The sequence below is a fragment of the Toxorhynchites rutilus genome, chromosome 1, assembly GCF_029784135.1.
Source record: "Toxorhynchites rutilus septentrionalis strain SRP chromosome 1, ASM2978413v1, whole genome shotgun sequence".
NCBI classification, from domain to species: domain Eukaryota; kingdom Metazoa; phylum Arthropoda; class Insecta; order Diptera; family Culicidae; genus Toxorhynchites; species Toxorhynchites rutilus.
Window position 1 is genome coordinate 178,307,003 of NC_073744.1, and position 275,104 is coordinate 178,582,106.

Genomic DNA, 275,104 nt, shown 5'->3' on the forward strand with positions numbered 1-275,104 from the left:
ATTGTATCGAGTCATACTATAGCTTGTTGGAAAGGTATTTTTGCGCGCTATAATATAGTTCTTGACAGTGTTTTGTTTGGTTAAGTCGTTCGTGTGTTATAGTGTCGCAAATATGGAGCAAAATAAAGAGAAAATCCGACATAGTTTACAGTACTACTATGGCAAAGGCAAAAATGCATCTCAAGCTGCCAATAAAATTTGTGCAGTTTATGGACCCGATACAGTTTCCATTTCCACCGCACAACGATGGTTTCAACGTTTTCGTTCTGGTGTAGAGGTCGTCGAAGATGCGCCACGCTCCGGAAGGCCTGTCGTCGAAAATTGCGACAAAATCGCTGAATTAGCCGAGAAAGACCGGCATAGTAGCAGCCGTAGCATCGGCCAAGAGCTGGGGATAAATCATCAAACCGTTATTAACCATTTGAAGAAGCTTGGATTCACAAAGACGCTCGATGTATGGGTGCCACACACGTTGACGCAAAAAAAACATCTTTGACCGTATCAACGCATGTGAATCGCTGCTGAATCGCAACAAAATCGACCCGTTTCTGAAGCGGATGGTGACTGGCGATGAAAAGTGGGTCACTTACGACAACGTGAAGCGCAAACGGTCGTGGTTGAAGCCCGCTGAAGCGGCTCAGACGGTGGCCAAGCCCTCATTAACGGCCAGGAAGGTTCTGCTGTGTGTTTGGTGGGATTGTCAAGGAATAATCTATTATGAGCTGCTTCCCTATGGCCAAACGCTCAATTCGGACCTGTACTGCCAACAACTGAACCGCTTGAAGGTAGCACTCATGAAGAAGAGGCCATCTTTGATAAACAGAGGCCGCATTGTCTTCCATCAGGACAACGCCAGGCCACACACTTCTTTGGTGACGCGCCAGAAGCTCCGGGAGCTCGGATGGGAGATTCTTTTTCATCCGCCGTATAGTCCGGACCTTGCACCAAGTGACTACCACCTGTTTTTGTCCATGGCGAACAAGCTAGGTAGGCCTGTGAAAATTGGCTATCCGAGTTTTTTTGCCAATAAGCAAGCGAGCTTCTATAACAGGGGTATTATGAAGTTGGCATCTCGTTGGGAACAAGTCATCGAACAAAACGACGCATATTTGACTTAAAACAGATGATTGTAACTAATTTTATGAACAAATGAAAATTCAAAAAAAAACCGCAGGACTTTTTTGACAGCCTAATAATAAAGGGATTTCTAGAAGCTTCCTGCGACTTGTTTCCTTATCGATATTGTTCAGCCCATGTATTTAAAAAAATCCCGAAACTGTAACTGTAAAAAAGCCACTGATTAGTTTATAGTTTACAGTTTACAATTCTTCCACAAGTGCATTTCTTTGGCAAGTGCGTATATGTATGACCATTGTACTGTACGAAAGCCAAACATGTGTATTTTTCTTTCGCACGTATTAATATAACAATGTATTAATCCGTTCAATTCGGTGACAAAAAGGACTAAAATCAAAAAAAGAATAGTCCGGTAATGATCCTATACATTGTATTCAATAAACATTCCACGCCACTAACATTAATTTATACATTCGATTGAACAACATTCTAAAATAGGGAGAAGTCACTTGTCCAAAAAAGTTACTCCTATACTCGCGTCGGTGTCCCAGCCCTAAAGTGATAAAAAAGTGGTACACGTCCCCTTGGTACCAACACATCTTCTTTGAATGGTGTTCACGTTCCCTGTGGAACTTTTGCCGTTTCAACGTATGCATTAACTAGCGGCATTTATTTGAGATTTCTTAAGCCAAATAACACGCCTTGGATGTATTCCGAGGGGCAAGCTCTAGAACACGCGTGACCACAGTGCGAGTCGAAGGAAATTTCTTTGACGAAAAGTCCCTCGGCCAGAACGGGAATCGAACCCGAACACCCGGCATGATAATACCGACCAATAACAAAGAGATAATCGCAAAGTCGTATGGTTGATATTTTCAGAGAAATGAACGAATTATTGATTTCACAGACCTATGCGCGTGTATAGGAGTGTTAAGTACAGAAAATTTATTTCGTAGCTCGCAAGAAGGTGTGCCTTATTCTAAAAATGAAACTAACCGCAAGATTTCAAGCCAACCCACATCGAATACCCACCACTAGAAGCACCGTTTCAGGGCTGTCGCAAACCGCAACATCACTGACGGTTGTCATCTATTTTTTTTCTGCCCGTCACTGGCTGCTGTGTGTTGGTCGTCGATCACTCTTCGCAGTTGCTTTTGGATTATCGAACGGTGCAGTTACGGTTCTGCAGTAGTGAAGGACAGAGTGTGGAGCAAAGCATTGAAAACGGGAGTGTTCCACACACACACACACACACACACGCACACTCAATAGTGAAGAAGCCATTTTCATCCTCTGCAGCAGTACTGTGTGGTGAGGTGTAGTGGCCAAATCGGTGCTGCAGAATACGACTGGCAAAAAGACACGGGAAAAGTTGGAAAAATGTCCATTTTCGTGGCACGGTGCTACTCAACGACGAATAAGTAGACGCGCGAGCACGGCCAACAATGCTACCAGTGCCGCTCTGAACACGTTCCCAAATTCCTGGTACCTGTACGGTTACGTTTCTGTTTTTTCTGTTTCCCTTCAATTTCCTCCGGTTATTTGCCGAAATTCTGTTCGATAGAGGCAGACACTCGAGAGGGCCGCAAGGTGAAAAAAATTAGATCGATATTTTCTTCCATTATTGTCAGTTGGAAGTTGCTGCGGCAGCAGCAACAGCAGAGTCGAAAACGACGTCAGCGATCTCTCGTCGTGTGTTATCCCGTTTTCTATTGATTTTCGCTGTGCGGGCGTGAGTGAAGGAAAATTCGAAAAAGGGGAAAAGTTTTACCCGTGTTTTGTGTGTGCAATCGGCCTCGCTGCATGAAAAAGTGTAGTTTTTGTTAGTATATAGAGAAAACATCAGCATCCAATAAGCATAAGAAGATTGTGATCTGTTCCATCATATGGTATATTGTGTGTAATTAGGATAGATTTTAATTCGTCCTGGCGGAAAGTTTTGCACCGGGGCTCGAAAACGGAACCTTCGACACATTCGGAAGAAAGTTCTTCTCTGCCAGCAGCTTCAGCCGGAGGAGAAAGAGAAGAAAAGGCACGGCACGGTAAGAGCTTGGTTTGGTTGGGTGCTTGAATCATCACCATTATCATCGCCGCCGTCATCCACACGCATACAGAAACTCGTAGGAGAGCTGACGACGAAGACGGAGAGCGATCCGGAGCGGAAGCAAAATGTCGGGTGATCGTGAAATTCCAGCTGAGGATAGCATTAAGGTTGTGTGCCGTTTCCGGCCGCTGAATGACAGCGAGGAACGCGCTGGATCCAAGTTTATCGTAAAGTTTCCCTCCGGTCCCGAGGAAAACTGCCTCTCGATAGGGGTAAGTTTTTTTTTCTCTAGTATCGATTCTGTCTGTTTCTTTGTTTTTGTTGTTCCGTTATGTAAGTTTGTGTCGGGCAGCCGTGGGCTGAGTGGCAGTGTTGCCACATTGAAATCTGCATTTTCGAGCTAAAAAATCTTCTTATCTGTAGAGAAAATAGAAAATCTGTATTGCGGATTTTGCACCTGATAAAACTTTTGCGTTAGAATTAAGTACGAAGTAATCATTGCAAACTTGCAGTACTGCACAATAATCCAGGAAGTGCATTTAAGTGGAAATTAGCATGTAGAGCCCGACAGTTATTCTCTAGATAAAAACTGTCTTCGACAAATTTTTTGCATAGATAGGGCGCTTATTTCGATGTTGTCAAAAATAGGTAATAACATTTAACTTTTATATTTCAAATCCTATATCAGAATTGTATTAGAACGACATTTAGAGTTTATTGATATAAATATTCTGCGATGCAGAACTTGTCAGTATCTTAATTCTACTTAAAATTATTGATGCTTTTTCACCAAAAAACTTATGATTTCAATTTTAGTTTACTTAAATACAAAAAATACAAATCTATCAAATGCCGTCAACGAGCATTTTTAATGTTTGCCCTAAAAAGAATGACAAACAAATGAAGAGAACGTATTTTTTGGGAAGAAATATCAATAACTTTGAGTAGAGTTGCGATATTACAAAGTTGTGCATCGCAAAATGTTTGCTTTAGTAAACTCTAAAAGTCTTCTGAAAACAGTTTGCATGTAAAATTTGCAATATAAAAGTTAGAGCAAAAAACCGTTTTTTTCATGGTGACCCAAACGCAACTTAGAAAAAAAAACGCTAGATTGCTATATAGAATAACTGTCGAGCTCTAGATGCTAATTTCCACATAAATGCACTCCCTGGACCATTGTGCACTGGTATAGCTTGCCAGTAGTTTTTTTTAATGAGATTATTTTCCAATTTCCAATCCTGCGCAAAATGTTTACTGTGCAATTCTTTTTTGCCCAGAGGTCTTATTTGATAAAAATGTGTAATATCTTAGATTAAGAGTTTCAGATACATAGAGAATTATTCCAAATAAAAAAATACAAAAAACATTTTAATTGTACAATTATGGAAAAACCGGCGGATTGAGTTTATTTTATTTCGTTTCGCGTTGAAAACAGTCATTTAGTCCTTCCTCGTGGTGTTCATACATTGTCTTGCAGAATTTAGACAATTGTACTGAGGCACGCGATTTTATTTTAGTCTCATCATTGCCCTAGATTATTTTTTCATCCAACCCCAGATTAATGAAGGAAGTGATGTGATAACTACTAACTGCTACTTGCCTAATTATGTTCTAGCTTTTAATACATTAAACCTTTTAACTTAAAACGTTTTTTTTTATTTTTCATTTTCTAGTTTTTAGTACATTATCTGTTTGATTAGTATACTTCTCTACAATGAAACCATTCAACCTTTTTCTATTTTTGTTTCTTACCTAATTTTCTTCAGCATATTTTGATGATGTACACCCAGGTTTTTTTTTACGATACGTACCTCGTAAAAAAACCGCGTTAATTGGAAAATCCGCTTTAAAAAAACCGCGTTAATTCGAAAATCCGCGTAAAAAAAACGCGTTAATTCGAAAATCCGCGTAAAAAAACCGTGTTAATTGGAAAATCCGCGTTAATTGGAAACTCCCCGTATAGAAAAAAAGGTCACATAAAAATCCTCTTGAGAATCGTGATGGGGTGCGGCATACGCTCTGAGGGAGCTTGAAAGGGAGAGATATGAACTGAGAGAGAGAAGTGATGTTGCGTACGGAGGATTTCTGCTTCGCAGTGGTGTGCTCATCAACCCATTCTTGCACAAGCTTTATGCTATCTCGAGATACTTCTTGCACTTGCAGATTCATCAGCTAGCGACCCAGCTTGTATTTCTCCTGGAAATGCTTTCTCTGCAGCGCTAATTGCCTCTGTTCCAACTCTAACTGCTTCTGGTCTAATTCTTTCTGTTCTGTCAGGCATTTGCGTTGCAAAATCTGTCCTCCGACTTGACGTGGTCGTTCCCATCGAAACTGGCATAGGCGGTGGTGAACAACGCGGGCAAATTGAATCTGTGTTCGCTACAGATGCATCGAACCTGGCACATAGGTGCGGCACTAATATCCGTCAATAGCACTAAGTTCCGTCATATGGTCTCAGGAAGCATGAGGGACAGATTTGATATTGCTCAGTTTTTTTTACGCGGTGACCGCGTTAAAAAAACCGCATTTATTGGAAAATCCGCGTAAAAAAAACCGCGTTAATTGGAAAATCCGCGTAAAAAAAACCTGGGTGTACTGTATACTATTAGTCAAATCATTTCATTCGATACCGATATTGGGGGAATTACAAAAAATACGCACACCTTTTTGAATTTATGTAGTTCATAATGTAGTGTGTTCTCCAAGTCAAGTCAAGTGAAACCGTTTAAAAAAGTAATTGGCTATATCGGCCATCTTGGATTTGATTTTTTCTAAATAGCTGTGATCTACTGGTCAAGTCCCTTTACTTGATACCATTTTTGATGGGGTTTGTTTTGAGCTGAGACGAGACATGACAAAAGGGGACTCCGATTCCGGACCACATTTTCTATCAAACTTGGACCACTCACAACTCTGATTGGTTGATGAGGAAACAAATTGAAAAAGATAAATATACAAGAATAGGATTTCCAACTTTTTTACAGTGCTGCTAAAAATATTAAAAATTGAATAATAGTTGTTTCACATTTCAATTTAGTAAACATTTATACTATCGATTTCTTGTGTATTTTTGTTTCTTTTACGTCCTTTTTTCTGTTCCTTGAATAGAGGAAAACTTTGAATAGCTGCTTTTTGTGACTCTCCTGCCATCTAGCATAGCATAATAGCAGTTACTTTCCAACTGTAAAGCAGTTAACAATCAAATTAGGAGCAAACAACAAATAACAACCGAGGCAGTGGAAAAAATATTCAAAATCATGTTGGAACCTAAATATACATACAATAATACATACTAAACAAACCCTGAATAAGCTCATGTTAAAATTTGGAAATGTATAATTTTATCAAAATTTCAGTACTCTATGTATTTGAATGTTTTTTTTCCAAAAACATTCATTAATCAGACTCAGTTATATATTATCTAACGTTTACAGAGTCAAATTACACCTTAAATATTTGAATGATATCAGGGTTGAATTATAGGGCCTTATTCCCGTATACACTTCATGGTTAAAACGAAACGAAGTGTATCTGCGATGACAACGGTACGGTGTATAGACATCTGTATACGAAATTAGTTTTCAATAAGGCTTAAAAATAGCTGTATAGGCTCTATCAGAATAGCCGACCAGAAGGCAGTTTCAAATTTGCTAAAATCTGAATTAAATTTTTCATTTGGCGTTATTTATTTACCTGAAGCACATCTTTCTTATCCTAACTTAACCTATTTTCTATACACTTTTCGATATTCCCATTAAAACTTATCATAATAAATATAAAATGAATAATCAATTATATTCATGTACAATTCTTGTAAGAGACTTTTTTACCACACGAAAAAAAAACAAAGTTTTCCATTCACATTGAACACTAATTTGATACGGAGAAATTAATTTTCATTCATAATTTTATTTGAAAAATGTTCATTCTGCCTGAAAATCCATTATCTTTGACGCTTCTTCAACTTGTAAAACGAAGTTCAATGACGTGTCGACCATTCTTTTTCATCGAGAAGTGTATACGTGAGTAAGGTCCATAGTATCTTGATAAATAAAATGAACCAGAAATTGATTCATGCATTTCAACACATCATACTCCTGCTATCAAATCTAGATTTTCTAGTTTTCTTTGCTCTCTCCGCATATCTTTTTTTCTTTGGCAAACAAAAAAAAACAGAAAAATACTTATTGTTCAAAATATGTGACATCCAGTTGAATTACCAAAAATGATACAGCTCAGAAAATACATGATACGAAGAACACATTATTTCTCTCATGGAGAAATAATCTACCGAAATTTTATAACATTTGGCAACCTTCACATCTCGCTTCCCTGTTATCTAGCGCTTGATAGACAAAAATACAGAAAGAAGTGTAAGAAGCCAGTTGTCACGTCTTATCTTAGATTTAAAAAAAAAATGTAATTCGCCATTTTGTGGTGGCAGCCGTCGTGGATTTGCATTTTTTTTTATAAATAACTGTGTTCTACTAGTCAAGCCCTTTCATTTGATACCCATATTGATGGGGTTTTGAGAAAATATGTAATCCGCCATTTTGTAGCGGCCGCCATCTTGGATTTTTAAAATAAAGAAATAGTCAGTTTTATAATGACTGCAGAGATAATTGTGTGTTCCAAATTTCAGATCAATCGGTCAGCATGAAGGGGGTCAAAGCAATTATTAATGTGGTAAAGCGCTACAGAAAAACATGTTACAAACACACAAACCTACGAACATACAAATTACTGGGCAAGCTAAAAAAAACCGTTCAAAAGTTATGTAAATCTGTATCATTACAGAAAAATCTGTATATGTGGCAACACTGCTAAGAGGGAAGGTATGATTCATTCTGCTGCGATTTATAGCTCAACACATCAAGCAAAAGCAGCGCAGGAGACGACGGGCTGTTATTGATTTTCGTACTTCAGTGTGGAGAAATAGCACCAGGTTGTTGTGCTCGGGAGGCAGGATTTTGGCTGAGTTGGTCGATTCCGAGCCGTTGTTTGATATGTGCCAATGTTCTGTTTAGGCTACCGCAACCATTGGAAGCATCGACAAACGCGTGGGGGCGTGCAGTTTATACTGTTATGGGGGGCGTCGAGTGTTTCTTTTTCCATTCTCCGGTAGAATATGTGCAGTTATATCGCTCACGGTTTCAACAGCTGCTCTGAGTCAGAGCAAAACTGGGAAGAGCGGCGAGGTCAGAACAGAAAACTGCACTGCGTTTTGAACCTCAAGTATATAGAGTTAGGCTGAATCACGATGGGGATGCAATATAAGATCCAAAACGGTAAACTTGTTAATTTGCGATTTTCTTTTTGCTGTGGGGTCCACAAAATCAAACCATCCGTTAGGCAACTTTGGCTATGATAGTGTGAGGGACTGTTTCATTAACGCTTGACTGCGACCACGCTCGAATTTACAGTTCGCTAACGATTCTTCAAAGGCACACAAAGACGCCTTCAACTTTAAAGTTTATATTATCGAATCAGTAATTACCTAAGGAGTTAATGCAACAGATGGGTCCCTGCAAGGGTGAAACAGAATGTTAATTTTCACCCCTAACATAAACCAGAATTAAACCATCCAAATCATTTTTTAAGACTGGCTCCACTCCAGTTTTGAGTACTCTGAACAGGTGGCGCTTCTAGCATAGTTTTCCTTGTGTAAGGTGCGATTTTTGGCCTTTTGTGTTGCGAAGGTTTATTGCTTTCATGCGCCGGAAACTGAATTTATGCTATCTACTTCACCCCTAATTATCTTTGCTTTCTAATTCTTCCCTTTTCTTGTTTCTTTTCCATGCCATGACCTGTAATCTTCCAGAAACTCTTTACGCGTGTTTATGTACATCTGTCGGTTAGACTATTGATAAACACATTTCTAAATCTATGTTCGTGTTCTCCCAATTTACTTGTCATTTGGTTTTCGTTACCTGTTTACCACCCTTCAGATTTTCTTAAAATTTTATCCCCTTGCTGTTTTCTAGAGTCCATTGAGGACTTCGGAAAATAATTATCTAGGCACCCGTTGCGGAATTCCACGACCTGGTGAAACGTCAAGGCGCGTAATGAATGGAATACGAGTTATAGAGTTGGAAATGCTTAGAATTGAGGATCCCACTCTTTGGACTGATGTGCTTGCGGGATCCATCTGTTTGTGGTGTTGGGAATGTAGAGCCTATAGATCCTAGCATTGTAGAGGATAAGTAGCCTCTAAGCGTACTCTGGAGAATAAGGAAGAAGATGAAGGCGGTATATGATGATGTTCCTCACATAGTGCAGGAGTAAATGAAGCAAACTACTCTATGAACAGATTCTGTAGGAAAATCCAAAGGTTTGCATGAAATTAAAATAATATTAATAATTTCATTGCTATCGGGACACTCAATGTCAATAAAAAGCTTGAATAAATCAAAATTTGGACGCCAGGAAACAGTTTCATCTCAGAACAGTTCTGATCAAATGTCCCTAAATAACTTTTTCTTGGGTTGTTGCAAATTGTCGCAAATCGTTTGGAAAATCTGTATATTTCGACGGAAAAAAATCACGTTTTTTTTTTTTATCTTCGCTTATTTTTCGTCGGCCTATTTCCGCCACTTTAGTGCCAATCACCGACATCAGGGAGGCGACTCCACCTGTTCCTACCTATCAGACTCAACAACTCATGAGCCGGGCCAACTTCTTTTACTTCCGCTCCGAAGGGAGACGTAACCAGAGATTTTTCGCCTCAGAAAATCCCAACGACGCCAGCTGGGATTGAACCCAGGCCGATCGGATTGTGAGGCTGTTACGCTAACCATACAACCACTGGCGCCGTCAAAAAAAAAAAAAAAAATCACGTTGATCCGTTTTGTTTTGAAAATTTCATTTTGGACACCCACATTGAAAATCCGGCGTGGTCAAGTACTACTGTAATCGCGAAATCGCTGGAAGTGGCTAAATCGACCGAGTATGATGTGCTGAAACGTTTCCGTGAACGGGCAATCGTTGTTCAGATGGATCAGACAACGCGTAGTAGTGAAACTAACACAATTCTAACCATAGTACCGTCCAGAGAATTCGTATGCGGGAAGGTTGTCGTAATTTCCCTGCCTGCAAGGAACCAAACAGGACGCTGGAGCGAAATCTGGTGGCCAAAAAACGCGCTCGAAAGTTATTTAACAAGGTTTTGACGAAGTACGAAGGATGTATGCTGGTGGATGACGAAACGTACCTGAAGATGGATTTTGGACAGCTCCTGAAATTCTATAAGGCCACTGCTAGAGATGTCCCCAGCAAATTCAGATTCGTTTTCGCTGATAAATTTGCCAAGAAGTTCCTGTTTTGGCAAGAGATCTGCAGCTGTGAACAGAAAACCAAGGTCCTCGTCACAAACAAGACAATGGATTCGAAAATGTATAGGAAAGAGAGCCTGCTGGAAAGTCTTCTCTCCTTTTATTAAGGCCCACAAAGGACCGGTGAGATTTGGCCATTTCTGGCAAGCTGCTACTACAGTTGAGAAGTGCTTCAGTGGTACTGTAACAATGGGATCGATTACATCGAAAAAGACCTCAATTGTTCCAAGATGTTCGGTTAGAGCAGCGATACTCAACCTGCGGCCCGGCGGGCTCTTTTGGTTGGCCCATCTGTGTATGACGTTTAGAACTCTATAAATATTGGTGAAAGTCCACATCCTCACTCAGTTAAAGCATTCATTCATTGGCCCTTGTGAGTGCTACCAAATGTATGTACTAAAAAGTTTCATACATGAATTTTCATAATGTTTGTTTCTCGGTGATTGTTATTTCGTAGTACTTTTTTTTGTTTTGCGGCCCACGACACCATGCCTAACATGTGTTTGTGGCCCCTCTAAAAAAAGGTTGAATACCACTGGGTTAAGGCATCTACGGATCGTGTTAGAGCTAAACTCAACGATTGTATGTGGGTTTCAAGTTGCAGGATGTACCGATCCATAACGAACGGAATCTACTAGTTCGGGATATCACACTGGACAACATCGAAGTAACACACCCTTTAATTCAGTTGGAATCCGAAGAAGACAAACAAGCAAGGATTCCATTGATTACGACTGATCGAAAAGTCTAGGGAGGTCTCGAAACGAGTCCATTATGTAAGTGGAACAACTTCAGTTTTCTTAGCAGCTATGGGAGGGCATACCAGATGGAGGGTGTCTGAATAAAGATCTTGGTCTATATGATCAAGTTCAGCAGCAGATATGAGACCGTAAAGCCAAGGGGTTTTCACGTAAAGCTTTGGAGCATTACTAAGCCAGGTCAATGCTGGTAGCTTCCAGTGGGGATTGTCTTGAACCAGAAGAAACCGAACAAGCTGAAGTTGCGGTCTTCATGTGAACTCAAGTTCGGAAATTTCTGAGATTCCTGGTCAGGGAAAACTCAGTACAAGATTCGCTGATTTACGTCTTGGTCATCCGAAATTACTTGTCTGATATTCCGGAGACGGCAGTACAAGTAGGAGGCAAATCAACAGCGATGGAGAAGAATATCCGAATGACGAAAAGTGAGCAATTCGAGTGAGTGTTGGGTTTGAAATGAATACCTACCGAACGAGAAGTCATACGCCCTCTAGTAGTGAGCTTCTTCGATCCAATGGAACTGATTTCGTTATTTTCTGACATCGGAAGGATACTTTATAAGTTTACGTGTTAGTCGACGCGAGTAAATCTGCGTGTGCATGTCCGGTGTATTTCGATATTGAGCTTGTAGCTGCAAGATCATGGGTAGCTCACATGAAGATGCTCACTGTTTCACGTCATGAACAACAAGTAGACAAGTCCAAGTCCTGGGATCTGGTCTTCTCAACAGTGTGATATTCATGCACACCTCTCTCAGTGACAAAGCGTGTTTCCTGGACCGATTCATGCACTGTTCTCGCTTGGATTAGACCAGACAACCAAAGCTATCATCAGTATATGGGTTTTCGGATCGAGGAGATATTGACACCAACGGATGTTAGTGAATGAACAAAGATCGTTTCGACGTTGAACGTAGAGATGGGCAAAACGGTTCATCTCAGTGAGCGGCTCAGAGCCGTGCGTTCAATGAAAAGAGCCGGCTCATTTGAGCGGCTCAACGGTTCTTTTCAAGAAATGGTTTATTCGGATATGTAAAGAATGGAAAACATAAAAAATAAAGTTTAAAACAGTAATCAGTAATAGTATAGTGTAGTAAAAATATTACTTTACTGAAGGTTTTCTCTGATATATTTCCATCACAATAATCTTTTTTATTTTTTTTTTATTTATAAACATTATCTTTTCAATGTTATCTGATGAAAGTCTATTACATCTTTCACTGCAAACCTGTCCTGCTTTCGGAAAAACTCGGTCACATGGTACTAAAGTCACCGGAATACATAATATTTTCAAAAAAAAGTAGAGCCGCGGAGAGATAAATTTCCTTTCATTCCACCAAAGCTAAGGGTCGCTTATTCTCAGCAAATGTGGTTCCACTAAATATTTATCTACAATAGATATTGCAACAGCTTTTGGATCATGTGGGGATCGAAGATTGCCAACCAATGTATCAAACTCCTCCCATACAGATGACCGCGCTTCACCACCAACGATTTGTAGTAGTTTCGTAGGCGTGTATTCTATGGATGTCATTTTTAACGTCCTTATCAACGACTAATGTGCACAGTTGTACTTTCTGTTATCCCCAAAACCTTGCTGCTTGAAGCGAGGATCTAGCAGTATTGGTTAGGCTACTAATTCGCCTGACTCAAGATTTGTAAAAAAACATTACCAGCTTCGAAATCATTACATTACAGAGCTTTTTTAAAATCACTAGAACTGATTGCTATTGATCCATATAATGTTGGTCATGTCGAATTATCAGTCGGGAGAGTATATCAGTTTTCGATAACGACACAGTTTTCTCCCCGCTTTACATCCCAAATTTTTTTTAAATGTTTGGAATGTAACTTGCACTTTACATAAATAACTGTGTTCTACTAGTCAAGCCCTTTCATTTGATACCCATATTGATGGGGTTTGGACGAAATTTGTTTGTGTGCCATTTTGTAACCGCCCTCATTTTGGATTTCCATTTTACATAAATAACCTACTAGTCCTACTAGTCAAGCCCTTTCAATTGATACCCGTATTTATGGGGTTTCGACAAAAATACGTAATCCGCCAAAATTTACAACTATACAAACAGCTAAAAAAACCGCTTAAAAACCAGCATGGGAAACATATTTCTTCCGCACTGCCGCAGGCCACGGTGCGTCAGAACGAGCGTACGATCCACGGTTCCAATAAGCCGGCTCTTAAAAGAAACACGGTTCTTTTTTTGAACCGTGGTTCTCAAATGAACGGCTCTTGAATGAACCGCGGTTCAAAAAAGAGCCACGGCTCATAAAAGAACCGTGGGTCTTTTCTGAACCGTGGTTCATTTAAGAGCCGTTCACTCGAGTGCCGCGGCTCATTTTGAAAGAACCGTGGATCGTACGCTCTTTCTGACGAACCGGCTCAAATGAGCGGCTCGTGAGCGCTCGCCCATCTCTAGTTGAACGTGTCGGATGATGCAACGAAATTGGGTTCAGGCCCGAAAATCAGCTCTGACAGTCGATTTTCTGAGGGGACCGGAGAAATCCTGCCCTTAAATGATAAAACGGATGCACTCACCGAAGATCTGTACAGGAATCGCATGGCGGTACGGAGAAGATTGAAGCATTGTAACGGATTATTTTTTCTCAAAGTTTTGTCAAACGTTTGCAATAGAAAGAAACGCTGGTTTACGGAGTTATTGAACTTCAGGCGTATAGAACAGTTGGCTTTTATAGGATTGCTGCGAACTAAGTTCTGGGCAGATACCAGTTGTTGAATTTCTAATACAGGTCGGGCTCGATTATATATGATTCGATTATATACAGTTTGAAAAAAAAAAATTACATTTCAAATATGACTCAAATTAAGAAAAAATGTAAACTGTCAACGTTAAGGTGAAATTTTAAGTAGCTATTATATGTACAGTAGGGTAAGAATCGTGATTTTTGAAGATTTTGCTTGAATTTTCTCGAGGAATTGTTTAAATCGAGATTGTTGCGAAATTTAGATCTGACTTTAAGGGGATGAATCAAAAATTAAATTCTTCTTTAATATTCAAATAACGAAAAATCTATATATATATATATAAAAATGGAGTGATGTCTGTCTGTCTGTCTGATTCTTATAGACTCGGAAACTACTGAACCGATCGACATGAAAATTGGTATGTAGGGGTTTTTGGGGCCGGGAAGGTTTTCGTGATATTTTGAGACCCCTCCCCCCTCTCTAAGGGGGGGCTACCATACAAATGAAACACAAATTTCTGCATTACTCGGAAATTAACCAAGCAAACGAAACCAAAGTTGGCATGTGAAAGTTTTAGGGTGCAATAAATGTTTCTATGATGGTTAGACAGTCCTTCCCCCACTCAAAGGGGGGGCTGCCATACAAATGAAACACAAATTTCTGCATTACTCGAGAATTAATCAAGCAAATGAAACCAAATTTGGCATGTGGAGGTTTTAGGATGCAATAAATGTTTCTATGGTGATAAGATACTCCTTCCCCCTCTCTTAGAGGGGGCTGCCATACAAATGAAACACAATTTTTTGCATTACCCTAGAATTAATCAAGCAAATTAAACCAAATTAGGCATATGGAAACTTTAGGGTGCAATGAATGTTTCTATGGTGGTTAGATACCCCTCCCCCCTCTCTTAGGGGTGGCTGCCATACAAATAAAACACAAATTTCTGCATTACTCGAGAATTAATCAAGTAAATGGGCGGGACGAAGTTTGCCGGGTTAGCTAGTATATGTATAAAAAACGAATAAAAAAATTTTTTTGACTTGATTATATACAAGATTCGATTATATACAGTTGAAAGAAATTCGAGTCTGTATATAATCGAGTCCGCCCTGTAGTGCTTTTCGAATTAATTTATATTGAAAAGCACTACAGCACAAGGTGAATGCAAATTTATTATTTTTTCTCTGGACTTTCTGGTGTTTATGCGGCCTTCAATGGGGAAAACAAAAATAAAATGCATCGTATGTTTGAAAACAGAAATGAAATTTTTCATTCCCTGTTTCAAGAATAGACAAAAATACAGTATAGAATAAGTAGATAAATTGCAGAAAAGACTTTTGATTTTCCAAAGATCGATTCTTTAGTATTACCCCTCGAACATGTCTGTGACGGTGCGTAACGTAACCCTATCGGATTATCTGGGAAGTGTGGGAGAAAGCAATAGCAGGCAAAATGTAAACAAAACCAAAAAAAGAACAGAGAGAAAGTGATTTAGTTGATTTGAAAAATTATTCGGAAACGAATTTTAATTGAAATCAATTATATTTCAAGCAGACGCTAGTACATTGATACTTAAGTGCCGTAATTAATAGAGATTGTGATAGGAGAAAAACATTGTGCGGAGACCGAAACGTAAACGGGAAATGAATTTTATTATAGAACCTATCCTAAATAAATAAACATTTATAGCTTTAAGCGGATCAAATCAAATCAAAGTTGGTTGATTTGTGTTGGAAAAACTCCCATCCAAATCTATCACAATTCGTCAAGATCGATTTTTAATGACGATCACCCAATCCTAATATGGATCATTCTCCCCCACATTAAATCATCGTGGCGTATATCTGTCGATTTGTGTCCAACTAAGCGTTGGTCATGCATTGAGTCTTGTGTACAGTAAATACTGTTCTATTTTTGCAAAAAATGGTCAATTTATTATCAACAGTCGGACCGCAATTCTGCCAGACTCTGAGAACAAGCGAGCAGACATAACCGAAATTTTTAGCTATCCAAACCAGACACCAGACTAGTTTCGGTTCCTCGTAGTGGATAATGGCGAATAGAACGTGCCAATCGGAATCCTACGTTTGTGCCAAGGAAGTGTAGGTAGCAGTTGTGTTTAATTTAAATTAGTTCCCACACGTGACAATTGGGTGTTTGGAGTGAATCAGCCACCCCTTTCTATGTGCAGCTTCAAGCCATTCGCTAATTCGAACAAGCTTTCGCGGTTGGTTGTTAACTGACTAGACGTTCAAAACATTATGTCATTTTTCGTGACACTTCTTCCGCTTCTCATAACACTCTGTCTATCTTTTATTGACTTTTTCATTTATGATAAATGTCTCTATTCATTGCTATCGCATCAAATTGTTTAGAATCAATCATTCGTCGGGCGATAGAAAATGAAGTCGAGAAAGTCAAGAGCGACACCACTGGTTCTGGTTGTCAGATTTTCGTGAAAAGTGGTAGTTTTGTTCTTTATAGCAAAATATTAGACCCGTATTTTTTATTTCTACATTAGGGTGCCCATTTCCATTTTAGGGTGGTCCGAAAATCCATTTTATCGCCTTTCTCTCAAAAATGACTTTTTTCGAAAATTTATAACTATTGAACTACTGGACCGATTCAGATGATCGATATATCAAACTAAAGCCAATTACTTAGTCTTTTTTATGCTTCCCAAAAATTTGGGTTTCGTTCTCGTAATTATTGATTGCATTTGTTTTATGTAGTTTTTATGGCAAACATACAAATATTGCGCAAATGTGATATTTTTTTAAAGATCATAAATATTTTAGATCATTGGCATCAGTTGGATAGGTCGATCATTTGAATCGGTCGGTAGTTCAAGTGTTATGAATTTTTGTAGTGGAAAATTTGTTTTCATTAACCTTCGGTTAACTTTGAAAATTAATAACATAAAAACGAAAAAAATCACACCTCTGATTCAATACAATCAATACAATCAATAATTACGAAAACAAAAACCAATTTTTTAGCAAGCGTAATATTTATCCGAAAAAAACTGAGCATTTGGCATCATCTGAAAATCTCGTTTCGCCTAATAGTTGAGAGTTCGCGTTTTTAGAATCATATCACTTACCGCAGTGAATCCTGATTTTTCCTCACCATTCCCACTAATAATTATTCCTTCCATGATAATAGCTAGGGAACCACGATCAGACCATTCTGGCCTTCGAGCAGCAAATATCATACTAACATTCCTTCCCTTCCCCTGGTGACTGTAAGGGCGTGGCCGGCGTCGTCATTGACCATTTAAAACTCGAATCACCGAAACTTGCACAATGAGAATGATTTGCTAGTCCCAAGCGTCATTCTGTGTGTTCTTTGTGCAATTTGGTTGGTTCAGGTCAATCACGGAGAGCAACTACGAATTGTACAGTGTACCCAAGCTCAAGCTTAATTGGATATATCGATTATCTGAATCGGTCCAATAGTTCAAAAGTTATGAATTTTCAAAAAAGCCATTTTTGAGAATATGACGATTTTTCGGATACTTTGCTGGTTTCACAGGAAGAAAATCTGAGTAAACAGTTACCGCATCATAACTCTCACGAATAAGATTACTTCTTATCAGTTTATCACTTCTTTTAGCACCGCAACGTTGAAGTAGGCAATTGCAAAGTGCCTCGTAGCTCCGCTAGGAATGCTCCAAACAGATTTTTCTCTACGCCATTCGATCCGGGCCCTTTTCTCACATTCATCACACTTAATTCTTAATCTTATATCTAATATGTATTTAAATTTCACCTTATTCTATTGTTAGTAAAAAGGGGTTTGATTTCTCACGAAGGAAAATAGGAAGGGGAATTTAAGGATATAAGGACAATCACAATCATCTAACAACGTGTTCGATATCGTGGTAACCTTGGCCACAATCACAGATATTGCTATCGGCAAGATTAAAACGAAAGAGTTGCGCGTCTAAAGCCTGGTTTAGAGTTCCCGTGAACGTGAACTTGAACAGGTGGTGGAATAGTATGATCATTTCACGGTGAACTATATTGCGAACAAACAACTCAAAAAATCGTGGTGAATAGAACGTTTTCGTTCACGTTCACGTTCATATTAAAAGCTCGGCAGTGAACGTGAAGTATATAAACATTGAGCTTCAATAAAGTAATTCGGATAAAATATACAGTTGTTCACGAATCAACCCGAAGCAACGAAGTTTTTCAACCCGTGCAGAGATCTGATTAAATGAAATAGCATCCATATCAAAATTTTCATTGAAAACTTGAGAATTGCTAAACATATCCTTTTACAGTTCACGGTGAAATAATTTTCAGAATGCCTTGGGACATTCGAACGTGAACATGAACGAGGAAACATTTTGACGTCTATATTCACCACTGTTTCCACGTTCACGTTCACCGAAGTCGGTGAACTATGGTGAGTTCACCAACATCTCGATTCCACGGTGGAAATTCAGAATCGTTGTGAAATATTGAATCAATCCTCTTTTATCAATATGAATTGCGTTTAAACATGTTTTTTAACTAGAAAATGTTTCTTCCTATCGTTTCAAGATGTTTTCCTCGCGTTTTATATATGGGCTGATGAATTATTAACAAAAAAGTGTTTGTCCGCGTTCACGTTCACGGGAACTCTAAACCTACCTTAACGAACAGTGATTGGACATGAGTCGAGAGAAGGTGCGAATGTCTCGACTCAAGTCCAGACTTTTGAACCATGATTTGAGGCTAACCTTAGGGATAATCGAGTGAAGTCACCGGCCCAATTCATCTTCGTTCCACTGTTGTTGCCAGTTAGCGATGGTATTTTTACTGGCTAAGGAATAATATTCATTGAAGACGAATTGGCGCTGATAAATAACGCCTTCAATTGCACCTACCTTTGCTAATGAGTCAGCCCTCTCATTAACCGGAATTAAGCAATGTGAAGGGACCCAGACAAAGATAATGACATAACCGCGTCTAGATAAAGCACTCAAAATTTCTCATATTCTCTCAAGGAAGTACGGCGAGTGCTTTTCCGGCCTCACTGAACGGATAGCTTCGACAGATCTAAGACTATCCGTTACAATGTAATAGTGTTCAACAGGTCGTGAGGCGACGCTGTCCAGTGTCCAGTGAAACGCTGCCAATTCAGAAATATACACTGAGCAAGGATACTGAAGACTGTGGGAGGTGCTAAAAACTTCGTTGAACACTCCATATCCTGTGGACTCATTCATAGAGGACCCATCAGTGAAGTACATATTATCACAATTGATACGACCATACTTTGCATTGAAGATCGTAGGAACGATCCCCGATCGATGATAATCTGGAATTCCATGGATTTTCTCCTTCATGAACAGATCAAAATGTACAGAGGAATTGATGTAGTCAAGAAAACAAATACGGTTGGGAATATACGAAGAAGGATCAACCTGCATGTAAATGAATTCATGATATGAACTCATGAATCCAGAATGAAAATTTAGCTCGATCAACTGCTCAAAATTTCCGATCACCAATGGATCTATAACCTTACACCGGATGAGGAGCCGAAAAGATAGTAAATTGAAGCGATCTTTTAGTGGGAGTACGCCTGCCAAAACCTCGAGACTCATGGTATGCGTTGAGGGCATACATCCCAACGCAATACGGAGACAAAGATACTGAATTCGCTCGAGTTTAATGAGGTGTGTTTTGGCAGCTGATTGAAAACAGAAACTGCCATACTCCATCACTGAGAGAATAGTTGTTCGATACAACATTATAAGATCTTCGGGGTGGGCTCCCCACCATGTGCCGGTAATTGTACGGAGAAAGTTTATTCTTTGTTGACATTTTTTACTCATATACCTAATATGGGCCCCCAAGTAGATTATGGAGTCGAACCAGACCCCAAGATACTTGAATGACATAGCATGAGTGATCGGTTTACCCAAAAGTTGAAACATTTGTTTTGCTGGGCTATGCTTCCTAGGAATAACCACCATCTCCGTTTTCTCCGTGGAGAATTCGATCCCTAGCCCAATAGCCCAGGTTGAAAAATTGTTCAAAATATATTGTAAGGGTTCTTGCAGGTCGGATTCTTTAATCTCTAACTACTTATGAAACAGTTTTTGACTTGAACGACAGGTTGTAACTGAAACATCATTTTTTTTGCTATCCGCTGTCAACTTTGTTTTTATATATATTGAAATCGAGTTTCGTTGTAGCAGAAACTCAGAATTTACACTGAATGAAATGTGCTTCAATCAAAATAATTACACTATCAATTCCAAACAAACACATTGATTGCTGCGTCAGCAGCATTCCGATTTCTATCATAGCTCTTCTTCGAGGCCACAGGTCCGTAACATACTCGACCCCACCGAAGCATGTGGACTGTTTCGAAAGCTTCATTACGAAATAACAATATGAAACAAATATAAAATCATATGAAACATGAAACAAACAAGTTTTCACGTTGAATAACCACATGGAAGTTGGCGCCACACATATGGGGAAAAAATAATCACCTCCATCGGCTTGTTCCGTTCAGACACAGACATTTTTTGTAGGCGCCAGCATGTCCCTTTTCGAAGGACGAACGATAGGAAGAGTAGCCGGTGGTGGTGGTAGTGACAAGGGCCGCCTAGAATGCGCTGATATAAACAAAAACAACGACCAGAATTTTCTCCCCAAGCGTTGAGCATGTGCAAAGGCGCGCAGGGATACACTCCGTATCGTGCGGAGAGAGAGAGAGTGAGGATATCGATTTTGCCGCAATTTGTTTGTTTGTATATATATACTTACACTGGGTATTGTTGCTCCGCGAGTTTTCCGTCATTCAGCACTTTTGGACAGAAGAAAAACGGTGAATGGGTTATACCTATGATATAACCGCAAGGTTGGCGTGGGACTGCCGTTGGTAATCATTTGTGTTTTTTCAATTAGCAATAATCGCACTTCGAATGTTCCTCATTGGGTAAATTATTGATTAATCTATTGATCAAATTATTGATTAAACTAGTGAATGAATGAAACAATTTACGAATTCAATTGCAACAAATCCCTATTTAGGTCAATTCATGCATTATAGTAGTGGTTATCGCCGCAAAAAGTTATCAACATTTTGCCTAATCATCTAACGGTATGCGAAGAAGTTCAGTGAGCTGGCGACATAAAGAGGCATGCAGTCCTGAATAACCGAGCCAAAGCGTTGTATTTCTACCCGCTTTTGTAGACCGTGTTAGCAAAACGCATTCCGGAGTGTAAAAATGCATGGAGGTATAAAAAGCACTGCCGAGATATGGAATGCCGATTTTCCCAACTTTTTGGTTTCTGAATCTGTGTTGGGAAAACTGTGTTTATATACTTGCAGCTTGCATCTCATTTGCAATGCCAATTTCCCCAGGTTTCGTGGTTTTGAAGTCTGTGTTAAGGAAACATTCCGATTTGAAAAAACGCAAACGAGTACAAAAATACCCGCTGCTTTTATCTATTTTGAAATGCCGATTTTCCTTGGCTCCATGGTTTTGAAGTCTGTGTTAGGAAAACATTCCGATTTGCAAAAACGAAAACGAGTACAAAAGTACCCACTGATTGTATCCATTTTGCAATGCCGATTTCCCCAGGCTCCATGGTTTAGAAGTCTGTGTTAGGGAAACATCCATTCATTCCTGCGATGGTACCTCAATCGCTGTTCAATTATAACTGAGTGGATTTCCGAGCGGCGCTTGCTTATATACCGATTGTTGATTTCAATAGACCGTTTTGAAAGCAATTTCAAGGTTATTGAAACAAGTTTTTGAACCAAAAAGTAACAAGTATATAACGCGTAGACATTTTATCTTTCGAATGAAGTGTTTATCATACCATTTCGTTCAGCTGTTTAGGAGCTATTAACGTTCAAAATCTCGGTCTCCGGCGTAACGCTTTCGTTTTCGAAACTTTGATTTTACACCCCGGTGTAGAAATGAAAGACGTAGTCCTACGTCAAAAATCGTGCCCAATAACTCAAACATGGGTGCAGTTTCCACATCCATTGTTATAATTAGTACGAACGGTTTCAAACCATTGCCCATAGACTCATAGTCTGAGCGAGCGACTGAGAGATACATACATACGAAACCGGGGGATGGTGATGACGAGATGAGGTCATGGTCTGTACCGCGTCATGATACCGCGAATATAGCTGATAAACGTTTGCCAAACTGTGTCACACAGCTGCTGCTGTGGTAGCGTTCTTGCCAATTCATCACACACTTTCACAGGAAACTCTGCGCGAAGTAATGTGAGCTTCTGCTACCCTTCTCCCATCCGCGAAGTTTCTTACTTAATACCTAAAAATGCGTGCGTTAATTATCCGACAATCGTCCGGCTTGGCTTAACGCGGCGGCTGTGAAGCATGTTTAATTTAATTTTATCGATGATTGCACGCACGAATGAGCGATGACTCTTCGGGAAATTAAATTGAATCCGGGTAGAATGGCGGGCAGCAGCAGCTGATGGATGAATGGCCAAAGCACAAATAACCGTGCCACTGATGGAGAGACCTTCAAAGTAAGAACTTTGTGAAAGTTGTGTGATGTTTTGGATGTTGAATGATGTCGCATTCATAGACTGACCAAATAATTGAGAAATAAAAACGGAATACGTAAGCCAAAAGAATCTTTTGATATCTTTCGAAAAAAATATTGAGTGAATAAAACAGAGTATAGAGTAAACAGAGAATAAAACAATAGTATAAAGCAAAATAATCAAACATTCTTAGAAACTCAACGAAGGAATATTTAGTCAATGAAGTGACGTTGTAAAGGATATTATGATTTTTGGAAGTTTGACAGTTATCATAACTTTCATGGTTTCAACATTGAGTCGTGACTTTTCCGTTGTCCACGTATTGTTCATGGCAGAAAAAAATACTCTTAACAGGAGCGGTTTTACAAGGTAGACACAAAATATAGATCAATTCCATGCCATAGAGACGATTTTGACGCGAACCTGTACCATTTTGTTATAGAGAACTACGACTTTCGGAAATATTCTAAAATTTGTTTGATGTATACATTGTGATTCTCTAATCCTCGAAGGTTTTGAATTAACGAAAATTGGAAGTACTCCTGATGTTGAGAGGTTTTATAGGGATTTTTCACGATACATAGGAAGCATGGAAGAAAAAGCAAACATTGGTACAATTTTGTTCGATGGGAGCACCAGGTCGGCTTTCATGGCGTTTGACGAGAGTGCTCCTATATTTAGTGTTCGCGATGAATGGTACATTGCTGCATTACAATGAAGCAGGGTTTCTCAAAGTGTGGTCGATATCGGTTTCCCAGGAGTCGATGAGGTCTGAAAATCGATCCCTATCAATCAACACAAGTTCTTATTTGAAACTTGCAAGATACTGTATAAGTTGTTTTACGTGAACCAACTTGTAATAAGAGTGACTAATATTTTACTATAAATTATTATTGCTGTAATTTGTTTTAATAATTATTAATTACACTCGATATTTACTGAATTTTATGTCTTTTTATGGATGAAAAATGAGTTTACTCACTAAACCAACCGCAACATTTTTGAACTGGCAATGAATTTTGAATGTATTGGTTTTGAATTTTGTGTGAATAAAATGAAGATAAAATTTTTAGAGAAATTTGGCTATAGAGGTCGATGTTATCGTTTCATTCTGGAAATTATTGCCCATAATAGTTTGAGAATCCCTGCTATGAAGGAACGAATTTCTTGCGTATTGCTCTCGCGAGGGTAAATACAGATCATCAATCAATAATCTTCATCTGTTTCTACAAAACTATTCATCGGTCCTTTTGAAGCCCCTAAAGTTTGATTTGAGTTTTTTTGAAAATTTTCTTTATATTCTAAAGTTATATTCGACATAATGTAAAGTGAATTGATTTTTAAAACTTTTTTTGTCAAAAAAAAGAGTTTTTGTGAATTCAGAGGACTTGTGACTTTTTCTGCTCGATCATTCAATTTCGAATTTCCGAGTATTGTTTCCGGGTTAAAAAGGGTCAAAGTGCAACCTGCTGTCGCGTTTGTTTTATTGGGAATTCCGTCGAGAGGGATCTAAGTGCTTTCGATAGTGCTTTGCACTCCAAAAGGATTTCATGCTAAACTGAAAGGAAGCAGTAGAAGATGCTCTAACTACAGTAGGCAACACTTTTAACTTCTCGAATTTGGAAGAAATTTTCGAAGCTTCAGACAGAACAAGTTATTGTCACACGAAAAATTAAAAACGCAGAGAATTGTTTCCGGGTTAAAGGTGGCTGAAAGTGGAGCGTACTTCAAACTGGAGCTGTGTTATTCGGTGAAATCTGAAGATGAAAGTGTGTTCCGCAACGCTTGTCCTCATCGGCAATAATTTTGTAGTCCTACCTAAACAATGTGGTCGAGTCTTGGATACCACCCTTCTATATTTTTAAAACTTGTTGCAACTGTTCAAATTGGCAATTTTTATTATTAAATGATCAATTTTAATCACGACTCATTTTTAAAAGGGTGTATCGAATATAATTGACTTTCTTTTTCTAAAAAATTGGGGACATAGTGGTCACCCTAAGGAATATGCCCATCTCCAGCGCCCACATACCGATTTAATTCTCGTTTCTCGAAGAATATTATAATTCAACTCATTGTTCTTCAAGATAACAAACGGCTTTTACTCTAAAAATTCAAAAAAGTACACTTTTCATCATTAGAAAAAAAAGGTGAAAAATCGAACGTTTTTTTTTGCTTGGAGATAAAGTGGTCAGTCGTAAATAAAATTGATCATCTGAAAATGAATCTAATGATTTTGGTTCCAGCCACCATACGCAAATTAAAAAAAAAATGGAAAGTATCGGAGCGACATTCTAGAAAATTCGTTTCTCATCTCTGTATATATGTACACTTTCCGATTTGCAACTGGCACGAATTCTATGTTACACATTTTTATCTCATAAATTATTACTTCTTCAATTATTGTCCACCTATCACACAAAATAGGTTCATTTATTTGAACTGGATTTTATTTACTAATGCTACTTTGAACATCAGACCATTTAGGAGTGAACTTTAATACAATCCGTACATTCTATTTTGTTTCTTCTAGACTAGCCTTCCATTATTCAATGTGTTCCAACGCAATATCGGAATATTTCACGTTGAAGAATTCTAATAAAATGATCAAAAATAACAACTTCAGTAACATTGCTCCTTCCAACAAAGCAGATTAATGTCTGAAAGAACACTATCCGATATTAGGTAGGAAGCAACCATAGTTTGCGGCACGGGTTTTCGAATGATTTGCGAAGTACAACAAGACGCAATTTTTTCTCTTTATACTCAAAATACGTTACAGATTAATAAAAAGACGGGACAATTAAAAATGGTCGAAAAGACGGTACTGTCCCGTTAAAAACGGTACGTTTGGTCAGCCTACGCATTCATAAACCGATATTAAGGGCTCACAAAAACCCTCAACTTGCTCAAAGGAACGGAATAAATAACTTTATCAACTAGAAGCAAATTTTTGCAACTATACGACCGCAAGCATTTGTCTTTTGGTGCCACCTTTTACCTGGATTTCAACAGGGCGCATATTCGAAAATTAGCAATTGTATACTAATAAACCTCCCAAGAGCGCACCGTCGCGACCAGTGTGGTGAGGGGGAACTCACACACAAGAAGACTAAGGTTTTTTTTCTGTTTGGTTCGTTAAAGCTTTCGAAATGTTAACTTCATATATATCGCATAGAGTCGGTAGAAGATAGTGAGCCGCACTGGAAGTGCGCACATATATTAATTAAGCGAGGAAATGAAAGAAAAAAACAACTGACAGAGAAATATATGATTACACTCGTCGTTATGCTCCACTGCCCCAAAGTTATTGCACCTTGGACCGAGGTTTCTGGTTGCCCGGCAGTGCGTTAAAAAATAAAATAATTTCAACCTGAAATTCACAAAGAAAAACACCGTATTTCCCCAAGTCCCTCGGTCAACTGTCCGACACATGAACACACACACAGCGTGACCCTTGCGTCCGCTTGCGATCCTCTAATATTAATACATTTTTTTTTCTTTATTCTCTTCCCACCCAAAACCATCCGAAACAACAAACAACAACAAAAAACGTAGGGCAAAGTGTACCTATTCGACAAAGTCTTCAAACCGAACGCCACACAGGAGAAGGTTTACAATGAGGCTGCGAAATCGATCGTATCGGACGTGCTGGCCGGTTACAACGGGACGATTTTTGCCTACGGTCAGACCTCGTCCGGTAAGACGCACACGATGGAGGGCGTCATCGGGGATCCGGGCAAGCAGGGCATCATTCCACGTATCGTTAACGATATCTTCAACCACATCTACAGCATGGAGGTGAACCTGGAGTTCCACATCAAGGTTTCCTACTACGAAATCTACATGGACAAAATTCGGGACCTGCTGGACGTGACCAAGGTGAATCTGAGCGTGCACGAGGACAAAAACCGGGTGCCGTACGTGAAGGGTGCGACGGAACGGTTCGTGTCCAGTCCGGAGGATGTGTTCGAGGTGATCGAGGAGGGCAAATCGAACCGACACATAGCGGTGACCAACATGAACGAACACTCGTCTCGGTCGCATTCGGTCTTTCTCATTAATGTTAAGCAGGAGAATCTCGAAAACCAGAAGAAACTATCCGGCAAGCTGTACCTGGTGGATCTGGCCGGTTCGGAGAAGGTATCGAAGACGGGCGCCGAGGGAACGGTGCTGGACGAGGCGAAAAACATCAACAAATCGCTGTCCGCACTGGGTAATGTGATCTCGGCGCTGGCCGACGGCAACAAGACCCACATCCCGTACCGTGATTCGAAACTGACGCGTATCCTGCAGGAATCGCTCGGTGGTAACGCACGCACAACGATCGTAATCTGCTGCTCGCCGGCCAGCTTCAACGAGGCGGAGACCAAATCGACGCTCGATTTCGGACGAAGGTGAGCGATTGGGGGTTGGGTTAAGCTGGGGTTAAAAATGTTGATGCTGAGGTCGCTCCGGGTTGATGATCTGTCTCCGAATAGCTTAACGTCAAGAGGATACAGAAATGAATTATGAAGCAGTCCTTCATTGTCAGCTCTAACTAGAAAGTTTTGCTCAAATTCACACCTATTTTTGCTGATTTAATTAATTTTAGCTGACACTTTACCGACCGGTAGCGGTTCGAACATACTATGCCCTTTTCACCGTCCATTCAGCCGTATTCATTGGTCACTTCCAATGAATAAATTCACAATATCTATTACGCTTTCAGAGGAACTTGGCATAATTCTTGCGTCAGAGCTGCCTTCGAAAGGTTCCAAAATTATATTCTTAGAATACGAAATGCTTGCTGCTTGCTACTTGTCAGTCTAACCTAAAAAAATCTAACAGAAAGATCGAAAGTCGATTAATCGACAACCGGTCGGTAAGCGCTGTGGAGCAAAAGTCGAATAATCGACGGCCGGTCGGTAAAGTGTAATTTCTCCTAATTTTCTGAAATTTTATAAACTTTCTAGTGGCGTCTCGTCCGTCTGTAATTTCCATATTATCCCGAATATCTTTATTTTCTTCACTGTTTGGGTGAAACTCCTCCATCGTGAAGAATGTAAGCTGAGAGCAATCCATGACTACACCACACAACCCGCACGCAACACAACACAGAACTACGAAATAAGCAGTAATGACTTCCGGGTTCAAACCTTTCATCTGAACTCGTCTTCATTCAAACACTTCTCTGAACCTTCTAGTGCGACAGGGCAAACGCAGTTAGCTATGTATGAAGTGATCACTACTACTAATGCGCTGACTTGTGTAAAAATGATATTTTAGAAAACTTTTAGAAGTTTTCTGCTGAACGAAACCGATGTAAACGATAGAAAACACAAACACACACAACATTGTTGAATGAACAGATCTTACTTGGTCCACGTCGCCTCTGAAACATTCACACTCCAAATAGGCACTTGAGAAGCAATTAAAATGTGGGTGAAACTTCTTCACCGTGAAGTATATAATCTCATGGCTACCCTTGACTAAACCACACAACCCGCGCGCAACGCAACACAACACTACGCAATAAGCAGTAATGAACCCGCCGTCATTCAAACATTTTTCTGCATCTTCAAGTGCGGCAGGGCAAACCCAGTCAGCTATGTATGAAACGATCACTACTACTAATGCACCGCCTTGCGTAAAAATGACATTTGAGGTGCAATGTTTTTTGCTGAACGAACTCGATGGATCGCGCATCGCCTCTGCATTAGGGTTTCCATTAGGACCGAGTGCTTTTTTACCTATCATTACCTCTTCGCAACCACAATGGGTTCGTCGATAAGTGGGAAGACTCTTTCCATCTTGACCTTTTGCGGACATATTTCGATGCAGCAGTTCAATTTGCTTATTCGTATCTCCCGTTTCAAGGTGGTCCTGGTTACTCGAAACAGCGCTCAGCGCCACATTTTCTGCTCCGGTTCGTACCCTCTGGATTCGTTTTTTGCCTCAGAGACAACTAAGGATGCTGGGTGTCGTTTGTTTATTGGATCTAATTTTCTCGGCATCGTTGTGTCTCATACCCTCACCAATTCGTCTGCCCGCTCGTCTACATCCAGATCAAGGATTCAGCTGACTATGCATAGTTCTTCGACGAAGAGATCCATGGCCAAAGACTTTTTCTTCATATTCCGCTCCTTTCTCTTCCGATGCAAATAAATGGCAATCTGAAGGAGCCATGTTTGATGAGTAAAGCCGCATGCGAAAGAACTTTTCAACCAAATAACTGAATTATTTTCTTGAACTGTTTAACAGCGCATTATCATGTTGTATTTTTTAAATATGGGCGTTTTGAACCCAAATCTCGATTAAAATTGATCTAATTTGATTGAAACACAGATCATTGTCTTTTGTCCATAACGATTTGCCGTGCAACCGAAGCTGATGGTTCCCCTAGTCTTACCGAAGGTCTTCGACGCTTCGGATTCTCGAAATAAATTCACTTTTCATCGTCAGTCACAATTTGATGGAGAACTGGCTTCCTTTTGTACCTAGGAAGCAGCATTTCACATATGATATTTTTATTTTTCAGCTGCGTTTAGTTCAGCGCATTTGCCGATCTTCTGGACTTTTTGCATGGCTTTCAAACGCATGGAGATGCAAGTTGTTATTGGTTCTGAATATCATTTCCGTCCAAAAGTGCATGCAGTTCACTGCTCTCGAATTTTATAGGTCTAAGAAATCTATATGCAAAGTAAATGAATATACAAATTTACAAAAATTTCGGATTTTTCAGGAGGTTGGGTTACTTCTTTATTATTCCTGGACTGGACTAAAAATAGTTTGATACAGTTTTAGTCCCAAAACTTGACACGTTAGTTTTGTTATGTACTAATGCTTTGGTGACCGATGAAACAGTCAATCATGATCGAACAGTTCCAAAAAGGATAGACATTTATGTCTCTGTATCCTTTACTACAGGGCAATTCCAAATGAAATCGACAAATGACAAAACATGAGTATTTTTTATTCGAATGAAAGTTTGTATTCCGCTTGGGTTGGAGGAAATATGAATTTTCCACAGCAATTGGGAATTTTTTGACTCAAGTGTAACTTTTGAACAGGGCGTATCGATTTTAGCAAGAGAAATCTTTGATAATTTATATCTCAAAAACTATGAGTCGTACCGAAATAGTGTCTTGGAAAAGTTATAGAGTATTGATGTTAAAACGTAAAAAAATATACACTGAGAAAAAAATGATACTATTTTTTTATTTACAAAAAACATCCTTTAAATTGCAATCTTTTTTTGTTTTGACGTAGGACTACGTCTTTCATTTCTATACCGGGGTGTAAAATCAAAGTTTCGAAAACGAAAGCGTTACGCCGGAGACCGAGATTTTGAGCGTTAATAGCTCCTAAACAACTGAACGACATGGTATGATAAACACTTCATTCGAAAGATAAAATGTCTACGCGTTTTATACTTGTTACTTTCTGATCCAAAAACTTGTTTCAATAGTCTTAAAATTGCTTTCAAAACAGGCTATTGAAATCACCAATCGGTATATAAGCGAGCGCCGCTCGGAAATCCACTCAGTTCAAATTGAACAGCGATTGGAGCATGTTGTCGCTGTTGCGGTGAAGCTCTTTATTTATCATGAAAGCGCGGATGAACGGTGTCACCAAGAGCCTGTTTGTGCACCTTAGGCCAGAAGGGAATCCATCAGGAGGAGAGTGATGCCACAAACGGTTCCCCGGGAAGATCTCGAAGCAGCCGCTACACACACACACACACACACATACACGCGCGGAATTCTTTCCGTTTGGATGCCATTCAGCATCGAGAAAGATCCGGAAAATAATCTGCCAGTTCCTCTGGGAATTTAAAAATACATTCATGTGAAAGAGTTTATTTGAATGTTTTCTATCCATGTAACACTGTGACCAAATACATTTGGTTTTGTGATTTTTCAATCAATCGCAATTAACAGCTTCTGAATATTATTCTTCCCCATCAGTAGGATATTTCCGTATCCAATATTGGATGCATAAAACCTTGTGCCTCCAACGTAACGCTCTCGTTTTCGAAGTCCCCCAAATATTCATTCATTCAGAATGAATTCAGATTCAACTTCAAACAAATGATCTTGCGGTTATACCATAGATATAACCCACTTCCTGTTTTTTTCTGTAAATAAAAAAAAGAGTGAATTTTTTTTCTCAGTGTATATTTTTCACATTTTAACATCAATACCCTATAATTCTTTCTAAGACACTATTTCGGTACGAGTTTTTGAGATATAAAAAAGATTTCTAAATCGATAACGATAAAATCGATACGCTCTTTTAAAAAGTTACACTTGAGTATAGAAAATCCCAATTACTGTGGAAAACTCGCATTTCCTCCAACCCAAACGGAATACAAACTTTCATTCGAATAAAAAATACATGTTTTTGAGATCGACATTTTTAAGACGATTTCATTTGGAATTACTCTACAGTTTCCGTTGCTTTGCTTTTTATATCAAAGCGAAGCCCAACCTAAATATTGTCCGCAGGTTTATTGCATTTACTATTTCCTCCCCAAAAATGACCTTCAGCGACTTCAGTAGCACATTAAACGAGTACATAAACCCTTGAAAAAAAAATCGCAATGTATATGAAAGCAAGTATAACATTAATCATTTTCCCTTTTTTTTTCTCGCCCCCACCACACAGAGCTAAGACGGTGAAGAACGTGGTCTGCGTGAACGAGGAGCTGACTGCCGAGGAGTGGAAGCGACGGTACGAGCGGGAGAAGGAAAAGAATGGTCGCCTCAAGGGCAAGGTCGAGAAGCTGGAGGAGGAGCTGGCGAGATGGCGTGCCGGCGAGACGGTCAATCTCGAGGAGCAGCTTGATCTGCAGGAGGTGATGGAGGCTAGTACACCGAACGTGGAGGTGCTGATCGAGAAGGCCGCCGATCTGCCGGTACCGGCCACCCCCAGTGGGCTGGCTCTGGTCGGGTCGATCAATGCCGACGAGCGGGCAGCACTGGAGCAGGAGCGTGAGCGGCTGTACCAGCAGCTGGATGACAAGGACGAGGAGATCAACCAGCAGTCACAGTATGTGGAGAAACTGAAGGATCAGATCATGGACCAGGAGGAACTGATTGCCAACACGCGGCGAGACTACGAGAATCTCCAGTCGGAGATGACCCGCATCCAGCAGGAGAATGAGAGCGCGAAGGAAGAGGTTAAGGAGGTTCTTCAAGCGCTTGAAGAGCTAGCCGTTAACTATGACCAGAAGTCACAGGAGATCGAATCCAAGAACAAGGAAATTGACTCCGTGAATGATGAACTCCTGCAGAAACAAGCCTCGCTAAACAGTGCCCAATCGGAGCTTCAGCAGCTAAAGGACATGTCGGCACACCAGAAGAAACGCATCAACGAGATGTTGAGCAACTTGCTGCGAGATCTCTCGGAAGTTGGTCAAGCCCTGGCCGCCGATCAGAACGAGATGAAACTGAACGTAGAAGCATCCGCTGGCAAACTCGAGGAAGAGTTCACCGTTGCTCGATTGTACATCAGCAAAATGAAGTCGGAGGCGAAGAATGTGTCCCAGCGGTGTGGTAACTTGGAAGTTTTGCAGCAAGAGACCAACAAGAAGGTAGCCGAGAATGAGAAAGATCTCAGTGAGTGCAGGTTACTGATCTCGCAGCATGAGGCTCGCATGAAGTCCCTGCAGGAATCGATGCGCGAGGCGGAGAACAAGAAACGCACACTGGAGGAGAACGTGGATGCGCTTCGGGAAGAGTGCGCCAAGTTGAAGGCGGCCGAACAGGTCAACGCCGTCAACGCGGAGGAGAAACAGAAGGCTGATCAGCTCAAGGCTGCGTTCGAGAACCAGATGGATCAACTGCGTGATGCCCACACCAAGCAGGTATCGGCATTGCGTGATGAAATTTGCGAGAAACAGGAATTCATCAACGAACTGAAGGAGTTAGTATTTTTGTACTAGATGTTCCGGATTGAGTATTTGATTGATTTATTGCAAATTCGTTTTTTGTCCTTTTCAGCACCAACCAGAAGCTTTCGCTTGCCCACCAGCAGATGACCGCCGACTACGAGAAGCTACGACAGGAGGAATCCGAGAAATCCGCCAAGCTGCAGGAATTAATGTCAGTACCCTACTCGTTAAGCTCCACTACAACCCCTACTAACAATCCTTTGAAAAAACTAACCCCTGCTGAGTTCGGCTTTGGCAATCTGCGCAACAGTGGTGCAATCCACAGGGGTCGCAGGCCCACGTTGGTAGCGGCTGCCAATCCAGACAACGCACAGGTTTACGATTCTGATTCGGATTCAGGCAACGGCAATCGGGAGGAAGAAGCACATCAACAGGATAGCCTGCAAAGGTTGAAACTGACAAAGTTGCACAAAAATTTGCTCAATAGAAGGAGTAGGGCTGGCTGTCCGCAATCCACTAGCTACGGCCAGCTAATAGAGGATATCGAACGGGTAGAGTGGGATCGGGAACAGGCAGTGGTAGGACAGAAAAGCGGTAGCAACAACGACGAAGAAGATCTCCGTCACCTCAAGAGCACTAAGGCTGCGAAGGGCAAAAGTTTAATTGCGTCACTAGCGTCGACCATTCCGTTGGCCCTGCCGACGCTACAGCTGCACTTACTGTTGTCCCTCACGATGGTGCTGCTCACTCATCGGTGTCCGCAGTATTTAATCATTTTGTAAATGTTTCTATGGGTCCTTAAGGGTTTTCTTTCTTGGTTTAAACGAAGGGGCTGCTGCTACTCTTGCCGCTTCCATAGGTTGGAAGTTGTTTTGCTCGCAAGATGTGGTGATGCCCTGATTCGTGACGTGGTGATAGTGGCGGGAACCGAACCGCACTCTTATGGTACGTGAGCGCGTGCCGAACCCAAGAGGAAGCGAATCGGTTGTTGTAGAATATACTTGAACCATTCGCGCTTCGCGCACATTTTAGTCGATAAGTGCCTTTCTCGATTGTTTTGAAGCCATTGGTTAGGAGGCGAAGGAATATGCTATGAAACAGGTAATCTAGGTTCTAGATTTTCATTAAAATCATCAAAGCAAATCTTCAACGACAATAATAAAAAGGCATGTAAATCTTGATAATTCACACATAAAAATGTTTCGAATTACACATTAATAGTCATTTATGAGAAAGTTGTTGTCAGAAAAACTTTTTCCTTGTAAAAGTGCCCATCTTCCGATGTGCTTCGATGTTTTTCCTTCTTTCAGTTTCCAATTACTCTTAAATTTGAGACCACTATAATCTTTTTTTTTGGTGGATATCTTCTATTTTTTGAGAGACCTCTTTTCATACTTAATTGAGGTGATACGTTTTTCTTATTTCGTGGCAACTCTTCTTTTTAGGATGGGTTTAGACTAGTGATATATTCATGTGAAGAAATATGATGAGATTTATTGAAATCCGTTTACACTAGCGTGAACTTCTATAATGAATATATTCATATTTTCGTTGAATTTATTCACCTGAAGTAGAACTGCATCCAACTTTAGTGATTTCTCACCAGTGAGAAATTCACAAGCGTTTACATATGCTGAATTAATTCAAGTTATATATACCTCGAATAAGTGTATCATATTTATTCTTACCCGTTTACACTTATTTTCACGTGAATAATACATCTATAGCTATAGATCTCCCTAATGTAAACCCGCCATTAGAGAGGATTCTTTTTCCTTTTTCAGAATTTTTTTTTCTTGGTTTGGAGGAATCTCTTTTTCTTTTGCGAATTTTTTTTTCTTTCTCTTGAGAGATTTTTTGTCTTTCGAAGGCATTTTTTCGTTTTTGAGATATTTTTCTTTTCTTTTTTTGAGAGAGCTTCTTTTTTCTTCTGCTGAGAGAACGTTTTTTTAGAGAACCCTTTTTTCTTCTGCTGAGAGAACATTTTTTTAGAGAACCCTTTTTCTTCTACTGAGAGAACAATTTTTTAAGAGTACCCTTTTTTCGGGAACCCTTATTTGCTTTTTTTTCTTGAAAGAACTCTTTTTTGGACCTCCATTTTTCGATTTTTTTTCTTTGTTTTACTTGTTGGAAATTGTAAGGGCTATTTATATTTATTTTTATTAATTTTAAAAACTAATGTTTTCGAGAAAAACTAATTTCATTTTTGAACATGTTTTTTTTTTCATTGAAATTGTTTTTCTAAAATTTGTTTGATATGTTTTAATGAAAACCTAAATAATTACCTTTCCTCAACCAACATTTTATAGATCTCATTAAGATTTTTAAGATTTGTTCGTAAAAAAAGTTGAAAAAAACTTTAAGAAATTTAAAAAAAAATCACACTAAATCTATCAGACCTACAAAATTTTAGTCAAAATATGAAATGTAGGAAATTATTAATGTTTTCCTTAAAACAAAAAATCAAACAAATTTTTGAAAAAAAAAATTAAAATTAATTTTTTTTTGAAAACATGTTTTTAAAGAAAATTCGGAAAAAATAGATATGAATAACCCATACAATTTCCAACAAGTCATCTATCATCGGAAAATGGGCACTTTTACAGGGAAAAAGTTTTTCTGACAACAACTTTCTCATTTTTTTCATTAAAAATTACTATTAATGTTTAATTTGTAACATTTTTATGTGTAAATTATCAAGATTTACATACTCTGCTATTTTTCCCTATTGAGAAACAAGTCAAAAACATGTCAAACGCGAGAATTCACACACAATAATTTTACGAGTAAAACATATTTTTTTCGGGAGGCTTCATACAAAAATGCCTTATACTCGAGAAATTATAAAAGATAGAACATTGTCGTCTTCGACGAAAGTTCATGTTTTAAAAGGAACTAAGGCTTTGTCGAACGCATTATATTGCTATCTTGACTTTTAACGAAACTATGATTTGTTGTATTTTTTCAAACACACCTGTAAAATTTGTTGTTAGAGGAGCTTTTTCCTTGTAAAAGTGCCTATGTTTCGATGTATGGAAGACTTGTTGATAATTGTATGGGCTATTCACATGATTTTTTTTTTTATTTGAGAATTAAAAAAAAAACGTTTTTGAGAAAATTGAATTTTAATTTTCTAGTGTAAATTGAAAAAAATTATTCAAAAAAATATATTTTATGATTTTTTATGAAAACGATTTTTTTGCCCTTTTCAAAAAGTAGCCTAATTGTTTTCGGAATATTTCAAGTATGCAAAGTTGCTTAAAAGTACATGTGTTTACACCCACAACGTTTCACTGATATCTAAGATGGTGCTGGCAACGGCCAGTCGAGTTGGCATGAAATTCGTTATAGGCCTTCCCGGAATTTGTTTAATGATTTCTGGATAGATGAATAGACATAATGATTAAACATAGTTTTCATGCTGAAACATATGTTTGCACCTCATTTTTAATCCTTTATTGTGTTATCCGTGATTTTCTTTACCCGCGGTAAGCTTGCCCAATTATTCCGCGGATAGTCGGGGTTCTACTGTACTGACCAATTATTTTGTTCATAGCGGATCCATCAGCAAAGTATAATTTATCATAATTGATAACCCATACTTTGCCACGAAGGTCAATTGAATGATCTCCGATAGATGATAACTTGTAATTCCATGGATTTCAGAAAAACAAACACTAAATTCATGAGGTTTCAAAATTTAAAGTCATGAATCCAGTTTGAAAATTTGGCTCGATTAGCTGCTAAAAATGTTCGATCACCAATGGGTTCATAACCTCATACCGGATAAGGAATCAATGAAAAATCAAAGAGAAGCAATCTTTAAGTTCGAGTACACCTGCCAAAACTTTGAGACTCATGGTGTGCATTTAGGTCATGCATTCCAACGCAATACGAAGACAAAGGAGCTGAATTCACCCGAGCTAAATAAGGTTTGTTTTGGCAGCTGATTGAAAACAGGAACTTAATCACTGAGAAGAAAAGTTCTTCGGTACAATTGTATGAGATCTTCTGGGCAGACTCCACACCAGGTACGGAAATTGTACGGAGAATGTTTGAAGGGCGGGGATAGACGGAACCAGGTAATGTTGTTACGGGTCTGACGGCATAAACTTTGTTATTCCCTCTACGAGGAAAGTTACTCCGGCGGCCCATGATGTTAACTAGCGTCAAGGGAAGCTTCTTCAATCACTTCCAATGGACTCTCACTTTAAACCCGTTCCGGAATCAACCCCAAAATGTTTACCGTCATGGGAAGGAACATAGACGCGATACTCCAATGTAAATCGTTTACTGTCGACAACAATCTTGTTAAAGTGCTTCCAATCAGCCACGACAACACGACAACACAGCGGTTTTCAAATGGTGCTGCGCGGGAAATTGGTGCTCCGAAAAGTTATAGCAAATGCTCTCACTCGAAAACCCACCTTGAAAAAAAAAATCTTCAATTTAATTTCAGTGGGCATATAGTGATAACAAATTCCTGTTACCTGTTCACTCCAGGTCAGATGTCGTCTTTCAGAAAATTCTAAAAATGCCCGATATGGTGGCCGCCTTTTTTGTTATTTCAAGGCAATTCCTGTTTTTTTCTTGGTTTTCAAGAATCCCTTTTTTTCTTTTGAGAGTTTTTTGCTTTTTAAGAAATTTTGTGCTTTTTCGGAGATTTTTTTTCATTTTCTTGAGATTTTTTTTCTTTCCGTTTTTAAAAGACATTTTTTCTTTTTTAAATTATTTTTTTCCTTTTTCTTTTTGGGAGAGATCCTTTTTTCTAATACTGAGAGACCATTTTCTATTTATGAGAGAACTTTTTTTTCGAGAGCTCTTTATTGGACGTCTTTTCCTTCCAAAATTTTTCTTCTAGATAACTTTAGATATAAATAACTTTTCTTTTTCGAGAATTTTTTTTATTGTGAATAAGGGAATAATTTTTGTTGTTGGTGAATTCTTTTTTTTTGAGTTTTTTTTCCATGATTCTTTTATTTTCTGTTTTGAAGAAACTTTTGTTTTTATTTTCTTAAGAATACTTCTCTTTCCTTATTACGGAAAAACTCTTTTCTTTTTTTTTGTTTGAAATAATCTTTTTGTTTTTATTTTTTTTTATTTTTTGGTGACTTTTTTACTCTCTTGAGAACTTTTTTTTTTATTCTGCGGGCTTTTTGTCATTTCCTGAATAAACATTTCTTCACTTTTTAAGAGAATTATTTTTAATTAGTTGAAGACTTTTTCCTTTTTACGAAAACTTTTTTTTTTGAAGAGAATTTGTTTTTCTTTCAAGAGAGCTTTTTTGACAGAGAGAAAAATTTATTTTTTAAGGGGACGCTTATTTCTTTTTTTTTTGAAAAGCGAAAAAAATGTAAATAGAGGGATTGTGTGATTTTGTTTTCGATTTCTCAGAGAATTGTTTTGCTTTTGAAAAAAAATTGGTTTCTTTTTTCGAGAGAATCGTGGTTTCTTTTTTTTATAAATATTGTTTTATTTTCGTGAGAGGAAATTGATACAAACTTAAAAAAAAAACTTCGGGGGAGTTATTTTCTAAGAGAATGCTTTGATTGTTTTGAATAATTTTCCGTCCTTTTTAGCGGTTACATACCATATCTGAATTCTCAATGTCCCGTTTTCAATGACTTCTCGAGCCTTTTTCTATGTACAGCGCCCCTTTTCGCTATGCTCAATTGTCATTGATGTGTTCGTTTGATTGATGTACGATTTATGAAACGAATTTCTGGAACCAGATTACCACCTATCGGCTGCCTTCGAACAATCCTCAGCCCGTCGTATCACAATGTTGTTGCTACCGTAGGACATGCCGCTTCTGGCGATGTTGACACATTTCATTTTTCAAATAATTCATTTAACATTGTCATCGGAAGTTTATTGTCGTTTATTTCCTGCAGTTCGATGGAATCAAAAGTATCATTTTAGCGTTTAGAATAATTGTAAATTCGTATGTGTGAATTACAAAAAAAAAACTCGGTAGGACAAATATATAGTTTTAAGTGCTGTGATAAATAATGTAGCAATACAAGAAGCATTGTTGTTATCGGATCGATCGTAGGAAAAGAAACACGACACCGCGCATTTAACAAACCGACTCAAATATGTAGTAGAGGAGAGCAATACCTTGTAGAAGAGCTATCTCCGCTTGATTGGTTTTACCGCTGCCCGCTTCATGCGGCCCTGTCATACCGTGCGATATCACCTGGCGATAAACTGTGTGCATGAAACCATTTCGTTGTATCCAATGTATGTGCGCTCACAGCATCGCACGCCCCACTGTAATTAAAATCTTAATGTTAGCAGTAATGGCCGCCAGCAAACATATCACCCAATGCAATGCATGGGGGAACCGAATCAATCAATCAATCGTTCGAATCGTTTGCTGCTCCTGTTACCACACCACCTAGTTTGGCTTGTTATCTTTTTTTGTTAATTTTGTTTGCCTTTTTCGGGGATCTAGAAATGCTCCCACATTAAAACTGTGCATCTTATTTTGGTTTTCTCAGTATCATGAAACTTTTTAATTAGTTGGCTTTCTATTCCTCCGTACACGATTTTCCGTTTGTTTTTTTTTCACTGAAAGATGATCGCTATTCGCTCCAGTTTTTTTTTGTGCGATTCGGCGATGAGAGAAAGAGGTTGTAGCAGTTCTCCCCGATTGCCGGTGCTTCTCTAAAATCAGAATCGAGAAAACACCCCCTAATCAGTGCGATGTTTAAATGAAAATAGAAAAGTTTAAAATGAGAACATGTGTGTTTGCTTTAATCGTTGTGCTAGCTAGCTAATCAGGCTCTGTTATTATGTTATGTGCTAACCGACTGAAGACAGAAAGTTTGTTACTGTGTAACACGCGCAAAGTGATAAACATAGTGTGTAATGATATCATACGATAAGTGATAGAGGGAAGCGAGGAAACTGCCAGAGAATCGCGATCATTTCTTTCATCATCAATTTTGTTTATTTGTGCATTTAAAATATGCTATTTTAAATTGGAGTAAGTAGTGAATAGTTGTATTTAATGTTTCGGTTTTGCATCACGTATTTGGTTTTTGATTCCTGGCATCGTTTCCCGATTTTTAGTTCCTGTTTTGTTTCAACACTTGATAATAGTTTACGCGTTTTATGATGATGATGATGTGATTTTTTTGCAGATTATTCATATCAATTAGTTACAGCTGTTAAGAAACCGCGGAGAAATCAGTCTTCATTTTTCGAAAGATACTTCTAACAAAGTCCTCTTCGACATTCATTTGAACGTGATTCGTAAAGAAGCGTTTCGTACAAGTTGTCTGCTGACGTCGACGCCTTCTTCGGTCAATATAATCTGCAAATAAAACTTTCACTCCATCCTCATACTATGTAGCCTAGAAAGTGTAGCCATATTGAAGCCTACAAATTGTACCGCGCATTGTCACTAAAAAAGTATTATTAGGGATGATAGGGCAGAGCACATTAATTGCATTTTTAGTGGAACGTTGGCAATACATATTATTATCTAAACAGGGACGAATGCCCCCTCAATATGTAAATGTGTAGAAAACAGAGATGCAATATTATATTCATATATATTTTGAGATAAAAATAAACTAAAACATACATAGAAAATGAGGGAGAAATATGATAATCACATTTGAACCCAAAATCATTGTAATTACTGTTGGTTAATGATACTCGCCCGCGTAGAACAAGTAATACTCATGTAACAAAAGCATTGATTTATGACGAAACAAAAACGATTAAAGCAAAGGTACAATAAACGACACAAAGTCAAATCGCATGTTCTCATTTTGTCCACTCAAAAAAAAAAACGAGCGAGCGTAAGATATGTCCAGCTATCCTAAGAACTTTGAACTGAATTTATTCTTGTGCGTTACAGGCTCACAAACGAGCGACGAGAGCAGGCTCGTAAGGATCTCAAGGGACTGGAGGACACCGTCGCCAAGGAGCTGCACACCCTGCATGCCCTGCGGAAGCTTTTCGTCCAGGATCTTCAGGTAAGTGACGGTTGCTCGATCCGATAGACTTGGATTCCATCTAACACACATTTTCATGACGCAGGCCCGCATCAAGAAGTCGATCAACTCGGAGGAAACCGAAGACGACGGGGGTTCGCTGGCCCAGAAGCAAAAGATCTCCTTCCTGGAGAACAATCTCGAGCAGCTGACGAAGGTGCACAAGCAGCTGGTGCGGGACAATGCCGATCTGCGGTGCGAGCTGCCCAAGCTGGAGAAGCGCCTGCGCACGACGGTCGAACGGGTGAAAGCGCTCGAGACGGCCCTGAAGGAGGCGAAGGAGGGCGCGATGCGGGACCGCAAGCGCTATCAGTACGAGGTGGATCGCATCAAGGAGGCCGTGCGCCAGAAGAATCTGGCGAGGCGTGGACCCCAGGCGCAAATTGGTATGTCGATAAAGGTAATACAATTTTATACGAACTTATTCTGTTTTTTTTTCTCACAAACAGCAAAACCAATCCGTGCCGGCCAGGGACACATTCTGTTCAAAACCGCCGCTGCAGGTATGTCACCGGTGACCCCGAAAGTGGTGACGGACGAGAAGAGAAAATCGATTGTGAAAGGTATGTGCTGAGCTTCATCTTCAGTTGGTTTCGATTTTTTTTCGCTGATCGACGGTCTTCACTTTAATTTCGTTGCGCCAAAAGGTATTCAGCGACGGCCGAGGCGACCTTGGTGGATTCGTTTCACCTCCTTCGTGTTTAACAATGTGTTTCTCTTGATCCATGGTGGCCTGACGATTATCGAAAGTGGTGTCCAATGGTTGAATGTAGAACACTTGCTTCCAAATCCGTATTTGCTCAACGCCGATTCATTCAAATGTGTTGACTGAACTTTGACTATGTTACAAACTTGAATTATGACTTGATTTTTTTTTGTTATTTATATTATAATAAAATACTTAGATCTCTGGAACATAAATTCGCTGGGAGAAGCATGTTCTGAGGTAGTTCAATCACTCGATTTGTCAATCCGAATTCGACGGGACAACTAAATGCCGGTTAACAATCTATCAGTTTGACGCTAGCTGAGTGATCCATTGAAGCTGCTTCCGGATTTTAATCGAAAGCATAAATGTTCCGCTGTATATTTTTATGTAGTTGCGTGTGAAAATTGTTCTGTTACGATAGCAGCTTCCTAGCTGCACCTACGATGTACTTAGTTTCACTGGAACTTGGAATCGTACGGAAACTGCGAGCATTTCGAACAAGTAATAGTTTCCGTTCGATTGCAATGTCGATACCTGCTCGGGGAAATTGATTTACTATTTTCTTTCTGCATATGTCATTTGCAGAACGTAATTCTACGACCGTAGGTGACTGTTCCGGACTTTTCCAGGATAACTGGGTGCAAGAACCCACGGCGACTCGTGTGTGCGCAGAAAGAACAAAAAGACGTGTTTTAAACTTTAAACACATGTGATATTATCTCACAAAATTTATTATTAATCTTTGATTCGTATTTATAGGCTAAACTAAGTTCCTTTTCTATATTTATTTGCAGCGTCTCGAATGTTTTAAAACAATACCACAGACTGGACTTAACCTAATGAAACTTTAATCTGACTATTTTTGAAGATATTTTTTTACACATTAATCTCAAACACTACACAAACCTTTCCTTCTCTTTTTGTATTTAAGAGAACCTAACGTAACGTAACGCATACTGCTGTACAAAATGAATTTGTAATTTACCATAACCCTTTATAGGTCCGTGGAAATTAGGCAAGGAATTAACTCGTACTTTAGAGAACATAATCCTAACATGAGTAAGAACACATATTATTTACCTTTGATAGAAAATAAACTATCGAAATAGTTGACAAAATTGGTGGCAATATAATTGCCACTGCCCGTTAACCCCAAAAATACTGTTTACCGCTGCCTTGTAAGCTCACTTTCTTGCGCCTTTGGTTATGCAAAATTGAAACAATATTTCTAGTGCAGCGAAAAAAATTTTTTTTTGTATAGCCTTACAAATTTGAATTTTTTATCATTTATTTTATAATTTGTTTGAAAAAAATGTAAGGGGTTGTATATTACCCCTTACTTGTATTATTACGTCGAAATTTTTAAATTACTTTTAGTTATTTAGTTAGTCGATGGGGTAGTAAAATGGGTCAAAAAAGGTAGTTTTCGAATTTTTTGGTGAGTAACTATTGTAAATTAGAGTAAAACACAATTCTAATTAAGTAGAAATGTTCTCTAATGATGAACCCTCGTATTCAAGGTATTCAAGGAATTGTTGAATAATATTAATTTTTCACTGAACTACAATTGAATGAAAGTTGATCCAATTTCACCCCTTAGAGGGGGTCACATTAGGTCAAAGTAGTGAATATTACATTCTATTAAGAATTGTGTTTAGAAATCCATTTTTCAATGATTTCAATATAATTTAACAACATGTAAGTGTCTTGGATGATTATTTGAGTTACGAAAATAGTGTCAATTCACCTAGAAGTGCGATGGAAATGTTTATGTACAGCCATTCCATGTCAAACCGATATAGTGGTTCTCAGATTTTCGAGAAAAGTGGTAGTTTTGTTCTTTATCGCAAAACATTAGACCCGTATTTTTATCATTAGGGTGATCATTTCTATTTTAGGGTTGCCCAAAAAATTATTTTTTTCCCATTTTTCCAAAAATGATTTTTTTTATGAAATTGACCGATTCGAATACTATACCTACTATACCGATTCGAATGATCTACATATCAAATTAAATAGGTGATTCCATTTCCATTTTAGGGTGGTCCGAAAGATCTTTTTTTTCTCATTTTTTTTTCCAAAAATTACTTTGCTTTAAAATTCATAACTTTTGAACCATTGCACCGATTAAGATGATCGACATATCAAATTAAAGCCAATTAACTAGTCTCTTTTCGAAAAATACAATACTTGCAGAAATTTTGAATTTCGATCTTGTAATAATTGATTGTATTTTTTTATAGTTTACATTGTTTCGGGACCAAGGGCGCTATATATTTTTTAATTTTTTCTTGAAAGCTAAGATTTTTTTAGATAGCATATCCAAAATTCAGAGATGCGATATTTTTTGTTCTTGAGTTATGATTTTTCAAAATTAACCGATAGTCCGGAAAATTATTTTTTCCTTTTTTCCAAAAATGACTTTTTTTAAATTCCTAACTTTTATATTACCGGGCCGTTTCAGATGATCGATATACTAATTTGAATCCATATAAAATACAGGTCGGACTCGATTATATACAGACTTGATTATATACAGACTCGATTATATGTGATTCGATTATATACAATTTTGGACTCGATTATATACAGTAGGTTTTCAGCGTTAAGGTGAAATTTAAGTGGCTATTATAAGTGTACAGGAGGTAAAAATCGCGATTTTCACAGATTTTGCTCAAATTTTCACCTGGAATTGTTTATATCGATATTGCAGCGAAATTAAGAAAGATAGAAGTTGTGCGTCACAGAACAAATTGTAGAGTGATTTGAAGCTTTAATTTATTTGATAGAAACAATCAAGTTTAATATAAATTTTTGGGATAAAATGAATAATTACTAACTAATTACTAACTTTTCAATTTTCACTTCCAAAATGTTACTTAATTCCACTAATTTAGTTACTACTAATTACTGTACTAAATTTTCTCATCTTTCAATTGAAAGCAACATAATTGGCTTTCGTAGCGTACTTTTTAGTGTAGACTCAGTTTGAGGCAACAGAGTCCGAAACAAAAAAAAGGTTCTATAACTCAGTCATTGTTGAAATTCGAACATACACGTAGAATTTTCTCATCAAATATGATCATCTATCATCTCCTGAGAGACCCTGGAAAAAATATTTTTTCATGTGAGAAAGGTCTTTTCTGACTTTAAGAGGATGAACCAAGAATTAAATTCTTCTTTTATTTTATTGAAAAATATATGCATAAAAAACGAATAAAAAACACTTTTTTTTGGCTCGATTATATACAGGATTCGATTATCTACAGTGAAAAGAAGTCAGAGACTGTATATAATCGTGTCCGCGCTGTACCACATATGCATAAACATTGGATTCTAGTCGCATAGATGTAGTCCAGTCGCATAGAAATATTGAACGAATACTGAAAACATGTTAACTTTGAAATATCACTCAAAAACGAAAAAAACTATTTGTATTACAGTGAAGTCTTATGCATTGGAAGTTGTGGAAATATGTCTCCTATTAGACGGCTTACAGCTATCAAAAATATTCGCAATATTTGTCAAGATATTACTAATAGTAACTTTCTCCATTTTTGACCCAATTTCACTCCCATCAAAATATTGTATAGAGTACTAAATAAGAAATTTTGAACCCCTATGAGGTTCAACAAAGGATCTATGGTAAAAAACGTACTTTTGATTTTTTTGCACACCATTCTCGATAGCTTCGAGATAAAAAATTGAAAAAGAACATACTGAAAGTGCATCTTATAACGGTGTATCGAGAAATACACCGTAAAAAAAAAATTTCATCGAAAATTTAACTAAACAATTTTTTTTGCTCATGCCTGACTTCAAGTGGATACCCCTCTATCAGTGACTTTTTTGGTCAGATTGTGGAAAATAATGAGGTATTAATTTTTTACAAATTTTGTTACATTCGTCCGTGTTTAGGTGTTATATGACATTTGGCATTTTAAATGTTTATTGTCAGACAATTTTCACCGCTCTACTATTACAATTGGAAATTCTGTTCTATATTTCGATTTTTGTGAGTCAAAGTGTACCATTCTGTTATGAAATTTAGTGGAAGGAGGGGTATAAACATCTGGATGCGTCCAGCATGATAGTCTCTGCCATCTGCTACAGGTAAGAACATGATTGCACGGCTTACATGATAAAGCATACACTTACCATTTTCAATCATTTAATGGCAGTTTTACCCAACAGAATCGTCAAATTCGAATTCCCTCCAGTCTAAACCGCACTCTAAAATAGTACATTTTACGATCGCTCCCTCTGAAGACCAGTATTTTTCACCGATCCGTTCAGAGTGAACCAAGTTCATCTTTCAATATAATCAAAATGAGTGCACATTTTGCTAACGGATTCAAGCACATTTCAACAAGGTACCTAAAAGCTTCATGAAAAAGTTTTGTTAGTTTGAATTTGGTGCTTGGAAATTGTTCAAATTCAATATATAACTGACTGACATATGGTTCACTCTGTCTGCACAATATATTAGGTTGGGGAAAAAGTAATCCATTATTTTTGAGTGAAATTTAAAACTATTTTTAATGTGCTTCGGATTGTCCGATTTGGTTCAAATATACACACCGTTTTGTTGAAAAATTTGTTGTCATTCTAAAGATAGCCTAATAGTGTCCCTATCATAGAGGTCTTGGTCCTTATTAGCAAAAAACCGTAGCAATGATTTTTACAATCTTCCCTATTTCTTGGCACTCTGGAAATTTTCCAATGCGAGGAAAAAGTGATAATCGTTTGATGCTAGGTTCGAACCATTAAAACATTCCAATCAAGCTCTCGGAATTGTGTGGCCTTGGGTTGTCCTGATGAAACACAACACCTCTTCTGTTGGCCAATTCTGAACGTTTTTGGTCAATCGCTAGCTTCAAACGGTCCATTTGTTGACAGTAGAGATCATAATTTAAGGTATTGCACTGAAAAAAAAACTGAAATTTACAAAAAAAAAATAGATTTTTTTTTGAAAATACATTAAATTTCACGTATTTTACTGTTGCAGTATCGGCACCATAAACATCAATCACAATTTTAGTAGTCTAGCTTTTATAATATGTACCGAATTTTCTCTTTGTTGACCTCCATTGTTAACACCCATTGAGGTACATATAGAGGTGGAGCAGTAGGTCATGTATACATGTATTGGTGAACGGAAAAAATGGTGTCGTCATTATTTGCATTCAATCGATAGTTCACATAGAAAATACAAATAAATGATAAAAAATACTTAAGATTATTTATCATTTTGTCCTAAACTATTCAAGAAAACATGGGACTGTTTCGAAAGTTTAATGTTTGTTGAATAATTATTATACTGTAATATAATTACCCTACCTACGAAGTAAAGTGTATTATTGAATAATTATATATTAGTATATTGAGTGTTTGTCTCGCACTCGTTCTAATTCTAAAAAACAAACTTCAGTCAACGAAATTCTTAGGGCTTTCCTCAAAAGCTGTAAAAGTCCCACTAATAAAATTAGTTAGTGATTTTAAAAAGTTATTCATTTAGCACGTTATTGTAATTGGCATTATAATTATGCTGAGTAGTATATTTTTAAGTTAGAACGTTTCTAAGTCAACCATAGCCCAAAACTAAAAAAGAGGGACAACTCTATAATGGTTGGTCTTAGGCGTAGAAGCTATGCTTTATACGTAGCTTCAATGAGCCGACCCCGACCCGACCTTACTTGTAAAACTAGAAAATATTAATGATTATTTTTTGGTCAATATTGCTAATGAGGCTTTATAGAAAATCTGTCGCTATTAGAATTGTTCATATGATTTTGGTACTCTTAACCATACATACAAAGCTCACCTTAACGAAAACGCTCGAGCAATCTCATCAGTCGACCATACAACTCTCTTCTTCTCCCCGAGAATTAATGCAACATTATTGTTCGTGAAAACCTCATTGAAGTGTTTCCTTGCTTCTTTTTTAACGAGCTGATCTGAACGTGGCTGTACTTCTTCCTGAATCTTACTGCAATCATTTCGAAGTGCTTCTATATCCTGGTTGCGTTCTTCCAGTTTCTTGTTTCTCTGTTTAATAATGTTGGACAACATTTGGAGATGTCTTTCCTTCTCTCTGATCAACAGCCCATGTTGATTATATTGATTGAAGTCTTTAGCATTAAATAGAAATGGCATTACCTGTACGCTGTACGCTGTAGCTGTTGTAGACTTTTGCTTCACGGAAACTTGCGCCAGACGGTTAATTTTGTTCGTAAATTTTTCCCGCAGCGTTTTTATTACAGATTTATCAAACAGCTCCACGTCCTGGGTATTGCCGTCAGGACAGTCGGGATGCTGTAAATCCTCCCATCCAGAATCGTCCGTACAGCCCATTCCGCAGCTCTCCCTTGTCACTGGTTATGGCACGGCTAGTTCGATAGCCTCTAGCAGGACTTTCATGTTCGAGTCAACGTTTTCCTCTGAAATATGAATTTGACCTGTGTTAGTAGGTTTAGATTGCATCATATCTTGAATACATATTACCTTGAGGCTCATCAGAATTCCGGTAACCGCCGTAATGCGGATAGTTCGAATCGCTAAAATCATTATAATTATGTTTATCTTTGTTACTACGAAGATGAGGAATTAAATACGGATTACCGTCTTTGACCAACTTATTTTGTCCATAATTTATGAGTTGTCGCTGAGCGCTAGCATTATGCTCAAACGCTTCCGGTGCAAAATGTTTAGAGCAGGATGTTCCTGGATCTTTTAAAATACCGGTAAATTTTAACCATTTTGCTCGCTTTTTACTATCTTTTGGGTACGCATGGAAACACACTAAAATTACGTCTTTTTTCGCTTTTCTCGACGTAATTCCACAAACATTCACAGCACACTTTGGCATTATGCTAATATTTGATTCACTACTGTTAAAAATTGAATATTTTTCCAATTAAAATAGCGATAGAAACTAATTGAGAAAGCGTTTTCACTTAGAAGCAGAAATATTTCAAATGTAAACACGAATAGTGACGTGACAATTTGTAACGAGGAAAAATGAAGATTGAAAAATCGCAGCAATCCAACTCATACACGCCATCATCTGCATAACCCTTATATGGATAACACTGGTTAACACCCTGTAACTGAAAACTCAATGAGCCTAAACTTTTGTATGATCGATATTACGCGAAATATTGATCACTAAAGCCAGCCATCGAGAAAATAATGAATAACTTTTTCCCCAACCTAATATATATATAGGGCCCTATTCCAGAAAACGAGACGAGCAATTCGTCTCGTCTCGTCTTGGCTTCAGTCACTGTCGAGACGAGCAAAATATCCCATTCCAGTTAGACTGGAGAGACTTCAGTCAGTTTTTCTCGATATGATCAGTGATGTCAGATGAGAGGACATGTTTTTGTTTTGAGAAAAGCATCAAACAGTTTTAAAATTGATCAATCGATACTCTTTTCTCAGTGCCAAAATATTAAAAAAAACATAACAAAAAGGAATTAGTTTCATATATCTTTCATCATCGATATTTTTCCTCGAGCATATGGTTTCATCACTCAGACGTTTTGTTATTATGGATTCATTGGGGGCAATGTTTGTTCACCCAATCAACGGAATTAAAAAATATACACGTTAAAAAAAAATATGGAGTTAAAAACGTTAAAAAATATACACATGGTCTCGGAACCAAGGACGCTATATTGTTTTATATTTTCTATAGAAAGCTGAGTTTTTTTTTTGTATGAACATGATGGTATAACAATATTAAAAGAGCCTATTTAGTATGAAAAAGACAACAAATAAGAAGTATTTCATTAAATATCTCGAGAATGGCTGCATTTAGAAGGAGATTGATAATGAGCTTTGTTGTTTTAATTCGCAACAGGATTCATAATTTGCGGCTAAATATTGTTAACATACAACATACATACAAACATTTTAAATTCGAAAATTTGATGTTCCACAAAGTTCGTCAAAAATAGTTTCCTTCATGGACTTATTTTTTAAATTTTCTACATGACTCCTATTTCATATGAAAAAATAAAAAATACGTACTTAAGATATTGCAAGTTAAATTTTTTTGTGGATAAAAAAATAATACTATTTTTTGTGTATATTTTTCATGTTCAAACATCAATACTCTATAACTCTTTGATATTTAAATTATCAAAGATTTTCCTCACTAAACTCGATGCGCCCTTTTCAAAAGTAACACTTGAGTCGAAAAATTCTCAATTGCTGTGGAAAACTCATATTTCCTTGAACCCAAACGGAATACAAACTTTCATTCGAACCACAAATACTTTTTTTTAAATCTGCATTTTTATGACGATTTAATTTGGAATTGCACAATACAATAAACAACAACCGAAGTGAGAAGCGAACAGAGAAGTGGACAAAATTTTCGTCAATAAGAAGCGACTAACGTTGCACGTCAGTTATCAGTGATATTGATAAAAAAGAGTGCAACACTGACCGGGGTGGGTTTGTGCTATTCTACAATAAAATTTCCTTTTTTGTTTCTTTTTTCTTTTCAGAGTCCGAAAGTTGAATCGCTTAAGAGTGACCGGGGCTTAGCAAAGCCAACTCGGAAAAAAACCTTCTACAGTTTGAGCACTAAATTTTTCCGCGCTGCAATTATATAAATAGAGCTATATAATCATAGAAACAAAACACATACAGCATAAACACACACAAACTTTGGAACGAAAAGAAGAAGAGAAAATGATGAAAAAGTAAATTGTGCAAGAAAAAATATTTTACCGCTTAAAAAGGACAATGGAAAGCAACAAAATTTATATTAAGAAACAAAAAAAAACAGAAAACTATCTACAAATTAGGCACTGAAAAAAATAAGCGCAGAGCACTAACTGCAACAACCAGCTTGCAATTCAGCAAATAACGACGGAATGCGCGACTCCTTCGCAATTGTGAAAATCAGCGGAAGGAGAATTATATATTTTTTACTTAACAAAAAAAAACAATTCTGGCTTGATGGTGATGATGAAATTCAGTCACGTGCATGCATTATCAGCTCCGATTGATGTGAAGCCCACAAGAAATAACAAGAGAGCAAAAAGGAAAGGATGAGATAGTAGCATAGAAATAACGCTTAAAAGTTTATTGTAAACACTCACACAAAACACAGTTTAACTGCTTGAAGATGAAAAGAAATAGAAGAGGGAAAAAAAACAGTATAGGGAAAATCAAGGACAACGTTGAAAATTTATCAAACTGCTTGAACACACTTTTGCTATATTGTGCTAAGACAAAGTATGTGGCGCTAAAATATACTATTTATTAAATTATTGCTTATTTTATTGAAGATAGCACACGAGGAATAACGCTCGCTACTAGAGACAGACCTCGCTAGGAGGATCGCAACAAATTCTAACCAATTAATTCATCACTTAGGATTTTCTTTTCTCAAACACCACATCAGCCCATAGAAAGTGTGTGGAGTTGTATCGGTCGTGCTATTTCAATTATTGCTTTCGTTAACGTGTGAATCTATCAACTTCCTATCACCACCGCCCCCCCCCCCCCCCCTAATTTTTAGTTGCAATTTTTCGCACCTTATTAGACAAGCTCCAGGTTCCTTTTGTAGAATTAATATAGAATCGAAGGCAAAAAAAGCAATTCCGTACCGTACACTACCTTTATTGCTGATACTAGATAATTATCAGTTTTGCTTCATCCAAACACGCGCCCCGCCTATATTATCATTCATCAGCATAAATAATCAAAATCGATCATCTCAACTTAAGGATATTATATTTTCAACTTTACCGCATTAATCGCGAAGTGATAGTAGCGCTCGTAATTGAAAATATACAATTTTGCAATGTGAAATATTGGTAGGAAAAGGCATTCTTTCTCACGCGCTCTGCAAAAAAAAAATATATTTAATCGATATACAACAACGATTCAGTTGTGTTTCGCCGTTGCAATATATGAGAATGGATCAATTTGGAAGAATCGAAGGACGAGATTCGCACAGGAAAAGGATCGCTTCCCCAGAGCAGTGATTAGCCCGTTTTAGCGTGATTTTGAGCAGAAGAGAGAAAGCAAAGAAGCAAGCGGGAGTGCAGCAGCAAATTATGCCGTCAACATGATACGGAGTAGAAAAGAGTGGGAACCAACTATGTGTGGAATACATTTAGAAAGAGACACATTGGAAAGGCTTATAACAAGGTGGTTTGTTTTTGTGATGAGATTGATGACATTCCATTAATTAGACACATCTAGATGGTAATTGCGAAGGAATGTTAAGAAACCTTTAACACTTTTATTAGTTTTTTCTCTTTTTCTTATTTCTACAATTTTACTCGTTTAAACTGCTTACTTTAACTGTTTAAAGGGCTTTTTATCTTCTTCTTCTTCTTCTTTTTGGCTTTAAGAGGATTTAAACTATTCAGTTCATTCGCCTCAAGACAGGGTTTTTTTTATTTTTTTTACTTATTTTTCTCTCTCAGACTTTCTCTCATATTTACTAGTTTACGCATTTTTATCTTTTATTCTCTCAGTTTCTTCTATTCTCTTACTTTATTTTACTTTCCTTCCCTTTCTTCTACTCCTTTTTACTATTTCTTCCTCACTATGACTCCGTTCCATTCTTTTCTTTTATTTCCTCTTTCTTCTTTGATTATTCTCTTTCTCTTTTGTTCTCTTCTGCTCTTACCTCTTACATCTTGTAGCATGGTGCACTAATTCAGATATGCCGGCCTCCTTGATTCTGCAAAGCTTCGGAACTGCTTCTTTCGGACAACTCTCCACAAGAGGCATTTGTAGGGTTCCACTGAGTGCTTAGACGTCGATAGAACTGGGATGATAAAAATCATTTCATTCTAGTGACGCGGCACTCAGTATTTTATTCCTTTTTTTTGGGAATATGTGCTTTGTCCCCAATTATGGGTTGTACTGAAGGTCCGGCAAGATCAGGCATTTGGGATTAAAGGTGGATGGCCCTAATGATTGAGGCAATTGTTGCGCTTAAATAATCGCCTTTAGAAATATTATGTACTTTCGCACTTTTGCGGCAATTACATAATTTAGATAAAATTGATCTAGCGCCTGGGCTGATCTGAGGATTTAGAAATTTTAATCGATCACTTTGTCCTGGATCGTGGAAGAGGCTGGAACGACGGACTTCGCCAAGAGCCTCGGTGTGCTAGCTTGAGTTAGTGAGTCGCGATTATTCCGAACAAGCCAGTTCTAGGTTTCTTTTTTCTTGAAAATAAAATTTATTATTCCTAGATTAAAAAAGTAGTGGCTCAAAAGGGTAAAAAGAATAGGAGTGTTATCGTGCGAAGCGTGGTAAATTCTCAGGTAATCTATGCTGATTATAATCTTGGGTGCCATGTGTGCTAATGTTCCACGTGAGTGGACATGTATGTATCATTCCTTCAGTTGCAAATTCCCGACACATCCGGCCTTATTCTGCGTGGCGTGTGAGGTGAGATGACAATTGTCACTTATGTCACGCGATTCCACCAGGCGTATGCCGTGAGAAATCTCACTTGAATGAACTCTCACTTTATTCCCGCTCTCAAATATACGTGACGATTGTCACATGAACTGGGATTTCTAGGTGACAATCGTCGACATGTCTTGAGGTGTCGACAGTGCATGAAAACAAATGAAAAAAGGAAGAGGAATAATAAGTGTTTTTTTGGGTCGTATAGAATCGATAGTAATGGTATTATATGTATCAATAAATTCAATTTATCTTCAATTTTCACAGTACGAAAGACAAATTGCAAGGAGTTTTTTTTTTGTGAAAGCGGTAGTGAGTCTGTTATTCCTCAATTGGACGAATAAGCACACCGAAATTATTTTCATTTCATGAAATCTATTTATTTTCTCTAAAATGTATCTATCACATGGATCTTGTGTTTCATCTATCTATCCGCGAGTCATCGTCACCGAACTGCATATCCATTTCAGAAGCCGTGGTATATGCCCGAGCATGAGCCAGAGCAACAATTTAACACTGAGAGTGCAGAGAGCAGCAGCAACTACGACCAAAACAAACAAAAATGCTAAACTTTACAGGATGCAATCAACTGTTTTACCAAATCTAAATCAAATACCTGCAAATTCGGCAGAATGTCCTGATACACTAACAACAGGCCAGGTTAAATCAGATCTATAGATACGGTACTGACTGCAGCAAAACAAATATCTGACCTCTCTGAGCGAAACCAGCGAAACAAATAAAATTCTGGGATGCCAGATGTTTTTTCTCAAATATATGCGATAAAAATCTGAAATATTTGTAAATATGTGCTAATGTCTGACATACTGACCAGCTTCGTTTATCATATGGAATCAATAATGTTTTGTCACTATTTTAAATAGCCTGCAGCAGGAATAAAAGGTTATGATAAAAGTTAAATGTCTACAAATTCGTGAACACATGTGCGAATGTGGCATCTCTGATCAGATTTGGCAACCAGCAGAATGAACGCCTTGTCACTTGCTGTTCATCCTCTCACATACATCAATGAACCTCTTACGGCATCCGAAACGACTGTAGGAATAGAGTGAGGAGAGTTGCGTGATGGTGATGTGACAATTGTCATCTCACCTCACACGCCGCGTAGAATCAGGCCGATCGGATGCAACTAGAGCCGTTCCAAACCCCAAGGTGCCAGCAAACTACGTGCTGAAGAGCGCGAAGTGCTGGCAGGTCGTACTCAAAAAGGTCGTGAGTAACACGAAAATTTTTATATTCCATGCGCATGACGATTAGTGCCGGTACGGCCGTGAAAGCATACAAGTAGCGATCGTTGTCGAGCGAGTTGATCGTCCGGATCCGCACAATATTCGGGTAGTCGGTTCGAATCCCAAATTAACACATATATGATCATATTAGAACAAACCAATTAAATCTCTTCGTATGCGATGAACAAACTGAATGAATTGAGAATACAAAAATCCCTAGGTCTCGGCGATGCAAAATTTGCCGCTGGCTGCGATTGATTGAGAAGAGATCAATGATTCTGGTTTATGTTGGCTCGCATAGTAGAATATCGGTGATATACGAGAAAACCAGGAAGAGAGAAAGTGAAATAGGGAATGGAAAAATAAGTGCACGGGACAAGCGCGACTAATGGAATGAATGACCGAAGCACCTGAGAAATAAGTATGTGAAAGAGAGTAATTATTAGTAGTGAAGTGTCGAGGAAGGTTTTGTTGAGTCATTTGAAGAATAGTGTAGTGGATTTTAGGTAGAGAGAGGGAGAGAAAGAAAAAAAAGAAAGAGAGAGAGAGAGAGGATTTTTTTATATTACTGAACTATACTAACATAGAATATTCGTTCACTAGCAACTCCCCAAGTCCTTCAGACCCGACCGTCTCGGGTTCAATCTTTCGATCTCTCTTAGTCTGTTTTATCGTTTTCCTCTTCTTTACTCTCTTCTCATTACTCCCTCTCTTTTAATCTCTTTCTCTTTCGCTTATTCTATTTTATTGCCACCCTTTTTTTTACCCTCTTTTTCTTTTTTCTTTTACTCTTCTACATTCTATTACTTCCTTCTTCTGTTCATATATCCTCTTCTCGCTTGCTCTCCATCTCTCTCAACATCTCTCCCTCACTCTGTTTTACTCTCTCTTTCTCAATCTCTTTCATACTCTCCAATTCGCTCTCTCTTTTCCTCTTTTGCTTCGTATAGATGATTTTGTATTATTATGGGCCATATTATATAAATGGGGCCCTATTATAGAAATCGAATCGAGGATTCGATACAATCACTATCACTATCACACCGAGTAAAATCTGGTATTATAGAAATCGAGGAAAACAGCTCGATTCGTTACTGTTGCTCGAATGTCAGCGGTGTTATTGAAATATTTCGAAATGAGTGTGAAATGTGAAAAGTGTGAAAAGTTCACAAAGCATTATAGAAAGGGTGCCAAATTTTAAATATCTCCATTTCCAAAAGTATTAATATGTTTATGTTTTGGAAGAAACTGATATTCCCTCGACGAATGCATGGAACAATTTGCTTTGCGGAAAATATAATTATTGGAAAATGAACTTTGTCATGTATTTTCATAACTACAATCTATTAAATTCCGTAAGGAGTACCGTATGAATTTCGCAAAACAATTTTTTGTATGTAATCTTTCAATTAATTCAAGCATGAAACAACGAGTGGTTAGAGCGGAGGATTAGCATGTGTGACAGGCATGCATTGTCTGCAAGGTGCTCCCGTGGCTGAGTAGTTAGCGTAACATATTATCATGCCAGGGGTTCAGATTCGATTCCCGTTCTGACTGGGGAATTTTTCGTCAAAGAAATTTCTTCTGACTTTCACTGAGGTCACGCGTATTCCAGAGCTTGTCACTCCAGAATACATTCAAGGCGTGTTATTCGGCATCGTTCGTTCTTTGTTTTTGAGAGGCTTTGAACTTTGCAGTTCATTTGCCTCTAAGTTATTCGGCATAGAAATCTCAACTAAGTACTACTAGGAAAAATGACGCAAGCAATATCTATGTTGATAAGACAAAAGTTCCACTGGGAACGTTAGTGCCATCCAAGAAAAAGAAGATATGTGTCTGCAACAGAGATATTAAATCAGTCTAATATGAGTATTTTGAAAACAATCAGCACCGAAAAATATTTTTTTTTGCACATTTGTAAATGTATCTCTGAATCTGGCATCTTCGACTACCATTGTTTATATCCTAGGTCATGCGGAGTCAATGAAATCTATTTTTCAAGTACATTTTGCTTGAAAAAAAAATACTTGCACTTGCAGTGAAATGTTTCTCCTATCAAAAAAACAAATGGACTTTGTTTATTCACCTTTTTGTTCGAACCACAATTTTACCCAAAAATATTATGTTTCTGCTGAAAGCTACGCGCAGCTGAGAGACTAAGGTATCGAATATTCATGGAATGTTTGCGTAACACTGCGAAGCGTTTATCCAGATTTTTCACATAGAAAAAGAATTATCTTTTTGATAACCACTGTTCGTAGAACATCAACCAAAACATCCTCATCGTCCACCAAAGAGCAATGAAATATTTCTGCTGGTGTACTGATGGAAAGGCTTCCGGTGATAATCAAAACATTGCCTCCACCTGAAGCCAACTTGAAGGTAAGTGGGATCCAATTGAATGTATTTATATCATTAATTTGTTTCTTTTTTTTTTCTTTCTAATACCAGGCCAAATCAAGTTCGAAAACAGCCTCAAATCAAATCATGATTTTCGTAAGGAAACGGAGAAACGACAGGTGGAATTACTGGAAGGCGGGTAGCTTAATTTGAATAAGGAAGCATTGAAGCAAACCGCTCAGAATTTGTAGGATGGTTTAACGATGAATTCAGCAAGTTCAAGCCAGCTCCGCGCATTATTGAGGCCGACAAAAAAGATATGTATCATTGAATCACAAGCTGGAGGAAACACTGAGATTACAGACGGAACACAAGTTGGGCGATAGAAGTTTATATCTACTACCTCAGGACAAACATATAGCAGATGAATCATTAAGACAAACCGCAGGAGTTCTAAAGGATGCTGGTGATGAAATGCTGTCAGTATCATTCGTAGTGTTCCACAAAGCAGTTGGCTTGAGCTTGAGTTTCTGGTGCGTGCTGAAAACTCAGACGGCAAACAACAGGAAAGAACGTTAAATAGCAATGGTTGGATTAATTTGAGCTACAGAAAATTTTGAATGAATCTCATTATCAAAATGTATCACAGTTTTTCCTGTAATGATCCTAGCGCATAAACAAAAACCGGTTTTGCAGCTCGAAAATTTCGTTATATTTACATCAATCGCTAGAAAGATTTATGTCGACCGGCCTGATAGGAAGGAAGGAAGGTCTTGTATTATAGAGACTTTAAACTTTTGCAGTTCATTCGTCTCTAGCCTTGAGAAAGGCCCTTTGAAAACTCTACTCTACTCTATTACTCTACTCCAGCGCTACCACCTGCGCCCTCTTGCCTTGAGAAAGGCACTCGATCCCTCGCCGTCCAGCTCGTCCAGCAACGATGTTGTCCAGTCGGTGTCCACACAAACAATGTGGCCTGATAGACGTTGGTATGCTCGGGAACTAGACCTAAATTTCCTGGTCCGTTGCAGTTTTGAGGTGGTGTGCGGGATGGCTGGAGATTCTTGGCCGTTTGGAAACGTCCGGTGCTGTTCATTGTGACCACAATACCAGAATCGATTTGATGTCTAATGCGCAGGCTTCAATAGTTATACCTAACTGGCAGAATTTGAAACGTTTTTCATTAAATCGTTGATACAGCATTTAATTTAAAAGAGATTAAAAGTGCAAATAATATAATTCTAACGTACAGAATCATGAAAACTTAAACTTGGCTGATGTAAAACTGAATTGTATTAAGGTTCGGAGAAGTTCAGAAGCCAATAATACTGAAATTTCAGTTCCTGCCGAAATGTCAGTTGGGCCCGTATGTTTTTTTACGCTAAAATTAATCGATGAAAAAAGTTGTGTTCGTTCTTATTAATTCGATTGTTTTTGCTTTTAAAAACAATGCTTCCTCTTATAAGGATTATTATAAGAAAAGTGACACTTTTCTCCCCTTATGATTATCGGATATCTTTTAACATTCCTATTGTTTTTTTTACAACAATTTTCTTCTTCTTCTTTTTGGCTTTAAGAGGGTTTAAACTTTTCAGTTCATTCGCCTCTAATTACAACAATTTTGAATTTATCCATATGACCCATTGGATATCCATCAAATTCAACTTTAATATTTGTTTTCATTTGTGTTTCGCAGCTAATAGTGAAAATTCAAAAGTTGAAAAAGTTGTTATCAAGTGGATTAAGAGCACAGGTATTTTTTTCATAGTACGATGCATTGAACCATTAACCTTCAGTTCTTCAAAAACATTCAGTAGTGTTATCCGATTCAGAAGTTAGTTGATTTCTACAACGAAGATGATCTCGTGGATGACGAAGAGGAGCTGCAAAATATTTCATTAACACGCAGAAACATCCGTGACACTTCGAATCCGCTTTCGTTATCAGACAATAAGTAAGTATTTATTTTGTCTGGTAATTTTTCAAAAAAATATTTATTTAATTATTTAAAAATTAAATTTCTTTAAGTTGTATGAATTTTTTTAGACTTAGTAAGGAGGCTATTCATTATCTGGTCGACATGACAAAAACCCATTTCAAGGTTGGCTACAGGAATACGGCTGTATTACCAGTCTTGAAAATATGTGCATCGCTTCGATTCCTTGCTACGGGAAGTTACCAACAATGTGTCGGTAACGACATGCATCTGGGTTTGAGCCAACCTATGGTCTCAAATGTTCTAGCAGAATTTCTGAAGGTGATGGAAGATAAGATATGTCCGTTATGGATCAAAGCACGAATGTCAGAAGAAGAGAAACAGAATTCAAAAAGAAATTTCTACAGCAAAAGTGGTATCCCAGGCATCACTCAAGTAGTAGATTGCACGCATATCAAGATTATTTCTCCTGGGAAAGACATCTGTCATAATTATTATAATAGAAAGGGATTCTACAGCCTGAACGTTTTGATTGTAAGTTTAACTGAGTGTCTTGACAAATAAATTTATTATATTGTTAGTTAACCTATTAGACTTGCGACCATGACTCTATTATTCGCTTTGTAGAAGCTAGATATGCCGGATCACATCACGACGTCTTCATATGGAATATTTGTGCACTGCGCCAAATGTTGTACGATGCATACGAAGACGGCGATAGACAAACAAGGCTTCTCGGTAAGAATGCCGTTTTTTAAGGTTTTCAAACAAATGTACAACGTTGAAATAATACAAATAAAACTCTAGAAAGATTATATGAAAAGGAATAAACCTGGGTCTGTTATTTTTCTCTTTTTACATTTAAAATTCAATACAACGCAAAAAAGTAATTGTACTCGAGAATAAAGTAAAGTTTCAAAGTTGTGTTAACTCTGTAATGTTGTAATATTCGATAGGATGTGCTTCATAATGTGTCCGCCATGAGAATAATTCGGAATGTTTAATTTATTTTTTGTGAAGGTTCGATTAGTTTAAATTTGTAACTGTGTATATTGATTGAAAAAAAACGTGCAAAAAACCAAAACACGTTGTTGTGTATTTTATGCCGTATTGTACCCTGTCTAATTCACAATTACCATTTTAGGAGATGCTGGATTTCCACAAGAACATGTGCTGTTAACGCCTTACAGGAACGCTAGAGTTGGTAGTTTGGAACAGCGTTTCAACATCAAGCATTGTCAAGCTCGAATCATTATTGAAAGAGTGATTGGAATATTGAAGTCTCGTTTCCGATGTTTGCTAGGTGCTAGGGAATTGCATTACTCTCCAGTGAAGGCAACATCAATCGTAAATGTTTATGTTGCTCTTCACAATATATGTCGTACATATAGAGTATCAGACCCACCGATTCAAAATATTAGTAATGACATGGAAGAAATAGACTATTCTAGCAATGAAGAAGCTAGTGCCATATATATCAGAGATACTATTAGAGATAGTTTGTAATGTTGTAGTAATCTGGATATATGAAATAAAAATGACGCTTCAGTCGAATAATTTATTCGCCTGAGTCACATTCAATATAACATACTACATCTATTAAACTCACACTAATTTTACCCTACACGCAAAATATATTAACATATTTCCTTCCACGTACACGCAATTTCATTCTGTAGATCGCTCCTTCAGCTCTAACTCGCGACGTTATAACTCAATTTCTTTTTGCTGAAGTTCTAGCTCTCTTATTTTTAACTGCATCTTTTCTTGATTGTCTAACGATTTTTGCCTTGCGCTTTCTCTCAAAATTTCATTCTATTCCTTTTGTGCATCGACAAGTTTCTGAAAATCTGAGGACTTTTGCCTTGCCTCTTCTTTGAACATTTCATTTTGTTCTACTTGAGCTTCTGTAAGTTTTTGCAAGTTTTTCGCTATTTTGTAAGTATTTTCCTCGATTTTCTTCATTTTTTTCAACGCTTCTTCGTGCATGTCTGTCTGTTTTTTTAGCAAATCAATACGCTCTTCTACCAATTCTCTACGACGTTTTGGGCGACGTGGAGTTGAATATGAAGGTGTCATATGAATCAAGCCTGTTTCATCTATTACATCGTCATCCATTGTTGGAGAAATAATATTTTGTGATGTTTCTCCGAGGTAATTACTTTGGTCTGCGCATGCCGTGGGCGAGTTACATACATTCTCGTTGACTTCAGTATTTTCATCACACCCGAATGATTTGCCTGCCGGATATATGTTGCCTGAGATGTTCAGTAGAGCGTCAATTTCTTGTTGCAGCGGCGTCAATTGTTTTATTGTATTAGGGCCACCGCCTGTGGCTCTGAACTCTCGCTTGTTGTATGCTAGTGTTTTTTTCAACTTTCCTCGCATATCAATCCAAAACTGTAATAAAAAAACATTATTGATTTGCTAGATATCTCAGCTTTAGCAAATGGTATAGAAAATTTGGTATAGTACAACAATAAAAACGAAAATTGCTGACAAAAGTAACGTACTAATGTACGTTAGCAGTGATAGACAAATGTTAGGAAGGAAATTCGATTGAAAAAAAAATCACAGAATATGATGAAATTTACATATGAAAGTTATATATATATATATATATATATATATATATATATATATATATATATATCATAGAAGAAACACTTACTTTCTGCTATTCTTAACCAGCATTAAGATCCTCACTGAATTCCTCCCACTTTTCCTTCACAGCAATTCTATTTGAACTGCCTCCACAAAAGCCTCGAGCAATGTCCACATTCGCTTTCATCAGTTCAACGAGCCGTTCAAACTGGTAGTGATTTGTTTTTTTCTTTTGTCCGCTCATTTTGAGCCACTGAAATATGCGCTGGAACAAAATTCTGCGTTGTAAATTTTAACATCTATTATCTATTATTATTATTATATTATCTATTATTATTATTATATTATTTTTATTATTATTCTATATATAAAAATGGAGTGATGTCTGTCTGTCTGTCTGATTCTTATAGACTCGGAAACTACTGAACCGATCGACATGAAAATTGGTATGTAGGGGTTTTTGGGAAGGTTTTCGTGATATTTTGAGACCCCTCCCCCCTCTCTAAGGGGGGGCTGCCATACAAATGAAACACAAATTTCTGCATTACTCGGAAATTAACCAAGCAAACGAAACCAAAGTTGGCATGTGAAAGTTTTAGGGTGCAATAAATGTTTCTATGATGGTTAGACAGTCCTTCCCCCACTCAAAGGGGGGGCTGCCATACAAATGAAACACAAATTTCTGCATTACTCGAGAATTAATCAAGCAAATGAAACCAAATTTGGCATGTGGAGGTTTTAGGATGCAATAAATGTTTCTATGGTGATAAAATACTCCTTCCCCCTCTCTTAGAGTGGGCTGCCATACAAATGAAACACAATTTTTTGCATTACTCGGAAATTAATCAATCAAACGAAACCAAAGTTAGCATGTGAAAGTTTTAGGGTGCAATAAATGTTTCTATGATGGTTAGACAGTCCTTCCCCCCACTCAAAGGGGGGGGGGGAGGCTGCCATACAAATGAAACACAAATTTCTGCATTACTCGAGAATTAATGAAGCAAATGAAACCAAATTTGGCATGTGGAGGTTTTAGGATGCAATAAATGTTTCTATGGTGATAAGATACTCCTTCCCCCTCTCTTAGAGGGGGCTGCCGTACAAATGAAACACAAATTTTTGCATTACCCGAGAATTAATCAAGCAAATTAAACCAAATTAGGCATATGGAAACTTTAGGGTGCAATGAATGTTTCTATGGTGGTTAGATACCCCTCCCCCCTCTCTTAGGGGTGGCTGCCATACAAATAAAACACAAATTTCTGCATTACTCGAGAATTAATCAAGTAAATGGGCGGGACGAAGTTTGCCGGGTTAGCTAGTGATAAATAAAAATGATTCTGGATTGAGCACTTACTTTGTATATATTATGCTGGCAGCACCGGAAAACAAATACTGATCAAAACAAACGAACGAATCAAAACATACAACAAAAACAACAATTAAACCAAAACAAACTGCTCGAAAAATTATGACAGTTGTACCGATAGCTATCACTCGCTCGCTGCTATCGAATTGCTCGATTTCTATAATAGCAAAATAGGGCTAACGAGCAAAATTCTTATCGCCTCGATTTCTATAATAGGGCCCAATATCACACGCTTCTGCTTCGCCTGGTCCTAGATTGCTGCTTCGATAAAATGTGCACACACTCTCATGGTTTTTCCGAGTGGGGTAATACAACTTAGCGCATTTATCTAACTAAACAAGTATTTAATTCTTCTTTTTTTCCTTTGCTAAAGGAGCCTTTAAATCTTACGTTTCATTCAGTATTCAATTACAGTTCAATCCGACACTCAAATAAAGAAAACCAACAAGCCTTTGTGTAACATTTACGTCACAAAAACTAACTTTTATATTATAACTTTGTATGCAGTTTCTTTCCGAGTTCCATTTGCCAATTTGATTATGCATTATGCCGGACTATCTATTTACTAGTGGCTTGTGTTAAGGGTTCTAATTAACGGGGCTGCTCGTCACTCAATGAGGTGTCTGATTCATTTGCAGAGGATTCCAATACGTGGGATTGCTTGCAGCATGGCGATGATCTCGAATCCGCATTATAGGCCAATTCCAAAAGCATCGACCTCATTGGTGCTTTTGATGACGACTCCAATGGAAGGAATTTCTCGCCAAATGGCGATACTATTTGGATTCCGGACAGCGAAGGTTCCAATAAACGGGATTTCTTGCACGATGATGGTCCTAAACCGAAATCTTCAAACGATTCCGAACGCTTCGATGTCAACATTCGTGTACCGGATGTTGAAGGGCCCAATGAGTCTTCGGCAGTTCGAAGATTTCGAAGTCTCACCTTGCTGTAATCTATAGCAATACGGGGTTCCGAATATTGTAACTCAGAGAAAGGCATTTCCGGTTCCAGCAGATCACATAGAGTTGTCCCAGCCCAAGCGAATGCGGAAACTCTTTCACGTAATACTGGAATTGAAAGGGTTGGTTTGATGATTTCCTCCTCATCGGTCCAGAAGAACTCGCTCAGAGAACGGGCGAACTCCTCGCGCAAATAATCTTCTTCGATGGTAGTAGATAAAATGTAGGTAAGCGGTTCCTCCGTGCATGTTCCCGTCGCCAAGACACACTGGAGTACTGTCATAACGAAATCTGCACTAACGCCCAAATCGTTAAATCCGAGCATCTCGAGGTCAACTAGGTTGTACACTTCATTGATGTTCATCACTGCTCTGTAATGTAATTCCGGTAAAATGAATCGAATAACGTGGATAAAAAGTGCCTTCAAAATTACCTGATACGTTTTGAAACCTTTTCGATTGGTGAAAAAGGCGTCAACGCCCCAATCAGCCAAACTGTTCTCAAAACAATGAAACCATTTTCTGGCGAACAACTTTTTTTTTGTACATATTCAAAAGAGCGCGAAAGGGAACGATCAACCAAGATCAATATTTAGACAGGTGTCCCTTTTGTGTTTGCAACACAAAAGGTGCAATTAACCCATTTTAGGCCAAGCGTTCGAAAAATCAAACAGCAAATTTGATAATTTGTCATGGCTTTGGAAAGCAACCAAATAATAGCTTAGTCTTTCAGCTACCACTTACTATCAATTGCGTTCAGTGTTGTATAACTTCATTGGGCAATAAATTCAGTTTGAAGCAACTATGTGCGAAAAGTACATTACCTCACATAACCTAACAAAAAGCAAAACCTAATAAAATGCAAAAATATGTAAACTTTTCTACAGTATTATTTTGATAAAAGATCACACATTGTGATGTAGGGAAAAAACATATTTTTTAAAATCGTTTATTTTTACAGGCACGGTTACATAAGTTTAAAGGAGCCGAACTCCTCACTGTATTGTTACAAGTATATATAAACATTTTTCATTAATTCCAATGTTATCAATGTAGAGAACCGCCCAGCAATCATTAAATCGTATAATTTTGCACGTGCCAAGTCTTACAAGAAATCCGAATAAATCATAATCGCATATAATATCAATCAAAGTATGTATCGTGTATATTTGAAATCGCATAAAATGTAAAAACTCGATTTTATATACTATTATCAAATTAAGTCGCATATCGGTATAATAAACATCAATTTTATGATGTACATTGTCGTAAAATATATTTAATCCGCATCATATGCGTATATTACGCTGATGCAGTTTGTGTGTCGTATAAGCGTATAATTTAAATCGATTCAGTACTGTAGAAAATCGTGTTGCATGCTGAAGAAAATCATGAAACAGTAAATCATATTAGATCCTAATAAAGGACATATTACATCATATTGAAATGTCAATGAAATGCTGATGCACTCGAAAGTTTTAACCGCTGTTGAATTAAATTGCAGATAGCCGCGCGAGATAGCTGGTGGATGATAATCCAGACGACCGGAGTTCGAACCCATATCGGAGCAGTTTTCACCAAACATCAATCTGTGTCATTTTAAACATTCATATTCCACTCCCAACACAAGTCAATCAAACAATTATTATTTCTACAAACATAAATACTCATATATAAAAATGGCGATTCGTGAGGCTATAATAAACATTTCACGAAAATATTTTGCGCCATTTGTTTTTTTTCGATGTCTGTAATAAATCGTATATGAGTATGGTAAAAGTCGCTATTATAGCCGATCAAAATTGCATATTCATCCAAACAAATTCGGTAAGCATTTGCCATGTATGTATATGGCCTCCACTTTTGCATGCATATGCCAGTTAGGCGCATTATATGCCAACCAAATTTTAGGGTATATGATGTTATATATACGCTTGTTATGCGATTTAATGTTTGCTGGGCGATTACTCGCGGTCTACTCGAGTTTAGAAGGGTGACATATTTTCTTCAGGAAAAAGAAGGGATATAAGGATATGTTGATAATGTTCACACTCACATTCACACCCACATTCATCACATTCAATTCTTAAACCTATCTTATATCTAATATGTATTTACATATCACCTTATTCTATTGTTAGTAAGAAGGGATTCAATTTCCCGCGAAGGAAAAGGAAAAGGAGAATATAAGAATATAAGGACAATCACACACGAAGATCGATAACTTTTAGAAAGACATATATTTGAGACATGTAATCAAGGTCTAACCGAGCCAACACATCTCTCACCGGCATCTCTGGCCCAAAGAGAGTTTTCTAAATTCGATCTGGCAACAAGATACACCGCGCAGGACCAAACAACGTGTTCGATGTCGTGGTAATACTTATGACAGACATACAGCTATACTAGCGTTGTACTTCGAAAATTGTATGTCTGTCACCATGTACAGTGCTAGAACCATGCAAGCAACTCGGTACAATCGCTGTACCTGTACCGAGCTATTTTACCGCTGTATACAGTATAACTGTAGCCAGGGCCACAAACGGTTAGTGGTGGGTAGCATGAACAAACTGACTCAAAACACCTGGCAAACACTCTTTTCATTGGCTTTTTCTTGAGTTAATAACTCAAATTGGTAGCTTGTTTGTTGTTTTTGATAGTTTAGACGCTGAATAAAAAACTTTTTCATTGAAACATGTGGTGAAAATTGGTCGAATTTCTGATTGTCAGTTTGACATGCGGTGCAATGTACAACCATAGAATGTCTGTCATGCTACGATGGTACCTGTACAACGCTAGTACAGCTGTATGTCTGTCCCTGGTATAACCTTGGACACAAGCACAGATATTGCTATCGGCAAGATTAAAACGAAAGAGTAGCGCGTCTTCAACTGCACCTACCTTTGCTAATGAGTCAATCCGCGTCTGGATAAAGCACTCAAAATTTCTCGTATTCTCTCAATGAAGTAAGGCGAGTGCTTTTCCGGCCTCACTGAACGTATAGCTTCGACAGAGTTGAGACTGTCCGTTACAATGGGCCTGATCACAAACGTCACTTCACGGTGAAAAGGAAATGAACTGTATGCAATTTGTATGCATTTTATTCCGTGTTCACCGTGAAGTGACATTCGTAATCAGGCCCAATGTAATAGTGTTCAACATGTCGTGAGGCGACGCTGTCCAGCGCCCAGTGAATCGCTGCCAATTCAGCAATATACAAGCAAGGATACTAAAGACTGACTGTGGGAGGTGCCGAAAATTTCGTTGAACACTCCAAATCCTGTGGACTCATTCATAGAGAACCCATCAGTGAAGTACATATTATCACAATTGATACGCCCATACTTTGCATTGAAGATCGTAGGAACGATCCCCGATCGATGATAATTGGGAATTCCATTGGATTTTCTCCTACATCTTCTTCTTGAATGGCGTTAACGTTCCCTGTGGAACTTTTGCCGTCTCAACGTATGCATTACCTAGCGTCATTTATTAATACTTAGTTGAGATTTCGTGAGCCAAATAACACGCCTTGAATGTATTCCGAGGGGCAAGCTCTTGAATACGCGTGACCACAGTGCAAGTCGAAGGAAATTTCTTTGACGAAAAATTCCCCCAGCCAGAACGGGAATCGAACCCGAACACCCGGCATGAAATGTGAGACGCTAACCACTCGGCCACGGGTTTTCTCCTACATGAACAGATCAAAATGTACAGAGGAATTGATGTAGTCAGGAAAACAAACACGGATGGGAATATATGAAGAAGAAACAACCTGCATGGTGATGATTTCATGATATGAACTCATGAATCCAGAATGAAAATTTAGTTCGATAAACTGCTCAAAATTTCCGATCACCAATGGATTCATAACCTTACACCGGATGAGGAACCGAAGAGATAGTGAACTGAAGCGATCTTTTAGTGGGAGTATGCCTGTCAAAACCTCGAGACTCATGGTATGCGTTGAGGGCATACATCCCAACGCAGTACGGAGACAAAGATACTGAATTCGCTCGAGTTTAATGAAGTGTGTTCTGGCAGCTGATTGGAAACAAAAACTGCCATACTGCTAAACTGAAAGAATAGTTGTTCGATACAACATTATAAGATCTTCGGGATGGGCTCCCCACCAGGTGTCGATGATTGTACGGTGAAAGTTTATTCTTTGTTGAAATTTTTTACTCAGATACCTAATATGGCCCCCAAGCAATCAATCTAGCGCTTTTATTCTAAGTCACATTAGGGTGACCATGAAAAACCTTGTTTTTTGCTTCAACTTTTATATTTAAAATTCTATACCAAAACTTTCTTCGTGCGACTTATAGAGCTTATTAAGACCAACATTTTTCGATATAGAACTTGTCAATATCTTAATCCTACCCAAAGAAATTGACGGTTTTTCACACAAAAACTGATGATTTCAATTTTAACTTACTCGAACACTAAACATAACATAGTTTTGAAAGTCACACATTATGTAAAGTGAAATATGCTCTTTCAAATGCCGCCAATAAACTTTGCATATGTTTGCCCCATAAATAGTGACAAACAAATGAAGAGAGTGTATTTTTTTGGGAAGAAATATATATAACTTTGAGTGGAGTTAAGATATTGACAAGTTTTGCGTCGCAAAATGTTTGTATTAGTAATCTCTAAAAGTCTTTCGAAGACAGTTTGCATATAGAATTTGAAATATAAAAGTTAGAGCAAAAAAACAGTTTATTTCATCTTAACGTAACTTAGAAAAAAACGCTATAGCGGTTATTCAAACAGATAGAAAAAATTTTTTTTTTCTACAAAGATGTCTCAAATAACTGGGGCTACAATATTGTTGAAATGTATTTACCTCTATCTATAAAGATAAGAAAGTTATATTTTATATTTCATCAATTTTGGTCACTCTATTTTTGTTGTCTATCTTTTGAAGATTCTGATCTGCCTTCTTGGAGAAAACGATCACTATCGTCCGATGCCATATTGTGAGTTTATGGTTCGCTTTGGTTGAATGCATTTTAGTTTTTTTACAGTCTGCTACGTAGAATTTTTGTTTTGGACCTGTTGTCAATTATCCGAATGACATGGTCATTTTACAGTCGATAGATTAAAAGGTGTGTCACATCAAATTGCATCACGGAAAAATCGCTGTAGAAATTTAATTTTTAGGAATTATATCTTCAGCTTTCGCTTATAATCAGATAAGAGTGTATAGATCACGTTGGCCATGCTTCACTGTCAATTTTTCGTAAATTTGGAAAAATGTCGTCGAACGAAAAAGAGCGTCGTGAATTAATCCTGCGCACTCATTTCGAGAATCCGGAGTTGTCACATCGGGACATCGGTAAGATGCTGGGAATCGTCCAATCCACGGTCAGCAGAGTACTAAAACGATACTTCGAGAACCTAACCATCGACCGGAAGGTGAAGAACGGCAAAAATGGAGGCTCCGTCAGTGAAAAAGATCACAAGCGCGTAGTTAAGCAGTTTAGACGTGATCCGAGAAGTTCGGTCCGGGATGTCGCCAATAAGCTGAATTTGTCAAGTTTATTCGTCCAGCGGACCAAGCAGCGGGAGGGCCTGCGTACATACAAGGTTCAGAAGGCTTCTAACCGCGACGAAAGGCTAAACATGGTGGAGAAGACGCGAGCCCGGAAGCTGTACACCGAAATGCTGACGAAGCCGCATTGCCTGGTAATGGACGACGAAACCTACGTCAAAGCGGACTTTCGTCAGCTGCCGGGCCTGTTGTTCTTCTCCGCAGAGGACAAATTCAGCGTTCCGGAGGAGATTCGCAAGCAGAAACTATCCAAGTTTGCCAAAAAGTACATGGTGTGGCAAGCGATTTGCTCTTGCGGAAAGCGGAGCGCCCCCTTCGTGATAACCGGCACGGTAAACGGGCAGGTTTACCTTAAGGAGTGCCTACAGAAGCGCTTACTACCACTATTGAAGCAGCACGAGGGCCCGACCATCTTCTGGCTTCGTGCCACTATTCAAAGGACGTGTTGGAGTGGTACGAAGCCAACGGGGTCACCTTCGTGCCAAAGGAAATGAACTCGCCCAACGCGCCGGAGCTTCGCCCAATAGGGAAATATTGGGCGATTATGAAGCAGGTCCTCCGGAAGAACCCAAAAGTTGTCAAATCGGAGGCGGACTTCAAGAGAAAATGGATTTCTGTTAAAAAAAAACTACAACCTGACGTTGTACAGAACCTTATGGACGGGGTAAAGAGGAAGGTGCGAGCATACGGGCTTGGGCTCGAAGTATGAATAAAAAGAAAATGCCAAAAGTTGTTTAATAGTTTTTATTTTACTGTCTAAAATTTTCAAAAGGATCGGTCTACTGGGCGAATTTCTACAGCGTTTTTTCCGTGATGCAATTTGATGTGACACACCCTTTATTATTTTCTGCATCCAATGGTGTAAGTAGCTCAATTTTGAAAAAAAATGGGGGGGTTATATCTATGATATAACCGCAAGGTTGACGTGGGACTACCTTAGCTTAGCAATCATTCATTTGTATTGATTAAATTCTTGATTGAATGAAACAGTTTCCAAATTCAATTGAATTCAATATATTTGCTCTGTGAGTAAAAAGATTGAACAAATGCCATGTAAAGTCAATTCATGCATTGTGATAGGTTGTTCTTCGTTACAAGTAAATTTAATGACATACCTTTTACGTTCGGTATGATGCCTAGGACAAAATATATGTACGGAAGAATTATCAAACGAATAGTTTATTTTACATTTCCCTCTGAAGTTTACATCTCTCAAGTGTACGTACTTCTCGAACCGCGAATTTGCTTGAAACTGGAAAGTTTATTCGCTTCTAATGTCTGCACGATTCTCCCAGGTTCCTAAGTTTAGAAGATCATGTTAGGACAGACATATTCCAGTCTGCACAAAGGCAAGCGAGGACAAAAGTACTCGCAGTTTGCATTTATTTGCAGAGCCGACTTCCCCAGAAATTTTGGGTTTGAAGTCTGTGTTAGGAAAACACATTTCGGTCGGAACAAAAATTTCCCCGACTTGCATGAATTTGAAATGCCGATTTCCTCCAAGCACCTTGGTTTAGAAATCTCTGTTAGGGAACACATTTTGGTGGGAACAAAAGCTCCCCTCTACTTTCATGTGTTTGCAATGCCGTTATCTCCATCGCTGCTTGGTTTTGAAGTCTGTGTTAATGTACATTTTTCGGTGAGAACAAAAGTCCCCCTACTGTCATGTATTTGCAATGCTGATTTCCCCAAGGCTGCTTGATTTTGATGGCTGTGCTAGGGAAACCGTAAATCGGGCCAATCAAAACGAGGCAGTTAGGGCGTTTAGATAACGCCTAATATTTTACAGTTATTCAATTGTTTATCTAATAAAAAATAACATTTTGTTAGTAGCGATAGATGCGTAGAAATATTCCTTATTAATTGATGCAAACATCTTTCCGATCCAGTAAGAAATGTTCGAGTTATAAACATTCGAAGTCTTTCATTTTTTCCTGCATGTTCTGTGTTCAGGTTTTCATTTTACCCCCCGTATATTCCGGTTAGACGTAGTCCCACGTCAAAATGCGCTTGGTTCGTTTTGGCAGTACCCCGACCAAATATGAGTATATAATAAATAGTATCCAACAAAATGTAAAACGAATCGGACTCTTCATTTTTAAATAATTACTAAACCTCATATTCATTAATAATCTTTCTGAGTGTACTGTCATCGCATGCAATGAAAATCATACTCTTTTTCGTACCTTTCTGGACACAACGGAAAGCTCAGCTTGTGAAAATTACTGCATTCGTTCTTCATCATTCAAATCAGACGCTGGATCCATATTTATTTTCTTCGTAAAATCATGATGCCATACAATCTGGCTCGTAGTAAGTAATCAAATGATCTAAACAATTGTACATTTTGAGCAATATATTAATGCTCATTCATTACAACTGTAAGAGAATAAACCGAAAAAAGAAAAATAAGTCTGTAGTTTCTAACATTTCAGATCATCCTATTCCAGGATTTTTGCGGAGCCTTGTCCGACGGATGCTCGTTTACGTATACCGAAATCAGGGTTATAGAACCGCTATATATCTTCAATTTTGGGAAGTATTTCTCGTCCACAACTCAGGAATAAGTCTCGCAGCTGAAAATTTACGCGACCTGTTTCTACGTATTGTTCATAACCGCAGTTGCTACGAAGGGTTACCGCGCAGGATTTTCGTTTATTTGAATCCGCATTGTCCCTCGCTCGGAGGGGTAACCAACCAATCTGCAAATTAAATAGCAGAGCTTAAAAAGATATTTTTGTTCTCGAAGAAAATAAACCTTGATAATGAGTCCTACTATGTGAATCGAATCGAGAAGTCTATACAATCACTATCACATCGAACAAAATTTCATATTTTGTAAATCGAGATGATCTCTTACCGAGCTCCTGCTCCATGTGTTGTAAATTGTATAATTTTAAGCGTTTCTGAAACGTTTAAAGGGAATATCAGCCCTATCCTGTATTGCGACGGATTTCCATTTCGTTCGAGTTATAATTTCGCATTCGTTATTTCGAACGTTTTGCCCATTTAAAATTCGAAGAGAAATAGACCGAATGAAATGCTAAAACAATTCGAACGTGTTGAAGTGTAGTCATCCAGTCTAAGCAAACCTATGTTTATTTGTACCGACTACCAACCTGAGACCCCTAGCAACCTAGTTTGTTATTTTGTTTAAATGTTCACTTCACTAGTTTCACTCCTCAAGACTAGTCGTCTTTATTTCAAGCTTCCTGAAATCTTCCAAATCGTTACCACTCAAGAGGTTATGGGTACTTCAAGCAAGGATTCGGTGCACGGAATACCCCAGTTCAGCGGAGGTCCTGGATTTCACAACTGGAGTTTCCGGGTACGGATGTTCCTGGACGCGCAAGGAGTGGTCAAGACGTTGACAGATGATCCCCCATCGGACACTGCGGAGGCCGCGGTGAAGACGAAATTTGACGAGACGGACAGAAAAGCGAAGTCACTGTTGATCGGTTTCCTTGGCGATGACTGCCTGGAAATCGTTCGAGATAAAACTTCTGCGAAAAAAATGTGGCAAGCTCTCGAAAATTCCTTTGCTAAGAAGTCTCTGGTGACGCAGAACCTGGTTCGGAAGCAGATTGGACGGTTGAGGATGAAGGAAGGCGATTCCATGCGTGGTCATCTGGTGGTTTTCGAAGACCTGATTCGGCAGCTCAAACAGGCAGGCGGAGAGTTAGCTGAAGCGGATTTGATCGTGACGCTGTTTGGGACTCTTCCGGAAGTTTTTGATCCGTTAATCACGGCGCTCGAAAACCTAGGCGACGAAGATTTGAAATTCGATACCGTCAAGCAGCGGCTCCTGGCAGAGGAGGTGAAGCAGCGTGACCGGCACAATGATGTGGTGGAGAAGTCAACGGCGTTGATCGGCGAAAAAGGTAAAGTTAAACCGAAAACGTTCAAAGGCAAGTGCCACAAATGCGGCCGGAAGGGACACATGCAGAAAGATTGCCGCCAGAGGAACAACGGTGAGGCCAACGTAGCTTCAGGAAGCGGTTCTGTGAGCTTTATGGTCAACCGTGAAAAATCTGGCCGGCGGCAGAGCGAAAAGGTCACCTTCAAGTTGGATTCTGGATCACGTGACCAATTGATTAATGATGCCAGGGTATTTTCGTCGTCTTCAAGACTGGCTGAGCCGATCGTTATTCAAGTTGCCAAGGACGGCGAAACACTCGTGGCGAGAACGAAGGGCGTGATCGATAGCTGCAGCAACAAAGGTGTTCGAGTAAATATCAACGAGGTGCTGTATATCCCCGACCTACGGGATAACCTGATGTCCGTTAAACGACTGGCAATTGCTGGAATTTCGGTGCTGTTTGATGGTCGTCAAGCAGTGTTACGGAAGGAGAACCAAATGATTGCCACGGCCCATTTGGAGGGCAGTCTGTACGAGCTGGAAATCAACGTGGATCCACCGGCAGCAAACATGTGCGATGCAGAGGCGAGCGGATTGTGGCATCGTCGACTTGGCCATCTCAATGAAAAGGCGATGGCAAAACTGGTGCAGCACAACATGGTGAATGGCATCAACGTGAAACCAAAGGCCATTAAGTTCTGTGATCCCTGTGTACAAGGTAAGCAGTGCCGCGAACCTTTCAGCGGAACTAGACAGCGAGCAACCCGGGTGTTGGAACGAATCCACTCGGACGTCTGTGGTCCTATTGATCCACCGGCGTGGGACGGGTCACGATATTTTGTTTCCTTTATCGACGACCACACGCACTTCGTGGTTATCTACCTGATGAAGAAGAAGTCCCAAGTTTTTGAGAAATTCCGTGAGTTCGAAGCAATGGCTACAGCGGCGACAGGCAAGGCGATTTCCAGACTGACCGTAGATCAAGGAAGGGAGTACTGCTCCAACGAACAGAAGGCGTGGTACAGATCCAAAGGTCGCTTATACTCCCCAGCAGAACGGTGTAGCAGAACGTTTCAACAGGACGCTCATCGAGAAGATACGTGCTATGCTCTTCGATCCACAGGTCCCAAAGAATTTGTGGTCTGAAGCCGCCTACACCGGAGTGTACCTGCTGAACCGAAGTCCTACGGCAAGCCTCCAGTGTGAAAAGACGCCAGCTGAACTGTGGTTCGGTACGAAGCCAAGTGTAGAGAAGGTTCGCATATTCGGATGCAAGGCATTTGCGTGGATTCCAAGCCAGGCAAGGAAGAAGCTCGATCCGAAAAGCGTGGAGGTAGTCTTGATGGGGTATGCCCCTAATGGCTACAGGCTCTGGGACAGAAAGCAACGGAAGATCATCGTAGCCCGAGATGTCAAGTTTGACGAAACACGTTTTCCTTATGGTGCAGAACCAGATGAATCATCAAAAGCTCCCCTGGTCGTCGTATTCCCGCTTGAACAAGAGGGGGAAGCTGAAGATGTATAAGCTGACGTGGCAGAACCAGGTGACGATTCCCAAGAAGAAGAAGATCCGCAGTCCGACGTCGAAACTCAACCAGACGAGCCTGACGATCCGACACCACCAGCGCTCCCTTCGCAACCAGAACACTGCGAGTCCGACGGACAAACGCAAGTGAGGCGCAGCGAACGGGAGCGCACGCTCCCTGGTAAGTTATTTGATTACTTTACCGGTTACGGAGCAACTTCTGGCGGTCTATTTTTCATAGATACTCCACAAAGCTATGATGAGATAGCTGGACGAGATGACAGCAAGGATTGGTTACGTGCGGTCAAAAGCGAACTAGGCTCTCTGAAGAGGAACAACGTGTGGCAGTTAACGACGTGCCCGGCTGACGTAAAACCCCTCAAATCGAAATGGGTCTTCAGACTGAAGGAGGACGACAATGGTAGGCCCGTTCGCTACAAAGCACGTTTAGTGGCGAAGGGCTATCTCCAAAAGCCGGGACAAGATTTCGAGGAAACCTACGCACCGGTGGCAAGGCTGGCCACAATCCGAGCTGTGCTGGCCGTCGGAGTTCATCATAAGTATCATTTTCATCAAATGGATGTACGGACTGCTTTCCAGCATGGAAGTTTGAAGAAAACCATCTACATGGCCGTTCCGGATGGAGTTCAAGCGAAGCCTGGTCAAGTTTGTCGATTGGTCAAGTTGTTGTATGGCCTAAAGCAATCCCCGAGATGTTGGAACGAGCGTTTCAACGAAGAGCTGCTGAAGATGGGCTTCATTCGGTCCAAGCACGACTATTGCCTCTACACGAAGCTGGTTCCCAATGATGAGCTGATCGTGATTCTATACGTGGATGACCTTCTGGTGGTGGGCCGGAATCTATCAACGATTGCGCAATTGAAGCGTGATCTGGCCAAGCTGTTCGAGATGTCCGATTGTGGTGACCTGTGCCATTTCTTAGGCATAAAAATCGACTACAACAATGAGGCTGGTGTAATGAAGCTGTAGCAGAACGCAGGCATCAATCGGCTGATGAAACGCTTCGGGATGGATGACTGCAATCCGGTCAGAGTTCCGATGGAGAAAGGCCTCTCACTGGAACCGACAGGCCAACGCACTGACGAACCATATCGCGAGCTATTGGGATCCCTGATGTATCTCATGCTGTGTGTTCGACCTGACGTATGTTTTCCGGTTGGATATCTGGGTCGTTTCCAGCAAAACCCTACGACTCAACACTGGCAAGCACTGAAGCACGTGGTCCGGTACATTCAAGGAACCAGAGGTATGACGCTACTATTCCGGCGAGAGGAATCGAGCGTACCATTGGTCGGGTACGCGGATGCGGATTGGGCTTCCGATGTCACCGATAGGAAATCTGTCAGCGGTTACCTGTTCAAGGTGTTCGGATGTCCCGTCTCCTGGTGTAGCAAGAAGCAGCAGACAGTAGCAACATCATCCAGCGAGGCAGAATATGTAGCTCTGAGTCTGGCGGCAACTGAAGCGATTTGGCTGAACGGAGTTCTGAAGGATCTGCAAGAAGCTAGCGCACCGGTTACCATCTACGAAGATAACAGGGGCTGCATCTGCATGGCGAAGAATTTGGAGATGATGCGCACCAAGCATATCGACGTCAAGCATCACTTCCTCCGTGATCACGTGGCGTCTGGATCCCTAAAAATCGAACCTATCAAGACCGAAGATCAGATAGCGGATATATATTTACCAAGCCGTTGGAGTCTACCCGTTTCAAGGCTCTACGGTCAAACCTAGGATTAACTGTTTGAGAGGGGGTGTTGAAGTGTAGTCATCCAGTCTAAGCAAACCTATGTTTATTTGTACCGACTACCAACCTGAGACCCCTAGCAACCTAGTTTGTTATTTTGTTTAAATGTTCACTTCACTAGTTTCACTCCTCAAGACTAGTCGTCTTTATTTCAAGCTTCCTGAAATCTTCCAAATCGTTACCACTCAAGAGAACGGAATACAGAATGGAATTTTATCGAATCATTCGAAATATTTAGAATCGATCGAAATGCAGAATAGGGATGAATATCAGGGACGCAAACCAAAACAAAATAATTATTGTTCACCTTGTTTATTTCAAAGCATCAGTATTCGAGGAGGGCGTAGACTTTGGGGGTAGACCCTGAACCCGATGGTTATGTGCTGTTGAGGAAGATGATCGGTCCGACGGTACTGGAGATCAATTCATTCGGCGCTGGCCTGATAAACGGACTGTTGCCACAAAATTAAGTAAGGTCTCTGGACTTAAGGCACTATATATATTTTTTGAAGGCTGAGTTTTTTACATAAGGGTTTTTCCATGTACCACGTGTACAGAAAAAGCACGATTTTAGACTCCCCCCCCCTCCCCTTCCGTGGACTAACGTGGGCATTCCCATACCCCTCTCCCTGTTGTCCACGTAGAAATTTTAAATGCGCCATATTCGACTCCAGTTGAGTCCTGGATGTTTTCGTTCTATCCGCGGCAGTTCGTTCTGCTCAATATAGTATTTGATTATAGTTTCACTAGAGGGATTTTGTTGGATCGGAATTGGAAGCAGCGACATTTGCTGACGAATTTGTCTCAGGCATGGGAAATCTGCTGACGAAGGATTCGTTTGTGTGAGGAGGGAGTAATAGAACGGGATGGATGAAATCTCTTGTAAATGCCGATTAATCAGCAGCGCCTTACATTTTAGCGCTGGCAGTTGCAATTTCAGTCCGCCCTGCTCTATGCTTCGCGCAAGCTGCTGTATCAGCACTCGCACTGGCAACCCTTTCCACAGGAACGAACCCATTGTTGCAGTTATTTTTGCTGTGTGAATACTGTACGGTGAGATTATCGATGCCACATACCAAGTCTTTGAAAGAATGAACGTGTTTAAAAGCATTATCTTCTGACATAAATTTAGGGTCCGTTGAGAATGAAGCCAAATATTTTGCGCTATTTTGGAAACTAGCGCATCCCAATTCAGCTTCACCATTTCCCGCAGAGAGTTAGTGAAGACGATGCCTACAATTTTCACCGTCTCCTTTGTCTGAAGCCAAGGCACTGTCCATAGATTTCCATCGGTTGCTCCCACATCGATAGATACCGTCTTTTGGCGATTGAGCTTAGCCCCAGCGATAAATTCAAATTGACAGAACATTTCATTGATCTGTTCGATTTTTTGTGTAGATGTTGTCACCACACTGATGTCATCTGCGTAAGCTACACACAGGTCATTACCATCACAAATACGCTCCACTCGTGTGAGAAGTGGATGAAGATACAGCGAGAATAGCATCATCGATAATGGTTCGCCCTGTCGAACCGATTTCTCGATTGGGAAACTTTGTGAGAGATGGCCGTTTATCAACAACCGAGACGTAGAACGTTCGACAATCCGCTGCAGTAACCCGACGAAACTCTGATTGATACCGAGCGACCGCATGGTTCGGTGGAGAAATGTATTTATTTATTTAGTTGTATTCGGTCTTCGGCGGCAGACTAATCCTAACCTATACAAAATTTTTAAGTCTACAGATGAAACATTGTCTGGTATTATTGAAATCAAATTTATCACAGATGGCACTGAAAGCTTTGAGACATGAGCATAGAGAACTGTTGTATCCGTAATTAGTCCTGTGCCTAGGAATGGCGATTAGAGCGGAGTGTCGCAGCTGGCGAGGGGGTACAATAAGTGGAATTTCACGTAGTATGCGAGACCCTGTCGAACGCATGGTCGAGATCGAATGATATTAGTTTTCCTCTTCTCTTTTCGGCGATCAGTCCTGCTATCCTGTCTTTAAGAGCGAGAGTAGCTTGGAATATATTGCGACCGGGATTGCAACATTTTTGTGCTCCGCTCGGCAGCCGATGGTTTTGGAGCACGTGTTCTAATCGGACTTTTCATAATTCTACTCAGTAATTTATAAGCTACGTTTAGCAGAGTAATCGGTCGGAAGGCCCGCACGGTGTCGTTATTATTTCTCTTTCTAACTAGCACGATTATGCCGCTTGTGAAGTCTGAGGGGAACTATGTTGCTATCGCCTCATTCATCACCAGATTCAACTCTCTGTTGATGACGTTGAAAGCTCTCTTATAAAACTCTACTGGTAGCCCGTCAACTCCAGGGGATTTTCTAACTGCTGACGCTTTTATTGATGTGTATATCTCCTCCGTGCTTATCTCGGCCATTAAAGCGAAATTCGGTTCGTTATCTGAAGGTATTACTCTGTCACACTCAAAGCTTTCTCTCGACTCGTTGTTCTCTTCCGGCGCTGCATAGAATCCCTTGAAGTACTCGAACACATGTTGTTCGATTGCTTCGGAACCTCGCAGCAATTCGCCACTCTCATTTCGCATATTCGTTATAGTTGTTTTCTTTTTCCGCCTTTCCCCTAGCTGGAATGTGGAGATATTTTCTCCAGCTATAATTGTGTCGTTTATGCGCATAAAGTTTTGCGCGAAAGATCGCTGATGCGCGAGCATTTGCGCTTTGAGTCGATTGATGGTCGTTAACATATGAGGATTTTGGTAATAATTGTCATAAGCAAGTCTAAGCTGGTCATATAACCGTTGATGTTTGACGTAAACTTCGTTGTATGATTCTCGGGATTTCCATCGGAAAAATGAGCGTATTTTTGGCTTCGCACATGATAGCCACCATGTCATCCAACTGTTAAAATTTCTTCGTTGGCGGGTCCAGAATTGCCACCGAATTTTAAACTCCTCCATGTTCTCTTGTGTTAGTAGATGTGGACGTAAACACCAGAAGCCTCTACCTTGCGCTCGACCGAGGGGAGGGAGACAAATTCGTGTTGTCAAAGCTTTGTGATCGGAGAAGGAGCAAACGTGAGTAGCTGCGCTTCGTAATTGCTCGCACAGTCCATTGCTGACGTACAAGCGATCCAGCATGGAAGCTGCGTTATATGTAACATATGTGGGTGCGGGGGTTGAAGGATATAATTTAACCCATACATCATGCAGCTGTAGTTGCCGCACCGTTGCTTGTAGAGCGGGACTCGTGTTGAAGTGTGTAGCGTCACTTGGCCGAAGCACGCAGTTAAAATCTCCAGCTAGTATGACGTGCTCAGTGTTATGTCGAAGATAGAATGCGATCGTACCGTTGAAGAGTCGCTCTCTCTCGGCACGCAAAGCTGTTCCCGATGGTGCGTAAATATTGTTGACAGTTGAACAATCCGCATCCGAACATAAACCACACAGTTTCAAAAATTGATCTTGAGCAACGCCAATCGAATGAAAATAATTGGATTTAACATGCTGAGCCCAGCATCGGTCCCTAGGGCCCGACATTGAGCTTTTTAGTACGAAATCGCTGACTGACTGGGACTGACAGCTACAAAATAATTTAAAAAAAGATATTCTATTTGTTTTCGGATGATTTACAAAATGTGACTACTTTCTAGTCGATTTGCTGACTATTTCCTATTTGTACATTAAGTTTTTTGGGAACTGGGACCGACACTGATATTATGCAAACGCTCTTGATACGCGCTGAATGGAAAGCGCAGCAAGAAAAAAATTGGGGCTTCACGTGTTAAAATCAATATCAGGTACAATTTCAGTTCATGATTTTTCAAACACTTGCAAAGAAATGGTATCATAGAATAAATATTCAATAATAGAAAGTTAATTTATGTTCACAGCTTTATCTCAGAAGTGTACTTATTCCATCTGGAAAACTTAAAGCTTCCTTAGGTGTTGGCAGTAACAACAACAATCCTTGAAGTGGATTGTATACTATATTGTGTCTAATGATCCCCGATAATCGTTCGATTAATTGATTAATCGAATACTTCGTACAGAAATCGATTATTAAGCGAACGAATACTGCACAACCAATAATCGAAGCGAACGAATAATTTACGTCGATTAATCGACTCAAACCCAGAGCAAAAAAACCGTACGGCCGCTGCAGTTTTATGTGCGATTCACATAGCACGTTACGGAGAAGAACGTCTACGTTCCGTCAACGTCTCCACCAATTCACACATGCAGTCAATGCTTCCACCAGCACCGTCACGTCAAATGCTAAACGAATGATTTATTTAATTTTATTCATGGTGTCGCCACCTACAACAATTTTAAATTGCAATGCCCTCTTTCAAATCAGCATGCCTAGAATCAGTTCTAAATTTTGAAAAATTCAATGTGAATCATTGAATTCAATTATTTAAAAGCTTAAACCCCGTAGTCCGACCCTTATGCAATAACAATAATACATAGAATAATTCTTTCAACTAATCGCGAATGATTTTCACTCCGAAATTTGGAGCTAAGAGATATGTTGGCATAAAAAGTACAGTTAGTTACTTATAAAGCGATATGCTGAGGCACCACTCAGTGTCGCATTGGAGTCGGTTTTGACCAGTAATTGGACATTTGCGACTGGTGGCGACTTTCAATGTGGGGCTATAATTTGGGCCCCGAACTCAATGTTTACAAAAATGTCCAACTAGAGGTAAAAATGTCTAATTAAACGTGTTGCATCACAGATCTGTTCAATTAGCCTTATGTCGATGTAGATGTAAATTACTGTATAACCAAATCAAAACAAAAGCCGAGACACAAAGCCCAGACAAAAACCAAACGAGCCGTCCGTCTCCGTCAATTATTCTTTTCTACAAACCCTGCCGGTCGTTTTCGTTGAACGTATGCTGACGGGTCGTTACGTTGCTGGTGTATGTGAATGTTTTCATGAGAATTGCATGGTAGAATCATTGACGTATCGTGAACGTGACGTGTATGTTGTATGTGAATCGCACTTTATCCTGAAAATCAATCATTATCTTTGACGCTCTCCTAAACTCCTAAAACAAGTTCAATGCCGTCGATTCGAAATGAGCTTCGTTTACGAGTTTAGGGGAGCGTTAAAGGTAATAATTGATTTTCAGGCGGAATGAACACTATTTTGATTCCAAACGTCTTTCTAACAAATGAGAAATATTAGTCTAACTATTTATTTCTCTCAGTGTGACGATTAATCGATTAATCGATTATTTGGAGCGATTAATCGTATCGAATAACAAACTGCTGAAAAGTATTCGATTAGTGGATGAACGATTAATTTCAAAAATCGGGGATCACTAATTGTGTCATTATATGAGCTCCGTCAGTGCCGAACTTTTCGATTTTTTGAAGCGCACTTTGACTTTGACAGAACAATTTTTCATGCACAAATTATGGGCCCTATTATAGAAATCGAATCGAGGATTCGATACAATCACTATCACTATCACACCGATTAAAATCTGGAATTATAGAAATCGAGGAAAACTGCTCGATTCGTTAGCAAGCTCGAATGTCAGCGGTTGTGATGAAATATTTTGAAACAATTTTGAAATGTTTCATGAAGCACTATATAAAGGATGTCAAATCTATTTTTGAGGCATCTGCTATGAAAATGTATTTCCAAAAGTGTTGATATGGTTATGTTTTGGAGTAAATTGATATTCCCTCAAAGAATAAAGCTTAATAGGCGTAAGGCACGCATGCATGTGTAATAAAAACGACAGCGTGGAACAATTTGTTGTCCCAAAATATAATTATTAGGAAATCTATGGAATTCCGTAAAGAGTCATGCACGAATATCACTTTTTTTTAGCAAAACAATTTTTGTTATTCATGTGATTCTGTTTTAGCGTCGATTTCTTGTTGTAGCGGCGTCGATAGCTTTATTGTATTGGGGCAACCACCTGTTGCTCTAAACTCTCGCTTGTTGCGTGCTAGTGTTTTCTTTACTTTTCCCCTCATGTCAATCCAAACCTGTAATTTAAATAAAATCATTATTGTTTTGCAGGATAGCTTTAGCATATGGTATAGAGCATTATAACACTCCAACCATTAGTTTGATCTATTGTAGTGAAAGTGGTATAGTTTGGCATAGTATAGCAATAAAAAAGAAAATTGCTGCCAAAAATAACGTACTAATGTATGCTAGTAGAAGTAAGCAATTTTTAGGTAGGAAATTCGGTTGAAAGAAATTCAAAGAGTATGATAAAATTTACTTATGTTATGTGTATCGTAAAAGTATGTATCGTAAAAGAAATACTTACTTTCTGCCATTCTGAACCTAGGTGGTCTCAGTGCATTAAGCTCCTCTCTGAATTCCTCCAACTTTTCCTACACCGGGAATATATGACGACTACCTCCACAAGAACCTCGAGCAATCTCGCTTCCATTGTTTAAGGAGCCGTTCAAACTGGTGGTGATTTGGTTTTTTTCTTCCGCCACTGAAATATGCGCTGGAATTAGATTCTGCATTGTAAGTTATAACATGATTAATATAAATAATGCTGGATTGAACACTTACCTTTTATAGACTATTCTGGCAGCACCGTAAAACAAATGTTGATCACAACAAACGAACATGTGTTGCAAATTGCATATATTGAAGCGTTTCTGAAATGTTTCCCAAAGGGATTCAAGCCAAAACAAAATAATTCTCTGAAGATATGCAACAAGTGAACCAAACAACTCGAACAGTTCTGACACTTGCATCGATAGTTATCACTCGCTCGGTGCTATCGAATTGCTCGATTTCTATAATAGTAAAATAGAGTTAACGAGCAAAATTCTTATCGCCTCGATTTCTATAATAGGGCCCTATGTTTCATCAATTTAAAAGAATTTCCAAAAAGAAAAGACAAAGTAGGAATCATGCACTGATATCTATAGATCTTCACTTGACAAAGGATTGAGGAGTAAAGGGTCGAAGGTTTTAAGCGCTTTCGATATAAATGACGTGAAGATAAAAAATACAGCATTTTCACGCCACAAATTTCTAGTTTGATGTATATATGCGTTGTAGACAAAAGACATTGCAAGAAAAAATAAAGCATTTTTGGTTTGATTTCAATGTTTTTACAGATTTTAAAAATAAATTCCCAATAACAATCCAATCAACCTGATTATTCCGCATCCATTTTATTCATAGAAAGTTTCAGTAGAACTATTTACTACAGATGTATTCTCTATCGAATGAAAATTTATCCTTCAATTTTGAATTAAGAATATTTCATGAAATGAGCGCACAGCAAATCGATGGTGTAACTGCCCACTGCAAACTTGAAAACATTCCATACATGGTTTAGTTGTCGCTTTGACGCTGTAACTTTGATTATATTATCATATAACAGAGTTACAGCGTTTCAAAAATCACTCAAAATTTTCGATGTTGCATTTTACTCCTCTATTTTTTTTTGCCGAGTGTAGTTCCTTGCCCACTCCGGAGTACGATCGGATATAGTGCGATTCACATACAACATCCACGTCACGTTCACGTTCCGTCACGTCACGTTGCGTCAATTATTCTTCCTTGCAATTCCTATTGAAGCATTCACATACATCAGCAACGGCAAGTCGAAGTTGCCGTTGCCGGTGTATGTGAATGTTTGCATAAGAACTGCTTGAAAGAATAATTGACGCAACGTGACGTGACGGAACGTGAACGTGACGTGGATGTTGTATGTGAATCGCGCTTATATCGGTTCATTTACACACTCGATTCAGTTTTATTCATCAGCGCAATACGAAACCTTTTCCGCAATAGTTCGAGGAATTTTCAGCGGGTACTGATTAAAATTCCTATGAATTCGTGTTAGATATATTTTCAATATAAAACATAAAAACACAAAATTTTCAGTTTCTTCTGTATCTCTAAAAGTTACTTGGTTCGATTAATTTCAATGTTTTACAACTGCATTCTACGCATTTTCTTATCTTTCAAATGAGCAGCATAATTATTCTAAGTAGTACACTTTCTAAATTAAAGTCAGTTCAAAACATAAAATTAGGCTCAAGAAAAGTTCAACAACTTTGTCCTAGTTGAGAATTGACCGTATGCTCAGGAGGATTTTTTTTTAACAAATATGATCCTCTATCACCTCATGACATATTCCGAATCAGCTACGCAATTCCATGTATATGTTTATGTATATGTACTGGCTCAAGTGGTTTAAGATTGACGACCACTGATGCATGGACAATCTCACGCAAATGTAAATATTAATTCCTAGAAGTTGACGAAATTAAAACACTTTGTAAAAATGATTTCACACGCAATTTTAAACGAAAAACCATACAGACATTATTACCGTAAGATTAACTGTTCTCGAGATATAACAAAATGTATTGAAAATTATATTTGATGAAAACTCATTTACGCATACAAGTCGGACTCGATTATATGTAATTTGATTATATACAATTATGGACTTATTTCAAGCAGAAAGGTAACCTTTAAACGTTAAGGTGAAACTTAAGTGGCTATTACATGTACAGTGGGGTAAAAATCGTGATTTTTGAAGATTTTGCTTGGGATGATTTGTTATAGATATTGCAGCCAAATTAAGTATAGAAGTTGGGTGTCAAAGAACAAATTGTAGAACGGTTAGAGAACTTCAATTTAATTGATAGAAACAATCAAGCTTAAAATAAATTTTAAGACAATTTCTCATCTTTCGAGTGAAAGCAACAGAATCGACTTTCGTAGCGTACTTTTTTAATGTAGAGCTAGTTTGAGGCAACAGAGCTCGAAACAAAAAAATGGTCTATAACACTGTCATTGTTGAAATTCGAACAGATGCGTTTTTTCATCAAATATGATCGTCTATCACTTCCTGAGAGAATCTGGATAAATTTATTTTTTTCATGTGAGAAAAGTGTTTTCTGACTTTAAGGGGATGAATCAAAAATCAAATTCTTCTTTTTTATTCAAAAAACGAATAATACATGCATTAAAAACGAACAAGAAAAACAATTTTTTTGACTCAATTATATACAAGATTCGATTATATACAGTGAAAAGTAATCAGAGACTGTATATAATCGAGTCCGCGCTGTATCATGAAATCTAAACCATTAATCGTTTAATTTTCGTAGTTTTGGACTATGAGGGTCTATGCATACTCCGTAACTATAAAAGTTCGATCATAGGAAATAGCATGGTCATTCACAGTTTACGTGAGGTATTTTTATAATACATATTTTACTGAAGAAGATCAATGAGAAAAAAATCAATGAACGTTTGATTAGGCAGCACTCTCAGGCTTAATCCGTTTATTGATAAATAGATAGAGTTTGAAATTCTGAAATATGTATTGTTTAATTTAATTTTGAATGCATAGGTGATAGTATTTGAAAAAAATATATTCCTCCTGTCCACGTGGACGTTGTCTATACCCCCTTCCCCCTCTCCGTGGACATTTTCTCACCCCCAACCCCTCCTAAATTTGTGAACGTGGTATGTGGTCAGCCCCTAACATGTCCAAAAAATCAGAAATGTTTTTCATTTTTGTGTTATGATTTTTCAATATTTAGCGATAAGGGACAAATCTAACACCGAGAACCACTATATCAGTTTAGCATGGAATGGCTTCGCTTTTTACGCTATTTTCTTGAAATTACGCGATCTGCCTATCGTCGCCTCGCTGGGGAGAGGAATTCTGCGAGTGTGATTGTGACGGACGCGCACCGACGAAGGGGCATTTTTTTGCGCGCGCATAAAAAGGCAAACCGATCACATTTCCCATATTCCTGTATTACGCTTGGAAGAATTAATAAGATTGAACGTAAAGAAAGGAACGATGAAACAAATGAGCATCAACCTCTTTTTTTATTATCAAGAACAAATCATATCTTTCCAAGCTGTACTTTCATTAACGGCTTGGTCGGGCGTAAATCAATTCTGAATTTATATGAAATAAACATATTTAACTTTAGTTCAGCCTGAAAACATGAAAGAATGCTGACGATAACCATTTTTGGTCCACTCTCCTGATGATTGATGTTGGAGAATGGTGTCATTTTCCCCACGATGATGGGACTGGCTCAACTTGGATCATTGTGCACAGTATAGACTCCTATTCCGATCGGAAAACGATGCGGGTTCAAATAAATAAAAACCCCCTCCGGCAAGCCTTCGTAGCAACTCGGGTCATGCACAATACGTAGAAACAGGTCGCGTAATTTCTCGGCTGTGAGACTCACGTCCGCATTGAGGACGAGGAATTGTTCCCAAAATTGATGATAGCATGCAGTTATATAGCCTTCGTTGCGATACACATAAACGAGCATCCGTCGGGCAAGTTCCCGTAGAGGTCCAGGAATATGTTGGCCTGAAATGTTAGAAACCGCTAAGCTTTCTCTAGTATATTGCCAATTATTTACAATTGTTTAAATCAATTAGGTTACTCACTGGAATTTGCTCGGTATGGCATCATGATCCTTCGAAGAAAATAAAATGAATCTAGCGCCTGATTTGAATGATGGAAAACAAATGCAAAAATGTCCACACGACGAGCTTCCTTTGGGTTCGGAAAGGCGCGAAAAAGAGTACACTGAGAGGAATAGTTAGTAAATACGACGAATTTTTTGGTACATGTTACCAATTCTCTAGTCATTTTCTACCCTACTAATCATTGGTACATATTACGAAAGAAAAATGGTAGACACAAACGTCAAACAAACTACGATTTGTTGGTCCAACATTGGTGCAATATCAGTGAAAATTTTGCTTCTCATTTGTGAGAGATAATCATCAGGGATAATAAAAATGTTTTTTTTTAAATTATTTTTAATTTGAAAAATTCTATTTGATTACATTTAACTCCACATACTTAGAATACATTATAATAATAATATATAACTTATTCTATGAGCAGCGTACACGAGGAAAGTTCCCGTTCATCGTTCTGTTGCATCGCTCTAGTTAGCATTATGTAGGGAGTGTCGGTAGCACCAAGGCGCCTAGAAGTATATACTAAGGTGGGCCAACTTGCTAAAACCACTCTTCAGCCATCTTGGAAGTCTACTGTATTTTGTTTGTAAACAAAACACAATACGCTATTGCCGAAGCTCGCTCGTGATCAGTCTGTCTCTTTCACGCTACAAGCAAATAATTCCCCTTCTGCTTTCTTCCGTGCTGTTTTCATATACCGCTCCCCTAACCAACTTAGTGACGAAACGGCCTCACCTAGTACCATAGACCCGTCTTGGGTAGCACCAGCACGTTTCATCCGCATTTCGTTCTCTCGTGTCTCTATGAAGAAAAGAAATACATATGTTAATAATATTAAATATGTATATATGTAATGAAACGTAACATCAAAAAAATGCTTACCTCCGAATCGCTTCATCTTCAAAATAGAAATGGCGATTTGCAAAGTGCGCACATCACAGATGTTAGGTATGACAAAAAAACAAAGTTACTAATGGTATGAAGTAAAATCTACGAATCTCTGGTAGGAACGTTCATTGCGTCTGACATCGCTTTTACGCAATTTTGGTAATATTTACAAAACATTTGTATAATTTACCAATGTTTTGGCTACTAAAGATTTGGTAGCTGCTTTTACTAAACTATTTCTCCAGTGTATGATTTATATTGTCGCGATGACAGTACACTCAGAAAAAAAATAATGAATATAATTTCGAGTTAGGCCATCTACACATTATACTGGAGAAAACCATTAGTAAATGCAGCTACCAAATCTTTAGTAGTTGAAACATTGGTAAAATATACACATTTTTTGTACATAATACCAAAATTCGGTAAAACTGATGTCAGATGCAATTTACATCCCTACCAATGATTCGTAAATTTTACTTCATAGCATAAGTAATCTCTAGTATGTTCATACCTAGCAACTGTGTATGCAATCGCCATTCCTCTTGTGGAAGAGAATCGATTCGGAGGTAATTGATGTTTTGTTATGATTCATTTTACCCAAATATTTTTCTTTTTCAGTTTCTAACCGCAGAAAACAATAACGAATGTTTTACTCGGGAGTAAAACGAGGAGCTGATAAGTGATAAGGAGCGAAATGTTTTTGGACAAACTAATCAATGGAGGCTAAAAACGACAGAAATCCACGTGCATTACGATGATGACATTTGATTGATGCTCTGACTAACGTTTACTTTTTCCTTTCTTCCGTTTTCAACAGATCACAACCAGCAATGAATTGCTCCCCCTTGCTCGACTCGTCGTCCCAGGAAGCGATGGATATCAGTTTGGCTAATCGTACCGCCAGCATCGTGAAGCAACTGTTACGCACCGAGCAATTATCAGCAAAAAAAAATCACAATTCGGACAAAATCGACTCGGATGAGGAGCAGTAGCACCAGCGCAGATCGTCTGTGCTGTTTCAGTTACACACTGTCCGCAGCCAAAATTCTCACCAGCTGATGGACAATATGTTCGAAAGTTCGATAGTTCCAATTACATCGTCACAACAATAATAACAACTACAGCGGGAAGCGTCCGCACTCGCTTATCACGGCTAGCAACATTCTACAGCAGCTCTTTGCGGTGGCACTCAGCGACGACTACCAACAGCAGCCCACAAACCCTACCATCAAAGCACGATTTGCGGGGCATATCCGGTCGCTCAACAACAGAAAATTCGCGTCCGGGGGTTAATGGAGAGTCATTTTGTGTATAAATTTGCTCCGAAGTGATTTCGTCCGCTTCCTTGCTGGAACCGTCGGTGAAGATAACGGTACGAACGTGGTGTACGAGAACTATTTTAGGTGAATTTCGACTTTTTTGTGTAGTTAGATTTGCGAAAGATCTTATATATTATGAATATGAATATTTTTCTTACAGCATATCCGATATTCCGCTGCACAAGCGACGAGGAGGGGTTGGTGGCTTCCGGCTCGGCGTGCAAGAGCAACAACTGCGACACAGAAGATTCAAATCAATCGTCGATACAGCAGAAGAAAAAATCCACCTGCAACCTAGCGCCAAACCCAGTCAGCTGCCTCTACTGTCAATGCATGTTCCCCTCGGACAACTTCAGGAGACTGCTATCTCGTCGAATGAATTGCTCATGACAGATTCCGCCGCGAAGGAGTATTTTACTGACATTGACCTCCATGGGAGAAATGTTAGAAAACAGAAAAGAAAGGTGCCTCGATTCAAAGCTATAATGTGGCCGGGTGAAAAACATACAACATACATGGCTACAATGACCAGTCCGTGAGTGACCAAACTAAAAGATTTCGGTACCATGCAGCTTCCATCGGGATTACCAGTGAAAATAGGTGAATATTCAATTATTTTCTAAATGTTTGCCGCAGTGTTACACAACTCGTTCTATTTTGTAGAAATCGAGCTATTCCATTTGTTGAACGTGATTGTTGCATTTGGCAACGTATTCGCGATAGGTGCACCCGTGATCAACGTGAGCCACATCAAGAAGAGCAAAGAGCGTACGACATGCATTATCGAGGATTTGTGTTTCGATGTCCCATCCGAGTATGTACGACGTGGTTCCGATTTCCATCTTCAAATCACCTTCGAAGATGAGGATGAATTGATGTAATTTGCGATTCGAGTCGCGTAGCGAGAACGACGAGGTGGATATATGGGAAGCACTGAGAGTCCAACTGCCACTAACATCTAACTTCTACGAAGGCGATAAGTTGCGAAGGCTTGTATGTTTGTTTGTATTTTTACTCTATATTGTTTGACATATGAATTTTTGGCGTATTTTGATTCTTTTTAACGGTTAAGTTAATTCTATATTTTCTCTTCAAGTTTTGACTGTGCACCTTTTTTTCCATTTTCAGGTGAAAAACACCTGCTGCACTCAAGGCCTTTTTCATAACGAAACTCAATTTTTGTATTTCAACCATGTAGTTCTGCCTAAGCTGTAGAGAATGAGGATGCCCGAAAAAGTATTCTATTGAGTACTGTAATACAAAACTCACTCGTTGAAAGCCTACTGGAAAAGCTTTTCAATAATTAAATAAAGATAAAAATATTTCAACACAGCTTTTGAAATAAATATTATTCAAAACTTATTGTTAATATCCCTAATCCCAATTACAAATGAGAACCATCAATTTCACTTGTATTGTACCGATGGTGTGCCAACACTGAACGGATGAATCGATTTTGTTGGGTCAAAATTGAGCCAACACTGGACTTACAAACCGTAGTTTCGTTTGGCACTTGTGCCTACCAATTTTTTTTCGTAGGATGTACACTGAGAGAAATAATTAGTAAATATGACGAATTTTTTGGTAAATACTACCAATCTATAGTCATTTTCGACCGTACTCATAAACACAAATGTCAAACAGAACCATGATTCGGAAGCCCAATATCGGCTACATTTTCTCGCCGAAAATGCACGTATCAGAATTATATCCTTATTATACCTCCGTATTGCCTCATGGGAACAATGAAAATGGTTAATACCTAGGTAGTGCGGACTGAATCAAAACGGCTGTCAAAAAAGATCCAATTGAAATGTCAAAAGAGATCCAACGATCAGGAGTGTTATTTTTCTTATGATAATCAACACTATAAAAGAGGTATTGTTGTCAAGGGCAAAAATAAGTAAAATTAAAAAATGAACGAACTACATTTTCCCGTCAATTGTTTAATTAACCATTGCATCTCTGAAAGAGCATCTCAGCCTTTCACTGAGCAACGCATTTTTGATGTCCCCTCTCTTTGTCATAACGTTTTTGCGAACGTAACAAAAACAAACAAAGTCAGAGTCACGTAAATGTTTACTCCTGCGATTTGGAAATATTCGATAAAAAGTGGAAGGAAGAGCTGCCAGATGATTTTTAAAAAAAGTCTGTAAAAACATGTGAATGTCTGTTAAAAATGTGGAAAAGTCTGTAAAAGTGTGCAGATCTATAGAAATGTCTTTTAACGTTAATTTTCACTTATTCATTAATACTTTGTACATCACGATGCACGTAAGATTGTATTCTGTATATATATACAGCCATTCCATGCCAAACTAATATAGTGGTTGTCAGATCTTCGTCAAAAGTGGTAATTTTGTTCTTTATCGCAAAACATTAAACTCGTATTTTTTTAATTTGTCATTAGGGTGCCCATTTCCATTTTAGGGTGATACCAAAAATCATTTTTTTCCACTTTTCCCCAAAATGACTTTTTTCAAAAATTTATAACTTTCGAACCACTCAACCGATTTAGATGATCGACATATCAAATTTAAGCCAATGAGCTTTAATTGAGAAATATTTAACTTGCATATCTATAAAAAAAATCTCGATATCAGAGATGCTATTTTTTTTTCGTTTTTGAAATATGATTTTGCAAAACTAATCGATGGTTCGAAAAACATTTTTTCCCCATTTTTCCCACTACAAAAAGTCATAACTTTCGAACTATTGGACCGATTCATATCATCGACATATCAATTTGAAGCTTACGAGTTATTTTTCTTTGAAAAAATATTACTTTTGCGAAAAAATAGAATTTTGTTTTTGTAATTATGGATTCAGTTAGTTTTTCATAGTTTTCTCGGTTAAAGATAGGAGCGCTATATTTTTTTATATTTTTTATGGAAAGCTGAGGATTATTTACCTAACATATCTCGATATCAGAGATGCTAAAATTATCGTTTTTAAGTTAGAATTTTGTAAATTTAACATGTTTTAAGTCTTCGATCAATATTCATATGTGACTAAACTAGACCTATGCTACTAGAATCCTATCTTCCCGCAAGTGTGAATTTTGCTTATTGGCTTCAATTTAATATATCGATCATCTAAATCGGTTCAGTAGTTCAAATGTTATGATTTTTTGCAGAAAGTTATTTTTGGACAAATGGGGAAAAATGATTTGTTTTTAAAAATCATATCTAAAAAACGAAAAAATAGCAACCCTGATATCGAGATATGTTGTGTAAAAAATCCTCAGCTTTCAAGAAAAAATATAAAAAAATATAGCGCCCTCTAGTCTAAAGTCATAAAAAATAAAAAACGACTACAATCAATAATTACAAAAATATAATTATGTTTTCCGCAAGTTAAATATTTTTTTATAAAAGGCTAGGTCAATTTTATATGTCGATCATCTAAATCGATTCAGTGATTCAAAAGTTATTAATTTTCATTTGTCATTTTTGGGAAAAAGTGGAAAAAAATTATTTTTCGGACCACTTAATAACTTATGTGCTGTAAGTGTGTTTAAATGTTTCAACGATCTACACATACATACACAAACATACGCGTTGTTAATTTTTATGAAAAACAGTATTTCTCCGTTGATATATTGGACATCTACCAAGGCTTGCGGTCTTTTTTTTATCTTCGCTTATTTTTCGTCGGCCTATTTCCGCCACTTTAGTGCCAATCACCGACATCAGGGAGGCGACTCCACCTGTTCCTACCTATCAGACTCAACAACTCATGAGCCGGGTCAACTTCTTTTACTTCCCTTCCGAAGGAAGACGTAACCAGAGATTTTTCACCTCAGAAAATCCCAACGACGCCAGCTGGGATTGAACCCAGGCTGATCGGATTGTGAAGCTGTTACGTTAACCACACAACCACTGGCGCCGTCTTAGGCTTGCGGTCTTGTCGTTGATGAAATTTATAAAAAAATGCAGTGTATATTTTCCATCCGCCATGCAAGGCTATACAAGTTTTAGATCACCACACGGCCATGAACCATGTCTGTCGTAACAATATCGAACAGTAACCCATATTTCGTCATAAGCAGACCCGAAAGCAAATGTAAGTTGTTGAAAATAGAATGAAAATTTTTATTCGATGTTGTTTAAATACTTAGAAGACATAGTCCTGACCCTACTATTTTTCAATAAATCTCCTTGCATTTCAGCAAAACAATCTTATCTAGAACAGAAAATAATTATCAGAGACAATTTTCGTTCAAGATTTTTCCTTACCTGCAGAGAATGCAATTGTTCATTAATTGTGAATAACCGTATCCTCTTTTTCGTCTGCAATGATGTCAAGGCAAAAGTACTTATGTGTATGAGTTCCAAACATCATACAAACCAGATGGGCCAACAAGAAGGACTGCCGGGCCGCAGGTTGAGTATCGCTGGTCTAACGTCATGTGTATTGATATATACTAAATATAATAACTTTTCTGTATTAAAACTATGGAAAAATGTCATATGGTGAGTCAAATATTTTTGATGTGATGAATAGATGTGATGAATGTTTTACAGATATGTCTGTAAATTTACAAACATATTTGTAAATCTGGCATCTCTGGTGGTCTGAGAATTTATTGCAAGAAATCGCTTGAAAACATGCATGAATTTGCTTGAGAATGAAGTGGATTGAGTCCGCACCACTTAGGTTAATACCCGCTTTTCTCACCAGTTTTCAGATATGACAAAATCCAAGCTTACTAATGTTATCGAGTAAAATATACTAATCTCTGGTAGGGATGCGGGTTTGTTGACAATATGTACAAAAAAGTTGTACATTCTACTAATTTTGCATTACCAAATGTTTTTGCTAGTTCTCGACCGAGGATTTTTCTAAGTGTAGGGTAGTAGGGTCGAAAAATAACTAACGAATTGGTAATATTTACCAAAAAATTCGTCATATTTACTGAATATTTCTCTCAGTGTACGCAGCCGCAACCCGATCTATGTTGGCGATGTCAATCGGATCTCCAACTCAGCTCTGCACATTTAGGCCATCTACACACTAGGCAACCTAAGTTGGAAAGCAACTTAACGAATCTGTCAAAAAAGTTGAGAACATGTGTAATCAAATTGGAGCATACACACTAGGCAACTGGCAACTTTGGTCGGACCAACTTTTTCGATTCAACTCAGCATGTCGAGTCGCGCGCGATTTGTGTCGGCAACCTTTTCGTTCAATTGCTGTTGACGTTTTGATTTCTGCGTTCATTGAATTTCAATATCTGTCAGTGGTGATGCAAAACAGTGTTTACAATATTGGCGCATCTGTTTCTATGAACGAACGAGATGTAAATATTTTGCTACTTTGGTTTAGTTTATATATAATATATATTCGTTTGACGTTAGGAAATGCCATCAATATGTAAGTTCTCTTGATATACCGTCCGGGAAGAGTGCTGATTTGGTCAAGGATGCGTATAATATTGGAGATTGAGCAAGAAGCACAGAATCCGCTGGATGTGTTTTTTCCAAGTTAACAGCAATTGTTGCTGTCTGTTGTTATCAGCGAGCCGAAATAAGTATGTTAGGTAAATATGTCACCTTTAGCTTGATGCCGTCGGTTATAATAATGATTTAACAAATACCAACAGATAGCCTAAGATTGGATAATTCTGGTCAGATTTCCCGGGAAACCGTTATCATCCCTGATTCTCGATTGTACCATGTGCGAAGGTGCGGTCTGCGAATATGTGACCCCTGGGATAATTTTTCATATTTAGCGTTAGTGTATACATAAATCATTCTTTAGAAGAATTGTTGAAAATTTTTCTGTTTTCTTTATATAATTCTTTTCGGCTGTATTCTTATTTCAATGATTTTTTTATGTTTGTAAATATTGTTTGCTGGTTTGTGGTATTACTCCAACGAAAAATAAATATATACATCCATTTTTTAGAAATATTTAGAATTTAGAAAAAAAGCAGAACCCAAAAGAAATTCTGAAATCTATTGTACACACGAAGGAATATTAACACAACGGTACATTTTTTAAATAAAAATGGTATTATTGTTTGATATATGAGATGAAACACCTTCGAAAAAAGTACATCCAGGAATGCCAGATAAGCAGATTTTTTTTCTGCTATAGTGTAAATTGTATTTCAAATGTGCCCTTTTGATTCTATTGTAGTTTTAAGAAGCCGCGTATGCATTCAATTTGATTCGATGATTTGTGAAATTAAGTTTTTATTTATTTTTTCTTTGCCTGGTGTCAAGAAAAATCCCAAGTAAAGTAGTTTTTTTCAAACCAATTTTTCATAATTTGCTCTCCGTATGATTTTTTCGGCAGTTAAATAAATGGCATCTCTGCCAGCGATTAGGCAGTTTATGATGACGGATAAAAACTTAACGAATTCATCGCGTTCGAGTTGTCTCAATGGGCAGAGCTGAGTTGGCGATGCGATTGTGTAGACGGCCTAAGGCAACTCAAACGTGACAAAATCGTTAAGTTTTCATCTGTCATCATGCATCACACGTCATTACGCTAGCTGAGATGTCATTTCTTCAATTACCCCAGGAAATCATATGGAGAGCGAATTATTAACAAAACAGTTTGTTTCCAAAAGATCTGTTTTGCTTAGATTTTTCTTTAATTCGAACGAAAGGAAGTAGAATCAAAAGCATCAATATATACGTAACTTTTCAATACTCTCATTGGTATTTAAACGAGCAGCTTTATAATACAACATTTGTGTAGAAAAATGCTTCCAATTCAGTCCAATATTAAAATCAACTGCGTGAAACAGATAATCATCATCACTACAAATTTAGTGGTTACATAAAAAAGACATAAGGTTACATAAAGTCGCTCTTGGGCAGGCGACTTTAATAAGATTCCACATAAAACAAAAACAAATGATGAAATTGAAAACAAATAATTCTAGTGTAATAAAGAACATTCATGTTGAACATTTTATCGCTAGCGAGTTTGAATGTTTGTTAAATTCTCGCAGTAGTGCCGTACTGTTCTCATCATGTATCACCTCCGACATGATCTCGGTAGTGGTTAAATCAGCATCTATTGAAGCATCACCGGGACTGTGCTCAGCTATGATTCTGCTCTCTCTCTCTCTCTATTTCATTCGTAGATCCGGTGTTCATTGAAGATGCATCATTCTAGTTTATTTTGAATCCTGTCATGGGGGTCTAGAAGGCAGGAAAGTTGCGAGTTATTTAATGAAACAATGTTTTTACCGGAGTGCTCTCTCGTAATTCACGATCTGATTCATTGTTTTTAAAGTGACCGACTAGCCCGAATCCATACATACACACGAATGTATGAAGAGCGACCGCCACTATAACTGCGTATTGCTCCGTAATATTTTCAGCTGAAAACAACAAAACAATATATGAAATTGTATATCAAATGAGTAAAATCCTTACATTCCATTCGTGTTTTTGTAAACTAGTCCAATCTTGAAAACAATGTTTGGTATTGTAACTGACAAATACCGAAACTCAACGAACGCAGAAATCGAAATGTCAACATCAATTGAACGAAAAGGTTGCCAACACACGATAAGAATTTGAAAATAGTTACTGTACAATAATCCAAATACCTGCACTTCGCGCCAAAAGTAGATCATTATTGTTATCACTCGTTGATTTGCACTACAAACGATAACAACACCCGAAAGTAACAAAAAATCAAAATGTCCGGAGTACGACTTCGTGTTGTTTTGATTGTATCGTTACTTCGGACATATCGAGCGTCAGAGGAAAGTGGCGTTCGAAGTAACAGTTGAGTGCTTGAAATTCGAATCTGTACATTGGACATTTTTTGTGTCGGTAATAAAAAGGTAGAAAGGATACTTAAACGATTGTTTCCGCAATGCATTCAATGATTGAAAACTAGTAGTGTGCATCCATTAACTCGATTTGTTTACATTTGTTACATAGGTCCAATGTAACATTTTCGTCACCTCGAGAAAAACGAAGTTAAAGACCCGAACATTACTCCGCGAATCGTCTTAAAAGGCATCAATCTTCATCATTACTTTCACCACTAGCAGTCAATAATAACTCTGAAAAACTAATCATAACTGTTGTCCCGTGATTTGAACTCAAAGCTGAAGCCTCGGAACGACAAATGTTACATTGGACGTTTTGACTGACGCGCGACGCGCGTTGGACATATTACGTTGCACGATAAGATTTTGAAATTTGAAACTACTAAACAACAATCCAAATATCAACATCTCGTTCTAAAGACAAATTATTATTGTTATCACTCGTTGGATTGCACTGAAATCGATAACAACACCTGGAAGAAACAAAAACTCAAAACGACCGAAGTACGACTTCTAGCGAATTCGTTTTTAAAACTGAGTCAGTTCCAAACTGACTCTGTAATAAAAAAAAACGTTTTCAGTTTCACGAATGCACACACAGTAGGCTTCCAAGATGGTTTCAACAAATTGGCCCACCTCAGGATATACTTCTAGGCGCCTTGATATATATGTAATATACCTGTTATTGATGTAATATACCTTGATCCACGATTAAAAATATACAGTGTCGACATCTGATGGCCACGTTAGTGCTTGTGGATCACTTTACTTCCTATCAGATTAACAGATCCAAATGTAGTTTTAAATTGTTAAAATTTGAATAAAAATTTTTGACTTGATGTCATTTGATTACTTTTAACATGTGTTTATGATTCTTTCTTAACAATATTCATATTAATTTCCTTATATTTCTTCTATAGCTTACCATTATAATATAAAATCATTACCAGACACGATTTTTGCTCAATATATTTTCCAATTTGCGAAAAAAAGTGTTGCACTATTACATAGAGTACATATTCGATACTAAAAAGTAAATTTCCATTTATAAACTGCACTTTGAAAGTGTGTTTATTGCGTCTGAAAATTCATTATCATACTCACTCCCCAATGACAACACATGTAGGTCAAATCCGTCAACGCGAAAGCACCTTCTTTTCGCGCCTTTTTGAATAAGTAAAAAAACTTTACTTAGCAAATCCCCTCCATTAATTCGAGAACAATCGAGCAGGTCGAACTCAAAAGACATTTTTATCAGTTGAACACGTTTCTCTGTTTATAACATTACGGTAAGCTTAATAACTGTTTCAAGTGATTCAATTCACGAGTTTCAATATTTCCCACACAGATCACTTTGAAAAGCTATCAGTTCTGTTCGTTGGAACACTCAACATCCGAGATAGGAATGGCATCGAATCATGAGGAATCGATGAATGATTCTGGTCTGGGGCTGTCGCCAGACAAGCAGTCCCATCCTTTGGAACCTACAACATCCGAAACGGGAAAACCATCGAATTGCGTGGCATCGTTTGGAGAACCTGGTACAGAACCATCACCAAGTGAACAGTTCTTTCCTAGGGAGAATAAAACCACGACAGTCACAAGTTTGCAATCGTTCAATGGTTCAGATTCGGGAGTTTTGCGGAACCAGCAGTCGCGTGTATCGGTTCGGCCGGGCAGTCCAATTATTTGGAATCCTTATCATTTGCCACCAAAACGTAGCAAGGCCATCATAATGTCTGGTAGCGATTTCTAACAATGCTACTAATTAAGAAATGGAATTTGGAAAGAATATTTTCGATACCTATAATAAAAAGTTGCTTAAATTTCGTACAAACCATTTCATTCAGGTGTTCAAATAAACTGAAGTAGAGTATTCGATGAATAGTTCAATTAACTAAATGCGTTGTGTCTGGGAGGGCCAGCAACCACAATTAATTTAGTCCAGTTACTGAGGCCCAAAATATGCACGGACATTTGTCCGTATGTATGTGTATGTGCACCGTGTATTAAATCGACTCATAATAATTCGTTAACAAACATCAAACTAAATCCGGCCGATACCATTGAAAATTATCAGATGCTGTTGTTCAAAGATGTTGTACACATCTTTGAAGGGCTTAAAGCCGTGGCCAAAAACACTGTGCCCTATTATGTAAATCGAGTCGATGAGAATCGACTATCACTATCATATCGAGCAAAATTTCGGTTTTTGTTAATCAAGATAATCTTGGGCCCTATTATAGAAATCAAGTCGATAAAAATGTTCTTCGTTAGCTCTATTTTACTATTATAGATACCGGACAAAGTCGATAGAATCGACCGAGTGGAAGCTATCGATGCAACTGTCAGAATTTTCGCGAGTTGTTTGGTTTGCTTGTCTCATATTTTCAGAGAATTATTCCGTTTTGGTTTTCGTCCCTGATATACTCCTTTGGGAATAAAAATCGAACCGACTCATTCAGCCCTATTCTGTATTCCGACGGATTTCCAGTTCGTTCGAAATCGTTATTTGATTGGAAATATAATTTCGCATTCCCTATTTCGAACGTTTTGCCAATTTAATGTTCGAAGAGAAACAGATCGAACGAAATTTAAAATGCACTCGAACGGAATACAGGATGGAATTTTATCAAGTCGTTCGAAATATTTCGAATCGATCGAAATACAGAATAAGGGTCATTGAACAGCCAGCGATTCTTTGAAGTAATATGATTATTTAGGAAGCTGGTAAAACAAATACCAGATTCATCAAACAAATTGAGCCGCTGTCTGTCATGGATGTTCTGAATGACAACCAAACAAAAAAAATATCTGATAATTCTAATAAATCTTATAAATAACCTTCTAATCTAATAAATTTACCCAATTTTGTTTTTTTTTAGTTTCTAGCGGACACCGGAGATGTTCCGTATTATTTCTGCAAGAGGGTGTATGTACAGTTATCATTCGGTAACTGAATTTTTTTAACTGGACTGCTTTTTAACTGGGCGAACGCTAACTGGTCTTTGAACCAGTTAAAATGCAGAATTTCGAAAACAATTGACGCCATTTTTAATTTGAAGATTAGGTGTTAGATTCAATTTGAAGATTAGGTGTTAGATTCAATTTGAAGATTAGGTGATTAGATTAGGCATTCGAATGTAATTTGAGATGTTATTAGGTGTACCGATAAGTTTCTTCGGTTTTACAACAGATGATGTAACTTGATTATTATTCCAGTAAATCAAATGTCCAGACATTCGTTGGAAAGCTACTGTCATTGTGCGTCTTTTTCAGTATATCTCAAAAAGTTGAAGCGTAAACAACATAGTTTTTTGCCACTTCGAATATATCGAATTTCGTACCAACAAGAGTGTTTTTGCGGGGAGGTGTTACTTCATTACTTCAATATGAAGAAAAAGCTGCGGAAGGTACTCGCACTTTGGTGGAAGTTTATGGTGATCATGCTCCAACTGAGCGAACATGTCAGACGTGGTTTGCACGATTTAAAAGTGGCAATTTTGACTTGGAAGACGAAGAACGTTCCGGACCGCCAAAAAAGTTTGAAATTTGGAGGCTTTACTCGATCAAGATCCGACATAAACGCAACAAGAACTTGCAGATACACTTGGAGTAGCTCGGTAAACCATATACGATCGTTTCAAAGCGATGGGAATAATCCGAAAGATAGGACATCGGGTGCCGTATGAATTGAAGCCACGAGACGTCGAACGTGATTTTTCACGAACAACTGCTCCAACGACATAAAAGAAAGAGTTTTTTGCATCGAATCGTTACTGGCGATGAAAAGTGGGTTCATTACGACAATCCTAAACGTCGGGCAACGTATGGATACCCCGGCCATGCATCAACATCGACGGCCGCCCGGAATATTCACGGCCAGAAGGTTATGCTGTTTATTTGGTGGGACTAGCTGGGTGTGGTGTACTATGAGCTGCTAAAACTGAATGAAACCATTACGGGGGACCTCTACATTGCTCCGTCCGATTACTACATTTTGGCAACATGGAGTGGTTGACCAGTACTTCTCCAGTTTTGATGAAGTCAAAAATTGGAGTTTATTTGTTTCAAACTTTACTAGCTATACCCTGTCACGCTTTGCTGTGGCAGGTTTTATGGCAGAGAAACGATTAGCAAAACAAAGCATATGTTTCGTATGAGTTGAAATTTAGATACTTGAAATACTTTGTTTTTGTATTATCTGCGAAGATATCAAGTCTATCTGGTTCCCCAACACGGAAACGTGCAAAATACAGTTGAACAATCCGCATCCGAATTTAAACCACACAATTGCAAAGATTGATTTTGAGTAACGCCAATCGAACTGAAATAAATGGATTTAAAATCATTATCAGGTACTATTTTGGTTCACGTTTTTTTTAAACACTTTCAAAAAATATGTTGCTATTACATAGAATACATATTCAATACTAGAAAGTACATTTACGTTCACAGCTTTATTTCAGAAGTGTGCTCATTTCATCTGGAAATCATAAAGCTTCCTGAGGTGTTGGAGCACCCGGGTGACGTCTTTAGAGAACCTCTATTGAACTGACAGGCGCCAACATATCGAGTATCCCACTGACAGTTCTGCTTGAGATTTTGCTAACGATCCTAGCATCAATCATAGCACCCGGCTGTGTTGGAGTAAAGGGTCGAAGGGTTTTTAAGTGATTTCGGAACGCTGTATCGTTTCGACTTATATTCCGAACAGACTCAAATTCCGAACACTTCATTTTGAAATTAAGTTTACTGAACATCAATGTTATAAATAATTGAATAATGGAAACCCCGATATTCTATAGGATAAACCTTTCTGTATAACAACATTCATAGGTATCAAAATAACATTGATGTTCAATAAATTCAGTTTTTACAATGAAGTGATCGGAATTTAAGTAAAAAATCAGAATTTCGGAATTTGAGACAAAATGGTAGTTTCAATTTGGTTGATAAAAACAATATCATGCATTTTTGGAAAATTAGTAAAAACCCATAAAAACACAAAATTATAAGTTTCTTCGTTACTCCTAAAAGCTACTTGGTTCCATTAATTTGAATATTTTACAACTGCATTCATTTTACACGCAATTCTGTATGAAAAACTATACAGACGTTATTATCCTAAAACTATCTATTCTCGATATAAAACAACATGTATAGAAAGTATTTTTATAGTTTTGGGTTATGGGCGTCTATGCATACTCCGTAACTATGAAAGTTGAATCAAAGAAAGTTTACATTAGATATTTTTAGAATATAGATTCCACTGAAAAAGTTCAATGATATGAGAAAAAATATGAACGTTTGACTGGGCTGCACTCTCAGACGGCTCAATTCGTTTATTGATAAATACGGAGAGTTTTTAAATTCTTAAAAATGTAACAGATTTTATTTAATTTTGAATGTATAGGTGATTGCATTTAAAAGATATATTTGTTTTTCCTGTCCACGTGGTTTAAGTCTGTACCCTCTCCCCCCTCTCCGTGGACATTTTCTTACCCCCTACCACCCCTAAAGATGTCACGTGGTATTTTTTGACGTAGAACTACGTCTTTCAGGAAGGGTGCCAAATCAGAAAACAGGTCACGTTTTTATGAAATAAAGTTAACGTTAATAATTATTTTCACTGTGAACGAATTCAAATGATTTGCATACCAATCGAATCGGAAATTCTCTAAGATCTAAGTTTGATATGCTATACATTACAATTCTAATCTCTAAACGGTTTAAATTCATGAAAACTGGAAGAATTTTCTTTTTTCCCATACATTTGTTCTGCCGATTTGTGTGCTAACCCTACCCGTATTTCTAATGCTTATAACTCGAACGTTTCTTAACAGATCAGAAAGATGTTTGCATCAATTGATAGGAAATATTTCTACGCGTCTATCACAATCATTAAAATGTTATTTTTCATGAGATGAACAATTGATTAACTGTAAAATGTCAAGCGTTATCTAAACGCCCTAACTGCCAAGTTTTGATTGGCCCGATCTATGGTTTCCCCAAAACAGACTTCAAAATTGATGTACCTGTGGAAATCCGCTTTGCAATTATACATGCAAGTCGGGGGTATTTTTGTTCCCACCGAGCTGTCTTTCCCTAACACGGACTTCAAAATTAATGTGCCTGGGGGAATCCGCTTTGCAAATACATGCAAGTTGGGTTTTTTTTTTTGGTGTTGAGTATTTTTGTACTCGTTTGTCGTTGTGCAGACCGGAATATGTTTCCCTAAAACGTACTTTTAAACTGAGAAGCCTGGGAAAATCGTCATTTCAGATACTAGAGGCGAATGAACTTTCGAGGTTCGAGAACTACGTAAACATGAGATGTGTAATAATTTCAGAGAAAAATGTAAAATACAATGATCGTTTGACAATTCTTCCGTTCACATATTTTGGTAGTCCTAGGCAACATATCAAACGTAAAAGAACGTCCATCAAATTAGTTTGTAACGAGGAACCTAATCTATTACAATAACTTAGATGCATTCTAAAATAATATTCGAAGTGGTAAACAGGTAGATTGCATAATATAATTGCGTAGTTCTACGTCGAAAATATGCGGTCGTGTCCTAGATACAACCCCTTACAATTTTTTTTCCAAAATATACATTTTTATTAAGGCTCATATGGCGTCAGACTGACAGGGCCGGGAGTTCAATATTTCCACAATGTTTACCTTACAACTATGTTAGTAATATGTAACCGATTACTCGCGATTGGCTCGGGGTTAGTATTACAAGTACTCTGATAATTGGGATGTTGCAGTCTGCAATGCTCTCTACGTGCGTCCGACACAGGACTATTGGGATGCAACTGACCATTAATCAACAACGCCCCCTAGTCTGTACCCCATATCTAGCATGGTGCGTCTTCTCGACTCGAGGAATCCAGAATAGAATGGTCACTAGCCGGCGCAGTCCACGTGGTATGTGAACAGCCCCTTATTTGTTGTGGCTGCACAAAACGAGATACCACATCACTAAAAGGACTCTAATTCGGTAGATAATGGATTTTCCAAAAAGTCCTTTCTAGGGATATTCTTGAATGCCTGAGCTTCAGAAATATGAAGAAATTTTTTTTTTTTTTCTAATTTCTAAACTAGAATACTGCCTTAATCGGAACGGCATTACTACCTCCAAAAGAACAACCGATTATGTCCAGTTGAGAGTACCAAATTCATACTCCAGCACTGGGCGCCATCGTTTTGCAACTGGGGCGGAATGCACGCCGCAATCTCGTACGCAAACACATGCGCCAGAACGTGACAGCAGTATCGAGCCGTTTCACCGTTTTCCATGCAAAGTCAGTCCGCCTGTGTGTTGCGTGTGTATTGGTCGAGTGAGGTGTCACTGGATTGAATGCGGATATTCTTTCTTGCCTATTGTGTCGCTTTTTGCTCGTGAGTCGACGACGACGACGGCAGCGTTTTGCTCTTTTGCCCCGTGTTAATTCGAAGTTATTTTTCCCCCGAAAGTGAGAATCCGCGACGATTTGCGTGAAATTTATATATATATATTTATACCCGTGTCCCGTTCTGGGAGAACAAGCGGTGCATTTTTTGCACTCGAAAGCAACAGTTCTTTTCTTTATTGGCTCTTAATTTCGCTTTGGAGTGCGCGCCGCGAGATATTCGTTTCGGTGGAATTTCAGTTTTCCCTCGGTTCGGACGACGGAACTTTTTCTTTCTTTATTTGCTGCTGCTGTTGCCCTCCCCCCACCTTCTCTGTGAAACCGTCCGTGGCAATAGACGTCCCGATGTGTGGTCGCGAAAGTGGTCCGCAATAAAAATAAAATAATATTTGGGAAGTTTGCCCTGTGCCAGCGCTCTTAATCCAGTGTACGTGTGTGTAACGTGATTGCACGGTCATTTTGCTTGCGTGAAAAAAATAGTGATTATTCGTCGCGACAAGTGAAGGCGAAAAAAGTGAAGAGTACGGAAAGTATTTCGCTGTGTGAAGGAACTGGAAAAAGCTGAAGGATTTACGAAACCAGCGGCAACGCAAAGCAAAAGAGAGAGAGGAGGAGAAATTTCGAGCCACATTTGCCACAACGATAGAAGAAGGGTGTGTAGATTGTGCTTTATATGCTTTTTTGTGTTTTGAAATTTCTCCAGTTTGCGACTGAATATATATGTGAAGGAATTCCGCGGCTATAAAATTCCACGATTCCGGTTACTGGTTCCGCCGGAGAAAAATGAAGACGTCATATCTTCACATACACACACACACAGGGGCACTCGTGCGCCCACATGTGTTGGTAGCGGTCAATGATTGTGTTGACCAGCCGTCATCTATTCGGAAACGCTGGACATAAAATCTGTATAATGGATAAAGATAGAAATAGATCGGAAGGAGAGGGAACTACTGTAGACAGGAAAGAGCCACAGCAGCAGCAGCAGCGGCGGACAGCATCGGCAGAGCCATACTAGTTTTCCAATCGCTGCTTCTTTGTCGTGTTGTCTGCCTTTTGTTTTTGTTGTATCATCATTGACTTTTGTTTGTTTGGGGGCTGCGCGTGTGTGCGTGTGCGAGAGAATAGTTGCCGAGTCAGAGTGGCAGTGCGGGCAATTTGCGAGCTCTACCGGGTGCTCAGAGTAGGACCGAGGAGTTGATTGCTCGATTGTAAACAAAGAATTTCGACTTACATTTCACGCCCGCCTATCGGGAATGATGTTGTGATGGGGCCATAATTACTGATGAAGCAAAGGCGTTTTGCCGCTGGCCAAAGTTAACTCCCCCAAGGGGAACAAGAGGGAACATGATGCGGAACGCCAAAAAGGTGTTGACATGGAAAATACATCAAAAATACGTTTTCTTATCACCATGTCTTATCGCCAGTTGTGGCAGGAACAAATTGAGTAACTGGCAAGTCCAATCACCTTGCACATTGGAAACAATTAGAGAAAAATGTAACAGGACCAAGGCAACCGAAGTTATTCCAATTTCGATGCTTGGTGACTAATGTTCGTTTTTGGTTTGAATGGATTCCCAAAGATTCCTCGACCGTCTGCTGGGTGGGATTCGTAATCGAATTCCTGTGCTTCGATTATCATTGAATTTGCTATCCTCTCAGAAATCGATGACTTTATTCTTGAAGATGAAAAGAGGTATTTTCAACGTCTTAAACAACATATTAGGCTGTCAAAAAAGTCCTGCGGTATTTCCGCGAGGTGTCGTTGTAAGCGCGTAGTTCTAGTTGTATTCATTGTATCGAGTCATAATATAGCTTGTTGGAAAGATATTTTTGCGCGCTATAATATAGTACTTGGCAGTGTTATGTTTGGTTAAGTCGTTCGTGAGTTATAGTGTCGCAAATATGGAGCAAAATAAAGAGAAAATCCGACATATTTTACAGTACTACTATGACAAAGGCAAAAATGCATCTCAAGCTGCCAATAAAATTTGTGCAGTTTATGGACCGGTACAGTTTCCATTTCCACCGCACAACGATGGTTTCAACGTTTTCGTTCTGGTGTAGAGATCGTCGAAGATGCGCCACGCTCCGGAAGGCCTGTCGTCGAAAATTGCGACAAAATCGCCGAATTAGCCGAGAAAGACCGGCATAGTAGCAGCCGTAGCATCGGCCAAGAGCTGGGGATAAGTCATCAAACCGTTATTAACCATTTGAAGAAGCTTGGATTCACAAAGAAGCTCGATGTATGGGTGCCACAAACGTTGACGCAAAAAAAATCTTTGGCCGTATCGACGCATGTGAATCGCTGCTGAATCGCAACAAAATCGACCCGTTTCTGAAGCGGATGGTGACTGGCGATGAAAATTGGGTCACTTACGACAACGTGAAGCGCAAACGGTCGTGGTCGAAGCCCGCTGAAGCGGCTCAGACGGTCGCCAAGCCCTCATTAACGGCCAGGAAGGTTCTGCTGTGTGTTTGGTGGGATTGTCAAGGAATAATCTATTATGAGTTGCTTCCCTATGGCCAAACGCTCAATTCGGACCTATACTGCCAACAACTGGACCGCTTGAAGGTGACACTCATGAAGAAGAGGTCATCTTTGATAAACAGAGGCTGCATTGTCTTCCATCAGGACAACGCCAGGCCACACACTTCTTTGGTGACGCGTCAGAAGCTCCGGGAGCTCGGATGGGAGGTTCTTTTGCATCCGCCGTATAGTCCGGACCTTGCACCAAGTGACTACCACCTGTTTTTGTCCATGGCGAACGAACTAGGTAGTCAGAGGTTAGCCACAAAAGAGGCCTGTGAAAATTGGCTATCCGAGTTTTTTGCCAATAAGGAAGCGAGCTTCTATAACAGGGGTATTATGAAGTTGGCATCTTGTTGGGAACAAGTCATCGAACAAAACGGCGCATATTTGACTTAAAACAGATTTTTTTTTATCCAAAATATATATTTTTATTAAGGCTCATATGGCGTCAGCCTAACGGGGCCGGGAGTTCAATATTTCGACAATGTTTGCTTACAACTATGTTAGTAATATGTAACCGATTACTCGCGGTTGGCTCGAGGTTAGTATTACAAGTGTTCTCATAATTGGTATGTTGCAGTCTTCGATGCTCTGTACGTGTGCCCGACACGGGATACCTCCTATTGGGATGCAGCTGACCATTAATCAGCAACGCCCCCCTAGTCTGTACCCCATATCTAGCGTGGTGCGTCTTTCTCGACTCGAGGAATCCAGGATAGAATGGCCACTAACCGGCGCAATCATCAGCTCGTGTAGAGTTGTCATAAGCGGTACAACCTTTGGCTCTTGTTGAATGATCAGTGGACTGCACAACCTTTGGCCCGTGTATCTGTAAAGAGTGTGTGTATGTATTGCCGCGACTAAGTAAAAGTTTATCGATCGTATAGGAGGGATATAAAACGGGGACACAACGAAGGAAACATCATTAAACGTTGACATCGGCGTTCCTGAGGAACAGGTATAGATGAAGCAGAAGATCAGGATCACGGCTACCTAAGATATCCCGGACGGGGATCTCCGATTGTCTGCCTTGTGCTCTCAGTGCTCTAGAGAGCTGAGAGCGAGCAGTATGGAACCGGATACACGACCAGACAACATGCTCGATGTCGTGGTAGCCATCGCCACAATCACAAAGATTGTTTGCTGCGAGCCCAATGCGATAGAGATGCGCGTTTAGGTTGTAGTGATTGGACATAAGCCGAGATATCACGCGAATGAAATCACGACCTACATTCAATCCCTTGAACCATGCACTCGTCGAGACCTTAGGGATAATCGTGTGTAACCAACGACCGAACTCATCACCACTCCACATGCGCTGCCAACTTACGAGCGTATACTGACGAGGAATGTGGAAAAATTCATTATAAGCAATTTGCCTTTCAAAAAGTGTGCCTTCTAAAGCGCCCACCTTAGCTAGCGAGTCCGCTTTCTCATTCCCCGGAATCGAACAATGAGAGGGAACCCATGCTAAGGTAATCTTGAATAATTTTTCGACCAAAACACTCAATAGTTGTCTTATTCTTGTTAGGAAATAAGATGAGCATTTATCAACTTTCATTGAGCGGATTGCCTCTATTGAGCTGAGACTGTCTGAAAAAATAAAATAGTGGTCGATGGGCAATGTTTCAATGATCCCTAATGCGTAATATATAGCACCCAGTTCAGCGACATACACGGAACAAGGATCTTTGAGTTTGAAAGAGGCACTGGAATTTTCATTGAAGATGCCGAAGCCAGTGGACCCGTTTATGAATGAACCGTCAGTAAAGAACATTTTATCAGATCTAACTTTCCCATATTCTGCCGAAAATATCGGCGGAATAGAATCGGAGCGTAGGTGATCTGGGATTCCATGGATTTTTTGTCGCATGGACAGATCAAAAATGACAGAGGAGTTGCAGAAGTATGGGAAGCAAACTTGGTTGGAGATGCCTGGTGAAGGGTGCACGTCGTGGGTAAGGTACTCATGGTATAAAGACATAAAACTTGACTGAGGAGTCAGTTGGAGTAGATTTTCGAAGTTATCAATCACCAATGGATTCATGATCTTGCAATGGATGAGAAATCTGGAGGATAATTCTGTGAACTGAAGAGTAAGCGGGGGTACTCCTGCCAAAACTTCGAGACTCATCGTATGTGTCGAATGCAAACACCCCATGGCTATACGCAAGCAACGATATTGTATTCTCTCCAGCTTGAGAATATGAATCCTGGCAGCTGATCGGAAGCAAAAACTGCCATATACTAACACTGATAATATCGTTGTTTTGTACAACTGGATGAGGTCTCCTGGATGGGCACCCCACCATGTTCCGGTAATTGTTTGGAGAAAATTGATTCTTTGCTGGCATTTCTGTTTCAAATAAATCAAAATATACACCCAGGTATTTGAAAAACATAGAGTGTTGGATCGTTTTGCCGGATAGGTGAAGCTGGAATTGGGCGGGTTCGTGCTTCCTAGAAAAAACGACCATTTCAGTTTTCTCCGTAGAGAATTCGATACCGAGCTTGAGGGCCCACGTGAACAGATTGTTCAGGGTATCTTGCAACGACTTTTGCAGAACGACGGGATTAGTACCCGTGATGGAAATAACTCCATCGTCTGCAAGTTGTCTCAGCGTGCAGTCTCTAGTTAGACAGTCATCCATATCATTGACGTAAAAACTGTACAAGTGGGGGCTTAGGCAGGAGCCTTGTGGTAGGCCCATAAAACTGTAACGAGAAGATTTCGAGCTGCCATGAGAGAAAATCATGTGCTTTTCTGACAGTAAATTGTACAGGAAATTGTTGAGAATTGGTGAAAGTCCACGATTATGAAGCTTCTCTGAGAGAATTTCCATGGAAACTGAATCAAATGCCCCTTTGATATCGAGAAAAACGGAAGCCATTTGTTCTTTGCGAGCAAATGCGATTTGGATTTCAGAAGATAGCAGCGCGAGACAATCGTTCGTCCCTTTACCTCGGCGGAAGCCAAACTGCGTATTTGACAGCAAATTGTTCGTTTCAACCCACTTGTCCAAACGAAGTAGAATCATTTTCTCTAACAATTTACGAATACAGGATAACATTGAAATCGGCCTATACGTGTTGTGATCGCTAGCCGGCTTGTTGGGTTTTCGTATGGCTATCACTCTCACTTGTCTCCAGTCATGCGGGACAATATTCAGCTCCAGAAACTTGTTGAACAAGTTCAGCAAACGATGTTTTGCCAAGTCGGGAAGATTCTTCAATAAGTTGAATTTAATCTTGTCCGACCCCGGAGCTGAATTGTTGAGAGAAGGGCAATTGAGAATTCCACCATCGAAAAATTCTCATAATCGCTTTGAAGTGGAATGTCGCGTACGACGTATTGTGCAGGAGCGGTGTCGGGGCAAACCTTCCTTGCAAAGTTAAAAATCCAACGGTCAGAGTATTCCTCACTTTCGTTTGTATGGTTCCAGCCACGCATTTTCCTAGCCGTATTCCAAAGAGTGCTCATAGCGGTCTCCCTTGACAAACCATTGACGAACTTCCGCCAATATCCACGCTTTTTTGCTTTAATCAAACCTTTTAGTTTGGCTTCTAGAGCTTGGTACTTTAGAAACCATTCCACTAATCCAGTTTTCCTGAATTTTTTGAAAGCGGATGATTTTTCAAGGTAGACCTTTGAACATTCCTTGTCCCACCAAAGTGATTGAGGACGACGTCGGAAAGTGGTAGCCGGTACACGTTTCTTTTGAGCTTGAAGTGCGCTTTCGTAAATCAAACTCGATATAAAGTTATACTCTTCGAGTGGAGGAAGTTCATGCATTGAAACAATTGCTTCAGATATTATTTCCGCAAATGTTCTCCAGTCAATATTCTTCGTGAGGTCATACGAAATATTGACTGACTCACGAAAGCTTGATTCATTAGCGATCGATAAAATTATTGGTAGGTGATCACTACCGTGGGGATCTTGGATTACCTTCCACATGCAATCCAGGGATAACGAAGAAGAGCATAGATATATGTCTAGCATGCTTGCCCGTGCAGGAGGGTTGGCTATTCTGGTTGCTTCCCCAGTATTCAAAACTGTCAATTTGAAGTTGTCGCACAGATCATAAATCAAAGTGGCAGATGATTGTAACTAATTTTATGAACAAATGAAAATTCAAAAAAAAATACCGCAGGACTTTTTTGACAGCCTAATATATAGGTTAAATTCTTGCAATGGTCACCCTGCGGTTGCATATGAATCTTCGACAAAACTAAAATGAACTCTCAGAAGATTGTTAAATTCCAAGGGTTATGCTGAGAAAACGAATCCGAAGGCTTCTCAGCTAATTCCTGGTTGCAGTAAGGATTTCATTCTATTTATTCATTCACTAGCTGACTCGGCAAACTTCGTCCCGCCCAAAACTTGTTTATTGTTATCAATACCTTCAAACATCCACGTTTTCTTACTATGAGCAAGCTCATGGGTTCAATGGCAGAACTGTTCATTGATTGATATTCTAATCGACCCCGTTGAATTTACCTTTTGCTATAAAATTCCTAGTATTTCTAACAAAACTCATCATTATCATCACCACTTGCAAATAACATGTTTCTCCGTTACATGCAATAAATGGTTTATACGGAAAATATGATAGAATAAAGACAGCCCTAAATCGGACAATTTTTTCCCCTCAGAAAGGTGGGAGGAGTGTTGAACCATGTTTCTTGCTCCCTAAAACCTCCACATGCCAAATTTGGTTCAGTTTGCTTGATTAGTTCTTGAATTATTCAGAAATGTATGCTTCATTTGTATGGTAGTCCCCCTAGAGAGGGGTGTGGATAGTCTAACCATCATTGAAACATTTATTGCACCCTCATGAGAAGGATTATTAGGTGGAGCAGATGGTAGAATTTGGGAACGTAGTGTGCGTGATAGCATGCGCTGCCATAGCTTCTTTTCACATTGTGACGTTGATATTTGTGTTTATATGTTCAATTGCCTTCCACACCCATATGAAAAGATCTTCTCGTGGAGTTCCCACTGAATATTCATCTAATGTGACAGTGTGTCGTGGATATTCGTGAAATGATGTCGGAAAAGATGAATAAAAGTGATATTGTTGTGTGTCATTTTCACTCTCTCACCTTCATAGAAACAAAAAAAAATTCGTTATTTTCGCGGTGATGTGATGATATTTTGAAGGTACAGGTGTATGTGATTTGAAGAAAATAGTTCACAATTAAGCAACATTTCATTGAAAATTCTGCTATTTCCAAGGACTGAGAATAATACTGTTCTGTGGGTGTTTTTGCTCCCTCACATATTAAGGACCGCACGTTTTGGGGCAAACTTGTACGCTTCATTTGTTCGGATTCCACGAATGAGATCGTTTCCTGAGACGAAGGCGAGTCATCGGTAGGCCTTGTTAGATTCTTGGCAGGCCAAGGATTTAACCATGAAGTGTATAAAACACGGGTTATTTCGTGATCCATCCGTAATAGACGGAACGTGAAACACGAGAAATCTCGTGAGCGGTCCACAACGTGTTAAATGATGGAAGTAAGTCACAATACAATTATCATCTATTAAAAAACAATCAGTTACAAGATTTCATGAGCCTTTTTTCTCATGACATCATTAAATTGTTAGTTATTTTAATATTGTTTCAACTCTTCCATATACATTCTATGTTGAATGCAAATAATGACAACACCATATTTTGTTTACCAATACAAATATACTCTGCCTACTGCTCCACCTCATATGTACCTCATTGATTGCACCCTAAAACCTACATATGCCTAATTTGGTTTCATTTGCTTGATTAATTCTCGAGTAATGCAGAAATTTGTGTTTCATTTGTATTTCCGATTTCCTTTACTCCCCCCTTGGGTGGTTTTTCGATTTTCAAAAAACTAAAATTTTGAGATCTGCGACAATAGTAAATGAAGTCTGTGTGAGCTAATATTTTGCAGAGGGTATTTCATCGTGCAAATCAACATTTCGCAGGGAATCCCGTATGAAAAATCGATATGACGATTTTCATTGGCACCCTAAACCATACGTTTTACTTCGTATTCCGAAAAAACGACTTGGTCCTAAAGTGTCGATTTTTGACAAAACATTTTTTCGAGATGACAGTAGATCTCGACGTTCCATGCAATTTGAAGACATTTGGCATCAAAAAAATTTTGAATACCGAATGAATTTCGGTTTTCAAAAAACCCAAACTTTGACCGCTGTGCGACACTAGTAAATGGAGTCCGATTGAGCTGATATTTTGCACAGGGTAGTTTTTCGTGGGAATCAACATTTTCAATCAAGTTCGCTTTGAAAATTCGAGGGTCACTTTTCCCCATACATCCATTGGCACTCTAATATAGATATATACTTGCAGAGTAGGGCCTTCTGTTGTTTAAAATCTGCAACTGGATTCTATACAACCATATCATACATTTTGGATCAGATCATTCAATGAATAACTATTTTCTTTTAAATTTATAATTTCTACCTTCTAGTCAATCTATAAACCTTCGATCGACCCATCCGCGTGAACAAATGATTTGTTTCAGCTTGTAGTTGATTCCACAGAATAATTGCTCGCACGAAGAATGAGTAGACTGACCAAAAACGTACCGTTTTTCGACCCTTTTTAACTGTCCAATCCTTTTATCAACTTGTATCGTATTTTGAGTATAAAGAAAAAATATTTATTTATTTGTTATTATTTTCAACAGCACTGCAAAAATTCAATTTTTCTTCTGCCAGAACTCTACCTATGGTTTTTCATGAGCTTCGACACAAATCTGGATGTCCTTGAGCTTGAGTCGTCTTCATCCTAATGGTAAGCGATACATCGTTTTCAATTTTTGATTTGATTTCTTCACCTATGGTCTTATAAATCATAATTCTGGGGACTGAGGATACCTAATCTGATTGCATCTATCTAAAGTTGTAGTCGTGCCTTTCTCATATTTCGATCTAAAGTTTGAGCTGCAGATCGTACGAGCAGAGTTGCCACATGTACCGATTATTTTAGAGATTTTTCGCCAAATTTCAGATACATAATTGCAGATTTTCAGCAAAGATATAAAATTTACAGAGTTTTTTACATCTAATTTTATACATTGAAATTAATGCAGTGCAAACACAGATGTCTTGATTTATAAAAATGTGGAACGCAACGCAACGAGATGGCTTTCGTTGGAGGCAGTTGTTAAGCGAAAGCTTGAGCGATTTGAAGAGCTTAAACTATACTTTTCGTTCCAAGTTAGGTATGAGCATTGGCTCATTTAAACGATCCTATGACTAAACTGTGTTCTACTGCTCATCAATAAAGTCAATTCCACTTTTCAATCAAAACTTAAATGGGACTTGGTCCTGGTCATAAAGTAGTCATTTCCCTCGGAAACCTGATCCGGAACATATCAGGTTTTCGTCAATAAGGTCGTATAGGTTTGAATTAATCATCGAAAAGCGATTTTTGAAAAATCATGACGTTTGATATTCCAAAAGACGGGTTTTGTGTTGTTTTAGGTTCTGGAATCCATACCTATAAACATGTTCCCGCCAAATGAAACTTGTTGCATTCAATTCGGTCAGCCGTTTACGAAAAAACTAAGCCGCAGCATTGGTTGTCTAGTCAAGCAAAACAGTTCTTTGTAAAATTAATTTTTCTCACTTGTTTTAATAGTAATTGTAGCTATCTGATTACTGTTTAAATTCGTAAAGAAACAACTGAGTGTAAATTAATGTTTTGCGTCTATGAGTATAGTTTCGATTTGTTGAAAATATATTTTCTTTACAATGCTTGAAAATGGAAGCGAAAATGTTGTTCAGAAAAAGATAAATTATGATGCAATTTAACAAGTTATTCGATGAAAAACATTGAAGAAAAGAACCTACAGATGATTTATTGATCATTTCATATAAAAAAGTTTTGAATTTAATTAAATAACACCTTCACAACTTTCAGTATGTTTCATTGGAACGTTTGATCAATTTTACCTCGGTGATCAATTTGCCCCCGGATTACGGTACCAGTCATATGTTTCACCAATGCATTGCGATTAACGAAATCGGTCAAGAATTGCGCCTTTTTGCGTGCTTTTTCCGAAGTCATCTCAGCAAGATTTCCCAATTTGTTTTCAGATAACGGATATTTAAGGTGAAGGTGGAAGCTAGCCACAATGGCGCTCATTTATTTCATCTCCCTCCCTCACCTCTCGCCCGAAAATCAATAATTTTGCGAAACAGTGTGAAGAAAATGATCGTTTTCGCACACTTCCCATCAAGTAATATCAACCAAACTCTAATCGATTACTCACAAGATATTAAATTTTCATCTGCTTTCGCACCGTATAGTGAAGAACGTCGGAAAACTCGAGCAAGTGCTCTGAAAGTTAAATTTTCGTTTTTCAATCTTCTGCAATGGTTTTGTTTGTATTGGTGGAAGCATCGTTATTTTTTCGACACTGATGCCAAACAACATCATCGAAACAGCTATAAAAACCACTCAATAAAATGTTATTCCGGAGTCATAGCGTCCCATGTCATGAAAATCAATAGAATAAAATTGTGTTGATATCAATACAATTATTATTTTTACGTTTAATGGGTCTATAATGTAAGTTTTAGCAACTTTAACATTGGGTAAGAAAATTGTTTTGCAGAGCTCGGAACACTGCCACGGCTGCCTATGCTTTCAAAAACAGTAAACGGAAAAGTATTAAATTCAATCTAAATGCCTCGGCCAACGATGAGAAGGGTTAAGGCTTTCCAACGTGAATATGTGAAAACAATACGATCAACGAAGGAAAATATTAAGGAATTATCAACATCGAGTTACTATGCGGAAGAACTTGTTAATACCAAAAGTGCCCCAATTCGTATGTGTTATAAATTTGCTCATGTTACGCTCGCGTATAATCAGAATCATATGCAAATGCACCTTCTATATATATATTTATATTTGCAATTGTTCATCGGAACATATCGTTCATACATTTTACTTTAGTATTGAATTGTTATTTGTTTTTTTTTCAAATGTATTCAAAGACTCGTGTCAATGAAGCGCCACACAGTCTGATAAGTGAATTGATCTATTTACATGTGCTTTGCTCTTCTCTCACAAACACTATTACCCCATTTTTACACGAGGGTTTACCTATACTACTACAATGGCTAGCTTCCACCTTCACCTTAAATAGGGACGCTACAAAAGTATACCGGACAGCGAACGACGCCATTTTTTTCCTGTTCTCTTGACATTTCTCTTCAGTAAGGTTTGCCATTTCGTAATGGAAAGTTAAACGATCCCACAACGAGTCGAGATTATTAAAATATACTACCGAAATTCGGAATCAATGGCCTCAACTTTAAGAGCGCTACGTCCAATTTATGGCCGTCATAATCGTCCTGCCAGATTAACAATTGAGCGTCTAGTGGAAAAAATTGAATCCACAGGCACAGTACAAAATGTTCCCGTGCCTGTGAGACAAAGAAGTGCCTGAGTATATTGCTGCCGCTAGCGCATTAATTAAGGAAAACCCAGATCAGTCTCTCACACGTCGTTCTCAAGCGTTGCGTAGCCGCTTGACCACCAGAAGCATCGTATGTTCGTGAATTAGGCAAGGCGCAAATTGAGACGCATATAGCGCGAGTAACTTGGCGCTATATAGCGCCTGTTTTTGTGGCTAATGAAAACAGATAGAAGGGCGCCAGATGACGCGAGATGGTGGAGCGCTCGTGAGACACGACTCGCGCGACGCTGTGGCTGAACCACAGTTTCTCGTGCTGGTCATGCCGGTTGTGGTAGTTGTGTTGGTGAACAATCGTATAGCGCCGTGGGTTTGACACTGTATGGCTGTACTGGTCGGGTGATTGTGTTAGTAAATAAATATATCGCGCAACTCTGTGTTAATCAGTCATTGTATGCGAGTGGTATGTTATTTACACCAAACTGCGACTCAATATGCGCTCCACCACGCTACGTTTGTGGCACGTATGAGTCGTGTTGGTAGTCTCGCGTTCGCTTACGAGCGCTATACGCTTCTCAATTTGCGCCTAGCCTTTGGCTGAGCAACAATTTTAAAATGACCCGGATTTTAATCGAAAAACCATCTTCAGCGATGAGGCTCATTTCTGGCTGAATGGCTTCGTCAATAAGCAAAATATGCGTATTTGGTCAGGCAGCAATCCACACGTACTCCATGAGTCACCATTGTATCCCGAAAAAAATACGGTTTGGTGCTGTTTATGGTCCGGCGGCGTCATTGGGCCGTACTTCTTCCGTGTTGATCAAGACCGGCACGTTGCTGAGAATGGGAATCGCTACCGCTCAATGACAACCGAATATTTTTGGCCCGAATTGGATGATATGGACTTGGACAATATGTGATTTCAACAGGACGGCGCTACAAGCCACACAGCGAATTTAACAATCGATTTAATAAAAAACCAAGTTTGGTGAGCGTGTTATCTCACGGAATGGCCCAGTCAATTGCGATTTGATGCCGTGTCCGTGGCCATGCAAAAGAACTCGAGTGTATCGAGCTAAAAGGAGACTATGATGAGAAATAAAACGCAACTTTTCCAAATTTTTTTTTGTAGGCTAAGTACTTATCGGACTGCCCTCGTAAATAGTCGACGGTGTAAGCTGAATTTTCTGTATCGTTATGAGTCGAAATTTGCCAACCAAATATCCAAATATGGCTGAAAAACATCCAGATTATACGACCATACATGAGTCGATATTATTCCATCATGGCAACGGTCGGCCTCATGTTGCTGATCGCGTTAAAAACTATTCGGTTGTGTGAAAAGAAATTGCCGATTTCGCATACAGATAGCAATCATGGTATTTGTGAATGACTTATTTCAATGTTATGAATTGTTTTTCTTCTTAGGTTTATTAAGTGTGACTTTTAGTTTATTTAAGGAGCAAATTGACCGTGTTTTTGTTGAAAATTGTTAGTTTGTTTACAATAGTGTCGATCGAAAACGATCATGGTCCAAGCACGGTGAACTACCACAAACCACCTCGAAAGCTAATTACACCAAAAGAAGATTTTGCTTTCAATTTGCTGAAATTGGAAAGTAGTGGTATTTTTTGAGTTGCTTTCAAGGAATCAAACGATCAAGACGTAAATCTACTGTCGACAACTGGACAAACTTAATTATCGAAAAATGTCCAGTATTAGTCAATCGTAAGGGTGTCGTCTTTCACAGGGCAACGTCAGACCACATACATATTTGGTCATTCGCCAAAAATTATTGAAGCTTGGTTGGGAATTGATGTTGCATCCACCAGCCCTGACCTTGCACCATCAGATTACTATCTGTCTCGACCTTTGCATAACTACTTAGATGGTAAAACTTTCAACGGGTCGGTTATCTTCGGATTGTTAAATGTAGCGCAGTTTCAAGAATCGAGGTCGTACAAGTGTACAATATACGGACTTCAAACAGTACGGGTTAGTAAAATTCTTCGCAATCTTCGAAATAAATCCAAGCTGTCGGTTTGCCTTAGCAATGATTGAGGTGTAATGAGCGTTGAGCGTTAATTTCGGATCCAGCACTGTTCCAAGGTCGGTAACATTTTCAGCCCTTCCAAGCACATCATGACGGAGCACTTCGGCACGCTGATAATCAGTTTTTTTTCAGATGACACCCGTCAACAAACACATTCAGCACATGTTGTGAACGTTGGCCGTCTTCAGCTGAGCGGACCTCGCAGAATATTTTTAAATCATCAGCATAAATCCCTAATTTGCCCTAATTTCGCAGCAATGTCATTAAAAAACAATGTGAACAACAAAGAGCCTAAGTCACTTCCTTGAGGCACTCCAGACGAATTGCAGGAGCACGAGGAAACGTAGTCGTCAATTTTAACACGCAGTTTTCTTCCCGTCAGGTAGGATCTCATCCAGGGTACGAGCTTTGCAGATGATCCGAGACGCGACAGTTTAGCCAAAGGTATGCTATGGTCGATCTTATCGAAAGTCGCTTTCAGATCGATTTAGATGACATCGACTTAGCCTCGCCCTGCATAGCGGTGATGCAGATGTTAGTGAAGTTCAACAGATTCGTGGTGACCTACCTGCCAGGCATGGAACCGTGCTGATCGGTAGAAATGTAGCACTTGCATTGATTGAGAATTCGCTGACGATGATTTCAAACAGCTTGTACGGATGTAGAATCATGGTGAATGCAAATATTTGTGCTCTTAAAATATTCATTCTTCGTGGGGACACCGACTGGACAACACCGTTGCTGGGCGAGCTGGACGGCGAGGAATCGATTGGTTTTCTCAAGGCAATGGGGGTGGAGGAGTAATATGAGGAAAGAGTAGAGTTTTCCAAAGGCCTTTTGAAGGCTAGGAACGAATGAAGGCCAAATCACTCACTCGCTGATGTCTCTGGCATTGCAATCATTGCATCGAACTGACGCCATTGCATTAAGGTTCTGAGCTACACAATTGTGTGGGGAATCATCAAGCTAGGCTATCGTCAGCTCACCAAGAAAATAAATGTTCTAGAATTTTGTCTGTGATTTGGTTTCGCATGGCGGTAGGGAAAATCTCTCCACAAAGGATGACAGCTAAGCTAAACCAGACTGGCAATATTAACAGAAAGGGCTTCTGTTGAGAAGAGCGCAAAACAGAGATAAGTGTGTGTATATTTAGTTGCTTCAAGCCATCGATATATGAATATTTATATGCGTACGTACGTGCTTCATAACCCGTGCGTAAAAATAGTGCGTCTTCGCTACGCTGAAATCCCATTTGTAATGATAAATATAAACAAGGAGACGAGATAGCGGGAGGGAATTATTTACGTTACTGTATTGAGCTTGAGCTTGAGCTTGGGTAGACTGTACAATTCGTAGTTGCTCTCCGTGATTGACCTGAACCAACCAAATTGCACAAAGAACACACAGAATGACGCTTGGTACTAGCAAATCATTCTCGTTGTACAATTTTCGGTGATTCGTGCTTTAAATGGTCAATAACGACGCCGGCCACGTCCTTACAGTCACCAGGGGAAGGGACGGAATGTTAGTATGATATTCGCCGCCCGAAGGCCAGAAGGGTCGCCTCTATAGCGTGGTTCCCTAGCGTTTATCATGGAGGGGATAGTTGTTAGTGGGAATGGTTAAGAAAAATCAGGATTCACTGCGGTAAGTGATGTGATTCTAAAAACGTGAACTCTCAACTATGCGGCGAGATGAGATTTGAAGGAAACATACATTCTTATCGGACCGGTCATGCATTTCATTATTCATCGTGCATAGTACATAGATACTTTTCCTGACCTGAAAAGGTCATAGAAAACTTCTTTAAAATCTCTAAAGAACTGGAGAGTTAAAGAATTGAATAATTGTAGAATCAAATAACTAAATAGTTAAATTATTAAATAATTTAAAAATTCAAGAATTGAATAATTCGGGAACAAAAAAATAACAAAAAGAATCAAAGAATTTAAGGGTTAAATAATTATGGCGTACACTACGATGACGACTCGTATACACAAACTATCTGTTCACTATCCTTGTTTTGTTATATGCTGCACAAGATTCGCATTGACCTATAGAACTATTAAAACAAAACAACAAAGTTGTATCCACAGAAACATATATTGAGTGATGAATAAAAATGAATTTCCATTTTTGTGAAATCCACAACTAAAAGATCTGCCTCTGAAATCTCTTTATTTATAGCGCTGGACGCTAGTATACGCAACAATAAAATGGCACATTTGACACAGAATAAGTACGAAACAGAATGTTTACACAAGACACATTTATATGAGAGAGATTCAAAACCGCACGACACATGAATTTATGTTTGAAATCGGAAGACTTCCTTAACGAGGAACTGCACTGTATCTCCAGCAATGCGCACAAGCACACATCATACGCATATACATTACACAGCCAAGCATTCAAAACCACGTCATGAGAGACGAATGGCTATTATAACGTAAAGATATACTCTACATTCCAATTAACAATTCAAAACACCAGACACCCCTAGTTATCACAAGAGTAACACACAACACGTGTGTTACAAACTCGATATGTACAAAACACTGACAGAGAAAGCAGCACACACGTCCATCTCTCACCACAGTTCAATCCGAACTCCCCCATTCATTCAACAATATATTAGAATATGAAAAAAGACACTTGTCCAAAAAAGTTACTCCTATACTCGCGTCGGTGTGTCAGACCGAAAGTCGGAATTATTTACGTTACTGTATTAGTAATTAATCTCTGCTGAGGCAAATATTCAGCCTTTTTCCAAGCAGTTAACATTGTTTGTTCTCTGTCATCAATGCATTGAACTGACGCTATGGTGAAGCAGGTGTTAAGGTTGTGCACCAAAAAATAATTTGGGGAATACCAAGTTATTCAATAAGTTATAATAAGTCATTAATTTATTTTGGTTCGCGTGCAGATAGAGTTTATTTCGCTTATTTAGTCACCAAGAAAGTAAATGTCGTTCTGGAATTTAGTATGTGATTTGGTTTCGCTTGCCAGTAGCAAAACTTTCTCATCTAAAGATGACAGCTGCGCTTATCTCGAGCATGTATTGTTCTGCGAGCAAAAGAATGAAAAGAAAATGAATTATAAAATAATATCCGCAGTTATAAACAAGTGACTTCAATTAAACTACAGCGTAGTTCTACGTCAACAATGCGGTCGTGTCTTGAACACAACCTCCTATTTTTTTTATTTTTAAAATACGGATGAATACTGCTACTACTATTCTTTTGTATAATCAGTGTATAATGGTGTAGAAAAAGAGAACCTCGTGATCTGAAATCGTTTCATTCCACAGTTCTTGAAAATAAACGAGAATTCAGAGCTCTACTTTCAATGTAGTTAACAATATCAACGGCCGATTCAAGATTGTCACCCGAAGATGAGCGAACGATGAACAGAGATATATTTCGAGTAGAAGAAAAAATAAAGGCCGAAATTAATGGTCCCACTCATTAAAATCTATTAGCTGAAACCCTTGTTTATCGTTAAGAAAATTTCAAAAAAAAAAGTTTTCCAATGCATGAAATCGGAAGTAGTTCTTTTCGGTCAACGACCCAAAACATTCCCCAGACACTGAGTCAATTTCAACCCACCAAACACAGCTCGTATAATTCGCGCTGAATCATTGATCCATGTTGGTGACCCTCCGTCGCTCGGTTTATGTGGTATCATTTTAATAATCTCTATCACCAACTTTCCCTCTCCATATGCTGGTTCGGTACTCTTCGTTCGCCGACCTTCCTGCTTCTGCTGGTCGCGCAGGGAGTTCGCCTCGCTCTCTATCTCTTCCCAAGCAAATTAGACAGTGTCATAACGTGTATCGTTGTCGTCCGTCTCCATAGTCGTTGTTGGTGTCCCGTTGTGGTTCTTTCGTAAGAAGTAGACCCGCATTTTCGCACTCTTCTCGCGTTTCATGTTGATTAATAGTAGCAGGAGCAGCAGCAATTGGTCTGATTGAATTCATCGTGTCACCCATCTGGTGATAATGGGTCGGTCCATGTCTCACGCAAGTCAGACTACCTGCATGCCAAGACGGCCCACTGCATGGATGCCCCTTCCAATCGATTATCAGGACTCCAACACGTCTCCGAATTCGTTGATCGAGACTTGGATGCACACCGACAACCGAACCGAGAGAGTAGAGTAAAATCATGTGATAAAGCTCACCCACAGATAGATACAGGTGGCTGTTTCAAAGCGCTGGAGCAGGAAGTGACAAAAAGTGTACGAAAAGAGAAAGATATCTGGCAAGTGTTCGAAGAGAAACTCTTCTCGGATGCTGGTCACCTCGTACCAGACCAGAAGGGGGCGAGGAGTTGGCAATACATACAGTGTAATTGCGATGTTTTTTTTTGCTACAGCTAACCCAGAGGAGATTTTCCTCGCTCGTGGTAAATGATTCTGTAATCGCGCGATGTGTTGAGAGGAGAAAAAACTATCGGAATAAATACGGGAAACAACAACAACATCAGATCTCTTTCATCGATTCGCCGCTGTCATGCTTGGTCGCGTTGCAACTGTGGGATATTCTGTGACACCACCGATCGGAGATCTGATTGTTAGTAGTGGGGCCGTGACTTACGTGACAACTGCTAGCTTTGGCTACAATGTATGCGCAATAAGTGTGTTCGGTCGTTCAAATCGTTTTCAGTTAACGACATAAAGCGTTTTGTTTGGGTGTTCTATAGTTGTGTGATCCAAAACGCTGCTGTTTCAATTTCACGTTGGCTTTGAATAGGTTTGTCGTATTTGTGACTCGAATACTTTTCGATGTTATCAACTTTTTATTTGGCAATCTAAGTATGACACATATGGGCCCTTACGTCCACAACCAATAATAGAGGCAGAAGATTTTCCGCATAGAACCACCTCAATTTGTTCTTGATTTCATCACACTAGCTACAAAGTGCTTCTCCCTCAAAATTAAAAAGGTAGAAAAACCAAAAAAAAAACAAACGAAAAATTAACAAAATTTAAAAATTAAAATTTGACAAACCCAAGAATTACAAATAATTGAAATTCAAAAAAACATACAATCCCAGAAAACTAACAATGTTGAAATTGAAAACTGAAGTATTGAAAAAACAAAATGTCCAAAAATTTAAAAATTTGAATATCCAAAACTGAGAGTAAAACAATCGAAAAATACTGGAATTACCTAAATTGAAAAATTTAAAACATGAGGAATTGCAAAATCGGATTATTGAAATTTCAATCGAAATAATCGAAAATTCGAAAAAAAAAATTAAAAACGAACAGTCAAAGTATAAAATTTAATGAAAATGAATAGTTAAAAAACCTAAAGTTTGATTAAACCTTCAAAGTAAGGAAACTACAAAATAGTTCTTAAGTTTGAAACTAAATTTCCAAGAAAATTACGAATGAAAAAAATGACGAAATAAAAAAATTAAACATGGAAAAATTGAAAAAATTAAAAATCAGAAAACTAAAAAAGTGGAAAATTGTGAAATTGAAATACAGGTCGGACTCGATTATCCGGAGACTCGATTATTCGGAATTTTAGACTCAATTATCCGCAGTATTTTATTTCTTAATTTTCGGAAATTTTGAATAATTTGTATAATAATTCTATATTCAATAGCTAATATGGGTATCAAAAGAAAGGGCTTGATTAGTAGAATGCAGTTATTTATGAAAAATGTAAATCCAAGATGGCGTTCAATACAAAATGGCGGATTGCACATTTTCTCAGAACTCCATCAATATGGGTATCAAATGATCTTGAAAAATTCAATTTGGCCACCGCAAAAAAATGGCTGAATGGCTTGATTTGGAGAATACACTACACTATGAACAACATAAATTCTAAAAGGTCGCCGCCACAAAATGGTCGACTATGTATATTTTGCAATCCCCTCCATATTGGTATCAAATGCAATGATTTGACTAATAGAATACAGTACAGGTCGGACTCGATTATATACAATTTTGGACTCGATTATATTCAGTTTGAAAAAAAAATATTTTTTTTATATTTCAAATACAGGGAAACTTCGATATAACGTACATTTTACCTCGATATAACGTACACATTTCCAAAGTGTAAAGGAAATTTTTTTTCAATATTTTTTTTTCTGATAGAACAATGAATTACCCGTATTGTGATGCTAAAACAAGTTTTGTACCTTCAATAAATCCCGAAATACAGCTGGTTTTGTGATTCCGGATTCTAAATGATTCAATCTTTAATCAACAGTACGAAGGAAAACATCATGAGAAAGGCTGGTTTCGTCTTCTGATTGAAGTTATTCATTAACTTTACTAAAACAGCAACACAATAATGTATTATAGACTACTTTTGTGAGTACTTTATTAAGCATCGATATAACGTACAATTCGATACAACGTACAATTTTGAAAGTGAAATGTACGTTATATCGAAGTTTACCTGTATGGCTTAATTCATGGAGAAATGTAACCTTTCAACGTTAAGATGAAGTTTAAGTGGCTATTATATGAACAGTAGGGTAAAAATCGTGATTTTCTAGGATTTTGCTTGAATTTTCACCAGGAATTATTTATATCGATATTGCAGCCAAATTAATAAAGATAGAAGTTGTGCGTTAAAGAACAAATTGTGGAGTGGTTAAAGAACTTCAGTTTAATTGATAGAAACAATCTAGTTTTAGATAATTTTTTAGGGTAAAATTAATAATAACACATTAAAAATTATCAACTTTTAAGTGTTTCACTTCCAAAATGTTATTGAACTCACTAATTTAGTTGTTCCACTACAATATTCAGTATTAAATTTTCTCATCTTTTGAATGAAAGCATCAGAATTGTCTTCCGTAGCGTACTTTTTAATGTAGAGCCAGTTTGAGGCAACAGAGTCCGAAACAAAAAAAAAGTTCTGTAACTCTGTCATTGTTGAAATTCGAACATATGCGTAGGAGGATTTTTTTTCATCAAATATGATCGTCTATCACCTTCTGAGAGAATCTGGATAAATTAATTTTTTTCATGTGAGAAAGGTGTTTTCTGACTTTAAGGGGATGAATCAAAAATCAAATTCCTCTAATATTTAAAAAAAACGAAAGATACATGCAAAAAAAACAAATAAAGAAAAAAAATTGTTTTGACTCAATACTCCGGATAATCGAGTCTGACCTGTATTGAGAAATTTGAAAATTTGGAAAACCTACAAATTTGAAAAAGAAAAAATTAAAGAACTAAAAATTGAAACTTCGAAAATAAGAAAATTTTAAAAAATTATCTCAAACAAGTATGTAAAATTTTAATAATTGGAAATTTGAAAATTTTATTATTCAAACTTTGAAAATTGTAAAACATGAAAATTTTAAAAATTGCAAATTGATAGATTCGCAAATTCACAAAGAAATAGGAAAATCAAAACAAAAAAAGATTGAAAAATTTAAAAAATGAAAATTTAAAATTTTAAAACTTTGAAAATTGATTTTTAAGTTTTTGAAATTTATAATAATAATTGAAATTCAAAAAAAAGAATACAATCCCAGAGAACTAACAATATCGAAATAAAAAATTTAAAAATAAAAATGTCCAAAAATTAAAAATTTGAAAATGTAAAACCAAAGTGTTAAAAATCGATTTTTTTTTTAAATTGACTAAATTGAAATATTTTAAACATGAGGAATTGCAAAAAGTCTCGGATTATTGAAAAATCAAATCATTGAATAATTTAATACAAAAATAATCAATAATACGAGAAAAAAAATAGTTAAAAATAGTTGAATGAACGAAAATTTGAAAGTAAAAAAACTCCAAAATAATTCTTACATTTGAAAAATTTAAAAACTGACAAATTGACAAAATGATCAAATGAAGAATTGACATAACGACTAATTGACAAAAATTACAAATTGGTAGATTCACAAATTGTTAAAAAATTGTCAAATGGACAAATTGATGTATTGATAAATTGATAAATTCACAAAATGAAAAATTTACGAGTTGATTGATACAAAAAATAGGATAGATGATAATTGAAAAAACTCATAAATTAGAAAAATTGGGAATTGAAAAACTGAAAAATTTGAAAATTTGAGAAAATTGAAAAAATAAAATAAACTTTGAAAACATTTCAGATTTTTTGTATTGTATTCATTTTCCTTGAAATTTAAAAGAAAATCAAAATTTCAAAATTGGAAAATCAAAAACACCCCGAAATTCACAAATTTAAAAATCTGTAAATTAAAAAGTTGCCATTTTCAAAAATAGAAAATTTGAAAAGCTAAATGATTGAAAAATTAACAAATTTGAAAATGGCAAAAAACGAAAGAGCCAAAACTGAGACTTCGAAAATGAGAAAATCCGATAAATCAAATAATCAAAAATTCCAAAATTTGAAAGTTTGAAAATTTTATTATTATAAAAAATTATAAAGTAATAATAAATTTGATAAATTGATAGATTCAGATTCACAAATTCACAGATTCGCAAAATGTTAAATTGAAGAGTTAACGGAATGCAAATTGAAAAATTGAAGAATTAGTAAATAAGAAAATTGAAAAATGATCAGAAAATCGAAAGAATAAGAAATTGAAAAAAATGAAAACTAATAAAAAATTAAAAACCAGAAAAATTTTAAAATCACGGAAAATTTGAAAAATTGACAAAAAAAACAAAATGTCAAAATGACAAACTGATAGATTCACAAATTCACAAAATGGCAAAATGATGAATTGGTACATTCACAAGTTGTTGACAAATTGATGAATTGACAAAATGACAAATTTACGAGTCGATTTTGTGATTGGTTTTTGGGGTTATTTGATTTCAAAATTTTCCTATATTTTAGAAGTTTTTTTATTCTCTGATTTGTTTTATTTATTTTAAGTTTTTTGAATTTTCTTTGATAATTTTTTTTATTCGACTTTTTTAAATTTTTGACTTCTAAATTAACTTTATTTCGATTTTTCTATTTTTAGTTTTTATCCCCAGTTTTTTCTTAATTTTTCTTAATGTTTTTTCAAAATTTGAAATAACATATTGACGAGTTGACCAATAAAAAAGAAAAAATTGGCAAATAGGAAGGCTGAAAAATGAAAAATTGAAAAAAATATATAAATTAGAAATTAAAAAACATTTATTTTTCTTTTTTTAGTTTTTCAGTTTTCGGCTTGTATATTAAATCTAAAATCTTAAAATTAAAATAACCAACCAACAGAACGGTCCATTTGTTGACAGTAGATATCAGAATTTAGAGTATTGCGCTAAAATAATTAAAAATTTCAAAAAAAAAATAAATAAAAAAAATTGCGCGTATTTCACTGTCACAGTATCGGTATCATAAACACCATTCACAATTTCAACGATCTGGCATTTAATATGGTAAAATATTTGTATGGAATTGTATGATCAATATCACGCGGGATATTGAGCATAATGGATTACTTTTTAACCAACCTAAGAGTTTTTTTTTTATTTGTTTCATTTTGATTTTTTCATCGTGCAATTTTTGGATATTCGACCATTTTCATATTTCTAATTTTTTAATTTATTGGTATAGTTATTGGATTTTTGGGTTATATAATTTAAAAATTTTAAAATTTTAGGATTTTCAGATGTTTTTTATTTTCTTTTTTTTCTTTAATGTCAGATTTTAAGATTTTTTACTTTTTCGTTTGACTAATTTGAAATGTTCCTTGATTTTTTTTCTTTTTTTAAATTTTTTTTAACTTCTCAAGGAATTTTTTTAATTTGTTGAATTTTTAATTTTTTTCGGCTCAGGAGGGTCGGAAAAAAATAACTGTGGTCTCTAGTGGTGCTAATGATTCGCGAATGTAGTGCTCAGTCGTAATGAACTTCGTCTCGACACATCGCTTCGTTATTCTACAAGCTTAGTTCTCTCAATATTTTTGTTTTTTTTTTGAATTTTTGATAATAAATGCTTTTCAATTTTTATTTTGAAAATTTTGGAATAAAAAGTTTTTTTTTTTAATTTTGAAAAATATTTTTTTCGAAGCACATAAAATAAAGTTTTAAATTGTTTGATGTTTCACATTTTAAATTTAATTTTTTTTTATTTTAGAATTTTGTTTTAGAATTTTGTAGGAATACTTGAACTTTTCAATTTTGAAATCAAAGAAAAAATTAAAAAATTAGTAAATCAAAATATTAAAAATTCGAAACATAAGATTACAAATAAAAAAATTAAAAGCGTAAGTTCGTCAAGTCGTAAAAACAGCTTCAAATCGTTTGAGAAATACACATACATTTAAAACAGAAATCTGGGAAAAGAAAATCAGTCGCGATGGATATTTCCGTAGTATTTTCCACGACTTCTTGAGACCGAGAGACATCGGAAGACGGGTTTTCGTGTATGAAATATTGCTTGAAAATCATTAAAAAAATTTAGAATCAACAAAAAGAACATTTTTTCCACTCGATCAGTTCCGTCAATCTTTCTTGGCCAACATCTGGAGTATAACTGTCAAACTGTAGCAGGCAGTAGACGTCTTCAATAAATTATCTTAATGAAGCATTCATTTTCACTATAAAAAAAAGTCTTCTCTCAATGATAATATTTTTCAATGCCTCGAGGAAAATGGATGGAATCCGTTTAACAATGCACAGAAAGAACGATTGGGACATCTTGAAATCGACTGTAAATTCGCTTTTTTTTTGTATAGAGCTTTAAACAGCGATAGTTTCTCAACTCACTCTCAACTTTTAGGTCGACTTTAGGTAGATCTATACATAGGGATTAAACTGAACTGTGGAAGGTTCTGAAGACACAGGACTAAGAGATACGCTTGCAGATTAACTCTCACAAACAAACCGTGCCTAAGAACATATACACTCAGCATTTTCCATAATTTAAAAATAACCACCAATTAATGCTTGAATGCTATTTAAGCATCAATTGTTTTTGTTAATTATTTAGTTAAAACAAAAACTATTTTGTCAAACCAATTTATTCACAAACCTTACTATCTAAAATTTACTATCTAAAAACATCTTCAAACTATTCCGACCCCGACGACTCAACGATCGCGACCAAATCAATCAATGGCTTACTATGTTGGCTGGCGTTCTGCTCCTCCATCACTACCTCCAGTCTGTTTTGAATAGCATAGAACGTTGGCCTGTTGAGGGGCTGTGCATTCCAGCAGGACATCATCAAATCATACAGCTTCTGGCTACAGCCTGCGGGTTTTTCCATCCGGTATCCCTGCTTGAGCTGCACAATCAATTCTGCAGCCGACAGCAGAGGATACGGACTCGCGCCGAGGGTACAAATCTCGTTCAACAGTATCCCGAAAGACCACACGTCACTCTGGGAGGTGTACATCTGGTGGGTCAACGATTCCAGTGCTAGCCACTTGATCGGTAGCTTACCATTGCCAACCTTACGGTACATATTATCCTGGTAGATGTCTCTGCTCAGTCCGAAGTCGGATATTTTAACGATGTTATCACTACATACCAACACGTTTCTCGCGGCCAGATCGCGATGGACTACCTTGTTGCGTGCCAAGAAGTTCATTCCGGTAGCGATTTGACGGGCGAAGTCCACCAACCGGACGCTGGTTACGGCCAACTCCTCCAAGTAGTCGCGCTTCTGCTCGTCGTTACAGACTACATTTTCAGAGCCGTCGTTCTCGATCACCTTGGACCGCGAATTTGTTGCCGGTGGATCGAAGACAGTGTTACCGTTTTCGTCTCCTTTCGCCATTTGGTACAACTTATTGCTGAAACCCTTGGGACCACCGAGCAGGGACTTTTCATCGACAAAGGACGTGTTGAAGTTGAACACGCTCTCCGGTTTTTTATAGCCGTAAATACTTGGCGTTCGGGGTTCGGTGCAACGTTGCACCATTCTCTCCCACTCGTTTTTCAAATAGTTCAGCAGATTACCCTCGCTACAGTATTCGGTCAGCAGCATCATCTCGATGGTGTTCTCCTCCGTGCAGTAACCCACAATCGACACCACGTTGGGATGTGACCCTACCGATACCATCACCTCGATCTCCCGGCGGAACTCTTTGATTTGCTCCGCACTCGGATGGTCCTTCAACATCTTGACAGCAACCTCGGTAGCGTGGGATGCGTGCGATCGGGTGAGAATCCCCTTCCGGACCATTCCAAAAGCGCCCTCGCCGAGTACCTTCTGCAGCTGCACTTGACTGGGAGCGATCCTCATCTCGTCGTGAATCGTGACAATTGTATGGTTAGCGTTGGTGGTGGTAGCATCAGTGGGAACATTCTCCGGATCCTTAAAATATTCACAACACAGTTCGTCGCAAGTTACTCTTGATGTTCGCTGAAGGATCAGCCGGACGAAAATCGTGACCAAGCAGACCAAAGTGAAGATCACGATGAGAACGATCATCACTATTTTTTCAACTCTATCGGTGGTAGAAGGACGTTTGATGCTGCTGCTGTCAGTGAGCAGAATTAAATTGTGCGACGTTTTTCGGTTGTTGGCGTGAGCGGTGAGAAACACTTCGTATTGTGAACCACGAATTTCGAAGGACTCTATGAACACGCTGGTAGCGTTGCCGCTCACATTCCACAAGCCTGAGTTTGCCGGTTGCCCGTCGATCGCTGGAGTCAGGTCGTACAGCTTCAAAACGTAAAAATCCGGGACAATAGATGGTTTCGTCCAGCTTACGTTGAGCTGGAAGTTGCCGTTGGATAAACGTGAGGCGGCAACGTGGATATCGTTTATTTCTGTGGGTGCACACAGATATTCATTTCCACGGTGCCAATCGGTGCAAGCTGGGGTGTGGAAGGTAAACCACTGAAGTTCACTTACGTGGCCGCGATGGGTTGGATTCTTCGCCTGAACTGCTACCGTGTACTCCGAATCGAAGTCCAGGGATTTGATGGGAAGTTGGAAAAGGTATTCTACTCGATGAACGCTTAGATGGTCGCCATTAGTATCATCGGTAGAGTGGTACAGGATCGAATAATAGCAAGTTCTATCGGTAGCAGGTTTAAAAGATACGATGGCGTTCAGCAGAGTATTATTCTGATGACTTTTGCTATAGTTTGCCACAACTATGGTGCTGATGGCTTCTGGGGTGTAATCCACAGGTAGCGTATCGAACTGCTGCTGTTTGCTCGTGTAGATACAATGATGCCTCGCATTCAATGTGACCGCCGTGATGTTGTATCGGGTGTTCGGTTTGAGACCATCCAACGTCACCAACTCCGTAGTGCTCATCAAAATCTTGCTCCTGCTAGAGTTCTTAGCGCTTTCTTGCACTCTTATAACATATAGATTAGCGTCTTTTTCCTCAGTACTACCAATCTTAATCTTCAGGAATCCACTATCACGACACATTAGCTCTACGTGGGATATCACTTGAGAGTTTTCGACGAAAGCGAAGATCCCTAAGCTTTCTCTCAAACAGTTCACGTTGCACTTATCTATAGCGGCTCTCGTCGAATGCCTTTTGGCGAAACATTCATCCACACAGGATCCTATAACGTACCGCTGTTGATCACTCCATTCAACAGAACTCCTCAGCTGGGCATTGTTACCATTAGCCGTGCGAAGAAGGGTCACTACCCCAAGTAAAAATACTAGTATAAACTTCGGATTCATTATGTAGTACTTCAATGTTACGAATGCCTTTTGATCTGATCGTATCGACAGACCGCACTGTAATGTTTTCCGAATGGTTTGGAAGAGCAAATATATATTGGCACAGAGGGGATGATTGAGCTACCCGATGGTAGGTAACAAATCGTAGGTCCATGCCGTAGAATCATGGTCAGTTTTGTTACCTGTAAACGGGATATCCACACTTCCGTTTCCCACGAGACTATACCGAAAATCCGTACCTTGAACGGATATGGAAAAATGGTATCTCGTGGTATTTCAGGTACATTTCGGGCTGTGTCTTGTATGATTAGAACAAAGATGTACCGACTATCTGATCATTGGGAGGTATACCTGTTTGAAAAGTTAATTTCTGAAGTTTCAATTTAATCATGTAGGTCCTTTGTAAGTTTCATGATATAGGCTTCATGATGAAGTGTTGACTGTCCTATTGGACAGCACGCGCCCTCATAGAATGTCATCAGATGTCAGTCATACCCTGCTGTTCTGAGGACACTGGCCCGGAATGACAGAGCTGCCGGCTGTCACTAGTTGTAAGTAAACAAAACAAAGAAAAAGGAGAAAAGTGATTCAAGAAAACATAAATCGTGAATTCATAGAAATATTTGCTGCTTAATTAATTATATATTCTTACTTGCTACTTAATTAATAGTATTGTTAAAAAGCGAGGTAAATTTATATTGGATATAACCTCAAACTAATTGAAAACTACTTCCTAGATCCTATAATTATATTCAAAGCTTAGACACCTGATTTAACCTGATTGAACTTGACCTATTTCTAATGCTAAATTGAATTGGTAAGCCAGGAAAAACAATCTTTTTCTTCGAACATAGCTGATAACTGAATATTGTTACAGCTCTTACCATTATACTAAGGAAACTGTATCACCCGCTGAATCCGAACTAGGGAAACTAAACGTAACTGAGATAGAACTCGAAACGTGAACTTATACATAACTTAATACCAACTTATCGTTACTATTTACATATCTATATATATAGGAAATTATTAATTCTCCCAAATAAAGAGCTTAGCGTCTATCAGACTTACAAAATTTTAGTCAAAGAATGGAATGCAGGCAATTATTTTGGTTTCCATTAAAAATTATCAAAGATTTTTTTGGAAAAAAATATTTTGAAAATCAAAATTCATTTTCTCGAAAACATGCTTTTAAAATTCAGAAAAAGTAGATATAAATATCCCTTTAAATTTCCAACAAGTTTTCCATACATCGGACGAAGGGCACATTGCCATGGAAAAAGTTTTTCGAGCCACAACTTTTTCATTTTTTTTCTTTGAAAAAATACTATTAATGTCTAATTCGTAACATTTTTATGTATAAATTATCGCAATTTACATGCTCTACTAACTTTTCTCTATTTAGAAACATGTCAAGAACATGTCAAACGTGAGAATTTACACACAAAAATGTTACGAGCAAAACATTATTTTTTTCAGGAGTCTTCATACAAAAATGATTTATATTCCAAAAACTATAGAAGATAGAAAGTTGATGTCTTCGACAAAAGTTTATATTTTAACAATATCTGAAACTTTGTCGAATACACTATATCGCTATCTTGACTTTAAACCAAATTAGGATAAGTTGTATTTTTTTCAAAGAAAACATGGGAAAGTTGTTGTTCGAAAAACTTTTTCCCTGTTAAAGTGCCCATCTTCCGACGTATGGACGACTTGTTGGAAATTGTAAGGGCTATTCATATACACATTCTTATGAATTTAAAAAAAAAACGTTTTTAATTTTTAAAATAACTTTTTTGTCAGCGAATTTTTTTCCGAAAATTTAGTTTTTAAAGTATAATTTTTTGTAAAATATTAAGAAAAAAAATTGTCTTTTTCTAAAAAGTTCTTTTTCGAATATTTCAAGTACGCAAAGTTGCTTAAATGACCCATGTCTTTACACCCACAATGTTTCACTACTATCTGAGATGGTGCTGCCAACTCCTAAGACGAGTTAGCATGAAATTCGTCTTTCCATTTTCCAAATTTTCAATTTTTTGTTACTGAAATTTTTATTGACACATGAACTTCATCGAATATATAGTTAGCCTATTTTTGTTTAATTTCATCTCATTTAATTTTAAATTATTCGTATATTCAAAATTTAAAAAACAATATAAGTTTTCAAGAAACTCTCAAGCTAGAAAGTTGAAATTATATAAATTAATTTTTTTTTCAAACAATTAAATCTTTTAATTTATTAATTGGCATTTTAAAATGTTTAAATCTTTAAAATATACGAAATTCCATCTTTTAATTTTCTATTATCGATTCAATTCTATTTATCAAATAAATTTTCGGATTGTATCTGAATTTTTCAAATTGAAAACAAAAATCATAATTTCACATTTTTAAATTTTATAAATGATTTTTTTTATTTTAAAAATGGAGATTTACAATTTTTATTTTATTTTAATTTTTTTAGATTTAATCGATTCATATTTTTTTAATGTTTTTAATCTAAGTTTTTTTTCCATTTTCCAATATAGTTTAATTTGTTATTTTATTTCCTCTTTTTGTTGAATAGTTAATGTTCATTGATTTTTTTTTATTGAATTTGACTTCAAATTCAGTTTTTTTTGAGTTTCTCAATTTTCGCATTTTTCAATAAATTTATAATTAATAAATATAGAATGAAATAATATTTCTCAAAGCGCCTGGACGGGTAAGGGAGTAAAAAGTGCCCCTAAACCAAATCACCAGCTGTATGGCAAATATTGTATAGGATATTAAATAAGAAATTTTGGCGGTTTATTTGAACCCCTTGTAACTCTTAGGATTCGGGGATAGGGTTCTCAGGGTCGCTTATTCCCTAGCCGGCTACCTTCAAAACCCTCTTTTCACAAACAGAAGTTCCTTCGTGTTTTTCGCACCTCCAGGGGACCTCACGCAGCTATTGATGCCACCTGCTAAGCCCCCTCACTGAATGCGCTCAAAGGTTGTACAGTGCTGACCCACCTTCTTCCGACCGACTGAGGACGAGGGCTGAAGACTCCTTTAGAGTCCGAAGGACGATAAAAGTGAAGGGGTAGTGTTCTAGAGGAGCACGATTATCTGTTTTATGTACAATGTTTCTTCTTTCTTCATTCTTTCTATTCTCTATTTCCTTTTCATCTGCCCCTAAATTCTCCTACCTATCGTTTCCTTATTTATCCTGTATGTGACGTCACAGTTATTCATACATGCTATACTTGCGGTACTTGGGGGTAAATTCTTTTTCTCTCTTGACCAGTGATCTAGCACTGTGAATATTTCAGCTGCTCTGTGCAACTTCCTCGGGGAATTTCCGCGCTTCACAGTCTCTTTGACGCCAATTCGCGATGGCGTATACGGATTGTCGTCTTCGCTTAAAATGGCTGGTAAAGCTGATCAGCTTATCGAGCTGTGAATTACGTTATACGTAAAAATAAGCCCGCTGGACGGACCTGTCCAGCGTATTAGCATCTGGGCTAGATATTCCGGAAAGACCATACCACACATTACCTTTTTTCCCAGATTTTTCTTCTCTCCTCTTCCTAGTTTTCGTATCCTTTGTTCTACGATCCTATCTTCTGTGAAACGGAACTAAACGTTACTACCTTTATTCCCATTTTCAATTTCCAACTAACCTTATATCTCTGCTATCGCTTTTCCTCCACAACCTCTATTCACAAAATCAATCTTTTTCTAATTTCAAATTTAACTTTCCGTCGCGCACTTCCTACTTCCTAAAGCGGTCTAAGTCGTTTGCCGGCACTGTTCATTCACCGAACTTTTCCTTTCTTCAGCTAATGTGCGGGGAAACAATAAGTTTTTTCTTTGCCTAGTTGGCTTCCCCGTTCGATGACGGTAGGCCAGCTGGATAGTGTGTCGCGGTGGGTATTATTTACCCAGGACTCTAACCATTTGTGTATATCTAAAAATTATCCAGTAACCGGCGGTCTAACATAGGATATATAGTGAAAAACTTATCGTTTATATCACGCCATCCTCAACAGCATCGAGATAAAAAATTTGAAAAAAATATTGAATGCGTATCTTACTACGGTGTATCAAGAAAAATAATCAAAAAAAAATTTATCAAAAATTAAAGCACTAAAAAAATGTTGAAATTTTGCAATTTTTTTTTTTGATTTAGAGATTCAGTACTACTCTGAATCATATTTAAATGTGTTCTTACGGCTTTTCTAGATATGTGTGATTTTTTTCAGATTTTTTTCAGATTGCGACGTACAAATAATATTTTTTTATATTTCCAACGGGTCAGGCTGGGTAAGGGAGGAAAAAGTGCCCACAAACGAAATCACCAGCTGTATGGAAAATATTGTATAGGGTACTAAATAAAACATTTCGGCAGTAGTACCATATATTTGAGTCCTTATATGGTACATCATAGGATCTATGGTGAAAAATTCACCTTTTCGTTTTTTCCACGCCACTCTCAATGGCTTTTTGACAAAAATATGGAAAAAGTACTGAAAGTACATCTTACTAAGGTGTATCGATAAATATCTTCAAACAATTTTTTCATCAAAAAATGTAACAATAAAAAAAATTAAATATGCGGTACAATTTTTTTTATATATTTTCAGGCATTTCGAAATTTTGAAAAAAAAATAACTTTGAGACCCACTTCTGCTCTAATTTTTATTTAAATGCGTTCGTATGTGTCTTTTTTTTCCACATGTGTTGCAATTTTTTCCTGAATTTTTAGGGACATTGCGAGATACAAACATAATTTTCTTTATTGTTTTAATTGTCTGCATTATTATTTAAAATAAAAAAAAAAGTAATAATTTGGATTTTTTATAGTGTTCTTCTCATTAATCCGAATGATCTTTCCACAAGGACTTTATATAATTAAAAATAATTAAAATAATTAAAAATATGTACAATTTTTTTGTAACGCGAAAAACACTCTAAAAATTCTGAAAAAAACCATATACCTAAAATAGTCGTTGGAAGAAATTTGAATACTACTAGAGTACTACTGAATCTCAGAATCAAAAAAATTAAAATTTAATTTAAAATTTAAATAAAAATTAATTATTATTTTTTTAATATTTGATTTTTTGATGAAGAAATTGTTTGAAAATATTGATCGATACACCTAAGTAAGATGTACTTTCAGTACTTTTTTTTCTCTCCATATTTTTGTCTCAAAGCTATTGAGAATGGCGCGAAAAAAACGAGAAGGTGAATTTTTCACCATAGATCCTATGGTGTATCATATAAGGACTCAAAAATATGGTATTACTGCCAAAATGTTTTATTTAGTACCTTATACAATATTTCCATACAGCTGGTTATTTGGTTTGGGGTCACTTTTTACTCCCTTACCCGCGCAATTTTGATTCCTAAAATTCCTTGGTTTACATTTTATTCATTTGCATTTAAATTTTTTCTGATTATAATTAATTTAATAGAATCTTCAAATCATAGAAATTGAAATTGTTTATATTTTTATTTATATCTTGTATACATTTTTTATTTGGCTATACTTCATGTTAATAACAATGAAAAATGAGTTAATTGTCAAATGTTTTGTGACTTTTTTATTTATTTAATAATTTAATTTAGAATTTAGATTCAATTCAAATTTTTCAGTTAATTTGCTTATAAAAATAAATAAAAATTATACTTATTACTTTCATATCGACATTTTTCATTTATTGATTCTTTTAATTTTTTTTAAGAAATGAACTGCAATTGGACATACTTTTTACTGCAGAACATATGCGTAATCGAATTTTTCGAATGTTCCTACATCCAGGTTTTTTAAGCGGGGGATACATACCTCGTAAAAAAACCGCGTTGATTAGAAAATCCGCGTAAAACAACCGCGTTAATTCAAAAATTCGGGTAAAAAACCGCGTTAATTGGAAAATCCGCGTAAATAAAACCAGGTCACCTAAAATCTACGTAAGCATCGTGATAGAGTGCGGCACTAATTTTCGTCATAAGCGCAAAGTTTCGTCGCAAGCACTGATTACCATCATATGCTCTGACGGAGCATGAAGACGAAATGTGAGCGGAGTGAGAGATGTAATATTGCTCTGGTCTTTTTTCACGTAAAAAAAACCGCATTAATTAGAAAATCCGCGTAAAAAACCGCGCTAATTGGAAAATCCGCGTAAAAAACCTCATAAAAAACCGCACAAAATAAACCTTGGTGTATTTTTCTTCAATATTCTCCAATTTACTCTATCATTCTGAATTGGATGAAGACGAACACAACAAAATGAAGACAGCTCAAACATGACCATCCGTTCTCTTGTGATGATGAATTATACGTACATTTTTGTACTATTTTTATTTAAAGACAATAATTTCGTAGAGCTATGAGTTTGCATCAAGTTTGAATTTAACAAATTGAAGGAAAAAAAAGAAAAAAATATATTTTGGAATTTCTAGTTTGAGTTCGACAGTATATTTAATAATTTATATTTTGAGAAGTTGAAAAGCTTATTTTGATCAGACAACTCATCTATTTCGAAAAGAAAAGAGAGTTAGTTCGAGAAAAGATAAGATGAGAATCAAAGAAACAATTGCTGATCAAATAATTCAACCGATAAATGTTAATCTGAAGATATCCAGTAAAGGAGAACTGCGATATAAATAAGAATATACTTGCTTCCATCCATCATCGTCCTACGTTAGGCCAACACTGAAAAAAAATCGGTAAACCAGATCCAAAACTCCTTTCACTTTCGATTTGTTCAATACGAAAAATACACTCCCAAAAGGAATTGTCCCACATGATGAATTATTCACCGCACATCGCCGTAGACGAACAGGTCGAAACAATGAGAAGAGTCCAACAAGACATCAACGCGCAGATTTCACTCTTCATCTGCACAACCACTGCCCCTGATCTGTCTTCCGATTTTAGGTACTTTCAGTTTCATGTTGGTGAAAGCACCGTTTCCAAAAAGAAAAACAAGGAAAACACCAGCGAGCAGAGTTTGAATACGAAAAAACTGATAAATTGTTCACATACAACATATTTTGAATGGCGCACAACGTTATTGATAAACCTGCTTTATTCTGCTTTTTTCCAGAATACATAATTCCACTGAGTTGACCGTCAATTGAGAGTATTCAACATTAGCCATCCGTCAAGTTAACAAAACAATCGTCCAAAATGCCTAAATCGGTAAGTACAACTCTTAAAAAAATAAGAAGAACACAAATACGTCGTCGCTCCGTTATCCGTCGACTCACACTCCCATTACGAATTACGCAACAGGCATCACTCAGCGCCAGTAGTCATCGTTGGTTGTCGCCTGCAAAACACAGTGCCATCTATGGAAGATGATCGAAACCGGCGCGACTTCGTCTCAAAGATGGCACTGCGGAAGGCGAAGGCGCTCCTCGTTAGGTATTATTGTTGAGTGGAGGGGGGGAGAGGTACTTTCACGCCACACGGCCATATCCGACAGTAACAGCAATAAACACGTACCCATATTTGCATTTGTAATTATATTGAGCTGCTGCCGCTGGAGCTGCTGACGCCGCTGCACCTCTTCCAAAAGCGGAAGAGCGTGTCTTTTATCGCACAAAACACTCTAATAGCCGTCGTAATGAATGTTATCTTTTTCCAATGTATGTTTCGCGTTTGTGTGTGCGCGAGGGTTTGTTTTGTTTTCGCTAGAAATTAGCAGCGAGGTGATGCAAACTTTGTTTCTCTTCTCCAGGCGGGGTTGAGTCAGCTTCCAGAAGATCCGGACCGACCGTGTGCGCGGTGGTCCCGAAGCTTAAAGTCTTGAAGTGCTGAAATGTGTGCACTTTCAGTAATTTATGGCCCCGTCTGCGGAAGAAATGCTATTGAATTGTTTATTTGTTGACATTGAAATGACGAATTTGAGTTATTCGCGAGCTAATGACTTTGTGAATGTTGCACCTGCAACGTTTGAATCGCTTGAGAGAGGTTGCTTTCGTTGCATCAGCACTTTGTACATTATATAAAGAAATTCAGAGGATTCTCAAAGGTTTGCTATGAAATTGATATCGATCGACAAAAGGAATAAAAGGACATTACAAAGAATGTGGCATGTGATTTCTATCTATTCCTATATTCCACTCTCATTGATAAATCGTTGCTCAATAATGAATTTACCGCATCTCAATTTGCACCTTATTCACGTTGGCTCAATATATTGTTGCGCTCTCTGCACGTTCAATGAAGAAATTATATCTTTCATGCACGCTCCTTTGCGCTGAAGCGATGTTTTCAAACGTCATTTTCAAAGCGAATTGAAATATCCATTTATTCGAACTGTTTATGTTCGAATGATCACCATAATCACTTGTTTGTATTGATTAAATTATTGATTGAATGGAACAATTTTCGCATTCAATTGAATTCAACATATTTGCTGTGAAGGTAAAGAATTTGAACAAACGCCATGTAATGTAAGGCACCTTGGTTTTGATGGCTGTGTTAGGGAAAATACTTCGGTGGGAACAAAAGTTTTCCCAAATCGCATGGGGAAAAAGAAATGTCGTATATTGTCAATATATGGCAACTCTTAAACATATCTTGTGTTGTACTGTACCGTAATGTATTACGCATTGTACTTATCCCATTGGGTCATACTTATACGGCTATTGAAAGACGACAATCTGTGCTCGTTTTGACAGTGTTTTATTGTCTTTTTCAGACTCAAGTTATAGCGCGTCAAAGATGGAGTCCACCATCAAGAAATTCGCCATATTTTACGTTTTTACTACCTGCGAGGTAAAACTGCAACGAAGGCGGCCGAAAAAATTCATGTAGTTTATGGACCCGATACTGTAACGATTCGCACAGCACAGCGTTGGTTTGATCGATTTCGTTCTGGTGTAGTGGCTGTCGAAGATACACTCCGTACTGGTAGGCCAATCGTCGTGAATACCGATAAAATCGTTGAAATCATCCAAGTAGACCGGCATGTAAGCACTCGCTCGATTGGCCAGGAACTGGGTATAGACCATAAAACCGTTTGGAACCATTTGCAGAAAATTGGATTCCAAAAAAAGCTGGATGTATGGGTGCCACACGAGTTGACGCAAAAAAATATTTTAGACCGAATCAACGCGATGCACTGCTGAAAGGGAACGAGATCAACCCATTTTTGAAGAAGATGGTGACTGGTGATGAAAAGTGGATCACGTACGACAACCTAAAGCGAAAAAAGTCGTGGTCGAAGCGCGGTGAGCCGGCCCAAACCATCGCCAAGCCCGGATTGACGGCCAGGAAGGTTTTGCTGTGTTTGGTGGGATTGGAAGGGAATCATCCACTATGAGCTGCTCAACTATGGCCAGACCCTCAACTCGGTTCTTTACTGTGAGCAGCTTGACCGTTTGAAGCAGGCGATTGACCAGAAGCGGCCAGAAATGATAAATAGGAATGGTGTTGTTTTCCACCAGGACAACGCTCGGCCTCATACATCTTTGATGACCCGCCAGAAGCTACGGGAGCTCGGATGGGATATCATATTGCACCCACCGTATAGTCCGGACCTGGCTCCAAGTGATTATCATCTCTTCCGGTCCATGCAAAATGCTCTTGGTGATACTAAGTTGGCCTCAAAAGAGGCTTGCGAAAACTGGCTGTCTGAGTTTTTTTTTTTCAAATAACGAGGGGTTGTTTTATAAGGGGGAGATAATGAAGTTACCTTCTAAATGGCATCAAGTTTGCGAACAAAACGGCGCATATTTGACTTGAATTGGATAATTTTAAGTATGTTAAATACAGCGTCAAATTTCGATCAGAAATATGACATTTTTTTCCCAACCCAATATTTGCAATGCGAATTTCCCCAGGCACCTTTGTTTTGAGGGCTGTGTTAGGGAACATACTTCGATGGGAACAAAAATTACCCCCCACTTGCATGTATTTGCAAAGCGGGTTCCCCCAGGTACATTAAATTTAAAGCCTGTGTTGAGAAAACCGTAAATCGGACCAATCGAAACGTGACAGGTAGGGCGTTCAGATTACGCTTAATATTTCACAGTTGTTCAACTGTTCATGAAAAATAACATTTTATTCATTGTGTTAGATGCGTAGACATATTTCCTATCAATTGATGCAAAAATCTTTCCGATCTATTGAGAAATGTTCGAGTTACATATATTCGAAATCTTTCACTTTTTCCTGCATGTTCTGTGTTTAGGTTTTCATCTTACTCCCCATATATTCCGGTTAGACGTAGTCTCCCGTGAAAAGTTCGTCGTTGTATTCGAAACGTTCTCACTGGAACAAAAAAATAAGGAATAAAAATGAAAGCACTAATTAATTGCCGGTGGCGGTGGTGTATGGGTAAGCGTAACTGCTATGCCATTATATGTTTCTTGAATATACATTTTTGGGAAAGACGTTCTGGGATAATTTATTTTGGTGAAATGATACAGATGAAACTCGAATAGCTGCGTGCGTTCTTTCACGTGCGAAATGGAACCCTTTGACCATGATAATTATTAGAGCACATTTGAGCAGTTTTTATCCCTTTCACCTACAACATCGAGTCTCACTCGATGTAAAATGATTGTGCCAAAACGTACAACATCGAGTCTCTCTCGTGACCCATCGAAGGGTTTGCATTGTGTCCGCTCTTTTGAAAATTAAATCGTACGGGAAGGGGTTAATCGTCAATGAAAGTTTGTGCTTTCTTGATGATTCAGTATACGTCGAGAATATACCGATTTCGATACTGCAACGAATCAACCAAAAGAGACTGTCCGAGATGAATGAAACAAGTAAAAAATAATGAGTGGTTAACCGCAAAAGGCTGTGAGCAAGTGAGCTCCGAAAAGCAGCAAAATTTTCCCAGTGATGACACCAAAATAATATTTACACAAGATCACTCGCCAAAACTGACTTGTGTCTTATGGGCACACTAGTGCTCCTCAGATCCGAAGGCTGTGTATTAGATTAGAATTTGGAAAGATGAAGATAAAAAGCAAATAGAGCGATGAGATAAAGTATGAAAAAAACGAGATGAAAACGAAATAAAATGGAACGTGACGAAGTTTGCAATGAAGAAGTACACTGTCGAAAACGAAGAAAGGCCAATATGACAATGAACAAGGGCAAGGATAGTGATGACAAAAAAGAGACAAAAATGAAATGTAAGAGAAGCTAAAACGAAAGCAGGCATCAACAAAGACGGAGAAAAGAGATTAAAGAAGAGAGTTAAAAAAGAGTCATACAAAAACGCGAAGAGATGTAAACGGATTGAATGGCATAAAAAAGGTAAAATGAAACAGTACAATACAAATACAAATACAATGGCAAGAGACATAGATGATAAGAAACGAACTGGGAAAAGTAGATTATGAAGAGAAATAAAGGCAAAGGGAGAAGAAACTGAATAGAAATGAATACGTAATGAGACGGAAACAAGAAAAGACGATGACAAAGTAAGCCCGATGAACGGAATTAGAGTCCCGAATCCATTCGATTTGGAACTTGTTTTGTCAATGAAATCTGCGAATCTGTGATATCTAGATTCTGTGTTCGTGAATCCAAAATCTTGATTCTGAATCATGCTTTTTGATTTGAACAATAATTCGTGTCTGGGTTCAGAGAACTGCAATCTAATCTGTATTGTAGAACCCAGATAGGAACGTAAGATACAAAAAAGCGTAGAGTGACAAGAACATAGAGAACCAAAAGTCGGAGAAAGGTAAAGACGTTGAGAGAAAGACAAAAAGAGAGACGAATAGACTTAAATACGAAAAAAACAGGAACGAAGGAAGACAGAGGCAAAGTAAGACAAAAACGAAGACGCCAAGACGAAAGAGAGATTAGAGAAGAGAAATGAGGAAGGAAAGTGTTGAGTACGAAAGCGTAGACAGAAAGAACATAGAGAAACAAATACGATAAGATAGATACAAAGAGAGACCAAAAAATAGAAACTGAAGAAAGATAAAAAAAGAGAAGAAACCAAAAAAAAATGTGGGGACTTCGTATACAAATGAGTTTGAACCTAAAACCCTTCTTCTAGCAGGTTTTCTCGATTCAGATTTCTACATTGCGTTCATGCCAGATTGCCAAATTTAAGGATGTGATTATTTGAAGAAAAAATTTTTAATACTAGAAATGATTCCATAGAAAAATAGTCTGAACCATATGGTAATCTAAAATGGCATTACGTACAAAGTTTGGAAAATTGGAAAAGTTCGAAACAGAGCCGACTGGCTTTTGACCGATTCTGGTATTTGAGTTGTGAATCTGAACCCTTCCAAAAAGAAACGAGACGAATATAGAGAAGACATGGAAGAAAACGAAGAATGAGGAAGTTGAATATCAAGAAAGGTGACTATGGAGCGAGATGATGGAGGAAAGAGAGAAGTGATAACTAAATAAACAGAAATGAACAGAATAAAGGGAAAAAATAGAAGGGTGGTGTCCAAGATACGACTGCATTGTTAACGCCTCTATAGCGTGGTCCTCTAGCGATTATCATGGAAAGGATAGTTGTTATTGAGGAGAGTTAATAATCAGGATATATATTTTGGAAAAAAAAAATCAGGATTCACTGAGGTAAGTGATGCGATTATGTAAACGCGAACTATCGACCACTCGACAAAACAAAAACCCTAAAATATCGTGTTACGACACGCGGTAGAAATTATTTTTAACTATCCTGAGAAGGAAAACCTGTTGAATGAATTGGACCGACTATATATTCTATTCATGGTGCAAATCCGTGTATAGAGTTTGAAAACCAAGGTTTGCGATTTCAAACTCAAAAAACGAATTCTGGAATCAAGACTCGGATTTTTTTTATACATCCAGTTCCGTTTTCTCTTTGTGTTTCCAATTATGTTCTCCTTTTCGTCTTTGTATTTCCTGTTTTGTCTCCACCCTGTTTCTAGATTTGTCCCTTTTAATTTTTGTCTCTATTCATTTTCGTCTCTTTCTTTGACTCTGTTTCTCATCGTGATCCTCTTTTCGTGTCGTTTTTCTCCATGTCTTTGTCTCTCTACGTCTTCACTGCTTTTCGGTTTCAACTCTATTCGTCCCTCTTTATCATTGTCTTTGTCTCACACTTCGCCTTCTTCTTTTATTGTATTTGACTTCTGTCGTATTCGTTTTCTTCATTATTAGCTCTTTCGTCTTGCTTGCTTCTTTTCGTTTTGTTATTCTTTGATTTTCTCTCACTTTGACTCCTTCTCTCTTTGTTTCTGTCTTGTTTAGTATTGATCTCTATCAGTTTTCCTCTTTTTTGCCATTATATTTTCATCTTTGTTTCTCTTGCTTTGCTTATTTTCTTTGATTCTTTTTTGTCTTTGTCTCTCTTTGCTATTGTTTTATTTTATCATCGTCTTTCATTAGTCCCGTCTCTTTTTTTAATGATCTGTTTTGGTGTTCGCTTCCATTTGCCTGTGTCTAGAAAGTCTACGTCTCTCTTTCGCTCTCTCTTTTCTCTATCTTCCCCGCTCTTCATTTTTCTCTCTGTTTCTCATCTCTTTTTTCTCTCTCTCCCTCGCTCTTCATTTTTCTCTTTTGACGTAGGACTACGTCTTTCATTTCTATACCGGGGTGTAAAATCAAAGTTTCGAAAACGAAAGCGTTACGCCGGAGACCGAGATTTTGAGCGTTAATAGCTCCTAAACAACTGAACGAAATGGTATGATAAACACTTCATTCGAAAGATAAAATGTCTACGCGTTCTATACTTGTTACTTTCTGATCCAAAAACTTGTTTCAATAGTCTTAAAATTGCTTTCAAAACAGGCTATTGAAATCACCAATCGGTATATAAGCGAGCGCCGCTCGGAAATCCACTCAGTTCTAATTGAACAGCGATTGGAGCATGTTGTCGCTGTTGTGGTGAAGCTCTTCATTTATCATGAAAGCGCGGATGAACGGTGTCACCAAGAGCCTGTTTGTGCACCTTAGGCCAGAAGGGAATCCATCAGGAGGAGAGTGATGCCACAAACGGTTCCCCGGGAAGATCTCGAAGCAGCCGCTACACACACACACACACACATACACGCGCGGAATTCTTTCCGTTTGGATGCCATTCAGTATCGAGAAAGATCCGGAAAATAATCTGCCAGTTCCTCTGGGAATTTAAAAATACATTCATGTGAAAGAGTTTATTTGAATGTTTTCTATCCATGTAACATGTATGTTTCAATCAAGTGCTATTAACAGATGGTTATCGAGTTAGCATAAACCACTGGTGGGCTTCCAGTATCGAGGAAAATGTGGAAATATCTAATCGTTACTGAAAATAATCTGCCAGTTCCTCTGGGAATTTAAAAATACATCCATGTGAAAGAGTTTTATTTGAATGTTTTCTATCCATGTTACACTGTGACCAAATTTGTGATTTTTCAATCAATCGCAATTAACAGGATAGCTTCTGAAGAATATTCTTCCCCATCAGTAGGATATTTCCGTATCCAATATTGGATGCATAAAACCTTGTGCCTCCAACGTAACGCTCTCGTTTTCGAAGTCCCCCAAATATTCATTCATTCAGAATGAATTCAGATTCAACTTCAAATAAATGATCTCTAAATCAACGATAGTCCTACGTCACCCTTGCGGTTATACCATAGATATAACTCACTTCCTGTTTTTTCTGATCTCTTTTGTTCTCTCTTTCTATCTTTCATTTTCTTTATCATTCTTTTTCTCTCTCTTTCTTTCTCTCTATCTTTCTCCTTCTCAGTCTCTCACTCTTCCTTTCTCTCCTTCTTTCTCACTTTCTCTCATCCGATTTTTTTCTCTCTCTCTCTCTCCCCCTTTCTCTCTAACTCTCTCTAGCTATCTCCCTTTTTCTCTATCTCTCTCGCTCGCTCTCCCTCACTCTGTTTCTCTTGCTCTCTCTTTCTCATTCTATCTCTGCGGTGAAACCAAGGAGATAAAAAGGCTAAAAAAGAAAAGGAAAGTGAGACAAAAATATGAAGAAACAAAAACAAATAACGAATAACCATAAAGTCTTTCACGACTTTGTTTTGAATCCGAAAAGTTAATCTAAACTCCAAACCCAAAATCTTAACTAGAAGTGATTCGAAACGACAACGTAAAGCCAGGAGCGATAACGAAAAGGAAACAAAGAGAAACGAGTACAAAGGATGAAGGTGATGGGATACGAATTCGAAGAGATAGAGAGATTAATAGAGAAACAAAAAAGAAGAGAAAAAAAGAAAAGGGATACTAACACGAAGTGGGTCGAATATGAAACTAGACTAAGTCGAAGAAATAATAGAAACAAAACTATGGAAGACACTAAGGCAACGGGAGACAAAGAATATAAAAGGCGAAGGCGAATAGAGTCGAGAAGAGTCGAAGATAAAGGGAGCCGAAAACGAAGAGATACAATGACGGTAACAAAATGAAACAAAGACAAGTGATATACAAATTCGAAAAAATGAAAATGTAAGCAGAAGAGATACCCTCGGCTTTTTCGAAGACCACATTTCGGTCAAGTGTTTTTAAGTTATAAAGAAACCAAATTTGTTATGGGTGTAAAATGTGGAACCAGCACCTTCAGTACCACCGTTTGCTGTTAGAAAATGAAAACTAAAGGAACAAAAATTAATAGACTAAAGGGGAAAAAATAGATGGGTGGTGTCCAAGACACGACCGCATTGTTAACGTAGGATTATAATTTTTGTTGTTTTATTCGCCTGCTTATAACTTCCGATAATATCCTAGCTAGAGACAATATTCAATAACTTTTGAGCAGAACCTTTGGTGGACCTTGATAAGTGTTTTTTCTACAATTCTCTCGTGACCTCAAAGGCCAATTTGAAAAAAAGTTCAAATTACTTTCAGTCTTAACGAAGGTCATTGGATGCTCGCTGTCTAGAGCACAGAAATAACAGAAAAAACATCGTTTATACTGTCGTCCGGTGAATTGTCACTCGTCACAACGCTACATTCTCGATTTAACGACACGACTGGTCCAATGGTCAATGGTCCAATCAGAATGTGGGACTTCCGTCTAGATAATGCTTGGCATTTTTTATAGATTCATAGTGTTATTTCTTTAAAAAAATACTTACCTAAACGTTAAACGTAGTCCTACATTAAAAGGGTCTATGTTTGATCATTATGTTGACGTAATTGATATTACAATGTCTCAATAACAACTCAAGAACCTTCGAAAACCATTCTACAGGAACCCTTGTTTCCAACTTCCTAGCATTATGTTGCATCACAACACCATTTGTGGAAATTCGAGTGATAGCTGATTGCTTTCAACAAGTTTTGTCACAAGTTCCAATATGTAATTCAGAAATTGACGATCAAATTGGATATATTGAGCTGACCTTCGGAATATTTCTTCTGGGAAAGAAATCGGTACATTTAATCTTTTCCAAAAATAACCGAACCATGTTTCGATATCTGAAACGAAGGCTTCAATTTTTTATTAATGATGGCATATTCATCGCACAACCAAAATCTCAGTTTCAATTCAATGCCAACACACAAGTGCTGGTATTTTGAATGATGCTGTAAGCCGCGATAATTATTCAACACTTGTCGTCGTTAAAATTATTTGAAGCAACAAGGATGCGACGGAAAAGAAAACATTCAATCTCAAACGCATTTTTCAAATCTGTGTTTCAATTGACCTCAATCGCCGCCCCGTTCCAAAAAAGCAGTGAAGAAGATCGATTGTCTTCATGCGCAAACAATTCGATCACAGACCTGCGTCGGCTCGTGCGAATATCGCGCGGCTCTCATGTGACCCCAAATTATATTCCGTACTGAACGCTACAAACAACAACACCACCTCCACCGTCCCACCTCCCCTCGCGCACTGTGTTAATAATATATACGGCCGAGATGCTGCACAATAACAGTCAGCAACAATTTTCAAGGACGCGCCCCATTCATCTTCTCTCGTGTGTTTCGCACCTTGATTCATATTCATCCCTTGATTGACTCCGCCGCCAAACCTCGGGGGGGTTCGCGAATGTGTCTGTTTGTGTGTGTGGGTGGTGGCGCGCCATTTTCACTCCAAAATCAGATTACCGTACACAACGCTTATTCAATTGAAACGTCAGCGCGCTTTTACTCCATCCCCATTTGAGGGCACACAGCACCAGCATCATCATCATCATCTGCAACTTCAGAGTCATCCATCGAGTGCATACAAACGATGCAATTAGCATTAATCAGGTAGCCATTACTTGGCGCGCATCACCAGGTAACCAACTAATGAATTTGAATGGAAAGCTATCGAAGTGTTCCTATCAAATAAACGTTCTTTGGCACTTCGGTGATTGGCATCACTGAACTCTAATCATGCCGAGCAGAGGTTACTCACGTGACCCGGCGAGAAGTGCACTTGCGTGTATATGTGGTGATGATCACGATGATCACCCTCCTCCGGCCTTAAATAAAGTTCTCGGTCTCGGAACCTAAGTTATTAATTATTCAACATGACACAGAGCTACATCAAGACTCTACTAGAGCTACTCGTATTGGCATAAATCAAACGATTTATCCCCAAAGATGGTTTCTGATGCAATCCCGGTTGGGCAAGTTGCCGCCACCAAGAGTGCCCGAGAAATGAGATAATCAATACTTGGCACAGACACACAGAACAAGTTGTACTAAGCCAGCAGCAGCATCAATTATTTGCGTGTGCAAATCATCCGCAACCCACAATCCGTTGGCTGCTGCTGGCGGCGGCAGATGTCTCCCATGTGTGTAAACATGGTTACATGATCGTCACTGCTGTTATTATTAGTTGCGCGCTGCAAGTAATTGGCGATGGTCGCTTTCGGGTTCAGATACGGGTCAACCGAACAGCGGCAGCCGCCCAACGACACAACTGGAGCGGAACGATTTGCTCTGTGTCAAAACAAATCGGAGGGCGGCGTTGTGAGGGGGGAGGAACAGATTGTCTAACAAATGTGTCGTGTGTAATTTGTTGGATTTCTTCGGATATTTTGAGTTTAATTTTGAACGCTGTGTTATCCATTTTCTAACAGCAATCGAATCGCACTGAAGAAGCTGATTCCACATTCCACACATATCAGCCATTCAATGCCAAACCGATATAGTGGTTCGCAGATTTTCGTGAAAACTGGTAGTTTTGTTCTTCACCCGCATTTTCTAATTTTTTCATTAGGGTGACCATTTCCATTTTAGGGTTGTCCGAAAAATTATTTTTTCCTTTTTTTTTTTTACAAAACTGACTTCAAAAATTCATAACTTTTGAACTACTAGACCGATTCAGATGATCGACATCACTGGTCTTTTACTATGCCTGCAGAAAATTCGAATTCTGCTCTCGTTATTATTGATTGTATTCGTTTTTTATTCTTCTCAAAGTCTCGGGACCAAAGGCGCTATATTTTTTTATATTTTTTCTGAAAAGCTGAGGATTTTTCGCATAACATATGTCGAAACCAGAGAGGCGTCTTCTTTCGTTTTTGAGTTATGATTTTTCAAAGTTGGTTCGAAAAATCATTTTTTTCCCTCTTTTAACCAACACAAAAATTTATAACGTTTGATCTACTGGATAAATGTCTACCACTGTATGATCGACACATAAAATTAAAGCCAATTAGAAAATGTTATTTTTTGAAAAATGTTAGAATTGCGAAAAAAATGGATTTTTTATTATATTATTTTTTTCATAGTTTCCATGGTTTCGGGACTAAGGATGCTATATTTTTTTATGTCTTTTCTTGAAAGCTGAGGTTTTTTTACATAACATATCCAAAAATCAGAGATGTGTTATTTTTCGTTTTTAAGTTATGATTTTTCAAAGTTAACATGTTTTCAGCCTTCGTTCAATATTTCTATGCGACTAGACTGGATGTATGCGACTAGAATTCAATTAATTAGGAAGCGTGTCATTTTTTTCAAATAAGGCTAGTTAGTTGGCTTTAATTTGATATATCGATCATCTGAATCGGTCCAGTAGTTCAAAAGTAATACATTTTTGAACAAACTCATTTTTGGAAAAAAGTGAAAATGATTTTTTGGACCATCGGTTAACTTTGAAAAATCATAACTCAAAAACGAAAAAAATGTCTCTCTGGTTTTGACATATATTATGTGAAAAATCCTCAGCTTTTCAGAAAAAATATAAAAAAATATAGCGCGCTTGGTACCGAGACTATGAAAACAATGAAACACGAATACAATCAATAATAACGAGAACAGAACTCGAATTTTCTGCAGGTGTAGTATTCTTTCAATAAAGATGATTGGTGATTGGCTTTAATTTAATATGTCGATCATCTGAATCCCGGACAACCCTAAAATGGAAATGGTCACCCTGCTGAAAAAAAAATTAAAAAAAATACGGGTCTAATGTTTTGCGATAAAGAACAAAATTACCACTTTTCACGAAAATCTGGGAACCACTATATCGGTTTGGCATGGAATGGCTGCATAATAAATTATGTTTTTTTGACGTAGGATTACGTCTTTCGGGAACATATTGGGGTACAAATTCAAAATCGAAAATCGAGTACATCGTGAAAATTGTCCAATTTCAATCGCTTATTGTTCAGTTATTTCATGATGGATTGATGAAATTTTTGCGTCAATCGATTTCGGCACCCCATAATAATTTTTTATATTGAAGAATATAATATAATATGTCATGAAACTAATTGTAACAATCGAAAAATCTCAACCCCTATCCTAACGGAAATACCCACTTCTGAATGGTCGCAATTGACGACACATGCGGAGGTTCCCTAAAAGAGACATCAAAACCAAGCTGCCTGGGGGAAATCGGCACTGCAAATACATGAAAGTAGGGGGAGCTTTTGTTCCTACCGAAATGTATTCCCTAACAGAGACATCAAAATCAAGATGCCCGGGGGAAATCGGCATTGCAATTACATGCAAGTCGGGAGCATTTTTATACTGCAAGTAAGGTGAGTGATACGAATAATTCTAGCAAATAAAATTTAAATTTGGAACTTTAATGCTGGTTGCTTCGTGAAATTTCATATCAATGACCGATCGTGTATTGTGAAAAATTTAGCACAAGTGTAAGTGTAAAATTGTATATGATAGCAGTTCATATAGTATTAGTTGTTGTTAGTTAAATAAAAATTCGCATTGGATGGAATAAATTCTAAGAAAGTAAAAATTATAATGGAAAATTACCTTTTCCATTTCAAATATGTTTTCTCTATATTAAAGTAACATGTTTTTACTGATGAGGAAAGTCGATAATTGTGTTCGGTATTGGTAATTATTTTATATTACATTGGTGAGTTTTTTTTCGTTATTTCATCCATCGTCTAGGATCACAGAGGACGGTTTTCATCGTATCTCGTTCCACTTCGGTATCTTTTATCTGATTCGCATCATCCAACGATTGTTTGCCATCCTTCTGTCATCATTACTTGATAAACACTGGTGGATTGAACAAACAATATTCAACAACCAAACAAAACGGTCCTTTTCAGGGCCACCAAATCATTATCAAAAAGTTTAATGATGTAATTCTTCAAACGTATCGAAAATCAACAGAAATACTAACGGAATCCTACGTCAACTTTGCGTTTGTCATAGAAATGAAAGACAAATTTCTGCGTAACTCGAGAACTAATCAAGCAAATGGAACCGAATTTGGCATATGGAGGTCCTAGGGAGCAATAAATGTTTTTATGGTGGTTTGACATTCATTTTCCCTTTTTAAAGAGGAGGGGGGAGGGTGCTAAACAACTCGATAACTAATCAAACAAATGGAATCAAACTTAGCATATAGAGGTTTTAGGGTTCGATAAACGTTTCAATGGTAGTTCGACACTCCTCCTCCCTCTCTAAAGGGAGGCTGCCCCACATATACATATACTGCCTCTTTTTGTTGTCGCCTTTCCTCGTCTTCGTTCTCAGCTTTGTCTCTCTTTGCAGCAATTCCATGCCAAACCGATATAGTGGTTCTCAGATTTCCGTGAAAAGTAGCAGTTTGTTCCTTATCGCAAAATACTAGACCTGTATTTTTTTATTTTTTTTTTTTTTCGTTAGGGTGACCATTTCTATTTTAGGGAGGACTGAAAATTCATTTATGTTCCATTTTTTCCAAAATTGACTCTTTTCAAAAATTCATAACTTTTGAACTACAGGACCGATTCAGATCATCGACATATCAAATAGAAGCCAATTATCTGGTCTTTCTTAGAAGAATTATTGCAGAAAGTTTGAATTTTGTTTTCGTTATTATTGATTGTATTTGCTTTTTATAGTTTTCATGGTCCCGGGACCAAGAGCACTATTGTTATTTTTTTATATATTTTTTTTTGAAAGCTGACGATTTTTCACATAACATATCTCGAATCCAGAGAGGCGTTGTTTCAGTTTTTCTAGTTCACATGGTTTCGGGACCAAATACACTATACAAAAGGCCGAGGCTTTTTTACATACCATACCCAAAAATCAGGGATGTGTTATTTGTCGTTTATAGGTTATGATTTTTCAAATTTAACATGTTTTTAGTTTATGTTTAATATTTCTATGCAACTAGACTGGATGTATGCGACCAGAATCCAATTAATTGATAAATGACAAAAAACATGACGTAAGCGAAATGAATCCAAAATCCGATCTTCACCCGAAGAAAGTCATACTCTGTTTCTGGAGTGATTTGGACGATTTGGAATGAATTCTGTATTAGCAACCTGTCATCCCACAAGTATGACTCGCAACAGTTTTCGACGTGGAAGCGAGCTTGTTCTAGGAGGATATAATATTTGAGCTATGTGAAAGACAACGAGATATTTTGAAACAAAACTGAGGATTTAAAGTTGAATTATAATGCTTTGGTTGAAAATAATGGTTTTGTTTTTACAAAAAAAAAAATCGACATTAACTTTCCGAACAACCCAATATGAGATATCCTGATTTCTCCTGATTTTTATTTTCATTCTTTCTGATTTTTGAAATTATAGTGTGCAACCCTGCTTGCACCCCAAATGTAACGCTCTCGTTTTCGAAATTTTATATCTACAGTCCAGAACAGATGCAAAAATGATGGGTTACAAAAATACAGATGTACTCTCTACCAGTCGATATGGAAATCGACGCGGTGCCTCCACCGGACAAAATTGCACCATTGGTGTGCGTTATCTATCTTCCATTCTTTCGTTTTTTTTTGTATCGAGCAAAACCGCGATGTGTGATATCAGCATTGAGAGATTCTTCTTGGTGGAGCGAAACTGTGACTTCAATTATGATAATCATGATTTAAACTAAAGATGCTTTACAAATTCTTAGCTCATCCGGCCCAAAGGCTGATAGTCTTGAAAAAAGTTGATTTGGAAAACTGAACTCTCGGCCTTGAGAAAGGGTATTTGGGAAGCCTCGCTGTCGTCTGGCCGCTAGCTGGATGATTCATGAATCGTGAATGCCGTGAAATTGGGAATTGGGTATAAACACTCAATGAATTGAAAAAGGGCAAATTCCATTATTGAAATGTTCAATAAATTTAAAATAAAGGAACACTAGCTGGGCCTACAAGAAGCCGCGTTGAACCGCTGGCCTCCGGTTGAGTATAGCTGGCCTAAAGGGTGTGTCACATCAAATTGCATCACGGAAAAAACGCTGTAGAAATTTATTTTTTAGGAATTATATCTTCAGCTTTCGCTTATAATCAGATAAGAGTGTATAGATCACGTTGGCCATGCTTCACTGTCAATTTTTCGTAAATTTGGAAAAATTTCGTCGAACGAAAAAGAGCGTCGTGAATTAATCCTGCGCACTCATTTCGAGAATCCGGAGTTGTCACATCGGGACATCGGTAAGATGCTGGGAATCGTCCAATCCACGGTCAGCAGAGTACTAAAACGATACTTCGAGAACCTAACCATCGACCGGAAGGTGAAGAATGGCAAAAATAGATGCTCCGTCAGTGAAAAAGATCACAAGCGCGTAGTTAAGCAGTTTAGACGTGATCCGAGAAGTTCGGTCCGGGATGTCGCCAATAAGCTGAATTTTTCAAGTTCATTCGTCCAGCGGACCAAGCAGCGGGAGGGCCTGCGTACATACAAGGTTCAGAAGGCTCCTAACCGCGACGAGAGGCAAAACATGGTGGGGAAGACGCGAGCCGGAAGCTGTACACCGAAATGCTGACGAAGCCGCATTGCCTGGTAATGGACGACGAAACCTACGTCAAAGCGGACTTTCGTCAGCTGCCGGGCCTGTTGTTCTTCTCCGCAGAGGACAAATTCAGCGTTCCGGAGGAGATTCGCAAGCAGAAACTATCCAAGTTTGCCAAAAAGTACATGATGTGGCCAGCGATCTGCTCTTGCGGAAAGCGGAGCGCCCTTTTCGTGATGACCGGCACGGTAAACGGGCAGGTTTACCTTAAGGAGTGCCTACAGAAGCGCTTACTACCACTATTGAAGCAGCACGAGGGCCCGACCATCTTCTGGCCGGATCTCGCTTCGTGCCACTATTCAAAGGACGTGTTGGAGTGGTACGAAGCCAACGGGGTCACCTTCGTACCAAAGGAAATGAACCCGCCCAACGCGCCGGAGCTTCGCCCAATAGAGAAATATTGGGCGATTATGAAGCAGGCCCTCCGGAAGAACCCAAAAGTTGTCAAATCGGAGGCGGACTTCAAGAGAAAATGGATTTCTGTTCAAAAAAAAACTACAACCTGACGTTGTACAGAACCTTATGGACGGGGTAAAGAGGAAGGTGCGAGCATACGGGCTTGGGCTCGAAGTATGAATAAAAAGAAAATGCCAAAAGTTGTTTAATAGTTTTTATTTTACTGTCTAAAATTTTCAAAAGGATCGGTCTACTGGGCGAATTTCTACAGCGTTTTTTTCGTGATGCAATTTGATGTGACACACCCTTTATATGGTTCTAGCTGTCTGCGATTGAGAAATTGGAGGCACAATTTATCGAAATTCTCTGGTTCATGCCTATTACCGAAAAACCCACTGAGGATGGTTAGAGTCTACTTAAGCTCAAAGAAATGTAGGCTCACAATCAATATAATTATGGATCATTCTACATTATGACTTGAACAGTGTTGTCCAAGTGGTTATGGTTACATATATAATGTCGGGGTCGGCATTGAGACTGCGAAGTTCCTCTGATGGAGGAACACTAGTGCCACTGAAGAAACAGTAGACCCGGTACAGTATTCTGGCTTCACAATATCTTACAGTCGGATGAGTGTGTAGCTACCTGTAAGCAGCAGGTGAGTGATGCAACTATCACCCATGGACACAAACTAACGCGCGTACACACACACACACGCGCGAACACTTGTGTGAGTGTGTCTTGTTGGTTGGGAACATGATTGGGATCGAGAGCAGCAGCACTACTTGTTGATCATCAAGTGCGCGCGATCCGTTGTCGGACTTCCACCGTTGCATGATGGTTGTATAGGTGGTGGTGCTTGGGTAGAGAGCAGCCCGCATGAATCAACACTCTCGATTATGAGTTTGCATTTTATATCATCATCCATTCACTCACTCGTCGAAAGCACCGGAGAAGCCGAGAGAGAGGAAGAGATCATCAAAACAAAGTTTGATCGTTCGGTGCGGGCGACAAGGAGCGAACGAGAGTGCGAGTGGTGGCTCGCTCGGATTCATTTGGGAGATACGACGACAATTGCATCCGAAAACCTGTTTTCCATACACACGATTCGGTTTCTTCTTCTATTTCTTCCGTTGCAGGTTCGCGCGATCATGGCATCCGCGTATATCTTTTACCCACACACAAGGAGGATGTAGAGAAGACTCGGACCGGAGTTTTGTTCGATGGTCAATATTTATTTTGACCATGGGCAGAACAATTACCCAGCGAAAGGTCGTGGGTAATCCGTGCGAGGTGCGCACTCAATAAAAAGCTGAACTGCTGCTGCCATGTAGCATTTATCGTGCGTAATTATTTTCGTTTCATTCCGTGCTGTTCTGCAACACTAAATCAATGATTGAGGGTGACAGGCGGCCAATTGCCGCCTCTCTGTCCTTGATGTGGTGGAACCGCCGCCATAATTACTTTATATTTATAACGGGGGTCCGCAAAAACGAGATTACGAAACTGCGTGGTGACAACATGTGAGATAGCAGCATCAATTGTTGAAAAAGTACACACACACATATCGGTTATCTTATCGGATTCCCGAAAAAAATCCCGCATTGGCAGGGTTATTTTTTATCGCAATATTTGTAATAAAGATTGATTAATTTTATTAAGTGCGGAACGAATATACTCTCTTTTCTAGTGCAAGAAAACTGCGTACATGTTTGTCAAAAAAAAAACAAGGCTTGTTAACAAGCAAAAAAAACAGAGGTTATATAAAAAGAGTCTCCGAGGTTAGCTACGAAGATGGATGGGTTCGTAAGTGAAACAGCTGATCCAACCGAGATCCAACTCTCTTGTGAACATCATCATTTCATTTCTTCGTTCGGAGAGCTCGTAAGTGTAGCAGTGGTAAGAACCACATGAGCCACGAGAAACATACTATGTGCGCCCCCCTCGAGGGGTATTGTGTAACCCCCTGAAACCTAGCAGCGATTACATCTAGGTCAATCTGACGTTTCCGTTGGTAGGTTGAAAAGTTGCACAGCTACTACTCCCCAATGCAGTTGGAAAGCAACAAGAATACTGCATTTAGTCCACCACCATCACCCATGGTTGAAACGGTTCAACTTCATTCGGTGCCTCCTCCTTCTTTCAGGAAGAATGTCGCGTGGGACAGATTTTGCTGCGTTTTTATGTACGGTTTCATCTTCTACCATCCTGCTGGCCTGAGAATGAGTCATGGGTTCCAGATGTGGGGGACGAGATTTGCGTCAGACGACATAATGGCTGTCACCGGCAAATCGCAACCGAACGGTGGTATTTTTTCCGCTGACTAATGATGCACTACTGCGCGTCGGAATCCTCACTCGCGAACGTTCCAAGTCAATAGATGAAAGGTTATCCATGAGTTCATTTCTGCGCGGAATCGATCACCGATCGTCACAGATCGTCACAGATCGTCAGTGCTTTCGGAAAACTACTGTGTGTCACATGGATTAGGATCACAAACAATTCATTCCGGGAGGATGACAAAATTGCGTGACTGAATATCGTTCCCTCTCAGATTTTAATAAAAACCGGATGATCTTCAATATTCAAGTAGTATGTGAGTCAAAATTTTGGAATCTTTTTCGAAGTTTAGAGGGACGGTTGGTCATCTTAAATATATTGTTTACAAAACCGACGAATTTCGCTCCGCCAAAAATTTAAAATTGTTATGAATATTTTCAAACATTCACGTTTTCTTACTAAGCCAACGTTGGTGGGTCAAATCGCAGAAATCTTCATTGATTGATTGCCCTTTGATCCTTTACAATTTGCTTTTACTCTAAATTCTACCAAGCTTCTTCTACCAAAAGTCGTCATCATGATATATTATTATTTTCAGACACAATTCTCGTTTAACATTCTTCAATCGCTTGCAAATTACATGTTTCTCCGTTTCATGGAATACATGTTTGTTACAGAAAATATAACAGAATGAAGACAGCTCAAATCGGACGATTCCTTCCATTTGGCAATTCATGTTTAGATAAAAGATATAGGAGTGTATTTTTTCACGTGAAAATCCATTTCCATATTCGAATAGAGATCAATTTCGTTAGAACAAACATCAAATGGACTAACATATGAAAAAACAATTTTCAAAAAATCTATTTCAATTTTCAAAAAAACATTTATTGTGTTTTAAAATTCTCACATTTCAATTTTGGTTCCTTTTGCTCTATTAATTCTCGAGTTATGCAGAAATTTGTGTTTTGTTTGTATGGGAGACGGATTTTTTTTAAACTGTTCAAGTTCGTCTGTTTCTGATTTGTTCTTCTGTTCTTTTTTTTTAAGTTTGTTATTTTCAGTGTATTCAGATTTTTTTTCCCTACTTTCGGTTTTTTTTTTCATCTGTCCGATTTTTTTTTCATCAGTCCATATTTTTGGTCTGTCCGAATTTTTGTAATCTGTCCAAATAGGTTCATCGGTCTCTGGTTTTATCCGCCTGCCTGTTTTTATTCGTCTGTCTGGATTTTTTTTTCTTCTGCTTCTTCTGTATCCACTCGATTTTTTTTTCGTCTGTCCAATTTTGTTTTTCGTATGTCCTAATTGTTTGTCTGTGTTCGAACATTTTTTCGCGACCGGATATTTTTTCGTCTGTTTGGCCCGGACAGAAGAAGGGTTTTTCTCGTCTGTCAGATTTTGTTCGTCCGGTTTTTTTCGTCTGATTTTTGAAGGCTTATTTTTGAGTCTTTTTTTCGCGTTTCCGGTTGATTCATCTGTTCTAAATTTTTCGTCTGTCCGGATTTTTTTTCTTATGCTTTGGTGTTTCAAGTTCGTTCTGATTTTTATGTTTTTCGGATTATGTGGAGCCGATCTGGCGTGGAGGTAACATCCATACTTCTCACGCTCAAGATCACGAGTTCAATTCTCACTCCCGACATTCTTCCAAAATGGAAGGTAAAAGTGACGAACCAGGCAGAAGCCTTGAAAGTCACTATAATACAGAAAAAAAATCGGATTATTTTTCGTATGTCTACGGTTTTTATTTTTTGTTCGTAGTATTTTTTTTCTGTCAAGGTTATTTTTTCGTGCTTTTTCCTTTTTTTTCCATTTTTTTGTCTGTTCAGCATTTTTCACCTATTTGTTTTTTTTTTTTTTTGTCTACCACGTTTTTTTCATCTGTTTGACTTTCTAAGTTTGCTATGATTTTTTTAGTCTGTTAAGTTTTTTTTTCCGCATGTCCGGATTTTTCATCTTGTCGGTTATCATCGTTCGGATTTTTTTTGTCTCGACCAGATATTTTTGTGTGTCCTGATTTTTTTTTCTTTGTTCGTTCAGTATTTTTAATTTTCATTTCATCAGACAAATAAAAAATCGAATAGACGTATAGGGATTGCTATGAAATTTTATTTCTTTTGTCTGGATTCTTTTTTCCGTGTGTCCGTTTCATTTAGATTGTCTGGTTTTTTTTGTGTATCCAAAGACCTTTCGAATTTTTATTTTTATTTTTTTTAATTCGTTTATTTTTACAGGCTCAGTTACTTAAGTTTAAAGGAGCCGAATTCTTAAATATAACTTTAAAACTATATATATAAACAATTTTCTTACATCTATGGTTAGTAAGGTGGAAAACCGATTACTCGCGGTGTACTTCGAATTTTTATTAACTCGACCTATAAAGTCTCCCGAAAATCTGTATCTGTATCCAATTCTTGAGTCCAATTCTGTGGAATATTCTAAGCTGAATAACTTGATATTATTTTCTATTTCTAGTACAAGCAAAAACTCAAAACTGTAACGAAAAGACAGCATAATACAATTAGAAAGCTGGATAACCGCCAACGCCTGAGAAGGGGACATACATATGCTTTGAAATTACTAACTTAGAGCTTAGGGCAATTTTTATTGGCGCTACATCCGCATCGCGAAGCTTGATACGGCGAAATAAATAAGAAACTGTTGAAGTTCAGTGGTTCAGTAAGAGTCATTACTAGGTGTTTATAACAATTTTACAATTTATAACAGTCTTTAGGCTCGTTAATGTGATAGAAAGAAATTGTTTCACGTCACGATGGATGTCGATACTCATCTTTGTCAACACGAAATGGTTGATTGATTATTTTTTCAACTATACAGGCTTTAAAATACAAAGTTAATTTTCTAAAAAGTTCAAATTCAGAAAAATTCAAAAAACTTTAAACAAAATCAGAAAATTCAGAAAACACCAGAAGAATTTGAACACATTTAAAGAAAATACAAACGTTGAGACAAATTCAGAAAAAAATAAAAAAAAAGTTTAGAAAAATTCAGACGAATTCCGAAAAGCTCAGAACATTTCAGATAAAAATAGAAAAATATACAAAAAAACAGATTCAGAAAAATCTAGGAAATTTTAGAAAAAACTCAAAATTCAAAATTTAAACATCTTCAAAAACTTTGAAAAAGTTCAGAAGCATTGGAAAAATCGCAAAATTAGTAACAAATATACAAATAAAAAAAAATTCTAAAATTCCCAAAAATTAGAAAAAATAGGACAACCCGAAGAACATAAATAATCGGATGTCAGAAAATACAGAAAACATCAAACGAACTCAAAACAATCAGAAAACATTTAGGAAACATTTAGAAAAGTTCAAATAATAAAAAAAAAATTAAAAAAAAATAAAACAATAGGTTCTCAAATGGGGATCAACATAGGGTAGGAGCCTGCCTGTTGGTCTCAAATGTTCCTATCTCACGCCTCCACGAAGATCATATGACGACATTTTTAGATCGGGCGTGAACTGGAAACACACACCTGGTCTTGGCTCCGAGAACGGGTGTCGAAAGTGGCTAAGTGAGGGGGTGCGAGCGAGTCAGAGCGCTATATCTCTCCCGGGGAAGGCCTCCCGGGTCATGGAGGCCTTGCCAACCCGCTGTCTCCCGGGCAAAGGAGATACACCCAATAAAATGGAGCTACGATCACGAAGAATAATTAGAATGCGATCACCCGAGGAGGGTCCCCGAACTGGAGCTGGTCCTGGAACGGGCGTAAGAGCGAGCGGCCAGCGGCTGGAGGGCGATGTGCAAGAGCGGGCCACCAGCCGGGTTCAACCCGAAGAGCTACCGCCACACGGAAACAGCAGCCATCGACATCACCCAAGAAACGCTGCGCCTACGAGACGTGTTGCGACTGCCAGACGACAGTCGTCCACACTTGTGGGTACCACTAGGCGCCGGATCATGTGGACACACGAAATGAATGAATTCGTGATCCGCGCCTATTACATCTGCACTGCTTTGGAGACGGACATGAGCGGTCGCCCTCGAATACTAACAATGTTCGAGGAAGCGTATCCAGAGTTCGTCGGGAGGCTTGATCAGAACGCGATGAACGCGAGGCGTAGAGCGATAGTACGCAACAACATGCTCTCCCAAACGCAAATCGACGAGATCAAGCAGCAGGTGCAGAGAGAAATAAGCTCCAGGAACAACAGAGCAAGCGATGTGTCGAGACGAAGTTCAGTACGGCTGAGCAATTCATTCGCGAGTGGGGCACGCGAATCAGCACCAGTGGAGGCCACAGTACTACAACCCCCTGAGCCGGAAGACCCACAGCCAGATCAACAACTACTACGCGATCTGGTCTTCCACTACGACGAGGCGATCTCACAGTTCCGCGACACAGACCCATTGTCGCGCCCCAGGATCCCGAAGTTGCAGCATTCCCGCAGGCTGACAAGTGCAGTAAAGCTCATGAACGAGCACGTTCTTCCGCTGCACTTGGTTGATGCTGAGAACATGGAGGAGCTGCAACTGAAAGTTTACTGTGCTGCTGTGGCGACCGCCAAAAGTTTAGGATACCGTATTAGGCCAAGAGGCGGACTGCTCCAACATCTCCGTGAAAGGCGTGAGCCTCCATGGCGAAGGAGATTGGAGCAACGGATCCTAAACAAGCGCGCCGCAATTGGAAGACTGATGGCGTACAAAAGAGGCAGCAGATCGGCGAAATTATGTCGCCAAGTTGCTGTGATCGTGCGGCCTACTGAACTTCGCCAGCTGGGAGCTCACCAGCTGACGGAAAAACTCGACACACTGGTACAGCAATTGAGCGTCCTAACTAAACGGCTGAAACGTTACTCTGACTCTGCAAAGCGCCAGGAACAAAATCGGATGTTCAGAGATAACGAAAAAGCGTTCTACGACCACATTAGCGACGAGAAGCCCGACTACCGCGAAGGTTTGCCAGATATTAGCGATGTGACGAACTTCTGGGCTGGTATTTGGGAGACCCCAGTACAACATCGCGACGGGCAAATGTGGTTAAGACGGGAGGAGGAGAGTTGTGGTGAAATTGGAGAGATGCCAGCTATCATCGTCGAAGAGAACGATGTCCGCGAAGCCTCGCGGTACCTGAGGAACTGGGCAGCACCGGGCCCCGATGGTGTTCAGAACTTCTGGCACAAGAAGCTGACCGTCGCACATCAAAAGATAGCTGAGTGCTTCAACAAGGTGCTACGTGACCCACACAACTTCCCTGAATTCGCCACCCGTGGCGTCACATTCCTCCTCCCGAAAGACAGCAACACATTGAACCCATCAAAGTACAGGCCGATAACGTGCCTATCGAGTCTGTACAAGATATTAAGCAGCATCATAACCGCCAAAGTTTCTGCCCACTGCGAACAACACCATATCATCGCAGAAGAGCAGAAAGGATGCAGAAAAAATACGCATGGCTGCAAAGACCAGGCCATCATCGACGCATAGTCGGCCAGGCGGTTTATAACCAGCGGAACCTAAGCATGGCCTATATCGATTACAGGAAGGCTTATGACTCCATACCTCACTCGTTTCTCGTCCGGGTATTGGAGCTCTACAAAATTGATCCCGTCGTCGTTAGGTTCCTGCAGCATGCGATGAGGCAGTGGAGCACGTCTCTGCACCTTAGTGATGGGGAAAATGTGTTGCAGTCTAGAACGCTGCAGATAAAGAGGGGGATATTCCAAGGCGACTCTTTCAGCCCGCTTTGGTTTTGTCTGGCACTGAACCCCCTCAGTAGGACGCTCAATAGAAACGGTCATGGCTATAAAATAAGGTATGGCGACGGCGCCCACGAAGAAGTGACCCATACCTTTTACATGGACGATCTCAAGGTCTACGCTGATTCACGTCAGCGTCTAGGTGTAGCTATCCGGGTTGTCGAAGACATAAGCAGGGACATCTGTATGGAGTTCGGCCTCGACAAGTGTCGCTGTGTCCACCTGCTGAAAGGACAACTTACCGAATCCGGAGGCTACGAGGTCTATGACGGCGAGTTTATAAGAGACATGGTTCGTGGCGAATCCTATAAATATCTTGGATTCCGACAGCTCACCGGGATTCGCCACTCCGACATCAAGACGGAGCTGCGAGACAAGTTCTTGAGTCGAGTGAACTGTGTCCTGAGGACTTTCCTCAACGCGGGGAACAAGGTACGCGCGATCAACACATTCGCGGTTCCCCTGCTGACCTTCAGTTTTGGTGTAGTCAAATGGAGCAAAACTGACCTAGAGGACCTTGAGAGGAGGATGAGGAAAGCATTCAAAGAGGCCGGAATGCACCATCCTCAATCGGCACTGGAGAGAGTTTCACTACCACGCAAAGAAGGGGGACTTGGAATCGTCGACATTTCTGCACTGTGTGTTGCCCAGGTACGACAACTGCGCGAGTACTTCGCAGAACGCGCCAACCAAAACGCGCTATACCGGGCTGTCTGCGCCGCCGACAGAGGATACAGCGCTCTGCACTTGGCGCAAGCGGAGTACCAACTCAACTGCAATCTGCAGACAGTGGAGGAGAAGATTGCAGCTTGGAAGCAGAAGGCAGTGCATGGTGCCCACCCCCATCAACTGGATCGGCCACACGTCGACAAGGCCGCATCTAATCTGTGGCTAACGCGTGGTGAACTCTCTTCAGTAGTAGAAGCCGACATGATAGCCATCCAGGACAGGATAATGCCGACGAGAAACTGCAGGCGGTACGTCTGGCATCAAGACGTTGATGACATTTGCCGGATGTGCCATCAACCAGGTGAAAACATAGAGCACATTATGGGAGGCTGTCCCGTTTTGGCCAACGCAGCCTACACCGAGCGCCACAACAACGTGGCCCGTATTGTTCATCGACAACTGGCGCTCCAATGTGCTCTACTGGAAGACAACGTACCAAGCTACCGGTACCTGCCTGCACCTGTCCTGGAAAATGACCGTTTCAAGCTGTACTGGGATCGCACTGTTCTGACCGACCTCTCGATCCACCACAACCGCCCAGATATAATGGTTTACGACAAGAGCGACCGCAAAGTCACCATCATCGATGTCGCTATTCCACTGAACCAGAATCTGGAGGAGACCCACGGTCGCAAAATCTGCAAGTACCGACCATTGGCCGTGGAGCTCAAGGAACTGTGGGGGCTAAGGGAGGTCCCAAGAATTGTTCCAGTCGTTCTCTCTGGAACTGGAATTGTCCCGAAGACACTTCTGGAAGCGCTAAAGGTGTTGAATATGGAGAAGGAATTGGCCGGCATCCAAAAGTCGGTCATCCTTAGCACCTGCGCGATTGTCCGACAATTTCTCGGTCAGGACTGAAACAGCACGAGCATGCAGATACGTGCATTCCGCAGAGCCTAGTCCCCCTTTGGCATTCAGAAGCCCGGGGGCAGGTGAAAATTCTGGCTAGGTTCGCCTAGTTAAGAAGTGAGATAAGTCTGAAAAAAAAAAAGAAAACGTGGTCTATGACGGCGAGTTCATAAGAGACATGGTTCGTGGCGAATCCTATAAATATCTTGGATTCCGACAGCTCACCGGGATTCGCCACTCCGACATCAAGACGGAGCTGCGAGACAAGTTCTTGAGTCGAGTGAACTGTGTCCTGAGGACTTTCCTCAACGCGGGGAACAAGGTACGCGCGATCAACACATTCGCGGTTCCCCTGCTGACCTTCAGTTTTGGTGTAGTCAAATGGAGCAAAACTGACCTAGAGGACCTTGAGAGGAGGATGAGGAAAGCATTCAAAGAGGCCGGAATGCACCATCCTCAATCGGCACTGGAGAGAGTTTCACTGCCACGCAAAGATGGGGGACTTGGAATAGTCGACATATCTGCACTGTGTGTTGCCCAGGTACGACAACTGCGCGAGTACTTCGCAGAACGCGCCAACCAAAACGCGCTATACCGGGCTGTCTGCGCCGCCGACAGAGGATACAGCGCTCTGCACTTGGCGCAAGCGGAGTACCAACTCAACTGCAATCTGCAGACAGTGGAGGAGAAGATTGCAGCTTGGAAGCAGAAGGCAGTGCATGGTGCCCACCCCCATCAACTGGATCGGCCACACGTCGACAAGGCCGCATCTAATCTGTGGCTAACGCGTGGTGAACTCTCTTCAGTAGTAGAAGCCGACATGATAGCCATCCAGGACAGGATAATGCCGACGAGAAACTGCAGGCGGTACGTCTGGCATCAAGACGTTGATGACATTTGCCGGATGTGCCATCAACCAGGTGAAAACATAGAGCACATTATGGGAGGCTGTCCCGTTTTGGCCAACGCAGCCTACACCGAGCGCCACAACAACGTGGCCCGTATTGTTCATCGACAACTGGCGCTCCAATGTGCTCTACTGGAAGACAACGTACCAAACTACCGGTACCTGCCTGCACCTGTCCTGGAAAATGACCGTTTCAAGCTGTACTGGGATCGCACTGTTCTGACCGACCTCTCGATCCACCACAACCGCCCAGATATAATGGTTTACGACAAGAGCGACCGCAAAGTCACCATCATCGATGTCGCTATTCCACTGAACCAGAATCTGGAGGAGACCCACGGTCGCAAAATCTGCAAGTACCGACCATTGGCCGTGGAGCTCAAGGAACTGTGGGGGCTAAGGGAGGTCCCAAGAATTGTTCCAGTCGTTCTCTCTGGAACTGGAATTGTCCCGAAGACACTTCTGGAAGCGCTAAAGGTGTTGAACATGGAGAAGGAATTGGCCGGCATCCAAAAGTCGGTCATCCTTAGCACCTGCGCGATTGTCCGACAATTTCTCGGTCAGGACTGAAACAGCACGAGCATGCAGATACGTGCATTCCGCAGAGCCTAGTCCCCCTTTGGCATTCAGAAGCCCGGGGGCAGGTGAAAATTCTGGCTAGGTTCGCCTAGTTAAGAAGTGAGATAAGTCTGCCGAAAAAATAAGAAAAAAAAGATGATATTCAAAAATAAATTGAAATACATATACAGAAATATAACAAATATTGAGAAGAAAACAGAAAAAATAGAAAATGTTAAGGAAGGATCAGAAATTTTTTTAAAAATCAGAAAAATTCAGACAAGCTTACAAAATATATAAAAAAAACATTAAAGAACGTAAAATAATGAAAAAAAAACAGGAACATACATAATAAAAATCATAAAACAGATTTTTTTAAATCAGATAAAATTAAGAAATCGGAGAAATTCTGAAAAATACATATAAATTCGAAATTTAAAAAAATTAAAATTCAAAAATTTTTGAAAATATATAACATAACCTAGAAAATAAAAGAAAAAACAGAGAGAAAATTAAAAAGACTTAAGAAAAATGAGGAACCATTCAGGAAAAAGGGAAATTTTTAAAAATCAGAAAAAATCGGAAAAATTCAGAAAAAAATTAGAAAACTTCAAAATAATTTAAAAAAACACAAAAATGAATTAAAACTCAAATAAAATCTAAAAGCTCTGAGCATTCGGAAAAATGCTGAAAAAGTGAGGATAAAAAATTCAGAAAAATTTCAAGAAAAATACTTTGTTTTGTTGTTTTCTGAATTTTTCTGCTGAATTTCAGAAATGATCCTGAATTTCATGAAAGATCCAGAAAAGTTCAACATATTCAAAAGAAATTATGAAAAACAGAATTTTTTTTCAAAAAATTTCAAAAAAAGAGCTGAAAAATTAAAAAAAAAACCGATTCGAAAAAAAATAAAAATTTAAAAAAGTTAATCATAAAAATATAAAAACCAAGAAATACAGAAAAAACATCAAACAACCACAAAAAAGGAAAACATCAAAAAAGTTAAAATAAAACTAGATAAATTGAGAAAAATTAGGACAAATTAAAAAAAAATAGAAAAGGCAAATTCATAAAAGATCAGAAAAAATAAAACAAAATCAAAGAAATTCAAAAATTTAAAAAAAACTAGAATTCGGAAAAAAACTGGAAAATCAGAAATTTGAAAAAAATCATAAAATTTTTTTTCCGATACTCTTCTACCTAGAAAAAACAAGAAGTAGATTATATTTACGAGACCGCAAGATAGACGTAGGACTTGTTGGTGGTCCTGAAAAGAATCGATTATTTTGCGTCATTTTGTAGAAGCAACTGGTCGAGTAAAAGAAATAGCAATAGAAATAGCTTATCTATACACTAGTGTATATGAGCTTATAGATGGACACTTTAATGATTTCTGTATTGATAAAACATAGTTTTCATGCTGAAATATCTTTTCTTCGTGTTTGAACCTCATTTTTAGTACTCTATTGCGTAATCCGCGATTAACGTTATCCGCGCTCGCTTTGCCAGACTATTTCGCGGATAATCGGGGTCCTACTGTAGTTATAATATCATTCCGTTCAGTTGGTTAGGAGGTATTGACGCGCAAAATCTTGTTGGTCCGGCATAACGCTCTCGTTTTTGAAACTTTCAACATACACCCCAGCATAGAAATTATAGACGTAGTCCTACGTCAAAAGCAGACATCCCTATCGTGTGAAGCCTTCGCGCGAAATGCAACAAAGTTCATTGAGCAAATAAATACCAACCATATAGAGAAGCTCGCTCCTCTGTTGACCACCAAGAGAGGAACTCAGAGTCATACTTTAAATACACGGAGACATAGATGTCGGAGAAAACCAGAGATAAACGCTGCGCGTGAGTAACTTAAACTCTGACATCAGCCTGCTCATAATAGTTCATGAGGTATTACGCGGTCCCATTGATGACCGCGCGCATATATTGACACAAATTCCCATAAATTGTGTCACTGTGTCATATGTGCATCGCTGCTTATTTCGATGGTCAATTATTTCGAATGCGCAATTCAACAACGTTGCATCGCTCTGCATGTGTCCCCCACATGACGATGATATAACTTCACCAAAACTTTGCCATCACTTTTCCAACGTGTTGAACACGAAGCCCGCCTGCAGGGAAAAGGGGCGAGATCGAGAGCGTGAGTGACTCACGCCGTTTAACCGAGTAGAGGTCCCCACTTCTGCCTCTCGCGATTTGAGGTTCCCATGGTGGCAGTCGCGGCATCGAGCTCGCGAAGTCCAGCATTAGCCCACAAGCGTTTAGTCCACTTTCGACTGCTGCGGTGACCAAAGCGTTTTGTTGTCGAAACCTCTATTTCTGTTTCGGAGTCGAAGAATTGAGTCCTCCCACCCCCCAAATACTCGCTGTTTGCTCTCTCCTCGATTCCCCCTTGGGGCGGTGGATCATCAGTGGCTCTGTTTGCGGTGTTGTGTTGAGCCGCGCGCGCTCTGAGTGTGTGCGTTCGAGAGCGCGTGTGTGTGTTTGTGGTGGCCCAAACGGTGGATTCCCGTGTGGGAAAACAAGTGCGGTACTCTGCCTGGAAGAGAGAAGAAGTGCAAAAGAGAAGCAAAGAATCATTTTTGAATACTGTCATCCGGGGAGACGGTTACAAACGGTCAAAAAAGAGGACGCCAAGTATTTGTGTGGCTGTGGCGGCGGGCTTTGTCTGGAAGAGAAGTGTTCTGCGCGAAGGTTGACCATTTTTGTGTGGTGCTAATTTATTATTTACACTGTGTGAAGTGCTAAGTTCGGAACCATAGATCAATTCTCGTCTAGTAAGAGAGACGAATCAACCTTGGCAAGGAGGAATTCATAAGTTTGCGTCGGACGTTCGTGAATTATTTACTGGTCGTCAAAATGGTATCGGGCGGAAAAATGGTAATTACAATAGATTAACTTTACGTAACGAATGATGCCATCACCTTTTGTAATCGAGTCGTAGGTGGTAATAATACGAACATCATGATGTAAACTTGATAGGATTACAGTGGCGGCGAAACAGTGTGACAGGCATTTCAAGATAAAGTATTTGATCGATTGAAATCACAAGTAGGCCGAAATAGTGGCCCATGGTTGCTGATTATCGGCGGTCATGTCATTGAGTACGAAAGTGACCCTGTTGGCTTCGTACCAGGACATCGTTTGAATAGTGGCACGAAGCTAGATCCGGCCAGAAGATCGTAGGGTTCTCGTGTTGTTTCAACAGAAGAAGCAGACGCTTCTGTAGACACTTCTTGAGGTAGATCTGTCCGTTTACAGTCCCGGTAGTCACGAACGGCGCACTCGGTTTTCCACATGAGCAGATCGCTTGCCAAATCATGTATTTCTTGGCAAACTTAGAAAATTTCTGCTTCCATACGTCCGTAGGAACATCAAACTTGTGCTAGGTGGTGAAGAACAGTAGCCCTGGAAGCTGTCCGCCTTGACGTAAGTCTCATCATCCATGATTTTTGAGGCCTCGTCAGCATTGACTTTCCTACCGTATTTTGCCGTTCGTCACGATTTGGAGCCTTCCGCACTTTGTACGTATGCAGTTCGTCCCGGTCCTTGGCTCTCTGAACGAAAGACTTGGATAGATTCAACTTTTTGGCCGCATCTCTGACCGAAGCATTGGAACTCCGCTCAAACGCTTTCACGGCACGTTTGTGATCCTGATTACTAATAGAACATCCATTCTGACCGCAATTCTTCTTCCGTTCGATGCTCAGAGTTTCGTAGTAACGTAGTAATAATCACACGACTCATCGATTCACCTGCACGATTCTGACTTCTTTTCCGATATTCCGAAAAGAGAGAGTTGATGATTTCCAGGTGTTTGTGCAAAATCAACTCGCGACGTTGCTTTGTGGGTGACACCATTTTTTTTTTCCTATTTTCGAAAAACTGACAGCGATAAAAATACAGTGTAAACAATACACTCTAAACTACTTTTACCCAATGGGTAATTTTCTGCAGCGTTTTTCCCGTGATGCAATTCCATGTGGGACACCTTTAATTTCACGCTTTGGAGAAAATCGAATTCTTGTCGATTGTTTTCTATTTTATCTATTCAGATAGCTTCAGCTCAATAGAAGCTATCCGATCGATGAAACCTATAAGAGCCTCGTGTTATTTTCTTATGAGAATAAGACAGCTCCTGGGGGTAGTCTGGTAGAAAAATCTCACAGGATCCAATTACCCTGGGTCCCAGCCCATTGCTCCATTCCAGGTAACGAGAGAGCGGACTCGTTAGCTAAGATCGGCGCCTTGAAAGGCATCTGTTGACACCGGTACCGTCGAGCTGGCCTCCCTGACTCAGCCGGTTCCACCATTCCAATGATAAGCTGTCAACAATTTAGTCTATTACAAAAATTTCGATGCATGCTGAAATAATATTCGAAATGAATTGCATGATATAATTGCTTAGTTTTACGTCGAAAATATGCGGTCGTGTCCTAGACACAACCCCTTACCTTTTTTTATAATTTCATTTTTTTTTCAATTTTCCGATATGCCAATTTTTATTTTCTTTGATTTTTAAAATTTTTGTGTTGCCAATTTTTGAATTGTTCAGTGTGTTTTAAAATTGGCTAAGAATTTTCCAAATGGAAATATTTCAATTTTTAAATTTTTCAATTCTCGACGAAATTGACAGATATTGCATTTGTCAGTTTTTAAATTAATCCATTTTAAAAATTTGTTCAATTTTCAAAATTGGCAAGTTTACAATTTTACCATTTTTGAAGTATTTTTTTTTTAATTTTTGGATTTGCCAACTTTCCAGTTTGCCATTTTTCAAAATTTGCTCTTTTTTCAAACCGTCGTTTTTAGATGTTTTAATTTGACTTTTTAAATTTTTTTTTTAATTAGTTTATATTAGTCTTTTTTTTAATCTGGCGATTTTTTAAATCGTCAACATTTGAAATTGACAATTTTTAATTGAGCCAATTTGTGAAATTCGTCAATTTTCGAATTAACTCACTTTTCAACTATTTATTTTGATTCATTAGTTTTTGAATTCTTCATTTTTTTTTTGAATTGTCAATTCATCAAATTTTCGATTTTTCACACAGCACGTACCAACCGCGTAAAAATTCAATGTGCTAATTGATGTGACTTTTCACGGAATAAGTCTGTATTGTATCACTGATTAGTAGCTGAGAAATAAAAGGAGATGCAGATATCATGATTGTAGCATGCAAAAAAACAGTTAACCAACTGTTAGAATATGGGTTGCATTTTAAACTCATAATTCACTGTTTGTTAGATTTTTATACAGATTTTGAAATTTACCCAGTTTTTTTTACGCGGTTTTTGTTTACGCGACACGTATCCCCCGCGTAAAAAGCGACTCCAGTGTATATTCTTCAGTTGTCCAATTTTCAAAGTTAGTAATTTGTAATTGCCAATTTGAAAGTTTTACAATTTGGTAATTGTTGAATTCGTCAGTCTTTCTAATTGACAAGTTTTCATGTTTTACCGTATTTTCAAGCAAAGTTTTAATTCTGGGATTTGGTGTTTGGAATTAATTTTTGGGTATCATTTGGAGAAAGCTAATGCCGGTTACTTGTCGAATCCTACTCACGAATCTATTGAGGTTTTGCATGAACTGAATAGACTGAAAGACTCGTCCCTATGATCGAAAAATGAGATTGTGATTGATGATGAAAAGTGAACTTTTTCCGGGATAAGATCTTCCATCAACATGGAACGCATGAAGTTTGATGAGATCAGAAGGGGGATCTACTAAAACCTGACGAAACTATTTTATACTAATCTCTACCGACATCAAATGATCAATTAGAAAAGAATTTCGAATGGAAAACGATGCTGCTCCAGTGCGCGTTGGAAAGCCTGCCAAGGGAACAATTGAGGCGTTTGGTTGGGAAGTACTTGTTCGGCAAACTTGTCTCTATTCGATTACCATCTATTTGCATCGATGGTTACGCGCAGTTATTGAACAGCGCTTCACTTCTTTTGAAAACAAAAGAAATTGACTTGATGGTAATGGTGTTGGTTCGCATCTAAAGAAGAAAAGTTCGTTTTTTCGGCGTCATCCACAAACTGTCAGATGGGTAATACTTTGAAAAAAATATGGGGAAACGTGGGTTTATGAGTACGACACATTACCCAGACTAGACTAGCTTTATAATCAAGGACATGTTACATCGAGTGAGCAAGAAGTGACCACGAGCGAAATAAAATTGTTTATTGGTCTTGTTTTTTTTGTGGATTTCAATGACGCCAATTGTAGCAGGTACCTGCGGCATGCTACGCTCCGAGCAGTGATTATGATTTAGCAGATTCGAGAAACTTTGAGCTGAACGTGAGTGGTACCGAATGGCCAATGATGATCAAGGCAGACAGGGAGGTGATGTTTTTCGCACATTCGTGTACGCTGCTGCTGCTGCCCGCACTGCCGCCACCGACGCCACGTTTATCGCACTTCGTGGTCTGTTGTACGCATAAACAATGTACAAAATGTACACGTGCCCTGTCTCGCAGCAGTTTACTCGCCCCCGCCCGGGACACGATCACGATCCACAGTCGTCGTCACTGTGAGTTGCAGTTTGCTGCGCCTCCGCCATTAAGCCAAATGCTGCGTGCGCACGCGTTTCGATTCAATGGCACAGATGTATGAACAAAAGCCTATCCGTGGAGGACATTGGGCGGGGGAGGAGTAGCAGTAGCAGTTGATGGAACAACGGCAGCAACAAATTGACTTTAATTGATTGCCGATTTTCGAATGTGTGCAAATTATGCAGTTCTTCTTCTTCTGCGTGGAGTGGTGTTGGAGAGCCAAGAAAAGATGTGTTGTACACACTTGGAATGCATAACTAAGTGCTGATGACCTTATAGCGCCTGCCATTGAAGCATCGGACAACGTCTCGCTAAGTGGAATGCTAGCTGAGTGGATGTAGTGGATGAAGCAAAAAAAAAAGCTGGTCCCAACAATACTTCGTATGTCCCAATGACTCACTAATTAGATTAAGGCACTTCTGCCGAAAAGCGCACATTCATTTCATCCAAACTGGATCGCAATAGTGGAATGGTAAGGCGGGAGGAGGCTACATGAAGTCGTTGGGGTTTTTTTCTGCTCATGACTAAAAATGGTGAAGAACCTGAAATTGCTACTAACCCCTGGTACTCGCACACATACGCGGACCTTCGAGGTGACGGCATACGAAACGAAGTGTTGAGTAGCAGACGAAAAGACTTAATGCAAATTTTATTCCACCACATTTTCTCTATCTGCTTCGAACGGCGGTTGTGTACACGTTATTCAGTCGAACAAGTAATTACTGCCAGAGATGGATGGAGAAAAAACGTGTGTCCAACTGCCATGGATACCATCGTGTGGCTAAAAGCATGTTCAAGACCGACCGTACGGATACCCGAAAAAAAAACCCTACGAATCATCTCTTACCTTGACGCGCCACTTTACAGCCGCAACTACAGCCAGTCAGGATTGATGACTTACTGTGAGTGATGTCATCATCGCATATCCCGGCAATGCGTTGCATTCTGGTGGCCGGTAGACAATGCAATCGTTACGCGCCGCGGCGAATAATCCGAGGGCACCACGTGACCGTTTTGAAAATTTCTTTCCCGATAATCCATCACTGTGGGGATGGCTTATTGCGAGCTTGTAGTAGTAGTGTGTATGCTAATGAAGTGTATCTGTTGTACGGTTTCTGGGTCAGTGCCGAGAAGTGAGTGAGCGAGCGAGCGAACTCATCCAATATTCTCATGCCCGGTATGGATAAGAATGCACGACCTGGGAGGGAAGAGACGGGGGCGTTTTTGGATACATTCACTCATTGTCTACACCCTACCACATGACCGCGACTGGCGGTCGATGGGAAAGAGCTCATTCACGCGTTGAATACAACAAATGCCGCTCTGAACGGAATAACAACGAGACGCGCGTTTACTTTCGTGAGGAGATCTGAATGCAAAGAAATTCCCCATGTTTTCGGGTTTCTAATTACTCTAAGTGCTCGGTCACGTCGCTGTGATTCTTGGGCTTTAGGCAGTCTGGGACTCCCTGATGGAGAGATGTAGTGGCTTTGTTCAGCACAGGAAAGTTCCGCTGGTGGTCATCGGATGTGGAAGAGTCGGAGGATGGAAGACACTTTCTATCGTAGTCGTGACGACGACCGAAAATTGTATGATTCTGCAGTATTCATTCGTAGAATTTAACAGTTCTGCTGGAAAGATTATAAAGTAACACAGTAGAACTATTTGTTTTTTTTTTGCAAAATTCAATTATATTATTCAATATAATTGCCTTCGAGGGCGATACAGCGATTATAGCGATCTTGTAATCTTGATACCATTTTTATAGTACTCTTTCGGTTGTTCCTCAAAATCGGCCTCAGTTTCGGTAATCACTTCATCATCGGCCTTAAACTTCTTGCCAGCGAGCATTCTCTTCAGGTATGCGAACCAGAAATATTCGCTGGGGCCAGATCTAGAGAATACGGTGGATGCGGAAGCAATTCAAAGCCCAATTCATGCAATTTTGCCATCGTTTTCATTGATTTGTGATTGTTCCATTTTGACGTAGAACTACGTCTTTCATTAAGGGTGCCACATCAGAAAACAGGTCACGTTTTTATGTAATAAAGTTAACGTTAATAACATTTTTTTTCGCAAACGGATTTTGGCGTTTTACATACCAAACGAATCAGAAATTCCCTAAGATTCGTTTGATGTATAGCACAGTCCTCTGATGTGAAATGGTTAACATTCATGAAAAGTATAAGCGTGTCCATTTTCCCATACATTTGTTCTGCTGATTTGTGAACTTTTCTACCCGTGCCGTCAATATCGAGCAACTTATCGACGAGCAACGAAGGGGAAATCGCAAGATATATAGTCTCTGTGAACAAAGTAAAAGAAGAAGAACGAAGGGGAATGTTTGCCTAGAGTATAAACAGTTGTTCTCGCTGAGGCAAGCTTTCAGTATCGTTCTAGATACGAAGCAATGAACATCGCTTGTTCTTTCTCGTTTGGTGCCATCACATGTCTTCGTTTCGGCGACCAAATTACTCACTCGCTGATGTCTCTGGCATTGCAATCATTGCATCAAACTGACGCCATTGCATTAATGTTTTGAGCTACACAGTTGTGTGGGAAATCATCAAACTAGGCTATCGGCGGCTCACCAAGAAAATAAATGTTCTGTAATTTTGCCTGTGATTTGGCTAAGCTAATCTAGACCGACAATATTACCAGAAAGAGCTTTTGTTGAGAGGTGCGCAAAACGGAGATGTTTGTATATTTAGTTCCTTCAAGCCATCGATTTATAAATGTTTGTGTATATGTGCGTGCTTCATAACCCATACTTATAAATAGTGACTCTTCGCTTCGCTTCGCTTCGCTTCGTTTATTTAGTCACCAAGAATGTAAATGTCGTTCTAGAATTTTGTATGTGATTGGGTTTCGCTTGCCAGTAGCAAAACTTTCTCCACTAAGGATAACGGCTGCGCTTATTCTGAGCATGAGAAAGTAATGCAACTTTTTTCGAGACCAGTAATATTAACAGAAGCGTTTCTTTTGAGAATAGTGCATAGTAGCTTCAAGCCACCAATGTATGGCTCTGTATGCATGCTATGGCGAACGTTTGGTTTACGTTATAAGAAACGATGCCTAAAGGTGCGAATCCACTGAGGCAATACTAAATAAAATGTAGCATGGTATTTGATACCGGCAAGTGGTGTCATTGTTGTTATTTCCATGCGGTGTCAAAGATATATTGATGTAGTTATGAGATGTGGAATAATGGTGATTCGAGGTAAACTTTCAATACATTGACATGAAACAAATTGCGACATACGATCAGCTAGTGAATTGTTCTACGAGGGCAAGAATGAATCATCAGTCAGGGCGATCAAACCATTCTATTAAACAGTTATTCCTAAAATTAAAGATAAAAATATTCTAATATTTGAAAGTTGTAGCTTTAAAATGATGTATATATGCGTTATTTTTTTACGAATCTACGGCATGTCAACAACCACTTAAAATTACCGACTTCGCACTCTGTTCCTTTAATGTTTTTCGAGTGTATAACAACTTAACATAAATGTTGGTGGTTCTGAAAAGGTCCGATGATTTTTGCTGTTTTGTCACAACTCTCGTAGCCTTCGGAAAACCACCATCACTACCACCTAACTTCAAAATTAACACTCATCCTCAACATTTTACTGTTTACTACTTAGTGGCTAGAGCGATACTGCACTAGGAAACACTTTCGCCCGGTGCAAGTTCTGTCCAAGCAGCGATTCGCACAGAAGCAAAACAACAAAAATCCAATTTGTACACGTTTACTCTCAGTCTTGACATGCTGTTGACTGCTCGCTGACTAGACCAACGCTCTGGGATAGCATTCGTGAGCAGGGCTCTGCATAGTCATAGTCAACTGAGGATAGTCAGCTGACTATCTGACTGACTATATCCGTATTCAGACGGAACTAACTTTAGGCTTCTTCACGCAGTTTCTCCGCCAAAACGACAAAACAGTCAGTCGGGCGTTTAGTCGCTATCTCCCTCTACCGACTCGACTATATCATTTCATTCTTTCCAGTCAAATTGTCCTCATTGCACTTTGAAGTGACTTCCCCAAAAACGAATTCGTTCCTCTCTTGCTCCCTCCCATGTACGTGTGCATGTATCGATGTTTGAGTTCAACGTGGTTTGACATACGCTACAGGTGAGCTAGATTTGTTTTGTATCGTACACGAAAATTACTTACACGTATAAAATAGCGTGCAGTGTGTGTGCACTATTTTGCACGCTACTTACTGATGCTAACGCGAGGACCTTTATAGCATACTTGATAAATGTCTAAGTTCGTTGGTTTGAGTTCACGATGGGTAGACAATAAACCGTCCATAGATGGGGTAACTTCTTTTTTGCATCAGAAATCATGTTTTCGTTCCTCTTTATATGGACGTAAAAATTAGATTGCGTACGCGGGTATAAAATTAGTGCCAGGGGGAAATGGAAGTGTGGATTGAAGTCAGTTGAATGAAGAGGCAGATTTGTATTCATTAGTCGAGTCAGTTAAAATAACCACTGACTGGACTAGTTCACCAGTCATCCTCGCTAGTCAATGCATTTTCTGGTCAAGGCACTTTTTGTTGTGGGCGACTGCTGAAGCAGTTCTAGTCGAAGCGGAGCTACTGAGAGTAGAATCGGTCTTCATTTTTCACCTTCGAAGATTTCGGGCCCTGTTCGTGAGTGAAATCACAAAGGCTTACCTTGAAAGAGCTTGTTCATTTACTCCATCAGTTTGAGGGCATATGACCAGGGCTTGGAAACTTCGAGTTTGTTATCTAATATTGAATATAGATTTTCATCAGAGTAACGCGTTTATTTTGCTTGGCGATGCTGCTGTCATTCATTTGACGTCCAACACATTTACAACTGTGCTATCTTAGCTTTCGTTAAAGTTCGAGTAATAAGAATTCATTCACATTTATTCATTGCCATTGAATTGTCAGGAATGTTGTGACTGTTCACAACAAAAAGGAATCGGAACTGCATATTCACTATGTAAAATGAGAGTATTTTAACTGAGACGAAAACCTAACGTATGCCGTCTCACCGTAGTGACAAGCTCTACAATACGTGTGACCACAGTGCAAGTCGCAAGTAATCTCTTTGATGAAAATCTACTGGCCGTTCTGAAGGGACATCACGGATATTGTACAAACTTACGCTCTAAGGAAATCGGTAGCGGTATTTCCTCTGAAATTCTAGATCCGTCTACTGATCACCTACTCTCTTATGTTCTGAAATCCGACCGAGTCAGAATCACCCGAACGGATCGCAATATTGTATTCTGTAATCAGTTCAGCTCAAATCCAATTGGGTTGTGCAAATGGTGCAACCTTGCCACACAATTCGACAAATAGTTCCGTTCAAGTCGTTCCATTCGTTCTGTTCTATCGATCACATTCGATCGATTTTATAGATTGTTAAAACATTTAAACACGAGTGTTGAAAATCACTATACTGCCGTTCTACGCATAGTTGTCCCATGTTTCGAAATCCGCAACTGAGAAAAACGCAATCAAAGTTTTCTTGCATATTTGTCTACCAAAAGCTTTAAGCATTTCAATGTAGCAATACACCGGGTTCTTTATAGGCACTATACTATTGTTTCATGAAATGTGATGAGACCCCCTCACTGAATCAATCATGCTTGATTACGGGTTCAAAAATTCATGGTGGGACTGTTATGCCTAGAATATCAACATGGGACAATTGAATTTGATGTTGTTTTTTGATATACAATTGTTTTTGTGTTTTTCCGAAAGATTATGCATAGAAACATCGTTTTATGAAGAAATGAGTGATCTGCAACACCTTCGCAGAATATAAATCTCATTGTTATAAGGCATTCGCTAACAAGGTGTACACGTGTTCTGGTAAACTTTTTCTTTTGCACAACTCGAAAACTAATTAAGCAAATGGAGCCAAATTTAGCATATGAATGTTTTAGTGGGCAAAAAACGTTTCTATGGTAAATAGACACTCCTCTCGCTCTCTAAAGGGGGGTTGTCATACAAATGAAACACAAATTTCTGCATAACTCGAAAACCAATCAAGCAAATGGAACCAAATTTGGCATGTGAAGGTTTTAGGGGGCAATAAATTTTTCTATGGTGATTAGACACTCCTCCCCCTTCTCTAAGGGGGGCTGCCCTACGAATGAAACACAAATTTCTGCATACCTCGAAAACCAATCAACAAATGCAACCAAATTTGGCATGTGAAGGTTTTAGGGGGCAATAAACGTTTCTATGGTGAGTAGACACTCCTCCCCCCTTTCTGAGGGGGGAGCTGCCATACAGATGAAGCATAATTTTCTGCATAACTCAAGAACTAATCGAGCAAATGGAACCAATTTTGGAAATGGATGTTGTAGGGGGCAATGCACGTTTATATGGTGGTTTGACACTCCTCCTTTCCCTAAAAGGGGCTGCATTACTCGAAAATCAATCAGGCAAACGGAACCAAATTTGGGATGTTAGGGTTTTTGGGTACTAAAAATGTTTCTATGATGGTATGACACCCACCCTCCTCTGGAATGGAGAGGGGATTCAAAAAAAAAAAAAAATAAAAACACATTTCAATCAAACATATTCCAACCAAACATGACGATTGAAAATTTTCGCGAAACTCTGAAAAAATGGGAAAATTCAATTCCCATATGTTCTACAATTTCATAGTGACAAGCGTCGTTATTCCATTTGATGTTTGCGCTAACGAAAATGATCTTTGTTCGAAAGTGGAAATTGATTTTAATGTGATAAAACTCACTCCCATAGCTTCTCCTATCTATATAAATAAAAATGGATCGCCGAATGTATTGATAAGAGCAAAACTCGAGGAAGGAATTGTCCGATTTAGGGCTGTCTTTATTCTATTATATTTTTTCTTTGTCAAACATTTATTCCATGTAACGGAGGAACATGTTATTTGCAAGTGGTTGGAGAATCTTGAACGAGAATTGTGTCTGAAAATAATTTGATATTATAATGACGAGTTTTGGTAGAAGTACTAGGAATTTTATTGTGAGTGGTAATTTTGAAGGGTGGATTAGAAGATCGATCAATGAACAGTTCTGCTATTGGACCCATGAACGCGCGCTTAGTAAGAAAACGTGGATGTGATAACGAAAAATAAATTTTGGGCGGGACGAAGTTTGCAGGGTCAGCTAGTGAATCTATAAAAATGGATATCTATCTGTCTGTCTGATTCTTATGGACTCGGAAATTGCTGAACCGATCGACATGAAATTTGGTATATAGGGGTTTTTAGGGCCGGGGAAAGTTCTTATGATAGTTCGGGACCCCTCCCCTCTCTCATAGGGGAGGCTGCCATACAAATGAAACACAATTTTCTGCATTACTCGAGAACTAATCAAGCAAATGAAACCAAATTAGGCATATGGAGGTTTAAGGGTGTGATAAATGTTTCTATGGTGGTTTGACACTCCACTCCCTCTGCCACAAAAGTGAAAGACAAATTTCTGCATAACTCGAAAGCTAATCAAGCAAATGGAGCCAAATTTGGCATGCAAATTTTGGGCGGGACGAAGTTTGCCAGGTCAGCTAGTGACCAATAAAAAAATGAATACGACTTCCAGAGTGCTTTGATAGATTCTAAGTGCACTAAATTTAGATTTTTCCATTGTTTTATAAATAACTAACATTAACTGTTGAAGACAAAAATACAAAAATCGTGGGTCTGCATGAGGTCGAAATCATATTGAGTGATGCGTTGATTGACACATCGTTATTGATTCTTCTCTGGACTTGATCATTTCACATCAAAATTACCAATGTGTGATTGCCCACAAAAATCCATGAATATCAAAAGTGAGAGTGACCATTATTCAACGCAAAGCCCACCCTCCCCGACATCATCCCCATCATCGTTCAGTGGTACCACACATATTTTATGGTCAAGGAAACCGTCGAAAGTGGTGAAGGTCGTTGATGTGCCTTGTGTACAGACCAGCGCACAACGCCAGCGATCATTCATTCATTCAGAGTCGTTACTTAAACTCCCAGCTCCTAGCACTAGCTTTTCGCTAGAGAGAGAGACCCATGTGATGATGATGCAGTTCAATAATTTTCGGCCTTTCTTTTCTGTTTTCGTTTTTTTTCTGCGTTGTTTACTACGTCTACTCACGTCCGCGTTTTGTCTGCGGCTGTAGAGAGGAAAGTTTTAACACGCTGATGGGTGTGTTGTTAGAGCCAATCATTCCGCGTGGTGCCGCGGCATGCTTTCTTCCATTCGATGAAAGCTTGACGGCCGGCGGTGAAAGGGAGGGAGGTACCTCTGGGCGCGGTACTCCTCAAAAGTAAACACATAAATTAGTGAAGGTCGATAAGTGCGTTATGTGTTTATATAGCTCTATATGTCCAATGGTTTATGGTCGTAACATGTTATACTAAGAATTTTGTTTTTCTCCTTTTGTTTTTCATTGCAGATGAATGTACGCGTCACGACGATGGATGCCGAGCTGGAGTTCGCGATACAGCAGAGCACCACCGGCAAGCAGCTGTTCGACCAGGTCGTCAAAACCATCGGCCTGCGGGAGGTGTGGTTCTTCGGGCTGCAGTACACAGACTCCAAGGGGGACCTCACGTGGATCAAGCTGTACAAAAAGGTGCGTTTGGGTTGAATGGACTGAACGGAAACGAACGGTAGAAGGCGGCAGCCTTTCAAGCTAGCGTTGCGTATTTTTCTCTCAGCTTGAATGTAGAAAGTTGCGCGATTTGTCACTTCCGCTACAAACGACGTGTTGCTTTTACCGACCCCCAGCTTACAGAGCAAGAAACTTCGAGGCAGCGAAGGAACAAGTTTTTGTCGCCTTTACGGCTAAGTTTGCATTTCCAAAATGAGATCATCGTTTGGAATAGAGATATTATTTACTCGCGTGCGAAAATAACTCCCGCTGGTGGCGGCGGCAGCGGCTCATGTTGGGCCAATTGCTCCACTACGCAAACTGATAACAAACAATTCAGTTGTGATAAGAATGCGGAACGTCGTTTTCTCTATGGCGGCGGCGCCAGCAGAAGTTTGTATATCTCATCAGCAGCGCGGTCGGAACGAGTCAAATTGTTTCGCGATGAGAATGAAAAATTTCCAATGAATAGAAGAGTCATTTGCTGCAACACACGCTGCCGTAAAGCGGTTTTCTAATTGCCAATTATTTGGTCGCTTATCGGCGACAGGGGTCGATGATTAGCTAGCCTAGCCGCACAGTACCTTGTGGTTAGTTTTACGCTCGTGCTGATGAGGTAATTTCGCCCCGCTGTCGACTGTGAGCGATGGGGTTATTTATATCGCGCTTTGTCAGAAGATGTACTCTAAAGTCTGCTTCATTTAATATTGGAACACAAACAATTGCGTGTAGTTCAGTCATTTATTAACGAATTCATAATTTGTTTTTCATACAAATGTAGCATTTTCTGTACTCTTTCATAAAAAAAAAATTAAAAAAATTATTCATTGCTGTTTCGAAGAAATTCTCGTACTTTTCCCGTAATACGGCACATTAGGCGGCGCACACCCTTTTCGTCCACCGTTTTGGCGATTTGATTCCACCAGTTCTTCATTTGAGTCATGTTCCTAACAAGTTTTCCCTTTGCCTTAAGCCTCCGCTTCGTGATTGCCCAGTATTTCTCTATCGGCCGGAACTGGGGGCAGTTTGGGGGGTTGAGGTCCTTCGGTATTACGCTGACCCCGTTCGTTGCGTACCATTCCATAACCGTTTTGCTGTAATGGCAGCTTGCGAGGTCCGGCCAAAACATTACTGGATGGTCGTGGGCACGAATAAACGGCAGAATCCGTTTCTGTAGGCACTCTTTTTTGTAGACTTCTTATGTCATTGTCTTGTCAGTGAGAAAGACTTTGGTTTTCTGTCCACAACTGCATATCCCCTGCCAAATCATGTACTTGCGGGCGAATTTATCCGCAAACACGAACTTAAATTTTGCAGGTACATCCCCCCGAGCCGTCGCCAAATAAAATTTTTGATCTGGGATTTGCCCAAAGTCCGCCTTCTCATCGTCCATCAGAATACATCCGTCGAACTTGGTCAGCACTTGGTCGTACAGCTTTCGAGCACGGATTCTGGCCACATTGTTCTGCTTCAGCGTCCGATTTGGCTGTTTGCTGGCCCGGAATGACCTTATTCCTTCCCGGAGACGAATTCGTCGCACCGTACTGTGAGCGGCTTGGAACTTATTGGCCAAATCGCGGTCTGAAAGATTGGGATTCCTCTTGACGGCCTTGATGACTTTCCCACGCAGTTTCCGGTCGACAGTTCCACTCCGACGCTTCGAATGCGGCTTCCGAGCCGTCGTCAATGTTTCCTTGTACTGCTTGAAGGGTAATGAATTTCCCGACACGTGGATGAAAAAAGTTTCCAAATCCGTCCACTAGGAGCGCCACAATGAGCAAAAGAATTTGTTCCAATATTAAATGAAGCAGACTTTAGGACCCTTCAGGTATACCAGTATTGGATGCAATTGAGATTCCTTCCCCCCCTTAAAATCAATAAGGTTATATCTGAGACTATTTAAAATTGCTTCAGGAAGCCGAATTTTCCTTCAATGATGATGGTGATATTCCGCTGGCATAATTAATGCGTCGTGAGCTTGCTGATGTCGACAGTACAATACCGTTCGATTACTCAGTGTTTTTTAATAATTAGTGCAAAAAAGACCAAAACGTGATTTGCTGTGATCTGATGCCAGATACCAATATACTGGTCTCGATTATATACAGTTTGAAAAAAAAAATTTAATTCAAATATGAATAATTTAAAAAAAAAACCTTTCAATATTAAAGTGAAATTTAAGTGGCTTTTGTAAGTACAGTGGGTTAAAAATCGCAATTTTTGAAGATTTTGATTGAATTTTCATCAGGAATTGCTTATATCGATATTGCAGCGAAATTAAGAGAGATAGAATTTGGGCGTCGAAGAACAAATTGTAGAGGGGTTAGAGAGCTTTAATTGATTTGATAGAAACAATTAAGTTGTATGATTTTTTGTGATAAAATTAATAATTATGAATTTAAAAAAAAAATTAAATTTTCCGCTTCCAAAATGTTATTTTGATCAACTAATTTAGATGTTCCATTACTATATCCTGTACTAAATTTTCTCATCTTTCAAATGAAAGCAACAGAATCGGATTACGTAGCGTACCTTTCAATGTAGAGTCAGTTTTAGCCAACAGAGTCCGAAACAAAGAAAAAGTTCTATAACTCGGTCATCGTTGAAATTCTAACATATGCGTAGAAGGATTTTTTTCGTGAAATATAACCGTCTATCATCTCCTGAGAGATTCTGGAAAAAATATTTCTTTTATATGAGAAAGGTGGTTTTTCGCTTTAAGGGAATTAATCAAAAATTCCATAATAACTACCAAAAATACCATAATTGGAATACTCACCATAATATATGACAATTTATTACATAAAAAAAATATGGAAAAATGTTCTGTATCTCGATACCTCCCCAAACTCGATGGTCCCTTTGGATATCGAGTTAGGGAGAGTTGACAGTATAACTCTTTTTCATTTAACTTTTTCATATAAACCTTTTTTATTATTTAAGATAACTGTTTATTTTTCTATGAGAACTTTTTGGTTCAAAAACATCTTTTTTCTATTCTTTAGAGTGGAAAACTCTTTTTGTGAGAGAACTGTTTCCTTTTCTGATAGAATTTTTGTTCTTGTTTTGACCAGAACTCCATTTTTATTTAATGTTTTTGAGTGAGCTTTTCTTTTACTTTTTTATAGATTTTTTTTAGAGAAAAATGAGATCCCTTTTTTGAGAGTTCAATTTTTTGAGAACAATTTTTTATATAACCCTTTTTTCGGCTCTTTTTTTTGACATTCCATTCCAAACCGATATAGCGGTTCTCAGATTTTCGTGAAAAGTGGTAGATTTGTTCTTCTGCGCAAACAATCAGATCCGTATTTTTTAATTTCTTTCGTTAGGGTGACCATTTTCGTTTTAAGGTGGTCCGAAAAATCACTTTCTTCACTTTTTCCTAAAATGACTTTTCAAAAATTCATTACTTTTGAACTACTGAATCGATTCTAATTATTGACATATCAAATTAAAACCAATTAGTTATGGTTTTCATGGTCTCGGAACCATGGGCGCTACAGTTTTTTTATATTTTTCCTAGAAAGCTGAGGATTTTTTACATGAAATATCTCAAAATCAGAGATGTGTTCTTTATTGTTTTTAAGTCATGATTTTACAAATTAAATGGATAGTTCAAAAGAATCATTTTTCACCTCTCTCCCAAAAATAACTTTTTTCAAACATTCATAATTGAATATCTGTACCGATTCAGATGATTGATATACCAAATTATAGCAAAAAATACCACACTAACGAATAAATTGGATTCTAGTTGCAAAGATCCAGTACAGTCGCATAGAAATATTGAACGAAGACTAAAAACATGTTAACTTTGAAAAATCAAAGCTTAAAAACGAATGAGAACACATCTAGCTCATTGGCCTTAATTCGATATAGCGATCATTTGAATCGGTTTAGTAGTTCAAAAGTGATGATTTTTTGAGAAAAGGAAAAAGAGGAAAAAAATAATATTCCGAACTATCGGTTAAATTTGAGAAACCATAATTTAAAAAAAACACATCTCTGATTTTGAGATATTTTATGTAAAGGCTCAGTTTTCTAGAAACAATATGAAAAAAAGAGCCCTCGGTCCCGAGACCATGAAAACCATAAAAAAAACAAATACAATCAATAATAACGGAAACAAAGTTTAGATTTTATGCAACTGAAGTATTTTTTGTTTAAACGACGGGGCTTTAATTTGATATGTCTATCATTAGAATCTGTCAGGTAGTTCAAAAGTTATGAATTTTAAAAAAAAGTTGAATAAAATTTTATGAAAATTTATGAAAAAAGTGAAAAAAAAAATTGAAGGGGTTGTATCTAGGACACGACCGCATATTTTCGACGTAGAACTACGCAATTATATTATGCAATCCACTTGTTTACCACTTCGAATAATATTTAAGAATGCATCGATTTTTTTTTGTGATAGATTATGTTATTCGTTACAAATAAATTTGATGAACGTCCTTTTACGTTTGATATTATGCCTAGGACTTCCAAAATATGTGAACGGAAGAATTTTACATTTTCGTCTGAAATTATTGCACATTTCATGTTGCACCGCGAAAGTTCATTCGCCTGTAGTATCTGAAATGACGATTTTCCCAGGTGCTCAGTTTAAAAGTACGTTTTAGGGAAACATTCCGATCTGCAAAACGACAAGCGAGTGCAAAAGTACTCAACACCAAATAATACCCCCGACTTTCATGTATTTACAAAGCGGATTCCCCCAGGCACATTAATTTTGAAGTCCGTGTTAGGGAAACACAGCCCGGTGGGAACAAAAATAAACCCGACTTGCTGTGTATTTGCCAAGCGGATTTCCACAGATACATCGATTTTGAAGACTGTGTTGGGGAAACCGTAAATCGGGCCAATCAAAACTTACAGTTAGACAGTTAGAGCGTTTAGATAACGCTTGACATTTTACAGTAATTCAATTGTTCATCTCATGAGAAATAACATTTTGTTCATTGTGATTGACGCGTAGAAATATTTGCTATCAATTGATGCAAACATTTTTCCGAACTGTTAAGAAATGTTCAAGTTATAAGCATTCGAAATACGGGTAGGGTTAGCACAAAAATCGGCAGAACAAATGTATGAAAAGAAAGGAAGTTCTTCCAATTTTCATGAATTTAAACCATTTAGAGATTAGCGAATTGTAATGTATAGCATATCCAACAAATCTTTAAAAAATTCCGATTCGATTGGTATGCAAATCATGAGAATTAGTTCACAGTGAAAATAGTTATTAACGTTAACTTTATTTCATAAAAACGTGACCTGTTTTCTGATTTGGCACCCTTCCTGAAAGTCGTAGTTCTACGTCAAAAGTAATTTTTTTTGTGAAACGAGTTTTTTTTTCCTTTTTTCATATGAATTTTTTTCACCTCTTGTTCCTTTTTTAGAAGTTTTTTTTTTCTTTTCTAGATGTTTTTTTTGTTGGACTTATCTCACTTCTTAACTAGGCGAACCTAGCCAGAATTTTCACCTGCCCCCGGGCTTCTGAATGCCAAAGGGGGACTAGGCTCTGCGGAATGCACGTATCTGCATGCTCGTGCTGTTTTAGTCCTGACCGAGGAATTGTCGGACAATCGCGCAGGTGCTAAGGATGACCGACTTTTGGATGCCGGCCAATTCCTTCTCGATGTTCAACACCTTTAGCGCCTCCAGTTCCAGAGAGAACGGCTGGAACAATTCTTGGGACCTCCCTTAGCCCCCACAGTTCCTTGAGCTCCACGGCCAATGGTCGGTACTTGCAGATTTTGCGACCGTGGGTCTCCTCCAGATTCTGGTTCAGTGGAATAGCGACATCGATGATGGTGACTTTGCGGTCGCTCTTGTCGTAAACCATTATATCTGGGCGGTTGTGGTGGATCGAGAGGTCGGTCAGAACAGTGCGATCCCAGTACAGCTTGAAACGGTCATTTTCCAGGACAGGTGCAGGCAGGTACCGGTAGTTTGGTACGTTGTCTTCCAGTAGAGCACATTGGAGCGCCAGTTGTCGATGAACAATACGGGCCACGTTGTTGTGGCGCTCGGTGTAGGCTGCGTTGGCCAAAACGGGACAGCCTCCCATAATGTGCTCTATGTTTACACCTGGTTGATGGCACATCCGGCAAATGTCATCAACGTCTTGATGCCAGACGTACCGCCTGCAGTTTCTCGTCGGCATTATCCTGTCCTGGATGGCTATCATGTCGGCTTCTACTACTGAAGAGAGTTCACCACGCGTTAGCCACAGATTAGATGCGGCCTTGTCGACGTGTGGCCGGTCCAGTTGATGGGGGTGGGCACCATGCACTGCCTTCTGCTTCCAAGCTGCAATCTTCTCCTCCACTGTCTGCAGATTGCAGTTTAGTTGGTACTCCGCTTGCGCCAAGTGCAGAGCGCTGTATCCTCTGTCAGCGGCGCAGACAGCCCGGTATAGCGCGTTTTGGTTGGCGCGTTCTGCGAAGTACTCGCGCAGTTGTCGTACCTGGGCAACACACAGTGCAGAAATGTCGACGATTCCAAGTCCCCCTTCTTTGCGTGGTAGTGAAACTCTCTCCAGTACCGATTGAGGATGGTGCATTCCGGCCTCTTTGAATGCTTTCCTCATCCTCCTCTCAAGGTCCTCTAGGTCAGTTTTGCTCCATTTGACTACACCAAAACTGAAGGTCAGCAGGGGAACCGCGAATGTGTTGATCGCGCGTACCTTGTTCCCCGCGTTGAGGAAAGTCCTCAGGACACAGTTCACTCGACTCAAGAACTTGTCTCGCAGCTCCGTCTTGATGTCGGAGTGGCGAATCCCGGTGAGCTGTCGGAATCCAAGATATTTATAGGATTCGCCACGAACCATGTCTCTTATAAACTCGCCGTCATAGACCTCGTAGCCTCCGGATTCGGTAAGTTGTCCTTTCAGCAGGTGGACACAGCGACACTTGTCGAGGCCGAACTCCATACAGATGTCCCTGCTTATGTCTTCGACAACCCGGATAGCCACACCTAGACGCTGACGTGAATCAGCGTAGACCTTGAGATCGTCCATGTAAAAGGTATGGGTCACTTCTTCGTGGGCGCCGTCGCCATACCTTTTTTTTATAGCCATGACCGTTTCTATTGAGCGTCCTACTGAGGGGGTTCAGTGCCAGACAAAACCAAAGCGGGCTGAAAGAGTCGCCTTGGAATATCCCCCTCTTTATCTGCAGCGTTCTAGACTGCAACACATTTTCCCCATCACTAAGGTGCAGAGACGTGCTCCACTGCCTCATCGCATGCTGCAGGAACCTAACGACGACGGGATCAATTTTGTAGAGCTCCAATACCCGGACGAGAAACGAGTGAGGTATGGAGTCATAAGCCTTCCTGTAATCGATATAGGCCATGCTTAGGTTCCGCTGGTTATAAACCGCCTGGCCGACTATGGCTGCGTCGATGATGGCCTGGTCTTTGCAGCCATGCGTATTTTTTCTGTATCCTTTCTGCTCTTCTGCGATGATATGGTGTTGTTCGCAGTGGGCAGAAACTTTGGCGGTTATGATGCTGCTTAATATCTTGTACAGACTCGATAGGCACGTTATCGGCCTGTACTTTGATGGGTTCAATGTGTTGCTGTCTTTCGGGAGGAGGAATGTGACGCCACGGGTGGCGAATTCCGGGAGGTTGTGTGGGTCACGTAGCACCTTATTGAAGCACTCAGCTATCTTTTGATGTGCGACGGTCAGCTTCTTGTGCCAGAAGTTCTGAACACCATCGGGGCCCGGTGCTGCCCAGTTCCTCAGGTACCGCGAGGCTTCGCGGACATCGTTCTCTTCGACGATGATAGCTGGCATCTCTCCAATTTCACCACAACTCTCCTCCTCCCGTCTTAACCACATTTGCCCGTCGCGATGTTCTACTGGGGTCTCCCAAATACCAGCCCAGAAGTTCGTCACATCGCTAATATCTGGCAAACCTTCGCGGTAGTCGGGCTTCTCGTCGCTAATGTGGTCGTAGAACGCTTTTTCGTTATCTCTGAACATCCGATTTTGTTCCTGGCGCTTTGCAGAGTCAGAGTAACGTTTCAGCCGTTTAGTTAGGACGCTCAATTGCTGTACCAGTGTGTCGAGTTTTTCCGTCAGCTGGTGAGCTCCCAGCTGGCGAAGTTCAGTAGGCCGCACGATCACAGCAACTTGGCGACATAATTTCGCCGATCTGCTGCCTCTTTTGTACGCCATCAGTCTTCCAATTGCGGCGCGCTTGTTTAGGATCCGTTGCTCCAATCTCCTTCGCCATGGAGGCTCACGCCTTTCACGGAGATGTTGGAGCAGTCCGCCTCTTGGCCTAATACGGTATCCTAAACTTTTGGCGGTCGCCACAGCAGCACAGTAAACTTTCAGTTGCAGCTCCTCCATGTTCTCAGCATCAACCAAGTGCAGCAGAAGAACGTGCTCGTTCATGAGCTTTACTGCACTTGTCAGCCTGCGGGAATGCTGCAACTTCGGGATCCTGGGGCGCGACAAAGGGTCCGTGTCGCGGAACTGTGAGATCGCCTCGTCGTAATGGTGCTGATTCGCGTGCCCCACTCGCGAATGAATTGCTCAGCCGTACTGAACTTCGTCTCGACACATCGCTTGCTCTGCTTGTTCTGGAGCTTAGTTCTCTCTGCACCTGCTGCTTGATCTCGTCGATTTGCGTTTGGGAGAGCATGTTGTTGCGTACTATCGCTCTACGCCTCGCGTTCATCGCGTTCTGATCAAGCCTCCCGACGAACTCTGGATACGCTTCCTCGAACATTGTTAGTATTCGAGGGCGACCGCTCATGTCCGTCTCCAAAGCAGTGCAGATGTAATAGGCGCGGATCACGAATTCATTCATTTCGTGTGTCCACATGATCCGGCGCCTAGTGGTACCCACAAGTGTGGACGACTGTCGTCTGGCAGTCGCAACACGTCTCGTAGGCGCAGCGTTTCTTGGGTGATGTCGATGACTGCTGTTTCCGTGTGGCGGTAGCTCTTCGGGTTGAACCCGGCTGGTGGCCCGCTCTTGCACATCGCCCTCCAGCCGCTGGCCGCTCGCTCTTACGCCCGTTCCAGGACCAGCTCCAGTTCGGGGACCCTCCTCGGGTGATCGCATTCTAATTACTCTTCGTGAACGTAGCTCCATTTTCTGGGTGTATCTCCTTTGCCCGGGAGACAGCGGGTTGGCAAGGCCTCCATGACCCGGGAGGCCTTCCCCGGGAGAGATATAGCGCTCTGACTCGCTCGCACCCCCTCACTTAGCCACTTCGACACCCGTTCTCGGAGCCAAGACCAGGTGTGTGTTTCCAGTTCACGCCCGATCTAAAAATGTCGTCATATGATCTTCGTGGAGGCGTGAGATAGGAACATTTGAGACCAACAGGCAGGCTCCTACCCTATGTTGATCCCCATTTGAGAACCAGTGGTCAGTTATTTTAAATTTGGAAAAAAGAAAAAAAAGTTATCTCAAAAAGGAAAGAAAAAACATCCTTTAAATAGAGGAAAAAATATTCCTCTCAAAAAAAATTAACAACAGACTCCTCTCATAACAATAAAAGAAGGCTCAAACAAAAAAAAAATGTTGTTGAGTTTTTTAGTTTTTTTTTCTTTTTTTTTCTAAAAGTAGTCTTTTTTGACAGTAGTCTATCGTTTTTTAAAGGAGCCTTTTTTAAGAGGAGTCTTTTTCTTTTTTTAGAGAGAACCTTTTTCACCTTTTTTCATTTATTGTTTTCGAGATTTTTTTTTTGTTTGAGCCTTCTTTTATTGTTATGAGAGGAGTCTGTTGTTAATTTTTTTTGAGAGGAATATTTTTTCCTCTATTTAAAGGATGTTTTTTCTTTCCTTTTTGAGATAACTTTTTTTCTTTTTTCCAAATTTAAAATAACTGACCATAAGACAATTTTTGTTTACATTGAGAATGGACAGCATGACAGTGATGGAAATAAAGTAAAGATCAAATGTTGGAAACGATATTCTAAAGAATCCATGTCTCAGCTTGTGTCGGCAAGCCTGGATTTTGTGGCAATGACTGGACATCTGAATGATAAAGCAGCTGTTCTAACTAATATTTTGAGAGAGTGTACGAATAAATTAGTAGTTGAAAAACATATTGATTTGAGCAATTCGAACAGCTGATACTCTTTGGATCTGATGCGCCTCAAACGCAAAAGAGACAAAAAGTACAAAAAGTTTTTGAGAACTAATTCAGAAAACCATTGGAACATGTGCACCTTAGCGCGGAACATATATTCACGGGCCTTGAAAAAGACTAGATGTGAATATATACAGAGGAAAATCGATGAACATCAAAATAATAGTAAAGGACTATGGAGAATATTAAAAACATTATTAAATTCGAAAAATAGTATACCGCGTTCCATAGTTTTCGGAGGGTCAGAAGAACAGTCAGACCAAATTATTGCAGAGAAATTTAACAGTTATTTCGTTAATAGTGTTCTGCTGATCAACCAAAGTAAGATGTAGTAGATACACTTCCTCCAGTTTGATGTTGGACGCGCTACAGTGGCTATCTTTGAAGTAGAGAATTTATTACATGACAATGGTGTTCATCTTCAAAATTTTGAACGATATGCTGCCTCGATATTTGTGTGATCGAATTGAAAGAGGAAGTGATGTTCATAGATACAATACAAGAAACGCGAATGATGCAAGAACACCCAACTTTATGTTTAGTAGGTCGCAGAACTCGTTGTTATATAAAGGTATAAATTTCTTCAATTCGATGCCCAGAGAAATTAAACGTGCGGCAACAATGGCAGAGTTCAAGAAAATGTGTATTTCACACGTAAAATCTATTTTGTAAACAGGTTTTATAATTTTTTTTTCCTAAATCATTCATTTATGTTTTCAATTGATAAAAATTAATAAAATTTATTTACAGGTTAAACTGATGATGATTTTTTTTTGTTTTGTTTATGTATATTGTAAAAAAAAAAGTAATAAGCGTTGTCTACGAGAGTTTGAGCCTCGCGCGCGTTTGGTCGGCCTGGACTATGTTAATGGAACACTGGCAGAACACTGATATATAATGAAATTTTTATGTGGGTCTGAAGTGGAAACTGGAATGGGGATAGCTCATTCAGAATTGTCGTATACTATCTTATCATAAGATGGTTATATCGAGTATTTGTGAATGTGGCAGATCTCTATCATGTTCTAAGTAGACACTTTTAGATATTGGGTTCGATTCCCAATCTGTCAAGGATCTTCCCGGGTTGGAAATTTTCTTGACATGCCTTAAAAAAACTTTGGGTCTGAAGTTGGGATTATCATTATGATAATGTCGATAAGGATAGGACCATTGTTTTTCTTTTAAAGTTTTTGCCTATTTATGATGTTCGATTAATAGAAATTCATGCCTGCAACAGAGTCAGTTCGCTGTTTTGTTTTATAATACTGATATCTTAATTTGATTAAATATAAATAGATAAATCGGCCAGTTCAAACCTTTGTAGGGGTATGAGGTGGGTCATCATCATCATCATCATCATCTTTTGACGTAGGAAGACGTCTCTCGGGAATATATTGAAGGCACAAATTGTAAAGCTAAATAATGGTTGCGTCACGAAAATTCTTTCTAGTTTGAGCGTTTTTTGCTCAGACACTCTCTGGCAATCTATTTCGGGATAGATAATTTTAAAAAAATCGATAGTCAATATATTAAAATATGGTTGAAATGAAAGCTTTTGGTCTCTCACACAGTTGTGTAAACCGCACGGCCAATACGTGGTCGACTGCGATGGCGGGGTATCTTATTCAAAGGTGTTCAAAACCAGAGGCAACGCGTGACCAAGTGAGCTACCTGTTCAATAAACAACAGTGTGTGAGTTTTCTATCGTTTCCATCGGCTTCGTTCAGCAAAAAACTTTGAACCTCAAATGTCATTTTTACGAAAGGCGATGCATTAGTAGTAGTGATCGCTTCATACAAAGCTGACTGCGTTTGCCCTGTCGCACTTGAAGATGCAGAAAAGTGTTTGAATGACCGCGGGTTCAGATGGAAGGTTTGAACCCGGTAGTCATTATTGATTATTTCGTAGTGTTGTGTTGTGTTGTGTTGCGTGCGGGTTTTGTGGTGTAGTCATCAGATTACATTCTTCACGGCGGAGAAAGAAAATAAGGATATTTGGGATAATATGGAAACTACAAATAAATTACGTTCGACAATTTCTCATCCATGCTACAAGAGTGAAATAATGAGAAAAACAAATTTTTGATTTCTTTTTCTGAGATTGTCTACCTGTCCTATGAATAGTTTCAACAGGCGGACGAGACGCCACTGCTCATAACATTTTTTGAAAAAAATGTAACGTAATCCTACGCTTAGTGATCATGTCTAGGACACAACCTCTCAAGTTTGTTTTTGAGGGATTCTCTTCTATTTCTTGAAGAACTCCTTTCCCTCTTTTTAGTGGAGCCTTTTCTTTCCTTTTGTAAAGATTTTTTTCACTTTTAGAGTCTTTTTTTCTTTTTTTTAGAGTCTTTTTTTCTTTTTTTAGAGTCTTTTTTTCTTTTTTTTTTAGGGTTTTTTTTTTCTTTTTTTAGAGTTTTTTTTCTTTTTTTTGAGTTTTTTTCTGCTGTTAGAAGAGTCTTTTCTAAGAGGTATTTTTTTTCTTTTTTATGAGTCTTTTTTTGTTTTCTTTTTTTGGAGGAGTCGTTTTTTTAGAGGAGTGTTTCTACTTTTTTAGAGGTGAATTCTTTTTTTATTTTTCTCTTCTTTCTGTTTTTGTAGAACTCTTCCCAAGATTTTTATCTTGTTGAAAGAGTTCTATTTTTGTTAAGAACTTTTTTTAGAGACTCTTTTAAATATTTTTTCGAAAGCCTGTTTTGGACGAAATCGATTTTTTTTGTTTTTTGAAGTTTTTTTTGAGGAAATTGTGCTTAATTATTTTTTGGGAGAATTTTCATTTTTCCGAATATTTTTTTTCTTATTTTTTTTCAGTGGAAATTTGTTTTAAAGATAACTTTTGAGATTTTATCTTGCTGAGAATTTCTTCTTTCAGAAATTTTTCTTACTGAGAATGTTTGTTCCTTGAGAAAACTTACTTTTTTTTCCATTTTGGGGAAACAACTCTTTATTTTGGAGAATTTGTTTTATGTTTTCTTTTTTAAGTGGTTTTTTTTGAAAACTTTCTTCATTTAAAAAAAATATTTATTTTTATTTTTTTTTAGAACACTTCCCAGAATTTTATCATATTGAGAGAGTTCTATTTTTGTTAAGAACCTTTTAAGAGACCTTTTTTAATTCTTTTTCGAGAGCTGGTTTTTGGACGGAATCGATTGTTTTGTTTTTTGAAGTTTTTTTTTGAGTAAATTGTGCTTAATTATTTTTTGGGAGAATTCTCATTTTTTTCATTTTTCCGAATACTTTTTTTTCAGTAGAAATATTTGTTTTAAAGATAACTTTTGAGATTTTATCTTGCTGAGAATTTTTTTTTCAGATATTTTTCTTGCTGAGAATGTTTGTTCTTTGAGAAAACTTTCCTTTGTTATAAACCTTTTTTTCAATTTTTGGAAAAGAACTCTTTATTTTGGAGAATTTGTTTTATGTTTTCTTTTTTAAGTGGTTTTTTGTTGATAACTTTCTTCATTTCAAAAAAATATTCCTTTTTAGAATGTTTTTTAGAACTTATTTATAGACCTTTTTTTGAGTGAAAACTTTTTTCAATTCTTTTCTTTTCCAAATTGAGACAACTCTTTTTCGGAAGAAATGTTTTCCTTTTCTTAGAGAACTATTTTTTATATATGTTTTTAAAACAACAGTGGATAATTTGGTGGGCGTTCGACATCGAATGGAACTGTTAAACGCGTCATAATAAACGGACGTCATACAAAGCGTTTTGTGGAAAAGTATCCATCATAACTGGACAAAATTTATTAAAAATGGATCATAATAGGCGACATGCTACTGTAAAGAAAGTCATTGTAGCCGACTTTTTCACAAAGAACTTTCAATGAAATCGAACATAGTTGTGCAATAACATCATAATAAGCGGTTGATCAATATAAACGGAGTCAATGGACTCTACTGTATATTATTTATTTATGTTTATCAATAACATTTTGTTTTTTGGGAGAACTCTTGATTTTTTTTTCGAGACAACTCTTTTGAATATTTAAATTTTTTTTTCAGAGAACTTTTTTAAATTTCTTAGAGAACCGTTTTTTTCTTTTCTTGAGAGTTCTTTGTTTAGATAACTCTTTTTGCATATCTGTTTAGGTGACTATTTTTTTCACCTAGCTAACCTCCAAGCTGGATAGCGAAGGTGCAGGTTTTGGCAAAAGAAACGATTACCTCACTAGTAAGGACTAGAGCGAAGAATGGCCATCACACGGCTCACAACCTCTGTGATTCAAAACCGCCACACACAAAATACTTTGACCGATCGTATCGTTATTCCCCGCGGTTTCGCGGAATACGTGAGCAAGCCATCACCCCAAAAGGAATGTGAGAACTCTAAGTATATTTGAAATTGCCTTCTTTATCGCGCTTTTTTTTCCAAGACCCAACAAGATAATCAGCAGAGTTGTCACCGCCTCCAAGGTTGTGTACTCTCAATGTAAAACGTGTTGTTGTACTACATTGACTACAGAACACGTTCGGTCGCGGAGTGACCGCGTAACGAACGAATTACAAAAGCATACGTGCCTTTTGATGATTGTGTTTCCGCCAGAGTTACGGCGAATTCTGTTGATGTGCCATCAGAAGAAGATATTCGCCGTTTTCTCCAACGATCGCTGTTCAGGCGCCCATAGATTACCTAGCTAGGAAAGGTGCGGCCGGCACTTGAAAGGTATTCCTGGGTGATTCAATTACATCCCACCTGCGCGCTCACGCACATGCGTTTTTCTCTTCAAGTGTGATTGTGCCAAGTAATCTAGTTCCGCTTCTGCTGCTCTGTCTCGCTATGGGTTGGTGTCATGTTACCCAACACCACCACGACCACTCAGCAGTACCTTTCACCGTTTAGTTTCACTCGAACAAGTTCAGTCTGATTGCGCTCAGCGATTCAAAGCTATGCCAGGAATGTCATTCCGCGCGCTCTGCTGATTGTGTGTTTTATCAGCTATGAAATGTGATCCCAATTGGTGGGGATTAGTCACCATCACAGGGCGACCCGTATTCACCTTGGAGTGCGTGCTGTAATGTCCCCATTGGTAGAGTAATTGCCCTCCATTTAGCAGCTAGATAGAAGAGTGTGCGTGTGTGCGTTACGACACTGATAAATATTATTATTACGTGAACTAATTTCTGTTTGATTTGGTTGCTTTATCTTGTTGTGCGCACCGGAACGTGCCGAAATTGTGGCGCCCCGTTCCATGTTTTTGTTTCAGCCTGAAAATGTAGTCTGCAAGCACATGAAGAAGATCAAGAAAATTATCCTGCGAAATATCGAACAGCGTATCTCGTCGGGCGAACAGAAAGGAGACGAAGATGAGGATTCTGACGGGGACGATATGGTAAGATAGAAACGATCCCCCGAAATGTCCGTAGAACCAATCGCTAGAGAACTCCCCACTAGCACACTCTGTTGGAGACTAGTAGACTCCACAAAATCCTCGTAGCATAAATTAGGTATTTCGCAGGAAATATGTGTCAGCAGAGGCAAAGCATCGGAATCCAATTAATGGGTGAGAGAGACATGGTTGCAAAGAATCCGGTGATAGATACTAGAGTGAAACATGACTAAAACATGACAATCAAACTCAATGAGTCAATCGCCGTCTCCTAGAGACGCTACGTGTTATGATCATCGCTTATGGACGGAACTGGAAAGTCACCCGGCGGAAAATATGGAATGACATCATATGCCGCGCGCGATGAAGGCTGTGCGTTCATTCGTTGGATTCGGTGCTGCAGCTCCACAGGAGGTCAAGAACTACCAGTGGTGGAGACTGGGTGGGTGGCAGCGAGGCGGAATAGGATTTGAATGTGAAATGTTGCCAATGTTGCTAGTGATGAGTAACCAACGCGCGCATGGTATTGTTCATAGGAGAGTTGGAGGAAGATATGAGGAAATCGATGACTCCACGCCGCAAGCATTGATACTCGTGCAAACGCTTACCGGAAGTCGGAAAACTGACGTAGTTGGTTATTCTTGGACAAACAGTTTACACGACAGCTGCGAGTACAATAAAAAAGATGATGGAAACAGACAGCTGAGTACACATCTGCTGATGGAATATTCACACCACACGCAGTGTGCTTGTACTCTGCACTGTCGAATTTTAGCGGATATATTTTAGGTTAGGAAACATTGACGAATAATTCACAATCACATGATGGGCATTGGCTTCAAGATTCTCCATAATAATATCCGCTCACAACGTCTATATTCAAGGTTAGAAGCGGCTGAGACTTCATTCTCATTGGCAGGTTGTTTCACTGGACAGATCAGCCCGGTTAGTGTCTCAGTATTTTTATCGATTGAGGAGTACAATTGAGGTTCACGTACGCATAATCGAATCAATTCCAGAAGCCTACAATATGGCAATCCTCATGTCTGGGGATGTTTCTGAGGGTCATTCCGATGTTCCAAAATATGTTCTTCCAATAATTCATCTGAACGAATAAAGTTAAAAAAAAACGGCCAGTTTTATAAAGTTTAAGTAACACTATTTTTACCTCAGACACTTTGAAGAAAATAAACTTCAAATTTTCTTTTGCGTTGTTGACGACGCAAAATTTTTTTTCCGATCAAAATGTAGTCTCTGACAAAGTAATAGTAGAATAAGTATAAATTTATTTAAAATCCGTGATTGAAAAAAATCACTCATATGGTGGTTCTTGTTCTTGAATGGCGTTAACGTTCCCTGTGAAACTTTTGCCGTCTCAACGTATGTATTAATTAGCGTCATTTATTAATACTTAGTTGAGATTTTTTAAGCCAAATAACACGCCTTGAATGTATTCCGAGGGGCAAGCTCTAGAATATGCGTGACCACAGTGCAAGTCGAAGGAAATTTCTTTGAAAAAAAAACCTTCGGCCAGAACGGGAATCGAACCCGAACACCCGGCATGATAATGTGAGACGCTAACCACTCGGCCACGGGTGCACTCATATGGTGGTGCCTTGCGTTTTATCAAAATAGAAATTTAACTACTTAACCCACGCTTCAACCAAACTCAAACGCTTCGGGCGGTCACATGCCGGGCTATTACGCTACTGAGTGTCTTAGTAGCCTATGATATGCAAATGCACCACAAGTTCGATATTGTAGGTTAAAGGATTATTTTAAAAAATCAAAAAATTGAAATTACCAACAAATTTGTGTATGAAAATTAATAGAAAATTAAAATTTAAAAAAAAATGATAAAAAAATGTTTTGATAATATTTCTCAATACACCATAGTAAGATGTACTTTCATTATTTTATTTCAAATTTTTATCTCGAAGCAATCGAGAATGGCGTGCAAAAAATTGAAGAGCACGTTTCTTACCGTAGATCCTTCAAAAAAAAGTAGTTCTTATTTGGTACCCTATACAATATTTTCCATAGAGCGGGTGATTTAGTTTTAGGTTTTTAATTTTAATTTTTTTTAATATAAAAATTCAAGAGAAATAAAAATTAGAGAATAATAAACACTGAAGAAAATTGATTACAATTGAATGTGGAAGAAAAATCAGAATTGAAGATTTGAAGAATTGAAAATGTTGACGAAACTCGAAATAAAAAATAGAAGAAACATGACATTTTAAAAACATATTTGTTTCAAAAAATTAAAGGAAATTCAAAATTAGAAAACATGACATACTGAATAAAATTTAAGAAACATCTATGAAAATTGAAAAAGCATTTCTGAACAGTGAAGGAAATTTCAAATTAAGGAAAATCGGAAATTGAAGAATATTAAATGCTGAAGGTTAAATCAAATTGAAGAAAACTGCAAAATTGAAGTTGAAGAAAATGTAGAATAAGAAAATATCAAATACTGAAAACAATTGGGATGAAAAAATCGAATTGGAAGAAAAATAAAAAATCAAATTGAAGAGAATCTAAATTGAAAAAAATTCAAATTAAAAAAAAAGAATTAGTTAACAATAAATACCGAAAAAAAATGCAGAAAATTTGAAATGGAAAATTGTTAAAAATTTGAATTTAAAATTGAGAAAAACATTTGAGATTTAAATTTAAAAAAAAACTGAAGAACATTAAAAAATAAAGAAAAATAAAAAATTAAATGAAGAATAAAATAAATTCTGCTGTCCCGTTTTGGCCAACGCAGCCTACACCGAGCGCCACAACAACGTGGCCCGTATTGTTCATCGACAACTGGCGCTCCAATGTGCTGTACTGGAAGACAACGTACCAAACTACCGGTACCTGCTTGCACCTGTCCTGGAAAATGACCGTTTCAAGCTGTACTGGGATCGCACTGTTCTGACCGACCTCTCCATCCACCACAACCGTCCAGATATAATGGTTTACGACAAGAGCGACCGCAAAGTCACCATCATCGATGTCGCTATTCCACTGAACCAGAATCTGGAGGAGACCCACGGTCGCAAAATCTGCAAGTACCGACCATTGGCCGTTAAGCTCAAGGAACTGTGGGGGCTAAGTGAGGTCCCAAGAATTGTTCCAGTTGTTCTCTCTGGAACTGGAATTATCCCGAAGACACTTCTGGAAGCGCTAAAGGTGTTGAACATCGAGAAGGAATTGGCCGGCATCCAAAAGTCGGTCATCCTTAGCACCTGCGCGATTGTCCGACAATTCCTCGGTCAGGACTAAAACAGCACGAGCATGCAGATACGTGCATTCCGCAGAGCCTAGTCCCCCTTTGGCATTCAGAAGCCCGGGGGCAGGTGAAAATTCTGGCTAGGTTCGCCTAGTTAAGAAGTGAGATAAGTCTGCCAAAAAAAATAAAGAAAATCAACCAAAATTTAAAAAAAGTTAAATATGGAAAATTGAAAAATTATGGAAATTATAAAATTATAAAAAAAAATTAAAATGCAAAGAACTCAAATTCGAAGAAAACTAAAACACAAAATAATATAGATAAAGAAAATGAAAAATTAACCCTTTCATTACGGCAATGTGCTCTGCCGAAGTGCTACTCCTGTACGGAGCACTGCGCCGAAAAGTATGCACATCGCGCTGGTGTGATCGAAGAGCAGTATGAATTTCATGTCGTCTAAAGACGACGCTCGTACACACAGCTCGTCGCGCGGATGTCGTCTATAGACGACGCTCGTATTGAAAGGGTTAAAAAATTACATTACTTTAAAACTTTAACATGAATACTTTTAAGAAAAAATAAAATAAAAAATTGTTAATAATAAAATGAATGTAACCAATCGAAAATGAAACATTAGGGAATATGAAAAAAAAAAATGCAAAAATTAGAGAAAATGAAAAAAAAATCCAAAAATACGAAACTGATCAAATTAAACCGGTCCAAAGCTGGAAAACTAAGTTAAAAAAATTAAATCAGGAAAATAGAATAGAATTGATAATTTAAGAAAATAAAACAAAATTGAGACGAAAAATAATACGTAGTTTTAAGAAAATAAGAAATTGGAAGAAGTAGAAATTGGAAAATTAGAAAAAATTGGAAAAATAAAGATAAAAAAACAATTATAAAATTTGAAAAGGGATGAAAATATTTTTTCAAAATAGAAATCAAAAACTGAACTTGATTTAACATTCAGGAAAATTAAACAATATTGAAAATTGGAGAACGCAGAAAATTGGAATTTGAAGTAAATTAAAGAAAATAGAAAAATGAAAACTAGGAAAATTGGAGCAAATTAAAAAAGATTGACATTAGAATAATTGGAGATCAATAAAAATTGAAAATAAAATACAAGGAAGCAATTGAAATATCGAGAACAAATGAAAAAAAAATGTAAAAAATAGGAAAAATAAAAATAGAAAAATAAGAACAATAGATAAATGAACATAGTTAAAAATGAAATAAATGAAATATTGGAAAAATATTTAAAATAAAAAATAAAAATAATATATAAATAAAGGAAAATTTTAAAATAAAAAAAATAACATCGAAGAATAAAAAAAAATCAAAAATCAAAGAGAATATTGAAAATTTTTGAATTTGAAACTGGAAAAGACGATTAAACTAAATTAAAAATTAAAAGGTATCGAATCCTGGAGAAATTTCAAAAAATTGGGAGAATTATAAATTAAAGAGAATCAAAAATTTTATAAAATGGGACATAAGAAAATTTGATAATTGTAGAAAATTTTGAATACAAACATGAAAATTACAAATAGTTTTAATAAAATTTTAAATTGTGGACAATTTGAAATTTATAGGGGTATTCTAGTGTAGAGACACGAATTTCGGACGTTTTTTCAAGCTTCGTAAAAATAAAACAAATAATATTTTTACTATCCATTATATCATTAATTGTTCATCTATCTTTTAACAATAAAATAACGTTATCGCATGAACCTTCTTCTCCTTCTTCTTCTTCTTCTTATATGGCACTAACGTTCCTAGAGGAACTCCGCCGTCTCAACGTAATATTACTTGCGTCATTTTCATTAGTACTTAGTTGAGATTTCTATGCCAAATAACACGCCTTGAATGCATTCTGAGTGGCAAGCTCTAGAATACGCGTGACCACAGTGCAAGACCACAGTGTTGGCACCATCCAGTGGGGAGGAGGGGGGGGGGGGTGTTGAATGATATTTTATGGCTGGAGAAGGGTGAGTGTTATGTTTGAACATGGTTTTGTTATGTGCTGATTGTTTCTTGGCACCTACAAATCTGATAACGGGCCATCCACATAGCACGTGGAAATTTTAGGGAGAGAGGAGACTGACAATTTAAAATGTCCCACATTTGAAACAGAATTCTTTTTATGAACAAATCAAATTCATAAATACATAGTTAACTTCACCTGATTTATTCGAAACTCATTGTTTGAAAAAAAACCATATTTCTTAGAAGTTCATTTTGAAAACATAAACATAAACGAAATTTAACCGTTATCGAAATGAATAAATTGTCATCCCCAAAGTTGAAAAAAATTGATCAAAACAACGCAAAAGTTTTCTTTCCTCATAACTTTTTGCCACATTCATGAAATGTATCTTGTGAACTGAACACTGTGAATGAATACACTGTTGCTGAATTTTTATGCTCGTTTGTTTCAAAAAGTCCAATGCGCACTTTTGCCCCACACTACCCTAATAGCAATTCTAACGTCCTTTTTCTATGTAACATGTGGTTTTATGATTCTGATCCTCCAAACAAAAAACTCTTCGATTGCCGTGTTTTCGGTTAACTAACGACGCATGGACGTGATAATTGAAGACCTACCCTATACCACCACGGTCGTATTATGTCTCGAAAAGGTAAATAACTGAACAAAAAACAAAAACGGTCGCTTTCTGACGTCTCACACTTGACCGACCGAATGTTATAACCATCGCGCACAAATTATCATTACGACCGGCCACGAATTTTAAGTCGCCATAAAAATTACGGCATAACTCGGATAACAAACGAGATAGCAAGAATCGCACTATTATTATCACTTCTCTGGGGAGCATTCAGATGTAACCGATGTGTTGAACCATGAATTATGGAATCGTATCATTGATTCGTGTTCTCAGCTATCGTATTTATTTATTTTTTCACTTTCGATTATATAACGATTATTGATTGGTGTCTCATTCCACTGCTTACACTTAATGGACACACTTTCGGACGCAGACAGGATCGATGCCATTCTCGCGATGGGTAATTTGTAGATACATATAACATCAATGAAAACCCTTCACACAAAATAAGATAAACTGGTAGCTTATTGGAGTTTTTCTGCCTTCTACCATCACCCATAGGTCATGAGCCAGGACGTCCAAAAGGGTGACCCTCTGCAGTTCAAATTCCGTGCCAAATTCTACCCTGAGGACGTCGCCGAGGAGCTCATCCAGGACATCACACTGCGGCTGTTCTATCTGCAGGTCAAAAACGCGATCCTCTCAGACGAAATCTACTGTCCGCCCGAGACGTCGGTGCTGCTCGCTTCCTATGCCGTCCAGGCCCGCCACGGGGACTACAACAAGACATCACACACGGCCGGCTTTCTGGCGAACGATCGGCTGCTGCCCCAGCGGTAAGTTCCTTTCTTCCCTGGATATCATGAATTGACTTGAACGCCCAATGTTTTTGCTGTTCAGCGTCATCGACCAGCATAAAATGTCCAAGGATGAGTGGGAGAACTCGATTACCACCTGGTGGCAGGAGCACCGCGGGATGCTCCGCGAGGACGCCATGATGGAGTACCTCAAGATCGCACAAGATCTGGAAATGTACGGTGTGAACTACTTCGAGATCCGCAACAAGAAGGGCACCGAGCTGTGGCTTGGCGTCGACGCACTCGGGTTGAACATCTACGAGAAGGACGACAGACTAACGCCGAAGATTGGCTTCCCCTGGTCGGAGATCCGCAACATTTCGTTCAACGATCGAAAGTTTATCATAAAGGTAGGGTTGTGACTTTTTTTTGGAGAAACTGTGTACTAAAATTTGTGTTTTTTTTTCAATACAGCCTATCGACAAAAAGGCACCCGACTTTGTCTTCTTCGCTCCTCGCGTCCGCATCAACAAACGAATTTTGGCGCTGTGCATGGGCAACCACGAGTTGTACATGCGGCGTCGCAAACCGGATACGATCGATGTGCAGCAGATGAAGGCTCAGGCCCGGGAGGAGAAGAACGCCAAGCAGCAGGAGCGCGAGAAGCTGCAGCTCGCACTGGCCGCTCGGGAACGGGCCGAGAAGAAACAGCAAGAATACGAAGACCGTCTCCGGAGCATGCAGGAGGAGATGGAGCGCTCGAAGGCGAACCTGACCGAGGCGCAGGAGATGATCCGTCGTCTCGAGGAACAGCTCAAACAGCTCCAGTCGGCGAAGGAGGAGCTGGAGGCGCGCCAGAACGAACTCCAGGTCATGATCATGCGTCTGGAGGACTCGAAGAACATGGAGGCAGCCGAACGGGCCAAGCTCGAGGAGGAGATCCGCTCCAAGCAGGAGGAGGTCATGAAGATCCAGGAGGAAGTTTCGGCAAAGGATTCCGAAACCAAGCGCCTGCAGGAGGAGGTCGAAGAGGCCAGACGGAAACAGGTAAAGCGTCAAGTATGTATGATTTTTTTCGATTTTTTGTTCCTCTTGTTCCTGAAGCTAAGTCGCAACGGCACCCAATGCACCCGTAATCAAATCATCACCACGATGTTCATTCGAAGCACGACACTCTACTGTTCTCTTCTAAGTTCTCTGGCCTTCTGGAACTATCTCTCGAAATTGGCGGATCAAAACAAACAAAAAGGGCGGAATATTTATTACTTTTCTTTTACTTTATTTTTTTTATAGCTCTAACCTAAAAAAAAATCTTATTCTAACCTAAGAAACCTCAATATTATATTCATCTGTCAATTTAGCTGCTATTTTCTTCTAACTAATGTTTCTTGTTGATGAATTCGCACAACACAGGATGAGGCGGCGGCCGCCCTGATCGCAGCGACGACCACGCCCAAGCACCATCACGTCGAGGAGGACGAGGAAGACAACGAGGAGGAGATGACGAACGGGGAGCACGGCGAGAACGGCGAGAATGGCAACAATGACTACTCGAAGGACTTCGACACCGACGAGCACATAAAGGATCCGGTCGAGGAGAGACGCACGCTGGCCGAACGCAACGAGCGTTTGCACGATCAGCTCAAGGTATGGCTTTGTTTCTTCAATAGATTTGGGGGTCAAGTGGTTCGGTCGTCGCGGGAAGAGAAACTTGTCGAATTCATAGTTTAAATTTTCATTTATGGGAAACAAAATGGACAGTAGTTGAGTCCAGGGCTTGGCATAGTCATAATCAACTGAGGATAGTCAGCTGACTATCTGACTGACTATATCCGTATTCAGCGGAAGTGGCTTTTGGCTTCTTCACGCAGTTTCTCCGCCAAAACGACTAAACAGTCAGTCGGGCGTTTAGTCACTTCCCCCCTCTACGACTCGACTATCTCATTTCATTCTTCCCAGTCAAATTGTCTTCATAGGGCTCTTGCTACACATGCATGCAGAGCATGTGTTGGGCATACATCGCATGTTTACATTCGTAGTTTCTATGCAGCAGCAGCGGATTTATTATCAGTCGGCGTTCTTGTAAACGATTTAAATATAGTTGCGGTCTTTCTACTAGCGCGATTTTTTTCATAGAACTAACATAAACTTTGTGAAAGTTAGGCAAGCTATTTCAAGAGGTTTTTGTGTGACGCATATAATTTAATTTACTAGCATCTATTTCGCGATGTTCATTGAGCGTCTTTCCCACTAGATTTGAATCGAAAAATTGGCAGAAAAAGATTATCAACATATTCGCACCTAGATCAAAGTCACAGAGGCTGGAGCTCATGTTCGAATACTTCCTTGTATTTTCCATGAATTGGCTAATCGATGGATTTTCTCCATTTCCGATCAATTTTTTTTAAACATACAACATCTCCCGCCCAAAATTTAGTTTTCGTTATCATATTCACGTTTTTTTTACTAAGCGCACGTTCATAGGTCCTAGGTACTTCTACCAAAACTCGTCATTATAATATCAGATTATTTTCAGACACAATTCTCGTTCAAGATTTTTCAACCACTTGCAAATAACATGTTTCTCCGTTACATGGAATAAATGTTTGATACAGAAAATATGATAGAATAAAGACAGCCCTAAATCGGACAATTCCTTTTTCGAGTTTTGCCCTTATCAACACATTCGGTGATCCATTTTTATTTATATATATATATATAGAAGAAGATATAGTAGTGCGTTTTATCACATTAAAAAAATTTCAATTGTCATGTTTGTTTGGAATATGCTTGGTTGAAATATGTGTATTATTTTTACGGGACCCTCTCTCTATTTCAGAGGAGGGAGGGGTGTCATACCATCATAGAAACATTTATCATATTCAAACACCTTCACATGCCAAATTTGGCTGCATTTGATTGATTAGTTTTCGAGTTATGCAGAAATTTGTGTTTCATTTGTATGGTAGCATTTCCTTAGAGAGGGGGGAGGGGTCTCGAGCCACCATAGAAACATTCATCGATCCCTAAAACCTCTATATGCTAAGTTTAATTCCATTTGTTTGATTAGTTCTCGAGTTGTTCAGCACCCTCCCCTCCTCCTCTTTAGAGAGGAGAAAGGAGTGTCAAACCACCATAAAAAACTTTTATTGCTCCCTAAAACCTCCATTTGCCAAATTTGGTTCCATTTGCTTGATTAGTTCTCGCAGAAATTTATGTTTCATTTCTATGGCATTTGTATCATTTGTATGGCGAAGTATCATAAGTGTTGAAATTTCCACCTTGAATTATAGTTAACCACTACAAATAATTACAAGAGTAAATTGGTTTTCAACTGATTATGACTGATTATGATTATTACGTCTAAATTATTCTGAGTGGTCGAAAGACTATATTTTGGTGTAGTGATACTTTATTACTAATCATACTAATTGTAATCTATTGTAAATAGATTACAATTACATAATCTGGTCGCACTGCCAATGCGACATAGAACTATACAAATGTATAGAAACAATCAGTCAGCTCATGTACCACAGTTGATTTTTACTTCTACACACTTGTGTTCTCACAAGGAACGGTTGAAAATGGAATTGTTTACAAACACATCGTGATGGCCTCACAATAGTTATTAGATATAGTGTTTCTTCGAAAGTGAGATGTATTTTTAACAACAAGAACCTTCACCGACCCCAAAAACCCCTACATACCAATTTTCATGCCGATCGGTTCAGTAGTTTCCGATTCAATAAGAATCAGACAGATAGAAAGACAGAAAGACAGACAGACATCACTACATTTTTATATATATAGATATTTAACTTCTTCGCAGAGCATTCAGCAAATGAAACACAAATTTCTACATAACTTGATAACTAATCAATCAAACGGAGCAAAATTTAGGATGTAGTAGTTTGTTTTACGGGGCACAAAATATGGTGGTTCGACAATCCTCCCCTTCTCTAAAAAAGGGGAGGGGGGTGTCTGCCATCAGAGCTTGGAAATATTGAGCTTGTTAAGCAACATTGAAAATATATTTTTATCAGTGTAACGCGTTTATTTTGCTTGTCGATACTACTGTCATTCATTCGACGGCAAACAAATTTACAACTGTGTTCATTCATATTCATTCTGTGCTCTCTGAGCTATTCTCAAAGCTCGAGTCATGAGAATTCATTCACATTTATTCATTGCCATTGAATTGTCAGGAATGTTGTGACTGTTCATTTTCAGTATCCCGATATGTGTGTGATTTTCTCATTGAGTCAGTGCCTTGCTTATTCAGTTGTTTTTGAAGTTACTCCGAAAGGGCAACGCAAATCGGTGGCGCAAGCGGAAATGCCAACAAAAGAACAAGATCTGCATGCACACTCACAGCTAAGGATTGCTTAGGCTTGGACGGCGAGGGGGCATTCTGCAGAATCGATCCAAGCAGCGAATGCAAACTTTGTCAGCCAAAGCTGGATGTTGGCAATTTCATCCGCTATAGCATAGCAATTTCAAAAATATAGCATAGTTTGATCCGTTTGCAAAAGGAAGCTCGAAATATTCCCATTGCGGTCGTGTCTTGGACACCACCATTTTATGTTCGTGTGTTCAGAATTTAAAAAGAATTAAATGTTTGAAATTTGAGTCAAGACGGTATTGTTTACATCGGAATTCTTCTTTTGAAGCATTTCTGACAAGTGGATTTGGAACTGCATATTCACTATGTAAAATGAAAGCAATTTAACTGAGACGGAAGCCTTGCATGCTTGAACAATTTAATTTATTGTCACTATTATGAGCATTCTGTACTTTCTTATCTTCCTCAACGAATTTCTCCGTTTCGTCAGTGTCCGAGAACGATGCTGATAGTGAATGAACTGGTATGTTAATGTCAATGAATGACAAAACTAGGGATAATTTATTTTGCTCACATTCCGTGAACGCAGAATAGAACGAAAAACAGAATGAAAAAAAACTGGATGAATCAACTGTGAGTGGCTTGCTGTGATTGTGAGGTTTGGCGTTGGTTCATTTTCGGTATCCCGAATGCAATGGTATAATGATCGAATGTGGCCGGAAATTCAGCTGAAAAGATTGATGAGATACAGATATTTCCAAGCCCTGTCTGCCATACAAATTCCTGCATAACTCGAGTACTAATCAAGCAAATGGAGGCAAATTTGACATGTGGAGATTTCAGGGGTGTAGAAATGTTTCTATGGTAGTTCGACACTCCTCCCCCTCTCTAAGAGGGACTGCCATACGAATGAAACACACATTTTTGCATAACATAACTAATCAAGCAAATGGAGCCAAATTTGGCATGCGGAGGATTTAGGAGGCAATAAAAGTTTCTATGGTGATTTGACACTACTCCTCCCTCTCAGAGGAGGAGGGTTTGCATAACTCAGGAACTAATCAAGTAAACTGTTGTGGAGTTTTCGGACGTCTTTTGAGCGCTCACTGGAGAATAATCAGCCGGATATTTGTTAACGAGTCGCTAAAAGCCAAAGCGCATTTTATTATAAAATATACAATTATAAATTCATAATGTTCGTACATTTATTCGTAGCCTCACTCCTTAAAAAAATAATCTTCCCAGCGACGTTATGTTATACAACAGCCTAAATTCAATTATTATAACTTCAGATTCTTCATATTTATATAAATTCTATTTACTTACAATAAATGCGAACTAAATGTGATTAAACTCACAAACTTTTATTTAATTTTCTAAGCCTCGAATAATAGGTCTCTTTCCTAGAACCTTGGGGTGGCATTTCGCATTTCCAAACGAGTGATTTTTGTTCGTTTTGATCACTTTTGTCATTAAGAATCTCGAAGCGAGCTCGAAACGAGCGAAATAAATAAAGCAGTAGTAGAGTTTCGAGCAAAGTTTGACATTACGTAACATTGTGTTCGAGCATTTTTTAACTCGAAACGAGAACAAATGTTTTGACAAGAAATGGTTGATCGTCGTATGGGAAAATGCTAGTGAAACGTTGATTTCAATACTAAACCTTACATCAAAGGAAATTTCAATTGCATTTCCTTTGGTTTTGACGACTATTTGTACAAGTATGTGAGTATAAATACAATACTTTTATTTCAGCACTATGGAATCAAAAAAAAATACAATAAGCATTACATTTGTTCATTTTCCGTAGGCCTCAGAATGGGTATACGAGTACCATCAATACACCGGGTATCTTGAAGTTGTCGAAGAAATATTGCTTTCATTTTCACTGAACGATGTTGTATCCAATTCGATTCATTTTTCGCATAACCTTGTTTCCAGAAGTGGAATCATTTCACTGAACACTGATGATACTCAAGTATGGAAAAGTTCATTCGCTCATTTCTCCACACCTAATTATAAATCACTGTTGTATCTGCTTGGAATATAGAAGCGAAAAGAATGCAGCAAGCAATCGTGATATTGCACGATGAATCATTTTACACTCCCCGACCATCTTCATTCGGGACTGAGAGTGAACATAACAAAACAAAGAGTGGAAAACAACGTTCTATGCATGAATATTCCTTTGGAAGGATCGCACGAAACAAAATAACGAATGAGTCAAAGTAGACTCAATCTGCGTGTATGTATGACTTTATTTTCCCTTGTACTCTTTTCCTTGTCAGCATTCAAGTGCACATTAATCTACCTTCCCGCTCACCAATAACTTGCGTTAATATGGTCTTTTGCGTTGGCTTAGATCGTTTCATACTAGAAACAAAAAAAAAATGTCATTGCAATAGTGCACAGGGAACAACTCGATTTCAACTATCTATCTATATTTTACTGCCGCGATCGAGGCTCAATGATTGCTATTTTAGTGGAAAACGTATGATTTTACAGAGACACTCGCTGGCGCAAGCAAAAGTTTCCAATTTGATTCTATCACTATCTAACGTCATCCCGAGAGGCAAAAGAGACAATGCAAAATTTTCTGAGAGTAGATGAGCGGAATCGAGACAGTATTTTTTCGCTCTAATCGAGAATGAACTATGCGAAGAGGATAGGTGAATGTTTTCTGTTTCAAATAAAGTGAGGCATAAACGGAGAATAGAAGGGTGAGTTTTATCTGTGAATGAGTGTTGTTGAACGAATTTCGATACGATTTTGCCCATACCTGATGATACTGTTGGTTGAGTTATACCAAGGAATAAGTGTTCTCCTTCATTACATTAAAGGGGCTGTCCACATACCACGTGGAAAGAAAAAGCACGGACAAGCTCCCTCCGTGGACAAGCGTGGACATTCCTGATCCCCTCCCACTCTTGTCCACGTGGACATCCCTTTATTTTTTATAGAGAATAATTGAATTTTCTATGTTTTTTTCCATATTTTTATTGGTAAAATGTTAGCTATTACTATTAAATGGTTTGTTGTCATTTTTCTATTGTTTACCGAGCGCGGGAAGCTCTTTAGTTTTTTTTTGCTGCTGAAGTCCATATGAAAATATTACTCACGGATATAATCTCCTACATTTTTATTAAAAACCGACGCACGTTTGCTGAGTTTTTTGAATTTTCAAACTTATAGATGAATTCAAACAGATTCATCATATCTATCAAGATTAGTTTATTAATGTAGAATATTTTCTCTTCTAAGCATCATTTACATTACAAAAAACATGATTGGGTAGTGCATGGCGGCTACAATGAACCTAGTCAAGACAAAACACCTACAGTATCGTCGTGATTGATGATTTCTTTAACCAATATTTTTCTGTACAGCTTCGTTAATCGTGGGAAATATTCGGTTGCCCGGAGAACTCGTGCCGATTTTATGAAAAAATCAAAAGCATAGTTTTTATAGACATGCATTTCTTATATATGCACCGTTTTGTATTTTTGTGCTATCTGGTGAGTAACAATTCTTACAGGATTCTGAACAAATGATAATCTAAAGAAGCAATATCTGGTAAATACGGCGAGTACCAGCCAAACTACAAAAAATGTTTAACGAATTGTCAATTAGGTTTGGCGTTGTCCTGGAGGAATACGATCCTCATCATATTGCATAATTCTGGCCTTAAACTCACTTCAGAAGTGTTCAGGTGCCATGTAGGCACCTGGACAACTCTTGAACTCCACTGAAAGCTGAGATTTAGGCACTCCAACAGTTTTTTAACCCAACTAGCAATTGATATGTTGGCATTTTCCGAGCAGGGCCCGTAAGATAGGGGATTCCATCTGGGAGATTAGAAACTCGCTATACAGTTGTTTTTTCAATTCAACCAGACACAGTGTTTGATTCCTTCGAGGCAAAAACCGATACTTGTTTTAGTTGCGTTGATGAGGTGAATCGCAAATGGAGATGCATTCAATCAAATGTTTTTGATCAAATAATATGTAACCCATCCATTGCAGCGTTTTATGAACCAAACCAGGTGCTAATGAACGGTGGTTTTTAGATATCTGTAGTGAATCTGTATTGCAAAAATTACTTCATTAAAAAGGAGCATCGCTGCTAGGAACACATTTCCAGAGTTATGGCCCATGCATCAGAGAATGTGTTGGTTGTCTTCATTTTCGCAAAACCTCAATAAAAGGAAGCAAAGGAGCGGAAGCTGAATCGAAACCCGCACATACAAAAATAAAGTCGTGCTTTGAATACATTCGACAAAAAAAAATAGAGGTACAGAGTTTAAAGTCGAAATTTTGGAATGAAAAATCGTGGATTTACATAATACGAAGCTTGAATTTTCAACACAAACGCATGAAAACTAAAGTTAATAATCGTTTATATCCATGGTACGCATTAGAGATGGGCGAGCGCTCACGTGCCGGTACGTCAGAAAGAGCGTACGATCCACGGTTCTTTAAAAATGAGCCGCGGCTCTCAAATGAACGGCTCTTATACGTACGGCTCTTGAGTGAACCACGGTTCAAAAAGACCCACGGTTCTTTTATGAGCCGTGACTCTTTTTGAACCGCGGTTATTTAAGAGCCGTTCATTTGAGAACCACGGTTCAAAAAAGAACTGCGGTTCATACAAGAACCGTGTTTCTTTTAAGAGCCGGCTTATTGATAAAGAACAGTGAATTGTACGCTCGTTACCGGCAGTGTGGAAGAAATATATGTTTCTCGTGCTGCTTTTTAAGCGGTTTCATTTAACTGTTTGTATGTTTGGCGGATTACATATTTTCTCGAAACCCCATAAATATGGGTATCTAATGAAAGGACTTGACTAGTAGGACACAGTGAAAAACTAGCTGACCCGGCAAACTTTGTCCCGCCCAATATTTGTTTTTTGTTATCAATACCTTCAAACATTCACGTTTTCTTACTATGAGCAAGTTCATGGGTCCAATCGCAGAACTGTTCATTGATTGATCTTCTAATCGACCCCGTTGAATTTACAAAACTCATCATTATAATATCAAATTATTTTCAGACACAATTCTCGTTCAAGATTTTTCAACCACTTGCAAATAACATGTTTCTCCGTGACATAGAATAAATGTTTTATACAGAAAATAGGATAGAATAAAGACAGCCCTAAATCGGACAATTCCTTCTTCGAGTTCTGATCTACTCAACACATCCGGCAATCCTTTTTTTGGTATAGATAGAAGAAGATATAGGAGTGCGTTTCATCACATTAAAATCCATTTCCAGTTTCGAGCGAATATCAATTTCGCTAGCGCAAACATGAAATGGACTAACAGCACTTGTCACTATGTAATTGTAGAACATATCGGAATTTAATTTTCCGAATATTTCTTTTTCCTTTTCTTTTTCCTTCAGAGAGTGTCACACCATTATAGAAACATTTCTCATACTCAAAAACCCTCACATCCCAAATTTTGCTTGATTAGTTTTAGAGTTATGCAGAAATTTGTGTTTCATTTGTATGACAGCCCACCTTTAGAGAGCGGGAGGAGTGTCTAACCACCATAGAAATATTTATTGTATCCTAAAACCTCCACATGCCAAATTTGGTTTCATTCGCTTGATTAATTCTCGAGTAATTCAGGAATTTGTGTTTCATTTGTATGGCAGCCCCTCCTTAGAGAAGGGGTGGAGAGTCTAACTATCATAGAAACATTTGTTGCACCCTATAACCTCAATATGCCCAATTTAGTTTCATTTGCTTGATTAATTCTTGAGTAATGAAGAAGTTTGTGTTATGTGATATGTATTTTTTTCAGAACCCCTCAATATGGGTATCTAATGAAAAGACTTGACTAGTAGAACATAGTTATTTATGTAAAATGGAAATCCAAGATGGCGGCCGTTACAAAATGGCAGACAACTAATTTCGTCAAAACCCCATCAATATGGGTATCAAATGAAAGGGCTTGACTAGTAGACCACAGTTATTTATGTAAAATGTAAATCCAAAATGGCCGCCACCTCAACATGGCGAAATATGTATTTTTTTTCAAAACCCCCCGATATGGGTATCTAATGAAAGTACTTGTCTAGTAGGACACAGTTATTTATGTAAAATGTAAATCCAATATGGCGGCCGTTTTAAAATGACAGACTATATATTTTGCCAAAACCTCATCAATATGGGTATCAAATGAAAGGACTTGACTAGTAGAACACTGTTATTCGTGAAAAATGTAAATCCAAAATGGCGACCGTTACGAAATGACACACTACTTTTCTTTTGAAAACCCCATTATATGGGTATCAGATGAACGGGCTTGACTAGTAAATCACAGTTATGTATGATAAATTCAACCCGCATATGGGTATCGAATGAAATGATTTGACTAATATAATATAGTTATTCATGAAAACATTCCATTCCAAATATTTTAAAAACGTTTGGGATACAAAACGGGGAGAAAACTGTGTCGTTATCGAAAACTGCTATATTCTCCCGACTGATAATTCGACATGATCAACATTATATGGATCAAGTGTAATCAGTTCTAGTGATTGTAAAAAAGCTCTGTATGAATTGATTTCGGAGCTGGTAAAGCGATCTACAAATCTTGAGTCAGATGAATTAGTAGCCTAACAAATACTGCTAGATCCTCGCTTCAAGCAGCAAGGTTTTGGGGATAACAGAAAGTACAACTATGCACACCAGTCGTTGATAAGGATGCTAAAAATGACATCCATGGAATACACACCTACGAAACTACCACAAATCGTTGGTGATGAAGCGCTGTCATCTGAATGGGAGGAGTTTGATGCATTGGTTGGCAATCTTCGATCCTCACATGATCCAAAAGCTTCTGCAACATCTATTGTAGATCCACATTTGCTGAGACTAAGCGACCCTTCGTTTTGGTGGAATGAAAGGAAATCTATCTCTCCGCTCTATCTTTTTTTTGAAAATATGTATTCCGGCGACTTCAGTACCCGGAAGTTTTTCCGGAAGCAAGACAAGTTTGCAGTGAAAGATGAGTCGACTCTCATCAGATAACATTGAAAAGATAATGTTTATAAATAAAAAAAATAGAAAGATCATTGTGATGGAAATATATCAGAGAAAACCTTCAGTAAAGAAATATTTTTACTTTCTCTGCACTGATTATTGTTTTAAACCTTATTTTCTTCCATTCTTTACATATCCGAATAAACCAATTCACGAAAAGAGCCGTCGAGCCGCTCAAATGAGCCGGCTCTTTACATTGAGCGCACGGCTCTGAGCCGCTCACTGAAATGAACCGTTTTGCCCATCTCTAGTACGCATAGCATTTTGTACTTCTGGCACAATTTGCGATGGGGTGCTTCTATGATTTACTCAAAACTTTTTTTGATTGGCTAAAAAGAATGGTTAAAAGTATCATTATATTCACAGGGCTTTTGAGGATATACTAGGCTCAAAATGTTTTGCTAACATTGGAATACTTGCAATATTTGCAAAACTACAGACGACTTTCTGAAACACTATAGCAGAACTGTTTTTGGCACTTTTTAGAAATGCAAATAAAATATTTAAAATTTCGTTCGTTTTTTCTTTGAATCAACGCATGACCTTGCACACAATTTATTGGAATTTTCAAGACTGCAGCGCGTTCATCATTTATTGTATTGAAAGGTTCTACAGGCAAGTTCTTGGAATCCAATGAAAACTGGTTGATAAGGTAAATTGGATTTTTTGTTGACTTATTTAGCTAAAAGTCCCGAAAAACCTTGAAATAACAGAAAGAGGATGGGTTTTTATTTGTTCCTATATTTTTATTCACACATTCACATACACCAAGATAACAATGTGTCCGTAATATATTCCAAAAGCTAAAGCTTTGAAATGTTGAAGTTGAAGATTTGGAATGATGTATGTTGGTTTTCCACGAGGTTACAGTATTTCAAAATCACTTAAAATCACAACCGTGGACATTTTCGCGAAACCCTACAATGACACCCCCCCCCCCCCCCTTAAGTTGTACATGTGGTATGTGGACATCCCCAAATTGCTACGACCAGAAGCCAGAAGATTCTAAACGGCCACTAATTTCAAAACTGCAGGTGTAGCAGTGCTTCTGAAAGTTGTTTGGAACACGGTTGTATCCAAAATATTATTAAATGCTTCTCGACTAAGTCTGATATACTGATATACGAAGTATTATCATTTATATCGGAAACGTATATAAGACAAATTCACTCATTTTCACTTAGAGAAAGAGAGTCACTTTTATTGCCCCAACTCCCGACTCTGTGGAATAAACGAACTCTCTACTTCACTATCGCTATCGTCAAAAAACATTTCGCTATCCTTTCTTTTTAATCACAATTCTAATATAATATCAAACTATTTTTTTTCGGTATTAATATTTGCAATAGTCGTGAAGTTTGCTTTGTTTACAAAGCCGAAAATTTTGCTCGAAACTCATTTCGTTACTCGGATTGGCTGGCATGTGGAGGTTACAGGGAGAACGAAATGTTTCAATGGCGGCTCAACACCCCTCTCCCCTCTCAAAGGCTATACAAATGAAACATAAATTTTTACATAACACGAGAACTATTAAGCAAATGGTACCAATGGGTTGTCAAAGTTAATGTTTGAAAGTTTCATAACAAAAAAAATCCATTTTGGCGAGACAAAGTTTGCCTCTGGTGTATAATAAAAGAACGAATCATTTGATAGAATACAATTTCTGCACCCTCAATGAAATATACATTCAAATCATTAACATAATGTTCATTCTTCCCACCCGCAGGCTTTGAAGCAAGACCTCGCCCTGTCCCGCGACGACACCATGGAGACGGTGAACGATAAAATCCACCGCGAGAACGTGCGCCAGGGTCGAGACAAGTACAAGACATTGCGTGAGATCCGCAAGGGCAACACCAAGCGCCGGGTGGATCAGTTTGAGAATATGTAAACGACGACGACGACGACGACGGCGGGGTGTTGTTACTGCCTCTGCTGCTGCCCTCTTTCGGTGGGTGGTGGGTTATCGCAGAGATACGAGAGAGAGCGAAGTAGTAGAAGTAGTAGTAGTTGTTGTACCGGTAATTGTAGTAGTAGTAGTAGTAGCAATAGGCGGAAGCAGTGCGCATGCTCGACATACACACAGACACCACACCTACATACTTACACACACACAAAAGAGGTTGATGAAAAAACAATCTTTTATTATTACTATTATAATTATAATGTTCATTATTATTATTATCGGAAAATGTTTAAACTAACTGTTTTCACTTGGCCACTGGAGGAGAGAGAGCATCCAGCGGCAGTCGGTCGTGTGATTGGGTAGTATTCTATTATTTTTCAATAAACACGCATTACACTCACACAAATCTGCAGCAGATCACCTCACACACACAGAGAGACAAACACAACACACACACATTGCATGAAACTGTTAGGAAAATTTAGCTGAAGATGTTTGATGGGGAAAAATAACACACACGACATTCAACATTCAATTATTTAGTATTGAATAGTAATTAGAGGAAGCGATTTTCTTGGAGCAGATTTTTCCTCGCTAGGAAAACTATATGAGAGAGAGGACCAACGCCGTTTTCGATGGGTAAAACTCTTTCCGACAAAAGCGGTAGGTTTAGTAGGACAGAAGAGCAAGAAGCAAAAAAAAAACATTTTTTTAGTCGATTGCTTTTTATTTTGTTTCCATATTTTGCTTTCCCCGCATTCGCACTTTTTTTCTCGTATACATTTTGCGCAAAATTGTAAACACAATGGGTTAGCAGAGCAAAAGTAATGTGTCACGCGAAGCGCAAGAGAGAACAAGAGAAAAGTGTTGAATATTGTTATTGCCTTGTAGTAATGTACCAGAGAGAAGGAAACGATTGCAAATAAAAATAAATTACAACACACAAAAATTCATTCATAGCTTCTTTGGGTCAATTTGAGTGATCCAAAGGCAGAACAACAGCAACAAAAAAAAAACACTTATTACACTAATACTTATTGCTAGTTTCGTATCCATATTATGTACTAATTGAATTGTGAAGACGCAGAATAAATATACAATTAATGAGGTGATTCAGCGTGGTGAAATTGGCGCTTGGAAGGAGACGAGCAAAACTTATTGTTACTAAGTTTAATTGACTACTCGTAGGGATTGATGCTAAGTTAATTGAATAATACATATATGATGAGAAGAAAAAAAATCAGTTAAAATTCCAACAACAAAAAAGTAGAGAACACTCGAAGGAGCAGCAAATATTATATGTTGATAATTTTAGTGTTTAGGGAATCCAATTTATACAATTATCACACTCTTTTCAAATGTCTCCGCTTGGGGACACCCAAAACCAGGAGGCGAAAAGTGTAAGCTATTGAAACTCTTTTTTTCCGGTTTTCCGGGGGATTGACTGCGTCCCGTCGATGATGATGATGATAATAATGGCTTCCAATGAGATGAGACGGCACTGCGACGAAGGAAAAGTGTATCTATCTTAATCACACACACATATATACACGCAGGACCTTGTATTATTTAGTTATTGTGTACAATTCTAGTGGTGGGATACACATATTGTAAGAGAAACTACAATATTCAGAAGATTATAACATTCATATTCACAAAGGAATCGCAGAACAAAAAAAAAACAGAAGAATATTATCGCTGTCTGCCATTTTATCTTTTATGTTTTTTATCGATCGTTTCTGTTAAAATGTTTTAAATTCGATTGCACACGCGCCAACAGCTCATAGTTTTCCTCCCACAAGAACAAAAAAAATTCTATAATTCATATGAGTATTGGAGAAGAAGTGTAAAGCAGCAAATTACAGCTTAAAAAGAGGGGAGACGGCTGTTTTTTTTTCAGAAAGTTTCAGGTTTACTCTGCACACACAATACGATGATGTTGGACTGTATTTTTTTCGTAACGAGCCAGTATTTTGTTCGATTTGTGTTTCCTTCTGACTTTTTTTGCTCTTATTCATATTTCAATATTCCCCTCGGGATGATTTCTGTTCTGTTGTAAAATCTTTGACAAAAATTCACGCCATGTAATTTAATTAGAACTTGTGTTCCTTATTCTTACTTATTATTTCTTCGAAATCCCTTTTTTTTGTTTTGTTTCCAGACAATCAATTAAAATCAGAAGCAGGTTTCTCGCTCGCTTGTACTTCAACCAAAACAGATTTATAAAAAAGAAACATAGAGGAGACACTCAATGAACTGACGACGAAAAAGCAGGTAACTAAAAAAAAGTGCGCCTTGTTTGTTCCTGAGATAGGGGGAACAGAAACAAATATGTAACGCGAAGACTACAACGCAGCAGCCTAAAGCAAAACATGGATTTTTCTTGATACAAAAAAAAACAAAGGATATTTGCAATCAGCTCTATACACACCACAATATTCTTCCTTCCGCGCGTGGGGGAATCAAAACAATGATAAAGCGCTATTTTATACAGTTTTTGCCAGCAAGCAATTGATACCGAACCATGGGTTCTCACGGCAGGTGATAGAAACGTTCACTACATATATAAAAAATATTTAAATATCAGTAGGGGAAATGAATGTATTCTCGGATAAGCTCTTTTGTTTTCGGTCTTTGTGACATCGAGGTTTCCTTTTTTTAATATCTACGACTCGCGTTGGACTTCGATTTCGTGATTCGTTTCGAAAGAGGGTTTGTAATTAGCCAAACGCCTCAACAAAATACGTACGAAAGCAATGACATCTATTATGATTGAAGTTGAGAATTCGTTTAGAATAACATTTGTCTCAGTCATTACAATTGGTTGTCTTATTCACCAAAACAATATCACAGTTTCCTTGGAGAAACATCGGTTTGTACAAATTCTTTATTATTATTTGATTCATCTGACAGAAATAGTCTTAATGAATAATCTATCACGTTTTAAAACACCTGCAGTCTTCTTACACTATTAACAAATTGTGACGTGGACATTCCAAATTCAAACACTGATTCAACAGACGAAAACATGAGGATCATTGCACAAACAAGTTGGTTGTATCCATACAAAGTACGATGAAATCCCGGCTGCATTTAGGATCGGTATCTCATCATCCTACCCAAGGCTCGAAAGTCCAAAAGCGATAGGAGATAAGAGCAGTCGACATCGCCATTGAGTAGTTTAACTACAAACGACGCTTGTTGAATCTTTCGTCTCCGATCAAGTGTTTCGAGTCCAAGCAAGCGACACCTGTCAGGATATGCCGGTAGGTTCAATGGGTCACGCCACGGTAAATTTCTGAGCGCAAGCCGTACAGACCTCTTTTGCACTCGTTCAATCATTAGGTTCCACGTGACATCATTAGGAACCCAAACAGCAGATGCATTCTCCAGGATCGGGCGAACAAGTGAGCAACACAATGCTTTTAGGCAATGCGGGTCCTTGAAATCTTTGGCAATCTTGAATAGGAAACCAAGTTGTCGGTGTGCCCTAGATATGGTCGAAGTAGAATGAGAATGGAAGGAAAGTTTAGAACCAGCACTACGCCTAGATCTATCACTTCATCTACTCTCTCGAGAACATTTTCAACGATGTGATAGTCAAAAATGATTGGGTCCTTGGATCGATGAAAGATCATTACATCGCATTTACCGATGCTAATAACAAGTTTGTTCTTGCGGCACCAGTGAACAAACTCATTGAGAAGCCTTTGAAGGCGTAGACAATTCCCGATGCATCGTACTACGACATACATCTTCAAATCATCAGCATACATAAGTTTGTTCTTGAACACTAACGAAGATGCAACCGCGATACCAATCTGTTCGATGCGCCCATCCGTGATAGTTTACACAGGAGCACTTTTGTGGTCGATCTTATCAAAGGCCGCCTTTAGGTCTGTGTAGATCACGTCTACCTGTACCTTTTGTTCTAAAGCTTCGAAACAAGTACTGGTGAAATCCAACAGATTGGTACTTACGAATCTGCCGGGAATGAAACCGTACTGATCGGACGCTGGGGAGCTAGTTCTTCACATTACGTCGATCGCCACTTTTGTGTACAGGTAACATATATGATTCTTTCTAGCACATGGGAAACACTCCTCTTTCAAACGAGTGTCTGAAAATGAAGACAAGCGGCTCCGCAACACAGCGACGAAAGACAGATGCAGGGATACCATCCGGTCCAGGAGAAAATGAATTCTTCAATTTCTTGGAGGCGTGGATGATCATTGCAGGTAATATTTCGAACGTATCCAAATCTACTGCATCCGCAACGATGTTAGACGCAGCAAGTTCAGCACCGGAATCGCTAGATGGCTCGGGTTGAAAGACGGAAGCAAAATGTCTCGCAAAGGAGTCGCGCGCTTCGGCTTCATCACTGGATTCCTTGTCTTCATACACTAAATTGGACGGAACTATTGGGTTTTTGCGTTTGCTATTGACAAAGCTCCTGAAGGATTTTGGATCACGACGTAGACCAAACTGCACCCTTAATATATGTGATTTGTAGAGTGCAGCATTTAGATGCCAGTAGTCATCGCTTGCATGTTTGAAATTGGCTTTTGTAAAGTGGGATCGATGAGTTCGCATACGTCGCTACCATTGATTGCGTACACGCTTTGCCCTCCGGAGGAGAGGCATACTCCAAGGAGGTGAAATTAGGCACCGTTTCAAAGGAACGTTCGCAGTCAGCCTTTGGCGAATGATGTCGCAAAATTTGAATGCCATGTCATGGACGCTCGTACAATCGTAGATACATCTCCAATCAAACCGGACAGATGGGCAGAAAGGCTATCAAAATAAATTTTGCGGCAATTTATTTTCTTTTCTTCTACATTTCCCACCGAAAGCGAAGTCACTGATTTAGCTGGTGCGTTGAAGCGAATGGTCAGAGGAGGGTGATGAGGATCTACGGACACTAGTGAATCAACGGCGGTCAATACTTCAGCACGGCTTGCTTCGGATACAAAAACCTCTCTGTAGGTTTTTCAGTATATGTAATTTACTTTTGCCTTTGGGTTAGTCCTTCCGGAGGGTAAACAGAAAAGAGTAAACTGTCTTTACATTCGCACTATTTTTACTAGCATTTGCCATCAGTATCTGGAGTTCAACTTCAACCAATTCCCTTTCTTTTTTCTTCTTCGAAAACTATCGATAAACGCATGCTTCAAAATCATAACAAGACTGCAAAGAGGCTGCGGATGAATCTGAATGTCAGATTTTGGGACGAGGAAGAGAATGAGTTGGTAAATCGTTACCTGACGTCAAATTTCTTGGGACGTTCTCAAGCTTCAGAGATCGACTTGCAGCTTTATATATTATATGCAGCTGGGAATTATATATTTGAGTTGGTCTTTTTTGAAAAAGTCACATAGGAATATTGAACGAAAACTGAAAACATGTTAACTTTGAAAAATCTTAACTTGATAAATTACATTTTTATTGTAAATTTTAATGATGTACAACTTGCAATACAGTGTATTAATATCTGTGACACTTAGCGTAAGAACACACTGGACGGCTCTCCCGCGTGGATTTTGCAATGACAGACCGCCGCGGAGCCTCGATAATGGAATGTGTGTGATATAAAACACACAGGGCGGAGCGGGTGTGTACGGTTCCAAAATCACTGTTGTACGGTTCCCCATTCGCTGCGGTGGTCCGATGGAGATGATGCGCCGCAACGGTTTTGTGAGAGTGTTAGTGTTTATGCGCTTTTGAAAGGTGAAAATAAAGCAAGGCAATAATAAATGTACTCTCAGGAGAGCCAACACGTGAAATCCAATCTGCGGTCATGTAGCTGCGGATAATCGTATTCCATCCAAATTGTCGAGAAATGCAATATTTCAGACATTTGTGATCAAGTTCTTTCTCCCTCTCGCTCAGGTAAACATCCCCTCCTCCGTTTTCCATCATTCTGTCTTTATATACCGCCCCTCTGTCCAAACAGTTGTACCTTGTACCATAGACTCGTCTTGCAAACATATGATAATGGCAGATAGTGAAACCGTCGGAAGCCGCTGAATGTGTTTTACATCAAGCTCCTGCTGCGACTTGTCATTGTAAAAATCGCGCGGTAGAGCCGTCTAGTGTGTTTTCACCAGCCGTATTGCACCCGCCATGTTTTTGGTGCCAACATCTCACACGTCAGAAGCATTTTTGACGTGGGACTACGTCTAACCGGAATATATGGAGGGTAAAATGAAAACCTAAACACAGAACATGCAGGAAAAAATGAAAGATTTCGAATGCTTATAGCTCGAACATTTCGTACTGGATAGGAGAGATGTTTGCATCACTTGATAGGGAATATTTCTACGCATCTATCGCAACTAACAAAATGTTGCTTTTCATTAGATAAACAATTGAATAACTGTAAAATATTAGACGTTATCTAAACGCCCTAACTGCATCGTTTTGATTGGCCCGATTTACGAGTGAACTGAAAAGTTTAACCCATCTTAAAGCCAAAAAGAAGAAAAAGAACACATGAAAGTAGGGGGAGCTTTTGTTCCCACCGAAATGTGTTCCCTAATAGAGATTTCTAAACCAAGGTGCCTGGAGAAATCGGTATTTCAAATTCATGCAAGTCGGGGGTATTTTTGTTCCGACTGGAATGTGTTTCCCTAACACAGACTTCAAATCCATGAAGCGTGGGGAAATCTGCATTGCGAGTTCATACAAATCGGGGGTATTTTTGTTCCGATTGAAATGTGTTTCCCTAACACAGACTTCAAAACCGAGGTTTCTGGGGAAATCGGCTCTGCAAATAAATGCAAACTGCGAGTACTTTTGTCCTCGCTTGCCTTTGTGCCTGTCCTAACATGATCTTCTAAACTTAGGAACCTGGGAAAATCGTGCAGCCACTAGAAGCGAATGACATATATTTTACTCATATATTTTGTTCTAGTCATCATACCAAACGTAAAAGGTCCGTCATTAAATTTACTTGTAACGAAGAACAATCAATCACAATAAATGAATTGACTTTACACGGCATTTGTTCATTTTTTTCACTCACAGAGCAAATATATTGTACTCAATTGAATTTGGAAACTGTTTCATACAATCTAGAATTTAATCAATACAAACGAATGATTGCTAAGCTACGGTAGTTCCACGTGAACCTTGCGGTTATATCATAGATATAACCCACTCATTTTTTTTCTTCAAAACAGCGATCCGCGTTGACGGCAGTGAGCTTCGTTTACTAGTTTAGGGGAGCGTCAAAGAACAGCTGATTTTCAGTCGGAGTGAACGTTTTCAAAATTAAAATTATGAACGAAAATTAGCTTTTCCATATCAAATTAGTATTCTGTTTAAATTAAAAACATTTTTGTTTGCAGGTGGGGAAAAAGTCTCATACGAAAATTGTTTATGAAGACAACTTTATATTATAGAGAAAAAAATCAGCAACAATGCTGGAATTGTATGATCATATGAATGAATGAAAGTCAGAAATACGTGTTTCTAATAATTAAATAACATAATGTGAAAATTTTCATTCAAATTTTAAAATTTGAAAACCGGCTCCGTGTCTTCTAATCTGGTAGAGATTACACTAACGATTTTGGGACCCAAATTATGGCTCTAACTTGAAGTCGCCACCAGACGTCGACGTCTTCGCGAATTACCAATTTACCACCATCTGACATATCGTGATGTCGATGATGAACTTTTACAGCAGAGGGATAGTGAGATAGGCGGTGACGGAAGGTAGAGTGAGATAGCGATAATCGTGTCATACACCTGGTTTCCACGCTTACTGTGTACACATAGCTGGCTTTCTGCTAAAATTGTAAATAAAAGCAAAAAAGTAATCTACAAAGAGCAGCTCGATGTATGTTTTTGTCTGCAGAAAATAAGGTTTTCGTTGCTATCGAGTAATTTTTTGGGGTATTTTTCGTTATGTGAATGTTTTACCATCACTTCTCTTCCAGTTTTTCGAATCAGCGGTGAAGTTTTCTTATTTTTACTCCAAAATATTGACGAAAATGAAATACTAATCAAGTCGGGTGAGACGGACACTCCACCGTCAAAGAACAATCATTTTGTTTTGAGAACAATTTGGCAATTCTTTTATTATCAGATGCGCACTAACTATGTTTGCAAGTGCAACCACATGTCATGGACGGATCAGCAGAGCGGTTTATAAAACATAATCAGAATCTGTCATTTGGAGTGCCGGAAGCTATTTTAGACATGAAAAGATGATAAAAATTACAAGCCCTCCTAGGCGATTTTGGTCTAGCCTTTTTTGTCAGATTATCTTTCAAACATATTTGAAGACCTCCAAAACTTATCGTGTACATAAACTTGAATTTTCAGTTAGTGTCCATCTTTCCCACCCCAAGTGTCCGTTTTTCCCGACCTAATCTTATTTTTTCAAAGATGCCGGACACATTCATTGTCGAAAATTTCTGCCACAAAGCCAAATTTTATTACAAAAAGAGACCTAGACTATCAGTTTGTGGTGAGATAGCTATATATTTTTTGTGAAATTCACAAAAAAATCAACTTTTACTTGGGGTGTCCGTCTTTACCATCCTTTCCCCTACATCATTTTATATCCTCTACTGTATGTGATGTGATGTTCAGATTTTCTCTTCCTTTGACTAGTGATCCCCAACTTTTGAAATTAATCGTTCATCCACTAATCGAATACTTTTCAGCACCCACATTCCGTTTTGCCTGCCAAGATCGGGTCGACGAAATGTCAACAATCGACCTCAAATGCTGCCACCTTGCAATCGAGTTATCGACCTTTCATATGCATTCATCGAACAACTTGACGCCACTTTTTCGCCAACATGTGTAAGGCGTCGACCTGCTTGCAGCGCTGCTTCCAGCACTGCTTGCTGCTTGTTTGTATTGGTTTGTTATTGAAAATGAAAAGGAAATACATTGATCGATTTTAATCATTTTATTGAAAAAAATAATAAAAATCCATGTATAATAAAAATAATAATGTATATAATGGAATCGGTGCACCCGGGTTGTCTGGATTGACGATTCAAATCCGACTGAGTACATTGATGAATACCTCCTTGCCCTTGATGACACAGATATGTGGCTGAGGATTCTTCAATGTGCGTGAAGCACGGGATCTCCGATGGGGAAAATTGCTCGAAATACTATCGATGGCCAGGTTCTGCTGCTGTTGCTGTTGATGCTGTTCCCCGGAATAGCACCCTGGATAGCACCTTAAAGGATACTGCTGCGGGAAAGCTGATGCTGTTGGCTGGTGTGACAGAAGAGGAAATAAACAATGTGGTGATGAGGGAAATCATCTTTCTCACTCGCCGATTGATTGAGTCGGATGTATTCATAGCTGAAACAAAATAAAATGATTAGTAAGTGAAAAGCAGAAATGAATTCCCTACTCACCAGTTGTATGATCCGGATAAAAATGCGAACATTAAAATTTCATGCGATTGCGTTCGCTTACCTCGCCTATTTTCATTCTACTATACTACGGAATCAGTGCATTCGGGTTCCTCCGGGGTGGTAATTCAGCTGAGCAAGTTGATAAATACCTCCTTGTCGTTGAGTTTTCGTGTCTGAAGAGGATTTTTGAATGTGCGCGAAGCACGGAATGGGTAAATGGGGAAAGTTCTTCGCAATACCATACCATGGTCAAATTCTGCTGCTGCTGCTGTTGATGCTGTCCGCCGGCATTGCCAACAGGGGTTGGAGGTTACTGCTGCAGGAAAACGGATGTTGTTGGCTGCTGTGATAGAGAAGTGGAAATCCGCACTGTGGTGATGGGAGAAATCATCTTTCTCACTTACCGATTGATGGAAGCAAACGAGTCGAATGTATTCATAGCTGATAAGACAAGATAAAATAATTAATAATTAAAAAGCCGAAATATATTTCATACTCACCAGTTGTATGATCCATTTGTTTTTGTTTGAGATGACAGTTTAGCGGAGTGGAAAAAAGAACCACCAGTGATGCCATTTGGTTTGTTTAATTATTCAGTATTTTCGACTAACGAACTATCCGCGTTGACGATATTGGGGAATAGGCATGACAGTATGGATTTGCAGAAGGAATGAATACACTTTTAAAATGAAAATTATGAATGAACATGATTTTTCCTTAATCAAATTAGTACTCTATGTAAGTGAAAATCATCATTGCCTGCAAGTGGTGAAAAAACGTCATAAAAAAATATGTTTTGAGATAATTTTATATTATAATGACAAGTTTTTTTGAGAATATCTGAACGTCTATAGAAAATAATTCAAATTAGGGTCATGACAACGTACTTTAAGTAGAAAAAATTATGCCAAGAAAAAAATTTCATACAAATTTTAGCAAATATAAACTGATTCGGGCCGACTAATATGATAGAGAATAGTTTGCCTCATACAAACTAATGCCGTATCCAGATGTCGATACCTAATCGTCGTCATCGTGAATAGGTAACAGCGTTACGGTCGTTGTTGGGTCGATGTTTTTTTCGTCGATTGGATTGTGGGCAGTTTGTTATTCGATACGATTAATCGATTAATTGTCACACTGAGAGAAATTATTAGTTAGACTAATATTTCTCATTTGCCATTTGGAATCAAAAAAGAGTTTATTCCGCCTGAAAATCAATTATTATCTTTTACGTTCCCCTAAACTCGTAAACGAAGCTCATTTCGCATCGACGGCATCGAGCTTCTTTTAGGAGTTTAGGAGATCGTCAAAGATAATGATTGACTTTCAGGATAAAACTGCAGCGGTCGTACGGTTTTTTTTTGCTCTGGGTTTGGATCGATTAATTGACGTAAATTCGTTCTCTTCGATTATTGGTTGTGCAGTACTCGTTCGATTAGTAATCGATTTCTGTAGTAAGTATTCGATTAATCGATTAATCGAACGATTATCGGGGATCACTACCTTTGACAACCAACGGTGCAATGTGATGTTTATTGCGTTTGTCACATTGTTTATAACCGGCTGCAACTGTGAATTCTGACAAACATACAGCGCAAAATACGGATCTTTCAAGTAAACCACGAGAAACACAACATTCGTGTGAGAATATTTATTTCGAAAGCTGCAAACAAATATTTGCCAAAAGTGAAAAGTGAATTGTATTGATGAGTGATTGGCATCTTGCCTGAAAAAAAAGTCCTTCCGAACCAAAATGGCTCACAAGCGCAAAGCTGACGGGCAGATGCCGGCAGAGGAGAACGATTTGCTACTGATACGACCTCTGTGAGTTTGGGGCGCGATTTTTGTTATTGAAATTTTCTCACAAAATTTTCACATTTTTCTACAGAGGCGCCGGCCAGGAGGTCGGTCGCTCGTGCATCATGCTCGAGTTCAAGGGCAAAAAGATCATGCTCGACTGCGGCATCCATCCGGGGTTGTCCGGGATGGATGCGTTGCCCTTTGTGGATCTGATCGAGGCGGACGAGGTCGACCTGCTGTTTATATCGCACTTCCATCTGGATCACTGCGGGGCGCTGCCGTGGTTTCTGCAGAAGACCAGTTTCAAGGGGCGCTGCTTTATGACGCACGCAACGAAGGCAATCTACCGGTGGATGCTGTCGGATTACATTAAGGTTAGCAACATCAGCACGGAGCAGATGCTGTACACGGAGGCGGATCTGGAGGCGAGCATGGAGAAGATCGAGACGATTAATTTCCACGAGGAACGGGACGTGATGGGGGTGCGTTTTTGGGCCTACAATGCGGGTCATGTGTTGGGGGCGGCGATGTTTATGATTGAGATTGCGGGGGTTAAGATTTTGTACACGGGGGATTTCTCCCGGCAGGAGGATCGTCATTTGATGGCGGCGGAAATTCCCGCTATGAAGCCGGATGTGTTGATCACGGAGTCGACCTACGGGACGCACATTCACGAGAAGAGGGAGGACCGGGAGAATCGATTCACTACGCTGGTGCAGAAGATTGTCCAGCAGGGTGGGAGATGTTTGATACCGGTGTTTGCGCTGGGTCGCGCTCAGGAACTGTTGCTGATACTGGATGAGTACTGGAGTCAGAATCCGGAACTGCAGGAGATCCCCATCTACTATGCATCCTCGCTGGCGAAAAAGTGTATGGCAGTGTATCAAACGTACATCAACGCTATGAACGATAAGATTCGGCGCCAGATTGCGGTCAATAATCCGTTCGTGTTTCGACACATTAGCAATTTGAAGGGAATCGATCACTTCGAAGACATCGGGCCGTGCGTTGTGATGGCTTCGCCAGGTATGATGCAGAGTGGGCTCTCGCGGGAACTGTTCGAGACGTGGTGCACCGATCCCAAGAATGGGGTTATCATTGCCGGGTACTGTGTGGAGGGGACACTCGCCAAAACGGTGCTGTCGGAACCGGAGGAAATTACCAGCATGTCTGGACAGAAGCTACCCCTCAACATGTCGGTTGATTACATTTCATTCTCGGCTCACACCGATTATCAGCAGACAAGTGAGTTCATTCGGTTGCTCAAACCGACGCACGTTGTTTTGGTTCATGGGGAACAGAATGAGATGAATCGGTTGAAGTCGGCGTTGACGCGAGAGTACGAGAACGATCCGAACGCAGATATTACACTGTACAATCCGAAGAATACTCACGCGGTGGAGTTGTACTTTAGGGGTGAGAAGACTGCCAAGGTTATGGGAAGCTTGGCCGTGAAGAGCCCCGAGGAGGGTCAGAAGCTGTCGGGAGTATTGGTTAAGCGAGACTTTAAGTACCATCTGCTAGCGGCGTCCGATTTGTCAAGTAAGTGTTGCTTTTGTTTCTGTGCTGGAACTAGCCCAAAATTGATTATTTAATATGAATACTTTCAAACATTCACGTTTGCTTACTAAGCGACTAAGTTCATGGGTCGAATCGCAGACTTCTCCATTGATTGATTACACTTTGACCCTTTATAATTTTCTTTTACTATAAATTTCCTAGTACTTCTGTGATCCATTTTGATTTATGTAGAGTATTGGAAATAAAAAAGTACCCAACTGATACTCTGCTACTAGTAACGATTAATCGAATATTAACAATGAGGTAGATGATTTGACCATCTTTACATAATCTAGTCCGGATACCTTGATGCAACAAATTAGTTGTATTATTCACGCATTTATGCAACAGTAAATTTCGTCTGAAGCTCTGTTGATTTGCTGTCGGAAAATAAAAAGTAAACAAGGCTGGTTAATTTGATCTCGTTCGAATATTTGCCTATTAACTTGTTTCAATTTTCTTTCGTTCTCTTTCATTATCCATTATTTTAAATTTGCCTAAAATCTCTCCAATTTTGTCTATTTTTCCTGAGTTTGAATGAATTTAATTTTATTTTCCTTTCTATTCACATTCATTTTCAGTTTTCTTCTTTTTCCTTGAGTTTGAATTGATTCTAATTTTATATTCCTCTGTTTAATTTTCTTCAACTTGTAGTTTTCCTTAAACATCAGTTTTTGAAACTTTCTTCAATTTTCCGTTTTATGAACTTCCATTTTTTTTTAGTTTTTATTTTTCCAAATTTCGCCAGTGTTAGATTTTTTATAATATTAATTTTTTTTTTCTTAATTTTCAATCAATTTTATTTTTGAACCGTTTTTATTATCTTATTTTCTTCAATTTATAATTTTTCTTATTTGTTTCTTTTTCAATTTTCGTTGTTTAAACCTTTACGGTCGTTTGTTTGCTCTCAGCCACCACAGCAAGGAATAATATTTTATCCAACCATATGTAATAGTTTACTCTTTTTCTAAACGAATTCTAGTGTCTAGTGAACTTGTTCACGAATTGATACGCAGTTTCTATGGATAATAAATAACGGTACGGGAAATTAACTTCGACCGCAAAGGGTTAACTTTTCTTGACATTTTCCCATTGTTACATTTCTCGGATTTTTCAGTTTTCTAAAACTATATTTTCATCGACGTTCGTAAGTTTTAATTTTCGTTACGTTATTTTCTTCTATTATCAATTTCCTAATGTTCAATCCTCTTTATTTCTTAATTGTCTTAATTTTGTAATGCTATTCATTTTTGAATTGTGTTCATTTTTAATTTTCTTCAATATGAAATTTTCCCTAAGTTTTATTTTCTCTAAGTTTTTTTTTTCAAATTTTCATATTTCTAATTAAAATTTTCCAAAATTATCCAATTTTCTTCTATTCTATTTTAATAATTTTTCGCTTCTCTTAATTTTATAATTCTCTCAATATCTTGTATTTTAGTTTTTGAATCCCTTTATTTTTTAATTTTCAATTTTCGTCAATCATGTTTTTTTTTCATTTTCAAATTTTCTACAGTTATATAAATGTTCTTTGATTTTTGATTTTCTTCAATCTTCGATTTTATTATTTTTATTTTGAAATTTTCTACAATTTTCCTAATGTTTCATTTTATTTCATTTTTAACTAATTTCATTTATCTATTGTTCTAATTTTTCTATTTACATTTTTGTTTCATTTGTTCTCAATATTTGAATTACTTTCTTGTTTTTATTTACATTTTTTAATCATATTCAATTTTTCTAATGTTAATTTTTTAATTTGGTCCAATTTTCCAAGTTTTCAAGTATCTTTTTTCATCCAGTTTTCCTGACTTTCCTGAATTCTCTATATTTTTTCATTTCGTCAAACTTCGTTTTCGGTATCGTGAGAAAGGTAGAAACATAAGATATTTCTGAGCTATGTAAATATTAGATGATACACTGCGTTTCAGAATTATAGAACCACTTTATTTTTATAATAAGTGTTTGAATTTGGACATATTTCGCGAAACGATTGGGAGGTGTACAAACTAAAACCGAGAGTGATTCACTGAATCACTGATTCACCAGATTCACCCAACGTACCCTCCGAAGCCCTAGATGCCATTTTACACCTACTACCCTTGCACCAATATGTGCAACTTGAAGCGGAATAAGGTGCTCTTATGCTTAAACGTGCAAAACATATAGCAGGAGAGCTCACAGGGCATTTACAAATCATGAAAGATTTACAACTGAACACTTTAGTAAGCATGAATGAAGACTGGGTGGAAACAAAGACTAACTTCAGTGTCCCCTTCAAAGTGATTGAATTTAATCGGAGCGAATGGGAAGAAGGTGGTCTTGAAACTCGTACAGGATCACTCGTGTTCTCTACCGATGGGTCTAAAATTGTTAAGTCTACAGAAGCTGGATTATTCGACACTGACCGGAAAACTGACCGATAATCTGTAGTTTCAAGTTGAAACTTCTGAACATTTACTGTGTCAATGCAGTACATTAATGATTAATGCCTTATGCCTAACGAGATGTGATCTGCTGAACCAAAAAAGGTAAGGAATTCATGAAGGAAGTCATACTTTCGTGGGAAGAGATGCAAAGTCCTAGTCTATCACTTATCACTTATCACTTATTTCCTGAATGATGGAACGAACTGACAGTGCAAATATAGCAAACTGGAGTGCACTACAATAGATCATACTAATGATTGCCGTGGTTCCATCCAGAGGAGGAAAGGTTGTCAAACCATCATAGAAACATTTCTTGTACTCCAAAATCCTCATATTTCAGTTTTGGTTCCATTTGTTCTATTAATTCTCGAGTTATGCGGAAATGTGTTTTGTTTGTGTGAGAGCTTCCCTTCCAGAATAGGGAGGTATGTCAAACCATCATAGAAACATTTATCGTACCCAAACCAATGTCAAATTTGCTTGATTAGTTCTCGAGTTATGCAGAAATCTGTGTTTCATTTGTATGTCAGTTCGACATTCTTTCCCCCTTAGAGAGGGGGGAGAAGTGTTGAGCCACCATAGAAACATTTCTGCTTCCTTAAACCTCCACATGTCAAATTTGGGGGCAACGAATGTTTCTATGGTGGTCCCTTTTCTGTGAAAGGGAGGGGAGTCACGTACAAATGAAACACACATTCCAACATGACAATTGACAATTGAAAATGAAGGAAAATGAGAAAATTCGAGCGCAAAACTCAAGGAAGGAATCACCCGATTTGAGCTGTATTTATTTTATTATATTTTTTGCATCAAACATCTATTCCATGTAACGGAAAAACATGTTATTTGCAAATGAACGAGAATTTAGTCTGGAAATAATTTTATATTATAATGACGAGTTTTGGTAGAAGTACTAGGAAATTTATAGTAAAAGGAAATTATAAAGGGTCAAAGTCTAATCAATCAATGGAGAGTTCTGTGATTGGATCCACAAAGTTTGCTTTGTAAGAAATCGTTCATATCAAGAAATTAACTTTGTGCTGGACGAAGTTCGCCGGGTCAGTTAGTATATAGATAAATTAAATCGATTGTGCTCCCGTGGCCGAGTGGTTAGCGTCATAACTAACATGCCGGAGGTTCGGGTTCAATTCCCGTTCTGGTCGGGGGAATTTTTCGTCAAAGAAATTTCCTCCGACTTGCACTGTGATCACGCGTATTCTAGAGCTTGCCACTCAGAATGCATTCAAGGCGTGTTATTTGGCATAGAAATCTCAACTAAGTACTAATAAAAATGACGCAAGTAATACTACGTTGAGACGGCGAAGTTCCTCTAGGAACGTTAGTGCCATTGAAGAAGAAGAAGAAATCGAACCTTTTTTCTTGCTTTAGAATACACCGACATGAGCATGTCGGTGGTGACCCAGCGCCAGAGCATCCACTGGCAGGGTTCTGTTGCCAGTTTGAAGCTGCTCCTCGACCGGATAGGCGGTCCTGGAACGGTCACTAGCGACCCGCCGGATAACGAGAAAACGTTCAAAGTGTTCGACTGCATCACGCTCACGTTTGACGGGAAGTTTGTGGTTATGGAATGGCAGGCGACTCCGGTGAACGATATGTACGCCGACACGGTGCTGGCCAGTATGCTGCAATCCGAGCTGAGCGGCAGCATGGTAAAGGGTTCGGCGGGCCAGAAAGCGGACAGTATGCACTACAAGGAGTGCCTGATTGAAACGCTGCAGGATATGTTTGGGGAAAGTTCGGTGCCGAAGCTGTACGAGGGCGACAACCTTTGCGTGACAGTTAACGGTACCATGGTGAACATCAATTTGACCACATTGGTAAGAATTATTTTCTTTTAATTTTGTTCCCTTAATCAATTTCAATGAATACTCGTCAGGAAGTCACATGTGAGAAGGATGAGATTCTCTGCCAGACGGTAAAAACGGCAGTCAATCAACTGCACCAGAGTCTAGTACAAACATCTTAGGTGTTTCGCACCCTGAAACATTAATTGTTATTAAGACATCTCAGTTACGAGACCTATATTATATTGAATATGAATACGTACAGGTTTGTCATGATTTCATCCGAATTTTTCCATGTTCTCTCTGATTGGAAACAAGAAGACAGTTTTAGATATCGTTACAATATGAACATGTTTAGAACTAGAGTATAAACAGATGTAATTTAACTCCATTTACTTAACACCCCTTTTTCAAAATAAATCTTCTAATCAGGGTTCCAGTAAAAATGTGTTCATCTCAACACCAGGTGAATTGTGCATCGTCAATCATAGTAACCCATGTGTTTTCAAACAAAATTTGACAGCCCTATCAGTTGAACTGCAGAAGTTACGGCGAGAACAGTAAAGCAACTGCGTTGCGTTGTTTATGCGTACTGGGAGTACCATCCCGTTGCGAAGAAAAGGGACAAGCACTTTGAGTCTGCCGGACACGCGCCCGTTTCGGTATCTATAGTATCCTTACACTTCTGGAGAAGAATGAGAGCACTGAACGGAGGCCTGGTTTCGGTCGCCCGATGGTGCTACGCGATCGTAAACTGCAGCTGAAGCTAAAGCAGAAGACGGAGAGAAAGGTGGTCACATCGTTTCGGGCTGTGAGCCGGGAAGTCGGAGCAACGGGCCAGACTGTGCAACAATACATAGCAAAGATGGATGTCATCATGCGGAAACGTAAATCAAGACCGGTCGTGTCGGAACAGCAAGCTGTGACCTAGAAACAAGGCCTGAAAGTGATGGAGAATGAAAGTTTTCCGGCGAAGCGTAAAGTCGCGGTCCTCATGGACGACGAGACGTATTTAACGCTGGATGGCAACGACTGGTAGGGAACCAGCAACTTCACGTCCCCCACCAAGGAGGTAAGCTACGATGCGAACGAGTGAAAGAACGTGATGAATTGTAGAGGTTTTGAACTTTTCAGTTCATTCGCCTTTAAACGATGTGAAGTACATCTCCTACACCAAGAAGGTGCTTCTGTGGTTAACCATTAGCGAAAAGGGGATGTCAAAGCTGCTTTCCTTCCGTTCGGGACTGTAAATACATAGATCGCTTGTTATCATCCGTCTGCCTGGAACTAAATTCATCCGCTCCACGAATCTGTATCTGGTCCTTTTTTCAAGCCTCTTTTTGGTACGTGACACCACAGCTGTCATCTCTCTTCCACCTCAATTAGATGATTCTAGTAATCAGGTATATTCATTTAAAATATCAAAGTTGGTGATATACAAAGTACACTTTCTAGTGGTATAGAACCCTACAGGGACGTGCGGGGAACGGGGAGATTTCTGCCGAAAGTTGTCTCTTTCATACAAAAATGTAATTCGGACGAGGATGTGCTGTTTTGAAGATGAATGTTGTTCCGAAGTCCGGCAACCCTCCGAACGTCCGCCAGCTGCGTTCCATCGATATTTACTGAGCAAACCTGAAGCGGAAGGTCTACTCCATCGATTTCGTGGTTTCTACGACTTTCAGAGTTTACTTATACAAACGTTTTACGATGCAGAACTTGTCAATAAGTTATTTCTACTCACAGTTATTGATGGTTTTTCACTAAAAAAAAACTCATGATTTCAATTTTAGTTTACTCAAATATAAAAAGTAACTTAGATTTTAAAATATATCATTATGTAGAGTCAAATGTGCTCTTTCAAATTGTTATATGTTTGCCCCAGAAGGGACGACAGACAAATGAAGAAAGCGTATTTTTGGGGAAAAAATATCAATAACTTTGAGTAGAGCTGAATTATCGACAAGTTCTGCATCGCAAAATATTTGTCTTAGTAAGCTCTAAAAATCTTCTAAAGACTTTTTGCAAAAAAAAACGTATTTTTCATGGTGACCCTAACGCAACTTAGAAATAAAGCGCTATATCGGTTTTTTCAATAGATAGAAAAAAAAACTTTGTTCCAGTTGCTTAAAATAACTACAATATTGTCGAACTATGTTTATTTCTATCTATAAAGATAAGAAAGTTAGATTTTTTTATTTCATTTATTTCAAATTTTGGTCATCCTATTTTTGACAAAATGAAAATAAGCTCTCTATTATGTGAAACAAATTTGTCGAAGACAGTTTTTGTCTAGAGAATACTGTCGAGCTCTAGCTGCTTATTTCCACTTAAATGCACCTCCTGGACCATGGCGAAAGTTCCGGCCAGCTGCTGAAAGGCCGCCCGACAGGGCGTTGAAATATTTTTGTAACATGGTCAGTAAAATTATGTTTTTTTTTGGGAATTTCGTCTCATTAAATTATCTTCTGTAGTTTTTTTTATCGCCATCCGTAAATTGTTCATTTTTTTAATGCAAGCGTTATTTACGGTGAAGCAGATGCACTATCGTAAAATTACTTAATTAATATGTTTCTATAGAAGTTACAACAAAATATCTTTATAATAATTTCATGTACTCCAGTGCTGTTGGTCTACCTGTTATCCAAGTACAACCGTGAGTCACACTGCGGGTTGCTTTGCCACCAAAACAATCCGTGCAGGAAAACATCACGCGATTATGACGATGCTTGGTGATGTACGCGCCTAAAACCTTGTTTACACCATTGCAGGGGGCAGCTCCGATTTAGAATATACGCAGTGTTGTGTGTATGACTACTAACAACACACTCACTCTGATCTCGTTACTTGTACCTACGAGATGTTACGGTAGCTTTCCACTCAATATTCTCTGTGCGCTCCGGTTAAAGCGCAAGGTTAAATAATTGTTATGTGTGGACTCGTGGACCTGACCCTTCGAAGTCTCAACACAAGAGAGAAAATTTATCGGGCCCTATTTTAGTCAGTTGTCCTCATGTCCATCCCAAAAGCATAATGTAATAGTATGTTGATAATTCGATTGATTATGTTCCAAAGAAAACGCTTCAAAGTTTGAAATCCGGAATCATTGTTTATTTTATAACAGAGGTTTTAGTAAGCGTAACTAAATTTTTTTAACAGCAAATTGTTTGGAAAACCTGTTTGTTTTGTTTTGAAAACGGTTGTGCAGAATGGATGCCGAGAGATGAAATTTGATTTTGGACACCCACACATTGAAAATCCTTCACGGTCAGGTATTTAAATCGCGAAATCGCCAAAGCTGGCTAAATCGATCTTGTACGATGTGCTGAAACGTTTTCGTGAACGTACAACTGTTGTTCGGACGGATCAGCGTATGCGTTGTACTTGGAACTTACAATCGGAAGCTGAGGTTGAAGGAATTGATTGGGGCAAACCCGGGACTCTCGGACTACGATATCACCGAAAACACAACTCTAACCAAAGTACCACCCGGAGAATCCGTATGCGAGAAGGTTCTCAAATTTCTGTGTCTACAAGCAAAATCTGATGGTCTTAAGACGCGCTCGAAAGTTGTATAGGTTTTGACGAAGCACGAAGGATGCATTCTGACGGATGACGAAACGAACGTGAAGGTGGATTTTGGAAAGCTCCAAGGCCTGGAATTGCAGCTGTGGACTCAAAAATGTATAGGGAAGAGAGTTTGCAGAAACATCTCCTTCGGTTTATTAAGAATCAAAAAGGTCGTGTGAAGTTTTGGCTAGATTTGGCAAGCTGCCCCTACAGCCGAGTGGTGTTTCAGTGGTACTGTGACAATGGGGTCCATTACATCGAAAAATATTTCAATCCAATTTCCAAATATTTCAATCCAATTTCTTCAGGTGGCTTTTGCGCCACTCTCCGAAGAGAGACCACCCGTCGCTTTAATTGCTATGGTAGAGTCCCTCAATAAAATGGTCCGGAACGGTTCGGGTCTTCGAGACTGTCGCCATGCAAACCTTTGGTGTCTGGCTGTACCAGAATGGTCGGCACCCTTTAAATGTCAATCTTTTTACCACTGATTTAAACACTGCCCTACCGAAAAACGCTGAGCAACTAGGCTCGTTTCGTTCACCGACCACTCCACAAACGAAATGGTCTAGGAAACACAAATTCGGTTTAATCAGACCTCTGGTTATGCCAAGTGGCCCTCGCCATGTTCAAACACCACCCTCAAGTGTGAACTCCACATCTTTTATGGCATATATTTAAATTTAAATTGGATTTTCTTGTTCTTTTTTGACGTAGGACTACGTCTTACATTAAGGGTGCCAAATCAGAAAACAGGTCACGTTTTTATGAAATAAAGTTAATGGTCATAACTATTTTTTCTGCGAATCGGAAATTTTCTAAAATTTGTTTGATATGCTATACATTACAATCTAATAGTCTGTATATGGTTTAAATTGATGAACATTGGAAGCATTTCAATTTCCCCATACATTTGTTCTGTCCATTTGTGTGCTTTCCAGAACAGAGCTGTCAATAACCCCTCGATTTTTTTTCCTCAACATATTTTGACGCAGGATTACGTCTCTCGGGAACATATTGAGGTACAAATTGAAAATTGAAAATCGATTACATCGTGAAAATTGTGCAATTTCAAACGCTTATTGCTCAGTCATTTCATGATGGATTGATGAAATTTTAGCGTCAATCGATTTCGGCACTCCAGAACATTTTTTTATATTGAAGAAAATAATATATGTCATGACACTAACTATCGAACAATTGAAAAATCTCATCCCCTATCCTAACGGAAATACCCACTCCTGATTGGTCGAAATTGACGACACATGCGGCGGGTCCCTAACAGAGACATCAAAACCAAGTTGCCTGGGGGAAATCGACATTGCAAATACACGAAAGTAGGAGGAACTTTTGTTCCTACCGAAATGTGTTCCCTAACAGAGACATCAAAACCAAGCTGCCTGGGGTAAATCGGTATTGCAAATACATTAAAGTAGGGGGAGCTTCTGTTCCTACCTGTATCAGAATCAAGTTGCCTGGAGGAAATTGTCATTGCAAATATATGCAAGTCGGGGGTTGCTTCATGAAATTTCATATTTATGACCGATCGTTTATTTTGAAAAATTTAGCACAAGTGTAAGTGCAAAATTGTATATGGTAGCAGTTGTGTTAAAAATTGCTTGATATATGAAGCGATTTATTTTATTTTCTTACCAAAAACCAAGGTGTGTTCCCACTCGAGAACGGGTCGTTTGGTTTAAGTTGTCTGTTTTGTTGTGTTCATTTTCACCCAAGGGAAGTTTATATGGCGAGAAAAATTGGAAAAGTGGAGAAATATTCGAAAAAGTGATTTCCCATATCCTCTACATGTAGTATTAGGTTGGAATCGGGTTGAATAAACACTCAGAAATTAGAAATTATAAAAAAATACCTTTTCCATTTCAAATATGATTAATCTATATTAAAGTAACATGTTTTTACTGATGAGAAAAAATGATAATTGTGTTCGGTATTGGTAATTATCTTATATTACATTGGTGAGTTTTTTTTCTTTATTTCGTACATACATATCACAGGAGGCATCTCGTCTAGGATCACAGAGGGTGGTTTTCATCATATCTCGTTCCACTCCGGTATCTTTTATCTGATACGCACCATCCAACGACTATTTACCATCCTTCTGCCACTCGGTAAACACTGGTGGAGTTAACATACAATACCCAACAACCAAACAAACCGGCCCTTTTCATTATCAAACGGCCCTTTCAATCATTATCAAAGAGTTTAACGATGTAATTCTTCAAACATATCCAAAATCAACAGATAGTCTAACGGAATACTACGTCAGCTATGCGGTCGTGTCTCGGACACTACCCTCCTGTGACTTTTGACGTAGAACTACGTCTTTCATTAAGGGTGTCAAATCAGAAACCAGGTCACGTTTTTATGAAATAAAGTTAACGTTAATAACTATTTTTGCCGCGAACGGATTTTGGAGATTTACATACTAAACGAATTAACGAATTAAGTGCTCCCGTGGCCGAGTGGTTAGCGTCAAACCTAACATCCCGGGGGTTCGGGTTCGATTCCCGTTCTGGTCGGGGAAATTTTTCTTCAACGAAATTTCCTCTGACTTGCACTGTGGTCACGCGTATTCTAGAGCTTGCCACTCAGAATGCATTCAAGGCGTGTTATTTGGCATAGAAATCTCAACTAAGTACTAATGAAAATGACGCAAGTAATGCTACGTTGAGACGGCGGAGTTCCTCTAGGAACGTTAGTGCCATATAAGAAGAAGAAGAGATACTAAACGAATCGGAAATTCCTATTTTTTGTTTATTATGCTACACATTAGAATCCCCTGGTTTGTAAATGGTTAAAATTCATGAAAACTTTAAGCGTTTCCATTTTCCCATACATTTGTTCTGTCCATTTGTGTGCTTTCCCGAACAGAGCTGTCAATAACGAGCAACTTCCGTGAACAAAGGAAAAGTAGAAGAATGAAGAGGAATATTTGCCTTGAGTATAAACAGTGGATCTCGCTGAGGCAAACATTCATTCGGCATCGGACTGTTGAGGAATCCAGTTCACTTTGCTTTCGCTGATGCACGCGATGTTGGTGCAGTGAAAAGCTACAACAGCGAAGTAGGCGACTTCGGCGCGTCGGTCGAAAATGTAAACGCCGTTATCCAGGCAGCAACCAAAATCAAGTTCCCCAAGCAGGTGGTGAAGGCGGTCGCTCTTGACAAACTCATCAGCGAATTCGCATCGATGGGTGTTACAGCAGAGAACAAGCTGTGTGGCATAATTCAGTCTTTTTCAAAGCAGTTAACATTGTTTGTTTCCCATCATAAGGGCTTCGTTGGTGCCTTTGAGAATGTATCAATGCATTAAACTGACGTTATGGCGAAGCAGGCGCTAAGGTTGTGCGCCAAAAAATTATTTGGGAAATACCAAGCATCTTGAATGTCTTACTGGAATGTTATAAGTTATTTTGGGTTCGCGTGCCAGTCGCAAAACTGCCTTCAACTAGGATTGCATTTGCGCTAATATTGATCATAATGAAGCATTGCTACTGTTTTCGAGGTTGTTATTAACAAAAAGAGGGAAATTCGAGGTAAATTTTCAATGCATTGACATGAAATAAATTGCGACATACGATCAGCTAGTGTATTGTTTTGCGAGGGCAAGAATTAATCATCAATCAATTATCGTCAACTGATTCTACAATGAAAAAACCATATTAGAGATTATTCTACTAAGCAGTTGTTTCTAAAATTTAGAATTATAGCATTATAGAATAATATCCGAAGGTATAAATAAGCGACTTATATAAAATAACAGCGTAGTTCTACGTCAACAATGCGGTCGTATCTTGGACACAACCTCCTATAATTTTTTTTTCACCAAACGTTACAAATCTCTTGCAAAAAATATTTTTAAAAATTGTTGGGTTATATCTATGATATAACCGCAAGGTTGACGTGTGACCACTTTTGGCTTAGTAAAGGGTGTGTCACATCAAATTGCATCACGGAAAAAACGCCGTAGAAATTCGCCCAGTAGACCGATCCTTTTGAAAATTTTAGACAGTAAAATAAAAACTATTAAACAACTTTTGGCATTTTCTTTTTATTCATACTTCGAGCCCAAGCCCGTATGCTCGCACCTTCCTCTTTACCCCGTCCATAAGGTTCTGTACAACGTCAGGTTGTAGTTTTTATTGAACAGAAATCCATTTTCTCTTGAAGTCCGCCTCCGATTTGAAAACTTTTGGGTTCTTCCGGAGTGCCTGCTTCATAATCGCCCAATATTTCTCTATTGGGCGAAGCTCCGGCGCGTTGGGCGGGTCATTTCCTTTGGCACGAAGGTGATCCCGTTGGCTTCGTACCACTCCAACACGTCCCGTTGAATAGTGGCACGAAGCGAGATCCGGCCAGAAGATGGTCGGGCCCTCGTGCTGCTTCAATAGTGGTAGTAAGCGCTTCTGTAGGCACTCCTTAAGGTAAACCTGCCCGTTTACCGTGCCGGTCATCACGAAGGGGGCGCTCCGCTTTCCGCAAGAGCCACACCATGTACTTTTTGGCAAACTTGGATAGTTTCTGCTTGCGAATCTCCTCCGGAACGCTGAATTTGTCCTCTGCGGAGAAGAACAACAGGCCCGGCAGCTGACGAAAGTCAGCTTTGACGTAGGTTGCGTCGTCCATTACCAGGCAATGCGGCTTCGTCAGCATTTCGGTGTACAGCTTCCGGGCTCGCGTCTTCCCCACCATGTTTTGCCTTTCGTCGCGGTTAGGAGCCTTCTGAACCTTGTATGTACGCAGGCCCTCCCGCTGCTTGGTCCGCTGGACGAATGAACTTGACAAATTCAGCTTATTGGCGACATCCCGGACCGAACTTCTCGGATCACGTCTAAACTGCTTAACTACGCGCTTGTGATCTTTTTCACTGACGGAGCATCCATTTTTGCCGTTCTTCACCTTCCGGTCGATGGTTAGGTTCTCGTAGTATCGTTTTAGTATTCTGCTGACCGTGGATTGGACGATTCCCTGCATCTTACCGATGTCCCGATGTGACAACTCCGGATTCTCGAAATGAGTGCACAGGATTAATTCACGACGCTCTTTTTAGTTCGACGACATTTTTCCAAATTTACGAAAAATTGACAGTGAAGCATGGTCAACGTGATCTATACACTCTTATCTGATTATAAGCGAAAGCTGAAGATATAATTCCTAAAAATTGAATTTCTACAGCGTTTTTTCCGTGATGCTAAATGATGTGACACACCCTTTAATCATTTGATTGAATAATTTCGAAATTCAATTGAATTCAACATGTTTACTTTGCAAATAAAGAGTTTGAACCAATCCCATGTAAAATAAATTCATGTATTGTGATGGATTATGTTCTTCGTTGAAAGTAAATTTAATGATCGTCCTTTTACGTTTGATATGGTGCCTAGGACTGTTAAGAAAACACATTTCGGTGGAAACAAAAATACCCCCGACTTGCATGTATTCACAATACCGATTTCCCCAGACACATTTAGGCAGTTTGAGCTCCGGAATGAAAAATCCACAGGGGATACTATCCTGTCAGTCGGCACTTCATAGATTGTCGGCAAAACGCATTCAGTAGTGCCAATTGGGAATCTATCGCGATAGCCCTTCATAGATTGTTAGTCCCGGACTACGTTTGTAAAAATCTTAAAAGTTTCTTCCAAAACCAAAACCTGATTTATGATACGGTGATAAGACAGAAATGCAGTAACATTACAGTGAGGGTTTCACAAGGATCCACATCCTGGGTTCAACGCTATGAAACGCGATGTATGACGGTGTACTAATATTGAAGATTACACGGGACGAATTACTGGCAACTTATTCGCTCCAAAAATCCAATGAGTAAATATGAAAACTGCAATCTATTCGAATAAGTTATAATTTACAAATAATAGGTCATAAGAAGTGCACCGCATAAGCGTCGACTCATCGTTAGGGCTCTAAACTGGACGTCCGACTAGAAACGTGTTAATACTGATGATCATGCAAAATACCCCGGTTTTACATCAGCTTAAGCTGGTTTAATCAAACATCGTTCAATCAAAAATAAACTTGATTATCTCTGCTAAAAATTCACAACCATCGACGCCAACTGGTAGCTTTTTTGTGTGAATAATTTTACGGGGATCGTGGAATCCCAAACAACATACAAAAGGTGCTTTGCGATCGTAATCCTCCCGCGGACTTGCATCATTTTATTCGGCCGTTTATGTACACCTTTTTCTCAATTCTCTTGCTCTCTCTCCCTCATTGGTCGTCGGAGAGAACATGGAACTGGATTTTTTTTCGAGTACTCTCAATCTTCATGTAGAAAAACGTGCCAACCAAACACCGAACCCAGACAACCTCCGAAGTCACTCGAGCTCGGCCGAAGGGCACGTGCTTTCTACACTTAGAAAAATCCTCGGTCGAAAACTACCAAATACCTTTGGTAATGCAAAATTAGTAGAATGTACAATTTTTTTGTACATATTGTCAACAAACCCGCATCCCTACCAGAGATTAGTATATTTTACTCGATAACATTAGTAAGCTTGGATATTGTCATATCTGAAAACTGGTGAGAAAAGCGCGTATTAACCATTTTCATTGTTCCCATAAGGCAATACGGAGGTATAATAAGGATATAATTCTGATACGTGCATTTTCGGCGAGAAAATGTAGCCGATATTGGGCTTCCGAATCATGGTTCTGCTTGACATAAGTGTTTATTAGTACGGTCGAAAATGACTATAGATTGGTAGTATTTACCAAAAAATTCGTTATATTTACTAATTATTTCTCTCAGTGTAGTAGGTGCAGAGTGAATGGCACACACCAGCTGCTCTAACAGTGACAATGTTCTAGCGCAACAAATGACGTGAATTTCGCATGGTTTGCCATCATAAACATTGGATTGAGTTTGTTTTCTGGGGATCGCGATGAGGTTCTGGTAGACGGATGCGAACTATGTTTACAGATTCGTTTTATCACTAGAAAAAATATAACATTCATAAACAGAGTGAACAAACCAGTAAATAAACAAGTTCTTCTTATTTCTACGCCACTTCGTGGTTGTCAAAACATCGACCCTAACATCATATGATGCGCGCTAATCTAGACTGATTATTTAACAGAAACACGTTCGATTACCCGATAGCGATTGATTAGTAACGTCACCAATAACGTGCAATTTTTGTTTCATTGAATAAACTGATCCGTGTTTCGCCTCGATACGAAAATTCCGTCGCCATTCAGGACCAATACGACACACGCACACACAGAAGTTAATTTGCGATCCCATGTTTACTGTTTTGGTGGCGGATGTGAATGATCGTTATCAGGCCACGCTGTTGTCACTCGGGCCTTATCAGCGGGGATGATGCACATGACGGTGTCGGAGCATCAGCGATGAGACTGGGGAAATTGATAAGGCATTCCAACACCCCGCCTTTTGCGTGCGGTCAGTTTGCTGTGTTTTCAAAGCGGTTACCAGCAAAACAGAGCAAAACAACTGCGAAGGACCGAGCCCGCGTGCGAATGTGATGACGAAAATATGGCGCGAGTTTGCAGCGACGATTTTGGGATTTTCTTGGAGTAATTCCACTTCCTGGGTACATTTCTAGAAAAACGCATGCGCAGTGGAAAAATATAATTTCTTATTCTCTGCACTTAACTATCAGCGGTTTTATTCTGTGGTTAGATTGTAGCTATTTTTTAATTCGTTTATTTTAAAAGGCTCAGTTTTACTTACGTTGCGGTTAAAAGGATTGGAAAACGATTATTCGCCGACGACTCGAGGTTTGTAGGATGACATATTTTTCATATGGAAGAGGAAGGGTGTATGGAAATAGAGACAATATTGTTGATCACACACGAAGATCGATAGCTTTAGAGAAAAACGATCGATTCGGCACATGTAAGCATACACTTTGTCCAACTTCTATGAGACCAGGTGATGATCTTGCTGAATTGTGTCATTGTAAGGAAGGAAGGTCTTGTATTATAGAGACTTTAAACTTTTGCAGTTCATTCGTCTCTAGCCTTGAGAAAGGCCCTTTGAAAACTCTACTCTATTCTACTCCAGCGCTACCACCTCCACCCTCTTGCCTTGAGAAAGGCACTCGATCCCTCGCCGTCCAGCTCGTCCAGCAACGATGTTGTCCAGTCGGTGTCCACACAAAGAGTGTCATTGTAAACAAACAATGCTTCAATTCATATTCTAGTGTGTAGGTATTAGTGACTGCAATACACTGCATGATTTTCATATATGTGTGTGCAAGCGCTGAGCGTGGACGAATGTTTTTGTATTTTTCAAGTGTCAAGTTTGTATAAGACCAGTTGTTTTAATTGTTTTGAACAATAAATCTGAAGAATACCGAAGAGAAAAGTGCTCACGAAGAGAGAAAAACAAACAAATCGATGCATTTCATGATGAAAATGTTGGTATCAGAGAAATTGCTGGTCGGATTGGACGATCCCATCAAGTAGTGGTCAATTATTTGGTGAATCCTCAAGGATACGGTAAGAAGAGAAGAGCTCCACGTAAATCGAAGCTCTCTGTTCGGGATAAGCGGGAAATAGTTAGAACAGCTTCAAAGCTGTTGAAAATCTTTGGGGGATCCTAGCACGCAGAATCTATGCTGAGAGAAAAGAAGTGCACCACGGTTTATGAAGTCAATACTGCGATTTCGGAGACATGGGAAAATATCGAGAAATACGTTCTGCAGACATTGGTAAATAGTATTTAACGGATAACGGATTTTTCTGGTTATTATCCAAAATGGCAAGGTTATCAATTATTTACATGTAAATCTGCCGATTGTTTTGAATTTTTCATTGATAATACTTATGAATTTTGAAATGGTCTTATAGAAACTGGACAGCTGAAATTATCATATTAAAGCCCAATAAATAAACAAATGACTCTTTTGAATGAAATTGACGTTAGATATACTTTATTCCAAGCATTCAACTATGTATGAAAATATCTTGTTGAAATTCTAACTGCTTGTGTTACTACGAAATATAGTCAAGGGTGTCTTATAGAAGCTGGACAGAGTGTATCAAAACAAACCAGACGGCGACTCGACTGATTCTTTAGTGAGCGCGGCCCGAACCCGAACGGTCGGGTTAGACAAGGAATTTGAAAACGAACGAAACGAGCGCCCCTGTTGGTCGATTCTGTAACTTCTTTGACAGCTTGTTTTGAAAGGATTCGCTTTCGGTGGTGAACATTTTGTTACGATTAGTTTCAATTTTCAAAATTTATGCATGATTGAGGCGACTTGGTCAAGTCACTCATCGTTGCAGGGCTTACTACATTGCGTTTCATAACTATAGAACCACTGCATTTTTCTGAGTTTCCAGAGTTATGTAAGAAGTCGGTTGAATTGAAGTATTGAATAAAATTTCTTCTCACTGGAAGGACTTACGGAACGTGTCATGTAATTTTTAACTCGTAACTTTGCAGGCGGCAGTTTGATGGTTTGAGGAAAATATTTTAAGAAAGGCCTGGGTCAGATAGCTTTTCATCAACACGAATGCACAGTCAGAAGTACAATGAGGTACTTCGGAATCATTTACTTCTGTTTTTGCATCAAATATACCCTGATTATTGGGTAATTTGGCATCAATTCATAAAATCCTGAAAGTCTTGGCAGTGGCTTCATAAAGGGTGTGTCACATCAAATTGCATCACGGAAAAAACGCTGTAGAAATTTAATTTTTAGGAATTATATCTTCAGCTTTCGCTTATAATCAGATAAGAGTGTATAGATCACGTTGACCATGCTTCACTGTCAATTTTTCGTAAATTTGGAAAAATGTCGTCGAACGAAAAACAGCGTCGTGAATTAATCCTGTGCACTCATTTCGAGAATCCGGAGAGTCACATCGGGACATCGGTAAGATGCTGGGAATCGTCCAATCCACGGAGAGTACTAAAACGATACTTCGAGAACCTAACCATCGACCGGAAGGTGAAGAACGGCAAAAATGGATGCTCCGTCAGTGAAAAGCATCACAAGCGCGTAGTTAAGCAATTTAGACGTGATCCGAGAAGTTCGGTCCGGGATGTCGCCAATAAGCTGAATTTGTCAAGTTCATTCGTCAAGCGGACCAAGCAGCGGGAGGGCCTGCGTACATACAAGGTTCAGAAGGCTCCTAACCGCGACGAAAGGCAAAACATGGTGGGGAAGACGCGAGCCCGGAAGCTGTACACCGAAATGCTGACGAAGCCGCATTGCCTGGTAATGGACGACGAAACCTACGTCAAAGCGGACTTTCATCAGCTGTCGGGCCTGTTGTTCTTCTCCGCAGAGGACAAATTCAGCGTTCCGGAGGAGATTCGCAAGCAGAAACTATCCAAGTTTGCCAAAAAGTACATGGTTTGGCAAGCGATCTGCTCTTGCGGAAAGCGGAGCGCCCTCTTCGTGATGACCGGCACGGTAAACGGGCAGGTTTACCTTAAGGAGTGCCTACAGAAGCGCTTACTACCACTATTGAAGCAGCACGAGGGCCCGACCATCTTCTGGCCGGATCTCGCTTCGTGCCACTATTGAGAGGACGTGTTGGAGTGGTACGAAGCCAACGGGGTCACCTTCGTGCCAAAGGAAATGAACCCGCCCAACGCGCCGGAGCTTCGCCCAATAGAGAAATATTGGGCGATTATGAAGCAGGCCCTCCGGAAGAACCCAAAAGTTGTCAAATCGGAGGCAGACTTCAAGAGAAAATGGATTTCTGTTCAAAAAAAACTACAACCTGACGTTGTACAGAACCTTATGGACGGGGTAAAGAGGAAGGTGCGAGCATACGGGCTCGGGCTCGAAGTATGAATAAAAAGAAAATGCCAAAAGTTGTTTAATAGTTTTTATTTTACTGTCTAAAATTTTCAAAAGGATCGGTCTACTGGGCGAATTTCTACAGCGTTTTTTCCGTGATGCAATTTGATGTGACACACCCTTTAGTATGGACAGGACAGCTTGTTCACCAGACCAAACCCCTATCACGAACAGTCTCTTCTGGAAATCGCTTCAAATGTCGAACGTTTGATGATATCAGGTGAGATTATCAGGATCTACATGCAACGTCCTTGTGAAATCAACAGCTTTCGACAGAGCGTACACATGATTTCAGTACGACTCGTAACTCTTTCAAAGCATGGGAACACGACCCAACAAAAAGTGTAGTAGGATTGGAGTATTTTCAATAGGGTTATATAACCTTAAGTTGGTAACATTTTGTGTGCTAGCCGGGGGGATAATCTGCCCATCAGAACGTCAATAATGATCACTACGATGACGATACAAAGTGTCCGGTTTCACGCCGTGGGAGGTATTTTTGCATCACACGCACTGTTTAGTCCCTGAAAAGAAACGGAAACTACATCGCAAGCCCCACCTCTTGGGTATTCTTTAGCACGCCAGAAAAACGCAGTGGAAGAGTATTATTCCAACAGTGATGCAGTTTCCACCAAAATTAGCAGGAGCAGAAACACCAGTATCAACAAAACAATAGCAACTTCAACTTGATATTGCAACCACAGCATTTGAACAGAGTGTTAAATTTCCTGTTAGAACGTGAAATACAGGACAACGCATGTGATTGTGCTTCGTTCCTACGGTGTGTTTTTTTCTACTGTTACATCAAGTAGTAGAGGATCACTTCTTTTCATGACTAGCTTTCAAAGAAGTTTTCGCTGTGGTCTTTCGCGCTCAAGTGTCCAAAGGCACGTTCCCTTTAGTTAATTATTAGAAGGGTGGAATACTGGTGGAGGGGTGGAACAAATATACAATCGCATGTGACCGTGTGTATGTCAACGTGTCCGCCGCGATAGCTGTTATATTTTTAGCACCAAGAAAAAGCACAACGCTTGTGATTCCTGCTCACTTTTCTCTTGCTCGTTGTATTATTCTCGTGAGGGAAAGAACGAATCATGAACCAACCATGTTCAGCTGATGCTACAAATCCATGCAAACTACCGACTCTTCTCAAGATCACCAAAAAGTTTTCTGCTGAGAAGTTATTTTGAAGATTTCGAGGAATTCTAAAAAAAAAAGGCACAGGAGGGTTGAGTCCGAGACACGACCGCATAGTTGACGAAGGATTCCGTTAGGCTATCTGTTGATTTTGGATATGTTTGAAGAATTACATCGTTAAATTCTTTGATAATGATTTGATAGCCCTGAAAAGGACCGTCCTGTTTGCTTGTTGGGTATTGTTTGTTCACTCCACCATTGTTTACCGAGTGATGATGACAGAAGGATGGAAGGACAGTCATTGGATGGTGCGTATCAGATAAAAGATACCGAAGTGGAACGAGATATGATGAAACCGTCCTCTGTGATCCTAGACGAGATGCCTGCTGTGATATGTATGGATGAAGTGAAGAAAAAAAAAACTCACCAATGTAATATAAGATAATTACCAATACCGAACACAATTATCAATTTTACTCATCAGTAAAACATGTTTCTTTAACATAGAGAAAACATATTTGCAATGGAAAAGGTAATTTTCTTTTATAATTTTTATTTTCTGAGTGTTTATTCCCCAACGCGAATTTTAATTGGTCTAATACACCTAATACTATATGTAGAGCATATGGCAAATCACTTTTTGTAATATTTTTTCACTTCTCGTCGTATAAACTTTCCTTGGGTGAAAATGAACACAACAAAACAGATAGCTTAAACCGAACGACCCGTTCTCGAGCGGGAACACGCCTTGGTTGTATCAAGTCATTTTTAACACAACTGCTACCATATACAATTTTACACTTACACTTGTGATATATTTTTCACAATACACGATCGGTTATTGATATAAAGTTTCACGAAGCAATCAAAATTATAGTTCCAAATTTAAATTTAATTTGCTAAAATTAATCGTATCACTCACCTTACTTACAATACAAAAATGCCCCCGACTTGCATATATTTGCAATGTCGATTTCCCCCAGGCAGCTTGGTTTTAATGCCTCTGTTAGAGAATACATATCGGTAGGAACAAAAGTTCCCCCTACTTTCATGTGTTTGCAATGTCGATTTCCCCCGGGCAGCGTGGTTTTGATGTCTCTGTGAGGGATCCGCTGCATGTGTCGTCAATTTAGACCAATCAGAAGTGGGTATTTCCGTTTGGATAAGCGTTTGAAATTGGACAATTTTCACGATGTACTTGATTTTAGATTTTGAATTTGTACCCCAATATGTTCCCGAAAGACGTAATCCTGCGTCAAAAATCCGAAGTGGTAAGTCATCGAATTGATTAACATAATTTATTAGTCCTACGTCAACAAAGCGGCCGTTTCCTGGACGCAACAAAGTAGTGAGGCCATGTTGATGTGGTTTATACAGCTCATAAGTCTGCGTTTGACAGTGTGTCCCAGAAAAACCTTTTGAACAAACTAGACCAGCTGGTAGAATGACGTTAAATGACCATATTTGACGAACTGACAGCCGAACGTTGATTAGGGATCGTCGAATAGAAACTGAATTTTATAGTACGAATATCTCATTCGTCAGAGAGAAAACTTCTATTATTTTGACCCATTGTATAGGTCACAAACCCGTTCGAAGGACTCGCATTGTGAAGGAATTCGGTGTAACACTGAAAAATAATTACTGTGTATTTAGTCTCGCTCTAGCCAGCGAGAAATAAACGTCCTTTCTTATGGATGAGAATTCATTTTGAAATGATCAAAAATGTGTTTCATATCGTAAATGTAATTTTAGTTGCAAGTCACTTTAACTCTAAGTTCGAGTGTTGGTCAAATTAAATCTCACCTCTATTTGTATGTCGTGTGATGAAAAGTGCTTGTATATTTTTTCGCCACATGCACACTTTGTTGTTGTTTTTATGCGTTATGAAAGGAATATTGAGCTTGCCATGTGTTTTAGTTATATAACATGAAGAATCAACCGATCAACACCAGTTGAATAAATGAACAATCACCGAATTTCAAAACTGTCCTGCTCGAGCGCGATAAATTGAATACACATTTAAGTGATTAAGTTATTTCGAAGTGTGATCAAATGCCAACATGATGTGTAATTTTGAATTGAAAAATCATTCGTTTGTCAGAGTGTCGACTTCCTGGAGAAACCTTGAACATCAGAGAATATCAGGGAATCTCGTCACCAATCTAGAAAATTAATGATACCAACAAAATTGTGTTTGGCTGGTTGGACTCTATGTAGATTTTTCAGCTGTGTGTTTCCGTAAGTGAACTTAGTCCTTTAGAAAAGTAAATGGCGAAAAAAGCTGTCTGACGGCTTCTACATTTGCGCTGTTTTTTGCCATTGTAAATGTCAAATGTGATATGTATCTGAAATCCCTTAATGTTTCGTAACATGGTTCATATTCTATTTCGTAGAGTGACCTCCGTATATAGAAATAAAAAATGTAGTCCCACGTCAAAATACCTTCAAAGCTGCAGAACTACCGCTCGGACTTTCCAGAAAATTATCTCCAATGATAAAAAACATTGTGATACAGAAACTGCGCAGCAAATCAAACCAACTCCACACGAGAGTTCAAGAGCATAACAAATTTGCGAATGTTCTCCACGACAAAATTCATTGACATTTCACGCTGACACATATCACAAGTAAACAATGCTGTTCATAAATTCGGACATTAAAACAAGCAAATTAGAAGTGACAACCTTATTCACCGTAGGTCACTTGGATATTCACAAGAAGGTTGTACTAGAATTTGTAGACAATAAGTAAATGAAGGCTGAAGAATAAAAATTCAGAACGCATTTGAAGAGACGCATTTTTTTTTTCGCAATATCAGTCAATGTGTGAGCCGACACCCATCGGGACGGTTTCTGATTGGTTGAAAATTTGGGCTCGCCGTCGCGGATCTTTGCGAAACCGGTTTTCCCGTCCTCCACGCCGCCAAAGATAGACGACCCATGTGTACATAAGCGCATATCGTCCGATGAGTGACGTACAAACCCGATCGAGACAAACAAGCTCTCGAACACGAGCGCGCGCTTTCATACGCAGCATATTCGCGAATCTCGAACGCACACACGAGATACCTACTAAATTGTGTCGCTGGATTTCGGACTCCACGAGCGACTCGGTTTTGCTCTCGGTTGAATGCAAATTTGTCGATCGTATGTAAATCATGTATGTAAATTCAAATCGCACATTTTCGAATCTACGGAATATAATTATGCCTTGTTGAGGCATCGAAACGGAGAAACACAAACACTAGAAAAAAAACGCGGTGAAGTACCGCCAACTGACATTAAGCGGAGATGTATTTTCGGCTCTATCGTGGCCGCCACCATCACCGAATGAAGGCGATCTGAGTGCGGAAACTGTGGCGCTGGACCGGTTGTCCTTTGCGCCCGTATGGGTAGCGGATGGCAACAGGAGGCAAAACGCTCACGGTTGTTCCATTTTTGGATCGGCTTCGAAGAAGGATTGTCCGAAATTTGAGACGTAGTATTTAGTGCTATCGTTTTAGAAATTTTGACAGAAAACGAAAAATGATAAAGGATATTGTTCGAGAAAGAACTGCATTGTGGACGTAGGACTTCGATATTTTGCAATGAATCGAAATAAGAGAATAAACTCTTCAGTAGAATTTTTTCGCGTATTAAATTATTCGCATATACCACAAGTATTATCCAACTGTATAAGCAAATCTAGTTGATCACCCTGATGTTTAAATAGTATTTAAAAATGTCATACAGCAGTTTCTAATAGCTCAACGATTAGATGTCGAGCGCATGTGGGAAAAGCGAAAACACAAAGTATATACGGTAGACCTACTGGAACGATCTTCGAGGGTTTGAAAACATTCAAACTATGAAAGAGTATTTAGGGGATCTATCAAGATGTCCTAGACCGATGTACGTTTGTGGATTCCACTCATACGATCACATGGTCAATATCCACACAATGTCCGCTAGCGCAACTGCATGCGAGCATGTTTTTTTTCCCTCAAAAACTCTGTGTATTCGCCAAAATTTGCCCTTGTCCATTTGCGCGATAACAACTCGATAGGCAAAAAAATAAATTTGCCATGCCAATCCCTCGACAGCGGACCCGCTTACTTATACTCCGATAGGCGTCAATTTGCGCTTATTTTATTTGCGCGGCATTCAATCGATGACGCACTTATGTACGCTGCGTTCCGTTGTCCCTCTCGCAAAATCCCCCCTCCCCGTGCCCTCGAAACCGGTTCTAGGGCGACGAGCCCATCCAGCTGCCCAATCAGAGCGCGCCATCGTCAGTCAGCACCGGCAGGCTCGCAGGGGCTCGATTTGCGCCTAACCCCTCTCCAAGCCAACGGATGATTAAAAAACCCGATGCGGGTTCGCGCGAAAGGTACGGAGAAACCCTGACTGCTGGTGCAAAACACTGCTGCAGCTAGTCGTAATTATACCAATCAGCGACGACAACGACTTTTCGAGGACTCGAACAGTACGATTAGAGTGATTGCATCCTCAATCACAGCATCCGAGAGGTATAGAGATGGTATCCATCGAGGTTTGACGGCGGAGACCTGCCGTTATGTGGTATTTATTGTGCGCACGGTTGCGGGGAGTCGTGCGACAGCATATACATACAGCATATTGTAGGTCAGCGATCTGTACAAAAGAACGTTCGAGAACTTGATTGGTAGCTGTGTATGTTCGCTCCAAAGACAAGCCGGAGCTGGTTAAATCTTCTGCGCAGTTTGTCGCGTATCAAGGATGGTGGTTGGTTGCGATGGTGTGCAAATGTTTCGGGAACGAATATTTATATTTTTGGGGATGACTCGACACAACCTTCGGGCGCTAAAGGCCACACAGCAGGTTCAATTATTGTGTTGGGATCATTTGGGACTCTGTCGATCATATAATTGGTGTCTAAGGTAAATATTGGGATGGAAACCTCAGAAATGTTTAGTATGAACGAATTGGTTATACAATGGTTTCTCATCCCTCAACTCTGCACAAGTCTACCTCAACGAAGTTTTTACGTTTAAATGACTTGAACGAATGGCCGGCGCCCAACGATTAGCCACACTCGCATGGATCGTAAAAAAAGTGCCATAAAAACTCGAAGTAAACATTACAATGGTGATACCAATACAGGTAGACAGGATAAAAGGATAAAGGATAACAATATTGGGAACCTCCATTATTTCACTTTTGTTGTTTTATCCTGTTTCCTTTTTTTTCAATTCAGTTTAAGTGCAGACAAAAAAAAACTAACAAGATCTGTCGTCATGAAAAAGGAATTCTCTTTTGACGTAGGACTACGTCTAACCGAAAGATATAGGGGGTGAAATGGAAATCTAGGCACTGAACAAGTAGCAAAAAATGCAAGATTTGGAACGCTTATAACTCGAGCATTTCTCAATAGATCGCAAAGGTTTTTGCATCAATTGATAGGAAATATATCTACGCATCTATCATAACGAATAACATTTCATTTTTCTTGAGATAAATAATTGAATAATTGTGAAATATCAAGCATTGTCCAAATACACTATGTGCCCATTTTTGATTGGTCCATTTTGTGCTCCTCAAATCGTACCGACCAAAACGGGCAACCAGAGCAGCAGCGAAATACAATGAAGCACGATTGGAAAGGAAAAAGAAAAAAATGAACGAAACATTGGTCGCAGTCTCACACATGCGTAATTCTCGAGCCAGCCAGTCAGCTTAAAAATCCCCTCTCCGCTGCCGTAACGATCATTCTCATCCGAACCGTACACCACATCGTTTCGCATCACCTCACATCAACAAGCCAACACAAGCAGCCATGGTTGGATATGGCAAAGGAGGAAAAGTGAAGGGAAAGGCAAAATCCCGCTCGAACCTTGATCTGGAGTTCCCGCTCGTGTTGATCTGGAGTTCCCCGCAAGGGTAGCTAGGTCGAGCGCGTTAGTACCAGTGTACCAGTCCACCTAGCCGGCGTTATATAGCTTCGGCCGCCGAAGTGATCGAGTTAGCTGGCAAAGCTGCTTGCGACGATAAGAAAACCTGCATTCGGAACAGAACACATTCGGTTCGGCGGACATCAAGACAACAGGCAGTTGCAGCGAGTGGCGAGTGGCAAACACAATCGCAAAACGGCATCAGGTAGCAGAAGAAAAAAGTTTGTTCTTTATACAAACTGCTTTGGTGGCAAATCCAGAACAAGCCGGCTTCGAGGGCGTTCGAAATGGTTTTTTTCAAAACCACGAGTACTAAGTTTTCTAAATTGGAACCATTCCATAAAACAAGGCGCTTTTCAGGGCCATTAAACCTTCCAAAAAAGAGTTTAGGAAATAAAGCTCAATGCTTTCTAAAACATTATCCAAAATAATAATAAAACACAAATTGATGTTTTCATAATTTGTTTGCCAGGATTTGATGAGTATGTGAATTTGGCAGTTGTTCTGAGCTTATTGATAGCTGGGGACTTGCCTGATTATTAAATTTTCACCAATTCTTAAATTGTTTCCAGATTTATAGTACAGTAATCTACAATTAGTTCGATATTTAGCTAATTGGACGGACATGTAATGCGACTTATTTAGTTGGACATTTTTGTAAACATAGAGATCCAAATTATGACCCCACATTGAAAGTCGACACTGTACCACTGTCATCGCAAATGTTCAATTACAGGTTAAAATTACCTTCAATCCGGCACTGAGTGGTGGTAATGCGACGTGCCATTGAATGTAATTTACTGTAAAATATGTCACAAGCTGGATGGGAAGAAATTTTCCAACTGTGAAAGCTGTGGCGAGTGACAACAAATCGCTAAACAGGAAGGTTTAGCCGAACAAGATGGGAATATCGAGTGATAACAAAAACACAACACCAAAGGTTCTTTTCAGAACCATCAACATATTCATGAAGAGTAAACAGTAAACTAATCCATTTTTCAGGTAGATAGGTAGGTATTCACGTAGGTGAAGGAAATAAAACAATATATTTAAAATATATATTTAACAAAAGCTGTCCCCTTTGTATAGTCCTACGTCACTCCGGTTATGTCCCCGACATTACCCACCCGTCTTTTTATTTTAGTTAAATTTTAGTTTTAGCCTAGTTTCATATATTTTGATTAACGTTTAACACGTCACCACGGCCACCATAACTTCCAACAGGAATTCTGATAGAATTCTTCCAAGAATTCTGATAATTTTAGCTAAAGATTAGTCCACGAATGTCTTATTTTACTCACATTTTTAAGCAGTTATTCACACTTTTATACACTCTCTCCAACTTCTATAAGACCACTATTCTATTTCGTTGCAACACAAACAGTTAGAATTTTGACACGATACATTCATACATTGTTGAACGCTTAGAATAAAGTATATTTAACGTCGATTTCGTTCAAAAGAGTTGTTTGTTTATTAATTGTGCTTAAATATATTTTTTTTATCTGTATTATAGTGACTTTCAACTCATTTGGCTGGTTCGTCACTTTTACTTCCATTTTTGGAAGAATGTCGGGAGTGAGAATTGAACTCGTGACCTTTAGCGTGAGAGGCATGGATGTTACCACTACGCCAGATCGCCTCCAACCTAATGTGCTTAAATATGATAATTTCAGCTGTCCAGTTTTTATAACACCATTTCAAAATTCATAAGTATTATCAATGAAAAAATTCAAAACGATCGGCTGATTTACATGTCAATAATTGGTAACCTTGCCATTTCGACTAATAACCATGAAAATTCGTGTTGTTATACTATTTACCAAATTCTGCTGAATGGATTTCTCGATATTTTTCCATGTTTCCGAAATTGCGATTTTGAGCTCTTCAGTCGTGGTGTACCGTTTTCCCTCAGTGTAGATTCTGCGTACAAGATTTTCAACAGGATTCAAGTCGGGAGAGCGAGCCGACCAGTCCAAAAAATAAAGTTTTTGGTCCTTAATCCATTGATTAGTTTACTTGGTGGTAAGACTAGTAGCATTGTTTTGCTGGAATGTGAAGTTTTTGTGACGATATCCACGCAAAGACGGTAGGAGAGAGGATTCCAGAACATGTATGTAATCCTTGAATGATGTGAAAACTATCTTGATCTTTCCGGTTGCATAGAATGTCGCCCAAACCATGCACAAGCCTCCACCAAAATTCCTGGGACTTTCTCGAAATTATCGAACACAATATGATATAATATAAAAATAATTCATATCAGCGACATAAATTTTTATATCCTGTTCAAAAAGACTGTTTGAATCGTTTCGCTTTTAACTGTATATTTTGGTGAGGTAGATTCGCATTGTCTCCGCCCAGAGAGGTTTCTGAGCAGAGTTCTAGTAGTAGAGATGAGAGTAGAGAATCCTGTCCACAGCGCCAATAATGTCTCCGCCCAGAGAGGTATCTGAGCAGAGTTCCAGAGTAGTAGATGAGTAGACTGGCTACCCGATGTGGCGAAATGAAGAAATGATCGAAATATAGACAAGACGTTTGATCTATATTGATCGACGGATTTATTACGACTGACCTGTTCTTAACATTTTGTGCCCTATTTATATGATTGGTCTCATTCGCGTCATCGAAGGTACGGTGTCGCCACCTATGAAAGTTTCGCGTGTGAGTGAAAAATATGTGAACAAACCGTTGCATATTTTCTCAGTAATGAATATACTGATTTCTCGAAAACTTGTACCGTGTTTATCTTACAATTAGTGGAAATTGTTGAAAAATAGTTTTTCTTAGCTGTTTCGATGCTCCGGACCAAAATTTATTGTCATTTAGTAGTGAAAAAAGGAAGTGGGTTATATCTATGTTATAACCGCAAGGGTGACGTAGGACTATCGTTGATTTAGAGATCATTTGTTTGAAGTTGAATCTGAATTCATTCTGAATGAATGAATATTTGGGGGACTTCGAAAACGAGAGCGTTACGTTGGGGGCACAAGGTTTTATGCATCCAATATTGGATACGGAAATATCCTACTGATGGGGAAGAATAATTTTCAGAAGCTATCCTGTTAATTGCGATTGATCGAAAAATCACAAAACCAAATGTATTTGGTCACAGTGTTACATGGATAGAAAACATTCAAATAAACTCTTTCACATGAATGTATTTTTAAATTCCCAGAGGAACTGGCAGATTATTTCCCGGATCTTTCTCGATGCTGAATGGCATCCAAACGGAAAGAATTCCGTGCGTGTATGTGTGTGTGTAGCGGCTACTTCGATGGTCACCTTCTCTTCTCCTGAAGGATCGGCTTCTCTGTGCTCCCTCACAGTTTCAAACAAACTGCTTGATTTTCAGAGCAGATATCGATTCTTCGTCGACCAGCACCCTCAGCAACGAGGTTGTCTTGTCGATGTCCTCACGAAAAATGAATGCGTCTCACCACCCGAATATCGCTTAAGTATGCTTTTTGTGTGTGATTGAATCAAAGAAGGTGTGGTTTACGATGGCAATTTGGAAGGCAAACTAGAGGGGAATGAACTCTCTGAGCTCGGAACTTTCGGCGACTGAGCAATAATCGATTGTGGGCGCATACAATATTGGATACGGAAATATCCTACTGATGGGGAAGAATAATCTTCAGAAGCTATTCTGTTAATTGCGATTGATTGAAAAATCACAAAACCAAATGTATTTGGTCACAGTGTTACATGGATAAAAAACATTCAAATAAACTCTTTCACATGAATGTATTTTTAAATTCCCAGAGGAACTGGCAGATTATTTCCCGGATCTTTCTCGATGCTGAATTGCATCCGAATGGAAAGAATTCCGCGCGTGTATGCGTGTGTGTGTAGCGGCTGCATCGAGATCTTCCCGGGGAACCGTTTGTGGCATCACTCTCCTCCTGATGGATTCCCTTCTGGCCTAAGGTGCACAAACAGTCTCTTGGCGATACCGTTCATCCGCGCTTTCATGATAAACGAAGAGCTTCACCACAACAGCGACAACATGCTCCAATCGCTGTTCAATTTGAACTGAGTGGATTTCCGAGCGGCGCTCGCTTTTATACCGATTGGTGATTTCAATAGCTTGTTTTGAAAGCAATTTTAAGACTATTGAAACAAGTTTTTGGATCAGAAAGTAACAAGTATAGAACGCGTAGACATTTTATCTTTCGAATGAAGTGTTTATCATACCATTTCGTTCAGTTGTTTAGGAGCTATTAACGCTCAAAATCTCGGTCTCCGGCGTAACGCTTTCGTTTTCGAAACTTTGATTTTACACCCCGGTATATAAATGAAAGACGTAGTCCTACGTCAAAAAAGCCGTTGAAGTACACCCTCTGTCAATCTACCTGCGAGAGAGGTAAACCGAATTAATGAAATTTGATATAAAAATATCCGCTTAGTGTTCATAAAATACCTAAAATACAAAGATCTGGCTTCTATTCAATCAGTGCTCTAATATTTTTCAAAATATTTTCCTTAGAACGTGTGAAATATGGACGTCAAAAGCAAAAAAAGTGTGAAACAGTCCAAAAATGTGCAAAATGTGCAATAATAAAGAAATAAAATAAAACATACTTAAGCAAATGATACAAAACAGCCATGACGTGTTTGCACTTTCCTTTGCCAGCTTTACAGAAACACGAAAACAATCATTTGGAGAAGGAGATTTTCGTACCAATTTTTATTGTATGGGGTTCCGAGCTTGGAGATGATGACTGGAGGCAGGACGAGAAAATACTGAAGCCTTCATCGTGAACTTCTTCAACACCAACTATTAAAAGATGTCCAGCTTTGAATACTCTTTCGCCTTCGACGACTAAACGGCTTCCACCCGCAGCGTAATCGAACACATCCGCAAACTCCACAGCCACGTAGCAGGTTTCATTTTCTCCGACTGATGGCTCCTGATAATGCATGAAACAAGGTCACACAAAAACACTTATAAGTTAAATTCAGCTTAAGCTACGGCAAAGTTTTTTTCACTGCATAAGGAAAACTCATTTTCCAACCGTTTGGAAGATAAATCTTGCACACAATTATTAATTTTTATTAAAATTTAGTATCCTGAAAGTTTGTTTACTTTCTCACAAGTAAAGACAGTGTCCTTCGGATGCGGTAAGAAAACGCTTTCCCCTGCAGTAAATTTATGTTATTTAACTAAATTAGCATCCTAGAGGATAGTTCTTTCGATACATACTCACCATTACGAAAATTTCTGCAAAAAACGTTAAAAACGGTGCGTTCAAAAATCATATTCTTTTTGCAATTCTTTGTTGACATTCGCTTCACTCACACATGCTGTCAAATTCAGCTTCGTAGTCGCGAATAGTCATTTGAATTGCTATTGATTATTTAGTCGGGTTCCTTCTCGAATGTTCGCTATAAACAATACGCTTTGTATAGCGGGTTCATTTCCATGCGTTCCATATTCCGTGACAATTGGGATGTTATTGTTTTGATTGTTGTGTTCTCTTAAAAGGTAAGTATTATGTGCCGTGCAATTATGTGTTCTAAATAATTATCGTTTCAGATGATTGTTTCGGTATACGTGGACGACGATGAAAAGGTAAGTGAATAATATGTATCTGCTCTAATTGTCCTTTTTTACAGGTGCGGATTCGGGTCCTGGATTACCGTCTGGATGTGTTTATAGTGTGTAAGAAAGTGTTTTTATATGTAATGTTTAGAGTGTTAAAGTATAGGAATGTGTTATAAATAAAGTGCTTTTTATAAATATTTTTTTATATGTTCGAACTGGGCCGTAACACGCATATCTTACTGAAATTTTTCCCCTGGACTTAAAAATATGAAACTAAAACTTCATTTGATAAATAGTCGAACAATCCAATTTAAGAACCGCCGTATCCTAGAATATTGCGTTTTATTATGAAAACGACAATACCGACATCTTATTTTTGTTATTTAATGGAGCTAGCGTTTGTTCCCATACGTTAAATTGAGGACTATTTACCTTGCAGTAGCATTAATCTATCACTCGTTCGGTCGGCTTCCTCTTATACACCGATCCCCATACACAGTTCTTTCTGAACTGTATGTACAGTTCAGCCAGCGGTCAGTTCGTTCTGAACTGTATACACAGTTCCGCCAGCGGTCTTGAAATGCATGGCAAGGTCGTCGTCCGTACGCTTGGTACGTATAAATAAGGTATATTATTCCAATTTATTCCCATCGTCTCTTATTTCGTGATGAACAGGCATATTGGAGATGAATAAGCGCCAAACAGCCAAAATGCTCAAGGAAAAAATGCTGGAGGTAATTAGAAGCTATGGTGTAACCCTTGACCAAATATTTGCAATAACTGTGGACAACGGGGCGAATATGGTGTCAGCTGTTAAGGAACTCAAAAAAGAGCTAGAGAAAATGCTGATAACCGGAGATTACGACGAAGATGGAGAGTATGCAATCGAGCCAAAACTAACCTATGAGCTATCGGAGGAACTTCAAAACCAGATAAATCTTGTCAAGTGTGCGGCTCATACACTGCAACTCGCAATATTCGATGTTGTGAACAAAATGGATAAGAATGTGAAAGAAATTACTGAGATCACCAAACGCTGCAGAAACATAAAGTACAAAACGTATTTCGAATTTCACACCGCTAAATATCCACCAATCTGGAGTCAAACTCGATGGGCTGGAGTATACAAAATGATTGACAATTACGAATCTCAAAAAATTTTCTTCAAAAATTTGGGAGAAGAGTTTCCAGAATTGGGTAGGAATTTTATCGTGTTCAGATACCCGAAACCAATATAAATCTGTTGTTTTTTTTTAGATCTCTCAAATCACTGGAAATTTATAAACGATTATCATGTGGCTTTTAAGCCCCTTTATGTTTGCACCAAGGACATGCAAGCCGTACACATGTCATTGTCGGAATTTTATATACGATGGCTGAAGGTCATTAACGATATAAAAAAGCAAGTCTCGAATCCATTCGTACAAGCCTTAACTGAATCATTGACGAACAGGTTGACCAAGTTAAGAGAGTCCCGAGCGTTCAAAATGGCTTTATACTTGGATCCACGATTTACTTTCCTCAACAGTAAAATTTTCAGCGTCGATGAGAAGGATCAAATACAAGTAATATGCATGCCATGCGTTGCTGTTTGTTAGTGCTAATATATTTCAGGGATACATCCAGGATACTTGGACACGAATCTGCCAACTGAAACAACCCGATCTCATGGAGAAATCAGTCGAGCAGGTGACGAACACAAGTCACGAATTCGATGATTTCCTGACCGAAATGTTAGGAGGAATGGAGCCCAGTAACATTGAGGACAGGTCCTTTATTCAACAATTGAAAGCTTTGGATTCTGAATCTCGACAGCATCATGATTACGATGTCTGGCGCCACTGGCAAGAGCGAAAAAATACACTTCCCGAGCTTTGCGCTGTAGCTATGGTGGTCTTTTCAATCCCATCCACTCAAGTATCCGTTGAGAGAAGTTTCAGCGCTTTGGCTCTTGTTCTATCTGATCATCGAGTATCACTTGGAGATGAATCACTAGAAAACACTTTGCTTATCAAGCTCAATAAGGAATTACTTGAACGTACAATGGTAACACTATATGGCTACAAGGAACCAATGGAACCAGCACCGACAATTTGAACTCTACTTTCCGCAGTGCAATTAAAATTCAATTTTATATAACGATACATTTCAAAAACAATATTTTATTGTTCATTATAAACATTTGAATCTAACAATACAATTTACGATTTACTCATCGCAACATCTTCATACAGTTTATATGATGAACCAATGAAACACTTTATACTGAGGGTTGAACGGTTTTCAGTTTATTAGACAGTTGCTACATACTGAATTGCAGGTAGATGAAACTGTAATAAGAACAGAAACGTGAATTTTGGGAAGATCATTGTACAGATTAATTACCTGATGCTTGCTGAGAATTTCTCTAAATTTTTCTGTTTAACCACAGTGCAATCAGTCCCGCACATCATCTGCTTTGTAACGATTATTCATCATATACAGATACGTGATTCGTCAAACTGTATGTTGTACCCTTGTTCGATCCATCCTGCGTCGACGAATAGCAACTATGTAGCTAAAAATCAAAAGAATGTTTAGAAATTGACTATGAAAAACATAAAAAGATTGAGGGCTTCAGAAAGGTCTCCACACGAACAATACAAACCAAATGAACTCCGATGTAAATAAGACTTAGTGTATCCAGGTTTCCATTTACCCAGAGGTCTCCATAGTACGGTGATAGATGTCATTCGCCCATCACGATTTCACGGTTAACTTTCAACCGAGTCAGCTAATTATCGCTAGAACTTTTGTTAGAGAACAAAAAAAGGGTCAGCATATGATTCAGGACAGCTAAGAAATCACAGTATTCAAAAGCACTGAGTCTTATCCACATTGTAGTTCATCTGGTTTGATTGGCTTCAGCTAAAACTGTGGGTGATTTTCTGGTGAAGATGAAACTTACCGGATGGCTGCGAGATTAGAGCGAATTCCAACGTCAAGCAGGAGGGGTACGTTAAAAGCCGCGGAATTATTATCAGGATACGATCTCTGTTGTTTGAAACACTAACATAGGAATGCATTCGATATAACAACAATCGTCGCTTGTTGATTTTTGACATGTTGATTTTGCTGTATACAGTGTGGCCATAATTTGTTTGTTTGTTGTATATTTGGTTTCAAGAATAGATAATGGAAGAGTAATGTATCTTGTACTTTTCACAACAAAACGTTATGAGCGGCAAAGGATTGTTTGAAAACACGCTCCAAATAAGTTTTAAAGAATTTGTTTTGTGATCTCTTCAAGAACCAACATGATACATTCAACATTTCATGATATTTATTTTTTGACGATAATGAAATTTGAAACGGGTAGGTCTGCATGTACTGGCAATGCTGCCAATGAGATGTAAGCAAAACAAGTAGTGAGGATTTGGGGCGCAAATAATTGTTTGTCTCTTTCGTTTTCATTACGTTCGTTCTTTGTATGAGTGTGACATGAACAATTCAAATAGATGATTGACGAAAGGTGTGTGTTTCATAAATATATCTTTCTTTGGGAATCACCCAGCGTATCTATTCTAACGGAGAAACGTCTTACCTCGTGCTCGTTGATGATGAAAGTGAAGTCCAGGGCCAATGATTACTAAGCAAAGGTTTATGCGGTGTCGATGTCTTTCACGCCGCTGTCATGACGTCACAACTAAGCGTTCACCCTACGTGTCATATGTTTGAGAGAACACATCGTTAAATTGGTCGTTCTTTCATTGTGTATCACACATCTTCCCTCTTCTCAAAAAAAAGCGCAGAATTGTACACGCTGATAATAGTAATCTTTTCGTTTGTACAACTAACTTGATTGATAAATACGCAATATTTCAGAAATAACCTTCAACGTGCGACCAAACAATCCTCTATTCATGCTAACTTGATTTTCCACACACTGATGTTGCATCGGGTACCCACCTTTGCAATGTTGTACTTGCATTGGGAGCAATATCGAAAAATGCTGCTGTCGATTCCCCTTCCCAAAAAACCAGAAAATTGTTGCCTCGAGGAACAAGAATGTAAACATGGAACAGATTCCCATCCGAAAGATTTTCGCAGGAAATTTTCAACTTAATTATCGTCAACAATACTCGTACACAAAAAGTATTCGCCAATAATATTGCATGTTTATCTAAAGATCTCTAAAGCCGGGTTCAGACGGTGCGAGTAAGCATACGAGTCGATCTAGTCAGTTACTGCAGTGCAGCTACTCACACCGTGTGAACACATCATGCCAGTTAGTGTCATGTGTGATTCGGCGTGCGAGCTACTTCAAAGTTTTTTGAATTTACTCGCACTCGCATCCCTCAAAACGTCAAAAAACAGAATTTAGCGTTCGAATCAGGGATGCCAAATGTAAACAAATGTCTCTATTTTTAAGATATTTGAAAATATGCGAAGATATTTATAGACTTGAAAAATATTGGAAAAACAAATAAAACCCTAATAGTTTCTAAACGGAATCGTTGTTATTTTGTTTGGCACACTGGCGGGGCACGTTTTCTTATTGAGACAGTTTTATTGGGAATCTAAATATAAAATCATCATCGGGCACAATTTTCATTCAAAATTCACTCACAACTTGCAAAAAAAAGTATTGTTCTAAGAAACAGAATACATATTCGATTTGAAAAAAAGTATATTTTCATTCATTATTTTAGTTTTTGAGACGTATTTATTCCTCCGGCGAATCTACTATCATTTTCATTTCACAAATTGGTACACGAAGCTGCTGTCAACGCGAAGTAAATCAAATTTTGAAAAATCTTTTAGACTGCCATTTGTAGCACCACATACTTTCGGAATTAATTAAGCTATGGATGCTTTCGAGGTTCTAAAAAATAGCGACAATAATCTGATATATATTCCATATTCCAGAAGAAAGGCACATCATTTCTAGTTTCACTCATGAGTGTATATTGGCGTTGTATTTGTGGAGCAATTAAATCCAACAGTTTTTTCACTTTTTCAGGTGTTATTTCCAACACTGCTCTGTACTCTCGGGGATCATCATCGTGGAGTTACTCCAGTATTGTATTTGTTACTCCTTTTCTTTGCATCCAATTCCTGGCCCGAATCCTTTTTTCTTTCTGCTTTTTTCGGATAGTACCCTCAGTTCAAAGAAATTCAGCACAAAGTATTTGTAAACACGGCCAGCGTGTGTCTCGCGATAAAATTTAAAATTGTGTAATGATAAATTCAACTGAAAACCTAAGCCGAAAACAGCCAATAAATAAGTTGATTTCGGATCAATCATCTGTCAAATTCGGACCTGATTGCTGTTTCTGACTATTTGATGGACATTTGAAAAATCGTCTGGCATCTCTGGTAAACCCGTACTTAGTATCTAGTTTCTTGTCAGCAGCTCACATTGTGTGAACGGACAAGGCGAGTCAACCATTTGTCAAGCGAGTTCACCGGGTCAGTAGCTGCTCGTTGTGAAGTCATCTACTAGCAACGTATAAATGGGCCTTAAGGATCTGGAAGAAACCCTCTTATGGGACGATTTGCATAATCCACGAAACAAGTCTCAACTACGTGATTTCCTTCACTCAGAACCAGAGGCAAGAACCACACAATTGAAAGGATATACGATTATTCCTTAGTGATTCGATAATGGATTTTTTGGTCGCCTTGAAGTTCATGTGCCACACGTAGGTGCAGGTGGCGAACCAAATCATTGCAACGATGAAAAATGTTGCGTGAACTGTGCTAGCCAAAGATCGTTAACGCAGAATATTTGTTCGCATTGTGCCAATCAACGACGAAAAATAGCAATGGTGAACATATTGAATTGCTTTTCCCCAGGCGACGAGTTAATGAATCTGACGATGCTCGTAATCGGTGTACAGTGGATCCTTGCAATGCAATCCACAGATCATGTTGCGTTGAATTTCATCACTTCCCAAACTTTTTTACACTTGGAGGGATGCAACGTTTCGTTATATTTTTTAGATACTCGGTTTAATAACTCGTGTTATTCAACAATCGACATGGTTTCAGTGTTATCTTGCACATTTCAAGTAAAGGCAAATATACAATATCTTCTCCGTTGATCGTCTCACATTTAGGGATGAACACCGCACAAAGAAAAGGCAATATAACTGCCACTAACATACGGGAGCATGTCGCAAGGAATTGTACTGGCACAGTTTATCATGTGGTAGTTCTTGACTAAATGAATCTGTGAGATCTAGACTAAGTATTCTTAGACACTGCGGAACATTGATCCAATATGGGCGTTCTGTAACGCTAGAAGGATAGTCGCAACGACATTTGAGTCTGTTTGAATTTTGGGCATTTTACTCTGCGGACATCCCGTTCCGCTCAAACACAGAGTTTTTTGCACTACGAGCAATTTGCGAACATCCCGTTCCGCCAAAATACTGAGGACACTCCTTTTGAATTTTCATCACAATGCAAATCTGCGGACATCTCGTTCCGTCACATCACTGCGGACATCCCGTTCCGCCTTCACTACGGACATCCCGTTCCGCCACTACTCTACACACTCCATTCGGCCAAATCACTGCGGACATCCCGTTCCGCTGAAACCTGTCTGTCTGATCGCGGACATCCCGTTCCGCTTCAACACTTTTAGTTTTACGTTGAAAGGAATTGACATAAACTAAATTCTTCGAATAGCTGGGTGATTCCCTTTTCACAATTTTTTATTTATTGAAACCTTGACAATAAATTATCAGGTTCCAGGATTTTAAATGTTGCTTTATTAAGCAACTCCTGGCAGGATCGCCAATGTGTGTTTCATAAATATATCTTTCTTTGGGAATCACCCAGCGTATCTATTCTAACGGAGAAACGTCTTACCTCGTGCTCGTTGATGATGAAAGTGAAGTCCAGGGCCAATGATTACTAAGCAAAGGTTTATGCGGTGTCGATGTCTTTCACGCCGCTGTCATGACGTGTCATATGTTTGAGAGAACACATCGTTAAATTGGTCGTTCTTTCATTGTGTATCACACAAAAGGGATGAGTGAGTTTACTCTGTCTGATCCGCTGACGCTTGTGTTTGGTCATTGGTGTATACCAGCCGGGTGACGTCTTTAGAGAACCCCCATTGAACTGACAGGAGCCAACATATCGGGTATCCCACTGACATTTTCCCCTTGTTTTCATATGAATTGGGTATCCCACTGACAGTTCTGCTTGAGAATTTGCTAACGATCCTAGCATCAATCATAGCACCCGGCTGGTGTATACGAATTGTTAACGATCCTTAGTGAAAGATTCAAACATCGAGTTCTCAATTATAACATTGTCGAACTCAGTCATTCACGACAGACGAAAATAGTTTGGACATAGTTGATTTTGTCATTCGTAGAGTGAGTGCAGAGTCAAATGTTGATAGGAGAAGGTTAAATTTAGTCATTGTCGTTAATATTGAGTGTTTGAATTTGACATTTATCAGCACTACGTGTAACTACGCCGCGCAACCTAAATAGAGTTGTTCCCAGTTGGATAATGTCAATGCAAATAGGATTTCTTTTATTGATTTAAGAATTCAGGTGCTCCGTCAAATATTTTTGCTATAAAAAGTGCTCTGCCATAAAAAAAAATCTGAACTCCCCTGCTTTAGATTATAAACTAAAACAATTATAATCATTATCATCATCATCGGGGGGTCTTTGTAGCCACATTGGTTGCGCGTACGCGATACACGGTCGAATGAAAATGGATTCATCCATACATCTGCTCTGCTCTGCAAGAAACATCGGGCTGCAGTTCTATTAATAACACAACAATGATCTATTGTACACGATTCAAATCCGGCTCTGTTACAGCTAAAATGCTAATGAACCTAAATAAATAAAGCAATGGGATAAAAAAAAAACATCATCATCATCTTCTTCATAACTGTCATCATATTCATCGTCATATCTACCTGATTCAACAATTGTTTTGTTCAAGTAACATTACTTCATCTGGAAGATTTTTACAATTACTTTCCTCATTCTCAAGTGTTTTCTACTGGATACGTTGAATTAGTAAGATGATTCACTATATTATGACTAGGATTTTCTCGACCATTTTTGCGAGAGAAATGTTCTTGGGCATATTTTTTTTTTATTACTCTTCTTTTGATTGTAATATTGCGGTTTGGATAATTCTATAACCATGGAGTAAAATCCCGTACATAGTATTGTGAGTACAGATCAACGTAACGTTTTGCTATGTTGATACAGTAATCGTGATTTTTTCTGGATCTATCTGCTCGGAGCATGAACTTTCTATAAGAATATTTAGAAGTCGCCTAATCAATTCTAAACCCACGCCAGTTTATTTTACTGCTGTTGTCTGAACCTCCAGGCTTTAGCTTGTCAATTATGAGACCTATTCTAGTGTGAGGTGCGTGGAAGAAAGATCAAATGCACAATACCCTACCCCTCGCAGCTGACAGTATAACAGTGATGTTGGTGTTGTATCATAGCAGCAGTAGTAGCATACATTTCCACTTCATTTCCTTCTTCAGCAGACAACAGTGGAATAGGTAAGCCACGCTTAATATTTCCTCTCTGTATCGGGTGATTTCACTGTAGGATTATACAAACAGCATTGAGGAACCCGTGCAGTGAATATCAGAAGTTTCACATCTAGGTTTGAAGCTTTCCTAAATGAGAAAATTTCATTGATTGATATTACTGGGGAGAAATACCGTTTTGTTCCTACCGGATTTTTTTTGGTGGCATGGCATGTGTTTAGAACCCAGATATTCCAAGCTATCGTTGAAGCTGCAGAGCGTTTTAAAGTAATGTACTTTTTTTAAAAATTTGTCAAAAAAGTCACAGGAGGGTTGTGTCCGAGGCACGACCGCATAGTTGACGTAGGATTCCATTAGACTATCTGTTGATTTTGGATATGTTTGAAGAATTACATCGTTAAACTCTTTGATAATGATTTGGTGGCCCTGAAAAGGACCGTTTTGTTTGGTTGTTGTATGTTAACTCCACCAGTGTTTACCGAGTGATGATGGCAGAAGGATGGTAAACAGTCGTTGATGGTGCGTATCAGTTAAAAGATACCGAAGTGGAACGAGATATGATGAAAACCGTCCTCTGTGATCCTAGACGAGATGCCTCCTGTGATATGTATGGATGAAATAAAGAAAAAAAAATCACCAATGTAATATAAGATAATTACCAATACCGAACACAGTCATTATTTTTTCTCATCAGTAAAAACATGTTAAACATGAGAAAACATATTTGAAATGGAAAAGGATTTTTTTTATAATTTTTAATTTCTGAGTGTTTATTCAATCCAATGCGAATTTTAATTGGACTAACAACACCTAATACTATATGTAGAGGATATGAGAAATCACTTTTTCTGATATTTCTTCACTTTTCCAATTTTTCTCGCCGTTTAAACTTCACTTGGGTGAAAATGAGGCACAACAAAACAGACAGCTTAAACCAAACGACCCGTTCTCGAGCGGGAACACACCTTGGTTATTAATTTTAGGAAATAAAATTAATCGTTTCATATATCAAGTCATTTTTAACACAACTGCTACCATATACAATTTTACACTTACACTTGTGTTAAATTTTTCACAATATATTTGCAATGTCGATTTCCCCCAGGCAGCTTGATTTTGATGTCTCTGTTAGGGAACACATTTGGGTAGGAACAAAAGTTCCCCCTACTTTCATGTATTTGCAATGTCGATTTCCCCCGGGCAGCTTGATTTTGATGTCTCTGTTAGGGACCCGCCGCATGTATCGTCAATTTTGACCAATCAGAAGTGGGTATTTCCGTTAGGATAGGGGATGAGATTTTTCAATTCTTCGATAGTTGGTTTCATGACATATATTATTTTCTTCAATATAAAACAGGAAGTGGGTTATATCTATGGTATAACCGCAAGGGTGACGTAGGACTATCGTTGATTTAGAGATCATTTTTTTGAAGTTGAATCTCAATCCATTCTGAATGAATGAATAAATGAATATTTGGGGGACTTCGAAAACGAGAGCGTTACGTTGGAGGCACAAGGTTTTATGCATCCAATATAGGATACGAAAAACCTTGTTCTGAAGAATAATCTTCAGAAGCTAACCTGCTAACTGTACTTGATTGACAAATCACAAACCCAAATGTATTATATGGATATTTTATGGATAGAAAACATTAAAATAAACTCTTTCGCTTGAATGTAATTTTCAATTCCAAGGGGAACTGGCAGATTATTTTCCAGCAACCATTAGATGTTTCCACATTTTCCTCGATACTGGAAGCCCACCAGTGGTTAATACTAATTCGATAACCACCTGTTAATAGCACTTGATTGAAACATATTTGGTCACAGTGTTACATGGATAAAAAACATTCAAATAAACTCTTTCACATGAATGTATTTTTAAATTCCCAGAGGAACTGGCAGATTATTTTCCAGAAATGATTAGATCTTTCCGGAACTTTCTCGATGCTGAATGGCATCCAAACGGAAAGAATTCTGCGCGTGTATGTGTCGATCCTTCGCCGTCCACCTCCTCCAGCACGTTAGGCAACGATGTTGTCGTGTCGATGTCCTCACGAAAAATGAATGTGTCTCACCACCAGAATATCGCTTAAGTATGCTTTTTGTGTGTGATTGAATCGAGAGAAGATGTGGTTTACGATGGCAATTTGGAAGGCAAACTAGAGGGGAATGAACTCTCTGAGCTCGGAACATTCGGCGACTGAGCAATAATCGATTGCGTACGCATACAATACTGATGGGGAAAAATAATCTTCTGAAGCTATCCTGTTAATTGCGATTGATTGAAAAACCACAAAACCAAATGTATTTGGTCACAGTGTTACATGGATAGAAAACATTCAAATAAACTCTTTCACATGAATATATTTTGAAAATTCCCAGAGGAACTGGCAGTTTATTTTCAAGAAATGATTAGATCTTTCCGGAACTTTCTCGATGCTGAATGGCATCCTAACGGAAAGAATTCCGCGCGTGTATGTGTATGTAGCGATGTCTTCCCGGGGAACCGTTTGTGGCATCACTCTCCTCCTGATGGATTCTCTTCTGGCCTAAGGTGCACAAACAGGCTCTTGGTGGCACCGTTCATCCGCGCTTTCATGATAAACGAAGAGCTTCACCACAACAGCGACAACATGCTCCAATCGCTGTTCAATTATAACTGAGTGGATTTCCGAGCGGCGCTCGCTTATTTACCGATTGGTGATTTCAATAGCCTGTTTTGAAAGCAATTTTAAGACTATTGAAACAAGTTTTTGGATCAAAAAGTAACAAGTATAGAACGCGTAGACATTTTATCTTTCGAATGAAGTGTTTATCATACCATTTCGTTCAGTTGTTTAGGAGCTATTAACGCTCAAAATCTCGGTCTCCGGCGTAACGCTTACGTTTTTGAAACTTTGATTTTACACCCCGGTATAGAAATGAAAGACGTAGTCCTACGTCAAAAAATTGTTATGGAGTGCCGAAATCGATTGACGCAAAAATTTCATCAATCCATCATGAAATGACTGAGCAATAAGCGTTTGAAATTGGACAATTTTCACGATGTAATCGATTTTCGATTTTCAATTTGTACCCCAATATGTTCCCGAAAGACGTAATCCTACGTCAAAAAGTAAACAGAAAAGCTTTGAAGAGTCATAAAAAATCAAATTCGATGATATTGCGCTTAAATTTGGGATTTAAGCACTTGAATATTATAGCAAGAAAGGAAAAATATTCGGAACAGCTAAGCCAATTTTCATTTTTGCCTGATGGCCACTTTGTCGTTCATATGCTCACGCTGAGCAGCTGCGCCCATTATGCGTTCGTTTGTACACTTCATACGCATACTGACGAGACGATGCTCCGCCTTGCTTCCACTACTCGAATAAAAACTTTTTGCAACGCACTGACACCTGGCCAAAATGAACATTTTTATGTGGAAGCGTCAGTCGAAGTCGGCTACTACCGTAAGGTCGTTCGACAGGGCCTCGAAGCATTCTTGTAGAAGTCGTCATTAGCGAAGGAGTTAAGGAAAAATCCATTGCACTAGTTCTTGTAGTTGTTTTAGTCGCCATACGAAATTATTCCATTTTTCTAATGCATACGCTATTCGGAACTCGCAAATCGAATCGAATCCGAATGACCCTCGTTCTCTTCCTGCAGTATTTCAGCCTTTTATTCTGTTTGAGCATTTTGAGTTTAAGGTGAAGGTGGAAGCTAGCCACAAATGGCTGCCACAATGGCGCTCATTTTTTTCATCTCTTTTCCTCACCCTTCGCCCGAAAATCAATAATTTTGCGAAACAGTGTGAAGAAAATGATCGTTTTCGCACACTTTCCATGAAGTAATATCAACCAAACTCTAATCGATTACTCACAAGATATTAAATTTTCATCTGCCGTCGCACTGTATAGTAAAAAACGCTTTGTAGTTTAAAGTCTCTATAATAGAAAAAATCTATCAATCTACCCGTTTTAAATATGTTTGGTACAAATATGCCATTCGCGATTTGAAATCACAGTCTCAATCCAGTTAATGAGTAAACCAAGGCGCCTAGAAGTATATCCTAAGGTGAGGCCGTTTCGTCACTAAGTTGGTTAGGGGGGCGGTAGATAAAAACAGTACGGAAGAAAGCAGAAGAGGAATTATTTGCTTGAAGCGTGTAAGAGACAGACTGATAACGAGCGAGCTTGGGCACTAGCGTATTGTGTTTTGTTTACAAACAAAACACAGTAGACTTCCAAGATGGCTGAAGAGTGGTTTTAGCAAGTTGGCCCACCTTAGGATATACTTCTAGGCGCCTTGGAGTAAACAACACTCATTCCTAATGCTGATATCACACATACAGACATACGAGACCTGACAACTTGCTTCTTACTTCTCCTTTTGTAAAGGGTGTGTCACATCAAATTGCATCACGAAAAAAACGCTGTAGAAATTCGCCCAGTAGACCGATCCTTTTGAAAATTTTAGACAGTAAAATAAAAACTATTAAACAACTTTTGGCATTTTCTTTTTATTCATACTTCGAGCCCAAGGCCGTATGCTCACACCTTCCTCTTTACCCCGTCCATAAGGTTCTGTACAACGTCAGGTTGTAGTTTTTTTTTTAACAGAAATCCATTTTCTCTTGAAGTCCGCCTCCGATTTGACAACTTTTGGGTTCTTCCGGAGGGCCTGCTTCATAATCGCCCAATATTTCTCTATTGGGCGAAGCTCCGGCGCGTTGGGCGGGTTCATTTCCTTTAGCACGAAGGTGACCCCGTTGGCTTCGTACCACTTCAACACGTCCTTTGAATAGTGGCACGAAGCGAGATCCGGCCAGAAGATGGTCGGGCCCTCGTGCTGCTTCAATAGTGGTAGTAAGCGCTTCTGTAGGCACTCCTTAAGGTAGACCTGCCCGTTTACCGTGCCGGTCATCACGAAGGGGGCGCTCCGCTTTCTGCAAGAGCAGATCGCTTGCCACACCATGTACTTTTTGGCAAACTTGGATAGTTTCTGCTTGCGAATCTCCTCCGGAACGCTGAATTTGTCCTCTGCGGAGAAGAACAACAGGCCCGGCAGCTGACGAAAGTCCGCTTTGACGTAGGTTTCGTCGTCCATTACCAGGCAATGCGGCTTCGTCAGCATTTCGGTGTACAGCTTCCGGGCTCGCGTCTTCCCCACCATGTTTTGCCTTTCGTCGCGGTTAGGAGCCTTCTGAACCTTGTATGTACGCAGGCCCTCCCGCTGCTTGGTCCGCTGGACGAATGAACTTGACAAATTCAGCTTATTGGCGACATCCCGGACCGAACTTCTCGGATCACGTCTAAACTGCTTAACTACGCGCTTGTGATCTTTTTCACTGACGGAGCATCCATTTTTGCCGTTCTTCACCTTCCGGTCGATGGTTAGGTTCTCGAAGTATCGTTTTAGTACTCTGCTGACCGTGGATTGGACGATTCCCAGCATCTTACCGATGTCCCGATGTGACAACTCCGGATTCTCGAAATGAGTGCACAGGATTAATTCACGACGCTCTTTTTCGTTCGACGACATTTTTCCAAAGTTACGAAAAATTGACAGTGAAGCATGGCCAACGTGATCTATACACTCTTATCTGATTATAAGCGAAAGCTGAAGATATAATTCCTAAAAATTAAATTTCTACAGCGTTTTTTCCGTGATGCAATTTGATGTGACACACCCTTTAATTTTGATGATATTTAGTACGGTTATAGATATATTCACCACAGTGCCACAATTAAAGTTGATTCTACTTTGAATCAGACAAACAAATTACATATAAAATCTTTTATATTGACTGGATTTAAAATTTTTCTCTTGAGTTTTGACAATCTGAAACGTATTCCTACATTAATAACTCTGGGGATACATTTACATACACATTATTCTCAATGAAGCAATGTTGTTCCTCAAACTTAATCTCGTTGTAATTTCATAAATTCGTTAGACAATTTGGTTTCATGAAATTTTCTAGCACAGTTTTGGGAAGCCACGAAACAATTGAGGGTAGAGAAAAAAAGGTAAGTACAGTTTTGCGTCTATTTTAACTTAATGTAAGGTATATATAAGTGCGAACCGAAGATCATGACAGAAAACTTTAACATGGAAACCATTATACAGGTCGGACTCGATTATATACAGACTCGATTATATGTGATTCGATTATATACAATTTTGGACTCGATTATATACAGTTTGGAAAAAAATATTTTTTTAAATATTTCAAATATGACTTATTTCAAGGAGAAATGGAACCTTTCAACGTTAAGATGAAATTCAAGTGGCTATTACATATACAGTGGG

At 38.8% G+C, this 275,104-nt stretch overlaps 7 protein-coding genes, 6 long non-coding RNA genes and 1 pseudogene across 22 annotated transcripts; 7 read left to right on the forward strand and 7 right to left on the reverse strand.

Moving 5' to 3' along the window:
• The first annotated feature begins 2,208 nt into the window (after window positions 1-2,208).
• LOC129767374 (kinesin heavy chain) lies at window positions 2,209-51,244 on the forward strand. Of its 3 annotated transcripts, XM_055768203.1 has the most exons (9): window positions 2,209-3,119; window positions 3,192-3,393; window positions 26,036-26,874; window positions 31,127-32,386; window positions 32,464-32,565; window positions 40,228-40,345; window positions 40,410-40,749; window positions 40,813-40,926; window positions 41,011-41,284. In XM_055768203.1, exons 2-9 carry the CDS (start codon window positions 3,247-3,249, stop codon window positions 41,193-41,195), a joined length of 3,105 nt encoding a protein of 1,034 aa, XP_055624178.1. In that variant the 5' UTR covers window positions 2,209-3,119; window positions 3,192-3,246; the 3' UTR covers window positions 41,196-41,284. The 3 variants fall into 3 exon arrangements, with proteins under 3 accessions (XP_055624178.1, XP_055624189.1, XP_055624167.1); XM_055768214.1 differs by lacking the exon at window positions 41,011-41,284 and adding an exon at window positions 49,589-51,244 and having other exon boundaries at window positions 2,209-3,393; XM_055768192.1 differs by having other exon boundaries at window positions 2,209-3,393.
• Window positions 51,245-52,880: 1,636 nt separating this feature from the next.
• Window positions 52,881-53,255, reverse strand: LOC129762617 (uncharacterized). The gene is made up of 2 exons (XR_008740678.1): window positions 53,144-53,255; window positions 52,881-53,092 (listed from the first exon to the last, which is right to left on the reverse strand). It is a non-coding gene; the product is annotated as an uncharacterized LOC129762617 (long non-coding RNA).
• A 2,847-nt stretch (window positions 53,256-56,102) lies between these two features.
• Window positions 56,103-57,028, forward strand: LOC129761611 (39S ribosomal protein L46, mitochondrial-like; annotated as a pseudogene).
• A 3,776-nt stretch (window positions 57,029-60,804) lies between these two features.
• LOC129762940 (uncharacterized) lies at window positions 60,805-63,549 on the reverse strand. The gene is made up of 3 exons (XM_055761573.1): window positions 63,422-63,549; window positions 62,015-63,359; window positions 60,805-60,922 (listed from the first exon to the last, which is right to left on the reverse strand). The coding sequence occupies exon 2, from the start codon at window positions 63,350-63,352 to the stop codon at window positions 62,618-62,620; it is 735 nt and encodes a 244-aa protein (XP_055617548.1). The 5' UTR covers window positions 63,353-63,359; window positions 63,422-63,549; the 3' UTR covers window positions 60,805-60,922; window positions 62,015-62,617.
• Window positions 63,550-74,957: 11,408 nt separating this feature from the next.
• On the forward strand, window positions 74,958-75,683 carry LOC129761612 (uncharacterized). The gene has a single exon (XM_055759345.1). It carries the CDS (start codon window positions 74,958-74,960, stop codon window positions 75,681-75,683), a length of 726 nt encoding a protein of 241 aa, XP_055615320.1.
• A 12,890-nt stretch (window positions 75,684-88,573) lies between these two features.
• LOC129763425 (uncharacterized) lies at window positions 88,574-89,604 on the forward strand. Its single transcript, XR_008740920.1, has 3 exons — window positions 88,574-88,972; window positions 89,036-89,365; window positions 89,501-89,604. It is a non-coding gene; the product is annotated as an uncharacterized LOC129763425 (long non-coding RNA).
• Window positions 89,605-95,245: 5,641 nt separating this feature from the next.
• Window positions 95,246-95,850, reverse strand: LOC129763172 (uncharacterized). Its single transcript, XR_008740819.1, has 2 exons — window positions 95,770-95,850; window positions 95,246-95,714 (listed from the first exon to the last, which is right to left on the reverse strand). It is a non-coding gene; the product is annotated as an uncharacterized LOC129763172 (long non-coding RNA).
• Window positions 95,851-103,535: 7,685 nt separating this feature from the next.
• Window positions 103,536-218,401, forward strand: LOC129764258 (moesin/ezrin/radixin homolog 1). Of its 8 annotated transcripts, XM_055763367.1 has the most exons (11): window positions 103,536-104,250; window positions 112,861-112,936; window positions 138,280-138,374; window positions 180,760-180,939; window positions 196,283-196,408; window positions 202,635-202,661; window positions 202,763-203,037; window positions 203,102-203,408; window positions 203,473-204,057; window positions 204,412-204,645; window positions 216,123-218,401. In XM_055763367.1, exons 3-11 carry the CDS (start codon window positions 138,363-138,365, stop codon window positions 216,285-216,287), a joined length of 1,911 nt encoding a protein of 636 aa, XP_055619342.1. In that variant the 5' UTR covers window positions 103,536-104,250; window positions 112,861-112,936; window positions 138,280-138,362; the 3' UTR covers window positions 216,288-218,401. The 8 variants fall into 8 exon arrangements, with proteins under 8 accessions (XP_055619342.1, XP_055619266.1, XP_055619186.1 ...); XM_055763291.1 differs by lacking the exon at window positions 112,861-112,936; XM_055763211.1 differs by lacking the exons at window positions 103,536-104,250; window positions 112,861-112,936; window positions 138,280-138,374 and adding an exon at window positions 168,023-168,644.
• Window positions 128,609-131,197, reverse strand: LOC129761613 (tyrosine-protein kinase receptor torso-like). The gene has a single exon (XM_055759347.1). It carries the CDS (start codon window positions 131,195-131,197, stop codon window positions 128,609-128,611), a length of 2,589 nt encoding a protein of 862 aa, XP_055615322.1.
• On the forward strand, window positions 159,254-165,878 carry LOC129764607 (uncharacterized). Its single transcript, XM_055763897.1, has 2 exons — window positions 159,254-160,355; window positions 164,425-165,878. Exon 2 carries the CDS (start codon window positions 164,460-164,462, stop codon window positions 165,756-165,758), a length of 1,299 nt encoding a protein of 432 aa, XP_055619872.1. The 5' UTR covers window positions 159,254-160,355; window positions 164,425-164,459; the 3' UTR covers window positions 165,759-165,878.
• LOC129764665 (uncharacterized) lies at window positions 217,609-221,916 on the reverse strand. Its single transcript, XR_008741195.1, has 2 exons — window positions 221,564-221,916; window positions 217,609-221,500 (listed from the first exon to the last, which is right to left on the reverse strand). It is a non-coding gene; the product is annotated as an uncharacterized LOC129764665 (long non-coding RNA).
• Window positions 221,917-225,256: 3,340 nt separating this feature from the next.
• LOC129762372 (uncharacterized) lies at window positions 225,257-226,454 on the reverse strand. Its single transcript, XR_008740603.1, has 4 exons — window positions 226,193-226,454; window positions 226,097-226,133; window positions 225,693-226,035; window positions 225,257-225,636 (listed from the first exon to the last, which is right to left on the reverse strand). It is a non-coding gene; the product is annotated as an uncharacterized LOC129762372 (long non-coding RNA).
• A 742-nt stretch (window positions 226,455-227,196) lies between these two features.
• On the forward strand, window positions 227,197-233,551 carry LOC129762990 (cleavage and polyadenylation specificity factor 73). Its single transcript, XM_055761652.1, has 4 exons — window positions 227,197-227,519; window positions 227,584-229,037; window positions 232,874-233,322; window positions 233,382-233,551. The coding sequence occupies exons 1-4, from the start codon at window positions 227,449-227,451 to the stop codon at window positions 233,469-233,471; spliced, it is 2,064 nt and encodes a 687-aa protein (XP_055617627.1). The 5' UTR covers window positions 227,197-227,448; the 3' UTR covers window positions 233,472-233,551.
• Window positions 233,552-262,464: 28,913 nt separating this feature from the next.
• On the reverse strand, window positions 262,465-263,362 carry LOC129770846 (uncharacterized). Its single transcript, XR_008742222.1, has 3 exons — window positions 263,225-263,362; window positions 262,663-262,834; window positions 262,465-262,607 (listed from the first exon to the last, which is right to left on the reverse strand). It is a non-coding gene; the product is annotated as an uncharacterized LOC129770846 (long non-coding RNA).
• Window positions 263,363-275,104: the final 11,742 nt, after the last annotated feature.

What these genes read in the sequence shown, in the direction of transcription:
- LOC129767374 (XM_055768192.1), top strand. Translation starts at nt 3,247, where the DNA reads ATGTCGGGTGATCGTGAAATTCCAGCTGAGGATAGCATTAAGGTTGTG. An exon ending in AAAACTGCCTCTCGATAGGG is followed by an intron (nt 3,394 to 26,035) that starts GTAAGTTTTTTT and finishes CAAAAAACGTAG; the next exon opens with GGCAAAGTGTACCTATTCGA. An exon ending in GAGAAAATCGATTGTGAAAG is followed by an intron (nt 40,927 to 41,010) that starts GTATGTGCTGAG and finishes TTGCGCCAAAAG; the next exon opens with GTATTCAGCGACGGCCGAGG.
- LOC129762940 (XM_055761573.1), bottom strand. Translation starts at nt 63,352, where the DNA reads ATGAACATCAATGAAGTGTACAACCTAGTTGACCTCGAGATGCTCGGA.
- LOC129761612 (XM_055759345.1), top strand. Translation starts at nt 74,958, where the DNA reads ATGGATGACTGCAATCCGGTCAGAGTTCCGATGGAGAAAGGCCTCTCA.
- LOC129761613 (XM_055759347.1), bottom strand. Translation starts at nt 131,197, where the DNA reads ATGAATCCGAAGTTTATACTAGTATTTTTACTTGGGGTAGTGACCCTT.
- LOC129764607 (XM_055763897.1), top strand. Translation starts at nt 164,460, where the DNA reads ATGGTTCGTGGCGAATCCTATAAATATCTTGGATTCCGACAGCTCACC.
- LOC129764258 (XM_055763211.1), top strand. Translation starts at nt 168,624, where the DNA reads ATGGTATCGGGCGGAAAAATG. An exon ending in GGATCAAGCTGTACAAAAAG is followed by an intron (nt 180,940 to 196,282) that starts GTGCGTTTGGGT and finishes TTTTTGTTTCAG; the next exon opens with CCTGAAAATGTAGTCTGCAA. An exon ending in GGAAACAGGTAAAGCGTCAA is followed by an intron (nt 204,058 to 204,411) that starts GTATGTATGATT and finishes CGCACAACACAG; the next exon opens with GATGAGGCGGCGGCCGCCCT.
- LOC129762990 (XM_055761652.1), top strand. Translation starts at nt 227,449, where the DNA reads ATGGCTCACAAGCGCAAAGCTGACGGGCAGATGCCGGCAGAGGAGAAC. An exon ending in TTGCTACTGATACGACCTCT is followed by an intron (nt 227,520 to 227,583) that starts GTGAGTTTGGGG and finishes ATTTTTCTACAG; the next exon opens with AGGCGCCGGCCAGGAGGTCG. An exon ending in ACATCAATTTGACCACATTG is followed by an intron (nt 233,323 to 233,381) that starts GTAAGAATTATT and finishes AATACTCGTCAG; the next exon opens with GAAGTCACATGTGAGAAGGA.